This window comes from Phoenix dactylifera, chromosome 3, assembly GCF_051530095.1.
Source record: "Phoenix dactylifera cultivar Ajwa chromosome 3, Ajwa_hap1_PhDact_Kaust_v1.1, whole genome shotgun sequence".
NCBI classification, from domain to species: Eukaryota; Viridiplantae; Streptophyta; class Magnoliopsida; order Arecales; family Arecaceae; genus Phoenix; species Phoenix dactylifera.
The window spans coordinates 52,134,288-52,387,013 of NC_143192.1; the positions used below are offsets into that span (position 1 = coordinate 52,134,288).

At 42.5% G+C, this 252,726-nt stretch overlaps 10 protein-coding genes, 2 long non-coding RNA genes and 4 pseudogenes across 33 annotated transcripts; 6 read left to right on the forward strand and 10 right to left on the reverse strand.

Annotated features, from left to right (window-relative positions):
• The first annotated feature begins 3,433 nt into the window (after window positions 1-3,433).
• On the forward strand, window positions 3,434-6,415 carry LOC148714447 (putative F-box protein At1g44080). The gene is made up of 2 exons (XM_088719005.2): window positions 3,434-4,891; window positions 6,079-6,415. The coding sequence occupies exon 1, from the start codon at window positions 3,623-3,625 to the stop codon at window positions 4,877-4,879; it is 1,257 nt and encodes a 418-aa protein (XP_088575131.2). The 5' UTR covers window positions 3,434-3,622; the 3' UTR covers window positions 4,880-4,891; window positions 6,079-6,415.
• Window positions 6,416-10,843: 4,428 nt separating this feature from the next.
• On the reverse strand, window positions 10,844-18,106 carry LOC148714448 (uncharacterized; annotated as a pseudogene). Of its 4 annotated transcripts, XR_016399989.1 has the most exons (3): window positions 16,010-17,987; window positions 13,496-13,539; window positions 12,789-13,353 (listed from the first exon to the last, which is right to left on the reverse strand). The product of XR_016399989.1 is annotated as an uncharacterized LOC148714448, transcript variant X3 (transcript). The 4 variants fall into 4 exon arrangements; XR_015976664.2 differs by lacking the exons at window positions 12,789-13,353; window positions 13,496-13,539 and adding an exon at window positions 10,844-11,508; XR_015976665.2 differs by lacking the exons at window positions 12,789-13,353; window positions 13,496-13,539 and adding an exon at window positions 11,989-12,312 and having other exon boundaries at window positions 16,010-18,106.
• A 16,983-nt stretch (window positions 18,107-35,089) lies between these two features.
• LOC148714449 (uncharacterized) lies at window positions 35,090-36,443 on the reverse strand. Its single transcript, XM_089929778.1, has one exon. It carries the CDS (start codon window positions 36,343-36,345, stop codon window positions 35,131-35,133), a length of 1,215 nt encoding a protein of 404 aa, XP_089785904.1. The 5' UTR covers window positions 36,346-36,443; the 3' UTR covers window positions 35,090-35,130.
• An 847-nt stretch (window positions 36,444-37,290) lies between these two features.
• On the reverse strand, window positions 37,291-49,232 carry LOC148714450 (wall-associated receptor kinase 17-like; annotated as a pseudogene).
• Window positions 49,233-51,146: 1,914 nt separating this feature from the next.
• On the forward strand, window positions 51,147-135,281 carry LOC148714451 (putative F-box protein At1g44080). 4 transcript variants are annotated; one of them, XR_016399993.1, is made up of 3 exons: window positions 128,630-129,029; window positions 133,502-133,596; window positions 133,776-135,281. XR_016399993.1 is itself a non-coding variant. In XM_089929777.1 (2 exons), exon 1 carries the CDS (start codon window positions 51,337-51,339, stop codon window positions 52,591-52,593), a length of 1,257 nt encoding a protein of 418 aa, XP_089785903.1. In that variant the 5' UTR covers window positions 51,147-51,336; the 3' UTR covers window positions 52,594-52,605; window positions 133,502-135,281. The 4 variants fall into 4 exon arrangements, 2 of the variants coding, with proteins under 2 accessions (XP_089785903.1, XP_088575132.2); XM_089929777.1 differs by lacking the exon at window positions 128,630-129,029 and adding an exon at window positions 51,147-52,605 and having other exon boundaries at window positions 133,502-135,281; XM_088719006.2 differs by lacking the exons at window positions 128,630-129,029; window positions 133,502-133,596; window positions 133,776-135,281 and adding exons at window positions 51,148-52,605; window positions 53,793-54,129.
• On the reverse strand, window positions 58,558-65,817 carry LOC148714452 (uncharacterized; annotated as a pseudogene). 5 transcript variants are annotated; one of them, XR_016399990.1, is made up of 3 exons: window positions 63,721-65,700; window positions 61,210-61,253; window positions 60,775-61,067 (listed from the first exon to the last, which is right to left on the reverse strand). The product of XR_016399990.1 is annotated as an uncharacterized LOC148714452, transcript variant X3 (transcript). The 5 variants fall into 5 exon arrangements; XR_015976667.2 differs by lacking the exons at window positions 60,775-61,067; window positions 61,210-61,253 and adding an exon at window positions 58,558-59,222 and having other exon boundaries at window positions 63,721-65,699; XR_015976669.2 differs by lacking the exons at window positions 60,775-61,067; window positions 61,210-61,253 and adding an exon at window positions 59,703-60,026 and having other exon boundaries at window positions 63,721-65,817.
• Window positions 76,190-79,612, reverse strand: LOC103697960 (wall-associated receptor kinase 17-like; annotated as a pseudogene). The gene is made up of 3 exons (XR_015976662.2): window positions 78,617-79,612; window positions 78,257-78,422; window positions 76,190-77,739 (listed from the first exon to the last, which is right to left on the reverse strand). The product of XR_015976662.2 is annotated as a wall-associated receptor kinase 17-like (transcript).
• Window positions 79,985-111,026, reverse strand: LOC103706184 (protein NO VEIN-like). Of its 4 annotated transcripts, none has more exons than XR_016399988.1 (14): window positions 110,500-111,026; window positions 109,842-110,176; window positions 101,048-101,699; window positions 100,591-100,695; window positions 97,719-97,896; window positions 95,984-97,063; window positions 95,196-95,893; window positions 93,190-93,402; window positions 88,011-90,281; window positions 87,363-87,475; window positions 85,506-85,908; window positions 85,056-85,373; window positions 84,678-84,938; window positions 79,985-81,815 (listed from the first exon to the last, which is right to left on the reverse strand). XR_016399988.1 is itself a non-coding variant. In XM_088719000.2 (14 exons), exons 1-14 carry the CDS (start codon window positions 110,938-110,940, stop codon window positions 80,673-80,675), a joined length of 8,208 nt encoding a protein of 2,735 aa, XP_088575126.2. In that variant the 5' UTR covers window positions 110,941-111,023; the 3' UTR covers window positions 79,985-80,672. The 4 variants fall into 4 exon arrangements, 3 of the variants coding, with proteins under 3 accessions (XP_088575126.2, XP_088575127.2, XP_038973841.3); XM_088719000.2 differs by having other exon boundaries at window positions 84,678-84,935; window positions 110,500-111,023; XM_088719001.2 differs by having other exon boundaries at window positions 84,678-84,935; window positions 95,196-97,063; window positions 109,842-109,891; window positions 110,500-111,023.
• A 2,496-nt stretch (window positions 135,282-137,777) lies between the features above and the next one.
• LOC103706183 (E3 ubiquitin-protein ligase UPL3-like) lies at window positions 137,778-155,593 on the forward strand. Of its 2 annotated transcripts, XR_003385510.4 has the most exons (18): window positions 137,778-139,114; window positions 139,927-140,037; window positions 140,199-140,315; window positions 140,447-140,614; window positions 140,692-140,853; window positions 143,203-143,454; window positions 143,544-143,665; window positions 143,790-145,212; window positions 149,461-149,556; window positions 149,829-151,415; window positions 151,513-151,743; window positions 151,829-151,933; window positions 154,170-154,250; window positions 154,344-154,412; window positions 154,495-154,623; window positions 154,746-154,868; window positions 154,947-155,127; window positions 155,330-155,593. XR_003385510.4 is itself a non-coding variant. In XM_026804328.4 (17 exons), exons 1-17 carry the CDS (start codon window positions 138,227-138,229, stop codon window positions 155,010-155,012), a joined length of 5,730 nt encoding a protein of 1,909 aa, XP_026660129.3. In that variant the 5' UTR covers window positions 137,823-138,226; the 3' UTR covers window positions 155,013-155,593. The 2 variants fall into 2 exon arrangements, 1 of the variants encoding a protein (XP_026660129.3); XM_026804328.4 differs by having other exon boundaries at window positions 137,823-139,114; window positions 154,947-155,593.
• A 2,591-nt stretch (window positions 155,594-158,184) lies between these two features.
• LOC149768142 (uncharacterized) lies at window positions 158,185-169,918 on the forward strand. 2 transcript variants are annotated; one of them, XR_016399995.1, is made up of 5 exons: window positions 158,185-161,367; window positions 165,755-165,834; window positions 168,072-168,163; window positions 169,458-169,596; window positions 169,673-169,918. It is a non-coding gene; the product is annotated as an uncharacterized LOC149768142 (long non-coding RNA). The 2 variants fall into 2 exon arrangements; XR_016399994.1 differs by lacking the exon at window positions 169,673-169,918 and having other exon boundaries at window positions 169,458-169,662.
• On the reverse strand, window positions 163,356-171,391 carry LOC103706210 (ABC transporter B family member 13). Its single transcript, XM_088719007.2, has 11 exons — window positions 170,972-171,391; window positions 169,465-169,519; window positions 168,985-169,160; window positions 168,459-168,659; window positions 167,593-167,852; window positions 167,180-167,493; window positions 166,838-167,061; window positions 166,350-166,723; window positions 165,806-166,227; window positions 164,877-165,118; window positions 163,356-164,797 (listed from the first exon to the last, which is right to left on the reverse strand). The coding sequence occupies exons 1-11, from the start codon at window positions 171,248-171,250 to the stop codon at window positions 163,580-163,582; spliced, it is 3,765 nt and encodes a 1,254-aa protein (XP_088575133.1). The 5' UTR covers window positions 171,251-171,391; the 3' UTR covers window positions 163,356-163,579.
• A 13,856-nt stretch (window positions 171,392-185,247) lies between these two features.
• On the forward strand, window positions 185,248-191,994 carry LOC103706182 (protein EARLY-RESPONSIVE TO DEHYDRATION 7, chloroplastic-like). The gene is made up of 4 exons (XM_008790220.6): window positions 185,248-186,539; window positions 187,514-187,680; window positions 190,796-190,880; window positions 191,560-191,994. The coding sequence occupies exons 1-4, from the start codon at window positions 185,533-185,535 to the stop codon at window positions 191,747-191,749; spliced, it is 1,449 nt and encodes a 482-aa protein (XP_008788442.4). The 5' UTR covers window positions 185,248-185,532; the 3' UTR covers window positions 191,750-191,994.
• Window positions 191,995-192,038: 44 nt separating this feature from the next.
• On the reverse strand, window positions 192,039-197,284 carry LOC103706181 (amino acid permease 4-like). Of its 2 annotated transcripts, XR_003385509.4 has the most exons (9): window positions 197,070-197,230; window positions 196,808-196,946; window positions 195,724-195,957; window positions 195,544-195,637; window positions 195,106-195,320; window positions 194,088-194,245; window positions 193,778-194,005; window positions 192,405-192,903; window positions 192,039-192,320 (listed from the first exon to the last, which is right to left on the reverse strand). XR_003385509.4 is itself a non-coding variant. In XM_008790219.6 (8 exons), exons 1-8 carry the CDS (start codon window positions 197,115-197,117, stop codon window positions 192,475-192,477), a joined length of 1,545 nt encoding a protein of 514 aa, XP_008788441.3. In that variant the 5' UTR covers window positions 197,118-197,284; the 3' UTR covers window positions 192,335-192,474. The 2 variants fall into 2 exon arrangements, 1 of the variants encoding a protein (XP_008788441.3); XM_008790219.6 differs by lacking the exon at window positions 192,039-192,320 and having other exon boundaries at window positions 192,335-192,903; window positions 197,070-197,284.
• Window positions 197,285-205,253: 7,969 nt separating this feature from the next.
• On the forward strand, window positions 205,254-217,098 carry LOC113462667 (uncharacterized). Of its 2 annotated transcripts, none has more exons than XR_015976672.2 (2): window positions 205,254-205,568; window positions 205,975-217,098. It is a non-coding gene; the product is annotated as an uncharacterized LOC113462667 (long non-coding RNA). The 2 variants fall into 2 exon arrangements; XR_015976673.2 differs by having other exon boundaries at window positions 206,035-217,098.
• A 10,253-nt stretch (window positions 217,099-227,351) lies between these two features.
• LOC103706180 (myb-related protein Hv1-like) lies at window positions 227,352-228,731 on the reverse strand. Its single transcript, XM_008790218.6, has 2 exons — window positions 228,338-228,731; window positions 227,352-227,864 (listed from the first exon to the last, which is right to left on the reverse strand). Exons 1-2 carry the CDS (start codon window positions 228,598-228,600, stop codon window positions 227,414-227,416), a joined length of 714 nt encoding a protein of 237 aa, XP_008788440.4. The 5' UTR covers window positions 228,601-228,731; the 3' UTR covers window positions 227,352-227,413.
• A 5,274-nt stretch (window positions 228,732-234,005) lies between these two features.
• Window positions 234,006-240,277, reverse strand: LOC103706179 (putative F-box protein At1g44080). Of its 2 annotated transcripts, none has more exons than XM_039117860.3 (2): window positions 238,874-240,277; window positions 234,006-238,710 (listed from the first exon to the last, which is right to left on the reverse strand). In XM_039117860.3, exon 1 carries the CDS (start codon window positions 240,113-240,115, stop codon window positions 238,886-238,888), a length of 1,230 nt encoding a protein of 409 aa, XP_038973788.3. In that variant the 5' UTR covers window positions 240,116-240,277; the 3' UTR covers window positions 234,006-238,710; window positions 238,874-238,885. The 2 variants fall into 2 exon arrangements, with proteins under 2 accessions (XP_038973788.3, XP_008788439.4); XM_008790217.6 differs by having other exon boundaries at window positions 234,006-234,854; window positions 238,874-240,275.
• Between the last annotated feature and the right edge of the window lie 12,449 nt (window positions 240,278-252,726).

Sequence of the window (252,726 nt, forward strand, 5' to 3'; positions counted from 1 at the left end):
CCACTATAAATGCATGGTTTCATATTAATTACACGTAAGGGCCGATGAAATTACCTAGACCAATCACGAGAGGAGTGGTCCTTTTGCAGCCGGTGCCCGTCTTTTTGCCGTCACCACTTGTGTCATGGAAGGGTCGAACCAATTGCTCTGCATGTTCTAGTGTTTGGAAATAGTGGAGGACCTCAATAGTTCTTTCGTTCAAGTCAAAGACAGACTTATTAGATCAAGTTTCAAATTGAAACAGGTAAGAGTTGTTAAAGATCTCAAACAATTCGTTTAAGTTTCTTCCCCTTCTCTGAACTTGAATGCTTAAATAATTAATGTTCCAGCCAGAGGAATATTAAAAATTTGATGATTGATTCATCAGTTCTGGTCATAATAAATGTTAAAGTTGTCATGCAATTGAAGAAAGCTTTCTTTGTATGGATGTTGAAGTTTGTGAGTTCTCTATGTTGGTTGTTTTGTGCTTAAAAAAATGACAGCAATTAAAATTTGACCTAGTCTGCAGTGAAAAAAGAATTCAAAAGTAACTACTCATCTGCGATGTGAGAATGTGACCAAATTATATAAACAATAATCATTTCAAATCTTGTGGTGCAGAGCATGAAAAATTTTAGCTTTGCAGGAGATATACATGCCCCAAGCTTTGAACCCGCACTCCAAGCTTCTCTTTGACCGGGACAGAATTCTGCTCCGCCGGGGGCAGGAGATACATAAATTGGTATAATAAGTATTAACTAAGTGTCTGTACATCTTTTGTCAAATTTTTTTTCCTTGGACTGTAGCTGCAGCTACACCTTTTCTCTTTTCAGGAAGCTGCAGTCTCTTCTTGTAGTTATCTCATTCAATTTCTTCTACCTCCCTTATCATCAATCGAAAAAAGGTATTAAACCATGGGCACAAATCCTGACTAACATATTATGTTCGCAAACCAGCACAAATACCATATAACAGTCCTTTGTCAGCACTTTTTCTGCCCCTTCTCTCAACTTAAAAATATCTCGTGAAGTTTCATTTCAGCACTTCGACAACAATATAAGACTAGTCGCCAGCTCTTGGTGAATTTATTAGAATGGAACAAAACCACCCGCATGAAATTGACAAAGGTGTTCCATCAAAAAAGAAATTGGCAAAGGTGGAACAAGCTATGAAAATATATAAAGTGGAGATGTTTGCTTCATCTAAAGCAATCATAAGAGAACCATAAATGCACAATGAAGTTTCTGTTAATAAACCCCAATATCTACAGCTACTGAACTAAAATTTTTGGGATGCAATGGCAAATCGGAAGCCAAATCAAGGATCCGGCTTAGTAAAATCTTCCGCATGCTTGGAACCAGCATCATTAGCATCATATCTGCTATCTTTGTCAGTGTCTGACTCTTTTGGTTTGACAGCATCACTTAAAATATCATCAGTTCCCTTTCCTGTTTGATAATGATACATCCATGAAGGCTCCACCATTGAAGGATATACTGACCATGGATCTATGACTTCATCTCTTTCACCATATGCCATTCAAAACTGATCCACAATATGTCAGGATCTTGGAAACATGGCATCGCATTGCTCGAGTTCTGTTAAGAATCTTGCCCCGTTGAATGATTATTGTAGATGCTCATGATCCCATTAAGTTCAGTAATTGGTGCACATGGCGATGGTTGCCTCATAGCATTGAAATCGGCAATTGGTTAATCAGGTACTACCCCAAATGGGTGCGGCATGCCACCGTGGAAAGTTGCCGGCACACTTAATTTCATTGCAAAAAGCAGTCATATCATTGAAGCCAGTCATTGTCTCATTTTTCGCGCTACTGCAAATGGTTGTGCCATACTACTGAAATCAGTTATTGGCTCGGCTGGAGATATTGCTGTTGTTTGTGCCGTATAATTAATATCAATCATTTGCGCACTTGGTTCTACTGCTAATGGTTGCACCATTCCATTAAAATCAATCATTTGTGCACTTGGTTCTACTGCTAATGATTGTACCATTCCATTAAAATCAATCATTTGCCCACTTGGTGATGCTGCTAATGGTTGTGCCATAATCGCATTACTATATTCAACATTCCGGTCAGTAAAAGTCTGATAGCTTTGATTGTTGTTTGCAGCTTGTCTTGTTGGCATGTCTGATTGAAAGACAAATTTATGTTTGGCATGAAGAATCAAATCGATGAATAATTGAGGCTTGAGTTTTCTAGAAACAAAATCATATAGAATCAAAGATTGCCTTAGGATCTTTTTTCAAGCCCTATTATCAATGGTTAAATGACTGGAATATATGAGATGAATAGAGATATATATGCAGAACAGCATAGAGACATGGAAAATAGAGCCTTTATCTGAAGTCGATAGCGGTGGACATGAATAACGTGATTTTTTCAACTTTCCGAAAGCAGTTTCTTGATAATTTAATCAAGCTTATTCATTTGGCGAACTTTTATTGCCATACATTATCTACAAATATGTTCTCTAAAGGGTCAGTGAAACCAAGCACCAATAGTGACCAACTGATTGAGATAAGGATGACAAAAGAATTTCTAGATACAATGCCATGGGTCGCTCAACCTCAGAATGAATGAAAGAGGGAACTTTGGCTTGACGTAAGGAAAGCAAGAGCAAAGAGAGCGGGAAAGGGGCTAATTGGAGAGAAGGATTTAATGAAATGTTGGAGTTGGGGGGATGGCACCAAGGTAGTCATTTTCAGAGCTTACTAGAATGACTACTACCTAGGGCATGCAATGCTTCATTAATTGTGAACATCACACATAACAGAGAACAAAAACTTCATTCCATATACCATATTTTATCTATGACAAAAGCAATCTATAACAACTTTATGGGCCGAATCTGCTCTGATACCACTCTGTCACGCTCTGAACCCAGTACCCGAGTCCGATACGCGACCGGCCGCAGTGCCCTAAAGATCATACAAGGCCTAAGATGAACAAAAATCCGATAATTCCATAATTAATTTAATTAATTCAAATAGACAAATCTAATATGTTCACATAATTAAATTGGTTCAATTACAAAAAATTTCGATATTCATCATTATCGAAGTAAACTATCGAACTAACTGATGATTTTAACACTCGTACTCGACGCCCGATCTATCCATGTTTATGCATTCTGCAACTCTGAAAAGAGAAAGAAGAAGGGGATGAGCTTTATAGCCTGGTCAAAGGTCAAAACGTCTTGATACCCACGTAAGCGTCATTTTTAGTTATTAATTTGATATTTGATCTAATCTATTTTGGAAGATATAATATCAAATAAATTTAATTCATTTTTTTAATTAAAAAAATAAAGATTTCTAGATCCAAACCCCGGCCCAAATAGGTTCAGGTGCGTTCAAGTTTTGCCGCTTCGGGGGGAACGCGCCGAGTGAAATTGACGCTTTCAAATGATCGGAAATTTATATGCTGTAGGAATTGACTCCGATTGCACTCCATCGGCTTCTCTCTCAAGTCTCAACCCACTGGCGCGTACTCATTAAAGTTTTGGGCGCAGCGATATCTCCCGTCCCAGCTGACGGTGATCTCGATCAAGAAACGCAAGAAACGCTAAAAAATCGTCCCCATTCCACCACCATTACCTCGTTTCTCCGAGCGGCAACAATGGCGTCCGGCGAAGAAGACGGGAGGAGCGTCTCCCGATGGTCAGAACTTCTATCTCACGACATCTTGGGCAACATCGTCAAGAAACTCACCCGCGTCTCCGACTACCTCCGCTTCCGCTGCGTCTGTAAGTCCTGGCGCTCCGTCGCCGAACCCACCAATCTCCCCCCTCACCTCCCTCTCATCATGCTCCGCTACCACCCCTCCATGCAACGCCGTCCCGTTCTCAGCGTCTCCGCCGGGCAGATCCGCCTTGTCTCCATCCCCGAACTCGTCAACAAGGTAATCCTCGCCGCCTCCCGCGGTTGGCTTCTTCTGCTCGACGTCGCCCCCATGGACGGACGTCTTTTCTTGCTGAACCCCCTCACCGGAGCCGAAATCCAGCTCCCTCCCACCGATCGTTTCCTCCACCGGAGCGGCTACGAATTCTCTCCGGCCCATGGGAAGTTTCTGAGGATCGGGCATGGCACGGACTCCGCCTTGGATCTCCTCCATTACTCGCGCATTTTCCCGTGGGACGCTTTCTTGTTTTCGAGCCCGAACACGGCCCCGACGGATTTCATAGTGGTGATCACCGAGTGCTATGCTGACGACGGTCGTTTGGCCGTCTGTAAATTGGGAGATGAATCATGGACTGTGTTGATTACTGGTTTATTCTGCTCGCCCCTCTCTGTGGCGCACCATGAGGGGAGCCTCTATATGATTGGCTTGTTCCGCAATGCTTCGGTTTGTGAAATTGCTTCCCCTTTGGACCCTGCGCCGTTCAATTTGCCGGATATTGATGCTGAGGGCGTTAGCAATCTGCGTTTTATCGCAACATCTTCACGTTTATTCTTGTTTGCTTGTTGTAATCGGCTTGTCCATGATTCTGATGATGAAGATTCTGATTATGAAGATTCTGATTTTGAATTTACTACTCATTTTAAAATATACGAGTTCATGGCGGGGAACCCTCCTGAATGGTCTTCGATCGAGAGCCTTCCTGACAATGCAGTGTTCGGAACATCTCCATCACAGCTGAACTTCATTATTTCTACCAGGGATATTCCTGGATGCCAAAATGATTGCATGTACTTTAGCGAGTTTGGCAGCTGCACATATTGGTCATATCCAACCAGCCGTGCTTTTGACATAAAAGTGCTCGACCTCAAGACCAACAACTTTGAGCCTTTATTTTGTCTTCCCTGGAAATCAGTCCCCAAAGAGTGGATGCCTGCTGTTTGGGTTGAGCTCAGTCTCTGCCAAATGCTGTCTTAAAGTCCAGTTCAGGTAATGCTTCCAGATGATCTCCTATACCTCAATTTACTTGGAAGTCTTAGTTAAATATCTCATTAGATGCAATATATTGTTACGCAGCTTCCTAAATATATTTTTAAGGAAAAAGGTTTGAAAATTGATTCAAAACTAAACTTGTACTTTGAGGCTATCAGTGGAAGAATGAGTCCTTAGTATAAAAAATACAGGGGCCAGACATTGATTCATATTAGATAAATGCATTGATCCCCCTCCCCCTTCTCATTTTCTCCCTTTTTCTTCTAGATTTGTTTTCCCTCTAGGATTTAATGACTTTTAGATTTCAGAATATGAGAAAGAACGCAATTTTGAAATCTCCAATGATCGATGTAGTTTAGCTTTTAATGTGTATTCACTGTTTCATTTATGAAAGTCTTCATGCTTGCTAATTTGCATTTACTAAGGGAGGAAATCTGAAGTTTTGTATCTTTCATCGGGTTTCAAGATGTTGGTTGATTAGATCTTTTGTTAAGAAAATATTTAATGGAAATACTCTTTGGAATTTGAATATTTTGTAGGATGTTTCTGTGGACATAATTTGTAGGACGTGAATATATGAAGAAAAAGTTTGAACCAAGTTATAAATATCCCACATCATGCTCGGTCATGCCCTTGTATCTTTATTTTTTATATCCAAGCCTTGGGGTTAAATGTTAATTTATAAAGAATATAATGACTCATTTTTAATTTGAAAAGTTACTAAAGGTAAATTTTGATGTAGAATGTTGGAGCACCAAGTTGGGCTTACATAATGACTCAATGCAAACAACCTTATGCCCTTTAGGATACAAATTCAGGGTTTTTATTTGAAATAATTAATGCTTCTGCTCTCCAAAAATAATAAAAAAAAATAGATAATCGATGCTTCATTCAGTTTCTTAATAGTTCTTCAATTGGTGTTAATTCCATGTTAATCTGATACTGTCATCATTAATGCTCTATCATTGTGCAGGAGATTTGCATTTGTCACAGTATTATGTTTTTTCTTTATATTTTATCTTCTTTTCACTTGATTTTACTACACAATTGTGGTTTATTTGGATGCATTATTGTGATATCAAGAGGTGTCTCTCATCATCTGAATTGCTTGATCATTTCCATGCAGTACACTTTGCTGTCCAACTAATCTTTTTTCCATTTTGTTTCCTGGAAAATTGGAGCAGAAATTGCTGCTTTCCTGAAGGAAAAGAAAAAGAAGTATTTCAGAAGATCGGGCAGTGAGTTGATTGACGGTTTCCTGCAGTGGAGTTTCGACATGTTGATCATAGGCATTCTGCTAGGTGAAATAATGTAGTAGTTGTTGCTGTTGTAGGATTCTTCCATCATGTCTGTAGTCCATTATAAACTGAAGTAATCCAAGGATTCTGACAAATTATTTCTTTTTTCTAAATAGTTTTGCCATAAGTCGTCGCTACCATTTAGATTCAAATTTGTATACAATACAGGAGCATAAGGGGTATAGGTACATGCTGGTTTTACTTCTATTGATTTTCTTGACCATTTACTTTTTGTTAAAATGTATGCTTACTTTCTGTAGTTGTTTAAAGCTTGCTTGTTTTATTTCTGATTAAGTAAATTATTTAATTCGTGAGTAAGACATACAACAAGGTATAAGAAATCTTATAGCAGAATAATTAAAAGTTTCTTAGTGTGGAACGACATAGTTCTTTCGATGGATGATCAATCCAAACTGATTCAGGAATGCAAACTAGCTAGCATGTCTTGACTAATCTTCCTATTTTTGGTAAGTGCCTTGATCGGCCGGTTCATGAGTTTGGAGTGTTTGCAAAGAACTTGTAAATTGCTATATTGACAGGTAGAAAAACTGAATGCAGAAGGTAGTAGTTTCGCCTTGGCTCCAGGGAAGTAGAATTAATCATCAACCCTGATCGAAAAGTTGATGTTGGATCTGTCTGATGGGTGCTAGTCCAACGTCGAGGCTCACGTGGAGGTGCCTTTTCAATTTCTCTGGTTCCTATGTTCTTTCTATGGCCACCTGTCTTCATCCATGCGTTTTGAGTGTATCTATCTTCTCAAATTCATTTTAGACGCTCCTTGATATCTATTTTGGTGTTCTACTACTTCTCATTTGGCTCTGCCTGTAACCACCAAGAGTTGTTTGGGTGTTGCTTTCTCCATTGGTTCATTGTTTTGACCTCATGACTGCCATCATCACTACAAACATCAAATGCAACTACCTTCCTTTCCTAAGTATTCATATCACTAGTGCAAGCATTAGGTTAGGTTCGTCTTTAATTTCCACTTGTCTCAAATGACCGAAGTCCATTAGTTTCACAACACCGGACATGGCTCCTATGGTCTCTAAGCCCTAATTTTCCTTCATTTTTCTAATCCAATGTGGAGTTAGATGGGCCGAAGAATCATGAAAATCTAAGTACTCATGTTCATTCTTCTCATAATCCTTGGATGTTAAATGTTGCACTTGTGAAAGGAAGACCTACCTCTCTTGGCCATCACATGGAGGAACTTCAGGCTGCAAAGCTAGGGCCTCCATCAGCCTTCACAACAGAGTATGTAATGATCCCCAACATGGTATCATCAATTCTAGTACTTATTGTGCATGCATCCATAATTTGAGCCTATCCTAGGCCATCTTCTTTATCTTGTCTATATTTTGAGACTATCCTATTACAGATAGTTGTTGATCTCGCCTACCAATGAATTGGACTGGTTTTTGTATAACTATAACCCGAGCAGAACTGTCCTATAGCTGCTCTTGCTCTGCTCAAGGTTCTCAAAATTCAACATTGTTCTGATCCCATTGCTGTGCTCCACACAGTCAATGCCATCTCAGTTGTTTGTTAGTTTCATTCAGAGATCTATATGCAGTCATCTCCTTGCCCTTGCTCCTTTTGGCGTTTTTGCTGTGATTACCAAGGCCGTCTCAATGGTGTGTATGAATACCTAAATATAATGTTTGTCTTAGAAGTGAGGAAGTCCCTCTTGTCTGTTTCTAGTATTTCCATATTGCATTCTTTCTGTTAAATATAGCTTCAGATAATTATCTCTTGAAAAAATTCAGACATTTATTACAATTAGAACCTCTTTCCTAATTACTCCTCCATCAATATCACCATGTAATTAATATCTCTAGGTGATCGATTCAGTCTTCATGATGTCGCCCTTGTTACCCATCCAAAGCATACCTCTAGCATTCCTTGATATTAAGGACCTTGGAATCTTCACCATGTCCTTTGTTCTTATTGTTGCTTGTTTCTCAAGGTACATGTTGCGAGGAAAAATAAAACCCACTTGATTAAATGGGACTGTCAGGCTGATATAAGCAATCTGTTGGAGAATTTAACTAAAAGCTTTTTTCTTAGTGATGGTAAGTTACTTCAGTTTTATCCCTTTTTTGGCTAGTTGCTCCAGTTTTATTAGTATCATTACTTTATGGTAGTATTTTAAGCAACTCCTAGCCCAATATCACAGACATTGTTGATTTGGTGAGTTAGCTTGTCATGTCATTCATTTAATTCCTATGTGGCCCTATTTCATGATTTTGAATACCTTTGTCGGACCAGCACTCTCCTCTTCTCTTTTACCCTCCTTTTGTGATTTTGAGCTCACACTAATGCTAGTCTTGTTGGAAATCCTACTAATTAATGCTTTAATATGGGATCTTTTATCTCCCTTGGATATTGGCATATTTATGCTTTCACTTCCTTAGGTCCATTCTATTAAGTGATTTGTGGACTATGATTTGTATTACACAAACTCATAGTCCACAATCCAGCGATAGTTCAGGAGCAAGGTGCAGATATATTGGACTTTTTTGTTGGGAATTTTAAACATAAAGATGAGACTGCAAGCATGCCACTTGTATCTTTTAAAGGATGTTAATTGAGGGACTACGTGATAGATTCAAGTGAGAAGAACAAGAGAAGCCAAGTATCTGGAACTGTGCAATACTCTTTAAGATATGGCTCATGGTAGATATAAACATACAAGGAATATGGTTACCATGGTGAGAATACCAGAAGACCATAAGAAGGAGATATACAATACATAGACTGCATATGTACACTCTTAACACCTCCCTCAAACTCACGGTGGATCATAGTTTGAGAGTTTGCTAAGAAGGATAGAGAATCTTGGCATGGTATGTGACTTCGCGAAGAAGTCCTCAATCTGCTGTTTAGAAAAGATAAATGATAAGAGACTAGAGAGAGTGTCCCTATAATGTAATGATGTCGACTGAAATGGTAATCAATTTCAATATACTTGGTATGTTCATGAAACACCGGACTGGTAGCTATCTAAACAGCACTTTGATTGTTATAATAAAGAAGGGAAGGCATGTCAATGATAACCCCGATATCAGCAAGCAAGCATTTTCGCAACCAAACAACCTCTGCAGTGATGCCAACCATGGCTCAATACTCTGTAGCGGCACTCGAGCGAGAGACGGTGTCCTATTTCTTAGCCTTCTAAAATATAAATCTCTAAAGAAGAGACAGTAGCCAATAAGGGAGTGAGGATTAGTAAAATCACTAGCCAAACCAGTATCAGAATATGTCCAAAATTGAAGCAAAGAAGAGAGAGAAGAAATACGCTCCAAGTAATGGTGCCATGCAAATAGCGAGTAATGTGAAGTACCGTAGAATAGGGAACTATTCGTGGAGGGACTACTAATTGACTGACCATATGGACAATATAAGCAATATCTAGTCAAGAAATAGTTAGAACGAACTCCCAATAAGCTAAAGATAGCGAGTAGGATCAAGCAAGGGCTTCACCATCATCTGGACAAAGCTCCAACTGAAGCTCAATAGAGGTAGGATAGGTCCAAGAGTCTCAAGTATAGGTCCAAGAGTCTCAAGCGAGCGCAAGCAATAATATCCTCATTGTGTTTTCTCTGAGAGAACAGATAATCTTGAGGACTATATTCAACCTTGAGCCCCAGAAAATAAATAGCAAAGAGAATCAAGATCTTTCATTTCAGTGTTGTTGAAGAAACTTCTCAAAAACTGCCCACACACATTCAAATGCATTTGAAGCACATCTACACATGTATGTATTCAGACATAAATGTTTTTACAAGTTTATCTTTTCTTGTGTGATCATGTATACATCTATTTTTGTGTAGGAGTGCCATAGTTTTGATAAAAAAGAATTTTGAATATCAAAATAAATGCCAGACACTCTGTTACTTCTTCACTTTATATTGTTTAGGTAAATCCACTGATGTATGTATAACTTATTATTAATTTATTATTAGTTGGACCTGCAGCCTCAAAGCTCAATATAGTCAACAAAGCCCTTACTTGATATAGTATTGAACTTGATGCCTACTGCTGTAAGTTCCATCCTCACGTAAAAATATGACATGGATAGGATTTGATAATACTTGAAGAGCCAATGAATTTCATGAACTATCATTTTGTGCCCAAAAAGCCTTGTAGGAATGTCACACATCACAAACATGGAGCTCTACGCAATATAATATAAAACATATTTATGGACTTCTGAAAAATATTTCTTATTTATATAAAGCTGGCAATAAGCAGCGATGTACATATATTTTCTCTGAAGCATATTCTGTGAGCTGAAAAAGTACTTGATTTGCTATAAAATACTTCCCAAAATTTTGAACTTATTTTTTAATTTTTAATTTTTGTGTTGCATTTGAATATGTTTCTTGGTCCAAGTGCTTAAAGATGAGACTCTGTTTGTTTTCTCCTGAATAGGAAAAGGTTATAAGAAATCTAACTTGCTGGTATCTTTGTGCCTGTACAGATCACCAATCCCATATCGCAAGCCAACAGACATTATAGTCGGAAGACCAATTGAGATCAGGCAAAATTTGAAAACATATTTTTTTGAGTCAAGTACACATCATTATTAAAATACATAAATTAATTACTTAATTATATTATAAATATAATAATAACAATAAAATAATAGTAAACAATATATATATATATATATATAACATACATAAGGTTCTTTTACAACTACCTTAGTATTGTAGACAATTATCGATAGAACATATTGCTGAAATAAAAAAACTAGTTTCTTATATACTAGAAAAGTTTCGAAGCATAGTACTATGAGTTTTGGATCAAAATTTGCTCAAGATTGGACTGGGGTATCATGATCCAAATTGAAAGACATGTAATGCCGGTAATTTTCGTCATGGCTGGGACGGGGTTGATTTCAGATCAGTTCTCAATTGGAAGCTGGTCTATCCGATCTACTTGCAGCCCTGCCTTCCTCTCGTCCTATAGGCTATACAACATTGCCCCACCATTGCCAAGTAAATAGCCCATGTTACCAACCTCCATTAATAAAAGGAACATGATCACACCTACGCAGCTCCATGTCATAATTTCTCAACTATTATAACCCAAACACCTGCAGCAGCCTATCCATCAGTCCTATCACAAACATAGTGCATTCTTTAACGAGCACACTTAACTGAAACTCCTCTCTTTACAAAAAGACGAGACACGAGAACCTGGTGCTATGAGCCGGGGAAAGGAGTGGTTCAGGTAGCAGCACTCTTAGTAAAAAAGGATAGGAGTAGGTGTAACCATTTCCTTCAAACATTGCCTTTGAATCAGCCTCTCCTGCATTCCACATGCCAAGTGCCAGCATTAACTTGGTGCAATCTCATTAAGCTGGCAAAAAGCCATAACAACGTAAGAAAGATGATTTAAAAGATGTGATGCTGTTGCATATTCAGCTTCTGTTGCAGTGCTACTGCTATTTTTTGATCTATCTTATTGGTTAAGGAAGTTTCTCTGATGGTATGCGTTTAGGAATATCTGAGACATTCCTAACTTACAAATGCGGAGATGTGAACACAATTTAACTTCTCACTACAGTCCCAAACAGTCATTACAAATCCACTTACTGAACAACTTACGTAAGCCAACGAACACAAAATTTATCACTTCAAAATATCCTCCGCTGTGGTTTTGGCTAGAAACCCTGAGTAGGCTTTCCACTCGGGGGTTACTCCAAAGAAGGCTCTTTTTAGCTCAATGTCCTTGTAATAATCCAATTAGAGTTTAAACTTTTACCATAGATCAAACGAGATGCTACAATTGGAAGTTCAAAGATGATTGTCATTTCACCAATCAAAACACAGAAATAATTATTAGAAATCCCGCCTATTCCAAAATCTACCCTTCAGCAATGCATTCGTTACGATGCACACATAAGGCAAAAAAAAAAAAAAATGTTGGATTGGCAACAAAGTACATGTTAAGAGAAAAATAACCATCCATCTCTATGTTTTTTTTTTTGGATACTTTTGTGCTATGAAGATGATAAATCCATACCGTATTATTAAAGGAGAGAGAGGGGAATATACCATTTTAAATTTGATCTATTTAATTTTTTATTAGAATACCCTTAGCTCCTCATATCTGCCAAAAAAAAAAGATTAAAATATTAGATATATAATATAGGTGCACCTTAAGTTATTCTTTTGTCTCTATTTCTTATCTACGCAAGTCTTTCTAGATATCCTAAATTAGTTAGATTTTATTAGTTTAAAACAGAAATCTCTATCCATCTCTATTCCACATTCCCAACTAGACTTTCTTAGAATTTAAAATAAACAAAAATATCCATACTTTTTATCTAATCCATGGAGTTTATCTTTCTTATCAAGAATGAAAAGTTTATTAGATGCATATACAAGCAACAAAGTCATTTTGATCACCCGTCACGCTAGAACTTATTTGAAAAATGAATATGGACAAAACCTAAATCACATAACGAAAATGTAAAAAAGTTGATAAAAGATACCAAAGCATCCTACACATCAAAATACACATCGAAAAAACAATCATCCTCTCGCAAAGTAAAGATGGATAAAACATGACAAAGTACCAAGCTAATCAAAACAAGCCATCCTCTCGCCATAGTCTAAGCATTTGATTGTCAGACAGCATTGAGCCATTCATTGGCTTATTTAAAAAAATCAGTGCGAATAAGATTTTTTCTCCAAAAAAGTTAAAATTTCTTGACTCAGCGAAATGTCCCATCATCCTGCATAATCCCTGAATACTTCATACAACAAAAACTGACCTAAAATTCTGAAATCCTTCTTATGAATGTCCTGTATGAACTTTCTGAGCTTCTGGAGACATGTTAGAAGAGCTTGTCATGTGGTCTTATTCTGGTTCGTATTCAAAACATTCTTCAAAAGTACAAATATAATAATATCAATGTCTTTCATTTCATATCAGGCTATGATCCATACATGCCAGCCTTTATGCCCATAGCACTATTATGGTGAAATGCATAGCAATCCATTATTTATAATATCACTACTATGCTACCCTAATTCTGGTCACAATGCTAGTTTTAACACGCATTCTCTCATCTTTGTAAGCTTAGTTTTTAGAGGCTTCACTTCTTGACGTACACTCTCCTCTTCAGGCAAAAAGCCTTCGAGATCCCTTCAGTTAATTATATAGAAAGAGAAAAATAAACATACATTAATCAAAAGCAAGAATATGCTTATCACCTTTGATAGATGAAAAGTCTAGTGGTAAAGAAATCTTGATGCAATGAGTAACCAACGAGCCATCATATACTCACCTATTGATTTGTCACATACGTTGCCCATGTCATGCATTAGTTTTCTATAAAACAAAAATGATTGTGTTTATAATTGTATTCATCAAATGAAACAATCCATCACAGCCAACTTGAGTACTTGATGTGTCATTACACACGAGGCTAATAATTTGTTAGCATGTCTCTAAAATTGATTAAAAATTAATATGCTTTTGAACTTACATACATGCAATAACAAGTTATAAAAATAATGCAATGCCCATTTCCACATAAGCACGTACTTTTCCCCTACTGATCTGTCCAGCCCTCTCTTAAGAAGCCTTGCCATCCCCAATTATCTTTATTCCTTCTTTATTACTCACTACTACAATAAGCTTCCAATGATACATGGCTCCGCAAAGATATTGTGCACTCGCTAATACAATCACTTACAATCACATACCAACAATACATTGTATCATAAGCATTATTTTGGTGCTCTCATTACAAAATTCTTTTTATGATACAACGGCCTCTTGCCCCAGTATATCATAGCAAAAACTAGGTTTGTTTTCAAATCACATTGCCTTTTGTTTTTTGTAAAAAAAAAAAAACAACCACAATGTCTACAGTCTTGAAGACAATATTTTGTTAAAATTTTAATTAATGAAGGAAAACAAAAGAAAAATTAAAGGAATAAAAGCATAACCATAAGAAATATTGACAGTAATTAACATCTATAACCTCATTTGAAATCTTAATACCATTTTCTTTAATATAAGAGAAAATGAACCTTCCCTTATTGCACTTGTAGATTGGAAGCTGGGAGGGTAAGGTTTTTGGTTCAGATCAGACCAGTTAGTCCTCAAGAAAGACACCTAACAAAACATGTTTATCATTAAATCAAGCAGAAATGAGCAACATAGATGAGAGAAGAAGCAAAAGAACGACTAGCCTTTGGTGGAAGTTTGGCGCATGACAAGGGGAGATGATTGTTGGAGAAAGGTACATTGGACTTGAATTTTTAAACAAAGAGCAATGGAAAATAGGAGCGACAGGGCCTCCCTTGAGTCATGAATATCGTCAGTCGGTACAATCTACGTTATTCTGAATGTGTAGTCTTGGCCCAATCCATACCAATAGGACCACAGACCAATGTCAAAGAATAAGTCAACTATTATCTTTCTGCAGCGATGCACTTTCCATGAACTTTTCAGCCAATTGCTGACAGCAAATATTAGGAGCTACTAAAGAGATAATCATGCAATTTAGGAAGTCACCCCAAAATATTCTAGGAGACAAATAAAGAACCCTTTTTGTTCTTATGCCAGCAGATATATTAACTGATGACACATATTTACCTTTCCCACTGATGGTGAGATTTTCCTTGCTAGTACTTACTTTCTCTTTGGATGCCAACCATGTCTTCTCCATTTTACTTTTTCTATATGTTCTTCTGACCAGCCAAAGACATCCCAAAGACATCACCAAGAGAAGAAAAGTAGCTGACTGTGAAATTTGAGCTACCTTACTTGAGAAAGATGAAATTAGGACCAGAAAAAATGTGTATTGCTAAGGCTAGAGAATCCACCCATGCATCTAGCCAGCTGTTTAATAACATTTGTTTGCTATCTCTTACATACATAATAAGTGACATCAAACTTCATTTGTTTGCTATCTCTTACATACAAAATAAATACAAACATCCAATACATACAAACCCGTGACACACACAAAATAAAACAACTCTCTCAGGCCATCACTGACCGTGGAAAGTATAAAGTTCGACACACAAGTCTCAAGCATCATCCAAACTTCATTTTCCCAATGAACATCATTCACATCTCATTTTCCCAATAATGTTGTCAAGAAAATTCTAATATATATAGTGACAAAGCATGCCAAATACTGGTAAACCTCATCAGCCTAAGGAACAATGAAAATACACATCAGAGCTGCCTCTATCTTCAGAATGGCATGCACTTGTCACTAGCACCTCTATTCTACATAACCAACACCCATGCCAAAAGTTGATGAAAACTATCAAATTAAGATGCAAGAAGAACATCCATTAGTACCAGCTCTCTCTCTCTCTCTCTCTCTCTCGAATGGGATTCATTTGTGACAACATTACAAGGCCTTCCATTTTAAAAGATTTCACCATCCAGAAGTTAAGCAGCAATCATATTTTGAAAGTAATCACACAAAGTACAAGCACAAGTTAAAGCTATGAAGCACTACACATGCTAAAATTTACTGGAAATTTTATCAATAAATAACTTTTTTCCCTTCATAAATGTATTTGTGCATTTCTTAAATTACGTCCCTGTGCAACAAAACAGAATGGGTCTCACAGGTCCAACACAAATATTAACCCAAACAAAAGGAAATCTAGCTATGACCAAACATAATCAAGCTCTTGAAAAAAAGAGTGTTAAAAACAAAACAAAACTAATTTTGAGCTTAGGACCCAACAACTAGAAGCTACACTCAGCAACTTTCAAAACTTCTGGAGCGAAAAAGCATATATAATATAAAAGAAGACCCAACTCAAACCTTGATCGATGAAGTAAGGATTGACCGGTATGGATGTGGTCAGACAAATCACTCCATCATGCTACCAGCATTATCATTTTCCTCCTCTTGATCAATCAGATCAAGATCAGCAAACAGCTCCTCCAAGGGCCCGGAAGGAACATCATCCCCGCAAGCCGTTGAAGCCATCTCCGATGGCTGATAATCTTCGTTGCGGTACAAAGAGATATTAAATCTCAGCTCAGGGTTCTCCTCCAAGTCCCTTAAGAACTCCTCATGCTCGGTATCCTTCTTCTCTTCGTCAGCTCCGCTCTTGGAGGTATTGTCCACGTCCATGTCCAATCTCTTCAGTTTCCAAGGTCGAGGCTTTCCACTTCTGCTGCGGCGCTTCTCCTCGTAGCTCTTCTTTATCAGAACCGCATCTGGCAGGATGAGGCCTTTATACCTGTCAATCTCGAGATCGTTGCAATTGGCCCCATAGAGGTCATAACCTAGGGCATAATCGCCGGGATTCAAGAGGCGGCCGAGATGGGTTCGGACTGTGAAGATGGTGTCGTTCTTTCCGAAATCAGACACCCGGGCCACCTGGGCATAAGCCAGGGAGTACCTCGACCCGCCGACGGTGACCTCCGAGGACTCCACCTCGACGTCGAGCACGATGTACTCCACGAGCTGGCGGCTGGAGAGCAGGGCCCTGAAAGGGGCCCTCCAGTACCGGCTGGCATCGAGAAAGGCGGAGCGGAGGGTGAAGGGGTCGAGGAGGGCAACGGAGTTGGAGATCTTGGTGCAAATGACGAGGGGGCCGAGGTTGCCGAGGGCCTGGGCGGCCTTGGGAGGGAGACAGATGAGGTCCTCGCGGCAGATGGGGCAGATCTCGACGGAGAAGGTGTGCTTGTAGTTGTAGATGTTGCTCTTGGGGTCGTGGGAGACGAGCTGCTTATCGGAGCAGGAGCGGACGGGGACGACGCTGGAGATGAACTTGACGAACTTGACGGCGTGGGAGAGGCTGCCGAAGAAGAAGTCCAGACCACGGTCGGCCTCGGCCCTGCGGAGGGCGTCGGTGTCGGCCCTGTGGAGGAGGATGAGCTGCTCGAGGAAGAAGAAGGTGCGGCGGTGGGCGACATGCTGGCGGAGCTTGACGGCGGCGGACCACTGGTCGGGGTTGGCCTGGGCACGGGAGCACTTAGGGCAGAGACGGTCGTGGACGGTGAACTCGACGAGGTGGGACTGCTCGAGGATGGCGCCGTGGAGGGCCTCGCGCTGGACGCGAAGCTTGAGGCGGAGGCGCTTGGAGTGGGGCTCGGTCCAGACGAACTCGGCGTGGACGAAGCGGACGAGACGGGTAAGGGACTCGAGGCGTTGGAGGCAGAAGGAGAGGAGCTCCTTGGACTCGAGATCGGCGCGGACCCAGGTGTCCGGGTGCTTGAGGTACCTTCGGCACTCGGGGCAGTGGACGACGGTGGCGTGGCGGGGGAGGCCCTCGGTGATGTCGACGCGGGAGCAGAGGCAGCGCACGCACATGTTGGCCGGGTTGGGATCCATCTGCACGCCGCAGATGCAGCACAGCACCGTCCCCAACGTCTGCGCCGGCACGAACATCCCCAACGCCCCCAGCTCCATCGACGACGGCGTCGTCTTCTCTCCTCCTCTCCTGCTAGGGTTAGGGTTAGGGTTAGGAGGACCTGATGGAGATCGAATGGGTGGTCAGATAGATCAAGGAGAGGAAAGACCAGGGTTCTCGGGGTTTATAAAGTCTTGAGGGGAAAGGTTGGTTTGATTGGTCTGGCCGAGCGGTTCGAACCAACATTTGGGGGAAGCTTAAGAAGTGGACCTCCGCGCTCAACATCAGCTCATCCTCGTCAGCCTCCGAGACCACCTAGAGGATCAATGAATCATCATCGGCATCAACGGTGGGTCTTTCTCCTTGGGGGATTTGGGGGCAGAGGGTTAGGGATTTGAAAGCGGGAGAGAAGGATTCGAGAGCGAAAGAGAAGGGGTTGGGATCTTCTTCTTGGGGGGTTTGGGGAGAGAGGGTTCGGGATTAGAGAGAGAGAGAGAGAGGGAGGGAGGGAGTGGGGATCTTCTTCTTGAGGGGTTTGGCGGGAAAGGGTTAGGGTTCAATCGAGAGGAGAGAGAAAGGATTCGAGAGAGAGAGAGAGAGAGAGGTTTGGAAAAAAAGCGGGGGAGGGGGGATTTAATCCGCAACGCTTTAAAGCGTCCTAGCATCGTAGGATTCCGACAACACTTTTTAGCATCGTCTAAATCGAATTTTTGCCGACGCTTTTGGATAGCGTCGGCAAATTTTAGTGCAGTGCCATAAAGGCTCATGCTTTTTTCTAGCGTCGGCAGTATAATCTCTTTTTGCAGTAGTGGATGTTATAATATAAAGATGCAGTCACAGCATCTCTTGAGAGGTTGTGGTCAAAATGTGACAATCCTACGGTTGCTGCTGACAAAAACATGGGTTGGACCTAAATTTATCAAAATGCCACTCCAAAATTTATCAAAATGCCATCCTATTCTTCAACACTTCTCACATGTCACTAACATGCAACGTATAAATGATCTTATTCGTTAAATATGTCAAATCATCACTCAAATGAATGCTGGGGATCGTCATAAACTAGTGAAAGGGCATGGCATGCGGCATAGCAATGTAAGAGAAATGCCCGCAAGATCCGACTTTAAAGAACTTTGGTGACCGAAATCCTGTAGAAGATCATCGGAAAAATTACCCGATGGCAAAAAAAAAGTCGGGACTATTGCATTCTCATGTAGAATCTTCGGACGTTTTCTGAATTCGGTAGTCTTGCCAGATAGTCGTGGGAGCTATAAAGCCATTTTCCAAGTTCTTCAAGCTGTCTCGCCTTAGCTTGTAGAAGTTTCACACCGAAACTCCTTTCCACCAAGTTGTTCTTTCAATCTTCAAGCCTCCCGCGTGCCCAAGAAATTATAGAAGCAAAACAAAGTGTGTATTTATACGTCTTGGATTTTTCATATTTTTGAGTGTTTGAATAGTTGAATTGTGTCAAAACTTTGTTTCCTTGGTAGCCAGAATTTGAAACTTAATTAGTTGAGTCTAAAGATTAGAAGGTGCGATCTTTCAAAGTGATTTAAGATAAGTAGAAGATTATTCCCATTTTCATTCAAAATTTTAAATATCGCAAGTACATGCTGTGCATTTCACCATCCACTTCCACAAATTCAGGACTTGGGACTCATCAAAGAAGTGTGAGAATTCGGGATATGGCGACGGCCACCGTTTGATTCAGGATACTCGCAGACTGGTTCAGGAGTTGTTAGTTATCCAGATTGGTCATGTATATCGCGAGATGAACAGAGCTGCAGACTGGGTCGCCTCATATATGGCTCATCATTCTGGGGACGTCATCTGGACTAGTCTAGCAGGCGTTCCCCAGTCGTTGCTTAGTTTACTCTCTCTTGACCTGGCAGGATGTATTCAATCTTGATTCATTGGAAATGATATGCCGTTTTGCCAAAAAAAAGAAAAAAAAAAAGAAAAAAAAGAAAAAAAAAGAGAAGTGTGAGAATTTATGTTTCAGAAGTACCGAGGGAAAGCTGAGAGCATCGAAACGTTATACAGAATTAGGAAGGCTAAACTAAAAGCTAAGTAACGTCGAAATGTTTAGATGAGAGACTATATATTGGGGAAGTTGATCTTAGAAAGCTCTAGGTTCTTTCAAGTAGGATTGCCACAAAGGTTTCATTATGAAAAACTATAGCCATTGAAACGAGATCTACACCCAACTACAGTTGCTGCAGAGTAATCATAATCATCAAACAGTTTCAGCAGAGTAAAACAGGATTGCCACAAAGGTTTCATTATGAAAAACTGTAGCCATGGAAACGAGATCTACACCCAGCTGTAGTTTCTGTAGAGTAACTGTTGCTGGTGGTCCAAACCGAGAACGATTGGCACAGCGGTGTGAACGGGGTTCCGTTTGAGTTGCCTCGGTTGGAGTTGGTTGCGCTCCACCTTCCACCGGGAGACCTGCAAGCAAGCCTCGCACCACCACTGGGGTAGTGGGGGCCCTCCGACGATCAAGTCAGAGGAGATTGAAGGAGAAGGAAAGATAGTAGTAGCAAGTAAGAGAATGCTCTGGAAGATCTTGCTTACCCCCCCTTCTCCCCCCAGCCGCATATATACCAGGCTGGGGGGTCTTTCCGGGGGGTTCGTCATCGTGGGGCACGATGGAGTTGCCACTGACATGGCCGTTACAGGGCGTCGTGGGGCAGCGCTGGGTACGGCCATGACAGGGCGTAGTGGAGTTCCGCTTCGTACGGCTGTTACAGGGTGTTGCTGGTGGTCCAAACCGAGAACGATTGGCACTGCGGTGTGAACGGGATTCCGTCTGAGTTGCCCTGGTTGGTGTTGATCACGCTCCACCTTCCACCGGGAAACCTGCAAGCAAGCCTCGCACCACCACTGGGGTAGTGGGGGCCCTCCGACGATCAAGTCAGAGGAGATTGGAGGAGAAGGAGAGGCGATAATAGCAAGTAAGAGAACGCTCTGGGAGATGTTGCTTACCCTCCCCCTGCTCCCCCCAGCCGCATATATACCAGGCTGGGGGATCTCTCAGGGGGGTTCGTCATCGTGGGGCACGATGGAGCGGCCACTGACATGGCCGTTACAGGGCGTCGTAGGGCAGCGCTGGGTACGGCCATGACAGGGCGTAGTGGAGTTCCGCTTTGTACGGCTGTTACAGGAGATCGTGGAGCAGCATCGGATACAGCCGTTGCAGGGAGTAGTGGAGCAGGAGGCCGCGGCGTGCCTCTGGGGAATAGCTTGTCATTGTCAAGAGATGATCAAGGGGCTGCCATGGTCTTCCTGGGCGCGCGTGCCGGTCACGTGGGGCATGGTGGCTAAGTTCCCCCGTAACACAGGGGATCGTGGAGCAGCGCCGGATACAACCGTTGCAGAGTAGTGGAGCAGGGGGCCGTGACGTGCCTCTGGGGAATAGCCTGTCGTTGTCGAGAGATATCCGACTCTGGGTCGGATTGCTGGATCGAGGGGCAGCCAACTCGGGGTCGGGCTGCGGAGCCGAAGATGTCCGACTCGGGGTCGAATTGCTGGATCAAGGGACAGCCGACTCGGGGTCGGGCTGCGGAGCCGAAGATGTCCGACTCGGGGTCGGATTGCTGGATCAAGGGACAGCCGACTCGGGGTCGGGCTGCGGAGCCGAAGATATCCGACTCGGGGTCGGATTGCTGGATCAAAGGGACTGTCGTAGTCTTCCTGGGCGCGCGTGCCGGTCACGTGGGGCATGGTGGCTAGGTTCCCCCGTAACAGTAGCCCCCCACTTCCGAGCCTGGAACCAGAAGGGGAACGGGTGAAGGGAGTGATGCTTCGAGATTGCCGCCATCCCTCGGAAAGGCGCGCGCGCTTCGAGCTCCCCGCCTTCTTTATGGCGTATGGCGGTTGTCACTGACCTGGCAGTCTGTGGATTTCGGCGGACATCCTTCCTTAATGGCGTCGATTCGCCTTTGGGGCGCGAGCGACCCTTCGGCAGCCAGGCGTCCTCTGGCGTCACCGAGGCGTCACCCGCCTTTCCGCCTATTTAACCGGGGGCCCTCCCCCGTCCGCTCTTCTCTTCACAGGCATCTTCGAGTTTCTCCCTTGTGCTGCTGTCATTGCCGTCGGACTGTTCGCTCGCTCCTCCTTTGACGCTCTCGGAGCCGTTCTTCCTTCCCTTCCGGTGAGTTGCCCCATTCTTCAATTTAGGGCTCTCCATACTTTCTCCTTCTGTATTAGTGTACTCCAATCGTTCCGGTCCTTTCCCCCTTCTTGACCCCGTCCTGACCGTAGATTCACTGGCCATTAGGTATGGACGAAGTAAGAGCGGACCGCATTCAGTCGGAGCTGGCCTCCGAAGACTTAGATAGGTTCGTGGCTCGATACCACCTTCCCGAGGCCTGCAACGTTACGCTTCCGGGGCCTGAGGAGAGGATGTCCCATCCGCCTCCAGGGAAGGTCGCCATCAATGAGGGCATCCTTCAGGCCGGGTTCCGCTTTCCCCCCTCGGACTTAGTCGTGCAGGTGCTCCGGGGTTTAAGAGTGGCGCCGACGCAACTGGTGCCGAACTCATGGCACGCCCTGACGGCCTTCCAGGTTCTCTGCCGCATGCACGAGGTCCCCGCCACCCTGAATGTCTTTTGGGAATGCTATGGCCTGAACGGCCACCCCCAGGACAGAGGGTGGTGGTGCTTTGCGGCGCGGCGAGGGTGCGGCCTCGTCAAGGAGGCTCCTTCCTCCATTCACGGCTGGAAGGGGCATTTCTTTTTCGTTGACGCAGATCCCTCTTGGGGAATCAGGGCAACCTGGGAGACGCCGATGAAGTCCCCGATCGGCCTATCGAGGTTGTCGAGGGAGGAATCCAATGGCGTCGCCGTCTTGAAGGGGTTGGTTGCCGAGGGCCGGCTCCCCCCGGTGGCTCGCCTTATTTCCGAGGATACCTTGGTGAACGTCGGTCTGAGCTCGGTCCCCGCTGACCGTGAGCCCGCCACCATTTCTTTTTTAGCTCCTTTCTCCTCTTTCGTCTCGTTCTTTCCTTCAGTTTCTCAGCCTCCGACCACCTCGTCCTTTTTGCAGAGATCGACGACGTCATGCGGTCGGACAAGGCAACGGCTGTTGGTAGGACGTCCCTACTGGAAGCGGTCCGGAGGAAGAAACGAGCTCCTCCGAGCGGGGCCCCACCGGCGAAGAAGTCCCGCCGGCAGGCGACTCCGACGCCGACAGACGGGTTCGGACCCATCGATCAGGGGGACGCCGCGGGCTCGGACCGACAGCTGGCGCTGTATCAGCCCTCCGGTGGTGAGACTGCCGTTATTCCGGAGGTGTCATCCGAGCGCGCTCGAGATGGACGGGTTGAACGCGATCGGTCCCCAGCCCGGCCTTCGACTCGGTCGGCTTCGGATGACACGAGAAGGAGGGACGCGCCGAGGCCCCGACCGAGCGGGACCCTGTCGATTCCTGGAGCGGCCCCCGCCCCGAGCACGATCAGCATGACTCTCCCCCAAGCGATGGGTAAGGGTAAGGCTGCAGAACCACCGTCCGGCTCCGGGGAGAAGTCGGGGTCAGCCTTCACTTTCGCCGGTGCCCGAAACCTCATCGAAACGGTGCTGCTGGAGAGTGATCGTAGGCGGGTCCGGGAGATGGGGATTTCTGACGTCGGAGCTGCCAGCTGCGTCTGTCTCATGTCGGTGAGTGTTCTTTTGGTCGCTTCCGCCATTTATAGGCTCTGTTGGTCCCCACCTGACGCTCTCATTTTTCCTATCTTTTAGCTCGTCCAGTACATGATTCGTCTGGAGGAGAGCCACGAGGAACAGGCGAGGCTTCTGGCGAGGGCCGAGAGCCGACTGAAAGCAGTAGAGGAGGGAGGCCAGGCTGCAGCGGGGAGGACGACCGGGGACCTCGAGACGAGGCTCCAGGTGGCTGAAGAGCGGGTACTCGGTTTCGCCGCCCTCGAGAGGCAACTGTTGGAGACTCAGGAGCAACTCAGGGTTGCCTCGGGTCTCGAGGGCGAGATCAGGAAGGCGGAGGAGCGGGCCGAAAAGCAGTCCCGGAAGGTTGCCGACTACCGGGAGAGGTGGGAGAAGGCCCAGCGATCAGCCGACAATGCCCGCAACCGAACTCGGTCTCTTGAAGCCAAGCTGGGCGAATTGGAGTCGGCCTTGGAGAAGTCCCGCGCGAGCGACCAGGAGCTTCATTCACGCCTGGAGGAGGCTGAGGCTGCTCGCATTGCTGCCGAGGCGAAGCACAAGGAGGCTCAGGCTGATCTGCTGAGGGTCTCCTCCGAGGCGGACGACCGGATTGTGGCGAAGGTCTTGGAGGCAAAAGCTCAGATTATGGAGCGAGCAGAGGCGGCGCTGGCCGAGAAGAGTGCGGAGATCGGGCGTCAGGCGGTACAGGCTTATCGTCAGTCCGCCGAGTACACCCGTGACATGTCGGAGCCGGTACGGGCCTATCGTCAGTCTGACGAGTTCATCCGTGACATGTCGGACGCGGGGTCCAACTCCTTTGTCTTAAGCTTCGAGGAAGGCCTGGCAAGGGTGTCGGCTAAGTACCCCAAAATTGACCTGAGTGGGATCTCCCTTCTCGACTCCCCTCCAGCGCCATTGCCTGCTGATCCTCCAACCGTCTCCCTACCCCTTGCAGACGTGCCGGGCGTTCCCGATCCAGGGGTTCCTCCAAGCTGACCCTCTGTACCTTTCTTTGTTCTTTTCTTTGTATGTTGGCGTTTTGCCAGGTTGTATGGGTCTCGGCCCTGAAACAATGAAAGTTAATGCAAGTAGAATGTTTCTTCATTTCACTTTCGTCCTTCCTCTTTTTAACTCTTGTTAGCGTCTCGCGGACTCCTGACTCTTGAAGTTTTTCCGGCGCTAGGCCAGGCATCCGAGGGTTAGACCTCAGGAAATTTTTCCGGCGCTAAGCCAGGCATCCGAGGGTTAGGCCTCAGAAAATTCTTCCGGCGCTAAGCCAGGCATCCGAGGGTTAGGCCTCAGGAAATTCTTCCGGCGCTAAGCCAGGCATCCGAGGGTTAGGCCTCAGGAAATTCTTCCGGCGCTAAGCCAGGCATCCGAGGGTTAGGCCTCAGGAAATTCTTCCGGCGCTAGGCCAGGCATCCGAGGGTTAGGCCTCAGGAAATTCTTCCGGCACTAGCCCAGGCATCCGAGGGTTAGGCCTCAGGAAATTCTTCCGGCACTAGGCCAGGCATCCGAGGGTTAGGCCTCAGGAAATTCTTCCGGCGCTAGGCCAGGCATCCGAAGGTTAGGCCTCAGGAAATTCTTCCGGCGCTAGGCCAGGCATCCGAGGGTTAGGCCTCAGGAAATTCTTCCGGCGCTAAGCCAGGCATCCGAGGGTTAGGCCTCAGGAAATTCTTCCGGCACTAGGCCAGGCATCCGAGGATTAGGCCTCAGAAAATTCTTCCGGCACTAGGCCAGGCATCCGAGGGTTAGGCCTCAGGAAATTCTTCCGGCACTTGGCCAGGCATCCGAGGGTTAGGCCTCAGGAAATTCCGCTCGTTGGTCGGCCAAGGCTGGCGCAAGCCGAGGCGACCGGTCGGGGCTTCAGGCTAGTCTGCTCCCGGGATGGTCATCGGGTTAGCCTGGCATCCGAGAGCCGAGCCTCGGGAAATTCCGCTCGTTGGTCGGCCAAGGCTGGCGCAAGCCGAGGCGACCGGTCGGGGCTTCATACTGTTACGGGGGAACCTAGCCACCATGCCCCACGTGACCGGCACGCGCGCCCAGGAAGACTACGGCAGTCCCTTTGATCCAGCAATCCGACCCCGAGTCGGATATCTTCGGCTCCGCAGCCCGACCCCGAGTCGGCTGTCCCTTGATCCAGCAATCCGACCCCGAGTCGGACATCTTCAGCTCCGCAGCCCGACCCCGAGTCGGCTGTCCCTTGATCCAGCAATTCGACCCCGAGTCGGACATCTTCGGCTCCGCAGCCCGACCCCGAGTTGGCTGCCCCTCGATCCAGCAATCCGACCCAGAGTCGGATATCTCTCGACAACGACAGGCTATTCCCCAGAGGCACGTCACGGCCCCCTGCTCCACTACTCTGCAACGGTTGTATCCGGCGCTGCTCCACGATCCTCTGTAACAGCCGTACGAAGCGGAACTCCACTACGCCCTGTCATGGCCGTACCCAGCGCTGCCCCACGACGCCCTGTAACGGCCATGTCAGTGGCAACTCCATCGTGCCCCACGATGACGAACCCCCCGGAAAGACCCCCCAGCCTGGTATATATGCGGCTGGGGGGAGAAGGGGGGGTAAGCAAGATCTTCCAGAGCATTCTCTTACTTGCTACTACTATCTTTCCTTCTCCTTCAATCTCCTCTGACTTGATCGTCGGAGGGCCCCCACTACCCCAGTGGTGGTGCGAGGCTTGCTTGCAGGTCTCCCGGTGGAAGGTGGAGCGCAACCAACTCCAACCGAGGCAACTCAAACGGAACCCCGTTCACACCGCTGTGCCAATCGTTCTCGGTTTGGACCACCAGCAACAGTTACTCTACAGAAACTACAGCTGGGTGTAGATCTCGTTTCCATGGCTACAGTTTTTCATAATGAAACCTTTGTGGCAATCCTGTTTTACTCTGCTGAAACTGTTTGATGATTATGATTACTCTGCAGCAACTGTAGTTGGGTGTAGATCTCGTTTCAATGGCTATAGTTTTTCATAATGAAACCTTTGTGGCAATCCTACTTGAAAGAACCTAGAGCTTTCTAAGATCAACTTCCCCAATATATAGTCTCTCATCTAAACATTTCGACGTTACTTAGCTTTTAGTTTAGCCTTCCTAATTCTGTATAACGTTTCGATGCTCTCAGCTTTCCCTCGGTACTTCTGAAACATAAATTCTCACACTTCTCTTTTTTTTTCTTTTTTTTCTTTTTTTTTCTATTTTTTGGCAAAACGGCATATCATTTCCAATGAATCAAGATTGAATACATCCTGCCAGGTCAAGAGAGAGTAAACTAAGCAACGACTGGGGAACGCCTGCTAGACTAGTCCAGATGACGTCCCCAGAATGATGAGCCATATATGAGGCGACCCAGTCTGCAGCTCTGTTCATCTCGCGATATACATGACCAATCTGGATAACTAACAACTCCTGAACCAGTCTGCGAGTATCCTGAATCAAACGGTGGCCGTCGCCATATCCCGAATTCTCACACTTCTTTGATGAGTCCCAAGTCCTGAATTTGTGGAAGTGGATGGTGAAATGCACAGCATGTACTTGCGATATTTAAAATTTTGAATGAAAATGGGAATAATCTTCTACTTATCTTAAATCACTTTGAAAGATCGCACCTTCTAATCTTTAGACTCAACTAATTAAGTTTCAAATTCTGGCTACCAAGGAAACAAAGTTTTGACACAATTCAACTATTCTGGAAACCAAGGATTGCCACAAATGTTTCATTATGACGACGTCCTCTTCTCTCCTCGATCGATGACGGCGTCGTCTTCTCTCCTCCTCTCCTGCTAGGGTTAGGGTTAGGGTTAGGAGGACCTGATGGAGATCGAATGGGTGGTCAGATAGATCAGGGTCCGTAGGAGAGGAAAGACAAGGGCTCTCGGGGTTTATAAAGTCTTGAGGGAAAAAGGTTGTTTTGATTGGTCTGGCCGACCGGTTTGAACCAACCTTCGGGTTCGGGCTTTCGAGAAAAGATCGGACCGGCTCGATGGTGAACGGGAGTTTGGGCCGAGCAAAGCCAACTCGTACATGCCAATAAACGACAGTGGCTCTTAGCCGGGAATTTGCGATTATAGTTTTTTTGGCTCCATTTTTTTTCCTGCTCCTCCTCTTCGATGGCCATGGCAACCTTGACCGCTACGCTATCTCTTGTAGGTGAGTTTCTCGTCCTCTTTTTCTTGTTTGTTGAGGTCTATAAGCTTCTCCCGATTTGGTATTGTTCGATCGGATCCTAAGGTGGCTTCGATGTTTCGTTCCTTTTGTATTTTCTTCGAGTTCTCTCTCCACCAATCGATCGAACTAGAAAGATCCGACTTTTAAGAACTTTGGTGACTGAAATCCTGTAGAAGATCATCGGCAAAATTACCCGATGGCAAAAAAAAGTCGGGACTATTGCATTCTCGCGTAGAATCTTCGGACGTTTTCTGAATTCGGCAATCTTGCCAGATGATCGTGGGAGCTATAAAACCATTTTCCATGTTCTTCAAGCTGTCTGGCCTTAGCTTGTAGAAGTTTCACACCGAAACTCCTTACCACCAAGTTGTTCTTTCAATCTTCAAGCCTCCCGCGTGCCCAAGAAATAACAGAAGCAAAACAAAGTGTGTATTTATACGTCTTAGATTTTTCATATTTTTGAGTGTTTGAATAGTTGAATTGTGTCAAAACTTTGTTTCCTTGGCATGCCTCTGGTGAGCTGAAACAAAAATCTTGGGGGCCAATACGACGTGCACCACCACCCCACCAGGTAAATCAACCCAATCGATGTACCCTAATTAGATCCCTTTTATCAGGGATTGGTTGTTTATTTTCCTGCAAAACTTCCCCCTTGAATGGCCTGATCTTGCCATGGACCGACAGGTTTTCTTTCTATTTTTCGATATTAACGTATCAAGAGATTGCCTTCTTACAATATGTATAATGAACCCAGAATATGAACCTATACAATTACTATACAAATTTCTATATTATACAAAAAGTCTTCCAATTTGTGTGTAGCCAGAATTTGTAACTTAATTAGTCGAGTCTAAATATTAGAAGGTGCGATCTTTTAAAGTAATTTAAGACAAGTAGAAGATTATTTCCATTTTCATTCAAAATTTTAAATATCGCAAGTACATGCTGTGCATTTTACCATCCACTTCCACAAATTCAGGACTTGGGACTCATCAAAGAAGTGTGAGAATTCGGGATATGGCGATGACCATCCTTTGATTCGGGATACTCGCAGACTGGTTCAGGAGTTGTTAGTTGTCCAGATTGGTCATGTGTATCGCGAGATGAACAGAGCTACAGACTGGGTCGCCTCATATGTGGCTCGTCATTCTGGGGACGTCATCTGGACTAGTCGAGTAGGCGTTCCCCAGTCGTTGCTTAGTTTACTCTCTCTTGACCTGGTAGGATGTATTCAATCTTGATTCAATGGAAAATGATATGCCGTTTTGACAAAAAAAAAAAAGAAGTGTGAGAATTTATGTTTCAGAAGTACCGGGGGAAAGCTGAGAGCATCGAAACGTTATACAAAATTAGGAAGGCTAAACTAAAAGCTAAGTAACGTCGAAATGTTTAGATGAGAGACTATATGTTGGGGAAGTTGATCTTAGAAAGCTCTAGGTTCTTTCAAGTTGATTGCTACAAAGGTTTCATTATGAAAAACTATAGCCATGGAAACGAGATCTACACCCAACTACAGTTTCTGCAGAGTAAAACAGGATTGCCACAAAGGTTTCATTATGAAAAACTATAGCCATGAAAACGAGATCTACACCCAGCTGTAGTTTCTGTAGAGTAACCATAATCATCAAACAGTTTCTGCAGAGTAAAACAGGATTGCCACAAAGGTTTCATTATGACGGCGTCGTCTTCTCTCCTCCATCGATGATGGCGTCGTCTTCTCTCCTCCTCTCCTGCTAGGGTTAGGGTTAGGAGGACCTGATGGAGATCGAATGGGTGGTCAGATAGATCAGGGTCCGAAGGAGGAGAAAAACAAGGGTTCTCGGGGTTTATAAAGTCTTGAGGGGAAAGGTTGGTTTGATTGGTCTGGCCGAGCGGTTCGAACCAACATTCGAGTTCGGGCTTTCTAGAAAAGATCGGACCGGCTCGACGGAGAACGGAAGTTTGGGCCAAGCGAAGCCAGCTCGTATATGCCAATAAACGAGGGTGGCTCTTAGCCAGAAATTTGCGATTATAGTTTTTTTGGCTCCATTTTTTTCCTGTTCCTCCCCTTCGATGGCCATGGTGACCTTGACCGCTACGCTATCTCTTGTAGGTGAGTTTCTCATTATCTTTTTCTTGTTTGTTGAGGTCTAAAAGCTTCTTCCGATTTGGTATTGTTCGATCAGATCCTAAGGTGGCTTCGATGTTTCGTTCCTTTTGTATTTTCTTGGAGTTCTCTCTCCACCAACCGAAACTCCTTTCCGCCAAGTTGCTCTTTCAATCTTCAAGCCTCCCTCGTGCCCAAGAAATTACAGAAGCAAAACAAAGTATATACGTCTTAGATTTTTCATATTTGTAAGTGATTGAATAGTTGAATTGTGTCAAAACCTTGTTTCCTTGGCATGCCTCTAGTGAGCTGAAACAATAATCTTGGGGCCAATACGACATGTGCACCACCACCACGAAGTAGATCAACCCTATTGATGTACCCTAATTAGATCCCTTTTATCAGGGATTGGTTGTTTATTTTCCTGCAAAACTTCCTCCGTGAATGGCCTAATCTTGCCATGGACCAACAGGTTTTCTTTCTATTTTTCGACATTAACGTATCAAGAGATTGCCTTCTTACAACATGTACGATGAACCCAGAATATGAACCTATACAATTACTATACAAATTTCTATATTATACAGAAAGTCTTCCAATTTGTAGGTAGCCGGAATTTGAAACTTAACTAGTTAAGTCTAAAGATTGGAAGGTGCGATCTTTTAAAGTGATTTAAGATAAATAGAAGATTATTCCCATTTTCATTCAAAATTTTAAATATCGCAAGTACATGCTGTGCATTTCACCATCCACTTCCACAAATTCAGAACTTGGGACTCATCAAAGAACTGTGAGAATTCGGGATATGGCGACGGCCACCCTTTGATTCGGGATACTTGCAAACTGGTTTAGGAGTTGTTAGTTGTCCAGATTGGTCATGTGTATCACGAGGTGAATAGAGCTGCAGACTGGGTCGCCTCATATGTGGCTCGTCATTCTGGGGACGTCATCTGGACTAGTCTAGCAGGCGTTCCCCAGTCGTTGCTTAGTTTACTCTCTCTTGACCTTGCAGGATGTATTCAATCTTGATTCATTGGAAATGATATGCCGTTTTGACAAAAAAAGAAAAAAAAAAGAGAGAAGTGTGAGAATTTATGTTTCAGAAGTACCGAGGGAAAGCTGAGAGCATCGAAACATTATACAGAATTAGGAAGGCTAAACTAAAAGCTAAGTAACGTCGAAATGTTTAGATGAGAGACTATATATTGGGGAAGTTGATCTTAGAAAGCTCTAGGTTCTTTCAAGCAGGATTGCCACAAAGGTTTCATTATGAAAAACTATAGCCATTGAAACGAGATCTACACCCAACTCCAGTTTCTGCAGAGTAATCGTAATCATCAAACAGTTTCAGCAGAGTAAAACAGGATTGCCACAAAGGTTTCATTATGAAAAACTGTAGCCATGAAAACGAGATCTACACCCAGCTGTAGTTTCTGTAGAGTAACCATAATCATCAAACAGTTTATGCAGAGTAAAACAGGATTGCCACAAATGTTTCATTATGACGGCGTCGTCTTCTCTCCTCCATCGATGACGGCGTCGTCTTCTCTCCTCCTCTCCTGCTAGGGTTATTGATAGTCAACTTTAAAGACCACGCAATAGCACGTATCTGGTAGGATAGTGATTACGGGTATCGATCCACAGGGATTGGGTTATAGTTGTTTTTCTTTTAAAAAAATAAAATATTTAAAAAGGAAGAGTTGGTGAAGAAAATTAAACTAAGCAATCTAATAAAAGAAAATGCAATTAAAAGAATATCAGTTTAGGAGAACCTAGGGCAAGGAATTCACCACTAACATCGAAACAAGGGTTATTTATATTTTAATTTATTCTTGGATTATCATGCAAATTGGCTACAAGCCTAATAAGCATTTAAGTAAAAATTCACAAAAGTAATTTGGGCATAATCCATCTTCAGTTAGCATGAAATGTCTACCCTAATCTAAGGTGGCAGCACATCGCATCTTTCCTAAGCATGGACTATCTTATATTTACTTAGTGATCATGAAGAACAGTTGTATGAACATCATACTTAAAATCACAGAAATTAAATATGATTCAAAAGAAGATATCCATTAAAAACATTAAGTTCATACAACCCCAAGAATATAAAATCAAATATAAAACCCATGTCCCTGTGTTAGGGCTGCATCCAGCCCTAGAGAAGAAATCAGCCTTCCATGAAGTTGTGGGCGGCAGCAGCAGCACAGCAGCGGGCTCCCATCCCTTTCTTCTCTTTTCTGATTCCTTCCTCCCTTTCTCTCCTCCTTATTTTTTTATTTCTCTGGTACTCGGCCTGCGAGGAGATGAGATGCCATGGGATCCGTCTCAACCCCCTTTTATAGCTTCACCAGCGAAGAGATAAGGGTAGAGGAACGGCTGCCGCGTGCGTAGAGGATTTGGACGATGGAGGATAAAGATTGGAGCCGATTCGGAAGTTGTTATGCTGCTGTGAGGAAGAAACCGACGCTGCTTTCACGCGGAGGAGATGCGTCTTGCTGGGATCTTGTGCCGATCTTCGAATGCGTTGGAGTTGTTGGACAGCTGAGAGGTGATCTGGAAGTTGGGATGGCTGGGAGCGCACGGAAGAAAGTGATCCGTGGGACGTTGGGCTGTTCCATGAGATCCGGAAGAAGAGGAAGCTGTTTGACTTCCTTCGGCTGGGCACAGGGGAACGTTTGGGATATTCATCCGATTGGGATCAGGGGATTCGGAGGTTGGGAGGATGAAGCAGAATGCGGTTGAAGCTTGGAGTTGGTTGGGAGATACTTCGGAAGGAGAATGCTTGGATGATGATGATCCGGAAGAGAAGGGATGAACTCGGAACAGGGGAGGATACGGTTTGAGAACGAATCGGAAGAGGAAATGAAGTTGGGAGCGTTTGAAGAAGCTGGAAGGTTGACGATGCTGTTCACGGTTGGAAAATCGCGTGGACGAACAGCTGGGAGGATGGAATCGAATCCATGCGGCTGATGGAAGGGATGAAGTCGGGATGAGCTGGGGGATCTGGATCTTATCCGTGGAAGATGGAGTCAATTCCGGACGGGAAAAAAAACGGATTCATGAGCTGATTGTTGCTGTTTCGAAACAGGAGATTTATCCGAGATGATGGAGTTGGGATCACGGAAGAAGATGCGGGAAACAGGGGATTCGGGAGCTGTGGATAGACTCGGGAGGTTGACGCTGGGAGCAGGGAATGGTTGAAGGCCATCGCGAACGGGAGGATGGTTGTTTCGGTTGAAGTTAATCACGGGAAAGATGGGAGACCCTATAATGTTTTATATGTGTCTAAGTGCATGTAATTCAAAAGACCCTATAATGCTGGATTTTAGCCCAATGCCCGGTAGTTCGAGCTCAACAAATCCTTAGCGTCTCATCTGAGCCTCACGTCGCCCGTCATCCGCATGCAATCCATATCACTGTAACCACATGTTTTAGCTAGCACAAATGCCTGCATCGTGGAGCTTCCTAGCATCATCAAAACCGTCCATGTGGCTTTCCAAGCATCATGGCATATCCTCCAAGGGACCTAAGCCAAACCGGCTCTTCAATTCAAGCCACATCTCATTCATGGTTTCGGATTCCCCTGTTTCAAGAATATTCAGCTGCATTCCTTTCTTCCCATCATTCATCTATACTCAAAACATCAACGACAGCAAAGGGAAGAAGCCAAACCGTTTGCATTCCACTTCAGCAATCCCCCATCCGCTCGAGCACGCATCCGTGAACGTCCATGGCAGCATGAAACCAAGACGTTTCCCCTGTTTCCTCCCAGCTCATCCACGCATTCCAGCAGACAAATCCTTAGCGATTCGACTTCCTTCATCCCGTATCTCAAGCAACCACGGATCATCTCCAAGCCACGAAGTCTTGCATTCAAATCTAACATCAATGTCTACGGTTGCTCAAATTCTGCAACGTTCCCAGCCGAGGAGTCCCAAGCCATGTCTCTTCCGCTCCCAGTTCCTAAGCGTCCACAACGCATCCTTCGGTCTTCCCAGCCACACTGCTGAAGGTGTCTATAAAAGGAACTCAAGAGAGAGGAGCAGGAGATCATGGGGTGGAGGTAGAACCAGCCGACGGAAGAAGAAGAGGTTAGCAGCCGACGGATCTAAGGGGGATCCATCCGGAGCATCTCCTCTTCCAATCTAGGTAGCCGACGGAAGAAGAAGAGGACAGCTAGCCATGCGACGAAGGAGGAAGAGGCCAAGGGAGGATCTACCAGCGGAGCATCTCCTCTTCCAATCAATCCTCTCAGCCGGGCAAGAGAGGAGGAGAGCCCACGGGAGAAGAAGAAAGGAAACAGAGTACTCTGTTTCCTAATCGAAGAAAGAAAAAAAAAAGGGTTTATGTTTATTTTATTTATTCTATGCTAATCCCTTTTATAAAATTGCTTGCATCTTATATGGATAGCTAAATATCTTTTAGCTAAGGCTAAGGAAAAGCCTAGCATTTTCTTCATGTATTTCATTTAATCATCAATGGGATTTTAATGTTATTGATTTGATTTATGGTGCAGTAAATTTATAGAAATTATTTCAAACTTATATATTTTCTTTGATTTGTTATTTCCCCCGGGTATAACAGATGCTTAGAAATCCCTGTAGTTTAAAATAGAATTACTGTAATGCTGCCCATAAAAACTAAATCTATTTTATTATGATTAATAGATGATTTTAGGAAAGCATGATTAAGTGCTAGGCTGAATCCTAATGCCTTAGTTATATTTTTAAATCTGAATATTAGTAAGCCTTAAGTTTTTTTGTTCACTGTCAAATCCCTGTGGATTCGATCTCGGACTCACCGAGAATATTACTTTGCTACACCCTATACTAGGGGTATTCTACATTTAATTTTTCTTTTTAAAAGAGCAAGATTAAAATCGTAGCACCATGGCACGAGGTCGCTTCGAGAAACGAAAAGGTGCCGCCCCGTCTCCTCCCATTATAAACATCTCGAAACACGCGAAGCGCTGAAATAATTCAAAATTTCCTGGTTTATTCCAACAACAAAAACAACTACTTCCCGCGCTCGAGCTCGCGAGCGGCTCGAACTCGAAAGTCGGGGGTAGTGTTGGGGTAAAAATGAGCCATTTCAAGCCGCACCGATACATGACCGACACGTGTCCGGTCAGGCGCCCGACCTGGGAGCGCCCGACCAGGCGCCCAACCTGAGAGCGCCCGACCGGAAGGCATCCGAGCTGCCAGCCGTAGTCTTCTTTCTGTAGCCCGATCAAAGACCATACCCTACCACCGCCCTCGGCAATTAATGTGCATGGCCTCTGCAGACCTCCGGCTTACTCAACAATTAACGCACATCTCTGGTCTACTCAACCATTATCACGCATGGTCTCTGCAGATCTTCGGCCTACTCAACGATTAATGCACAGGGCTCCCGTTATCTACGGATCTCAACTCCCTCACGGCAAATCAGCTCGGCTGCGCCCCGTCAGCTATGACAACTCCCTGATTCCGGCCTCATCCCCTACGGCAAGGCATTAGTTCACATGATCGTGCACCATCTCCTGCGACGTGCTTAGTCATGCGGCAACCTCGCCCCGTCGCATCACAGGTAACCCAACGTCCCTCTATAAATGGAAAACTCCTCCGTCGAGGCTTTCCACTTCTGCTGCGGCGCTTCTCCTCGTAGCTCTTCTTTATCAGAACCGCATCTCTTTATACCTGTCAATCTCGAGATCGTTGCAATTGGCCCCATAGAGGTCATAACCTAGTGCATAATCGCCGGGATTCAAGAGGCGGCCGAGATGGGTTCGGACTGTGAAGATGCTGTCGTTCTTTCCGAAATCAGACACCCGGGCCACCTGGGCATAAGCCAGGGAGTACCTCGACCCGCCGACGGTGACCTCCGAGGACTCCACCTCGACGTCGAGCACGATGTACTCCACGAGCTGGCGGCTGGAGAGCAGGGCCCTGAAAGGGGCCCTCCAGTACCGGCTGGCATCGAGAAAGGCGGAGCGGAGGGTGAAGGGGTCGAGGAGGGCAACGGAGTCGGAGATCTTGGTGCAAATGACGAGGGGGCCGAGGTTGCCGAGGGCCTGGGCGGCCTTGGGAGGGAGACAGATGAGGTCCTCGCGGCAGATGGGGCAGATCTCGACGGAGAAGGTGTGCTTGTAGTTGTAGATGTTGCTCTTGGGGTCGTGGGAGACGAGCTGCTTATCGGAGCCGGAGCCGGAGCCGGAGCCGGAGCGGACGGGGACGACGCCGGAGATGAACTCGACGAACTTGACGGCGTGGGAGCGGCTGCCGAAGAAGAAGTCCAGACCACGGTCGGCCTCGGCGCTACGGAGGGCGTCGGTGTCGGCCCTGTGGCGGAGGATGAGCTGCTCGAGGAAGAAGAAGGTGCGGCGGTGGGCGACATGCTGGCAGAGCTTGACGGCGGCGGACCACTGGTCGGGGTTGGCCTGGGCACGGGAGCAGTTAGGGCAGAGACGGTCGTGGACGGTGAACTCGACGAGGTGGGACTGCTCGAGGATGGCGCCGTGGAGGGCCTCGCGCTGGACGCGGAGCTTGAGGCGGAGGCGCTTGGAGTGGGGCTCGGTCCAGACGAACTCGGCGTGGACGAAGCGGACGAGACGGGTAAGGGACTCGAGGTGTTGGAGGCAGAAGGCGAGGAGCTCCTTGGACTCGAGATCGGAGCGGACCCAGGTGCCCGCGTGCTTGAGGTAGCTTCGGCACTCGGGGCAGTGGACGACGGTGGCGTGGCGGGGGAGGCCCTCGGTGATGTCGACGCGGGAGCAGATGCAGCGCACGCACATGTTGGCCGGGTTGGGAGCCATCGGCACGCCGCAGATGCAGCACAGCACCGTCCCCAACGTCTGCGCCGGCACGAACATCCCCGACGCCCCCAGCTCCATCGATGACGGCGTCGTCTTCTCTCCTGCTCTCCTGCTAGGGTTAGGGTTAGGGTTAGGACCTGATGGAGATCGAATGGGTGGTCAGATAGATCAGGGTCCGGAGGAGGAGAAAAACAAAGGTTCTCGAGGTTTATAAAGTCTTGAGGGGAAAGGTTGGTTTGATTGGTCTGGCCGAGCGGTTCGAACCAACATTTGGGTTCAGGCTTTCGAGAAAAGACCGGACCGGCTCGACGGAGAACGGTAGTTTGGGCCGAGCGAAGCCAGCTCGTATATGCCAATAAACGAGGGTGGCTCTTAGCCGAGAATTTGCGATTATAGTTTTTTTGGCTCCATTTTTTTCCTGTTCCTCCCCTTTGATGGCCATGGTGACCTTGACCGCTACGCTATCTCTTGTAGGTGAGTTTCTCGTTCTCTTTTTCTTGTTTGTTGAGGTCTAAAAGCTTCTTCCGATTTGGTATTGTTCGATCGGATCCTAAGGTGGCTTCGATGTTTCGTTCCTTTTGTATTTTCTTGAAATTCTCTCTCCACCAACCGAAACTCCTTTCCACCAAGTTGCTCTTTCAATCTTCAAGCCTCCCTCGTGCCCAAGATATTACAGAAGCAAAACAAAGTGTATACGTCTTGGATTTTTCATATTTTTGAGTGATTGAATAGTTAAATTGTGTCAAAACCTTGCTTCCTTGGCATGCCTCTAGTGAGCTGAAACAATAATCTTGGGGGCCAATACGACATGTGCACCACCACCACCACCAGGTAGATCAACCCTATCGATGTACCTTAATTAGATCCCTTTTATTAGGGATTGGTTGTTTATTTTCCTGCAAAACTTCCTCCTTGAATGGCCTGATCTTGCCATGGACCGACAGGTTTTCTTTCTATTTTTCGACATTAACGTATCAAGAGATTGCCTTCTTACAACATGTATAATGAACCCAGAATATGAACCTATGCACCAGCCTTCTTGGCCAACCTACGGTCCACCTCTTCTAGCAGCATAACAAAATGTGATGCTAAATTCCTCTCCATTTCTGGCCTGCAAAAAGATACAGGTTTCTCCGTCGTCAAGAGCTCCGCAAGGACTACTCCGAAACTATAGACATTGCTCTTTTCCGTCAGCACGCTAGTGTAGAAGTACTCGGGGTCCAAGTAGCCTAGTGTCCCTTGAACGAGAGTGGTCACATGACTTCAATCAAATGGAACCAACCTCGAAGCTCCAAAATCCGAGACTTTTGCAGTATAATTCTCATCCAAAAGTATGTTGGAGGATTTGATATCTCTATGAATGATTGGTACGGGGACTTTGAAGTGTAAATAGGCAAGTGCTTCTGCGGTTTCTGTAGCGATCCTTAGATGAATCTCCCATGACATTGGAGAAGAAGAGCGATCGTTGTGAATGTGATGGAAGAGAGTTCCATTGGGTATGAATTCATAAACTAGCATGGGCACTTGGGACTCTAAGCAACAGCCCAGGAGCTTGACTACATTCTCATGTTTGATCTTGGAAAGAACAACCACCTCGTTAATGAATTGCTCGATTTGGCTTTCATCCACCAGCTTCGACTTCTTAATGGCCACAACATTCTCATCCGACAAAATTTCTTTATAAACAGTACCGTATCCACCTCGCCCCACAACTTGATTCTCGTCAAAGCCATCGATCGCCCTTTCTAGTTCTGCTATACTGAAGATCCTAGAACTAACTTCACAGGTAGGGATGTGTTGTTGCAACAAAAAGGCACCATTTCTCAGAAAGTACTCTTGTTTGAGTTTAGCAATTTTCCTCCCCTTCAATCTCCGGTATGCCCACAAGCTTCCAACGAATGGTATAATTAATAGGCTTCCAACGGCTAGTATAATAAATAGAGCTAGCCCCGCACCTGCAAGAAGTTCCAAAATTTAAATACTAAAATTTAAAAAGAAAAAAAGAATTTTTTCAAAAAGAAATTCCAAAGCATCAGAATTTATTTGAGAGGGTGCGCACTGTAATCCCTTCTGCTTCACCCTTCTTACACCTGTAGCAGCATGAGGGCATGGCTCCAACTAATGTACAATATCTAATTTTAAGCATCCAAACATCCTGAAGTTTCATTCGCGTTAGTTGGAGCGACATGTTCCACAAGTTAGCGAGCACAGGAATTGTGAAAGCAATCTAAATGATTGGATTCCGCATCAAGATTAATAATTGTTTGGGGATCGTCCGTACAGATAACCTATTTTTTTTTGTCCCGATGGTTTCAATCGTTCACTTGGTTGGAGCATGCAGTTTAATAAATTTTTGGGTATTGACTGACGACGACGACGTTGACGAGAACAATAACGACTGCCACTATAAATGCATGGTTTCATATTAATTACACGTAAGGGGAAATGAAATTACCCAGACCAATCAGGAGAGGAGTGGTCCTTTTGCAGCCGGTGCCCGGCCTTTTGCCGTCACCACTAGTTCCTGGCGGGCAGTGGCAGTGGAATCCACCAACCTTGTTGGTGCACTTCCAGACGCATGGGCTGCCGGCCGGGTCATCTCGGCATTCGTCAACGTCTGAAAAGTCATTGAATCCATGTAAAACATTCAGGCCATCGTTGCAAAGCTTTTCTATAAAAAAAAAAGAAAAAAAAGAAAAAGAGAAGCCCATCCTGTTGAGTTCCTTGCTGCACTCTGCGTCAGGTTCCTGATGCTCAAGAACTGCAGCTGGAACCTCCTGAGCCCTCTGGGAATGGAGGCCTGGCAGCACCCCACCCCCGAGCACGACCCGTCGATCACGCTATCCGGCGTGAGGCAGAATGACACGCAACCGGTCTTCTGTTCAGCGGAGACATTGAGCACGGCCATGGCATCGCACCCGATCACCGTGAACTTATTCCTCGTATCGGAGAAGGTGAACGGAGTTCTTTCCAGGTCGAGCACTACTTTTTGTTTGTTCCCGGTGGCACCACGGCCGCAGCGCCAGATGGCCCCCTCGAGCTCCGCGCGGAGGTAGCCTCCGTCCAACGAGAAGCCGAGAATTCTGAGCTTGGTGGTGCCCAGAGGAAGCATGATGGAGCCATTCTCCTTGGGGTCGCAGGTGAGCTCGAAACCTGGTAGGAAAGGAGAGAGGCCCTTGACGCCGTAGAAGAAATCACCATAACCGAGGGAACTGAACTCCTTAACAGAAAATTGATTTGTCAACCAGATATCACAATCATGAAACTTCTTCAACAATGAAAGCTTTCTTTCTGAAGGCAAATCTTCTGCTAGCTCTTGGCATGAGTTCATCAAGCTTGAAATAATCACCAACCTAATTCTCAATGATATCATCTACAGTGACACCTGCAAGATGTGTTGGAAACATGAGGGTTCGAGAAAAATTACAATTGTGACATGATTGAATGCAAGGTCAATTTAGAAGGGAATATTCACAGCAAGGTTTCAAGTGTGGCCCATGCCAGGTCAGTACCATCACCTGTCACAGTTTAGCATGACACTTATTTTGCATTTCATTAGCATATTTTAAATTTTAATTCTAAAATTTTGGTCTGATGCGGTGCATGTGCCAGCACAGTGCGATGCACCCCCTGGCACTTGCACTTAAATCCTTGATTTACGCTATCCCATAGTTCAGAAGTTTGATTATCTCGTATACAGAATAAGAATTGCAGTAAATATAATTCACAATATCGATCGAAATATGCATGGCGGTCAGAGCATCATCAAGGACACACACACCTAAAAATGAAATGATAGAGAAGATCTCATTTAATGTACTTACATACTTCATCCAAACTTTCCTAAGTCAACATGTATCAGAAAGAATAATACATAGAGTAATTCGAACAAAAAAGTGAAGAATAAGGGCAAAGGAGGCCAACAGACAAATTTTGTGCAAAATGGAACTCGTAATAATATCTTATTCTTGCTCTTTGAGGAAAGCCGATAAAAATTTACTACATGGAAGACACGGAGAGAAAGATAAAAAAATTACTTACTGAAACTGCCACGCCCCCGCGGGCGCGGGGCACGTGAGGCACCTAACGCCCACGTGGGGGCCACATGAGAGGGGGACACGGGGCTTCCCTGCCAGATATTGTCCGGTTCCGGAGCTTCACGCAAGCGTCCTTCACCCCTTTCAGGTTTTGTTTTCCATCCAAAATGCGTCTGCAGGATTTGGAGACACCCACCTCATATACCCAGCTCTGGAACGAGTCTTTCCGATGTGGAACTATTGGGTCTCACACCCTTCCCACCATCGGACAAGAGCCGTCAGGGTGAGGACCAATAGTCTCACATCGGAAAGACTCATTTCAGAGCCTAAGCATATGAGGCGGGTATCTCCAAATCCTGCAGACGCATTTTGGGTAAAAACAAAATCGGGGAGGGGTGAAGGACGCTTGCGTGAAGCTCCGAAATCGGACAATATCTGGCAGGGGAGCCCCGTGTTCCCCCCTCAGGTGGCTCCCATGTGGGCACTGGGTGCCGCACGTGCTCCGCGGAGGTGGGGACGTGGCATTTGGTATCAGAGCCGAGGATGGCTCTTGTCCGATGACGGAAAGAGTGTGAGGCCCAATTGTCCCACATCGAAAAGACTCGTTCCAGAGTCTGGGCATATGAGGCGGGTGTCTCCTAATCCTGCAGACGCATTTTGGGTGGAAAACAAAATCGGAGAGGGGTGAAGGACGCTTGCATGAAGCTCCGGAACCGGATAATATCTGACAGGGGAGCCCCGTGTTCCCCCCTCAAGTGGCTCCCATGTGGGCACTGGGTGCCACACGTGCCCTGCAGAGGCGGGAGCGTGACATTTGTATCAGAGCCGAGAACGACTCCTGTCCAATGGTGGAAAGGGTGTGAGACCCAATAGTCCCACATCGCGGAAAGACTCATTGCAGAGCCTGGACATATGAGGCAAGTGTCTCCTAATCCTGCAGAGGTATTTTGGATGAAAAATAAAATCGGAGAGGGATGAAGGACGCTTGCGTGAAGCTTTTGAACCAGACAATATCTAGCAAGGGAGCCCCATGTTTCCCCTCATGTGGCCCCACGTGGGCACTAGGTGCCTCACATGCCCCGCGCAGGCAGGGGGTGTGAGGCCCAATAGTCCCACATCAGAAAGACTCGTTTCAGAGCCTGGACGTATGAGGCGAATGTCTCCAAATCCTGTATACGCGTTTTGGATGGAAAACAAAATCGGGGAGAGGTAAAGCACGCTTGCGTGAAGCTCCGAAATCGGGCAATATCTGGCAGGGGAGCCCCGTGTCCCCCCTCATATGGCCCCCACGTGGGCACTAAGTGCCTCACGTGCCCCGCGCAGGCGGAGGCGTGACATTGGGTATCAGAGCCGATGACGTCTCTTGTCCGTTGATGGGAAGGGTGTGAGGCCCAATAGTCCCACATCGGAAAAACTCGTTCCAGAGCTTGGGCATATGAGGCGGGTGTCTCCTAATCCTACAGACGTGCTTTGGGTGGAAAACAAAATTGGAGAGGGATGAAGGACGCTTGCGTGAAGCTCCAAAATCGGACAATATCTGGTAAGGGAGCCATGTGTTTACCCCCTCATGTGGGCCCCACGTGGGCACTGGGTGCTGCACGTGCCCCACAAAGGCGGGGTCATGATATTTGGTATCAAAGTTGAGGATGACTCATGTCCGATGGTGGGAAGGATGTGAGGCCCAATAACCCCACATCGGAAAGACTCGTTCCAGAGCCTGGGCATATAAGACGAGTATCTCCAAATCCTGCGGACGCATTTTGGATGGAAAACAAAATCGGAAAGGGGTGAAGGACGCTTGCGTGAAGCCCCGGAACCGGACAATATCTGGCAGGAAAGCTCCGTGTTACCCCCTCATGTGGCCCCCACGTGGGCACGGGGTGCCGCACGTGCCCCGCGAGGCGGGGACGTGATATTTGGTATCAGAGCCGAGGACGGCTCTTGTCCCATGGTAGGAAGAGTGTGAGGCCCAATAGTCCCACATTGGAAAGACTCGTTCTAGAGCCTGGGCATATGAGGCGAGTGTCTCCTAATCCTGCAGATGAATTTTGGGTGAAAAACAAAACCGGGGAAGGGTGAAGGATGCTTCCGTGAAGCCCCGAAATCGGACAATATCTGGCAGGGAAGCCCCGTGTTCCCCCCTCATGTGGCTCCCATGTGGGCACTGGGTGCCGCACGTGCCCTGAGGAGGTGGGAGCGTGACATTTGGTATCAGAGCTGAGGACAACTCTTGTCCGATGGTGGGAAGGGTGTGAGGTCTAATAGTCCCACATCGGAAAGACTCATTGCAGAGCCTGGACATATGAATGATGCGTTTTAGATGGAAAATAAAACCGGAGAGGGGTGAAGGATGCTTGCGTGAAGCTTTTGAATCGGACAATATCTGGCAGGGGAGCCCCGTGTCCCCCCTCATGTGGCCCCCACGTGGGCACTAGGTGCCTCACGTGCCCCGCGCAAGTGGAGGCGTGACATTGGGTATCAGAGCCAAGGACGTCTCTTGTCCGATGGTGGGAAGGGTGTGAGGCCCAATAGTCTCACATCGGAAAAACTCGTTCCAGAGCCTCAGCATATGAGGCGGGTGTCTCCTAATCCTGCAGACGCGCTTTGGGTGGGAAACAAAATCGGGGAGGAATGAAGGATGCTTGCGTAAAGCTCCAAAATCGGACAATATCTGGTAAGGGAGCCCTGTGTTTACCCCCTCATGTGGCCCCCACGTGGGCACTGGGTGCTGCACATGCCCCACGAAGGCGGGGTCGTGACATTTGGTATCAAAGTTGAGGATGACTCATGTCCGATGGTGGGAAGGGTGTGAGGCCCAATAATCCTACATCGGAAAGACTCGTTCCAGAGCCTGAGCATATAAGACGAGTATCTCCAAATCCTGCGGGCGCGTTTTGGATGGAAAACAAAATCGGGAAGGGATGAAGGACGCTTGCGTGAAGCCCCGAAACCGGACAATATCTGGCAGGGAGGCTCCGTGTTACACCCTCATGTGGCCCCCACGTGGACATGGGGTGCCGCACGTGCCCCGCGGAGGCGGGGATGTGACATTTGGTATCAAAGCCGAGGATAGCTCTTATCCCATGGTGGGAAGAGTGTGAGACCCAATAGTCCCACATTGAAAAGACTCATTCCAGAGCCTGAGCATATGAGGCGGGTGTCTCCTAATCCTAGAGGCGCATTTTAGGTGAAAAGCAAAACCGGTGAGGGGTGAAGGATGCTTGCGTGAAGCCCCGGAATTGGACAATATCTGGCAGGGAAGCCCCGTGTTCCCCCCTCATGTGGGCATTGGGTGCCGCACGTGCCCTGAGGAGGCGGGGGCGTGACATTTGGTATCAAAGTCGAGGACGACTCTTGTCTGATGGTGAGAAGGGTGTGAGGTCCAATAGTCCCACATCGGAAAGACTCGTTGCAGAGCCTGGATATATGAGGTGGGCGTCTCCTAATCCTGCAAACGTATTTTGGGTGGAAAACAAAACTGGAGAGGGGTGAAGGATGCTTGCATGAAGCTCCGGAACCGGACAATATCCGACAAAGGAGCCTTATGTTCCCCTCTCATGTGGCCCCCACGTGGGCACTAGGTGCCTCACGTGCCCTACGCAGGCGGGGGGTGTGAGGCCCAGTAGTCCCACATTAGAAAGACTCGTTTCAGAGCCTGGGCATATAAGGCGGGTGTCTCAAAATCCTACAGACGCATTTTGGGTGGAAAACAAAATCGAGGAGGGATGAAGCACGCTTGCGTGAAGCTTCGGAATATCTAGCATGGGAGCCCCGTGTCCCTCCTTATGTGGCCCCCACGTGCGCACTAGGTGCCTCACGTGCCCCGCACAGGCGGGGGCGTGATATTTGGTAACAGAGTCGAGGACGGCTCTTGTCCGATGGTGGAAAGGGTGTGAGACCCAATAGACCCACATCGAAAAGACTCGTTCTAGAGCTTGGGCATATGAGGCGGGTGTCTCCAACTTTTGCAGACGCATTTTGGGTGGAAGACAAAATCGGAGAGGGGTGAAGGATGCTTGCGTGAAGCTATGGAATCGGACAATATCTGGCAGGAGAGCCCCGTGTTCCCTCCTCATGTGGCCCCCACGTGGGTACTGGGTACCACACGTGCCCCGCGAAGGCGGAGGCGTGATATTTGGTACCAAAGCCGAGGACGACTCTTGTCCGATGGTGGGAAGAGTGTGAGGCCCAATAATCCCACATCGGAAAGACTCGTTCCAGAGCTTGAGCATATGAGGCGGGTGTCTCCAAATCCTGCAAACGCGTTTTGGGTGGAAAATAAAATCGGAGAAGGGTGAAGGACGCTTGCATGAAGCTCCAGAACCGGATAATATCTGGCATGGAAGCTCTGTGTTAGCCCCTCATGTGGCCCCCACGTGGGCACGGGATGCCGCACGTGCCCCGCGGAGGCGGGGACGTGACATTTGGTATCAGAGCCGAGGATGGCTCCTGTCCCATGGTGGGAAGAGTGTGAGGCCCAATAGTCCCACATTGGAAAGACTCGTTCCAAAGCCCGGGCATATGAGGCGGGTGTCTCCTAATCCTGCAGACGCATTTTGGGTCAAAAACAAAACCGAGGAGGGGTGAAGGATGCTTGCGTAAAGCCCCGGAATCGGACAATATCTGGCAGGAAAGCCCCGTGTTCCCTCCTCATGTGGCCCCCATGAGGACACTGGGTGCCGCACGTGCCCTGAGGAGGCGGAGGCGGACATTTGGTATCAAAGCCGAGGTCGACTCTTGTCCGATGGTGGGAAGGATGTGAGGTCCAATAATCCTACATCGAAAAGACTCGTTGCAGAGCCTAGACATATGAGGCAGGTGTCTCCTAATCCTGCAGACGCATTTTGGATGGAAAACAAAACTGGAGAAGGGTGAAGGATGCTTGCGTGAAGCTCCGGAATCGGAGAATATCTGGCAAAGGAGCCTCGTATTCCCCTTTTATGTGGCCCCCATGTGGGCACTAGGTGCCTCACGTGCCCCGCGCAGGCGGGGGGTGTGAGGCCCAGTAGTCCCACATCAGAAAGACTCGTTTCAGTGCCTAGGCAGACGCGTTTCAGTGCAGGATTTGGTGTGAGGCCCAGTAGTCCCACAGCAGAAAAAGAGAACCAAACTTACTCAACGAAATATTCTGCTTTGCATTGTATATGCAATATAACCATGTGCTGATTTATAGTGGCTTGTATGGTATGTACAACTCTGATATGCTGTAGTATTTGCCAGATATCTATCAATGAGTTATACACAATCGTGTGACAGGTATTTATTGTGCAAAAGTTGATGCTCACCAACACTTATAGCACTCTTGGGGTTAAATGTTAATTTATAAAGAATATAATGACTCATTTTTAATTTGAAAAGTTACTAAAAGTAAATTTGATGTAGAATGTTGGAGCAAAAGTCATGATTAGCACCAAGTTGGATTACAAAACCTTGTAACATGCCAATTATACTTGGTTGGGAAAATTTCTTTCTTATGACTTCTGACCATTGGTGCTTCTTTGCTGCTCATTATTATTATCATGATGATGATGATGATGAAATTTACTGGTCTCATGCATGGTTATGATTCAACAGGCTTTCACATTTTGAATTTTCTTTGTTAGTGATTGATTTTCATGTTTGCCGAGCACAAATTGCTCAGTTGTTCTGCTCCTCTGGTTTTACTATGTCGTTTCTATGTAATCATTCCTTGATTCACTTGACCTCGTAAAACAACTCTCTTAGGCGATCACTGACCGTGGAAAGTATAAAGTTCGACACAAAAGTCTCAAGCATCATCCAAACTTCATTTTCCCAATGAACATCACTCACATCTCATTTTCCCAATAATGAAAATTTTATTATATATAGTCACAAAGCACGCCAAATACTGATAAACCTCATCAGCCTAAGGAACAATGAAAATACACATCAGAGCTGCCTCTATCTTCAGAATGGCATGCACTTGTCACTAGCACTTCTATTCTACATAACCAACACCCATGCCAAAAGTTGATGAAAACTATCAAACTAAGATGCAAGAAGAACATCCATTAGGACCAGTTCTCTCTCTCTCTCTCTCTAGAATGGGCTTCATTGGTGACATCATTACAAGGCTTTCCATTTTTAAAGATTTCACCATCCAGAAGTTTTGCAGCAATCATATTTTGAAAGTAATCACACAAATTACAAGCACAAGTTAAAGCTATGAAGCACTACACTGCCGTGACTGGCTACACGTACCACGTTCCTTGCCGTGGCTGACCATTCACACGTCATGCTCTTGCATGTGACTGGCTATTCACATGCCACATCCCTATCCATGGTTGGCTAACGTACCACGTTTCTAGCTATGGCTATTGTTTACACCATACCCATACCAATAGTTATGATACGAAAACTGATCAATAATAGGCTCCAAAAGACCATCTAGTTTAAACCGATAGATTTTCCAAGAAACAGGGTATCTATGGCTGGTTTCACGATGACAAGGCTATCCTTTCTCAAAATATGGCCGCCATGGTGGTGCTCGGAATCGTCCAACGATGGCGGCGGCAACCGGCAAGCAGCCGGCTACCCCAGGCATCACACCAAGGCGGGGGGCTAGGACGAGGAAAAAGGGAGTTGAGTGTACCTCAAAACTGGGGATCCGGGAGGCTTTTCGTCGGCCTATACTTTCCGGCGAAAAAGAAAAGAAATTTACTCAAAATCAAAAAAAAATAAAAATCAGCCCCATTATTTGGTAAATCTTGCATACTTTATAACCATTACACACAAAAGATATGACCAACTTACGTTATGCCATACCCTAGCTAGCTAGTCTCTGCTTTAGATGACACAGAATTAGTCATACGGGAGGATCCATGCGTGCAAGCAAGTGGCACTCCACACTGTCTTGTCTTGCGGTTTCAAAGTTGTTCACATTTAAAGCCATCGGTCGCCCTTTCTAGTTTTGCTATACTGAAGATCCTAGAACTGACTTCACGGGTAGAGATGTGTTGTTGCAACAAAAAGCCACCATTTCTCAGAAAGTACTCTTGTTTGAGTTTAGCAATCTTCCTCCCCTTCAATCTCCGGTATGCCCACAAGCTTCCAATGATTAGTATAATTAATAGGCTTCCAACGACTAGTATAATTAATAGAGCTAGCCCTGCACCTGCAAGAAATTCTAAAATTTAAAAAGAAAAAAAGAATTTTTTCAAAAAGAAATTCCAAAGCATGAGAATTTATTTGAAAGGGTGCGCACTGTAATCCCTTCTGCTTCACCCTTATTACACCTGTAGCAGCATGAGGGCATGGCTCCAACTAATGTACAATATCTAATTTTAAGCATCCAAACATCCTGAAGTTTCATTCGCTTTAGTTGGAGCGACACTATAAATGCATGGTTTAACGAATGAAACTAATGTACAATATCTAGTTTAACGACTGCCACTATAAATGCATGGTTTCATATTAATTACACGTAAGGGCCGATGAAATTACCTAGACCAATCACGAGAGGAGTGGTCCTTTTGCAGCCGGTGCCCGTCTTTTTGCCGTCACCACTTGTGTCATGGAAGGGTCGAACCAATTGCTCTGCATGTTCTAGTGTTTGGAAATAGTGGAGGACCTCAATAGTTCTTTCGTTCAAGTCAAAGACAGACTTATTAGATCAAGTTTCAAATTGAAACAGGTAAGAGTTGTTAAAGATCTCAAACAATTCGTTTAAGTTTCTTCCCCTTCTCTGAACTTGAATGCTTAAATAATTAATGTTCCAGCCAGAGGAATATTAAAAATTTGATGATTGATTCATCAGTTCTGGTCATAATAAATGTTAAAGTTGTCATGCAATTGAAGAAAGCTTTCTTTGTATGGATGTTGAAGTTTGTGAGTTCTCTATGTTGGTTGTTTTGTGCTTAAAAAAATGACAGCAATTAAAATTTGACCTAGTCTGCAGTGAAAAAAGAATTCAAAAGTAACTACTCATCTGCGATGTGAGAATGTGACCAAATTATATAAACAATAATCATTTCAAATCTTGTGGTGCAGAGCATGAAAAATTTTAGCTTTGCAGGAGATATACATGCCCCAAGCTTTGAACCCGCACTCCAAGCTTCTCTTTGACCGGGACAGAATTCTGCTCCGCCGGGGGCAGGAGATACATAAATTGGTATAATAAGTATTAACTAAGTGTCTGTACATCTTTTGTCAAATTTTTTTTCCTTGGACTGTAGCTGCAGCTACACCTTTTCTCTTTTCAGGAAGCTGCAGTCTCTTCTTGTAGTTATCTCATTCAATTTCTTCTACCTCCCTTATCATCAATCGAAAAAAGGTATTAAACCATGGGCACAAATCCTGACTAACATATTATGTTCGCAAACCAGCACAAATACCATATAACAGTCCTTTGTCAGCACTTTTTCTGCCCCTTCTCTCAACTTAAAAATATCTCGTGAAGTTTCATTTCAGCACTTCGACAACAATATAAGACTAGTCGCCAGCTCTTGGTGAATTTATTAGAATGGAACAAAACCACCCGCATGAAATTGACAAAGGTGTTCCATCAAAAAAGAAATTGGCAAAGGTGGAACAAGCTATGAAAATATATAAAGTGGAGATGTTTGCTTCATCTAAAGCAATCATAAGAGAACCATAAATGCACAATGAAGTTTCTGTTAATAAACCCCAATATCTACAGCTACTGAACTAAAATTTTTGGGATGCAATGGCAAATCGGAAGCCAAATCAAGGATCCGGCTTAGTAAAATCTTCCGCATGCTTGGAACCAGCATCATTAGCATCATATCTGCTATCTTTGTCAGTGTCTGACTCTTTTGGTTTGACAGCATCACTTAAAATATCATCAGTTCCCTTTCCTGTTTGATAATGATACATCCATGAAGGCTCCACCATTGAAGGATATACTGACCATGGATCTATGACTTCATCTCTTTCACCATATGCCATTCAAAACTGATCCACAATATGTCAGGATCTTGGAAACATGGCATCGCATTGCTCGAGTTCTGTTAAGAATCTTGCCCCGTTGAATGATTATTGTAGATGCTCATGATCCCATTAAGTTCAGTAATTGGTGCACATGGCGATGGTTGCCTCATAGCATTGAAATCGGCAATTGGTTAATCAGGTACTACCCCAAATGGGTGCGGCATGCCACCGTGGAAAGTTGCCGGCACACTTAATTTCATTGCAAAAAGCAGTCATATCATTGAAGCCAGTCATTGTCTCATTTTTCGCGCTACTGCAAATGGTTGTGCCATACTACTGAAATCAGTTATTGGCTCGGCTGGAGATATTGCTGTTGTTTGTGCCGTATAATTAATATCAATCATTTGCGCACTTGGTTCTACTGCTAATGGTTGCACCATTCCATTAAAATCAATCATTTGTGCACTTGGTTCTACTGCTAATGATTGTACCATTCCATTAAAATCAATCATTTGCCCACTTGGTGATGCTGCTAATGGTTGTGCCATAATCGCATTACTATATTCAACATTCCGGTCAGTAAAAGTCTGATAGCTTTGATTGTTGTTTGCAGCTTGTCTTGTTGGCATGTCTGATTGAAAGACAAATTTATGTTTGGCATGAAGAATCAAATCGATGAATAATTGAGGCTTGAGTTTTCTAGAAACAAAATCATATAGAATCAAAGATTGCCTTAGGATCTTTTTTCAAGCCCTATTATCAATGGTTAAATGACTGGAATATATGAGATGAATAGAGATATATATGCAGAACAGCATAGAGACATGGAAAATAGAGCCTTTATCTGAAGTCGATAGCGGTGGACATGAATAACGTGATTTTTTCAACTTTCCGAAAGCAGTTTCTTGATAATTTAATCAAGCTTATTCATTTGGCGAACTTTTATTGCCATACATTATCTACAAATATGTTCTCTAAAGGGTCAGTGAAACCAAGCACCAATAGTGACCAACTGATTGAGATAAGGATGACAAAAGAATTTCTAGATACAATGCCATGGGTCGCTCAACCTCAGAATGAATGAAAGAGGGAACTTTGGCTTGACGTAAGGAAAGCAAGAGCAAAGAGAGCGGGAAAGGGGCTAATTGGAGAGAAGGATTTAATGAAATGTTGGAGTTGGGGGGATGGCACCAAGGTAGTCATTTTCAGAGCTTACTAGAATGACTACTACCTAGGGCATGCAATGCTTCATTAATTGTGAACATCACACATAACAGAGAACAAAAACTTCATTCCATATACCATATTTTATCTATGACAAAAGCAATCTATAACAACTTTATGGGCCGAATCTGCTCTGATACCACTCTGTCACGCTCTGAACCCAGTACCCGAGTCCGATACGCGACCGGCCGCAGTGCCCTAAAGATCATACAAGGCCTAAGATGAACAAAAATCCGATAATTCCATAATTAATTTAATTAATTCAAATAGACAAATCTAATATGTTCACATAATTAAATTGGTTCAATTACAAAAAATTTCGATATTCATCATTATCGAAGTAAACTATCGAACTAACTGATGATTTTAACACTCGTACTCGACGCCCGATCTATCCATGTTTATGCATTCTGCAACTCTGAAAAGAGAAAGAAGAAGGGGATGAGCTTTATAGCCTGGTCAAAGGTCAAAACGTCTTGATACCCACGTAAGCGTCATTTTTAGTTATTAATTTGATATTTGATCTAATCTATTTTGGAAGATATAATATCAAATAAATTTAATTCATTTTTTTAATTAAAAAAATAAAGATTTCTAGATCCAAACCCCGGCCCAAATAGGTTCAGGTGCGTTCAAGTTTTGCCGCTTCGGGGGGAACGCGCCGAGTGAAATTGACGCTTTCAAATGATCGGAAATTTATATGCTGTAGGAATTGACTCCGATTGCACTCCATCGGCTTCTCTCTCAAGTCTCAACCCACTGGCGCGTACTCATTAAAGTTTTGGGCGCAGCGATATCTCCCGTCCCAGCTGACGGTGATCTCGATCAAGAAACGCAAGAAACGCTAAAAAATCGTCCCCATTCCACCACCATTACCTCGTTTCTCCGAGCGGCAACAATGGCGTCCGGCGAAGAAGACGGGAGGAGCGTCTCCCGATGGTCAGAACTTCTATCTCACGACATCTTGGGCAACATCGTCAAGAAACTCACCCGCGTCTCCGACTACCTCCGCTTCCGCTGCGTCTGTAAGTCCTGGCGCTCCGTCGCCGAACCCACCAATCTCCCCCCTCACCTCCCTCTCATCATGCTCCGCTACCACCCCTCCATGCAACGCCGTCCCGTTCTCAGCGTCTCCGCCGGGCAGATCCGCCTTGTCTCCATCCCCGAACTCGTCAACAAGGTAATCCTCGCCGCCTCCCGCGGTTGGCTTCTTCTGCTCGACGTCGCCCCCATGGACGGACGTCTTTTCTTGCTGAACCCCCTCACCGGAGCCGAAATCCAGCTCCCTCCCACCGATCGTTTCCTCCACCGGAGCGGCTACGAATTCTCTCCGGCCCATGGGAAGTTTCTGAGGATCGGGCATGGCACGGACTCCGCCTTGGATCTCCTCCATTACTCGCGCATTTTCCCGTGGGACGCTTTCTTGTTTTCGAGCCCGAACACGGCCCCGACGGATTTCATAGTGGTGATCACCGAGTGCTATGCTGACGACGGTCGTTTGGCCGTCTGTAAATTGGGAGATGAATCATGGACTGTGTTGATTACTGGTTTATTCTGCTCGCCCCTCTCTGTGGCGCACCATGAGGGGAGCCTCTATATGATTGGCTTGTTCCGCAATGCTTCGGTTTGTGAAATTGCTTCCCCTTTGGACCCTGCGCCGTTCAATTTGCCGGATATTGATGCTGAGGGCGTTAGCAATCTGCGTTTTATCGCAACATCTTCACGTTTATTCTTGTTTGCTTGTTGTAATCGGCTTGTCCATGATTCTGATGATGAAGATTCTGATTATGAAGATTCTGATTTTGAATTTACTACTCATTTTAAAATATACGAGTTCATGGCGGGGAACCCTCCTGAATGGTCTTCGATCGAGAGCCTTCCTGACAATGCAGTGTTCGGAACATCTCCATCACAGCTGAACTTCATTATTTCTACCAGGGATATTCCTGGATGCCAAAATGATTGCATGTACTTTAGCGAGTTTGGCAGCTGCACATATTGGTCATATCCAACCAGCCGTGCTTTTGACATAAAAGTGCTCGACCTCAAGACCAACAACTTTGAGCCTTTATTTTGTCTTCCCTGGAAATCAGTCCCCAAAGAGTGGATGCCTGCTGTTTGGGTTGAGCTCAGTCTCTGCCAAATGCTGTCTTAAAGTCCAGTTCAGGTAATGCTTCCAGATGATCTCCTATACCTCAATTTACTTGGAAGTCTTAGTTAAATATCTCATTAGATGCAATATATTGTTACGCAGCTTCCTAAATATATTTTTAAGGAAAAAGGTTTGAAAATTGATTCAAAACTAAACTTGTACTTTGAGGCTATCAGTGGAAGAATGAGTCCTTAGTATAAAAAATACAGGGGCCAGACATTGATTCATATTAGATAAATGCATTGATCCCCCTCCCCCTTCTCATTTTCTCCCTTTTTCTTCTAGATTTGTTTTCCCTCTAGGATTTAATGACTTTTAGATTTCAGAATATGAGAAAGAACGCAATTTTGAAATCTCCAATGATCGATGTAGTTTAGCTTTTAATGTGTATTCACTGTTTCATTTATGAAAGTCTTCATGCTTGCTAATTTGCATTTACTAAGGGAGGAAATCTGAAGTTTTGTATCTTTCATCGGGTTTCAAGATGTTGGTTGATTAGATCTTTTGTTAAGAAAATATTTAATGGAAATACTCTTTGGAATTTGAATATTTTGTAGGATGTTTTTGTGGACATAATTTGTAGGACGTGAATATATGAAGAAAAAGTTTGAACCAAGTTATAAATATCCCACATCATGCTCGGTCATGCCCTTGTATCTTTATTTTTTATATCCAAGCCTTGGGGTTAAATGTTAATTTATAAAGAATATAATGACTCATTTTTAATTTGAAAAGTTACTAAAGGTAAATTTTGATGTAGAATGTTGGAGCACCAAGTTGGGCTTACATAATGACTCAATGCAAACAACCTTATGCCCTTTAGGATACAAATTCAGGGTTTTTATTTGAAATAATTAATGCTTCTGCTCTCCAAAAATAATAAAAAAAAATAGATAATCGATGCTTCATTCAGTTTCTTAATAGTTCTTCAATTGGTGTTAATTCCATGTTAATCTGATACTGTCATCATTAATGCTCTATCATTGTGCAGGAGATTTGCATTTGTCACAGTATTATGTTTTTTCTTTATATTTTATCTTCTTTTCACTTGATTTTACTACACAATTGTGGTTTATTTGGATGCATTATTGTGATATCAAGAGGTGTCTCTCATCATCTGAATTGCTTGATCATTTCCATGCAGTACACTTTGCTGTCCAACTAATCTTTTTTCCATTTTGTTTCCTGGAAAATTGGAGCAGAAATTGCTGCTTTCCTGAAGGAAAAGAAAAAGAAGTATTTCAGAAGATCGGGCAGTGAGTTGATTGACGGTTTCCTGCAGTGGAGTTTCGACATGTTGATCATAGGCATTCTGCTAGGTGAAATAATGTAGTAGTTGTTGCTGTTGTAGGATTCTTCCATCATGTCTGTAGTCCATTATAAACTGAAGTAATCCAAGGATTCTGACAAATTATTTCTTTTTTCTAAATAGTTTTGCCATAAGTCGTCGCTACCATTTAGATTCAAATTTGTATACAATACAGGAGCATAAGGGGTATAGGTACATGCTGGTTTTACTTCTATTGATTTTCTTGACCATTTACTTTTTGTTAAAATGTATGCTTACTTTCTGTAGTTGTTTAAAGCTTGCTTGTTTTATTTCTGATTAAGTAAATTATTTAATTCGTGAGTAAGACATACAACAAGGTATAAGAAATCTTATAGCAGAATAATTAAAAGTTTCTTAGTGTGGAACGACATAGTTCTTTCGATGGATGATCAATCCAAACTGATTCAGGAATGCAAACTAGCTAGCATGTCTTGACTAATCTTCCTATTTTTGGTAAGTGCCTTGATCGGCCGGTTCATGAGTTTGGAGTGTTTGCAAAGAACTTGTAAATTGCTATATTGACAGGTAGAAAAACTGAATGCAGAAGGTAGTAGTTTCGCCTTGGCTCCAGGGAAGTAGAATTAATCATCAACCCTGATCGAAAAGTTGATGTTGGATCTGTCTGATGGGTGCTAGTCCAACGTCGAGGCTCACGTGGAGGTGCCTTTTCAATTTCTCTGGTTCCTATGTTCTTTCTATGGCCACCTGTCTTCATCCATGCGTTTTGAGTGTATCTATCTTCTCAAATTCATTTTAGACGCTCCTTGATATCTATTTTGGTGTTCTACTACTTCTCATTTGGCTCTGCCTGTAACCACCAAGAGTTGTTTGGGTGTTGCTTTCTCCATTGGTTCATTGTTTTGACCTCATGACTGCCATCATCACTACAAACATCAAATGCAACTACCTTCCTTTCCTAAGTATTCATATCACTAGTGCAAGCATTAGGTTAGGTTCGTCTTTAATTTCCACTTGTCTCAAATGACCGAAGTCCATTAGTTTCACAACACCGGACATGGCTCCTATGGTCTCTAAGCCCTAATTTTCCTTCATTTTTCTAATCCAATGTGGAGTTAGATGGGCCGAAGAATCATGAAAATCTAAGTACTCATGTTCATTCTTCTCATAATCCTTGGATGTTAAATGTTGCACTTGTGAAAGGAAGACCTACCTCTCTTGGCCATCACATGGAGGAACTTCAGGCTGCAAAGCTAGGGCCTCCATCAGCCTTCACAACAGAGTATGTAATGATCCCCAACATGGTATCATCAATTCTAGTACTTATTGTGCATGCATCCATAATTTGAGCCTATCCTAGGCCATCTTCTTTATCTTGTCTATATTTTGAGACTATCCTATTACAGATAGTTGTTGATCTCGCCTACCAATGAATTGGACTGGTTTTTGTATAACTATAACCCGAGCAGAACTGTCCTATAGCTGCTCTTGCTCTGCTCAAGGTTCTCAAAATTCAACATTGTTCTGATCCCATTGCTGTGCTCCACACAGTCAATGCCATCTCAGTTGTTTGTTAGTTTCATTCAGAGATCTATATGCAGTCATCTCCTTGCCCTTGCTCCTTTTGGCGTTTTTGCTGTGATTACCAAGGCCGTCTCAATGGTGTGTATGAATACCTAAATATAATGTTTGTCTTAGAAGTGAGGAAGTCCCTCTTGTCTGTTTCTAGTATTTCCATATTGCATTCTTTCTGTTAAATATAGCTTCAGATAATTATCTCTTGAAAAAATTCAGACATTTATTACAATTAGAACCTCTTTCCTAATTACTCCTCCATCAATATCACCATGTAATTAATATCTCTAGGTGATCGATTCAGTCTTCATGATGTCGCCCTTGTTACCCATCCAAAGCATACCTCTAGCATTCCTTGATATTAAGGACCTTGGAATCTTCACCATGTCCTTTGTTCTTATTGTTGCTTGTTTCTCAAGGTACATGTTGCGAGGAAAAATAAAACCCACTTGATTAAATGGGACTGTCAGGCTGATATAAGCAATCTGTTGGAGAATTTAACTAAAAGCTTTTTTCTTAGTGATGGTAAGTTACTTCAGTTTTATCCCTTTTTTGGCTAGTTGCTCCAGTTTTATTAGTATCATTACTTTATGGTAGTATTTTAAGCAACTCCTAGCCCAATATCACAGACATTGTTGATTTGGTGAGTTAGCTTGTCATGTCATTCATTTAATTCCTATGTGGCCCTATTTCATGATTTTGAATACCTTTGTCGGACCAGCACTCTCCTCTTCTCTTTTACCCTCCTTTTGTGATTTTGAGCTCACACTAATGCTAGTCTTGTTGGAAATCCTACTAATTAATGCTTTAATATGGGATCTTTTATCTCCCTTGGATATTGGCATATTTATGCTTTCACTTCCTTAGGTCCATTCTATTAAGTGATTTGTGGACTATGATTTGTATTACACAAACTCATAGTCCACAATCCAGCGATAGTTCAGGAGCAAGGTGCAGATATATTGGACTTTTTTGTTGGGAATTTTAAACATAAAGATGAGACTGCAAGCATGCCACTTGTATCTTTTAAAGGATGTTAATTGAGGGACTACGTGATAGATTCAAGTGAGAAGAACAAGAGAAGCCAAGTATCTGGAACTGTGCAATACTCTTTAAGATATGGCTCATGGTAGATATAAACATACAAGGAATATGGTTACCATGGTGAGAATACCAGAAGACCATAAGAAGGAGATATACAATACATAGACTGCATATGTACACTCTTAACACCTCCCTCAAACTCACGGTGGATCATAGTTTGAGAGTTTGCTAAGAAGGATAGAGAATCTTGGCATGGTATGTGACTTCGCGAAGAAGTCCTCAATCTGCTGTTTAGAAAAGATAAATGATAAGAGACTAGAGAGAGTGTCCCTACAATGTAATGATGTCGACTGAAATGGTAATCAATTTCAATATACTTGGTATGTTCATGAAACACCGGACTGGTAGCTATCTAAACAGCACTTTGATTGTTATAATAAAGAAGGGAAGGCATGTCAATGATAACCCCGATATCAGCAAGCAAGCATTTTCGCAACCAAACAACCTCTGCAGTGATGCCAACCATGGCTCAATACTCTGTAGCGGCACTCGAGCGAGAGACGGTGTCCTATTTCTTAGCCTTCTAAAATATAAATCTCTAAAGAAGAGACAGTAGCCAGTAAGGGAGTGAGGATTAGTAAAATCACTAGCCAAACCAGTATCAGAATATGTCCAAAATTGAAGCAAAGAAGAGAGAGAAGAAATACGCTCCAAGTAATGGTGCCATGCAAATAGCGAGTAATGTGAAGTACCGTAGAATAGGGAACTATTCGTGGAGGGACTACTAATTGACTGACCATATGGACAATATAAGCAATATCTAGTCAAGAAATAGTTAGAACGAACTCCCAATAAGCTAAAGATAGCGAGTAGGATCAAGCAAGGGCTTCACCATCATCTGGACAAAGCTCCAACTGAAGCTCAATAGAGGTAGGATAGGTCCAAGAGTCTCAAGTATAGGTCCAAGAGTCTCAAGCGAGCGCAAGCAATAATATCCTCATTGTGTTTTCTCTGAGAGAACAGATAATCTTGAGGACTATATTCAACCTTGAGCCCCAGAAAATAAATAGCAAAGAGAATCAAGATCTTTCATTTCAGTGTTGTTGAAGAAACTTCTCAAAAACTGCCCACACACATTCAAATGCATTTGAAGCACATCTACACATGTATGTATTCAGACATAAATGTTTTTACAAGTTTATCTTTTCTTGTGTGATCATGTATACATCTATTTTTGTGTAGGAGTGCCATAGTTTTGATAAAAAAGAATTTTGAATATCAAAATAAATGCCAGACACTCTGTTACTTCTTCACTTTATATTGTTTAGGTAAATCCACTGATGTATGTATAACTTATTATTAATTTATTATTAGTTGGACCTGCAGCCTCAAAGCTCAATATAGTCAACAAAGCCCTTACTTGATATAGTATTGAACTTGATGCCTACTGCTGTAAGTTCCATCCTCACGTAAAAATATGACATGGATAGGATTTGATAATACTTGAAGAGCCAATGAATTTCATGAACTATCATTTTGTGCCCAAAAAGCCTTGTAGGAATGTCACACATCACAAACATGGAGCTCTACGCAATATAATATAAAACATATTTATGGACTTCTGAAAAATATTTCTTATTTATATAAAGCTGGCAATAAGCAGCGATGTACATATATTTTCTCTGAAGCATATTCTGTGAGCTGAAAAAGTACTTGATTTGCTATAAAATACTTCCCAAAATTTTGAACTTATTTTTTAATTTTTAATTTTTGTGTTGCATTTGAATATGTTTCTTGGTCCAAGTGCTTAAAGATGAGACTCTGTTTGTTTTCTCCTGAATAGGAAAAGGTTATAAGAAATCTAACTTGCTGGTATCTTTGTGCCTGTACAGATCACCAATCCCATATCGCAAGCCAACAGACATTATAGTCGGAAGACCAATTGAGATCAGGCAAAATTTGAAAACATATTTTTTTGAGTCAAGTACACATCATTATTAAAATACATAAATTAATTACTTAATTATATTATAAATATAATAATAACAATAAAATAATAGTAAACAATATATATATATATATATATAACATACATAAGGTTCTTTTACAACTACCTTAGTATTGTAGACAATTATCGATAGAACATATTGCTGAAATAAAAAAACTAGTTTCTTATATACTAGAAAAGTTTCGAAGCATAGTACTATGAGTTTTGGATCAAAATTTGCTCAAGATTGGACTGGGGTATCATGATCCAAATTGAAAGACATGTAATGCCGGTAATTTTCGTCATGGCTGGGACGGGGTTGATTTCAGATCAGTTCTCAATTGGAAGCTGGTCTATCCGATCTACTTGCAGCCCTGCCTTCCTCTCGTCCTATAGGCTATACAACATTGCCCCACCATTGCCAAGTAAATAGCCCATGTTACCAACCTCCATTAATAAAAGGAACATGATCACACCTACGCAGCTCCATGTCATAATTTCTCAACTATTATAACCCAAACACCTGCAGCAGCCTATCCATCAGTCCTATCACAAACATAGTGCATTCTTTAACGAGCACACTTAACTGAAACTCCTCTCTTTACAAAAAGACGAGACACGAGAACCTGGTGCTATGAGCCGGGGAAAGGAGTGGTTCAGGTAGCAGCACTCTTAGTAAAAAAGGATAGGAGTAGGTGTAACCATTTCCTTCAAACATTGCCTTTGAATCAGCCTCTCCTGCATTCCACATGCCAAGTGCCAGCATTAACTTGGTGCAATCTCATTAAGCTGGCAAAAAGCCATAACAACGTAAGAAAGATGATTTAAAAGATGTGATGCTGTTGCATATTCAGCTTCTGTTGCAGTGCTACTGCTATTTTTTGATCTATCTTATTGGTTAAGGAAGTTTCTCTGATGGTATGCGTTTAGGAATATCTGAGACATTCCTAACTTACAAATGCGGAGATGTGAACACAATTTAACTTCTCACTACAGTCCCAAACAGTCATTACAAATCCACTTACTGAACAACTTACGTAAGCCAACGAACACAAAATTTATCACTTCAAAATATCCTCCGCTGTGGTTTTGGCTAGAAACCCTGAGTAGGCTTTCCACTCGGGGGTTACTCCAAAGAAGGCTCTTTTTAGCTCAATGTCCTTGTAATAATCCAATTAGAGTTTAAACTTTTACCATAGATCAAACGAGATGCTACAATTGGAAGTTCAAAGATGATTGTCATTTCACCAATCAAAACACAGAAATAATTATTAGAAATCCCGCCTATTCCAAAATCTACCCTTCAGCAATGCATTCGTTACGATGCACACATAAGGCAAAAAAAAAAAAAAATGTTGGATTGGCAACAAAGTACATGTTAAGAGAAAAATAACCATCCATCTCTATGTTTTTTTTTTTGGATACTTTTGTGCTATGAAGATGATAAATCCATACCGTATTATTAAAGGAGAGAGAGGGGAATATACCATTTTAAATTTGATCTATTTAATTTTTTATTAGAATACCCTTAGCTCCTCATATCTGCCAAAAAAAAAAGATTAAAATATTAGATATATAATATAGGTGCACCTTAAGTTATTCTTTTGTCTCTATTTCTTATCTACGCAAGTCTTTCTAGATATCCTAAATTAGTTAGATTTTATTAGTTTAAAACAGAAATCTCTATCCATCTCTATTCCACATTCCCAACTAGACTTTCTTAGAATTTAAAATAAACAAAAATATCCATACTTTTTATCTAATCCATGGAGTTTATCTTTCTTATCAAGAATGAAAAGTTTATTAGATGCATATACAAGCAACAAAGTCATTTTGATCACCCGTCACGCTAGAACTTATTTGAAAAATGAATATGGACAAAACCTAAATCACATAACGAAAATGTAAAAAAGTTGATAAAAGATACCAAAGCATCCTACACATCAAAATACACATCGAAAAAACAATCATCCTCTCGCAAAGTAAAGATGGATAAAACATGACAAAGTACCAAGCTAATCAAAACAAGCCATCCTCTCGCCATAGTCTAAGCATTTGATTGTCAGACAGCATTGAGCCATTCATTGGCTTATTTAAAAAAATCAGTGCGAATAAGATTTTTTCTCCAAAAAAGTTAAAATTTCTTGACTCAGCGAAATGTCCCATCATCCTGCATAATCCCTGAATACTTCATACAACAAAAACTGACCTAAAATTCTGAAATCCTTCTTATGAATGTCCTGTATGAACTTTCTGAGCTTCTGGAGACATGTTAGAAGAGCTTGTCATGTGGTCTTATTCTGGTTCGTATTCAAAACATTCTTCAAAAGTACAAATATAATAATATCAATGTCTTTCATTTCATATCAGGCTATGATCCATACATGCCAGCCTTTATGCCCATAGCACTATTATGGTGAAATGCATAGCAATCCATTATTTATAATATCACTACTATGCTACCCTAATTCTGGTCACAATGCTAGTTTTAACACGCATTCTCTCATCTTTGTAAGCTTAGTTTTTAGAGGCTTCACTTCTTGACGTACACTCTCCTCTTCAGGCAAAAAGCCTTCGAGATCCCTTCAGTTAATTATATAGAAAGAGAAAAATAAACATACATTAATCAAAAGCAAGAATATGCTTATCACCTTTGATAGATGAAAAGTCTAGTGGTAAAGAAATCTTGATGCAATGAGTAACCAACGAGCCATCATATACTCACCTATTGATTTGTCACATACGTTGCCCATGTCATGCATTAGTTTTCTATAAAACAAAAATGATTGTGTTTATAATTGTATTCATCAAATGAAACAATCCATCACAGCCAACTTGAGTACTTGATGTGTCATTACACACGAGGCTAATAATTTGTTAGCATGTCTCTAAAATTGATTAAAAATTAATATGCTTTTGAACTTACATACATGCAATAACAAGTTATAAAAATAATGCAATGCCCATTTCCACATAAGCACGTACTTTTCCCCTACTGATCTGTCCAGCCCTCTCTTAAGAAGCCTTGCCATCCCCAATTATCTTTATTCCTTCTTTATTACTCACTACTACAATAAGCTTCCAATGATACATGGCTCCGCAAAGATATTGTGCACTCGCTAATACAATCACTTACAATCACATACCAACAATACATTGTATCATAAGCATTATTTTGGTGCTCTCATTACAAAATTCTTTTTATGATACAACGGCCTCTTGCCCCAGTATATCATAGCAAAAACTAGGTTTGTTTTCAAATCACATTGCCTTTTGTTTTTTGTAAAAAAAAAAAACAACCACAATGTCTACAGTCTTGAAGACAATATTTTGTTAAAATTTTAATTAATGAAGGAAAACAAAAGAAAAATTAAAGGAATAAAAGCATAACCATAAGAAATATTGACAGTAATTAACATCTATAACCTCATTTGAAATCTTAATACCATTTTCTTTAATATAAGAGAAAATGAACCTTCCCTTATTGCACTTGTAGATTGGAAGCTGGGAGGGTAAGGTTTTTGGTTCAGATCAGACCAGTTAGTCCTCAAGAAAGACACCTAACAAAACATGTTTATCATTAAATCAAGCAGAAATGAGCAACATAGATGAGAGAAGAAGCAAAAGAACGACTAGCCTTTGGTGGAAGTTTGGCGCATGACAAGGGGAGATGATTGTTGGAGAAAGGTACATTGGACTTGAATTTTTAAACAAAGAGCAATGGAAAATAGGAGCGACAGGGCCTCCCTTGAGTCATGAATATCGTCAGTCGGTACAATCTACGTTATTCTGAATGTGTAGTCTTGGCCCAATCCATACCAATAGGACCACAGACCAATGTCAAAGAATAAGTCAACTATTATCTTTCTGCAGCGATGCACTTTCCATGAACTTTTCAGCCAATTGCTGACAGCAAATATTAGGAGCTACTAAAGAGATAATCATGCAATTTAGGAAGTCACCCCAAAATATTCTAGGAGACAAATAAAGAACCCTTTTTGTTCTTATGCCAGCAGATATATTAACTGATGACACATATTTACCTTTCCCACTGATGGTGAGATTTTCCTTGCTAGTACTTACTTTCTCTTTGGATGCCAACCATGTCTTCTCCATTTTACTTTTTCTATATGTTCTTCTGACCAGCCAAAGACATCCCAAAGACATCACCAAGAGAAGAAAAGTAGCTGACTGTGAAATTTGAGCTACCTTACTTGAGAAAGATGAAATTAGGACCAGAAAAAATGTGTATTGCTAAGGCTAGAGAATCCACCCATGCATCTAGCCAGCTGTTTAATAACATTTGTTTGCTATCTCTTACATACATAATAAGTGACATCAAACTTCATTTGTTTGCTATCTCTTACATACAAAATAAATACAAACATCCAATACATACAAACCCGTGACACACACAAAATAAAACAACTCTCTCAGGCCATCACTGACCGTGGAAAGTATAAAGTTCGACACACAAGTCTCAAGCATCATCCAAACTTCATTTTCCCAATGAACATCATTCACATCTCATTTTCCCAATAATGTTGTCAAGAAAATTCTAATATATATAGTGACAAAGCATGCCAAATACTGGTAAACCTCATCAGCCTAAGGAACAATGAAAATACACATCAGAGCTGCCTCTATCTTCAGAATGGCATGCACTTGTCACTAGCACCTCTATTCTACATAACCAACACCCATGCCAAAAGTTGATGAAAACTATCAAATTAAGATGCAAGAAGAACATCCATTAGTACCAGCTCTCTCTCTCTCTCTCTCTCTCGAATGGGATTCATTTGTGACAACATTACAAGGCCTTCCATTTTAAAAGATTTCACCATCCAGAAGTTAAGCAGCAATCATATTTTGAAAGTAATCACACAAAGTACAAGCACAAGTTAAAGCTATGAAGCACTACACATGCTAAAATTTACTGGAAATTTTATCAATAAATAACTTTTTTCCCTTCATAAATGTATTTGTGCATTTCTTAAATTACGTCCCTGTGCAACAAAACAGAATGGGTCTCACAGGCCCAACACAAATATTAACCCAAACAAAAGGAAATCTAGCTATGACCAAACATAATCAAGCTCTTGAAAAAAAGAGTGTTAAAAACAAAACAAAACTAATTTTGAGCTTAGGACCCAACAACTAGAAGCTACACTCAGCAACTTTCAAAACTTCTGGAGCGAAAAAGCATATATAATATAAAAGAAGACCCAACTCAAACCTTGATCGATGAAGTAAGGATTGACCGGTATGGATGTGGTCAGACAAATCACTCCATCATGCTACCAGCATTATCATTTTCCTCCTCTTGATCAATCAGATCAAGATCAGCAAACAGCTCCTCCAAGGGCCCGGAAGGAACATCATCCCCGCAAGCCGTTGAAGCCATCTCCGATGGCTGATAATCTTCGTTGCGGTACAAAGAGATATTAAATCTCAGCTCAGGGTTCTCCTCCAAGTCCCTTAAGAACTCCTCATGCTCGGTATCCTTCTTCTCTTCGTCAGCTCCGCTCTTGGAGGTATTGTCCACGTCCATGTCCAATCTCTTCAGTTTCCAAGGTCGAGGCTTTCCACTTCTGCTGCGGCGCTTCTCCTCGTAGCTCTTCTTTATCAGAACCGCATCTGGCAGGATGAGGCCTTTATACCTGTCAATCTCGAGATCGTTGCAATTGGCCCCATAGAGGTCATAACCTAGGGCATAATCGCCGGGATTCAAGAGGCGGCCGAGATGGGTTCGGACTGTGAAGATGGTGTCGTTCTTTCCGAAATCAGACACCCGGGCCACCTGGGCATAAGCCAGGGAGTACCTCGACCCGCCGACGGTGACCTCCGAGGACTCCACCTCGACGTCGAGCACGATGTACTCCACGAGCTGGCGGCTGGAGAGCAGGGCCCTGAAAGGGGCCCTCCAGTACCGGCTGGCATCGAGAAAGGCGGAGCGGAGGGTGAAGGGGTCGAGGAGGGCAACGGAGTTGGAGATCTTGGTGCAAATGACGAGGGGGCCGAGGTTGCCGAGGGCCTGGGCGGCCTTGGGAGGGAGACAGATGAGGTCCTCGCGGCAGATGGGGCAGATCTCGACGGAGAAGGTGTGCTTGTAGTTGTAGATGTTGCTCTTGGGGTCGTGGGAGACGAGCTGCTTATCGGAGCAGGAGCGGACGGGGACGACGCTGGAGATGAACTTGACGAACTTGACGGCGTGGGAGAGGCTGCCGAAGAAGAAGTCCAGACCACGGTCGGCCTCGGCCCTGCGGAGGGCGTCGGTGTCGGCCCTGTGGAGGAGGATGAGCTGCTCGAGGAAGAAGAAGGTGCGGCGGTGGGCGACATGCTGGCGGAGCTTGACGGCGGCGGACCACTGGTCGGGGTTGGCCTGGGCACGGGAGCACTTAGGGCAGAGACGGTCGTGGACGGTGAACTCGACGAGGTGGGACTGCTCGAGGATGGCGCCGTGGAGGGCCTCGCGCTGGACGCGAAGCTTGAGGCGGAGGCGCTTGGAGTGGGGCTCGGTCCAGACGAACTCGGCGTGGACGAAGCGGACGAGACGGGTAAGGGACTCGAGGCGTTGGAGGCAGAAGGAGAGGAGCTCCTTGGACTCGAGATCGGCGCGGACCCAGGTGTCCGGGTGCTTGAGGTACCTTCGGCACTCGGGGCAGTGGACGACGGTGGCGTGGCGGGGGAGGCCCTCGGTGATGTCGACGCGGGAGCAGAGGCAGCGCACGCACATGTTGGCCGGGTTGGGATCCATCTGCACGCCGCAGATGCAGCACAGCACCGTCCCCAACGTCTGCGCCGGCACGAACATCCCCAACGCCCCCAGCTCCATCGACGACGGCGTCGTCTTCTCTCCTCCTCTCCTGCTAGGGTTAGGGTTAGGGTTAGGAGGACCTGATGGAGATCGAATGGGTGGTCAGATAGATCAAGGAGAGGAAAGACCAGGGTTCTCGGGGTTTATAAAGTCTTGAGGGGAAAGGTTGGTTTGATTGGTCTGGCCGAGCGGTTCGAACCAACATTTGGGGGAAGCTTAAGAAGTGGACCTCCGCGCTCAACATCAGCTCATCCTCGTCAGCCTCCGAGACCACCTAGAGGATCAATGAATCATCATCGGCATCAACGGTGGGTCTTTCTCCTTGGGGGATTTGGGGGCAGAGGGTTAGGGATTTGAAAGCGGGAGAGAAGGATTCGAGAGCGAAAGAGAAGGGGTTGGGATCTTCTTCTTGGGGGGTTTGGGGAGAGAGGGTTCGGGATTAGAGAGAGAGAGAGAGAGGGAGGGAGGGAGTGGGGATCTTCTTCTTGAGGGGTTTGGCGGGAAAGGGTTAGGGTTCAATCGAGAGGAGAGAGAAAGGATTCGAGAGAGAGAGAGAGAGAGAGGTTTGGAAAAAAAGCGGGGGAGGGGGGATTTAATCCGCAACGCTTTAAAGCGTCCTAGCATCGTAGGATTCCGACAACACTTTTTAGCATCGTCTAAATCGAATTTTTGCCGACGCTTTTGGATAGCGTCGGCAAATTTTAGTGCAGTGCCATAAAGGCTCATGCTTTTTTCTAGCGTCGGCAGTATAATCTCTTTTTGCAGTAGTGGATGTTATAATATAAAGATGCAGTCACAGCATCTCTTGAGAGGTTGTGGTCAAAATGTGACAATCCTACGGTTGCTGCTGACAAAAACATGGGTTGGACCTAAATTTATCAAAATGCCACTCCAAAATTTATCAAAATGCCATCCTATTCTTCAACACTTCTCACATGTCACTAACATGCAACGTATAAATGATCTTATTCGTTAAATATGTCAAATCATCACTCAAATGAATGCTGGGGATCGTCATAAACTAGTGAAAGGGCATGGCATGCGGCATAGCAATGTAAGAGAAATGCCCGCAAGATCCGACTTTAAAGAACTTTGGTGACCGAAATCCTGTAGAAGATCATCGGAAAAATTACCCGATGGCAAAAAAAAAGTCGGGACTATTGCATTCTCATGTAGAATCTTCGGACGTTTTCTGAATTCGGTAGTCTTGCCAGATAGTCGTGGGAGCTATAAAGCCATTTTCCAAGTTCTTCAAGCTGTCTCGCCTTAGCTTGTAGAAGTTTCACACCGAAACTCCTTTCCACCAAGTTGTTCTTTCAATCTTCAAGCCTCCCGCGTGCCCAAGAAATTACAGAAGCAAAACAAAGTGTGTATTTATACGTCTTGGATTTTTCATATTTTTGAGTGTTTGAATAGTTGAATTGTATCAAAACTTTGTTTCCTTGGTAGCCAGAATTTGAAACTTAATTAGTTGAGTCTAAAGATTAGAAGGTGCGATCTTTCAAAGTGATTTAAGATAAGTAGAAGATTATTCCCATTTTCATTCAAAATTTTAAATATCGCAAGTACATGCTGTGCATTTCACCATCCACTTCCACAAATTCAGGACTTGGGACTCATCAAAGAAGTGTGAGAATTCGGGATATGGCGACGGCCACCGTTTGATTCAGGATACTCGCAGACTGGTTCAGGAGTTGTTAGTTATCCAGATTGGTCATGTATATCGCGAGATGAACAGAGCTGCAGACTGGGTCGCCTCATATGTGGCTCATCATTCTGGGGACGTCATCTGGACTAGTCTAGCAGGCGTTCCCCAGTCGTTGTTTAGTTTACTCTCTCTTGACCTGGCAGGATGTATTCAATCTTGATTCATTGGAAATGATATGCCGTTTTGCCAAAAAATAGAAAAAAAAAAGAAAAAAAAGAAAAAAAAGAGAAGTGTGAGAATTTATGTTTCAGAAGTACCGAGGGAAAGCTGAGAGCATCGAAACGTTATACAGAATTAGGAAGGCTAAACTAAAAGCTAAGTAACGTCGAAATGTTTAGATGAGAGACTATATATTGGGGAAGTTGATCTTAGAAAGCTCTAGGTTCTTTCAAGTAGGATTGCCACAAAGGTTTCATTATGAAAAACTATAGCCATTGAAACGAGATCTACACCCAACTACAGTTGCTGCAGAGTAATCATAATCATCAAACAGTTTCAGCAGAGTAAAACAGGATTGCCACAAAGGTTTCATTATGAAAAACTGTAGCCATGGAAACGAGATCTACACGCAGCTGTAGTTTCTGTAGAGTAACCATAATCATCAAATAGTTTCTGCAGAGTAAAACAGGATTGTCACAAATGTTTCATTATGACGGCGTCGTCTTCTCTCCTCCTCTCCTGCTTGGGTTAGGGTTAGGGTTACGAGGACCTGATGGAGATCGAATGGGTGGTCAGATAGATCAGGGTCCGTAGGAGAGGAAAGACAAGGGCTCTCGGGGTTTATAAAGTCTTGAGGGAAAAAGGTTGTTTTGATTGGTCTGGCCGACCGGTTTGAACCAACCTTCGGGTTCGGGCTTTTGAGAAAAGATCGGACTGGCTCGATGGTGAACGGGAGTTTGGGCCGAGCAAAGCCAGCTCGTACATGCCAATTAATGACAGTGGCTCTTAGCCGGGAATTTGCGATTATAGTTTTTTTGGCTCCATTTTTTTCCTGCTCCTCCTCTTCGATGGCCATGGCAACCTTGACCGCTACGCTATCTCTTGTAGGTGAGTTTCTCGTCCTCTTTTTCTTGTTTGTTGAGGTCTATAAGCTTCTCCCGATTTGGTATTGTTCAATCGGATCCTAAGGTGGCTTCGATGTTTCGTTCCTTTTTGTATTTTCTTCGAGTTCTTTCTCCACCAATCGATCGAACTAGAAAGATCCGACTTTTAAGAACTTTGGTGACTGAAATCCTGTAGAAGATCATCGGCAAAATTACCCGATGGCAAAAAAAAGTCGGGACTATTGCATTCTCGCGTAGAATCTTCGGACGTTTTCTGAATTCGGCAATCTTGCCAGATGATCGTGGGAGCTATAAAACCATTTTCCATGTTCTTCAAGCTGTCTGGCCTTAGCTTGTAGAAGTTTCACACCGAAACTCCTTACCACCAAGTTGTTCTTTCAATCTTCAAGCCTCCCGCGTGCCCAAGAAATAACAGAAGCAAAACAAAGTGTGTATTTATACGTCTTAGATTTTTCATATTTTTGAGTGTTTGAATAGTTGAATTGTGTCAAAACTTTGTTTCCTTGGCATGCCTCTGGTGAGCTGAAACAAAAATCTTGGGGGCCAATACGACGTGCACCACCACCCCACCAGGTAGATCAACCCAATCGATGTACCCTAATTAGATCCCTTTTATCAGGGATTGGTTGTTTATTTTCTTGCAAAACTTCCCCCTTGAATGGCCTGATCTTGCCATGGACCGACAAGTTTTCTTTCTATTTTTCGATATTAACGTATCAAGAGATTGCCTTCTTACAATATGTATAATGAACCCAGAATATGAACCTATACAATTACTATACAAATTTCTATATTATACAAAAAGTCTTCCAATTTGTGTGTAGCCAGAATTTGTAACTTAATTAGTTGAGTCTAAATATTGGAAGGTGCGATCTTTTAAAGTAATTTAAGACAAGTAGAAGATTATTCCCATTTTCATTCAAAATTTTAAATATCGCAAGTACATGCTGTGCATTTTACCATCCACTTCCACAAATTCAGGACTTGGGACTCATCAAAGAAGTGTGAGAATTTGGGATATGGCGATGACCATCCTTTGATTCGGGATACTCGCAGACTGGTTTAGGAGTTGTTAGTTGTCCAGATTGGTCATGTGTATCGCGAGATGAACAGAGCTACAGACTGGGTCGCCTCATATGTGGCTCATCATTCTGGGGACGTCATCTGGACTAGTCGAGCAGGCGTTCCCCAGTCGTTGCTTAGTTTACTCTCTCTTGACCTGGTAGGATGTATTCAATCTTGATTCAATGGAAATGATATGCCGTTTTGACAAAAAAAAAGAAGTGTGAGAATTTATGTTTCAGAAGTACCGGGGGAAAGCTGAGAGCATCGAAACGTTATACAAAATTAGGAAGGCTAAACTAAAAGCTAAGTAACGTCGAAATGTTTAGATGAGAGACTATATGTTGGGAAAGTTGATCTTAGAAAGCTCTAGGTTCTTTCAAGTTGATTGCTACAAAGGTTTCATTATGAAAAACTATAGCCATGGAAACGAGATCTACACCCAACTGCAGTTTCTGCAGAATAACCATAATCATCAAACAGTTTCTGCAGAGTAAAACAGGATTGCCACAAAGGTTTCATTATGAAAAACTGTAGCCATGAAAACGAGATCTACACCCAGCTGTAGTTTCTGTAGAGTAACCATAATCATCAAACAGTTTCTGCAGAGTAAAACAGGATTGCCACAAAGGTTTCATTATGACTACGTCGTCTTCTCTCCTCCATCGATGATGGCGTCGTCTTCTCTCCTCCTCTCCTGCTAGGGTTAGGGTTAGGAGGACCTGATGGAGATCGAATGGGTGGTCAGATAGATCAGGGTCCGAAGGAGGAGAAAAACAAGGGTTCTCGGGGTTTATAAAGTCTTGAGGGGAAAGGTTGGTTTGATTGGTCTGGCCGAGCGGTTCGAACCAACATTCGGGTTCGGGCTTTCTAGAAAAGACCAGACCGGCTCGACAGAGAACGGAAGTTTGGGCCAAGCGAAGCCAGCTCGTATATGCCAATAAACGAGGGTGGCTCTTAGCCAGAAATTTGCGATTATAGTTTTTTTGGCTCCATTTTTTTCCTGTTCCTCCCCTTCGATGGCCATGGCGACCTTGACCGCTACGCTATCTCTTGTAGGTGAGTTTCTCATTCTCTTTTTCTTGTTTGTTGAGGTCTAAAAGCTTCTTCCGATTTGGTATTGTTCGATCGGATCCTAAGGTGGCTTCGATGTTTCGTTCCTTTTGTATTTTCTTGGAGTTCTCTCTCCACCAACCGAAACTCCTTTCCACCAAGTTGCTCTTTCAATCTTCAAGCCTCCCTCGTGCCCAAGAAATTACAGAAGCAAAACAAAGTATATACGTCTTAGATTTTTCATATTTTTAAGGGATTGAATAGTTGAATTGTGTCAAAACCTTGTTTCCTTGGCATGCCTCTAGTGAGCTGAAACAATAATCTTGGGGCCAATACGACATGTGCACCACCACCACCAAGTAGATCAACCCTATCGATGTACCCTAATTAGATCCCTTTTATCAGGGATTGGTTGTTTATTTTCCTGCAAAACTTCCTCCTTGAATGGCCTAATCTTGCCATGGACCAACAGGTTTTCTTTCTATTTTTCGACATTAACGTATCAAGAGATTGCCTTCTTACAACATGTACGATGAACCCAGAATATGAACCTATACAATTACTATACAAATTTCTATATTATACAGAAAGTCTTCCAATTTGTAGGTAGCCGGAATTTGAAACTTAACTAGTTAAGTCTAAAGATTGGAAGGTGCGATCTTTTAAAGTGATTTAAGATAAATAGAAGATTATTCCCATTTTCATTCAAAATTTTAAATATCGCAAGTACATGCTGTGCATTTCACCATCCACTTCCACAAATTCAGAACTTGGGACTCATCAAAGAACTGTGAGAATTTGGGATATGGCGACGGCCACCCTTTGATTCGGGATACTTGCAGACTGGTTTAGGAGTTGTTAGTTGTCCATATTGGTCATGTGTATCGCGAGGTGAATAGAGCTGCAGACTGGGTCGCCTCATATGTGGCTCGTCATTCTGGGGACGTCATCTGGACTAGTCTAGCAGGCATTCCCTAGTCGTTGCTTAGTTTACTCTCTCTTGACCTGGCATGATGTATTCAATCTTGATTCATTGGAAATGATATGCCGTTTTGACAAAAAAAGAAAAAAAAAGAGAGAAGTGTGAGAATTTATGTTTCAGAAGTACCGAGGGAAAGTTGAGAGCATCGAAACGTTATACAGAATTAGGAAGGCTAAACTAAAAGCTAAGTAACGTCGAAATGTTTAGATGAGAGACTATATATTGGGGAAGTTGATCTTAGAAAGCTCTAGGTTCTTTCAAGCAGGATTGCCACAAAGGTTTCATTATGAAAAACTATAGCCATTGAAACGAGATCTACACCCAACTCCAGTTTCTGCAGAGTAATCAAAATCATCAAACAGTTTCAGCAGAGTAAAACAGGATTGCCACAAAGGTTTCATTATGAAAAACTGTAGCCATGAAAACGAGATCTACACCCAGCTGTAGTTTCTGTAGAGTAACCATAATCATCAAACAGTTTCTGCAGAGTAAAACAGGATTGCCACAAATGTTTCATTATGACGGCGTCGTCTTCTCTCCTCCATCGATGACGGCGTCATCTTCTCTCCTCCTATCCTGCTAGGGTTATGGTTAGGGTTAGGGTTAGGGTTAGGAGGACCTGATGGAGATCGAATGGGTGGTCAGATAGATCATGGTCCGTAGGAGAGGAAAGGCAAGGGCTCTAGGGGTTTATAAAGTCTTGAGGGAAAAGGTTGGTTTGATTGGTCTGGCTGAACGGTTCGAACCAACGTTCGGGTTCGAGCTTTCAAGAAAAGATCGGACCGGCTTGACGGTGAACGGAAGTTTGGGCCGAGCAAAGCCAGCTCGTATATGCCAATAAACGACAGTGGCTCTTAGCCGGAAATTTGTGATTATAGTTTTTTTGGCTCCATTTTTTTTCCTGCTCCTCCTCTTCGATGGCCATGGAAACCTTGACCGCTACGCTATCTCTTGTAGGCTATCTCTTGTAGGTGAGTTTCTCATCCTCTTTTTCTTGTTTGTTGAGGTCTATAAGCTTTTTCCGATTTGGTATTGTTCGATCGGATCCTAAGGTGGCTTTGATGATTCGTTCCTTTTGTATTTTCTTAGAGTTCTCGCTCCACCAACCGATCGAACTAGAAAGATCCGACTTTTAAGAACTTTGGTGACCGAAATCCTGTAGAAGATCATCGGTAAAATTACCCGATGGCAAAAAATAGTCAGGACTATTGCATTCTTGCGTAGAATCTTCAGACGTTTTCTGAATTCGGCCATCTTGCCAGATGATCGTGGGAGCTATAAAACCATTTTTCATGTTCTTCAAACTGTCCGGCCTTAGCTTGTAGAAGTTTCACACCGAAATTCATTTCTACCAATTAGTTCTTTCAATCTTCAAGCCTCCCTCGTGCCCAAGAAATTACAGAAGCAAAACAAAGTGTATATATTAATACGTCTTGGATTTTTCATATTTTTGAGTGTTCGAGTAATTGAATTGTGTAAAAACCTTGTTTCCTCGGCATGCCTCTGGTGAGCTGAATCAATAATTTTGGGGGCCAATATGACATGTGCACCACCACCACCAGGTAGGTCAATCCTATCGATGTACCCTAAGTAGATCCCTTTTATTAGGGATTGGTTATTTTTTTCCTGCAAAACTTCCCCCTTGAATGGCCTGATCTTGCCATGGACCAACAGGTTTTCTTTCTATTTTTCGACATTAACGTATCAAGAGATTGCCTTCTTACAACATGTATAATGAACCCAAAATATGAACCTATACGATTACTATACAAATTTCTATATTATACAGAGAGTCTTCCAAGTTGTAGGTTGCCAGAATTTGAAACTAAATTAGTCGAGTCTAAAGATTAGAAGGTGCAATCTTTTAAAATGATTTAAGATAAGTAGAAGTTTACTCCCATTTTCATTCAAAATTTCAAATATCACAAGTACATGCTGTGCATTTCACCACCCACTTCCACAAATTCAGGACTTGGGACTCATCAGAGTAGTGTGAGAATTTACGTTTCAGAAGTACCGAGGGAAAGCTGAGAGCATCGAAATGTTATACAGAATTAGGAGGGTAAGGTTTTTGGTTCAGATCAGACCAGTTGGTCCTCAAGAAAGACACCCAACAAAACGTGTTGGGTACATTAAATCAAGAAGAAATGAGCAACATAGAGAGAGAATTAAGAAGCAAAAGAACGACTAACCTTTGGTGGAAGTTTGGCGCATGACAAGGGGAGATGATTGTTGGAGAAAGGTACATTGGACTTGAATTTTTAAACAAAGAACAATGGAAAATAGGAGCGACGGGGCCTCCCTTGAGTCATGAATATTGTCAGTCTGTACAATCTAATTTATTCTGAATGTGTAGTCTTGGCCCAATCCATACCAATAGGACCACAGACCAATGTCAGAATAAGTCAACTATTATGTTTCTGCAGCGATGCACTTTCCATGAACTTTTCAGCCAATTGCTGACAGCAAATATTAGGAGCTACTGAAGAGATAATCATGCAATTTAGGAAGTCACCCCAAAATATTCTAGGAGACAAATAAAGAACCCTTTTTGCTCTTATGTTAGCAGATATATTAAATGATGACACATATTTACCTTTCCCACTGATGGTGAGATTTTCCTTGCTATAGTACTTACTTTCTCTTTGGATGCCGACCATGGCTTCTCCATTTTATTTTTTCTATATGTTCTTCTGACCAGCCAAAGACATCCCAAAGACATCACCAAGAGAAGAAAAGTAGCTGACTGTGAAAATTGAGCTACCTTACTTGAGAAAGATGAAATTAGGACCAGAAAAAATGTGTATTGCTAAGGCTAGAGAATCCACCCATGCATCTAGCCAGCTGTTCAATAACATTTGTTTGCTATCTCTTACATACAAAATAAGTACAAATTTCTACCCCTGACACACACAATATATACAAATTTCTACAAATTTCTACCCCTGACACACACAAAATAAAACAAATATATATTTGTATCCAATATATACAAATTTCTACCCCTGACACACACAAAATAAAACAACTCTCTTAGGTGATCACTGACCGTGGAAAGTATAAGCTTCGACAAAAAAAGTCTCAAGCATCATCCAAACTTCATTTTCCCAATGAACATCATTCACATCTAATTTTCCCAATAATGTTGTCAAGAAAATTTTAATACATATAGTCACAAAGCACGCCAAATACTAATAAACCTCATCAGCCTAAGGAACAATGAAAATACACATCAGAGCTGCCTCTATTTTTAGAATGGCATGCACTTGTCACGAGCACTTCTATTCTACATAACCAACACCCATGCCAAAAGTTGATGAAAACTATCAAATTAAGATGCAAGAAGAACATCCATTAGGACCAGTTCTCTCTCTCTCTCTCTCTCTCTCTCTCTCGAATGGGATTTGTTGCTGGAAATTGGACCCGGGGGCCGCCGCAAAACCAAGGGAGGAGGAGCTCCGCTGCCGGGAGGGCGGACGGCGGTGCGCCGGCCGGCTGCGTCCTCCGTGGAGAGGGTGAGTGAAGGAGGGTGCGTCCTGTCCTGTCCTGCAAAAAAGCCGGTGGCCGGGCTCCCCGGCGCCGGCCCTCCGATGCTTAAGTCAGAGGGGGCAAATATGTGGAGAGAGCAAGGAAGATATATGTGGAGAAGATAAAGAGAGTATTGTGTTCAATTGTGTCTGTGCTGTTTACTTCTTTTTCTCCGGTCCCCTTCCTCTTTCCCCCCAGGTTCCCTTTTATAGAAGGATATTGTGTTACCTGGGAGGTGACAGGGAAATTTGTCCTCTTTTGTGATAATTGGGCACGATCCGGCCCATTAATGGCGTAGTGGAGAATAAAGCCGAATTAGGCCGGAATTAGGGAGTTGTCGCGGTTGATCAGACCCGTTGGAGTGGTTGAACCGTCGGCCGTAGTGGGCCTGAGGTTCGTAGATGGTAAGTGCATTTATTACCGAGTGAACCGGCGGTCAGGGAGAGCCATACGCTCTGATGGTTCAGTGATCCGGAGATCGTCTTGGGCCGTGTTCATTAATGACTGAATGCATCGGAGACTTGAGGGGGTCTCATGCATTAATGACAGGTTGTGCCAGAATACCTTCGGAGATCTTGTGCCTTGACGGCTCAGAGATGGTGGCAGGTTGTAGTGGAGTCGTGTATGTAGCCGTCAGATCCTTTAAAAGGTTAGGCGGAGATCGAGTATTTGGTTAAGGCATCGGCTCGGCAGGGGTGCCGAGCCGAGCTGGTCGCCCAGCGGGGCGCCCTGTGGCGGGGTCGCTTCTAGTACTTCTGGTCGGCGCCCTTTGGGCAAGCGCCTTCTAGCCGAGCGCCTCTATTTCGCGCTCCTTTTCTCTCTGGTCAGCGCTTTCTAGTCGAGCGCTTCTCTGGTCGGTGTCCTCTGGTCTGCTCTTTCTAGCCGAGCATCCCTACTTGGTTGTTTTGGTTGGGCCTCCTCTGATCGGCGCTCTCCGGTCGGGCGCCTCTGGCCGGCGCTCTTCGGTCGAGCGCCCTTCCGGTCGGCGCTCTTTGGCCGAGCGCCTTTCCGGTCGGCGCTCTTTGGCCGAGCGCCTCCGTGGCGGTATGACTTGGGGTTTTTTTCCCAACAGGATTCATTGGTGACAACATTACAAGGCCTTCCATTTTTAAAGATTTCACCATCCAGAAGTTTTGCAGCAATCATATTTTGAAAGTAATCACACAAATTACAAGCACAAGTTAAAGCTATGAAGCACTACACTGCCGTGACTGGCTACACGTACTACGTTCCTTCCCGTGGCTGACCATACACACGTCGTGTTCTTGCATGTGACTGGCTATTCACATGCCACATCCCCATCCATAGTTGGCTTACGTACCACGTTTCTAGCTATGGCTAATGTTTACACCATATCCATACCAATAGTTATGATACGAAAACTGAACAATAATAGGCTCGAAAAGACCATCTAGTATAAACCGGGCAATGAGGGATTTTCCAAGAAACAGGGTATTATGGCTGGTTGCACGATGACAAAGCTATCCTTTCTCAAAATATGGCCGCCATGGTGGTGCTCGGAATCGTCCAACGATGGCGGCGGCAATCGGCAAGCAGTCGGCTAACCCAGGCATCACGCCAAGGCGGGGGGGCGAGGACGAGAAAAAAGGGAGTTGAGTGTACCTCAAAACTGGGGATCCGGGAGGCTTTTCGTCGGCCTATACTTTCCGGCGAAGAAGAAAAGAAATTTACTCAAAAAAAAATAAAAAAAAATGAGCCCCATTATTTGGTAAATCTTACATACTTCATAACCATTACACACAAAAGATATGACCAGCTTGCGTTATGCCATACCCTAGCTAGCTAGTCTCTGCTTTAGATGACACAAAATTAGTCATACGGGAGGATCCATGCGTGATAGCAAGTGGCACTCCACACTGTCTTGTCTTGCGGTTTCAAAGTTGTTCACATTTAAAGGCTTCTCCACCAAGGAGTCCCCTGCCTTGCTCCGTTGTTCTAATTGCTGCTTCATCATGAGCCTTCCCAATGCACTAAGCTCCACAGCCACTTCTTTCATCGTTGGTCTTTCTTCACCTTTCAGACTCAAGCATCTCATGGCGAGCTGTGCGACCGCAGACAGGTGCCGCACACCAGCCTCCTCCACCAACCTACGGTCCACCTTTTCGAAGAGGCGGTTCTCTTCCAGCAGCATAACAAAATGTGATGCTAAATTTCTCTTCATTTCTGGCCTGCAAAAAGATATAGGTTTCTCCGTCGTCAAGAGCTCCGCAAGGACTACTCCGAAACTATAGACATCGCTCTTTTCCGTCAGCACGCTGGTGTAGAAGTACTCGGGGTCCAAGTAGCCTAGTGTCCCTTGAACGAGAGTGGTCACATGACTTCGATCAAATGGAACCAACCTCGAAGCTCCAAAATTCGAGACTTTTGCAGTATAATTCTCATCCAAGAGTATGTTGGAGGACTTGATATCTCTATGAATGATTGGTACGGGGGCTTTGAAGTGTAAATAGGCAAGTGCTTCTGCGGTTTCTGTAGCAATCCTTAGACGAATCTCCCATGACATTGGAGAAGAAGAGCGACCGTTGTGAATGTGATGGAAGAGAGTTCCATTGGGTATGAATTCATAAACTAGCATGGGCACTTGGGACTCTAAGCAAGTAAGCAACAGCCCAGGAGCTTGACTACATTCTCATGTTTGATCTTGGAAAGAACAACCACCTCGTTAATGAATTGCTCGATTTGGCTCTCATCCACCAGCTTCGACTTCTTAATGGCCACAACACTCTCATCCGACAAAATTCCTTTATAAACAGTACCGTGTCCACCTCGCCCCACAACTTGATTCTCGTCAAAGCCATTGGTCGCCCTTTCTAGTTCTGCCATACTGAAGATCCTAGAACTGACTTCACGGGTAGAGATGTGTTGTTGCAACAAAAAGCCGCCATTTCTCAGAAAGTACTCTTGTTTGAGTTTAGCAATCTTCCTCCCCTTCAATCTCCGGTATACCCACAAGCTTCCAACGATTAGTATAATTAATAGGCTTCCAACGACTAGTATAATTAATAGAGCTAGCCCTGCACCTGCACGAAATTTGAAAATTTAAATGCTGAAATTTAAAAAGAAAAAAAGAATTTTTTTCAAAAAGAAATTCTAAAACATGAGAATTTATTTAAAAGGGTGCGCACTGTAATCCCTTTTGCTTCACCCTTCTTACACCTGTAGCAGCATGAGAGAATGGCTCCAACTAATGCACAATATCTAATTTTAAGCATCCAAACACCCTGAAGTTTCATTCGCATTAGTTGGAGCGACATGTTCCACAAGTTAGCGAGCACAAGGACTTGTGAAAGAAATCTAAATGATTGAATTTGGCATCAAGATTAATAATTGTTTGGGGCCCGTCCGTACAGAGCAGCTTTTTTTTTTTTTTTTTTGCTCCGATGGTTTCAATCGTTCATTTGGTTGGAGCATGCAATTCAATAATTTTTTGGGTATTGTCTGACGACGACACGACGACGACGAGGAGGAGAACAATAACGACTGCCACTATAAATGCATGGTTTCATATTAATTACACGTAAGGGGAAATGAAATTACCCAGACCAATTACGAGAGGAGTGGTCCTTTTGCAGCCGGTGCCCGTCTTTTTGCCGTCACCACTATTTCCTGGCGGGCAGTGGCAGTGGCAGTGGAACCCACCAACCTTGTGTGCACTTCCAGACGCATGGGCTGCCGGCCGGGTCATCACGGCATTCGTCAACGTCTGAAAAGTCATTGAATCCATGTAAAACATTCAGGCCATCGTTGCAAAGCTTTTCTATTAAAAAAAAGAAAGAAAAAGAGAAGGCCATCCATTGAAAACTGAACTCCTGATCAGTAAAGCAGATTAGGTCATAGTTGCAAGGATTTTTTTTATTAAAAGAGAGAGAAAGAGAGAAGCCCATCTAGGCCACTTGCCTTGACATCCGCCTGGAGAATAAGGATTCCGGCCGGCATAGCCCTCTTTGCACTTGCAGCGATAACCAGTACGATTGGGCACGTTGTAGCACTCGCTGTTCTCCGGGCATGCGGCGTCCGTGACGTTCCTTGTGCGGACCACGTCGCAAGTCTCGTTGCCAATCACCCAGTCGAGGACCACGGACCGCGCCGTGTCCGCTTCTCTCGAGTCAAGGTCCTTCTTGATCTCCCCCCCCGAGAAGTTGAACTGCTCCTGCTCCAGCACAAAGGCCTTGCTGCACTGCTCGGAGATGTTTTCTCCAGCTGGCAACCGCGAGTGGTCGTAGGTCAGCGAACCTGTTGAGTTCCTTGCTGCACTCTGCGTCAGGTTCCTGATGCTCAAGAACTGCTGCTGGAACCTCTTGAGCCCTCTGGGAATGGAGGCCTGGCAGCACCCCACCCCCGAGCACGACCCGTCGATCACGCTATCCGGCGTGAGGCAGAATGACACGCAACCGGTCTTCTGTTTAGCGGAGACATTGAGCACGGCCATGGCATCGCACCCGATCACCGTGAACTTATTCCTCGTATCGGAGAAGGTGAACGGAGTTCTTTCCAGGTCGAGCACTACTTTTTGTTCGTTCCCGGTGGCACCACGGCCGCAGCGACAGATGGCCCCCATGAGCTCCGCGCGGAGGTAGCCTCCGTCCAACGAGAAGCCGAGAACTCTGAGCTTGGTGGTGCCCAGAGGAAGCATGATGGAGCCATTCTTCTTGGGGTCGCAGGTGAGCTCGAAACCTGGTAGGGAAGGAGAGAGGCCCTTGACGCCGAAAGGGTAGGGGATTTCGTCGCAACCGATCGCGTCGGCCTGTAGCATGGATGGACCAAGGAATTCGGATGAGGAGGGCGGCGCCAGCCATAGGAGTTAGAGCAAGATTAGCACAGGCAGAGCCATAGCGGCCGCCTCCTGCTGCTCTTTGGAAGAAATTAAAACTGAGAGACGACTCGAAGTCTAGCCTATACCAGGATGCTGGTCACCCACTCTTGTCCCGTTTCTCTTTTCGTTACAAGCGACTCTTCTCCCCTTCTCTTGCCGTTCCAAGCCGTGGCAATCGATAGCTTTCCTCCCTTTGTTTTTTGTTTCCCTGGCGACCCCGACCAAAACTTTCGATCGTCGGAATTCCAACGCGCTGATTCTTTTGACTTTGACGTTCCAGCGTATCAAGGCCTTAATTTAACATTCTTAAGAGCCATGTTATAGTACGTGATAATTGAAAGGTCCATCTAAACTTACTTGGAGAAAAAAAAAGGTCTATTTATGACTCCAAGCGACTGAAAATACTGTGATAAATTGATATGGCATCGACCAACATCTCAAAATATACCAACTTATAAATGATGAGATTTTATATTTGTTCATTGCTAACAAAATATAGCAATGCTGAAGCAATGAACAACTCCCATAATAATATATACCTACACACACATATACCTAAGCGATCTGACCAGATTTAGCCTGTTTTACAAAAAGGCGTAGCTTCAAACCCAACAGCTGTCAAAAAGAGTAGTCTATACATAAAAAAAAAAGAGGAATTATTCTTACAATAAAGATATGAGAATTCAAATTATGCACACTGGCATTTGAGCAGAACCTGTGGGCAAAGCGACGAACATAATCTACAGCGAAAAAATAGATAATTTGCCATTGCGCAATGAATGGATTAATGAATAATTAAAAAAATGGCTAACTTCCTTCAGTTCAGGCCATTTAATCACCATCTAGACCGTGTATGCCTGTACAACAATAAAAAATAGCATTATCAACGAATTCTGCGGTCAGCTACCTGTGCTTCCCTAACAGATTACCCAAGAACTGTCAATTACTCTCCATACTAAAGGCTGCCCCAGGAATTATATAAGCCATGCAGAAGCCCACAAGTCCAACTGCTAAATCTTCAATAAAAAATGCAGATGTTGGGTTAGCCAACATACATGAAAAAACCAATAATTTGATCAAGTGCGATCAGCCTTCAGGCATGATGGAGCACTTAGGACGGAGTAAAATAACTATCCCATTCTAGGTAGCAACTGATGAGTCTCTTAGTTTCTTTGACATCAGAACAGCCAGGCGCAAGGCATTCTGTTGGCAAAGTTTAAATGGATTCCTCAATAGTGTAATACTTGCCTTTTTCGGACCTAAAAGAACCACATGAGCAATGCTGAATGAATCACCCTGGTCTACTGCAAATTGCCACTCCCTCATTGATATTGGGAACCAGTCTTTACTTGCAGACTTTGTAGCTTTAACCTCAACATATTCCCTGTTTTCTTCATTCTCCCCAGTAATCAGATCATAGGGTAAGCCAGTCTCATTTTCTTCATTGACCCATTTAACACTCCCAGAACCTAGTTTCTCAATAAAATATTTATAAGCTATCAGCTCCCCAAGTCTGCCAGTTTTGCGTGACTGGTTCTCATCAGGAGACTGCAAGAAGAGTCTGTCCTTATCCGGTGAAGCGGACAAATTGCTCAAATCTGTATCTGCAACAGGGACGATTGCTGAATCAGATACTTTACTTTTGGGTTCTGAACTAAAACTGATTTGCTTGTCAAAAGAGTCAAACGATTCAACTGAATGAGGTTGATCTGTCATCTGCACTGAATCTTGCAACACCATTGTACTTGTTGATGCCAAGCCCTCTTCTATGATCCAATCCCCATCAATCTCAACGGGAACTGCAACATCCTCTTTGTGCATGACATTTTCAGGAGGTTTCCTGTATTCTATCTGTGAGCTATCATATGGTGTTAGACCTGGCCTTGTCTGGAGTTGTCTTCTATGATAACTAAAATCTGGGGCATTTTTCCAGTCTGTAGGTGGCCAGTTAGAAATAATTCCTGGTTTCCTTTTAGATGTTGGGAAGCTCTGTTCAACATTCGTTAGGGGAGCACAGATTGGCTGGGAAATTTCATCCTGATGCAGTTCCATCAAAGAAGAAAGTGACCAAACAAGCTCTTCATCAGGTAGTTTGGGAATCCTTTGACTGTTTACAATAAAAAATTCAATTTGCTCAATGGTGGAGCCAGAGTCTGCCATAGTTGTGACCATATGGAGAAAATTTGCCAGGTGTAGCTCAGTAGATCCACTAAAGAAAAAACGTGAAAGCTCCAAGAATATAGTGTGTGAATCCGAGGTCTGAGTTGCATATAAAACATTTCCCTGCATGGTAGGTCAAAGCTTTGTGATTCACAAATACAAAATTCAGTGGCTTAAAAACAATTACCAATGTTAAGAGATGATTATCAGCACTCACATTATGAAGATCGTGAGCACTAGTTCATAAATTGTAATCACCAATAGGATGGTAGTTAGATGTTAGATGAAAGCACTAACAGTTTTCCATAGATCCCTCCTCTCTTTTTTTTCAGAGTAAAAGATGCTAATGAATACATCAGCTTAATTTTACTTAAGCCATCCATCTTCAATGACATACCAAATATTCTTTACTGGCATACGTCATTATCAGATATCGTAGAATAAAGCAGAGAAAATTTAAAAATGGTAGAATAAGCAGTGCCGGTAGTTAGTCACAAATCCCTTCTGTTGTATATGAGAACACAAAAAAAATATGCCCATCAAGTCATAGTGTGTCCTGGAAATAATTGTATGTCTCGTCATCTCACTAAGCGTGCCAAGGGTTCCAGGGCTAGCAAATAAGCTATTTGACATAATGACAATTAAGGCCTGCTATAAAGATCACAATTCTTCTAAAGTGGTCGTTAGTTTCCATAAAATTTCTGAGTTTTTCATTTCATTTGAATTTAAAAATTCCGTAAGGAGTAGAAAAAAATAACATGCACTTCTAATCTTTGGAGCATACCTTCTCTATTTGATGTTAAAGAAGAATCTTTCTAATATCAATAGTAGTTCAACTAATCTTCCCTTCCTTAATAAGCACTAGAAATTTACAACTTGGTAAAGGAGGATGTGCTCTATATTTCTAAGCTCAGGAGATCACATTTGCATAGGAAATGGTCTTTACTTCTTCATTACTGTTTATCATCCCTGACATTTTATTGGGGGGTTTAACTGTGGGGACAGAGCCCCAACAGAAAGGAAAACAAGAGAAGCAAAATGCAAAATTACATCCTGGGAAAAGAACAGCTGGGTGCATTGGCAGCCAAAGAGTCTGGCGAACTGATTGGAGAGAGGACAGTGCCAGCAGAGAATGCAACACCACCACTGGAGCCAGTATTTACCAACCACCCAGTCAGCTGGCTGTATCATCCCCTACAATTTAAGAAAATTGTTTTCAAAAAGGGGTCATAATTTTGCAATAATCCATCTTCTCTCATTAGTAGTCAAGTCAATGGGTCACAATATGAATCAATTAAGGTGAGAGGAGTAAGTCAACTGTACAACTAGACATCCCTCCAAAGTGGCATGTCACAGCTTAAAATCTGTTATAACAATTTCAAGGGTCAGCTAGAAGTCCCCTAAAAGCAATGTGCTGTAACGATGATTAATTAAGATGACCAAGGACAAAAGTTACAATAATACTGAAATGAAGCAAGGCAGTTAAAGAAGCTACTCCTAAAAAATAAAAAAATTGGATTCGTCAATTGATTTGTTAATTGTAATATAGGGACTTTTAAGGCAAAAGGTTTGGTTTGATCCTTTACTGTACTTTAGTCTTCATCTAATCTAGAACTTTTAAGGTGAAAACTGATCAATCCATCTCCATTCACAACTAGGTCAAAAAACCCACCAGAACTCCCCTTTACCAAATCCATATCATAAACAGTCATTCAAGGAAGTGAAATAATATTTCTGATAGCTTCAAAAAGAAACCACTAGGAAACTGTCATATTTTTAAGGACATTATAAAAGCACAAACAAGTTATGTGCTTTGGTATCCAGAATGCAAACACCCATGCGCTATGGTGGACCCATCTAATAGTTTTCTTCCTTTCAGGACATCCTAGAGTATGTGAACATCTATTTAGTGATCTCGTAAGCTTGCAGGCAACATCTTTCCAGTCAACTTGTAACCGCTGTTCAAGAGACTAAAAGAAAGAAAAGTTCAAAAAAGAACTGCTATACTAATATTTGAAACTACAGGCAATTAGGTAGGGTTAAAGCTTCCATATATCAGGTAATCAAATTCATTAAACACAACCATAACACCAGCATTTATGTAATCCTAGAATGTCCAGACAAAAAATTACAGATATCCTACACAGCTTCAGAGCATTCTCACTCCATGTTCGTAGTAGTTTCATTCACCCCATCCATATAAAGCAAACTCAACGCATTGGTCTAGCTTTTATCCATTCAGGATCCTCCTATGCCAGGTTAGCATCTGTCTTACAAAACACCTCCAGCAAGCAATGTTGAAAAACATTGGACAATGGTTTGGGAGCAGATCAAATTAAAATTTTAGAAAAGGTGCCACGATAAAAAAGAAAAGAATCGTGTATGGCAAGCTCCTACTTGAACATTGGAAGTCCATCGCAAGTATGATAACAAAGGCATAGCTAGTTAACAATGAAATGAAATGAAATAACATGAGATGATAGGTAATAACATTGATGGATTATGTTATCTTGAATAGGAAAATTAATGGAATATCACCTAGTGCAAACCAAAATATATTTAAAAATACCACAGAAACAACCAAAAAGAACATTCGACTCTCATTCTTCACTAAGAAAGTATTTTAGTATTTTTTTAATATTTTCAAATATGGAGATACTCGACATTAATAAATAATGAAGACAAGTTATAACTATCCAATATTTTTATATGGAAAATGCTTCTTCTCCCCCCAAACTCCCCGAAACTCGTTCAACTCATGGTTTTTTTTGGAACCATTAGGGGTAAAGTTGGCATTACAACCCCAATAAACCACCAACCCACCATGTTTGGCTCAAAGAAACCAGATCACACCCATTCTGGGGAGATTATTGGGAAAATATAGCAGCATCCTAACCATACTCCAACCACACAATCATGAGTAATAACTTAATATAAGCATATAAAATGAGACAAGGAAGTCAGATTCAGATTGAGATTCCAAACCTGCAAAAGACAACTACACTCAAACCGTTTCTTAGAAGTACTGTCACGTCCTTTTAGAGTGTACTTGTAAAATAACTTGTCCACTACTGCAACTTGCAACAGACTAAGCTTTTCAAATTCAACCTGCTTCAGGTTGCAATAAATGTCCGGATGCAGCTTATAGATATAGCGCTGTGCATAAGGAAGAACCCAATTTATTAAAGAAACTTTTTCTCTGTTGTCCTCTGTGCCATAGAATATTGCTTCACGCGACACAACCTACTAAGCAAGCAGCAGTATTTAAGAAATCATGAAAATGTAAAACTTCCTAGATCAAAAGGATAGGCATAAATCATGAAAACGTAAAAGTACCTAGATCAAAAGGATAGGCATTCATACCTCTGAAAGAGAAGGAATACCTATAGATTTCATCAATATCGCAACCCTTCCAGAAAGCAAATCCTTTTCTTCATTACTAAGTTCACCAAACTGTAAGAAGTCAACACCATCTGAGTGCTTAAAGTGCTGCTTCATTTTTTCATCATCAGACCAACATATGAGACCAAAAGAAGGGTGCAGGGAAACCCATTTATCCTGCAAGGTTGGAAGCACTGTGTTTTCTAATTTACAGAGATTCTCTTTCAAGTCATAAATTTCATCATCCTTCACTACTCCAGATTTGAGTTCATCAGCCCACCTCAGGAAAACTCGAAAAACCTAAAATATAATGAAAGAAAACACAACTGAACAGCCTGTATCATTAAATAAATATTTAAAGAAAATGATAGTAACACCTTCATGATAGCCATTATAAATGGCAACTTGCATTTTGGATCTAAGAGCACTTACAGAATAAGCTGCCTGTGAAGGCAATGCAACAGCTGATAACTGCAGTAGTATCTGAAAGTAGCTACGAAATGGAGGAATTTCACACACACCACAAACATTCACAAAAAAATCATGAAGACTTGGATAGATAGTTGACAATGCTTTGCATGGAAGGCAGTTGGTTGTCTTCATTAAAATGCGTTGAAGGAACGCTTCCTTTGTCTTATCAAAACATCCAGCCGGATCATGCCAATACACATCTTTGGGTGAAAAAAAAGTACCAGAAACAACGTCATTGTTCATAGAAGTACTGACATATGGAATGAATATGAAAGAACTTGATAGAAGCTCGTCGTTCATCTTCAATTTTGAAGTGGCAACACCATCGGAGATGAAGGCGTAAAATTTTGACATTTCAATGGTGCTGGCATAAAAAAAAAAAAGCAACCTTAGTTTACATGGTTATAATGAAGAATGAAGCAATAGACAACTCTTTCAATTTAAGTAGCTAATAACAATTATTTTGTTTTAGAAGGGTTCATAATAGAACTGAGACCAGCTTCCAACATGAAATGAAGGTTATTAAAAAAAATATCAAAATTTTAAGAATAAAGTGTCATTCATCCCAAGATTCTAGATGTTAAACAATAAGGACCTCAATGGTTGAACATCTGTTACCTGGTTTCTGTATTTAGAAACAGAAAAATATAGAAGGATCACAAATTATCCTTTATAACTTCTCTGTTGAGTCACAAACTACTTGACAGTCCTTATTCCTCCTTTATAAACTCCATGCATTATCCACCATAAGATTGATGCGTGGTTTTGACATGTAAATAAGTTTATGTATGACATGTATTTCCACATATCACTATCGTATATAGTTTGGTAGCACACTTACCAACTCACTGCTCACACCATCTACGCACATATGCGTATCTGTAAGTGAACAGGGTTATTATACTAACCAGAATACAATCTCATGTTTATGCCTGCTAATCCCAACAATTGTGAAATATTATGTACAATGTTTTAGATTGGTACAACTTTAAAGCCTTTAATAGTCACATTCTTACTCAACCCTTCCAAGTTTTACCATGAACTTTTGCACTATTACTACATGGCTAATCATTATGTATTTGGATTATCCTTATTTCCTGACAAAGTGACTTACACAACACTACCATCCATATTGTTTTCAAGTGATACTTTTTCCATCCAATCCAAGGTGATGACATCATTGCATCAAATTTAAAATTTAAAAAAAAAAATCCTTTGCTTCATCCACAAATGCCATTTTGAAGCCTCTAAAGAAGTCAGCAGATGATTCATTTATAAGAAGTATAAAGGGTTATTGCTACCTCCAGCCCAACTAAAAGCTCACCATTCTTCAGGCAATTGCTTTCTTCACCTAATTACTCCCTCAGCATATCTTTCAAAAAGTACACCTTTCTGGGAACCTCAAAAGGTTACCTCTAAGATGCTACATCACATGTATCTGATTCCTGAATCAATAAATACAGTTGGTATATTCATTCTGTCTATTCACTATCTCTCTTCATAAATACCTTAGGATGATTTAGACTCATGAATAAACCTTCTTTCTACAAGGAAAATAGATTCTTAATTGCTTGTATCACTATTTCATGTCTTTTTCTTTATTCCAATTACCATCTCCTGCAACCTCCTATCGTAAGTCGTCAGTTTGATTCCTTGGTGTTGGTGAATCTTTACTAACCTTTACTTTTATTTACGAGACAAATTTTTCTATCATTTATCACAAATTGCGAACACCTAAAGGAAGAATGTACAGGTCATAGGAGCAATACAGTACATCTGGATGCAGGAAGAATGAACTCTTTTTCTGAAAGTAGATACCTTGCCATAAAAGGTGCCTTGGACATTCTCCATGAGTGAAGAAGTGTTATGGCATCACTAAATGATACTTGAGTCTTGAATCCAATCTCTTCCAAAAGCAATTTGCTAGTCACCTGTGTAATGATAATATAAGACATTAATGGGAAAAAGACAAGTCAAATGACAAGCTTTCCCTGATGCATGCACCAAGGAGAGAGTTGATAAATAGGAGACCAAGTCCCACAAGCAAAAATAAATATATATGAATGAGGACAACAGCTGGTCACAGTAACCAGGAAATAGTGAAATCAATGTCCGCATACCCCTCATATCGAACATATTGTACCATGCTGGTACAGAACCAATACTCGGTACAAAGGGTGGAGGGTGCATACCCAATATCTGTATGCCAATTTGACTTGTACTGACACTGTACCAATATAATATGGGAACCGAAACCAATATTGCTAACCTTAGATAAAATGATTACAAACATCAATTTTTGAATCATAAAAATATTAAAATAAAATGAAATACTCACCTGAAATTTGAAAGCAATAAATTATACAAAATTAAGAAACAATTTGTTGCAAATATTGATTGAAAAAAGCAATGTGGCCACAAGTCTCATACGATACAACTCTTCCGAATTTGAGGGAAAGGACTGACCTGTGGAACAGCATATGGTGCCATGCTTCCCAAAATAGAACGCACTTCTTCACAATTGTAAAATAGATCTTTCGAATAGTGAAGTTCCTGGTCCATACTCGATGCTACCCATTTGATCTTCTGAATACTTTTTATCAATGAAAACTTAATAGGCCTCTTGTCTTCAGTAGATCTAGAACTGATGTAATTTCTAGCTTTTACACTATAACAATCATCCCACAATTTATCAAGTACTTCCAGAAGATAGATACAGTTTTCCCTACATTTCTTGGAGGAAAAAATAGATAACATATTAACCAGCTCAGATGACTCCCAGTCATTGATAAATGGTGCTGCAACAATGAGGTCTTCATCGCAAATCATACCCCCGGAAGTAGTACACGGATATTCTGGCACATGTTTTCCGACACGAGTAACTTGCACAAAATCAGTAACACCTAATTCCTGGAAAAATTCCCTCCACTTCTTCGTTACAAACAATAGTGATTGCATACTAGGATGCTTCAAATAAGCAGCATCAAGTTCGATCCATTTAATGTCTATTGTGTCAATTAGTTTGTGTATATCAACAGGATTTCCATATTCCTTACCAAAGTGAATTGGTTCATCATCTGGGCACTTGAAACCATGGTTTGTCAAACATACAGGTTTTTTCCTTAATTCTAAGATTATGCTTGTCTTCTCAGACTGACAACTGGCACAAGAATATTGAAGATGAAGCATAACATATGACAAGTATTCAATCATCATGTTTCTATCTTTCCTAACCTGTTTATCATCAGATAAGGCAACTAAAACATGACTTTTTATAACTTCATGTGCAGATAATTGTTGCACGCCTATTTTATGTAGCATCTGTATAAGGTTGTCTACTCTTGTCTCTTCTGTGTTGTACGTACTTCTAGATGCTGCAGAGAAAAGAAGAGGATTGACCATTCGAAGTTTGACATATAGGTTGGGAAAATCCTTCGGGCTATGTTTGCCTTCAAATCCAACACTTATAATATCACATGGTAACCATATTGGACCATCAGACACTGAGCTGTATGATCCATCTGAAAGTGGAATGAATGGAATATTTCTCAGATGATTGATTACATCACATTCCAATCCAGCATTTACAGAAGAAAACCCAGAAGACTGGTCTGACAATGTTGAATAAAGTGTCATAAGCCAAGAAGATAGCCACTCTAGGCCCAACAACTTAATTTCATCACTGGTGCGACATATGGATGATATGATCTCAGTTAAAACTTTGGGTCCATAGTCCTGGACACCAAGAGCCTTTGATAATGCATCAGACAGTACAATATCCCTGTTCATATAACCAAGGCCAAGATGCTTATGAAGTAAGTTATCAGATAATAGCATGCGAGCCTGCTCGTTCCAACGTCTTAATACTCTGCATGGAAGAACCCATTTCAGCTCAGGACCATCCAAAAGCAAGCAGTTTGACATACGCAATTTAGATATGATCATGTGAGGAAGATGAGAGAAGAACCCATGAACCTCCCCAACAAGTGGTATAAAACTCATATAAGCTGTCACAGCTTTCCCTGGATTTTTCTGAAAGCAAGGAAGGGAACAAAAGGGTTGTCTTGCACAAAAAAATAAAGCAGGAAACTCTGACAACAACCACTGGTTCCAGGCACTATCTCCATCTACTTCTTCTCTTGAAGAGGGTAAAACAAAATCTCCTTGAAGAATAAATTTCAAACCGTAGTTCCTTAGAGGAAGAAAAGCAAAAACTGGCTGTTGACTTAGATGAGGCTTGTATTCTCCATTTTCAGACTCCTGCAGTGTGAAGGCCATGGCAATTTCTGTAGTTTGTACATCATGACGAATAAACTGAGCTTCCAGCTTTTTACTTATTACTAACCAATTCATTGTCTCTTTACCATGAGAAACCCTTACAATGCCATCACCTAGAGTCTCTCTCCTCATAACAAGAAGCTCATCATTAAGCATATTCTTAAACTTTATACACCGAAGCCGGTGCAGGAATAGTAACAAAGATGGATGAAGATCTGAAAACATGGATATGAGGGAGTTTATACCTGTCCCTTCTCGAATTTTAGCCCTGAAGGGAAGCAGAATACAGGTGTTCCACGAGTTACAATCAGTTTGATATTCCTCACCAGATAAAAGCCTTCTAAACATATCAATATCACAAGGAGAAATCACATTTGGCAGAACAAAACCAATTTGACCTTCAGTGATATCAAACTTCACATGAAAACCATTTGAATGGATCTCGGGGGCATCAGTAACCTGATGAGCAATTTCAGTCATACATTCAGAAAAGCAGAATACAAAATATATCTTCAAAATAAAAAAAAAAATGGATATCATTTTCAGCATGTTACGAAGAAGAAAGATGAAGGCTCCTGAGCACACTAACAAATGAAGGGCAAGGAAAGGGTACCAAAAGATAGATGTAATATGATCCAATGACACAAGATATCATTGAGCAATTAACTAGCATTCAACAATTAACTAGCAATAAGCTGCCAACTCATTTATCTCTGATAACTCAACCAAACACATAGTAATATTTTATCATAAAATTAACTTATCACTTGAAAATATTTTACTAGGAATCATCATTCGAATAATCTTTTGATAAACCTTAGTCCGTATATATCATTGTCATCAAGTGAGCCTTCTAGGTGATGAATTCCAATCAAGGACTATATCCTCCATCAACAAGCTTCACAAATCAATTTTTACAGAGCTTTTGGATCTCCCTCCTCACCTCAGATGCTTCAGTACATTTCTACAAAAGCCTCCTTAGCAAAAGCTCCTCTAACCTTTTCTGCACAAGATGATGCTATTTCAGTCACCTGTCTAGGACTGTTATCTTCTATCTGGAACACCTAAGCTTCCTTTTATATACTCTTTTCACCTTATTTTTCCATGATTCCCCACAAATCCAATCATCCTTCTTGCCCATCTCAACTCTATAATCCTTACCTCATACACGTTGACTCCTGATTGCCAATCACTTTATCACATGCAATACTTAAAATAATGATTTAGGTATAACTTGTCTATGAAACTCATCAAACATACCTCACCCAACACTTCAAGAACACAACTCCACTCCATTTGTCACACAGTATATCTAAATGGTAAGTCTAAACCATTCTCCATATATCATATAGAAAGATAATCAATCGCTCAACATGCTTTATTGATTGATATGATCTTTTAGAGAGTGCACAGAGTGCATTTTCACAAATACAGAGTGATACCAAAATATAGACAAATAATGGGGAAGAAGTCATCAAGGTGAAAGAATTGAAAAAAAAATCTCATACAGTTAACAAACAACTGACGCTTAAGCATATTAGCATTCGCATCGGTTATTCTCATGGTGTCAAATACTGGCAGTAACTCCAAAACAAAAAACTGAACTTCTCAATTTGGTTCAGAACATGAAACTGACTTACAAGACCACATTGTATATATGAGCAATTATTTTGGTCATTTAATCATTCACTTCGCATTTGCATGCTTGTAATGATTAGAAGCATTTGGCTTGGTGGTTGAGAAAAAGATCGAGAGATAGTCAAATCTTTTAAATATCTAGTCCAGTGGTTTAGGAGAATTTAGGACATTTTCTGAGATTTGTGAAGGAAAAGGAAGAAGAGAATTTTCAAGTAGATAGAACCCCTAGAATAGTGAAATTCCCAAATTTGAACTTTAATCATCCTTATGCCCATAACTTTTTGATCCATCTTCAAATTTTTTAGAATTTCATTGAGTGTAACTCTAGGTAAAAAATTATGGATTTATTATCTCTCATTCCTTGAGATTGTCATTAGACAATTAAGTGCTATTGTACACCCAAAAAGTGGCGTAAAAATGCATCTTAACAGTTTTTGTCTCCAAGTTTCCATAATTCTATCAATAGCTATAACTCAAAAAGATTGAAAGTTGCTCCAACTATGGTTCGTTTTCAATAACTCTTGTTCAGTTGTTTTCCTTAATGAGATAACAGAACAGAAAAGCTTAATAAACAGTGGACCATAAAAAAAGAAAGGACATAAATATTTGATTTTTTCCATATAAGGATAGGAATAATTGATACAAGGGCAATAAGATACTAATCCATGTTGACTGAGATACATGAATATGAGAGAGACTTGATTAGATTCTTTCTAAATGAAGCCTATGAAACCAACAAATATTAAGATTTGGCAGGTATTAGCAAATGAGTAAATAGTATTTTTATCCAAAAAGTACACATATGAAATCTATAGGAGAATATTCCAAAATTGAAGACTGTCTCTTTGAAATATAGTATAGATTGGGTCAAAGGCTGGCGCTTGTTATGACGAAGCAAGTCTTCTTTCATAAATAAACTTGATAAAAACATTGAAAAACAATGGTTATTTATGTACTGAATACTTTTATCTTTCCTACCTTCAATATTTTTCTCAAGTCACTATGCACCCATCACTTGCATTTTTGACACTATACATCTCTGCATCGGGTGGAATGAAAATAGGAAGCCTGTCAAGATTTTGAGTGCAAATTTTAAGACATATCATGGCAAGTTTTGATTCAGTTGTCCCATGAATTGAGAAGTTGATGCCACAATGATAGTGCATCTACTAAAAGCAGATCATTATAACCTAATCCATCACATCTCCTACCCTTATCAATGAAGAAGAAGCCTTTTCCAATTGAAGCCTTTTCCAATCATTAATTTTATCTTAAGCTCTCACAAAGGATATGCTAAAAGTTGACAGAGGTGATTAAATTACATAGCATCATGATGAAAACATGAAAAAGATCATGTCATGGATCCTAATCAAAGATTCACAAAGGTGCGGCCAAGTTTGACAAACACTGGTGCAGTTTGTTTAAACTCTAGGATTATCTTAATGCCCTTCATGTAAAACCCTATAACTCATCTCACCATCTCCAACTTTCCCAAACATTGCTTCTCTCTCTTCTCCCTTCCTCTACTTCCCCACCTCAAGTGTGCCATTTTCCAACTTTCTGTCCTTTCAGCTATATCTGTAATCAATGTAAGAATGCATAGCATGTGAATACAATACAATCAATAGACAACGTGAAAGGGAGAAAAAAACAAATAAACAATAACAAAGAAGACGACATGACAGACTATAATAGCCATTGCTGGATAAAGCAGCTTCTTCAGGCCTACCCGAAATACTGATTTGAATCCAATGCCCTTATGCCCAATATATCCTGCACCTGATCCTTTCTTTGTTGATTTTCCAATATCACAAAGCGCTCTGATGTTCTGAGCAGAGAACCCTCGTTCATTGTTTAAAATAACAATACCAGTATCTTGCAGAATGAAAACTATTGTTGGATCCACATGCTCTGGGTAAATGTTGTCATCTGCATTTTGCACCTGGTGTACAACAGAACAATGTCAGAAAGTTATTGTCTTCGTAGATAGATATGATAGCCTAGGTGAATAACAGCAGAACAATTCAAAATCTATCAAGAGATAATAATGAACATATTAACCAGAAAGAAAAAAATGTAAATACCATCTCACAAGCTAACTTCTTCTTTCTATGGGAAGGACATAAATAATAAATAGATAACAACATCCAGGGAATGCCCATGTTAATCTACAGAAACACAGACCTAATAATCGAATAAAAGGCATCTCAAATATCAATGATGAAGTCCAACTACAAGGGACTCATGAAGCATAAAGTCATGCATCACTTTTTTTCTTTCATAGTACAGCAAAACATTCTTAACAGGAAAAATGGTATATTTTCATAACGATGTTTGCCCACGATCAAGGTAAAAACTAGATTACAAAGGAATAAAAGTGCAAGGCACTAAAACCCACTAAAAGGATCAAACTAAGCAATCTCCAAAGCAAGGTCCACCGAACCGGGCGGAACCAGATCCACCGACCCGGGCGGAACCACCTGGTTCTACCCATATCGAGCTGACCCGGTGGGGGACTGGGTCGGTTCACCTCTTTTTTTCGAAACAAGCTCCGAACCGGCCGGGACCGGTTCCGAACCGATAGGAACCGGCTGAAACCGGTCGCGAACTGCCCGGACTCAGTCTGGCCGGTTCCATGCAGAACCAGTGGGAACCGTCCGGTTCGCACCGAGTCGGACCGGCCCCCTCCCCCTCTCTTCCTTTTGTTTTAAAAGATGATTGAGAAGGCCCAAGAAGTTTCTCATGCCTTCCCAACCTATCCGAATACTCTCCTCCCCTTCTCCACGGCGAAAAATATGTTGATTCAGCACAATTGAAGGAGGATCCAACCCTAAATAAAGTATGCTTCCTCTTCTCTATTTCATTCTCTTTTTTTTAGACACCAAAAAATACCTTGAAATTTGCAAAATGAGGAAAGACCATGCCAAAAGTTTTAATTTTGGCTTTGATTTTATGATATATTGTAGATATATAGATGATCTATACGATGATGTCTCATGACTTTACTAATGATCTAGATATCTATGAGAGATAACACTACTCAACGAGATTTTAAATATCGGTATATATATTGTACTTTAAATATATGTAATTGATTGTATTATGTTATATTTTCCACCTTACTAGTTGATTTTAGGATATTTCATGTGAATTCTTGTAGCATGCAATATCTCACTAATCATTTTATGTTTTGTATCACTTAAAAAAAACAAGAGGCATCATTTAGGTTATACCGGGATCAAAAAACATCAAAAAATATCAAATTATACTTAAAATCCCTGAAAAAGTTAAAAGAAATTGATTACCGATCAATCAAACTTGACAAACTTTAAAAAAATGGTCATGCCAGTTCGGAACCGGCACGCCCAAGCATCCTATATATCGGTACGGTACTGAATTGGTACCGTACAGACTCGCCCGCCGACCGATATGGGTTCGGCGGACTTTGCTCCAAAGGTAAATTGCTGGAATGATAAAGATGATATCAGGCTATACTTTCATCATATACTGAAAATTAGGACAACTAAGCATAAGAATATCACCAATCAGACATCCATATCCTTGACTCCATGGGCCATAATAATGCAAGTACATTTTTCTTTACCATTATAAGAAAATGTGGTCGCTACTACAAGTTCAAGAAGATGTGTTTCGTAACATTAATTTCAATAACCAGTATCATGCAAAGCCAATTTTTTCATAACATTCAGTAAGAAAAACGTCCTAGATTCTTACAAGCTCAAGAAGAAGATGTGAATCCTGTGAATATAGTTCTTGTGAAAGACAATGAAGTGCTCTTCCAAGGCGAGCATGCTGCTTCTTTAGCAAGCAACTTTCAGTGTAACTGAGATTTGGGTTCAGACCAAATTCTTCACATCGAATGGATTCAATAATAAGGTTTGCATCTTGAACTTCTTTATTTTCTGAGACACCCGAATTCTCACTAGTTGCCTCAGCAAGAACTTCCCTTTTGCAGGTATGACCAAATTCTTTATGGTGTCCACCTGCTACATGAGCATTTTTCTTTCCTCTAACTTGCCCATAGGTTTCATTACTCTCATTGGACAGAGCAGCATCAGTCACAGCACTGACTAACATCTCATGAGTGTCAGTGGCAGGTTTCTCGGATATATCTGGTGCTTGTTTCCACTCCATGCCTGAAGCAGAAGATAGCGTACAAAAAGTTTCACGGACAATCCTAGAGCCACTAGCTGCTGCAGAATGGAATGCATGGTAATCTTCAATCCATTCTGTTATTCCAAGTGACAATCCAATGTCATGAAGCATGAGACGTTGATCAGTTTTATTACATCCATCCAAGATGACCAAAGGAGCATTTTTGGCAAAGCATTGAAGTCCTGAAACCAATACATCGGCTGCAAAACTCCAGAATTCTGAAGGCAAATGGCCAAGACATTCAACCACAAAGCTTGCTACAAAAGTGATTGTTTTATTGGTTCTAGATAAGCTTTTGCACAGTGTAGTCCCTCGATAAATGGCTTCAGAAGTTCCTTGACGATTACCTGAAAGAAGATCACCATTGGAGACCTTATCAAATGGGGCTAGACCATGCAGTGGACTCTTAGGCATCAAACTCCCAGCAGTTGTGTTTTCTTCTGTCACATCACTAGAATTTCTTATTATGACATCAATTGCCCGCTGCGTATAGCACTTTAGAAGGGATACAGGAGCCTTGCATGTACCTCCATATAAAGACAACAAGGATAACAATTTAACTGCCGCTTGTAATGAAGAACATTGAATCAAAGCCTCTAAATATTCATCAACAGTAGCTGAAGGATCAACCCTGATTATTTTTCCATCCACTGTGACTATACACAATAATTCATTATTGTGGACTTCATTTAACAGCCACTCTACAAGGGGGCCAAGCGAGGGTGAATATACAAGATCCCATTGTGACCAAGACCGTAAATCTGATAACATTGGAGCCTTAAGTAAGCATTTAATGGCATCTTTGGAAGAAACAGTTCCAAAAGGAAAAGAATTTTGACCTGCCTCATTTATTAACCCTGCATATTCTAATGAAGATTTCTCACTGCATTGCAACAAGTTTCCAGTCCATCGTTTCCCCAACAATGTGGTTGAGAAAAGAATACAATTTGAATTATCACTTTCCTTCTGCCTTTTAATAAGATCTACAAAGCATTTCTCGGGTTCGCTTCCAACAATTTGGAAGCTGATCGTCGGAAATTGTTTCTTAAGAAGCATGGAAACATCATGCTTGGTTATAACACCATTGTCAATCCAGTTACTCTCAGTTTGACATAGCAGAACTCCTAGCTGTTGCTGAAGCATAGAGACCTCCAAGCAAGGTGGATGATAGAATCCCCCACTTAAGAAACTATGTAATTCATTGGGAAGGGCAGAAGCATATTTCTCTAAAAACTCAAAGAAATCACCATAACCGAGGGAACTGAACTGCTTAACAGAAAATTGATTTGTCAACCAGATATCACAATCATGAAACTTCTTCAACAATGAAAGCTTTCTTTCTGAAGGCAAATCTTCTACTCTTGGCATGAGTTCATCAAACTTGAAATAATCACCAACCTTCTTAATGATATCATCTACAGTGACACCTGCAAGATGTGTTGGAAACATGAGGGTTCGAGAAAAATTACAATTGTGACATGATTGCATACAAGGTCAATTTAGAAGGGAATATTCACAGCAAGGTTTCAAGTGTGGCCCATGCCAGGTCAGTACCATCACCTGTCACAGTTTAGCATGACACTTATTTTGCATTTAATTAGCATATTTTAAATTTTAATTCTAAAATTTTGGTGTGATGCGGTACATGTGCCAGCACAGTGCGATGCACCCACTGGCATTTGCACTTAAATCCTTGATTTACGCTATCTCATAGTTCAGAAATTTGATTATCTTGTATACAGAATAAGAAATGCAGTAAATATAATTCACAATATCGATCAAAATATGCATGGCGGTCAGAGCATCACCAAGGACACACACACCTAAAAATGAAATGATAGAGAAGATCTCATTTAATGTACTTACATGCTTCATCCAAACTTTCCTAAGTCAACATGTATCAGAAAGAATAATACATAGAGTAATTCGAACAAAAAAGTGAAGAATAAGGGCAAAGGAGGCCAACAGACAAATTTTGTGCAAAATGGAACTTGTAATAATATCTATTCTTGCTCTTTGAGGAAAGCCGATAAAAATTTACTACATGGGAGACACGGAGAGGAAGATAAAAAAATTACTTACTGTAACCAAGTTCACCAGCACCCCCTTTATTACTAGACACGGTATTTTCTTTAATTAAAGGCCCAGTTTCTATTATCTCAACAGAGGGGGCAGAATCTGGGGCAGTAAATCCACATTCAGCAATAGCTTGGAAGGCATCATAAAAGCTATCGAGCATTCCACGCTTAATAGATGTCACCTGCATTTATCACAAACCAATCAACAATTACAAATCTATATAGTTTTGTATGTTTCTCAAGTTCTGGCTAAGCAAGTATGAGTGTGAACAAATGACGAATAGATGAAAATTGAAATTTAAAAAAAATAAAAGGAAAAAAGGAGGAGAAAAAATCCCACATCATGTAAAAGAGCATTACTAGATTTCTCAAATATACAAAACACAGGAATTACCACGGCACAACAAGCCCAGGAATAATTATGCATAATAGATAGCCAACAAAAAAATTGCAGGTTGACATTTAATTTTCTGTGGCTATGAGAATAGATGACGATAAATGAAGCAATGCGCAATATTGTTTGCCAAGTACATGAGACTGCAAATAGAGATTTACATTCAATAAATGACACCAAGACATTCGTTTGACAATTAGAAAATAATTTGTTTACTTGCCCAAGATTATCATATCACTTCATGGCGACAATAAGATAAAAAAAAGCTTGTGACACAAACAAAAGCCTGGTTTACACCAGGCCCCCAAATCACGAAACTTTGCAAACTAATTTCACAACCCCAAGTTCGTCTTCGGACCCAAACACAGTTAGACTTATGGCCCACCCATTAAATTCAGCTATACATATTGTAAGATTTTTTGGGGGGGGAAGAGGAAGAGGGTGGTACCAATCATCAAGAAAAACATTGCAAGAACAGATTCTTTTTTTTTTTTTTGCAATTTTTGTTAAAGCAAATTTTTTGCTTACAAGACAGATGCATTCTCCATCTTGAACATGTTATGTAAATTGCAATTCTTTGAGAAGAGGAGCTTCACCAGTTGCTAAGGCTTCCAAGAACTTTATAAGGCTTCCAAGAACTTTATAAATTGCCTTCTCAACCAGAAAAATATGTTTGATTAATTAACTAATCAAAACACAAACACAAGCCAAAATCAACCATCTGCTTTCAAACTTATTTTCAGTTGGCGAGATCTCAAAGGGGTATGGCAACAACATCAGGTTTCACCTTAAAAGACTTGAAACTGAAGGCATCGTAGGAAATGAGTTCAATTTCATGGAAACACTGTTTGTCACATTGTCTGTTGTGCAGAAAAAAGGAGAGTGGCTAGATTTGCCTGACTTGAAGTAAAAAAGGGCCATTTTGAACCAAATCAAATACAGATTTTCCTCGACTTCCCAACAAGCAAACCCAACATTTCATTTCGTAAAAATTATTGAAATAGTCATGAAGCGATCTTCATTGATCTTGTTAGTAATTACTAGTCTTGCATGACTAAAGTTCAGTTTCCTGCCTGACTCTTTTTTTCTCTTTTGGGTGGGTGGGGCGGTGTTGGGTTTGGGTGGCTCAAAACCAAGGATTCAAGTACTAAGAGGACATCCCTCAAGACATAGGGATGCGGCACCATTCCAAGTGTTGGAAAGAATGTCCCATCATCACCTAATGTCCCAAGACATCCCCTGACCCAAGAATCGGGACACGGTGGAATGGTGATGCGTATTGCTCCACATAAAAACCGAAACGGCCTCGTCCCACAAGACCAGTCTTACTCAAAACCTATGAAAAATACTATTCATAACATCACCTTGGTAGCTGAAGCAACTCAGAAAGGAAGTCACGAATACATGCATCTAGTAGGAGTTCACCAGGGCAGCTAACCAGTCAGCAGGTTGATTTTCTTCCCCCTGAACCCATGACATGGAGTTCCAGATAGCTATTTGAAGGCAAGGTGGGAACAGAAGGATTTCAGCAATCCAGTTTACCATGACACATAAGTGGAGAAGTCTCGCTACAACAAAATATGGGTTAAGTTCCAAATCAAGCTTAAGCACTAGAACGACAAAATTCTTTACTTGACATTAAAATTCATTTTGTGACCATTGGTTTCTTCTGCTCCTGAATCTAACAAGTAACCTCAGTAACCTTCCCCTCTCTTGCCTTCTTACCCCAACCCCTTCAGCTCCATTATGAGAGATACTGTACCAAGCCCATCAAATTACAAGTCCACCATATAAACCATATTACCTGCTTAAGATTAAAATTAACATAGCTCCAGCAAATCGGAGTTCAACTAAAGAATTATGATCTCACATTGGTTGCATAGTGATTTTCTTTTCAACACAATGAAAGCACCAAATATCATGGGAGAGAAAGTTGGTTAACAAAAGGAGATTGAGGATTTTGATGGAGTGTGAGCAACGTAGGATGCCTACAGATATGCAATCAATTGACCAAAATGTGAAAGATAATGCATGTTTCAGAATAGATCAACTCAGTATCATCATTACAAGTAAAGATCGCTAAGTTTCATTTCCATGTTAACAGATACGCAATCAATTGACCAAAACGTGAAAGATAAATGCATGTTTCAGAATAGAACAACTCAGTATCATCATTACAAATAAAGATTGCTTAGTTGCATTGCCATGTTGACATGCTTAAATCATGCAATGCCCACCAGAAAACGCAAGTCAGAATACCAGGTCCTTATAGCACGACAAAAGGACTCAAACTAGCAGAAACAAGAAAGGTTGGAAAAAATCATAGTTCATCTTTGAAACAAAGGCAGCAAAAATCCACTAATTGTAAAACGAAAAATGTAAAGTTCCCTAAAGAGTAAATTTTCCTCCATGATTTAGAAAAGGCAAATGCTGCAAATGTACACAAGGACAATTGTTAACATGTTAAGGAAGAGAAACTCACAGCAACATTTAATAATCCAATGCCAGGGTATGATAAGAAAATCTTCCTTATCCTTTTCTTCTGTTTAATTGTTGCTGCATAGAAGTTCACCATCATGTCAAGGACCTGCATAATATTTTAAACAACAAAGACAGATTTAGGACCAGACTAAACGCTCTACAGAACAATTCCAGAAGAATAAGCAGAAGAAGAAGAAGAAGAAGAAGAGGAAGAAGCAGAACTCAAAGGGCATGACAAAACATGAGAAGTTCAAACTGCTGGCACGACCCACAACAATGCCAAATATGTACTGAGACACATGCCACATGTTTAAAAGATAGCACTTGCTTATCCAAACAAGAATAGAGAACAAAAGAAATGTAATTGGTTTGTCATCCTATAATAATTTCCGCCAATATACACCCCTTCAGATCACATAACATCTGAAATCATGAAATTCAAAATAAAGTAGGCTTACCTTTTCAACAGAATGTTCCCGGCAAGCCTCTTTCCATGTCGTAATGAACTTCTCCATGTTGTCACTAGTGACAGTAAGATCGTGTGAATTTTTCTGATCTTCTAAGTTAATGGATTGTTCTTTTTTGGATAGTTTCCATGAAGAACTACCATCACCAAGTTTTCCCTCAAATTTCCGTTTCTTGCCAGAAGACTTTTTACCTCCATTCTCCATTAATTTTCCATTACCAGGAGAGACTCTGTCACCTGCTTCAAATTTCAGCCCAAGTCGTACCATCTCTTCAGTAGTGGATGGATATGGACAGCTACTCACACGCTTGCCACTGTCCTTATTGTGTGTAGAATTTTGATGTTGGCATTTCCTCAAATCATCTTGACCATCATCATCACTGTCGTTCTTGTCTTCATCAGAGGAATCAAAGCGAATATGCTTACCAGCAAAATCATCCCATGTAGAGGAGAATGATTTGATACGCTTAGATATAAGATCAAACCTCTTATCAAGCACCTGTTTCCCAAAGAGCATGCCAGGAGGTTGTGATAAATCTCTTTCTCTGATTTTATCCGCATTATGTTTGATTAACTCCAATGATTTGTCATGGATGATGGCCTTTTCTGCTTTCCTGGCTTCACGGATGTAGGATATATGCAACCTATGGACAAACAATCTAGTTAGTGAAAGAATGAATTGGCCTATAATCAAAATTGCCCAATAATCTGTTTACATAGAGAACTGCAATAAGACCCTGGATGACAAGCATACCACCCCCAAAAAAGAAAATAAGACCAACCTCTGATGTTGTATACACTAACCCCAACCAGAGATCAGCACAACCAACAACAAAAAACCAACTTAAGTAGGACTTCAATTCCTAGGTAATGAATTTATAATTTCCATGATAACAACATAATGAATATTGGAACAAAAATAAAGTTTTGAATAGTAAAAAAATTATACAAGATGTACTTTTGTTGGTAAGCTACTATATAAAATTATATAGAACATAAATTGGCCACTGGAGCCCAGCTTTAACCTATTAACACACTAAGCATTGAGCCACTAACTAAAGAGTTTCCCTATTCATGTTATTATATGTGAGAGCCTGTGTGGGCGCATGTTAGTCCCACATTGACTGCATGCTGAGCCAGGAACCCAAATAATACATTTCCACTAGTATTTTTGGATGAGAACTTGGGTTGTTACTAAAATAGTATCAAAGCAAACCTACCCCATTACCCATATGTGACTAAGGGACGTTGGAGTTGACCACAGGCTAATCACGATGATCACATGCCCCACATCGATTTTGCGTTGGCAAGATTATAGGTTTTTATACAAAACTAAGAGCCCAAATAATACCTTCCAGCTAACCTTTTTAGATGAGGACCTAGGTTATTATGAGAGGACTTGACCTATCACCCATGTGTAACTAGCGGTTATTGGGGTTGAGCACGGGGCAATCATGGTGATTGTGATTGGATTTGGAGCCTTGGTCCTGCAAGAATGCCAAAGCTTAAACAGGAAGGTATACAAGATTTCGTGCGAGTGTGTACTTCGTCCATTAGTTATACACTGGAAAGATCTTGGGTACTTATACACAGTTGAGGAACCCGAATAATACTTTCTAGCTAGCCTTTCAGGAAAAAATCCTATATTGTTACAATATGCTAGGACCCATGTTGGCATATGTTCAGTCCCACATGGATTGTACGCTAAGGAGATGTTTTGTACTTATACATGACCAAATAATCCAATTAATACCTTTTAACTAGCCTTTTTTGGTGAGATCCTGGATCGTTAGAAATGATATCAGAGAGCACCTACCTATGAGCTAGACTAAAAGACACTTTAGCACAAGCTCTTCTGGAATGACTATTGATCATGGTATTTGTGAATGAATTTGATTGAATTGGAACCCTTAGCTTGGGGAGGACACCAAGGCTTAAAAAAAGGAAGAATATGAGAGCCTATGCAAGCATGTTTTCAGTCCAATATTGGCTATGCACTGAGAAGATCCTAAATACTTATATAGGACCAAGGGATATAATACTTTCCAACTAGCCTTTTTGGATGAGATCATAGGTAATTATCGATGATATAAAGTGGACCTAGTCTATGGCCCATGTATGACTAAGAGACTGTAGGGCATTAGGGTTGTGCAAGTTGATCATGGTATTTATGATCAGATTTGATTTGACTTTGGATCCTTAGCCCATCGAATTCACAAAGGCTTAAATAAGAGGAGTATGTGACAGCTCATGCGGGTATATATTTAGTCCCACATCTATTATGCACTAGAGAGATCTTGGATACCCATACAAGGCCAAGAAATTCTACTAATTTCTTCTAGCTAGCCTTTTTGGATAAGGTTCTAGGTCATTATATAGAAAAATAACAATATATAAAAACAAGTTTTGAGAAATAGAAAGATGAACAATTACAATTTCAGCGCATGGTAGTGCGGATATGTGGGTATTGTACATAGAATGATGGTTTGGATTTGTTGGCATGCACACAAGGGCAGGAGTACATAGAATGATGGTTTGGATTCGTTGGCATGCACACAAAGGCACGAACCAAAGGCTCTCCAAAGAAAAGCAAATGCCTATAAAATCTAGAAGGTCTCTTGTTACTCTAGGATTTGCAAAATAGCAAGAAGGTTCTTGATCAACCAAGAAGACTTCAGATATTTGGTTCTTATGGATGTTATATATTAAAAATTGACTAGAGTTATGTAGGGTTTTTATATCACTTGGCTGATGTTTGCCACTCTCCAAGCAATCTTCAAGGTGTAAGCCAGAGGATATTATCTGACTAACATGTGTTTACAAAGGCATTTTGGTAGCGTAACCTGATATAAGTATCTACCCCAGGGGATATTATCTGACTAACATGTGTTATAAAACTGGGATAACAAAAGCAAAAACCAATTGACACTCAAAAAGATCCAAATGTATAGCTCAAAAGAAAAGTAGCAAACCGCCTAAGGAGGTGTCACTGGATGGTAGGTAAATTCATCTTCGACTTTCACAAAAAGAACAGTGTTAGTTGTAAGACTGATGCGGTTGGATCCATTAGACCGCCTCGGACTTAATCATTTGACTATTTTTGCTTTTGAGTCCTTGATGTTAATTTTATTTCAGCATAGCCTTGCTCGGGTTAGCCGACTTGGTCTTATTAGAGTCGCTTTGGGTTTAGTTGTTTCTTGAATTCAATTAGATCAAGTCAAGTTAAGGGGTCAGGTAGCCACCTATAAATAGATGTGGTGAGCACCTATTTCAGTATGCAAAAATTGATTGAAAGGCTTTTGCCCTAACTCTCTTCCCTTCTCTCTTCTCTTCTTGCGACGCCTTCCTCCTCTCCCTAGGCCGCCGTCCAAGGCCGCCGCCCCCTCCTTCATCCGGCTGCACCACCTCTGTCCCGAGAGGCCAGCCCCCTCCTCCCTCTTCTTCCTCTCCTCCTTGATCCCTTCCACCTTCTACAAACAACTCCATCCCGTTGGATTTTCAGCCCGTCCTTCCCTGCGCAGTCATCAGTCGGAGGCTGATATCTTAAGATCCCGACGTCATCTCTAGACCCACGACCTACCGTTGGAAAGCTAACGCGGAGATCTACAACATATCCAAAATTGAGATCGATCTGACGGACGGATCGTTAGAAATCGTGTCTGCAATCAGGTCGGAACTACCCTTCCAGAAATCAAGAAGAGTCAAGAATCTTGGGATACGGATCAAATTCTATCGGATCGCATCAATTTGGTATCAGAGCAGTTCAATCCTTGGCCTTGGAAGATGGTGAACACCCGCTCTACAACCTCGAAGCAGCAAGAAGCGGCATCTTCAAGGGGCGTCGACCCACATCAAGAAGGCTCGCGATCACCCGCGGCCCCGGCGGACCTGAGACCCGATCTTGATTCCACCGACCGTCTCTTGGAGTTCTTGCGTGGAAATCAAACAACTATGCAGCAGAGCCAACAACAATTGATGGAGAAGATGGATACCACGCAACGCCATATTGAGATGATGTTGCAACTATTGCTAAATCAACGGCAAGAAACTTCACCGGGGGGAGCTCCGCATCGGACCCGGGTGGAATCTCCGGCCCCTACCCGTGGACGACCAGGACGGAGGGGACCCCCTCCTCGTGAGCCTCTCCTTCCCAACCCACCAGAGGAGATGCGGCTGGACCAAGGAGAAGATCGACCTAGACCTCGACCCGAGCTCATACCGATTGGCGCATGCGCTAGGGCTCGGGGGATGAGCCCGATTGGCATCGACGACGGGTCGGATATGGAGGATGATCCCATCCAGAATTTTCAGATGAGGAACCAGCGTGTGGGGGAGTACCCACGCCGAGGATATGAACGAGATCGGAACCGTAATGGAGATCGAGAGGGAGGAAATCGCGGACTGACTCTTAGGCTGAAATTTCCCAAGTTTAAAGACGGCGATCCTCTCGATTGGGTGTATCGAGCTGAGCGGTTCTTTCACTACCATGGCACAGCGGAGGACCAAAAGGTATTGATCTCATCTTTTCACCTAGAAGAGACCGCCCTGCGATGGTTTCAAACCGCCGACCGAGCCCGACCTTTCAATGGTTGGGAGGATTTTTCTGCAGCAATTTGTCGGCGTTTCGGCCCTACCGAGTACGATGACTTCCAGTCTATGCTATCAAGGGTCACCCAAAAGACTACTGTTAGAGCCTTTCAAGAGGAGTTTGAGAGGATCAGCAACCGAGTGGTGGGGTGGAGCGACTCCGCGCTGAAAAGCGTATACCTCGGAGGACTTCGTGTCGACATTCAAGCCGAGGTGAGGACTTTGCGGCCACAATCTCTGGAGGATGCCTTTGCCTTAGCCCTAATGGTGGAAGAGAAGATCAAGACCACTCGATCAGCGGCACGAGGCAGCTGGACCAACCCCCGGGCCGGCCAAACCACAGGGGGCTCCATCGGCCAGCCGAGAGCACCGACGGTTGCAGCAGCCAACACAGGGCCGAGGACCCCTCTTCGCTTGTCAGGTGACGTCAAGAGGGTTGAGCGTCCACCCGGGAGGACCTTGACACCAGCACAAGTGGAGGAACGTCGAGCAAAAGGCCTATGTTTTCGCTGCGACGAGAAATTTACACCGGGACACCGGTGTGCGCGGCCCGTCGGAGCGGTGATGCTGATCGACGGATTGGAGGACGAGGCCGTGGCTGAAGATGGTGATGAGGTTGCTGAGGATGAGCCCCAAGATTTAGAGGCCAAGGAAGAGGACGTGCCACCTCAGATTTCATTGCATGCCTACTCTGGATCGGCGACACCGAAAACGCTACGCGTGGACGGCATGATCAAAAGACGTGTGGTGCGTATCCTCATAGATACGGGCAGCACCCACAATTTTTTGGATGAGAGGCTCGTCAAACAGATCGGTCTCATAGCAGAGCCGACATTGGGCTTCGACGTGGCATTGGGTGACGGAGCCACGTTGAGGGCGGAGGGCATATGCCGAGGCATCACTTTGACGATCCAGGGCAGCCAATTCAAGCTCGATCTATATCCGTTGGCATTACGAGGAGCTGATTTGGTCCTTGGTACGCAGTGGCTGCAGAGTCTTGGCCTGGTTACATTCGACTTCGCCGAGATGTGGGTGACTTTCAGACAGAGCGGACGGCGAGTTAGATTGGATGGCATTCGGCCTAGCCCAAGGGCTGCACTTCAGCCCCTAGTCGGCTTGCCCGGACCCGACGCGCACAGCTACTTGATGCAGCTCTTACCTCTGTCGACGGAGACCACGACGGAGGCAGGTATACCTACTGATTTGGCTGCTCTCTTACAGGGGTTCACAGATTTATTTGAGGAGCCTCATGGTCTTCCACCCGAGAGGGAGCACGATCATCACATAGAGATTGTACCGAGAGCAGAACCGGCGAATGTGAGGCCTTACCGCTACCCGCACGTTCAGAAGGAGGAGATCTCAAAGATGGTACGAGAGATGTTGGAGAGCGGCATCATTCAGCCCAGTAGAAGCTCATATTCATCGCCGGTGCTGCTGGTACATAAGAAGGACGGGACGTGGCGATTCTGCGTCGACTACCAGGCACTTAACGCGATCACCGTTAAGGACCGGTATCCGATTCCAGTCATCGAGGAGCTGTTGGATGAGCTTGCTGGTGCGGAATACTTCAGCAAACTTGATCTCCGTGCCGGATACCACCAGATCCGTGTCAGGCCCGAAGATGTGCACAAGACAGCGTTTCAGACACACGATGGCCATTATGAGTTCCGGGTGATGCCGTTCGGCCTCACCAATGCACCAGCGATCATGGTCGTTGTGGACCGCCTCAGCAAGTATGCCCACTTTTCGGCGCTCGCACATCCATTTTCTGCTCGACGGGTGGCAGAGGTCTACATACGGGACATTGCTCGATTACATGGTATGCCTCGGACTATTGTTTCTGATCGTGACCGCATTTTTGTTAGCGCATTCTGGCAGGCTTACTTCAAACAGCAAGGGACGAAGCTTGCCATGAGCTCGGCTTACCACCCTCAGACCGATGGGCAGACGGAGGTGGTAAACCGCTGCATCGAGCAGTACTTGCGCTGTATGATTGGTGATCGGCCCCGAGAGTGGCTTTCTTATTTACCTTGGGCCGAGTATTCGTACAACACCGCTTTCCACTCAGCCATAGGGATGACACCCTTTGAGGCAGTGTATGGACGAGTACCACCGACGCTGCGAGTTTATGATCCACTGTCACATGCGGACCGGACAGAGGCAGATTTTGAGCTCTTAGACCGCGATGCTACCTTACGGCGGTTAAAGTTCCACATAACGACTGCGCAGAACAGGATGAACCAGCTGCATGATCGGAAGCACAGAGATCCAGTATACGAGGTGGGCGACTGGGTATACGTCAAGGTGCAGCCTTATCGACAGTTGACACTGCGGCCCATGGCGAACCAAAAGCTCTCTCATCGCTTCTATGGGCCCTTTCAGATAATGGAGCGCATTGGACCCGTGGCGTATCGCTTGGACTTGCCGACTACATCGAGAGTTCACCCGATATTCCACGTGTCGCTTCTGAGGGCCCGACTTGGACCCAAGACATCTGTCGGCCCAATCATACATGAGCCACCGGAGGACGAGGTAGTGGAGCCGGTTCGAGTGCTGGCAAAGCACAGAATACGAGTAGAAGGACGACTGGAAACCCAGATACTAGTGGAGTGGCTGGGGAGAGCAGCAGACCAGGCCACATGGGAGTTTGAGACTGAGATACTTGATCGTTTCCCTGACTTCCGACCTTGAGGACAAGGTTAAGGGAAGCGTGGTGGAGTGATGCGGTTGGATCCACTAGACCGCCTCGGACTTAATCATTTGACTATTTTTGCTTTTGAGTCCTTGATGTTAATTTTATTTCAGCATAGCCTTGCTCGGGTTAGCCGACTTGGTCTTATTAGAGTCGCTTTGGGTTTAGTTGTTTCTTGAATTCAATTAGATCAAGTCAAGTTAAGGGGTCAGGTAGCCACCTATAAATAGATGTGGTGAGCACCTATTTCAGTATGCAAAAATTGATTGAAAGGCTTTTGCCCTAACTCTCTTCCCTTCTCTCTTCTCTTCTTGCGACACCTTCCTCCTCTCCTTAGGCCGCCGTCCAAGGCCGCCGCCCCCTCCTTCATCCGGCTGCACCACCTCTGTCCCGAGAGGCCAGCCCCCTCCTCCCTCTTCTTCCTCTCCTCCTTGATCCCTTCCACCTTCTACAAACAACTCCATCCCGTTGGATTTTCAGCCCGTCCTTCCCTGCGCAGTCATCAGTCGGAGGCTGATATCTTAAGATCCCGACGTCATCTCTAGACCCACGACCTACCGTTGGAAAGCTAACGCGGAGATCTACAACATATCCAAAATTGAGATCGATCTGACGGACGGATCGTTAGAAATCGTGTCTGCAATCAGGTCGGAACTACCCTTCCAGAAATCAAGAAGAGTCAAGAATCTTGGGATACGGATCAAATTCTATCGGATCGCATCAAAGACAACTCAGATATCTCAAAGGAGCTCCTCCCACAAGAAGGTCCCAACATAAAAAACTAGGTTGCTACCTAGTAGAGACATACCAGAATCATATTAATATATGTTTCCAGTTAAAAGAGGGCCTGCCAATTGTTGCACCTAACTTGTGTCATGGAAGGGTCGAACCAATTGCTCTGCATGTTCTATTGTTTGGAAATAGTGGAGGACCTCATAAGCTAAAGAGACTTGCTACACACTATTTAACTAAAACAAACATTCTAGGTAAGTAGTTATGCTAAACCTTATGTAAGAAGTAATAAGAATACCATGAGGGGACTAATTTGAAGCCAATGGTTCTTTTGTTCAAGTGAAAGACAGACTTATTAGATCAAGTTTCAAATTCAAACAGGTAAGAGTTGTTAAAGATCTCAAACAATTCGTTTAAGTTTCTTCCCCTTCTCTGAACTTGAATGCTTAAATAATTAATGTTCCAGCCAGAGGAATATTAAAAATTTGATGATTAATTCATCAGTTCTGGTCATAATAAATGTTACAGTTGTTATGCAATTGAAGAAAGCTTTCTTTGTATGGATGTTGAAGTTTGTGAGTTTTCTATGTTGGTTGTATTGTGTTTAAAAAAATGACAGCAATTAAAATTTGACCTAGTCTGCAGTGAAAAAAGATTTCAAAAGTAACTACTCATCCACGAAGTGAGAATATGACCAAATTATATAAACAATAATCATTTCAAATCTTGTGGTGCAGAGCATGAAAAATTTTAGCTTTGCAGGAGATATACATACCCCAAGCTTTGAACCCGCACTCCAAGCTTCTCTTTGACCGGGACAGAATTCTGCTCAGCAAGAAATTTCAAAAATTCTTCTGCTGTAATTGTCTTCTTGCATTTATCTATGAATTTTTGCAGTAAACTAATAATTTCCTCGCTTGTAATTTTAAACACCTCCATTACATCTGAAGGAATTGAGAAATAATGCTCAGCAAGTGGGTGGCGATAGAGAGGTCCCAGCCCAAGCTCTTCAAATCGTTCAACACCCTCACTCTTGCAAATTGCAACCTCCAAATCATACAATGACGTAATTCTCCGTGCACCAACAAAGCAGTGTATAAATGCATTTACCTGATAAATATGAAATTTATACTAAACAACATAAAATGCATAAAAAAAGGACAAGTAACTGCTATAAGATACAAAGATACTGCTAAGTTTCCTCGTAATTTCTGACTTAATGGTTCTTTCTTTTCATACCATTAACTACTTTATGAGGCTATTGGAAGGTCCGGATTCGAACCATTAACGAGTTTTCTGGAGAAATTCATGCTAGTAGGAGATCCAATGACCAGTAGATTTAAATCAACAAGATCAAATACAAATTATTTCATTAAAAAAAAGAAGGACTGTTTTCCCTAGTGCTTTTGCGCTGAGAGAAAGCAAAGACCCACCTTTCCTTCTGTAACGATTAGGCGGTGGAGAGACGGGACGTCCTGGAGCTGAAACCCTAGAGAGCTCCAAGAATCGGCCTTTAGAGAGATGAGAGCGGACTGGGATACCTTCCATGCCGAGACACTCTCTCCGGCCGTGACGAGGTCCCTGTGAGCTTTCACCACGGCGGCCTCCACCCTCTCGAGAATCGCCGGGGGGCTCGGGGAGGGGTCAGACAGAGAGAAGGTAGGGTTTTGGAGATAGGGATTGCGGTGTTGGGAAAAGTTAGGGTTCTGGATGGGGAATTGGAGAACACCGGGGGGGTAGGGGAGATTGCCGGGAAAGGAGAAAGGAAAGTTAGGGTTCTGGGAGGTATAGTTCGGAGGCGGAAAGCCACCACCACCGCCACCGACTCCGGCGCCGCCGCGGGTGCGGACATATCGCTGCGGCGGTCGATACATGAGAGAAAGAGGGGTTTAGAAGCTGGGAGAAGGGCGGCACAACAGAGGGGCTGCGGGAAAGAACAATTTATAGGAGGGATTACGGCCCCCGCAAGTGATGAAGGCGGCAAATAGGAGGCTGTTTGTCTTGAAATGTACATATATATATATATATATATATATATATATATATATATATATATATATATATATATATATATATATATATATATATATATATATATAGTTTTTTTCATCCGCATTGATATTCTCCTAAATATTAACTTTTGCATAAATACCTTTATATATCTTGGTCAAATACTTATTTTACTATTCTACCCTTTTTTTTATTTTTATTTTTGCATATGTACCTGTACCATCTAACACTGTTAAAAAATTAATAGTTTCAAATTAAAATGACTAAAATATTTTTTATGGATAGATGTGCAAAAAAATATTTATAAGCCAATTACGATGAATGACAAAAAAGTAATTTCAAAATTTTATTTTTTTATTAAAATAAATATTATTTTTATTAACAGTATTAGAAAAATAGTTATATTAAAGGTATTTGTGCATAAACAGTATTTTATGAGAGTGCAGACATAAATATAAATTTTAAGAGGATATTCACATGAATTTAAATTTTTAGAAGGATATTCATGTAAAAAAAACATATTTATATTTATTATCTAGATCAACACCAATGCCAAGCCATTAGTCAAAATTTATACCAAGCATTTAACATTTTTCTTGCAAATAATTGGTAACCAGCCACGAGAAAAAGGAGGTCAGAAAGTGCATATTCGTATACTTTAAACAGATTCACGTCGAAAGAGGAAAAGAACTACTCAAATACCAAATGGAGTTTTATGTATTTAAGACAAATTCATCAGACAAAACAGCTTTGAAACCCTCGAATATTGGATGGGGATTTGTTGCCATGGGTATTGTGATGAAAACCTCCTCAAGGTTAGGAAGAGACTACCATGATGCTGTTGTGGTAAAGGAGAGCATGCCCTCTAGAGAGTGCAAGCATTGTGGGAGGGTAGAGGGCTATTGCTATGGGTCGATTATGATGATTTTTTCTTATTAGGTTCGTGCGGATCGGCTCACCTGCCGACTTCACAAAGCAGAATACACAGTTGTCTATTTGGATTCTAACACCGTTAATGAAGTGGGAAAAAAGTTAAAATACTTTGATTCATAGAGGTTGTCCTTTGTGATTTATCTACATGCACAGATTTTAAAGGCTTCATCCTCTATAACTTATTCATTTGCATATATCTTAAACGCTCTATCCTCTATCATCCATTCAACTGCAGAGATTTCAAGGCGCTCCATTTTTTATTATTCATCCGCCTGCATATTTCTTAAAGCGCTCCATCTTTATCATCCATTTGTGTGCACAATTCTTAAAATGTTCTTATCTTAATCATCCATCTACATGTGCAAATCTCAAAGCACATTATCATTTATCATCCATCTGTCTGCATAGATCTTAAAGCGCTTCATCTATGATTTGTTTGCCTGCACGGATCTCGAAGTGCTTTGTTTATAATCCATTCGCCTGCACATGTTTCAAAGTGCTCCGTTTCTGATTAATTCGGTCATAATCTTAAAGTGCTCCATCCTCTATCATCCATTCGCCCATACAAATCTCAAAACGCTCTATCCTCTATTATCTATCCGATGTACAAATCTTAAAAGCACTTTATCCTCTATCATTCATTTGCCTGTACATATCTTAAAGTGCTCGTCCTCTATCATTTATATGCTTATACAAAACTCAAAGTGTTACATCCTTTATCATCCATCCATCCATATCTCAAAAAACTCCATCCTTTATCATTCATCTACCTACTTGGATTTCAAAGTGCTACGTCCTTTGTTATCCATCTGCTTGCACAAATCTTAAAATGTCCATCATCTATCATCCATCCATCTGCATAGATCTTAAAGCACTTGATCTTCTATTATCCATTGACCTGCACAAACCTTAAAGAACTATACTATCTATTATATATATATGCATGCACAAATCTCGAAGCACCCCCCGTCCATTGTTATTCATATGCTTGCACAGATTTCAAAACACTCCATCCTTTATCACTTATTCGTTTACAAGGATGCTCCATCCTTTGTCATCTATCTACTTGCATAGACCTCAAATAACTCTATCCTTTGTCATTCATTCTCTAATATGGATCTTAAAACATTATTCTCCCTTCCACTCCTTTTAATTTCTGCAAAAATAAGAGTCTCTTGCTGAGTCAATGGGAAGGGCGGGTTTTGAAATTTTACAAAAAATTAGTTATCACATGTTCCTCATCTAATAATGTTTTGTAACAAAACATAGATAGCTGGGGCATGTTGCAACGAATTTAAAGTTTTGATGGCTCATTGAAATATTTTAAACTTTTGGACTCTAAATATAAACAACCCAAACTCTGAGGGTGTCCCTATATTTTTTTCTAAAACTAAATAAGACGGCTAATAGAATAGAATATTCGGATATAGATTGAATAATTATCAATTGATATCTATATTTATTTTTCTTTATCGGATATGAATACCGATACTGCTCAAATACTTAAATTTATATCTATATTCGTATAGTTTTGAATACAAAAATGAATTTGGATGGAGGTCCCTTTCAATCCTATACATTTGGGGCTCGTTTGGTTCGCGGAAAATATTTTCTCTTCTAAGAATATGATTTCTAAAAAGCAGATTTCTGCAAAGAGGATGCTTGAAAAAGTATTTTTAGCATATTTGGTTGACAATGAAAAAGTGACAGATTTACAAAGTGCTTATGTTTGATCCATCCACTTTCCTAAGAAAGTTATATATAATTTCTATTATATCCTTAATAAAAATTAGGTCTTTAATACCTTTTTAATGCTGAAGAGTCTTTTTGGAAAAAAATAAAAATAAAGTGATTTTCGGCTCACGAGAAAATAACTTTTCCATATTTCTTGTGAAAAAGACTTTTCTATAAAATATGGAAATCATATTCTCATTAGAATACAACTTTTCTATCTTTCTCCTTTGAAAACTCAAACCAAACAAAAGACATCTCAATATTTTTTTGTTGACGACACTTTTACTCCTCCTTTTTCCGTGAAGCAAACGAGCCATTGATACTGGATCCAATGCCAGCCTAAATAGGTTCGGTGTGATCAATTTTTGTTCTCCTTGGCGCAGCGGTATCTCCTCGGATCTAAAATTCTATTTATTCTTATTTGGGTTTGGGCCGAATTTATATCATCTTTAACATTCAAGCCCGGGCTATGATATACAGTCCAGTCCTATGCCACGGCCCACGGTGATCTCGATGAAGAAACGCAAGAAACCCGACAAACTCGTCCCCATTCCAATGCCGGCCTAAATAGGTTCGATGTGATCAATTTTTGATCTCCTCGGTCGGCTTTGGGCCGAATTTATATCATCTTTAACATTGTTTAGGCTCAAGCCCGGCCTATCATATACAGTCCAGTCCTATGCCACGGCCCACGGTGATCTCGATCAAGAAACGCAAGAAACCCTAAAAACTCGTCCCCATTCTACCGCCACCACATCTTTTCTTCGACGGCAACAATGGCATCCGGTGAAGAAGGCAGGATGAGCATCTCCCGATGGTCCGGACTTCTACCTGACGAACTCTTGGACCTCAGCGTCAAGAAGCTCACCCGTGCCTCCGACTACCTCCGCTTCCGCTGCGTCTGCAAGTCCTGGCGCTCCGTTGCCAAACCCACCAATCTCCCCCTCACCTCCCTATCCTCATGCTCCCCTACCACCCCTCCACCGAACGCCGTTTCGTTCTCAGCGTCTCCACCCGGCAGATCCGCACTCTCTCTGTTGGGGGGAATAAGGTTCCCCCCCCAAATGACATAAATGCCCCTAAGAAGCCGTACAACCTCCGACCCCGGACAGCCGAAGTCGGCGTCCGACCTCGGAACGCTCGGCCACAAGACGACCGACCCCAAAACCTCCGACCTAAGAGAAACCACGATGTCCGAGGCCTACTCTTGACAGCCACCTACTACGGCCGTGCGTCTCCAAGGTCCAGCCAAGGACCGTACTCTGACGCCCCTCCGGCATTTATTGCGCATGGCCGCTGTAATCCTCCGGCATACTCCATAATAAATGCGGATCTCCGGCATACTCCATAATAAATGCGGATCTCCGGCTTACTCCACCATTAATGCGGATCTCCGGCTTACTCCACCATTAATGCGGATCTCCGGCTTACTCCATAATAAATGCGCATGGCTCCTGCCATCTACGGACTCTCAGCTCTCCACGGCAGATCAACCCAGCAGGGTCTAATCGACTATGATAAGCCTCTGATCTCGGCCATACCTCCGACACCAATGTAATAATTCGCCTGATAGCGTGCTAGTTCGGGCTGTACGGCACCCTCACCGCCGACATCAGTGCAATGATTCGTCCGACCAAGCGCCGACCTGAACGACATGCCGAGCCGTACTACGGCTTCGCCCCGTTACATCGCAGGTAAACCGACCCCCGCCTATAAAAGGGAGCCTTGGCCTCTCAGGAGGGGGTCGAAAAAACTGATACCCTTTACAAACACTGTTTACCTCCACTCTACACTATTTGCCCCCTCCCTGACTTGAGCGTCGGAGGGCCGGTGCCGGAAAACCCGGCCACCGGTTCGTGTGCAAGCACCCGGACGGAGGACGCCGCCTACTGTCGGATCGCCGCCCCGCCGCAAGGACCTGCTGCTCCTTCTCTCCGACCGCCCCAGACGGAGGACGCCGCCCGCCGACGGACCGCCGCCCCGCCTTGAGGACTCACAGCCGCTCCCTCTCCTCGACCGAAGATTGCCCCCGGGTCCAGTTTCCAGCAACAGTTGGCGCTAGAGGAAGGGCCCGAGTAGCAGTCATGAAGTTGAGAAGTAAGGGAGCCTCTAACATCTCCCGGCGTCCCCCGCAAAGTCCTGGATACTCCGTCCAGAATTCTCCAACCCCGGCTGACCCAGTTCCTCCGGTCCAGCCGGAACAGTTCAATGCCCTGGTACAGCAAGTCCAGGCCCTGGCAGCCGCCATTCAGGGCCTGCGGCGCGTGGAGGCTTCACCGGCGCTTCCCCCGCAGGCCCAGGCCCCGCCGGAGTGTCTCCCCAACGGTCCGGTTCTCCCCAGCCAAAATTTGCATGGCTCCTCCAGAGCCAACAACGGAGAACGAACTTCTCCCCGGAGGGAGTTACCGGGAGAAGGTTTCGACCGGGACCCCAACTTTCTGAGGCGGAGTCAGCCCCGGACCACCGTGAGCTGGCGCAAACCACAGCGACAATCCCACGGGTGGGGGAGCTTGACCGAAAAGTTGAGCATCTGGAGCGCCAGATCGCGGCACTCCACAGCAAGAAGGCAAGACAGGAAGGGGACTTTGAGTTCACTACCAAGTCCCCCTTCTCCCGCCAGATCGAGGACGAGCCGGTTCCCGCGAGGTTCAAAATGCCTCAGGTGGAGCCCTACAGCGGAATCACCGACCCCCTCGACCACTTGGAGAGTTATCGGGCCCTCATGGCCCTACAAGGGTCCTCGGAGGCCATACTCTGCAAGGCCTTCCCAGCAACCCTCCGAGGGACCGCTCGGCTTTGGTTTTCTGGACTGAAGCCGAACACGGTGTCCTCTTTTGAGCAGCTCGGCAGGCAGTTCGCTACCAACTTTGCTGCCAGCCGGCGCCAGCGACGGACATCAGACTCCCTCCTGGACATCAAACAGAGGGAGGGGGAGTCCCTCAAAGAGTACCTGGACCGCTTTACCGCCGCCACATGGGAGGTTCGCGAGCTAGACAAGTCGATAGCCATGTCGGCTCTGAAGACTGGGGTTCGCTCCTACCGATTCCTCTTTTCTATCGAGAAGAGCTTCCCGGCCGACTTCACCGAAATGCTGGCCCGAGCCCGGAAGTACGCCAAGGCCGAGGAGGCAGTCGCCTCCAGGCGGGGAGCAATTGAACCCGCCTCGAAGAAATAGAAGAAACGCCGCGAGGAACGCGGCCGACAAAGGAGCCGGTCTCCCCGCAGAGAAAAAGATCTCCCCAGACTGAGGAGCCCGCCCCGTCAGTAGGGGCGACCTCAGCAGAGGACACCTCCTCGTCCGAGGTCTCCACCACGGCCCCGGACGTACCAGGCGAGGTACGAGAATTATACACCCGTCAATGCTCCCCGGGCCGAGATCCTGATGGAAATCGAGGGTCGGGACTTCTTCTGACCCCCGCCTCCTATGCGAGACACGGGATTTCCCCGAAATCTCAGGAAGTATTGCCGCTTCCACCGAGATCGTGGGCACGACACGGAGGACTGCTTCCAACTCCGGGATGAGATAGAAGCGCTCATCCGACGGGGAGTACTCAACCGGTTCGTGAGGAGCCGACATGAGGAAGGAGGCCGACGGAGAATACCGTACCGCCCAAAAATCCGGACGACAACAGGCCCATTGCCGGCACCATCAACATGATTGGAAGGGCTTCGGCAGGAACGGCCGCCCAGGGAGCATCCCCGAAGCGCCCACGCATTGATGAAGTCATCTCGTTCTCGGACGAGGACTTAGAAGGGGTCGAGACCCCTCACGATGACGCTGTGGTCATCTCAATGATTGTAAATAGGTTTGATGTAAAGCGTGTCCTAGTTGACAATGGAAGCTCAGCCAACATTTTGTACTACCATGCCTACCAAAAAATGGGGTTGACAGAAGGGCATCTCCGGAGAATCAATGCCCCGCTGGTTGGGTTTACCGGAGATGCGGTCCCGGTTGAAGGTGAGGCTAGCTTCCTTGTCACAGTTGGCCTCGCCCCCCGGGAGAGCACTGTGAGGATGGACTTCCTGGTGGTCCGTCTGCCCTCCGTCTACAACGCCATCCTTGGGCGCCCAGGGTTAAACGCCCTTCGAGCCGGGGTTTCAACACGCCATTTGCTCATGCGGTTCCCCACCGGCCAAGGAGTAGGCGAGGTCCGCGGAGACCAACTGGTCGCCAAGCAATGCTACATGGCGGCCCACACAGTAAAGCAACCAGCCGAGGCGCCAGACCGCCCGATGGGCCCTTCACTGCCCATAGAAACCCTCGATGCGAGGGACACCCTCTGGAAGAAGCAAGTAGAGCCCGGTGAGCTCCTTATTCAAATCCCACTACAAGAAAATTTTCCCGAGCTAACTGTGCAGGTCGGCTCCGGCCTCGGTGCCCATGAGAAGGATCGCCTCGTCAGCTTCCTGCAGGACAATGCTGACGTCTTCGCCTGGTCGCCCGCGGACGTGCCAGGAATTGACCCTGAGGTCATGGTCCACCGACTCCAGGTGAGGCCAACCAGCAGGCCTGTAAAGCAGAAGAAAAGAGGCTCCGCCCCTGAGCGACAACGAGCTGCGGCCGAGGAGGTGGACAAACTCCTCGGAGCCGGCTTCATCCGGGAGGTCTCCTACCCGGACTGGCTCGCCAACGTAGTCCTCGTAAAGAAGGCCAACGAAAAATGGCGTATGTGCGTGGACTACACCGACCTGAACAAGGCCTGCCCAAAAGACAGCTTCCCCCTCCCGAGCATCGACCAGCTCGTCGACTCCACCTCAGGACACCAACTGCTAACTTTTATGGACGCCTTTTCAGGATACAATCAAATCCGAATGACGCCAGAAGACGAGGAGAAAACGGCCTTCATCACCGACAAGGGCACCTACTGCTACAAGGTGATGCCCTTTGGCCTGAAGAACGCTGGGGCCACCTATCAGAGACTGGTCGCCAAATTTTTAAAGACCAGATCGGCCGGAACATGGAAGTCTACGTGGACGACATGCTGGTGAAGAGCCGAGCGGCGGAACACCACATAGCTGATCTCGACGAGACATTCGCCAAGCTCAGAAAATACCAAATGAAACTCAATCCGGCGAAGTGCGCGTTCGGGGTCACCTCGGGCAAGTTCCTGGGTTTCATAGTGACCCAACACGGAATTGAAGCCAACCCGGAGAAAATCCGGGCACTGCAAGAGATGTCGCCTCCAAAGACAGTTAAGGAGGTGCAGCGGCTCGCGGGGCGGGTAGCCGCCCTGGGAAGGTTCGTCTCTCGGTCAGCCGAGCGTTGCCTCCCCTTCTTCAAGAGCCTCAAACGGCCAAAAGACTTCCGGTGGACAGAAGAATGCCAGCAGGCCTTTGAAGAGCTTCGGAGCCTTCTGGCCTCTCCCCCGCTGCTCACCAAGCCCCAGAAGGGTGAAATCCTTTACTTATACCTGGCCGTCTCCCCAGCCGCAGTGAGCTCAGTTCTCGTCCGGGAAGAGGACAAGCTCCAAAAGCCGGTCTATTATACCAGCCGGGTTCTCAGGGATGCTGAGACCCGATATTCTAAACTTGAGAAGACCATCTTCGCTCTCATCATCTCAGCTCGAAGACTCAGGCCTTACTTCCAAGCCCACACGATAGCTATATTAACCGACCAGCCTATGAAGCAGATATTGCAGAGGTCGGATCGTGCGGGGAGAATCGCCAAATGGGCGGTCGAGCTCGGGGAATTCGACCTAGAATATCGGCCCAGGCCGACTATCAAAGCTCAGATTCTCGCCGACTTCATCGTGGAGTGCACCCTTCCAGACGACCCCGAGCCGCCGTCTGAATCCGTGGAAGAGACCCCGAGGCAGCCATGGGTCCTGCACTCGGATGGGTCTTCGACCTCGGGGGGCAGCGGGGCCGGACTTATCCTCACCAGTCCAGATGGAGTGGTGGCCGAGCAAGCTCTGCGCCTCGAATTCCCGGCCTCGAACAATGAGGCCGAGTATGAGGCTCTCATCGCCGGGCTCAAGCTGGCGAAAGAACTAAAAGTGAGAGACCTGACGGCCTTCAGCGACTCCCAGCTGATAGTGAACCAGGTCCAAGGAGATTTTGAAGCTAAAGAGCCATCCATGTAAAAGTATCTTCAAAAGGTGCGGGAACTTACATCTGCCTTGAATTCTTTCAATATTCAGTACATTCCCAGAGCGGAAAACCTCAGGGCAGATCAGCTATCCAAGCTGGCAACCTCCCGCATGAGCGAGCTTCCTAAGGGAACCGCGCTCGAGTACCTTCAGATCCCCAGCACAGAGGAACCTGAGCCTACCATGTGCATCGACTCCGAGCTGAGCTGGATCGATGGGCTCATCTGCTACCTTCAGGACGGAACTCTACCTCATGACGAGACGGAGGCTCGCCGAATCAAGCGCCAGGCTCCCCGGTATGTCTTGTACGAGAATAAACTCTACCGACGATCATTTACTTCTCCCCTTCTCAGATGCCTCCGCCCCTCCGAGGCGGACTATGCCCTCCGAGAGGTCCATGAAGGGATCTGCGGAAATCACCTGGGGGGTCGGGCACTAGCCCATAAAGTCCTGCGACAAGGATATTATTGGCCCACACTCCAGAGGGATGCGACGGATTTCGTCCGGAGGTGCGATCGGTGCCAACGAAACGCCAATATCCAGCGCCGACCTTCAGCTCTGCTGACCTCCATCATCGCCCCCTGGCCATTTGCCCAATGGGGGATCGACATCCTGGGGCCCTTTCCCCTGGCCACCGGACAGAGAAAGTTCCTGGTCGTTTCCATCGACTACTTCACCAAATGGGTCGAGGCCGAACCCGTCGCCCGGATCACCGAGCTAAAGATGCGGGACTTCGTGTGGAAGTCCATAATCTGCAGATTCGGACTACCCCGTATCCTTATATCTGACAATGGTCGACAATTTGACAATGTTCATTTCAGGGAGTTTTGCTCTGAGCTCGGCATTGATCACCGTTTCACCTCGGTTGCTCACCCCCAGACAAACGGGAAAACTGAGGTAACTAACCGAACTATTTTGCAGGGACTCAAAGCTAGGCTTGATCGGTCCAAAGGACAGTGGGTCGAGGACTTGTACAATGTCCTCTGGGCATACCGGACCACGTTCCGACTGCCCACGGGAGAGACCCCCTTCAACCTAGCGTACGACACTGAGGCCGTCATCCCGTTGGAGATCGGCTTGCCTTCTCCAAGGGTGGAGCATTACGACCCTGATACCAATTTCTCCCAGCTCAGGAGCAATTTGGACCTCGTCGAAGAGACAAGAGAGGTCGCCCGGGTGCGCATGGCGAGATACCAACAGCGAACAGCCCAATACTACAACTCCAGAGTTAAGCCCAAGCTCTTCAAAGTAGGGGACCTCGTCCTCAGGAAAGCCGAGGCTTCTCAACCGACCGAGCAAGGAAAGCTCGCCCCAAACTGGGAAGGGCCGTATCAAATCGCCCGGGTACAACGGCCAGGGGCGTACAAATTGAAGTCCCTGGAAGGGACTCTGATCCCACGAAGCTGGAACTCCGAGAATTTACGAATGTACTACCAGTGAAACCCCAAGGGGTTCAAGACAATCAGGATAATGGACTCAGCTCCTTTTTCTGCAAATATTTCTCTCATCTTGATGACTGTGATCCTCTTCTAATATTGGGTCGTCTGTGATCCTCAGATTCTCCGGCTAAAATCGGGATGCCTCGAGGCTCGACCGTAGAGTCCCAAACTCCCTCGACCTCGAGAAGTATCGCAGGACGATGGAACATCGACTTGGCGCAAAATTCCCCTGACTAAGGTCAGGATGCCCCGGTTCGTCGGGATACCCCGAGACGTTGAGATGCCCCGGCCATAGGGATGCCCAAGACGTCGAGACATGAGCACGGTCCTCTCTGACCAGACGAGCTCGGCTCGTTCTCCATCAACTTACACTTATGAGCACGGTCCTCTCTGACCAGACGAGCTCGGCTCGTTCTCCATCAACTTACACTTATGAGCACGGTCCTCTCTGACCAGACGAGCTCGGCTCGTTCTCCTACCCCGACCAAGGTTGGGATGCCCCGAGGGTCGACCGTAGAGAACCAGACTCCCTCGACCCCGGAAAGCGTCGCAGGTCGGTAGAGCGTGCCCAGACCCGCCGACCTGGCGAACGATCCCCCGACTAAGGTTGGGATGCCCCGAGGGTCGACCGTAGAGAACCAGACTCCCTCGACCTCGGGATGGCGCCGTGAGGGGTGGAAAGGGTGGCTCCACCCGTGGCGCCACGACGTGGACCCCCGGGAGCGGTCGACGATCCCCGATCCCCGAAGCGAGCGATCCCCCAACTAAGGTTGGGATGCCCCGAGGATCGACCGTAGAGAACCAGACTCCCTCGACCTCGGGAAGCATCGCAGGTCGGTAGAGCGTGCCCAGACCCGCCGACCTGACGCATGATCCCTCGACTAAGGTCGGGATGCCCCGAGGGTCGACCGTAGAGAACCAGACTCCCTCGACCTCGGGATGGCGCCGTGAGGGGTGGAAAGGGTGGCTCCACCCGGGGCGCCACGACGTGGACCCCCGGGAGCGGTCGACGATCTCCGATCCCCGAAGCGAGCGATCCCCCAACTAAGGTTGGGATGCCCCGAGGGTCGACCGTAGAGAACCATACTCCCTCGACCCCGGGAAGCGTCGCAGGTCGGTAGAGCGTGCCCAGACCCGCCGACCTGGCGAACGATCCCCCGACTAAGGTTGGGATGCCCCGAGGGTCGACCGTAGAGAACCAGACTCCCTCGACCTCGGGATGGCGCCGTAAGGGGTGGAAAGGGTGGCTCCACCCGGGGCGCCACAACGTGGACCCCCGGGAGCGGTCGACGATCCCCGATCCCCGAAGCGAGCGATCCCCCGACTAAGGTTGGGATGCCCCGAGGGTCGACCGTAGAGAACCAGACTCCCTCGACCCCGGAAAGCGTTGCAGGTCGGCAGAGCGTACCCAAACCCGCCGACCCGACGAAAGATCCCTCGACTAAAGTCGGGATGCCTCGAGGGTCGACCGTAGAGAACCAGACTCCCTCGACCTCGGGATGGCGCCGTGAGGGGTGGAAAGGGTGGCTCCACCCGGGGCGCCACGACGTGGACCCCCGAGAGCGGTCGACGATCCCCGATCCCCGAAGCGAGCGATCCCCCGACTAAGGTTGGGATGCCCCGAGGGTCGACCGTAGAGAACCAGACTCCCTCGACCCCGGAAAGCGCCGCAGGTCAGCAACGCGTCCACAGGCTCGTCGACCTGACGCATGATCCCTTGACCAAGGTTGAGGCGCCCCGAGGTCCGACCATAGGGCCTGAAGCTCCTTCAACCTCGCAGAGAGCTACAACTCGATAAAGTCTCCCCAAATCCTCTCAACCTCGGTGGGCGCCGTTGGGTCCATGAGAAGCCCGAGCCCCCATAAAGTCAAGAACGACTCCGGAGGCCGACGAGGAAGGGAGGCAACCTACTCCACCACGCGAAGCATAACTTTGAGAATGCAAGAGGTACATCCAACTAGACGCCCTCCTTGTCAAATTTTATCTACATATTGCTGAGCGGAATCTCAACGTTGGAGTTTTATCTCGCCCCAAAGTCGGGCTTCTCCGATAGGTCGGCTTAATACCGACCTCCCAACTTCATTATGCATGCTCCGTTCGTCAAGGCTCCGCAATCTGTACAAAGGCTTCATGAATTAGGGCCCAACTCGGTTCTTCTAAGTAAACTCCGACGTCCGTCTGAGGAAGCGGTCCCAGCCACGAATGTACCAGCCTAACTATTAGCCCGCGCTCCCTATGAGAGGTTCGGAGTTGAGTTCGGAAACCCGACTAAACTCCCCGAGTAGCGGCACGAATAGACCCATTCTGGCCCCACTTGAAGAGCTAAGGCTCGACCTCGGTGCCTTAAAATTTTCCTAAAGGCCAAACGTGGCGACTCCCACGACTCTAAGATCCGAGTTATAGGACTTAGAGAAATTTTCTAGAAACCTAAGTTTGGAGCTCCCTTTGGTCGAGGCGACTGGAATCCGAGAAGGCTAAGATATAACCCGGGAAAAGGGCGACTTCGTCAAGCAGCCCAAAGATTAAAATACGAAGTTAGAGGTCGTCGAGGCGGTTAGCTAAGGCTCTAGCCTCATTCACGACAACAGAAGGAAAGATGAACACAGAATGACAAAAATATTTTTTCATTAACAAAGGGCCGGAAGGCCAATTACAAAATTAGAAGTCGGCCACTCAAGGGCCGACCCCGGATACAATGAAAAAGAAAAGAAAAATATGCTAAGTCCTAAGCGGCGGGAGCCACATCCGGGGGGTCATCCGGCACATTGATGACCTCATGATCTTCCTCCGGAACATGCTCGGGGTCGGGAGCAGGAGCTTCGGGCACCACCTCCGGGACAGCGTCCATCTCGGCCGCCGGAGCCGCCTCCATGACACCGTCCGCCTCGGCTACCCCCGTCGAAGGCTCGGCGGGGTCTTGCTCGTATATTCCCGCCTCGGACGTCAGGATGGCGGGAAGGGCTTGCACGTCGGATCCCCAGCCCCGGTCCTCCCTCGGACGGACCGTCGAGAAGTCGTACTGAGGGCAGTACCGGCGCACCTGCTCCCGGAAATTCTCGAAGCCTCGAAGGAAACCGTCGACCGTCTCCTCCTCCAACATGTCGCGGAACTCTTGTGACTCTTTGAAAAGTTCCACAGCATGCTCGGCTCGTTTGAGAGCCCTCCTCTCCCGGGCCTCAAGTTGCTCGAGTCGGAGGCGGAAAACCCCCTCCTCATACTCGAGGGCCGCGATCCTGGTCTGGACCTCCCCCAAGCGCGCCTCCGTGCCGCGCATGGTTGCCCTGGTCAGGGCATGAGCCTCCTTCTCCTCCTCAAGCGCCCCCGCCATGGCAAGGCGCTCAGCCTCGGTGGCCGTCCACCGAGCCTCGGCCGCGGCCAACGCTGCCTCCAGCTCGGCGACTCTTTTCTTGGCCGGCTCCAGCTGCTGGCCGAGCTGTCGGACTTCTTCCCGATACCAATGGGCGATGAACGCCATGGTGTCGAGCTCGAGAATATGCTGAAAAGAAAGAAACGAGGGTATTGTGAGTTGAAAAGCACACATGTACGCTAGTAACTCAGGGAAATTAAGAAGAAAACTTACCCGGGCGGTGTTGCAGTAAGCGCTGCCAACGACGTCCTCCAGCGAAACATTCCGAAACACGGCCCGGTCCGCTGGAAGTACCGCACGCCGCAACATGGAGCGCGCGACCTCGGCATCCTGAAAGGCCGAGCTCCCCTCGGGAATAGAGGAGTCCGGCTCGACCGACTCTTCTCGAAAAGCCCGGGAAGAGCTCGGCACGATCGAACCCGAGGTCCCGGAGCCGCTTGCCTTGGGGCCTCGGGTAGGCCCGGGTCCTGGCTGCTGCGACCGGGCCACGGACGGCTCCCCCCACTGGGCAAGGGGGGCAGGGCAAGGAGGGGCCGACGGGCCCGCATCACTAACGACCCGCTCCCGCCTCGGGTCGGCTGCAGGGGCCCCCGCCTCGGGGCCACTCGTCCCGGCCGACGAGGAAGCGCCATCCAACCTCGCCCTCTTCCGAGGCTGGGGATTAGCTCCCTCGGCCTCGGCCTTCCGTCTCCTCAGGCGGGAAAAAAGCGACGTGTTGCTGGTCGGCATACAGGGAATGTCTGAAATCAAAAATTTCGTTAGGTGTCAGACCAGAGGCAGTAAAAGCGAAAGACAAAGAAAATAACATAGCCACCCTTACCCTCGGGGCGCGCCGAGCTCAGACCCACGCTTGCCAGGGCGCCCTCCCGCAGGAGCTCGGTCAGGTCGTTGCCCCTCCCGAGGGCTCGCAAAGAGTCCAAGGTCCTCAGCTCCCTCCCCGTGGGCTCGGAGAGTTTGTTGAGGGCCTTCAGCCGAGGGTGTCCCCACCTCGGCTCGAACCCCCAAGGCGCCGCGGACGCCAGGAAGAAAAACTTCCCCTTCCAATCATGAATCGAGGAAGGGGCGCCCCGGAAGAGTGACATACCGCCCCGAAAGGCGAAATATAGCCACCCTGCGTCCGCCGGGTTCTTCTTTAACAGAAAACACCGGCAGAAAAGGCCTACCGTGATCGGGATCCCATGCCCGAGGCACAGGGACAAGAACCCAATTATGGTCCTCCACGAGTTCGGAGCCAACTGCGCCGGGACAAGCTGGTACTCGGCCAGCAGGTTGCTCACAAACTCGTGGGCGGGAAAACGCAGGCCCGCCCAAAGTGTCTCGCGGTAAATCGCGATCCGGCCTGGGGGCGGATGCGTCACCCTGTCTCCCAGCCCTGCGGTTTCAAGGCGAAACCTGGGCTGGAAGAAGAAACGGGAGTGGATTAACTCCAGCTCCTCCTCCGACATACTCGACCCAACTTCTTCGGGACCGAAACCCATTCTCACAGAAGAGTGGGGTAAAAATTAAGAGCAGAAAATGGAAGTTGGCGAGGAGAAGAAAAGAGGAAACCCTAGTGAAAACAGGAAGAAAATCTACTGGACATTGCCGGAAATCGCTCCGGGCACCACCGGCAAGATTCGGTTGAGGGAGGAAGCAAGGGAGAAAGACGACGAAAATAAGAGGCAGCCAAACAAGACCTTTAGGGCAGCCTCGTGGGGTTTATATAGACCCCCCTGACGACCCAGATCGACGGGGTCGGTTCGCATCCCCCCCGATCGGGTTACGCCACGTGTCGACCTCGGAAGCCGAAGCACCGTATTCACTCTGGTTTAATAAATCGGATACGAAATCGAAGCGTTGTCCCATCGGATCTCGGGGCCTCATCATGGGTCCGCAGAATCAAATCGTCTTGAGGAACGAGCGGACGCAACCCCCGCTCCCCTCATTTAATAAGATCTGGGACACGTGGAGCCCCGATGAGGCCTCCACTTCTTCGGAATTATGATCCAGTGACATGAAATCGGAAGCGTCCGACCTTGGGTCGCGCCGCGTGTCCGTTTTAAACCCCATAACGGCACACTCATTAATGAGCGAGAGGCCTCGATTACGGGATCGAGACACCGCCTCGACGAGCTCGAGGTCCCCCATCATTAATCCGCCGTAAAATGATCCTGGCGATTCAAGAGACGCCGCCTCCACCTCAAGAAGCATGATGATACGAGCTCCATCATTAGCTCACTGAATAAAGCAGCCTCGAGACGCCAAAGGGCGCATATCTCACCATGAAAGCTCTGAAGAGCATAAGGGGGCGGACGATACCTGCCTCCCGACCTCAGTGGCAGACTTTACTTCCCACGTCCGAGCCCACAAGCTGCTCGAACTCGGAAGTCGGGGGGTAGTGTTGGGGGGAATAAGGTTCCCCCCCAAATGACATAAATGCCCCTAAGAAGCCGTACAACCTCCGACCCCGGACAGCCGAAGTCGGCGTCCGACCTCGGAACGCTCGGCCACAAGACGACCGACCCCGAAACCTCCGACCTAAGAGAAACCACGATGTCCGAGGCCTACTCTTGACAGCCACCTACTACGGCCGTGCGTCTCCAAGGTCCAGCCAAGGACCGTACTCTGACGCCCCTCCGGCATTTATTGCGCATGGCCGCTGTAATCCTCCGGCATACTCCATAATAAATGCGGATCTCCGGCATACTCCATAATAAATGCGGATCTCCGGCTTACTCCACCATTAATGCGGATCTCCGGCTTACTCCACCATTAATGCGGATCTCCGGCTTACTCCATAATAAATGCGCATGGCTCCTGCCATCTACGGACTCTCAGCTCTCCACGGCAGATCAACCCAGCAGGGTCTAATCGACTATGATAAGCCTCTGATCTCGGCCATACCTCCGACACCAATGTAATAATTCGCCTGATAGCGTGCTAGTTCGGGCTGTACGGCACCCTCACCGCCGACATCAGTGCAATGATTCGCCCGACCAAGCGCCGACCTGAACGACATGCCGAGCCGTACTACGGCTTCGCCCCGTTACATCGCAGGTAAACCGACCCCCGCCTATAAAAGGGAGCCTTGGCCTCTCAGGAGGGGGTCGAAAAAACTGATACCCTTTACAAACACTGTTTACCTCCACTCTACACTATTTGCCCCCTCCCTGACTTGAGCGTCGGAGGGCCGGTGCCGGAAAACCCGGCCACCGGTTCGTGTGCAGGCACCCGGACGGAGGACGCCGCCTACTGTCGGATCGCCGCCCCGCCGCAAGGACCTGCTGCTCCTTCTCTCCGACCGCCCCAGACGGAGGACGCCGCCCGCCGACGGACCGCCGCCCCGCCTTGAGGACTCACAGCCTCTCCCTCTCCTCGACCGAAGATTGCCCCCGGGTCCAGTTTCCAGCAACACTCTCCATGCCCGAACTCGTCAACAAAGTAATCCTCGCCGCCTCCCGCGGTTGGCTCCTCCTTTTCGACGTCGCCCCCGCGGACGGACGTCTTTTCTTGCTGAACCCGCTCATCGGAGCCGAAATCCAGCTCCCTCCCACCGATGGTTTCGTCCACCGGCGCGGCTACGAATTCTCTCCGGTCCATCAGAAGTTTCTGAGTGTGAGGCTCCGCATCGGGCATGGCATAGACTCCACCTTGGATATCCTCCAGTACTCGCGCATTTTCCCGTGACGCGCTTTCTTGCTTTCGAGCCCGAACACGGCCCGGACGGATTGCATGGTGGTGATCGCCGAGTGCTATCGTGGCGACCATGCTGTCGCCTTCTATAAATTGGGAGATGAATCATGGACTCTGATGAATACCGGTTTATTCAGCTTGCCCGTCTCTGTGGTGCACCATGTGGGGAGCCTCTATACGTCTGACTTGGATGGCAATGCTTCGGTTTGTGAAATTGCTTCCCCTTTGAACCCTGAGACAATCACACCGGGGACAATGGCCCTCTGTTTTTTGTCACAACGTCTTCACAGCTATTTTTGTTTGCCCGTTGCAATGTCTCTGTTGATGATGAGGATGAGGATGACGATCATGAAGAAGAAAATGTCAAGAGACGTTATGCCATATTTGAGTTGATGCCCGGGAACCCACCCGGATGGTCTCTCGTGGAAAGCATTCATGACAATGTAGTGTTCGGATCATGGGATCTATACCAGAACCTCATTGTTTGTACTAGGGATATTTCTGGATGCCAAGAGGACTGCATATACTTTAGTGAGTCCGTCGATTTTTCATATGAACGAATTGACAGTGATGTTCATGAAATATATGTGCTCGACCTCAAGACTGACAACTATAAGCATTTATCGTTTGGTCGGAGGGAACCGAACTCCAAAAAGTTGCTGCGTCCTCTTTGGGTTGAGCTCAGTCTCTGCAAAATGCTGGAATAAAGTCCAGTGCAGGTAATGCTTCCAGATGATCTCCTATAACTCAATTTACTTTGTAGTCTTAGTTTATTATCACATTAGATGCAATATATTGTTATGTGGCTTCCTAAAGGTATGTTTAAGAAAAAAGTTTGAAAATTGATTCAAGCTAAACTTGTACTTTGAGGCTATCAATGGAAGAATGAGTCTTAGTATAAAAAATAGAGGGGTCAGACATTTTCTCCCTTTTTTCTTCTAGATCTGTTTTTCCTCTTGGATTTAATGACTTTTAGATTTCAGAATATTAGAAAGAATACAATTTTGAAATCTCCAATGATTGATGTAGTTTGGCTTCTAATGGGTATTCACTGTTCCAGTTATGAAAGTCTTCGTGCTTGCTAGTTTGCACTTACTAAGGGAGGGAATCTGAAATTTTGTATCTTTCATCGAGCTACAAGATGTTGGTCGATTAGATATTTTGTTAAGAAACTATTCAATTGAAATGCTCTATGAAATTTGAATATTTTGTAGGATGTTTTTGTGGACATAATTTGTAGGATGTAAATACATAAAGAAAAAGTTTGAACCAAGTTATAAATATCGCGCATCATGCTCAGTCATGCCCTTAAGTATCTTTATTTTTTATATCCAAGCTGCCAAACTCTTATTTGAATCTTGCAATTGCTCTCCTCCTGTCTCTCTTTTCCTAGTGCTTTCTATCCGCCTGAAGTATCTTTTATTGCCCACACTAGCTATTATGAATCCATCTTAATTATATAATGAATTTAGTATTCATTTTTTTTACCCTTTTTTAGTTCCTATATCATGTATGTCCATAATACAAAATAACCAGATACTCATCTATTAATTTATTGAAATTCTGGTGAGATTTCAAACAATGTTACACTAGGGGGCCTCTGACAAATTGGCATGCTTAAAATTGACAACCAATGTTCCTATATTTCTGGATTAGGTAACATAGGTCGTACTATATCATGCTTAAAATTGACAAATTGACATGGAATGAACTCACAGAATGTTATGCTAGAGGTCCTACTGACATTTATTTAAAAATCTAAAAATAACTCTGACCCTTTTAAAAGGTTAATTATATTAAGATGTAATTAAACACACGTTTGATATCTAGTTTTGAAAACATATTTGCTACAGAATTTATCCATAGATCCCCGAAAAAGAAATATTATATTCAATGAAAGGAAAGGATAGGTAAAAGAAAACAAGATTGAGATTGTATGGTGGAAATTGTAAGACATAATGTAACTATTTTATAATACTATGATATAGAGGACATATTTTAAACATAACACGGTAACATAGTGCTACAAGATGTGCAAAGATCACTTCTTGGAGGACAACTTTGCAAAAGGAAAACCTAATTACATGCCACATGTTTTGGTGGTTTCAAATTTATAGTTTTGGGGAAGCCAATTTTTCACCCAATAAAGACAACATCTAGATCCCTGGATAACATACTCTGATTCCATAAAAATTTAAGTTCAGCATGCTAGGAATAAAATCACCTGAAAACTGCCGATATCTATGCCCATGTCTTCTAATCTTACAATGTTTCTCAGTTCAAATGTTTTTCCACTTCCAAACTTGTGAATTGGACTTTCTACATGCTTGCCAAAAGACTAGGCATAGCTAGGAGAGAAAAACAAAAAAGAGAACCAAACCCACTCAACAAAATATTCTGCTTTGCACTGTATATGCAATATAACCATGTGCTGACTTATAGTGGCTTGTATGGTATGTACAACTCTGTTATGCTATAGTATTTGCCAGATATCTAACATTGAGTTATACACAATCATATGACAGGTATTTATTGTGCAATAGTTGATAATGACCAAACTTATAGCACTCCAGGGGTTAAAAGTTAATTTATGAAGAATATAATTACTCATCTTTAATTTGTGAAGTTACTAAAAGTAAATTTTGATGTATAATATTGGAGCAAAAGGGATGATTAGCACCAGGTTGTAATTACAAAACCTTGTAACATGCCAATTATACTTGGTTGGGAAAATTTCTTTCTTATGACTTCTGCTTCTTGCTTTTCTGCCAGTCTCATTATTGTTGTTGTTGTTGTTGTTGTCGTTATTAGTACTGCTACTACTACGGCGACGGCGACGACGAAATTTGCCAGTCTCATAAATGGTTATGATTCAACAGTCTTTCACATTTTGAATTTTCTTTGTTAGTGATTGATCTTTCATATCTGCCGAGCACAAAACGCTCAGTTATTCTGCTCATCTGGTTTTACCATGTCCTTCCTATGCAATCATCCCTTGATTCACTTGACCTCATATATACAGAGAGAGAAAATTATGTTGATTCTCCACTATTTTCTTGTTATTTTTATCCTTTTTGCAAAATATCCATGTTTTAGTCTGATATAGGTGATCCTACTTACTAAAGAAAGGCAAGATGGTATTCCAGTGCTTTAGTGCTGGTTGATATTACCATATCAAGGATGAACAAAGATTATTGGAGACGCAGGATATTCATATTATTCTGTAATATTATCCAAACTTAATTATGGTCCAACTCCAGGTTTATGTATCAATAATCTGAGACTTTGAGGGTTATCTTACTTTAGTGCTGTGACAACTAGTTTGATTTCTTGAGTCTTTGGGATGCATCATCTCTATATTTAGTTTTCCTGTATACTCTGATGAAATATCTCATTCAATATGGAAACCCTTTAAATGCATACAACAGTCTTTGTTTTTTTTCATTTAGTTGTTTTTCTGCATATAGCTTCTAGACCATTTGGTATATCCTCTGGATTAGTTTTGTCTAACACACTTACTCTGTCCCCTAAAAGGTTACATGTTGCTAAATGCTAAAGCAGCGCCCATTTAAATGTTTAATTTAGTTCTTTAGTCATAAAAATGTCCTCTTAAAGTTAAGCAACTTATCTATTAGGCATTCCTTTAATCTTGTGGAGTATAACAGTCTGCGCAACTCTCAAGCTTCTACTAACATGCAAGAATGAACATGCAGTCAAACCATTGAGAGACTAGAGTAATTTGCCTAATTGACTAATTGCAGAAGTTTCAAATATAAAGAACAATTTGTCATAGAACTTGTTGGGATGGTATGAGCATCTTCAATGACTATCAAAGGATATTTCTTAGAAAGTGGCTTGGGGTTATGTTTGAGGGTTTGAAATCAGGAAAGATATTCATTTGTGAAGTTTGTAATAAAGCTTTTAGGAAGAATTTGAAGGGATTGAAGTGTCAATAAATATGATTAGCCTAAATGAATGGCTAGAACATTATAGGAAGGCAAGCTTGAATGGATGGGTTAAAGTCTGTTGATATGGTTATGATTTACTCTTTCTTCTCTCTTTTTTTTTAATCCCTTTCTTCTTCCATTTCTGTTATTCCATGAAGTGTCAATAAATATGATTAGCCTAAGTTCTGTTCTGGCATGGTATCAGATAAATGGTTTGATTTTATCTATTCATTTTCTCATTGTTTTTTTGTCTTGATAATTATTTTCAAGGATACAACTTGTTGATCCGAATAAGTTAGGAAGAGCATGGTTTTGAAGCTTGCATTTGGTCCGACAATTTTGTCTATTAATGGTTATCTGCATGTCTCAATTGCAAAAATCTTCATGCTAAGTATATTCGTGTTTAGAGAGATTCTGAAGTTTCGTATCTTTCCACAAACTGGTTCTTGTTATATCTTTTGGTAAATATCATCCAGATGAATTGCTCTTTGGATCTTTAGTTGCACTTGAATGCATGATTGATGAAATTTGGACACAAAATTTAGATATCTTGAACCATTTTTTGTGGTTCTTTCTCAATAACCAGAAGGTCCTACATGAGGTGCAACACTGTTAGAATCTTGATTTTGTTCTGATTCCTCCACCTCATCCTAATTCTTGAACCATGTCTCAACTCATGTATTTTTTATTGGGAACACTTTACTCAAGACCGGTATTACTAAATAGTGCATGTAGCATTTGTTCAATTCCATGAACAGTGTATTTCTATCCAATGCAATAACTCAATAAGTTTCTGACTATTTTGTGGAAATGCTCCTGCGACGCTTTTCAATATGCTCGGTCATGCAGTGGTATCACCTCTAGGAAGACAACATTAAAAAAAAATAATCAAGTTGGATGCCTATGGTTGGTTGGTTCTTGAATTCAGAATTTTAGGAAAACCATTTCACAAAATAACACATTAATCTGATCTAGTGAAATGTCCAATGAAATGTCTTGTGAAACTCGCATTGCATACTCTCCAACGAAATGTCCCTATCAGTTCTTGAGGAAAGCTATTTATTCTATAAAATAGTATTCTTGTTCTATTTAATTTATTATGCATATCTTTTTGAATGGCTTTCTTCCGAAGATGCTCCACAATAAGTTAATTGTGAATAGATATTGTTTGTCCCACCTTCTAGATCTATAGGTGTATATATAATTTTTCTTCCCTTTGCTGATGATGAGCCTAATCTATGTAGGAAACCTCAAAATCTTGTACTTGAACCTGGGTGTGACAAACTAACTCAGCAGATTATGACTGAAGCTGGGGGAAAGGTTTGGTGAAGTGAAACAGGTTATACATTTTCTTTGTAGCGCAAAATAAATGTTCGTCCTCACTTGTTTCTCGAGTATAAAGCTCCTTTAGTTGACTAATACAAGAGATGTTACATAATTGTAAGGTTCTCTTCATTGACTCTTTGGTTTCTTGGACATCCATCAGTTGTAACTAGCTCTTCTTGCTCATTTTTTCAGGACTTCAATGTACACACTTCCTGTAACTTTACCTGACAGGAGAGAATACAGTAAAAAAGAAAAATAGTTTATCCTCAATGATATCATCTATGGTTTTGAGCTTCATTATAAGTGGTCCTTTTCATCTAAATTATTACCATTGATCAATTATGCTATTCATATCACATTACCTAGGAGATATCTCCTTGTTGGCAACTCCCTAGAGCGACACTGGTAATCAGATTCAATGAGGATAAGCATGGAATTGTTGCTATGGAAAATCATAAATTGATGCCTTTAGGTATGAAAGAGAGCTTTGGTCACCTGAGTTTTGGAGGTTGTATTTTTGTTGTTGTCTTGTAAAAAAAAGCATGACCTCGAGATATATTGGCATTTTCTTTCTTGTCTTCTCTTTCTTTTTTTGATTGTGAGTAGTTCAGGAGCTCAACAGGAAGCGCCAGTTCATCCGTGGCAGTTGTTAGGGATATGTGCAAGGGCCAAGGAATCAGACAACAATCAATTTAGGAAAAGGGAAAGTCCTCGTCAAAAGCGGTGCCGCCCCAACAGCCCAAGCCACACCAGAAGCACACCACAAGCCGCATAACGTAGATTAGAACTAAGCATCTTGGAAAACAAACGCAGCACCAAAAAAGAAAACAAACGCAGCACCAGCCACCTGATCATTATGGGTCAAAAGGCGCATCAGTCTCAAATCAGTAGGAGGGGACCAGCATGCAAACCTGGGCTACTTGGAAAAAGAGATGCGTGTAGTATACGCAACATTGCAAATTTGCCATGGCACGTTAAATAACAGCCAAAGTAGCATTCATATGTATGGGAGGAGGCACGGATTTTGTTATCACGATCCAGATGATAGGATTGTGGTAGCAGGTGGCTGTCAGTTATTCGATATCTCCGTGTCTGGTGCGGAGCTGAGGGCTGTCTGGGCAGGCGTTCGATACGTCCGGCTTGAGTTACAAGCCAGCTCAGTCATTTTAGAGAATGATTCGATCACGGTTATCAATTGGATCTAAAAGGGTCCGAAGGGTGCCAGCGGCAATCATCCATTGCTTGGTGACATCTAGCCAATAACGAGGAATGAATGGACTTTTCAGGCTAAGCATGTATTTCGCGAAGCAAATGAGGCTGTGGATTAGATGGCTGCCTATGTGGCCAGCCATGCGAATGGTACCCTATGGGCTGGGGATAGAGAGTTGCCTCGGGTACTCTGAGATATTCTATTTTCTGATTTTATTGAGTGTATTCGTACTTGTCAGATATGCATTATCATCCTAACAAAAAAAATTAAAAAAAAAAAAAAAGTAGCGTTCACATGATAGCAAAGAAAGCTAGCTGGGTGTCGTCTATAGAGTCCATAGAAGTTACCAATTCCCTTCGTCCAATGCCCAGTGAAAGGACAGGCCATAGGCCACACCTCATTGAGAGCCACCCCACCACATCTAATATGACGACAGCTAGAAAAACAAGTGGGTTATAGGTTCAAAGATCAAACCACAAACAGTGCAAATAGCAAACGTCTTCAGCGATCCAAAACCAAGGCGTGCTGTAAGAATTTAAATGAATTAATGTCTTGAATGAGTTTCTCCGAGTTATTGCTAAGTTTCTTATGGCCTAACAAAGATATATCATGGATGATTTGATGGAATATTTCTAGTATGGTTTCGTTTTCTATCTTTTAATTTTTACCATCTTTACTTTTACAAAGATTGTATGTGATTGTCAGCACTACGAAAGGAGAGCGATATTGGTTAAGCTAGATTTCAAGAGAGCTTATAATATGATCGACTTGAGTTTCCAATAGGAGATGGTAAGAGCACAGGGATCAAAGACAAATGAATCTCTTATATCATGGCCGCAATTAGGTTAGGGAGGATGGTAGTGTTGGTTAACAGTAAGTTAGGGCTGACTACTGTATGTTAGAAAGGATTTTAATAAGTGTAAGCCGATCCTTTTCTATTGTTCTTCTCGTTATCAAAACATATGGCCAAATTTTTGAAACTTCAAAGGCAATGCAGTATAGGTTAGGCATGGGAATCGCTTGGTTCATGGAGGTTATTGTAATTGCAGTACGCCACAATACTTTGATTTTTTGCAATACAAAGAAATGGTAGTAACACAATGTGATGAGACCTCCACTTTTTTTGAGAGGTGCCAAAATTTGTCTGTTACTCTTGGGGATAATAGGAACAGCGGTGGTTCGCTGAGAACTTCGCTTAAGCAAAGATATCAAAGAAAAGAAAGTGGCTGAGTCTGGATTGTCTTGGCTTATTTAGAATTATAACAATAAAAAGTAAATAATTACTTGAGACTGAATTTGATAAAGGTATCTGAAAAATATGAAAGTCAACACAAGTTGATACCAATAGCCTGGTTCAAGTATATCCTCGGCCAATTTCCGACCAAATTTCATTTTATCTTAGTCTCAAAATTGAAAAAAAATAACTAACTACCTATGGAAGCAATTGTGCTCGCAAGAATTTGATCTGGTCAACATGTTTCATTGAGGGTAGGGATTCAAACTAGAGAAAAAAAAGGTGGTTTCTAAGAGAAGTTATCATTTAACAATGCTTGGGATTAAATGATTAATATCACAATAAGAATCTAAGACTTATGAAGGTAAAATGCATATTAAAAAGATGAAAATCGAGAGAAAACATGCCTCTTTAAGTCATATAATATGCTGAACTCGGGGCACTGACACTAGAGTCGGACAACTTTAAGTCATGTTGATTGAGAATTTATTTTCAACAGAAACACAATAAAAATAAAATACGATAAGAACTCAATTTTTTTTCTCTCTCTGTTTTACATATAGTAATTATGATTACTATAATTGTAGTTTATCGAGGATTGGTGGAATTGGAGAATTCAAGAAGTCCTTTTAGAAACGCATAGGGGTAAGAAACCCATAGAACAAGGTTTAGTTATTGAGTACGTAGCTCCTTTGAATTTTGGTATTTTATGGATTTATTTTGCAATATGATAGAAGATTACAAATTTTTTAAATTAGCTATTTCCATGATAATACCGTTCAAAGCATGAAGCTCAGAAAGAAAAGAAAAAAAAATCTAGAGTTAGTATTATTTTTAGTTTATTAATAGATACGGGTCGGTATCTGGTTACAAAGTAGATTTTCTCGGAGTAAATATGTTGGCAGATTTGAAACCTTTTTTCACTCCATACAAGCAAGAGGATGGAATAATTTATAAATTTTAAATATATTTGTTTTGATCTTGAAATAAATTAGTTAAAATTGTTATTTTATTTGTATTGGTGGGTATGAGCAGGACATACAAGTCAGAAAGATTTTCATTTCATTTAATCCCCTTCTACCATGTAAGGAGAGGCACAAAAGAACGCTGAATCTTCGATTTTTTCAATATTTTTAGGGATCAAGGTGGGCTAATCTCCGGCCGCTACCTATGTGCTTTTTAAGAAAAAATTTCTTTTTAAGCGAGATATGTGTTAGAGAACGGATATATTATTTTGGAGGGAGACTCAGCTTTCTTGGTTGAGTGCTTACTGGAGAAGGGGCGGGGAGAGGCAGTGCACCTGCTCTTAAGCGACACACAACGAATGTTGCGGGAGTGTCGTGCTTTTCAGATTAGGCATATATTTTGGAAGACGAACAAAATTGTTGATTGGGTCACTTCATTTGTTGCCCATCATTCGGAAGAATTCATCTAGATCTAGCAGATCTCTATTTCTTCTTCTTTGTGTAGTTTTCTTACTAGTGATATAGCTAGCTGTGCTAATGGCTAATACAAGCTCTGAGTGAGCAGCCAATTTTTTTTAAAAAATATTTAACCCACACGTGCGCAGGCGCAATTAATCCGAGGTCCACACATGCGCACGCGCGACGTGCGTCCCTTTGTTCGACCCAATGCAACGGATAGAATCCCCGACGATAGAAGAAACCCGACGATAGAAGAAACCCAAGGGCAATGACCGAGCCAAAACTGAGGCTTGCTGTTAAGAAGGCCCAACCGAGCCGAAGAGGACGCCGCCCACTCGTCTATATAAGCAAACCATAAGGGCATATGTTCTGCCCCAAAAGCAGCCCTTCTTCTCGAGAGGAAGCCTCCACACACCCAATGCCCCTAAGCGCTGCGAAACCTCCCATCCCCTCCATTTAATCACCGGACCTCCTACCGTATCTAAATCAAATCACCCCCGATCTCCGCCTCTTCTCAACAAAATCCCTCTCTCTCCTCTCCCCTCAACCCCGAATTCTAAGAACTCCGATCGCCCTCTCCTCCCCAATCCGAAAACCCTAGAGCGATCCATCGAGATCGATCCGGAACCTGGCACGCTCTCGATCAATCCGGCTTTCTTGATCCTTGCGTCGGCGTGAAGCTAGGGTTTTGCCCGCCGATCGTTAGGAGATGATCGGGGCCGACGCCTGATCGCCGCCACCGCCGCCTAGGGCGAGGAGGGGTTTGTGTCTTTGTATGGAAACGCGGAGAAGGAAGCGGGCGGAGGCCTCCTCATCAGCGCCCTCTTCTCAGGCCCCCACCACCCGCGCCTCTAAACGCTCCCGCACCTCCGCCGCCTCCGCCTCCACCTTGTCCAATCCCACCGCCCTCCCTCCGGCTGCCTCCACTCGCTCCCGCCGCAACCAGAACCCTCCCTCCTCCTCCGTCGCCGCCGCCGCCCCTGCCCCCATGGACTTATCCGCCAGCGACACCGCCGCCCGCCGCCGCAGCAGCTCCGGCAAGAATCACCAGCCCCCGGCGGAGCGCGACCGGGAGTCCTCCGACAAGGGGAAGGAGCGAGAGCCGGAGGCTTCCAGGTCTAGGGATAGGGATAGGGATGCTGAACGGATCTTGGGGATGAGCTTCGATGGTGGGGGAGCCGATGATGACAACGATAGCGAAGGTGGCGTGGGTATCCTCCACCAGAATCTGACATCGGCCAGCAGTGCCCTTCAGGGGCTTCTCCGCAAGCTGGGTGCTGGGCTCGACGATCTCTTGCCGTCCTCTGCTGGGTCGGCCTCGTCTTCCTCGCACCAGAGCGGGCGGCTCAAGAAGATCCTTTCAGGGCTGAGAGCTGATGGCGAGGAAGGGCGGCAGGTGGAGGCGCTGACCCAGCTTTGTGATATGCTGTCTATTGGGACTGAGGATTCCCTGGGATCCTTCTCGGTAGACTCGTTTGTGCCAGTCCTTGTGGGCCTGCTCAACCATGAGAGCAACCCCGACATCATGCTGCTTGCTGCGAGGGCCCTCACCCACCTCTGCGATGTTTTGCCGTCTTCTTGTTCTGCGGTGGTGCATTATGGTGCAGTGCCGTGTTTCTGTGCCCGGCTTCTCACGATTGAGTACATGGACCTGGCAGAGCAAGTATGCTCTTTCCTTTTCTCCTTTACTTCGTTCATATTTGCTTTGCACAAATCGGTGTAGGTTGCTCTCTGAAATGTACATTGAATGCTTAGGACCTCAGGCTTTATTTGTTGTTTGATTTGGTCGAAAGCTTTCATGTTTTGAGGACTGACACCACAAACATGGACACTGCTGTCTCGTGGATGAGGTGCAAGATGGCACCGTGCGGTCCACCCATCTGCTTTTTGCTATGCTCACTATTGCTGCCTTAGGACCTTTAACTTTATATGTTGATTTATTGGTTTGAATGCAATCATGTTCTATAATCGACACTTCAAAACATGACTGATATCCTCTCGACAGGTACAATCAGGCCTAGAGCAATCGACCTGTCTTCTTGTCCCATGTCAACTGCTACTGTCCGCTCATAAGCTCTATTTCATTATCAGAATCTCTATCTGGATTTAAAATAGGGTCTCTTTCTGGATTTTATAATGTTGTTTGCCTACCAGACTCAGTGCAGCATGCATGGCTAGCAGTTTGGGCATTGATTTCTGTAGGAATTTCAGCGACTGGTATATGTAGTAAACATTATTTTATTTAGGCACTGTATTACACAGTAGGGTGAGTTTTTTAGTATGTATTGAGATAGTGGCTCCAAGAAAGTTTTAAATCCTTTCTTGTATCTCAAATTCTTCATATGACATGTATGCATGACATCTTTTTTTTCTCACTATATATACATATGTGCGTGCGTGTGCGCGCGCGCGCGCTCCATGGATTGCATCTACCAATCTGGATCTCATTATTTGTTTTACTCATGTATCTCTCAGTCTTTGCAAGCTCTCAAGAAGATATCGCAAGAACACCCTACTGCTTGTTTGCGTGCTGGTGCACTTATGGCGGTGCTGTCTTACCTTGACTTCTTCTCCACAGGAGTCCAGGTATTATATAGTTTCTAAGTATACATTCTTGTTGATTTTTTACTTTTAATGGTTATTGGATGTTTGTTTTGCTTCTTGAGAAGCAAATTTCTCCTCCTTTTCTTTAGCTCCTTTTTTTTGCATATTATGTTCACATTAGTTGTCAATTTTTTTTTTTCCAGAGAGTGGCATTGTCTACAGCCTCGAATATGTGTAAGAAGCTCCCATCAGATGCAGCTGACTTTGTAATGGAAGCAGTTCCTTTGCTCACAAACCTTCTTAGCCATCATGATTCAAAGGTAAATCAGATGTTCTGTAACCTATGACTTGTGAATTATATATTGTCTGGTTAAACTGATTGCTTAACTTTTATTGAAATTTTAACAACTTCATTTGTCCATCTTTTGCTCACTGCTAATTTTAATGGCAGGTGTTAGAACATGCCTCTGTTTGTTTGACACGTATTGCAGAAGCATTTGCCTCAAGCCCTGAGAAACTGGATGAGTTATGTAATCATGGATTGGTTGAACAAGCTGCTGGACTTATATCTGTTAGTAATTCAGGAGGACAGGCTTCTCTGAGCACATCGACATACACGGTATGAGCATTATGAGACTGTTAATTCACTAATCTAGATTTGTTTTGCTCAAGCCTATTTTGAAATGTTAATTTCAGGGTTTGATTCGCCTTCTCTCAACATGTGCAAGCGGATCTCCGTTAGGAGCTAAAACTCTTCTCCTTCTTGGAATCAGTGGCACACTTAAAGATGTTCTTTCAAGTTCTGGTCTGGTTGCTGGTGTTTCCGTTTCTCCTGCTTTAACGAGGCCTGCAGAACAAGTATGTTATGTGTCTCTTACTTTTGTTGTGTTGTCTTTGTGAGCTGGCTGGTTTCTTTAGAGTACTATGATATGTTCTTTTTAGAATATTATTATATTTTACTGGTTTCTTTAGAGTACTATGATATGTTCTTTTTAGAATATTATTATACTTTAAGTAAAATCACGTTGATGTATATTAAAATCATGGCTAATATAAATGGCGAATAATGTATTATAAAATAATGTGTAGATGGATTGATATTATTTTAGTTAGTAAAGTAATTGTGATCAATGTATTATTTAATAAGGCTGACTATTTGGCAAGCCACTTTATGGTTACCACCCCTTTTTGGATAAATGGTCCACCTTTACTTGTGTTGCGCTGGGCATTAGAGTAAGTGATATCATTTGATGCCATCAATAAAGTGTACAGGGTTGAAATAGTCGCTTCCTTTAAACACCTAATTATTGAATATATTTTGGATCTTGCACAACAAGATCTAGTGTCATGAAGGGGCATTTCCCTTGACAAGTCTAGCTTCACTTCATCAATTGTCTTCGTTCTGACATATTAAAAGTGTTAGAAGCCAAATAGTATCCTATTGCTTGAAAATGACCTTCAAAATAAGGTTATATGGCCCACTACTTGCCTCACCAAGTATCCAATTGCGTTAGTGGCCATTTTATGTAGGCTTGCTGCCAAGCAGGCGTCAAAGCAACTTGCCTAAGGATGGGCAACACAAGTGTGTCGTGTTTAGACTATCTATTGGGGGAGTTCAGCTATTAGGTGGTTTTATCAAGGGCTTAGGAATGTTAGGCAGGTGGGTTTCCACCATGCTTTACCCCCTTTTTTCTCCCCTTCTGATGGTTTATAGATTCCTTTGCTTCGTCATGGCTTGCAAATTACAAGTTTTAAATAATTCTTATTTAATTATCACCTTCCAACTTTATTTTGGTTATTTGTAATTTGATTGAATTGCTTGTTGCACGACCTTTGATCATGTTTCTTTTGAGAGATAAGTAACACTCCAAGAAATGCGGTACCATCCCGAACCGCGCGGTTCGGCTCGTATTCAAGTGTACCAAGCCATATCAGCGGTGGACCAGGATGGTTCCGGCATTCAAAATGAGAAACCGATGGAGGGGGAGAGGGAGAAGAAAAGAGAGGAAAAGAGAGAGCGAGAAAGGGGGAGGGAGAGGAAGACGGAGGGAGAGAGATGGAGGGTGGCGGAGTGCCAGTAGAGGCTGTTGGAGGGTTGCAGAGGGCTGGGGAGGGGCACGGATGAGGGGCTCCCCCAGCTAATGGAAGTTCCCAATGCTAGATTATCTACTCTTGCCATCTTTCCCCCCCTTGAATTGTGGCATAGTTATCTAAAAACAATAGTGAAAAGATAAGTCAATATAAACTGTGGCTAACCTATGATAAAACTAATATGCGTCAAAGTAGAAATTTTTTTTGACCTGATTAAACTTGAACCTTATGTTATTAGGTATCTGTCGGACATTGTTCTAGATGTTTGGTATGGCAACAATGATATATATATATATATATATATATATATATATATATATATATAAGATTAAGAAATCGAATCATATTCAGCTTTTATGTGAAAGGCTAGTGAGATAGCTGATGATTTTTGCTCTCCAGTTGTAAGATACTTGCCGTGCAGGTTGACTAACATATGTAGCTATATCCTTATGGTCTGATAGTAGCTCTCTTATATCCTTTGTTTGTATTTTTTAGGTCTGAATTATTTATAGATCTGTCATAACTCACATTTCTTAACAAAAATGAATCTAACTAGCCCATGTACATTTGTTATGCATTAATGCTTGCATTCTGTAATACCAGACATAGTAATATTTTCTCTGGCTGGGTCGCTCACTGAAGTTGTAGATGATGGGATGTGGATTGTCTTCTATGAATGAAGTGTCATTGGAAGTCTTCCGCATGGTTGATTAATGCATATGGAAGTATTTTTTTAAATTATGTTTCCTTCTTTTGTTATACAGCTTTGAACTATAGGAGTATTTAGTTTGACACTACTATTTGGTTATCAGCTTTCCACCTTCACAAAAAGAACCTTGTTTCATTTGTTTACTGAATGATGGTAAGGAACGGACGTTGGTGTCATGGTAAACAAGTTACATGCCTTTCGTTCTGTGATTATGCTATCTTAATTCATCTTTGTATCACTTGCATGAAGTCTTTTCCTTCCATAAATTGTTTAAGACCTGGGTCTCAGTAAGATTTTACAGCTTGGAAGAAACTTAATTTTTAATTTTTTTACCAATATGGAGGTCATATTGGACTTCTCTTTGTGATGTTTAGAGCATGCAACTAATTTCTTTTATTGTTATTTAGATTTATGAGATTGTCAACCTTGCGGATGAGCTCCTTCCTCCTTTGCCTCAAGGAACCATTTCTCTCCCAATATGCTACAATGTTCTTGTTAAAGGATCAGCTGCAAAGAAATCTCCTGCTTCCTCTTCACACAACAAGCAGGAGGAGACTGATGGAGCAAAAAATGAAGTTTCATCTCGTGAAAAATTATTGCATGACCAACCCGAACTTCTCCAACAGTTTGGAAAGGACCTACTTCCTGTTTTGACACAGGTTCTCGGCTTAAGTGCCCCCCTCCCCCCTGCGCCCAAACTCACTTTTTTTCTTCATACATTTTAACATCTGCTTTATTTGTCGAGCAGGTATATAGTTCCAGTGTAAATGGTCAAGTTCGTCACAAGTGTCTTTCTGTTATTGGGAAGTTGATGTATTTCAGTTCCGCTGATATGATTCAGGCTTTGCTTTCTCTGACAAACATTTCCAGGTACTATTGTGCATATATTATATATAATATGTAGTTAGCTTCATGGAGATTCTTGCAGGGAAAAAAGATTGAGCACTTTGTACTTGTCGTCTAATAACTGTTTCATCATACTTCTGATGTGCAGCTTCTTAGCGGGTATATTAGCTTGGAAGGATCCCCAGATCTTGATCCCTGCTCTTCAGATAGCAGAAATACTAATGGACAAGCTTCCTGGAACATTTACCAAGATGTTTGTGAGAGAAGGTGTTGTTCATGCTGTGGATGCGCTGATATGCTCAGGTTCCTCAGATACTGTTCCTTCTCAAACATCCATCTCCGAAAAGGATACTGATTCTTTACCAGGGATGTCGTCACGTTCTCGGCGTTATCGACGGCGTAATAGTAGCTTAAGTACGGAAAGCAGCTCGTTCGATGAGTCAAAAGGTTCTGCTGTACCAGGACATATTGGCTCTCCTCCAACATTGGTAGAAGTCCCAACTGCGAATTCTAGTCTTCGTGCTTCAGTCAGTTCGTATGCCAAGTCTTTCAAGGATAAGTATTTTCCCACTGATCCTGGGGCAGCAGAAGTTGGAGTTAGTGATGATCTTCTTCATTTGAAAAATCTTTGCTCAAAGTTGAATGCGAGTATTGAAAATGTCAGGACAAAAGCTAAAGGTAAATCTAAGGCTTCTGTTGTTTGTTCCTTTGATATCTCAGCTAGTACCGAGGAACAACTGGATGGGGTAATAGCAGAAATGCTGGCTGAACTAACTAAAGGAGATGGTGTATCCACATTTGAGTTTATTGGCAGCGGAGTTGTTTTGGCACTGCTAAATTATTTATCGTGTGGAACATTTGGAAAGGAGAGAATTTCAGAACCTAATGTGCCTAAACTTCGCCAGCAAGCACTCAGACGATACAAGTCATTTATTTCAATTGCACTTCCTCTTGACATTAAGGAAGGGACTGAAACTCCCATGACGGTGTTGGTTCAAAAGCTTCAACATGCTTTGTCATCTTTAGAACGTTTTCCAGTTGTACTGAGCCATTCATCAAGGTCATCCAGTAGTGGAAGTGCACGCCTTTCCTCGGGTCTTAGCGCACTATCTCAGCCTCTCAAATTACGTCTATGCCGAGCACAAGGTGAAAAATCTCTTCGTGATTATTCATCAAATATTGTACTTATTGATCCACTTGCAAGGCTAGCATCTGTTGAAGAGTTCCTTTGGCCAAGAGTACAGCGGAGTGAGTCTGGACAGAAGTCATCAGTGGCAGCAGGCAACTCTGACTCTGGAGTTGCAGCTACTGCAGCATCATCACCATCCATGCCAACTCCAACAGGCCGTCGCCCTTCAACCAGATCTAGGTCATTGGTAACAATTGGAGGTACTGCTAGAAAGGACTCTCATGAGGGTTCAGCAAATTCTTCAAAAGGAAAGGGTAAAGCTGTTTTGAAATCTACTGCTGATGAGGCAAGAGGACCACAAACAAGAAATGCTGCACGCAGAAGAGCAGGTTCAGAGAAAGACTCAGAGACGAAACCAGCACATGGCGAATCTAGCTCTGAGGTTTGTTTATGCTATCGAAATTCTGGTTCTTAATTATTGACATGATGCTCTTTCTTTGCCTCAATATTTGTCTTAGTATACGTAGGATTTTTGGGTTAGTTGATAAACTTGGTTCTAGGTACTGGTTCATCCAATAACAGGAAAACAACATGAACTTCTGCAGTTTTCTTTTCCAATGGAAAAATGGTGATGGTCACACCCCAATTATTTTGATCAAATTTTTTTTCTTGACGATCAAGCGATCGTGGCTGTCTAGTCATGCTCCAGAAAACCTACATTAAGGCCCTCTTATACCATGCTTTTCGAGTTAGACACACTCTATCCTATGTTAGTAGTTGAGTCTTCTCAACACTAGACTTCTTTCTAATGTTGCTTTTACTCTCTCTTTTGACCCTTCCATACATCATGGGGGTTTGTTGCTCATCGAGAATTAGCAAAATGCTAAATTGTTACTAAGATAATAGAAATTAACTGCCCAACCAACTCATCTAATACTTGTCTTGACCGAAAATATTTTTCTTACATACTTCTCTTAGATGCTATATTTTGTTGGGATGCTTGGGCACCCCTGAGCTAGCTGAGCTGCATTGAGGATTAACTAGGCAGTTGGGACTGTCATTTGAATATCTATTCATGTTTGACAACCATCTTGATTATTTGTATTTCCATTAAGAAACAACCATATCTAATTTACTAATATGAACATCACATATATAAACTTCAATATCTGTTATTCTGTATATATGCGGGTGCAATGATATTCAAATGTAATGACGATGCTGACAAACACAATTTTTTGGAGTTCATCACTGTACCTTGTTCCTTAGCATTGACAACCATTCTGATTCTCAATTAGCAAAATAATGATCTCTCCAAAACAACCTTTCTGGTTCTCAATTAACAATTTACTGACCTCACCAATATGATGTGCCATTCCTTATTAATCTTTTCCTTTATTGTTTTCACTGTCTAATAATATCTTGGTATCTCCAACATGGTGCATCATTCCTTGAACTTCTGCCCTCTCTAATGTTTCTCACTGCCTGTTTGCTTGTGCTCCATATATTCATTCACCCTTTTATTGCACATAGAACCTTGAAGTGTTAAATGAAGGTTTGAAAACATACTTTTGGCATCTAGTTTCTGTATGCCGAGTGATTTCCTGTTTGGTGATTTATGCAGCTTCTACAACTTTGACCATGGAGTAACATACATGAAAGTACAAAAAGAAAAAGAAGAATGATTGAAAGTAAAAAAGTCAAAAAAAAGAGAGAACATTTGCAGAGAATATTATTTTGGGGACTACTGGTTGTATAAATTATGATGGTTTTTTGGCCAAATGATCTCAATATTTAAGAGATAAAAATAGCATATGTTAGGAATCATGCTTTATCATTGTTGGTATAATATCTGATTCTATTTTTTGGATGACAATTCCATACATTGCAATTTTTCTTTCTGTGGTAATTAATCCAGGTTCAAAAACTGATCTCACAAATTGTGAAGCTGCACTTCTGGATTCTATCTTGGCAAGTGTCCGTTCTCTTGTTTCTCCTCAAAAATTCCTAAAGATTAATTACACTTAGGGGTGGCAATGGGTTGGGTTTGGTTTGCTTCGGGCCAGCTCGAGCCATGTCTGGTTCAGAAAACTCTCAACCCCTATTCAGCCTATTTATAATCTGGTTCAGAAAACTCTCAACCCATATCAGCCCTACCACCACCAACCCATTTCAGTTTTCACTCATCAGTCATATTTTTAACTGAAAAAGAAAGCCAAACATGGTATGCAAAATGACAAACAGCAAAATCAATTATAGCTTCAAATATACCGTCACAATCACAATTTGAAATTTGACATATATAACAGCTATAAACTAAGGGTGGAATTAGCTAAAAATGCAAACCCACATCCCAAACCCATCACTCTCTATAACCTTTTGATATTTTTTTTTTTTTTTTTTTTGAACTGAATCACATGGAGAAAATTAGAGAAGTATCAACTATGTGAGGTCTGGGTGTTGGTTGATTCATGACCGGATCAAGCCTGGTAACCCATCAGGTTCGGAAGATAAACAAAGACTCACCAGTCTAAATCAGGTTGATTTAGGTTGGCTGGAACCAGTCCGTCTTAGAAAAGCCCCTCCTAAACCCATTTATTGCATGTGGGTTCATGCAGGCTGGTGGGTGCAGGTCAGATTTTGCCACCCTTAATTACATTGTTTCAAGTTCTATTTTGCATGATTAGATTGGAAGTCTGGGAGTGTTTTGGGCAGAAGAGATAACATTTTAGCTTAGTTAACTTTTGCCTTTGCTTTATCTAAGAAAAATGCCCACCAATGTAGGGTTTAAATTATTGGACATGAGAATATTGATGCAGGTGTTCTCCACTTAATCCTTGGTGTAAATTATGTTTAGAAGATTTTAAATCAATGCTTTTCTTCCTTTCTAAATAAGAAAAAGTGTGTTCTCATTTTGGTTGACTTGTCTTTGCTCTTGCTTGGACAGTTGGCATTGTGGGCATATTTTGGAAATATTAATCATATATTCTACCCTACTCAGCAGTGTTAAAGCTTTATTTGATTAAAGCTTTATTTGATGGAGAATTGACTACACTTTGGATGTTATGATTTGTGTTCTGTTGGTCGGTTACAATGTGTCTTGCCTGCTGGTCGGTTCTTCAGCGGATACTTATCTTGTTCTTTTCCAATTGGGTAGCTGGGGATGGTCATGTGTCTTGACTTGTGCCCAAATGGAGCTGTTCATTTTTTTCCTTTTTTGGGGTGGGGGGTTGGTTGATGGGTGAGACAAGTTTAGATTCCGTCATTGCTTGGCCAAAACCTCCATGGTGCCAAATCTTAGCCATTGATAATTGGAAATGGAGTTTGTCTGTTTATACTCCCTAAGACTTTGTAGTCCTAGTGGTTTAATGAATACATCATCTTGTAGACAACCGTTGGGGTTGTCAGCTCTACTTTATGCTGTGAAGTTTATGAATTAATCACCCAAGCATCGTGCATAGTGGAGCCAGTGGCTCTAAAGATCAACTTTTAATATTGCAGTCGGCTACAATTACAGAATGCTATAATGGCTGTGGTAGTGTGCTTATTACTAGAGTTCTGTTCAATAAAATACTAATGAAAACAAATCTTATTATCAGTAGTCAGGCAAAGAGTGCTTCGAGTGGTTGTCTTCCCAAGAGAACATTTGAAATTGTGGAATATATGTTTAATATTGGGACTTGAGCAAGCGGAAGCTTTCCTCATTGTAATCAGAAGAGAACTGAAGGTGCTGATTGGTTAGCTAGAACAGGGGTTATCTTGTTCAGAATAAGTTCCCAGATAACAAAAAGAAAGCCTAGAAGGTTGATTAATCCATGAGATAAATTGATTCTATCCAGGCAATACTCATTAGTTGTTTAGCATACTGAAACATGCTATATAACTGCTACATTCACTGTTGCAGATATGCTTGTGATGTCTATGCACGTTGTCATTCACCATCTCTTTCATCATCAATGTCATCGTCGCTGTTGTCATTTTGTCATCATCATCTTTGGAAACACTCTGCTGGATGCCCATATACATGCTGCTGCATTGTATTTTTTGGCCTTTTGTACTGCTTGAATTTTTTGGGTCAACTTGAAATACTGTCTTTGATTGTTAGACAGTGTAAGAGTCTGAAACTATTATCTAGTTGATTAGTGATTTTATCCTTCTCATGGTCAAGCCTGGTCTTGTTTATAATAAACTAATATATTTCTTCGCCTGACCATCTGAATTCCATAACCACCCGAGAAATCTTCGAGTCTGTTGCCACTCTGCTGTGGTGCCCTAGAGGCCTTTAAGCTGTTGTCTACTCTTTGCAGTCTGATGAATTAAAAATAGAAATTTGGCCATATCTAATTTCTTAATATTTTAGTAATTCTGTAAATAATATGGCTTTTAATGTCATGTTTGATTGGAAAGACTGTCCTTTCTCAATCTGGTTTGAGTGACTGTAAGATGCATACCATGTGAAGAGCTGGAACAGGCATTGGTGCTAGTTTAATGTTGTTGTTAGCTATATTCTATTCAATGAGAAACCTCAATGTTATGTAGGAGTAGAATGTTTTCAGTACATAGTGGAATTCCTTTATAATTTACTAAACATTGTCATTTTGTTGCACTTTGTTTCTGTTATTTTGAGACACTGTTGCATGTATGTTTGTGCATCATCATCACCTAATATGACATTGTTCATGCTATGCAGGATGAGGAGTTGGACATGTCTCCTGTTGAGATCGATGATGCTCTGATGATTGAAGAGGATGATTTCTCAGATGATGAAGATGATGATCATGATCAGGTTGTCTGGTTAACCATATATGTTGTGTTTTAAATTTTAATTTCTACGCAGTTGATTAAGCACTTCTATTTTTCTTATTACTGCTGATTCATATTACCGTGCTGCTATTTGTCTAATGTAGGTGCCAAAAGGTGATTTTTATGTTTTCCAAGATATGAATAGTGTCTATCTGAGACTAAATGGAAATGGATTTTGACAGAAATTCCCTCTGATCTTACTTATTCCACATTTAATTATGTCGTGATGGTCGCTGATATTTGTTACTCTTTCAGGTCCTGAGAGATGACTCTCTTCCTGGTTGTGTACCAGACAAGGTACATGATGTCAAATTAGGAGATCCAGCTGATGATGCTACAGTGTCTTCTTCGGCAAGTGACAACCAAGCACAACCTTCATCTGGTTCTAGTAATAGAACTACCTCAGTCAGAGGCCCAGGGTCTGCTGAATACCGAACTGGAAGTACTTTTGGTTCAAGGGGTAGTGCAATGTCATTTGCTACTGCTGCGATGGCTGGGCTTGCTTCTGTGAGTGGGAGAGGTATCAGGGGTGGTCGAGATCGTCATGGGCTGGTGTCTGGTGATAGTGTAAAGGACCATTACAATAAATTGATGTTCACAGCAGGAGGGAAGCAGCTCAGCAAACATTTGACCATATATCAGGCTATCCAACGCCAGCTTGTGCTTGAGGAAGACAATGATGAAAGGTTCAATGGATCTGACCTGCCTAGTGATGGAGGCAGGTTCTGGAGTGATATATTTACTATAACTTACCAAAAGGCTGATAGCCAGGTTGAAAGGGCTTCTCATGGAGGTTCAACCTCAAAGTCTAAATCTGTTTCCTCCTCCAAATCTGGTTGCGACTCTCAGTGGCAGCAAATGTCCCTTCTTGATAGCATCTTGCAAGGGGAGCTGCCATGTGACCTTGAAAAGTCTAATCCTACTTACAACATTTTGGCATTGTTGCGAGTACTGGAAGGTCTGAATCAGCTAGCTCCTCGCTTAAGAGTGCAGACAGTGTCTGACGATTTTGCTGAGGGGAAGATTTCCAGCCTGGATGAACTCTATAGGGCTGGTGCGAAGGTTCCTTCTGAAGAGTTCATTAGTAGCAAGCTAACCCCTAAACTTGCTCGGCAAATTCAGGATCCTCTTGCATTGTGCAGTGGCAGTCTTCCTTCATGGTGTTACCAAATGACCAAAGCATCTCCTTTTCTGTTTCCTTTTGAAACACGGAGGCTGTACTTCTATTCAACAGCTTTTGGACTATCCCGTGCCTTGCATCGGCTTCAGCAACAGCAAAGTGCTGATAGTCATAGTTCATCAAGTGAAAGAGAGGTCCGTGTTGGTAGATTGCAACGACAAAAAGTTCGTGTTGCTAGAAACCGTATCTTAGATTCTGCTTTAAAAGTTATGGACTTGTATTGTAGCACGAAGGCTGTTCTTGAAGTCGAATACTTTGGTGAAGTTGGCACTGGATTAGGTCCAACTCTGGAATTCTATACTCTCTTAAGTCAGGACCTGCAAAAGGTTGGATTAGGATTATGGAGGTCCAGCTCTACATCTGACAACTCTGCCATGGATATTGATGGAGTTGAGATGAAAGATGGAAATACTGATGATGGTTCAGAAGCAAAGAAACTTAGTTCTGATTTTTCTGTTGGAAGTAGAGATCTTATCCATGCTCCATTTGGTTTGTTTCCTCGCCCTTGGCCTCCTAATGCAGATGCTTCTGATGGAAGCCAGTTCTCTAAGGTTGTTGAATATTTCCGTTTGGTTGGTCGAGTAATGGCAAAAGCTCTACAGGATGGGCGGCTTTTGGATCTGCCGCTGTCAACTGCATTCTACAAACTCATGTTGGGACAGGTAAGTTACTGAGGTACCTGTGTATATGATTTTGTATCTGATTTCCTGTGTGACATTTATTTTGGTATCATATGTGACAATTTACGGTTCACAATAGGAACTTGATGTGCATGACATTATCTCATTTGACGCTGAGTTTGGGAAGATATTGCAAGAAATGAAAATCCTTGTTCATCGCAAACAGTTTTTAGAGGCAACAGCTGGTAATGATCAAAAGACAATTTCTGACTTGCGTATCCGTGGTGCTCCTGTTGAAGATCTGTGTCTAGATTTTACACTTCCTGGTTATCCTGATTACATTCTTAAAGGAGGAGGAGAAGGCATCCTGGTAAGAAGCAGAATGTTTAGCATTGTTTGCCCTAATTCATGACTATCTCACTACAATATTTTTGAATTACTGATGGCCCTTGCAGGTTAATATCGACAACTTGGAAGAATACATCTCCTTGGTAGTTGATGCAACTGTTAAGACAGGAATTATGTGGCAGATGGAAGCATTTAGATCGGGGTTCAATCAGGTAATTCCAAATTTCTGGATTGCCAGTAATTGCTTTGCAGCATTCACTAAATTTCATGCTTCTCTTTTGTTTTGTTTAGGTAAACTTGGTCATGTCAAGGCCCATTGCAGTACACGTGTTACATGATTGAAAAAAAGAATATATTCATCAAAATAACAATAGGGTAATAATTTAACAAATATGCTATTTAAAACCATGCTGGAAAAATCCATATTTGATTAATTTAATCATAAATTCATCATGATCATTATATATTTTTATGCTAGTCTACATGATATGAACAAGTATATAATAAGTGTTGGCTGTTGGCAGGATGTAGTTTTAGGACCGAAAATGAATATGAACACTTTAATCAGCAAATAGTTGAGATCGTATCCATCATTAAGTAGGGTAACTTTTGCTGCTCAGTTATGGTTCAGCTTTAACTGGTCAGGTTTGAAGATTCTGTTTTTTAGGGCTGATTTGCCTGACCATGTCTGGTTGATATTTTAAGACTAGTCATTCCAATATTAAAGGTCACTGTAGATGGTCCAACATGAAGTAAGTCGTAGTCCCAAAATATTCATCAACTTAGGTGGCAACATTAGTCTTTAACACCAAACCATGGTTGAGACAATTGGGCAGCTCCTTGTATGCACCTATATGGTGATTAATTTTCATGCTTGACCTGAAGAAAGTCCCACAGGAAGCTCCTCGAACAAGTAGTTATAAGAAGTGGTCAGTTTTATGATAAAATAAGCATTCTTTATTGATCATAAAAGCTACTTTCAAGGACATGATGCTTGTAGAAAACTAAATTTATGCAACAACTTTGTTAAATAATATTATAATGAATGCTTACTTTTCCATGATCCAATTCCATGCACTTCTTTTAACTTCTGAACTTGGAGTTCCCTGTATTATGTTGTTTGTTTCAAACACCCCTCATGCGCCGTCCCAAAAAATGAAAAAGAAAAAAAAAAGAGCAACTGTATTGGCTGAGCTAGCATCCACTGTTATGTATGCGACATGAGACACTCCAAAAGAAAAGGCACATTTCTGAAAGTATCGTCTATAATACTTGTCTCAGCTACTCCTGGATTAGATTACAGATTAGGCAAAAGTCCCAAGTACATGGACCAAACACAAAAGGATTAGACCCAAGTTTATCAGAAGCACCTAAGTGAATAGATTGAATTTAGTATATGATGTAACAAACTACTTTAACCTTAATTTCAGAAAATTAGTTGGTTAGGATGCCGAGATCATATTATTCTGACTGATTAATATTGGGAAAAAAATACTGTGGGTTGAATTTTTCTTGTAAACCCAGACCTAAAGATGTGAATATACCATAAAGTCAATGTGGACCTGCACCCAGTAAATCTGTTTTTCCTTCAAATTTATGAAATTTTAATGGGGGATATAGAAATGGAGATTTGATTCACCTGGGTGAATGGCTTGAGACTTTTCAATTAAGGTCCATTTGAAGATTAAAGGGATCTAAAGTTATCCTGTTTAGGTGTTGCTTGTCAGACTGAAATGGTGGTTGTTCCTTATTTTACCTGAAATATCTTTAAGTAAATGTTCCATTCACTGAAATGATATATATGGAAATAAGGCCTTTTCTTTTCAGTTGTCTCTCTATTTAGTCATAATTCAACACTATTGCTACCGCGCACTGCAGTTTTTGGAGTACCGCGGCACATATGCATGCCTGTGCCAGGCAACCCAGACTGACATGTTCAACACCTAATATTTTGTTATTGTTACATATTGTCCATGATTGTTGTTGCTGGGTGTCAACACATATATGATTTTTGTCGCTTATGAATGGAGGTTATAGTGGGTCAGATGGGATTTCATATGTTAAAGTGTTAAGGTTTCTAATATGTTACTGCAGCAAAACAATGGAAAAGTGCCTTCATGTTATATAATTGACTGCAATGCTTCATAGAAATTCTTCTTAGAGAATGTTTTAGGAATTTTCTTTTTCCTCTATGTACTTCGAAGTGAAAACATGTCTTAGGTATTCTACTTCTGATTTACTTAAAATAAGAAAAATTTAGTTAGAGTGGTGAAAATAAAACAAAGCAAGAAAGCAGAAAACAAACAAAAAGGCTACACAACATGTGTGAGGTTATGACTCTTATGTTGCTTAATTAAAATAAGCCGTTGATGATCCAAGTCGTGCATTCTGTCAGAGATTCTGTATATGTCACGACTCTTATGTTGCTTAATTGACAATTGTTTTCAGGTCTTTGACATCTCGTCTCTGCAAATATTTTCTCCGCCCGAGCTTGATTACCTGATCTGTGGTCGTAGAGAATTGTGGGTGGTAAGATATTTTTTATCACCTACTGTCGCCATATTGATATTTTACATCTATCATTCTTGGGAATGTATGAATAATCATTACTACATGCTGCAGGCTGAAACACTGGCGGAACATATTAAGTTTGATCATGGATACACTGCAAAAAGCCCAGCAATTATCAATGTATGTGCTCACTTTAAAACATTTGACTTTCTGCACAAAATTTTTATCAGCTGGTATATATGAGTTTCAGTTGTTCTTTCAGCTGCTCGAGATTATGGCAGAATTCACGACGGGGCAGCAGCATGCTTTTTGTCAATTTGTGACTGGTGCTCCCAGGTTTCCACCTGGTGGCCTGGCTGCATTGAACCCAAAGCTGACTATCGTGAGGAAGGTATTGTTGTTTTTCTCTTCCTTTTTTTGGGAGCATGTTTAACATAGTGTTGCTTAGATGCATTGCTGTCAACGTTCCCATGCTCGTGCTTTAATTAGCTCTAACTAAATGGTTAATGACAGCATTCTTCGACTACGACAAACACATCATCGAATGGAACTGGAGTGTGTGAATCAGCTGATGATGATTTGCCTAGTGTTATGACATGTGCCAACTACCTTAAACTTCCTCCCTATTCAACAAAGGTTTTTCCCCCTGCTCTGGAACTTTCTCAGTTTTGAGATTTGCCTTCTTGACTGCAGGGTTGGTTACATTCATTGCAGGAAATCATGTACAAGAAACTGCTTTATGCTATCAGCGAAGGCCAGGGATCATTTGATCTGTCATGAGCCAAAGACCAACTATCAATGAGGGATGCTGCCTCATTATGGGTGTTCATCTGCTTCTTTTTAAATAGATTGCCCATTCTGCTCAACATCAGTCTCGTCTCGCACCTTTATACAGGTAACATCTGGGTCTGTCTCCATCTCAACATCTGTCAAAAGTCTTTTTTTTTCCTGATTCTCTCTTTTGTGGGGTTGGTTACATGTTTCTTTTTTTCGGGTTCCTGTATATGCTCATTCCTCGTAGTGGCCCAACAAATGTTACTTGCTCTGGCCGAATTTTCCTTTTGGTTCTTACAATAACTTACATTATTCACTGTCAGCTAAATGTGATACTGGTCCGGCAATTTGAAGCTTTGAAGAGGGAATGCAGAGCTCTGTGCCATTGCTTGTAAATAAAGATAAAAGTTTCATCTTATTTATAAGTTAGAGTATGCCAAATAGCTTTTGATGTCTTGAGGAAGGAATATAAGAAAAGAAATTTAATCTTTCAAATTGATTTCAGCTGTGCTGCAGCATCTTCTTCCCCTTCTTCAGTTTTGCTTGATTATGAAATTTGGTGTAATAAATGTCTTCCTTTTGCATTATTGGGCTGAAGGCGAATTAGAATATAATTTTTTGTTTGTCCGGAGGTTGCTGAGAAGTTATTGCACGATCATGTGGACGACTAATTGGTGGTGGCGGCGGCTTGATCTCGCTTTACTGATATACCACGAACAATGAAAGGGAACCAGTGATTTACTTACTACTTTTTTTAATAAAAAAATTTAGGTCTCGTTTGGTATTGCCTTTATGTTGATTCTTGTTTTCAAAAATTTAATAAAACGGATTAGACTAATTATGTGTATGGTAAAACCCTTTTGTTTTCTGTAAAGCGAAGAAAATCAAGGGATGGTGGAAGCCGTAAGCATCAATCTCCTTGTGTTATTTTACTAATTTATAGGAAGTTAAAAATATAGAATGATGACAATACCGACCTTTAGAGGGTTTAGTGGGTTTTGTGGTTATAGCGAATGGGCAACCATATTCACGTGCAGGGTTCTCCAATTGGAATCAGGATGGTGGCATTTACAGTATGGATGGAAAAATGATGAGCGTGAAGGATGACCATGGGAACTGATTGGACACCAGATGCATGTTTTGGAGTGTTCACGAAGATTGGGAAATATTTTAATATCTCACGGAGGATCCTGATCCTAGTTCAAATAATAGGGATTTTGTCAATCTTTGGGTGGATGAGAGATGCACGGAGACTCACCTGGTGTTCTCTTGCCGTCGCTCGAGAGAGTGAATGAAGCCACGAGGGCCCTCAGGAGGCAACCAAGTTCTCATGGGTTTACGGTGCATGTCGATCAACATAAGAGCCTGTTTGGTCTCCTTTTGGAAAAGAGCAAATGAAACACTAACTAATATAACTCGTGAACTGAATGCCGAGGTGTTCCAGAAAGTATTGAACAGGGGATTTTTGAAGCAAAATTCATCATCCAAAGAGCCGAAAGAACCATCTCTTTCTTCACCTTTGGACAGGGGGGCTTGTGGGTGGGATGGTTGAAGGAATTGATGTTTTTTTGACTTTTTTGTGAAATAGAAGGGGCTGATCCTCCTTTTTGCCCTCTCCTTTTGCTACCTCTCAATGACCAACTCTAACTAGAATCGGACGCCATCTCCTGCCAAAGTGGCAGTGGATGATACCGTCTAAACAAGCATCGTGAAGCACAACACTACAGTGCTTACTCGATCGGAGTGGAGATGCAGGCTGGGCATCATTGCTCTTGTATTTAGCGGGAGATTTGTTCTCTCGTCCAGATGGTGTTACCGGCGATCAGATGGGAGGTGGGCGATGGGCAGTCCATTGACGTTCTGGAGGATAGGTGGCTGGCGGAGTTACCGCTGAGCAGGATGCCGACGATGGTTGACGTTGCGAGACTGACTGGTCTCAGAGTCCGCGACATGATGGTTCCTGGAGGGGGCCGGTAGGATGTCTTGATCCGCGAGGTCTTCGGGTTGTAGCTTGCTAAGCGAGTACTTGCTATTACGATATCTCGGGGTGGACAGGATAGACTAGTTTGGGCGGTGATTGGGTCGGCTAGGGTGAGGTCGGCTGACATTCAGGCTGTGGGGAGGGGTGAGACAGCCAGGCGTTGTGACGGGAGCTGGATCTGGAGGATGCAGATGCACCCACGAGTAGCACTGTTTATCTGGAAGGTGGTCTGGGTCTGCTTACCAACTAGGAGCTTGTTGACCAGAAGAGGGGTCAAGATTTCTCCAAAGTGTGTGGACTGCCCCGACTCGGTGGAGACTGTCAGTCATGTCTTGTTTGAGTGCCCACGGGCTGCCCGAATTTGGAGGAGGGCATCATTCTCCCTTTCAGGATCCAGTTTTGTGATAGGGGACTTCCTTCGGCAGGTGAGGTCCGCCGTAGGATCACTAAACACAATTAGGTGTGGTATTGCTGCTGTCTATTTGGCTTATCTTATTTGGCTGGATAGGAATGCCAGAGTCTTTGAGAGCAGGAGGCCCCCTTGAGGATTGTTGCTAAGCGGGCTTTCCATCAAGTAGTGGAGGTCATTGAGTCGGTTGAGCTGGATTCACTAGTGATAGCTAGAGACACCTGAGATACCATCTCCGCTACTACAGTGCCTAGGTTTGTTCTTGTTTCTTGGGAGCCCCCACCCCCTGGCTATTTTAAGGTGAATTTTGATGGGAGCTTGCCCGCCAGTGGAGATTTGGTAGGTGTGGCATTTGTGATCAGGGACCATAGCGTTAGTTTACTTGCGGCGGGGGGTTATTGCTCCAGTGAGGCCTCGGCACTTGGGGTAGAGCTCAGGACTGCATGGGAGGGGCTATCTCATGCGAAACATGTGCTGGAGGCTGACAGGATTATATTGGAGGAAGATTCTGCTGTCTTGATTGATCGCCTTCAGGCAGAGAGACGGGAGGAGGGGGAGCATCCGGTTCTGCATGACATGCATCGGATGCTATGGGAGTGTCAGGCTATCAGGTCAGGCACGTCCTTCGGGAGGCAAACCAAGCGGCTGATTGGGTCGCCTCTTACGCTGCCCAGCATTTCGGAGAGTTTCGATGGACCAAGCAAGCTCCAGCTCCTTGTGCTTTTTGTAGCCTTCTTGACAAAGATGTAATTGGTTGTGCTCATGTGAGAGCAATTTGAGCAGCCAGTACAAACCCCTGGTCCTGCATGTCAAGGGAAAATAGGTTCGTTTTCAAATATAGATATGGAATAAATCTATATCTACTGATGCAGAGAAGTAATTTTTCTTGCAGTTCGGATTCAGACTGATCTTGCCGTGGATAGTTCACAAATTCAACACTCTTTATTCTATAACTAATCCAACATCTCCGCTAACAAGAAACAAGCAGATTTACTTTCTTAGCAAAAAATTTGGGAAATCTAATCTCCTTGAAGAGGTCAGAAAGTAGATCCCAAGCTAACTTGGAATCGGAGAAGTGATTCCTAATTGCGGAAAATATTTAACGAATCACAATTCTGTTACCGGTTTTGCCTCTTAGACCAGAACCATGTCTTCTTATTGTTTGAAAAGGAGAACATAAAGGAGGAGATGAAGAGGCCAACGTGTGGAAAGATCCAACGGAAAAACGCTTCCTTATAGTTTCTCACATCATAGAAAAATGTTAAAAAGAAAAAGAAAAATAAACTCAGTTCTCCTTTTGCGGTAACCTTTGAAGGAAAAAAAAAAGAAATAAGGATGGAATAAAATTGCCACAGGAAAAAAAAGAGAAGAGAAAATTAGGTTGGAATAAAATTGCCACCAACATCGCGAGACAATAGATCTCTCTAGTTTGCTCAGCTATATGGATCGACTTGGTCCTCCCCATGGATCCTGGGGTTTTGCATGCTTAGACCGATTGCTTGATGTTTAAAACTTCTAACTAATATACCTTCAGGGACAGATTCCTTTATTAATTTCTGACTTTAATATTTCTAAGTTCCATTATATCAATGTGCCTGTAAAACACTTCAGCATTGTTTTCAATAATATTACGTATATACTGATATTCGACTCGAATATGCTTACCTCTGAAGTATTTAATCCACTGTTAGCCAGTGCAATAGCTGCTTGATTATCACAATATATATAAAGACGTCCAGTAGAAATACCTAATTTCATATCATTACAAATTATTGTATCCAAATAATATAGTAGATGCCATACTGCAAGTAATATATTCTGCTTTTAGCCATAACATTGTTTCTGGCTAGACTAAGAAATGGAAGCACCATCAAAAATAAATACATGTTTGGATGTTGATTTACAATCATCCATATCACTGGCAAAAACGATATCTGAATAACCAGTTAGTTTCAATTCATTCGTCGGAAGTTTATTTTAAGACTTTTAGTTTCTTTGGTATATCTAGAATTTTTTTTCATTGCTTTCCAATAGGATATACTAAGGTTATTTTGGTATCTACTAACTAGGCCTACAACATAATTTATACCTAACTTAGTGCAAAGTGTAGCATGCAACAAACTTCCTACTGCTTGTGCATAAGAAATATTTAACTTTTCTTACCCTCTGGCTGGGCAAGTTTTCTTTTTTTTAAATCCTTTTCAATAGGAGTAGATAATGGTTTATATTTATCCACTTTAAATCTTGTAAAGACATAATCAAGATATTGTTCTTGTCTTAAACAAAGTATTTTAGGTTTTCTATTTCTAATGATTTGATACCTAAAATATAAGATATTTCCCCCATGTCCTCTATCTTAAATTGAGAGCTTAGCCATGTTAGTTTTCCCTATTGCTTCTATACTATTCCCAACAAGAAGTATAGCATCAATATATATATATAAAAAAAAGTAGCTCTTGCTCTTCGTAATTGATGCGGGATTTGCACTCCGTCACCAGCACAGCCCACACACCAGCCGAGCAGGGAAAGCGACCGCGTCCTCACCGAGGTATTGTCCGCTTTGGGGATCGGAGATCGTAACCGCTCCCGGGGGTCCGCGCTTTGACGGCGCCTCGGGTGGAACCACCCATTCCACCCCTCACGGGTTTGCCCTTTAAAAGGCGCTTCGGTGAGAAGAGGTTATTGAGCCCTCCATTTAAGGCACAGACCTTTCCGCTGATTAGCCGATGTGGGACTAAATTCGGGGAACCCCCGTAACAGTAATATATACATGAAGGTCCAATTTGTTAACCATATACTCTGATTCTCATATAAAGATTTCTTTAAACGACACATCTTATTTTCTTGACCTTTTATTACAAAGCTCTCATTTTTGTTCCATGTAGCTTATTTCATTTAATTCACCATTAAAAAAACAATTTTTACTATAAGTTCTAAACCATAAAAAATAACAATGGCTAAAATTATTCTAATAATCAATGTATGCCACAATTTTTATTAGTCACGTGGATTTTTCACTATAAGATACCAAAATCGAGTAGAATCGGCCTTACTAGAGACGCATAGGATTCCAGCGATGAGTGGGCTCACCTTTCGAGTCGATATGTCATGATGCTTTGATAAGTTTGGGTTAAAAAATAGTTAAAAAAATATTCGTATTCGTTAGATATGAACCACCTGCCTTAGTAAAAAAAAAATCAAAAAAAAAAAAAAAGAAAAAAGAAGAAGTGCCGAATGAGTTTATTGACCTAAGCTGGTTCACCACCCAGTAGCTAAAATTTTTTTGGTTGCAATTCCTGGACAACCTTTAATCCGGCCACGGCCAATTAGCATTGGGCCCTACGCTAGAGGTAACATGTCAAGGGCATTAGGAAATGACTTTTTGAGCAACGTGGCGATGGGGATGGGTTTGGAAGTATGCGTCAAAGCCTGCCATGGCTGTTTATCTTTCAAATCGACGCAAGGACTCGAAAAAGAAACAAAGATCTCAATCCAAATTTGGGATCTCCTACATGATAAATGCAAACAAAGATCCTTCAAGGTTTGTTTATATGAAGCAAGGATCAGGCTTCAAGTCTTTTATGTATGTATAGCAGTCGTAGAAACCATGTTTGATGTCACCGGAAGTCCCCATGCTTGGCGTTTTCCTGCTTTTGATGTTTCTCTCTCTCTTTTTTTTTTTGGTTGTTTGAGGAGAAGGTTTTGATGTTTCTCAAGTCTGTGTTATTTCATATTTGCACACACCTCCTCCTGCTTTCATTTCTTTCTCTTTTTTTTCACTAGAAAAAAATGGTTCTCGTTTAAAATATACGACCCATTTAATTAAACAAAGAGCTAGCAGAGTGTTTTAACGGTCCTCTATATGACAGGTTTCAGCTTGCTTCACAGTACAAGGACATCTAGAGCTCAGGACTTCAACAGGGCGAGATCCAAAAGTGTCAACTTCAAATTGAAGATTCTCGCACAAGAAGGTGAGAAGACCTGCATCTTTTTTTTTTTGGCCGAAGATTTCTGTTCTCTTTTTTGTCTTGGATTTTTCGTTTGAGGTGTTCTTTTTGCATATATGCATGTCTCGGTGTTTACATTTTTAAGATTTTTGTTTCTTTAGAGTGGGACTATAAAGTAGCTGGTTGGTTTGCTTTAAGGGTTTCAATCCGAGAAACTATTTACGTTGCATTACCCATGTCACAATAACTCAGGGCCTCATCCAAAAAGGCTAGTCAAAAGGTATTTTTGGGTTTTTTTGGGTTCCTTGGTCCTGTATAAGTATCCAAGATCTCCCCAATGAATAACCAATGTAGGACTACATACCCGCCCACACGGATCCTTACATACCCCCCCCGTTCAAGCTTGTCGTCCTGCTAAGGATTCAAATCCATTGAAATCTAATCACAATCACCACGATCGGCTCGTGGTTAACCCAATGAATCCTTACCCCTAGTTCACATAGGTTATAGGCCGAGTTCGCTCTGATATCATTTGTCACAACCCAGGATCTCATCCAAAAAGACTAGCCGAAAGGTATTTTTCGGATTTCTTGGTCCTGTATAAGTGTCCAAGATCTCCTCAGCGAATAACTGATGTGGGACTAAACACACGTCCGCACGGATCCTCACAATCCATCCCAGGCTGATAGTGCTAACAATAATAAGCTGAATGTGGGGTTGGGTAAACCCAACTGGGAATCAATCAAGTTGTTCAGCATTACAGAAAACCCAAACAAAGCATGAACTTTGTTAGCAAATTTTCAACCAACTTTATTAATCCAATTTGATGCTAAACCATAAAAACAAACTCAGATACCAAATGCAGGCTGTTACGGGGGGTTCTCCGAATTTAGTCCCACATCGACCGTGTAGCGGGAAGGTCTGTGCCATATAATGGGGGGCTCAATAACCCTTCCCTCAGGAGGCGCCTTTTGTGGGGCAAAACCGTGAGGCGCCGTGAGGAGGGCTCCGGGTATGCTCGACCCCCGAATCGGACCCAAAGCGGACAATACCTTCTGAGGGACACTTTCTCTTCCGCTGCTCGGATCGGTGGGGACTCTGCTGGTGACGGGGTGCAAATCCCGCATCAGATGGCGCTAGAAGGAGGGCCTCGGCCCTCCGCCTATCCAGTAAGGAGCCGACCCGGGCACAGGACCTCTCCGCTGGGGGGGCTGTGTTACGGGAGGTTCCCCGAATTTAGTCCCACATCGACCGTGTAGCGGGAAGGTCTGTGCCATATAATGGGGGGCTCAATAACCCTTCCCTCAGGAGGCGCCTTTTGTGGGGCAAAACCGTGAGGCGCCGTGAGGAGGGCTCCGGGTACGCTCGACCCCCGAATCGGACCCAAAGCGGACAATACCTTCTGAGGGACACTTTCTCTTCCGCTGCTCGGATCGGTGGGGACTCTGCTGGTGACGGAGTGCAAATCCTGCATCACAGGCAAAGGAATTTTGTTCTAATTTCTGAGAGATCTTTCAGTCCACAATCTTTCACGTCCATATTTTGACTTAAATAAACTAATTGTATGGTTTTGAATTGTCGTAGATTCAGTTTGACACTCCATAGGCCACAAATCTACTGAGGTCACCCAAGTCATGATATTAATCTTGTTCAGGAACTTGGCCTTCTCTTGGTTCAATCTAAATTCAAGGAATTGATGGGAGCTTCTTAAAGTTACCAATGAGAGGAAGAATTTAAGGAATTAACAGGAGCTCCTTGAAGTTACCTATGAGAGGAAGGGGGAAGGAAGACCACTATTTTCAGCCAATCCATGGGTTCTACCTAGAAAAGATGCCAAGCAAAGTGTTAATAGAACCATCTTCAATTAATCAAAAGAAACTACTTGATAGTTTATTGTTATCTAAATCCAATTTAAGCTGAAACACAAGAGCAGCATCCCTTTTTGAGTGTTTGTTACAGGCCTCCTGTGGGATCACGAATTTGCCCCTTGGAGGTAGTTTTATGATGCACATATAGATTATGGTATGAGCCCTTCAAAATTTATGATCCCTTCAAAAGCATGCATAGGAGGATTTCGATATCGGCATTAAGTTTCTCACACTGTTTAAAAGGATTTCGAGAATATGAAGTAGTTCACCAACATAGAAAAGACTACCGTTACTTGTACTCCAGTTCTGCATCAGCACTCTTAACTAGAAGTTGAAACCATCATTTATACCGGTTGGAGACAACCTTGTTAGTTGAGAAATGCACCAGTCCGTTGTAGTCGAACTAGCTGACCGTACACACTTCCAGGCCAGCTGATTAAATCCTCATGCGTGCCAGTTTCCTGCACTCTGCCATCTTGAAGCACCACAATCATGTTCGCATATTGAATAGTTGAAAACCTGTGGGCAACTATGACAGTTGTTCGACCTTCCATTAGCCTATACAGAGCCTCCTGAACTTGTCTCTCAGAGGCTGTATCCAATGCGCTAGTAGCCTCATCTAGAAGAAGAATTGATGGATCTTTTAAAATCGCTCGGGCAATCGCCACTCTCTGTCTTTGGCCTCCTGATAGTTGTGTACCCCGCTCGCCAACATGAGTGTCGTATCCTTGAGCAAGTCGACTGATAAAACCATGAGCATTTGCAGCTTTAGAAGCCCTCATTATCTCAATTTCTGAAGCGCCTTCCTTCCCATATGCGATGTTTTCAGAAACCGTGGTGGAGAAGAGTGCTGGCTCCTGCTGAACAAAGCCAATTCTTTGTCTCAAGGATCTCAAATTTAAACCTCTAATATCCTTGCCATCTATCAGAATTTCCCCGCTGCTGGGGTCGTAAAATCTCATTATCAGTGCAAGCAGAGAGCTCTTTCCTGAGCCACTTCTTCCCACTATTGCGAGGCTTCTTCCTGCTGCCACATGTAAGTTCAAGTCCTTCAAAACAGTGACATCGGGCCTGGTGGGGTACCTAAAGGTAACATTCCTGAATTCTATGTCCCCCTTGACTTCTACCACCTTTTCTGATTTTGGGTCGTCGGGGTTTATGGCAGTTTTCCTTTCAAGTAGAGAAAAGACCGAGCCAAGAGCTTGTGATCCCTTTACAATGTCAGGGGTTAGAGCTAGTGCTTCTGCTACTCCAAGTGCGGTGATTATCAGCACCATGAAGGACTTCATAATATCACTGAAATCTGAAGTTCCATGCTTAAGAAGCTGCGATGCGTACCAAAGGCCAAGTGCATATGAGCAAAATGCAAAGAGCTGGGACAAACCATAGCCTACTCCTGATATGTGCCCACGTAGGCGAGCTTGCCTGTTTGGCTGGTGTAATTCATGAGTGAAGTTGGATAAGACCTGATCTTCTGCACCGAAAGCTGCCACTGTTCGGTTGTTTGTGATGGCTTCTTGGGCCACAGAATTTGCTCGAGAGTAGGCACAAGTATAATTTCCTCCAAATCCCTTAAGAAATAGATGCTGCACAAGTTAAAGACCATTAATTGACATGATAAGTGAATTGCCTGCTTACGCCCTTGTGATAAATTTTTTGGCATACCTCGGCTATTGAAGCACTGATGAGAAGAGGAAAGGTTGCAACAACAACCAGTGCCATGCGCCAACTGAGCAGAAATGCTATAATAAATGCTGTTACAGTAAGTGAGATGTTCTGAACCATGGTTGACATCCGTTCGGCAAGTGCACTTCGCAGCACTGTTGCATCGACCGCTAAGCTTGATGTCAATGATCCACTGCTGTTTTCATCCAATTCAAACCACCCAATCTCATTGTCAAGGATGGCTGCTTATTAACACAAGCAATACGCATGGTTAGGCTAATTATGAGTATGACTAAATATGAGTATGAAGATAAAACTAAAGTCATCTGAATAGTTGCTTAATAATTTACTTTGCATGAAAACTTCATAACTATATTCTTATGAAAATTAAGTATATTCTGGCATTTTATTGATCATTTCAGAGCCTGTACTTGCTGATATGTTGTTATGTGGTCAAAATATCTTCATCTCTCTCTCTCTCTCTGTGTGTGTGTTTGTGTGCCCGTCTGTTGTTGGGGACAGCAGGCATATACATGTACCTTACCTTCTATAACAAATCCATATACATCTTATGCCTTAAGTTTCCTAGTTATGTCCTAGTGTTAATAAACAATACTCTCTTATTGATCAATTAACAGGCATGACTTATATAATCATGGTTGTTGAAACGGAATTTTAGGTCCTTTAGTATATATTTGCATGAACAGATTTTGAAACAGATTGTTCTGAAATAATTGCTACCTCAAGCACAGTACCATGTAAACTACCCATTCATCGTATGCATGTGATGTAATATACATAAGTTATTTTGTGCATATATGGATGTGAGTATACTACTACTTATAATATCTGATAACTTTTTTCCTTTTCTTTTGTAGAAGTGATATACTGGAAAATTGGAGTCTATTAAGGAAAACAGTGATTAAAACCTGAGAACATAAGGAGGCGAACACGAGTGGTAAGCTTCTCTCCCATTAATGTGTAGAAGTAATGTTGCAAGAGATATACGGGTACAGTTATAATTGCTGCTCCGATGAAAATGAGAGAAACCATCTTAATCTCATGCTTGATCTGTATCTTATCATGCGAATAAAATGCAGTCAGGACATGTGTGATCCCTAGAGCAAACAGAGGACCTTCTACACCTGCTAATGTTGCACCAACTGATCCCAGTATTGCAAATGACCACTCTGATTTATTTAGTTTAAACACTGTCCAAATTGATGGTATTGATGCTGACCTAGGTGGACAACAAGATTCTTGGCTCTCCTGATCTCTTATGATCACGGAATTCTCTTTCTCATACTTTAGTTCATTTTCAGGAACATTAGGTGATGTTCCACAAGAAACCCTGAAGAAAACAATTCCAACTTGGAGTTAGTCGGATATCAGCAACCATGAGACCATGATTTATCATGTTTTTCCCTCAAAAAATATCATGAAATTTAAAAATGTAAATCCAAATGCTCTTACGCTGAATCCTTACTATAATCCGGGTGCCTCTCTTTGTTATTTACCGGTGCCTGAGTACCGACCAGCATGGCATACTCTCCATTCTGTCCCTTGGATATTAGTTCCATATGTGTCCCACATTCAGCAATTTTGCCATTTTTTAACACCATAATAGTATCAGCATTGCTGATTGTAGATAACCTGTGTGCAACTATGACTGTTGTCCTGTTGAACATTACTTTCTCCAATGCATGCTGAACTAGGCATTCAGATTCTGCATCCAGAGCGCTCGTGGCTTCATCCAGCAGCAGAATTTTAGGATTTCTTAGTAATGCCCTGGCAATGGCAATTCGCTGCTTCTGTCCTCCAGAAAGCTGCATTCCCCCCATTCCCACCTTAAATTGGAGGAGGGAGGGAGGCAGGGAGAGAGAGAGAGAGAGCATCAGTTGTTTATTAATATATAACGACTCGAGGCATATTGCGGAGATGGTCTCAGATGCAGCACTAACCTTAGTTAAGTAGCCATCAGGTAAATCTTGTATGAAAGAATGAGCATTTGCAACTTTTGCAGCCTCTTCAATGTCTTCCATGTCTGCCTCTTTTCTTCCATATATAATATTTTCAGCAATAGAAGTAGAAAACAATGCTGGTTCCTGACTGACAAGTCCCATCTGGTTCCTTAGCCACTTCAGTTGGAGGTTCTTTATATCATGGCCATCCAACAGCACTTTACCTAGCAAGTATTCCAATATAAAATAAGCTTTTGTATGGCGTTTTAGTTCTGTTTGTACAATGTCTTTAACATGCTCCTTTCATAATTTTCTAATAGCAGATTAGCAATAGATGTGCACCTGATGTTGGCTCATAGAATCTTTCAATGATAGAAATGATAGTGCTCTTTCCTGATCCACTTTGGCCCACTATTGCAATGGTTTTACTAGCACTAATTGAAAAACTTAGATCATTGAATACCATGTCCTTCCGCGAGGGATAGTTAAAGGATACTTGACGGAACTCAATTTGGCCAGCAATTTCTGGTAAGACTAATCCATTCTCTGATGTTCCTGAATATTCTGGAACCTTTGCTATTATGCTGAGAATGTTCTTAGCTGCAGCCTGACCTTTTGCAAAAGAGCTGAGGTTTGGAGCTGCTTGTCCAAGAGCACTACACAACAGAAACTATCCTTTCAACAGGCAGAACAAAGAGAAATAACCACAAAATTTTTCTTTTCTTTTTTTTTTTAATTTATTGAGTAGAGCTTACAAGCCACTGAAGACAACATTTAGTATTGTTGTGAATGCTTTACCACCATTGGTTACTCCATGGGTAACTAGGATTCCAGCATACCAAAGAAGTAATGCCCATGAGCAGAATAATAAGCCATATGTGCACCCCAACCCCAGTCCTTTCGCAAGCCCACTTTTCTTACCAAACTTCAGGGAAGTTTTAAGTGACCTTGAGTAAGCTTCAATTGCTCTCTCTTCCCCAACATATGAGCACACAGTGTGGATGTGTGAGATCACCTGATCCAGGACAAGGTTAGAAGTTGCACTAAGCCTTATAAGTGAAATAAACTTTGTGTTGATAATGTCAGCTCAAGAGCCCATGGAAAAACAATCTGGCTGCCTAAACTCAGTGTGGTGGAATTTGGAATCTCTGCATCTTAAGCTTAGTCCTTGTAGAAGAATGTCACACATCAATAGACAGATTACCATTCCCAGGCTTTTATACTTTCTTTGCAGGGAAGCAGAACATGTCTTGGACTGTTGCTTTTATTAACAGGAGAATAAATGAAAGCTACTTCATCAACCAAAATCTACGCGGCTTTGATAAGGTAGCATTGTCTTTTTCTTGAACTATAGGCTTCAGTTTACCTCCATGGCCTTGTCAAAATAGAAACTGTGCAAACGATTTTCTTGTCGGTAGCAGTTTAATTACTTATTTGAATGATTTTGTATATTATCATCGAAATTTTTATAATTATGCATGGACTTATCTAGCATAAACATTCTGTTGCCAGATGGAATCTACTTCACAACATTTTAAAGATGTTTTGTGTTGCATAGAAACAGTTGACATAGATGCAGTAACAAATAAATTTACAAGAACACGAGGTTGAAAACAGCTACCTCTTCTGCAACTTTCCCTGCTTCAGCATACGCAGCCTCACCCTTCCTTGACAAACTGGACATTATTATGGTATATGTGCCACCAGCAATGACCACTAATGGAACAATTGCTAGAGTGAGTAATGTAAGCTGCCATACTGATGAAAATCCCATGATAAATCCAATGAAAAATTGGGAAAGGTACCGTAAAGAGTGGCCTAACTGCATAAAATACAAGGAAAAAAAATTTAGTTTCTTCATTGATATTACGCAAATTATCGAACTCCTTGACAAGAGATCTGAAATCAAGCCAAATTCTATAGCCTCAGCTAGGGCGTTTGCATTAATAGGATGCATCATTGCAGCAGTGCTTTCTTTTGACTCTAAAACTTGACTCTAACATAATGTCTATCATCTGAAACACCTGCGTCAATATTAAGTTTCTTGATTCTTGTTTTGTAGATTTCCAAGACATCAGATTAAGCATATATAAATAGTGCCTTGAAGTAGTTTAGGAACCAATATATAAATTTTTTGATGCGTTTACCTTGTCAGCTATGGCATCTTGCACAAGGATTGCATCACTTGAGATACGCTGAAGAATGTTCTCATTTGTGGCAACTGTATCAAAAAAGCTCGTGTCTTGTTTTAAAACTGAATGAATGTACTTAACTCTCAAACGAGCTGTTTGTCTTTCTCCAGTTTCTGCCCAAAATGCTACCCCTGCATGTATATTTATGAGATGTCATTTGATTTAAGAATGCTGACAGTTATTTTACCCAAACGATTGAGATTGATACACATGAAAACAAGTTCCTCTCAGAATCCATGCGGAGCAAATAGCACCGATGTATATGTTTAATGTGCAGATTCTGAAATCAGTTGAAGTCAATTATGCCTATAATGTTTTTTTTTTTCCGAAAAAAGCCCTCTGGTGATGAATCAATAAGGATGAGATAGTTCAGAAATTACAGTAACATTATCTGCATTTATTAACATCAGTGAGCTTGAAACTTCCAGGATGTACCTATCCATGCCGATGCCATGACCAGAAGTCCTACATACACCAACTGCAACGCATGCTGCAATTAAAGAAAAATTCAGATGTTCTTGCAAGCTCAGAGCATGAAGAATATAATGAGGAAAAGAATGTTTTCAGGTATGGATTTAATGACAGAGTATGTAAATTACTTTAATTATATTTAGTATTGAGTTGTGGGGACAATCTGAATCAGGAGTATAAGTGATGGTTGAAACTGAATGTTCTACTGTCTGGTGCTCTTTTTCTTTTCCCTTTCTTCCTGAAAAATATCTAGTGCTCTTTTATTTGTGACACATCAGAGTGCAATGAAAAACAAGCTAGAAACATCATTCTACCCCGAAAATACTTCTTTCTTGAATCTACAAGTAAAGAGATCCATATAGAGTACCCTAAAACATGGAATTAACCTTGGAAAATGAGAGAATATCCTCCCATATATACTTGATGTTGGAATATTTTAAAATTCCAATTCTGCCCTTCTTTGCTTTTTGCCTTTTTGTTTAGTGTACTTCCTTTAGTCCCACATTGGAAAGAGATAAAACTTAAAAGGTCTTTATGTAGTATTCAGCCTTTTTAACTTGGTGAAGCAAAGAAAGTAGGTAGCCCACGCGCGCATGAGCCCAATGGAGGTCCAAGCCAAAATTGGCGAATCCGATCCGGAAACGTTTAACCGGGCGCGTCGCGCTCAATTATCACGCGCAGGGGGGACCCCCCCCCCCGGGGCTTGAGTCGCCATTTTATTTTTTGAATTGTTTTGAATAAAACGTCGCGTCTTTTTGGTTCTCTCTTGATAAAACGGCGCGTCTTTAAAAAACACCTCTTTCGTAAAACGACGTGTCTTTTAAATACGCCTCTTTATTTCTTTTTAAACCCCATCCCATCAGATCCGATAGAGTTATCGAATCAAATCTTTCCTCTCCCTCTCTCTGGTTCCCGAAAGCCTTTCTGTTCTTCTTCCCGAGATACTCTTCTCTGTTGTCATTCCAAGAGCGCGGTTCTGGGCTGTTCGACAGTATCACTGCATCTGCGAGTGTACGCTTGGAGTGATCCAGTTGTTGTATCCTGGAGGATAGGCCGCCATTACCTGCTACACCGAGATTCAATCTCCGAGGGGCGCGATCTATTCTTAAGGACAGTGAAATCACGCCTCAACTGATAAGTTCTTCCTTCTCTCCATCTATCATTTTTCTTACACTTGAAACATATCCTGACATCTGTAGCGATCCCCATAATGTACAGCTGTTTTTTAAAATTATAACTACTGTCCTTAGATTGTTCAAACCATTAGAGCTGCAATGGCTGCTCAAACTTGCAAGGTATCTATCACATTCCGTTGCCAATATATATAATCAAACAGTTAGGAAACCGAACCAAAGTGAAACCTGAAACATTTTTTACAGCCACAGATGTGGTCTCAAAACGATATACCCAACATCACCGAAATGGACCAACATGAAAAGTCAAAATGATAGGTTCAGCGAGCCCTACTGACCTTTGAAACCTCTGAAGCCAACCTCTGAGGATCTGCCGAGAGAGACCCCAAGGAGTCGATCAGCCGGCCGAAGAGCAGGAAGAAAATGGGCAGAGCTGCACCATGGACACACGCTCCAATGCCGCCAAAGATCATCAAGAGGCAGTCGAACCTGTCCGCGAAAGAAAAGAGGTTGAAAGCCCGCTCATTGGCCTGCGAACGAGATACCGAGTTCTCTCGTGGGTCACTCTGATGCCTGGGTTCGTCAGAGGACAAGGTGGAAAGCTCCATGTCTTCCATCTCACAAGAATTGTGGTGCTGTGGAGACGAAGGCCAGAAGAAGCGTTATAATGCCGGGAAAAGAGAAGCGAGCTGTGATCTCGCCTCCCCCTCTCGTGAAGGGCTGCTCGTAGGTCCGTCTGCTTAAATGAACGCAACTCACAGCTTGCCATTTCCAGCTGGCCAACTAACTCCCTCGCTTTATCAACCGTCTCGGATCCGTTCGGGCGCAGTAGCAGTTCGGGTCAGGATCGGCTGTTTGGCTGTGCACGGGCTCGCAGCTGTGTCCATGGTCGACAGCAGTCAAATTTAGGTGGGGCCCACGAAAAGAGTCGGAGGTCCGGCTGTAGGGATACGTGCCATGAGCTGATACGATGAAAAAGACTTGAGGGCTTAAGGCCTGGAGGCGCAATTTTTTTTTAGGAGTCACACCTTGATGGTCAGGGTCCCACTGCCTGTCGAGCAAGTACTAGATTTTCTAGAGGGTTGTGGGTTTACCCCCACGCTAGAGAAGATATGGTACTTCGCAATAAACAAACCGATGGACCAAAGTCCTGGGCTTGGACCTGACTAAGGCTGCAAATGGGTCGGGTCGACCCGTGACCCGACCCGACCCGACCCGCGTAGACCCGACCCGATCCGAATTTTAGGACCCGCGGGTCCGGGTCGGGTCCTAAAATTGGACCCGAATCATTTTCTGGGTCGGGTCTGGGTTTACCAAACGGACCCGACCCGACCCCAATGGACCCGAAGAGAGAGAGAGGAAAAGCAAAAGAAAGTCTTTTCTTTTTTTTTTTTTTTTTTTGGCGTGGGTTGTGGTACTGTTGGTCAGTGTGGGAGGATAGCAAGTTAGCAACAAGCGGTTCACAGAATCCAAAGGAACGTCGGCCCGTCAGGATTCTCTCTCGATCTATTACACTGTTGAGACCTCTGGTGTCTCGGTAGCTGCTTTTTTTTTTTTCCTTCTGTTTTTTGGTTTTTGTTTCTTTTAACTTTTGAAGGGAGAGAGTGAGGGAACACTGCAACTGAATATGGGTCATGTGCCAGTTTTCTGTAATGGAATTGGATTTTGGAAGAAGGTCTGGGATTTTTTTTGTCCTCGTGAGAGGGGAGCTGGGAGACACCGAGTTCCGTCCAAATCAGTCATATAGATAAAAAATAGTGTGATATGAAATTTGGCTTGTAGACCGACTTAGTTAGTAAGTCATGGGTCATCTGTTCTGACTGGAGCTCAATTGCAAAGTCTTTCAAGTCATGGGTCACCCAGCACCTCATAATTATGATATGACCAAATTAGATTTGCCCAAATTTTTTCCCAAAAGCATAAAAAAATTGGACCCGATCGGATCCGGACCCGACCCGAACCCGACTCGGACCCGACCCGACCCAACCCGATCTTCAACCGGGTCGGGTCCGGGTCCAAAATTGGGACCCGAACAAAAAACCGGGTCGGATCGGGGTCACCTAGGACCCGACCCGATCCGACCCATTTGCACCCCTTGACATGATGGCGGGCATGAATGCATCTTAGATTTTCTTGAGATACTCGACTTTATATGAGGATCTCGTACCCAAACAGTTCCAATTACTCTTAGTTTTTTTTTTTTTTTCCCTTTGCTTTGGAAGAGGGAAGAGGGGGTGGGGGAACCTCACTCGCGCCTCCCCGCTGAAAAATATTCAATACGGGCAAACAAATTTTACTCATATTCTTTTCACCCATGAAAAGCTCTACGTGTGAGAAGGTCACACCAGCACCACCAGCAGACTAGATAGCGACTCCACCAGACAAACTAGGCGGGGGGCATTCGGTTTCTGCATTTAATCGACGTCCGCACGTTTCGAACCTGGGCCACTCCGGTGGAATCAAAGCTCCGTTCCCACTGTACCATATCTTTGTAAAACATTTATTTTGCTATTCTATTTTTTATTCTTATTTTTTATATGTACTCATACTATCTAATACCGTTAAAAAATTAATAGTTCAAATTAAAATGAGTAAATTTTTTTTAATGGACATACGTGTAAAAAAAATCATCACGATAAAAAAAACAAAAAAATTATTTTAAAATTTTATTTTATTTTTAATTAAAATAAATATGGTTTTTTTAATTAATGAAGGACTATTATATCAGAAGTATTTATGGAAAATTAGTGTTTTATGTTAGTACGAAAATAAATATAAATTTTAAAAAAATATTTACATATATTTGAATTTTTAAAAAATATTTATGCAAAAAATTTAGAAAAAACATTGCTTCTCCGTCTTGGAAGATTGGTGAGCTGGCATTTCTTACTTGGTCCCACATCTTTAACAGGCAGTGCATGCAGCTCTTATAACTGCACTATATCAATAAACAAAAAAATGCCACAAATAATACAAGCATTTTTTGTACGAAAACAACAGAAGAACTGCCAATGGATGCATCAACTCAACCGTCTTAATGGCATTACATCAAACATACGGTATGTGCAGATGTAACTTTTATGAACTGAAACTTTCTTATAGAAATTGAGATTGAAGCAACCCTTTGGGTATTTTATGCTTCTTAGTAAAGGATATGCCATTTCTGATGTACATTGCAAGAACTGTTGTAAGTAGATGTTGCTAAAAGTTACAGTTAACTTTGCTAACCCTCTCTTTTACTAGATAAGTACTTATCACGTGGCTTCTTGTACGTGAAGCATGAAAATTTAAAGTCCGGTTTGTGAAATCGGACTTTGTGGCAAATGTTCCCAATGATGATCAACTAGCCTCTTTTCTAATTATTTGTGGTTAGTTTTATAGATCATCAATTGCGGGTAATCTCTAAGATTACGCTAACTTTCACGGTATCTTATAAGATCCACTAATATTAGTTTTTTTTTTTTTTTGATGAATTCCACTAATGTTAATTTAGGTTTTTCTTTCCTTTTGTTATAACCTTCTATATAACAAAAATACCGTATCAATTAATTTTCCATCACTTTGTCTTTCATTTATCCAACTTCCATAGATCCTCTAAATCAACATGGAGGATGATGGACCATGTTAGAATTGCAAAAGAATCCATGAGAACATGGCCTATAGGCAATCACATATTCTTTGACCAATTGTCATCATCCACGTCATCAGCATGCCACAAGAGCCCCATTAGAGCTACAGGTTATCTAAAACTAGGTTGTTGGTCCCTAATTAGGAGTTATAATGGATTCGACGATGACCCCTTATAATGGGGGTAGAGTGAGAGAGAGGTTCACAGTGCTAGCCGCCAGTTTTTTTTTTTTTTTGTTGGTAAAAGCGGCTACTCATTTCATATAACTCTAACGTGAGTACAATCTGCCAAATCACGGAAAAGTAAAAAAAACAAAGAAGGAGAGACGTCTAATGCGGAAGTCCAAAGAAAATCTCCGAAATACCGGGTAACAAAGGAGGCGACTCATTCTATTGTCCTGTTCGCCTCCCTGAACACGTATCTTATATGAACATCGCCCATCAACTGAGCCATCCTACGAGTATTCCGGATGAGGGAGTGACCATCCCCAAACCGATCCGCCCCCCGAAGCCAGTCGATAACCACAGATGAGTCTCCCTCGAGGCAAACCCGCTCCACACTAAATACCTGCCACGCATAGGATATACCCTTCCAAGCTGCCCGTAGCTTTGCCCTGACCATCGTGAGTCTTGGCGTGCGCCGCTCTCCTGTTGCAATCAACTTACCAAGGTGGTCCCTGATCACAAATCCAACCCCTCCAGTCACATCATCCACTGACCGACTGCCGTCGAAATTTACTTTGAGATAGCCAAGGGGTAGGGGTACCAAGCTTTCATGCATAGAAGCTTTCCTAAGAAGAAAAGAGCCAAAAGAAGATAAGCTGATGCCAACTTCTAATCTATTGTAGCATGGTCAGCACATAAAAGCAGGTTGACAATAAAAGCTTATCAAAAAAGTGAAATTCAATTAAAATTAAAAAATAAAGCCACCCTGGTGAGTAAGCGTCTACAGTAATGTTTGCCAACAAAAAAGGTGCCTTCTTGAAAAATGAAAATCCCCATTTCTATTTGCATGACTAAAAATATGTTGTAATGCAGGGGGGTGGCATGCCCTAACTAGTGAATTTTCGTCGTCCGGGCTAGGTTAGGATCCCAAGCTATAAATTAAAATTTGACCTTAATTTTTAATTTTTTGTTTTTTTTAAAACTATGAACACTGTTTCAAGCTCTATGGAGGAAAGCTTTGTAAAGATGAAAGTTGGAGCAGTAGTTCTATCGTTGTCGAATAAAGATGTGTTGTAGAATCATGAGGGATGCCTAATTCTAGGTAAATCGACAAAACTATCTTATGCTAAATGACAAATAATTTTCATTTTGCCTAATTTTATGATTTTCAGACAACAATATAATTTGTTATGATATCCTAATTTGCCAGGCAAATTTAGTCAGCCCTCCGGCCTCCTTAGGTGGCTGCAAGACGCGGTCTGGTGCACCGCACACCATTCTTAACAGAGAGTTTTCACCTATGCAGATGTCAAAGTGCCAACTGAAAATAGTTCTAAATTTAAATTTTCGGCCCAAATGGCAAAGATGTGATAGCTACCGTTGGAGTGCTGAAGAGCTAAGGAAAGTGAATGTTGCATATGTATAAATTTTAGATGATTTTTGTGCTTTGAAAGTGTAGAAGTTTAAGTTTTGGGGCGTTGCACACGTAGATGTCCCTAGAATGTGCATAGGATGCCAAAATTTATGGATCAATAATCAAAATTTAACCATATTTATATTCAATATGGTACTTAGATGCTATGAAATGAAACTTGAGGAATGAATGCGAATTCGATAATAATATATGTTAGCAATATATCATTTAAATAAGTAAATAAATCTATAATTGCAATTAATAAAATTTTTTTAAAAAAATAATATATATATATATATATTATTTGACATCAAAATAAATCTATTTTAGCACAAAAGAAATATATTCTAGCACAAAAAAATCTATTCATTTAATAAATTTAAATCATAAAATTGTAAATACTATAGATTTACTAATATTAAATTTAAAATAAAAGTAAGAGAAAATAGCCTGATTGAAGATAGGTCGAAGCGTGTAGACGCTATCTCAAAGAAGTGTTTGCCCCTACGTACGGGTAGGGGTGCAAATGAGTCGGATCGGGTCGGATCCTGGATGACCCCGATCCGACTCGGTTTTTTGTTCGGATCCTAATTTTGGACCCAGATCCGATCCGATTGAAGATTGGGTCGGGTCGGATCGGATCCGAGTCGGGTCCAGGTTCGAGTCGGATCGTGTTCGGATCCGAATCGGATCCATTTTTTTGTATTTTTGGGAGAGAATTTGGACAAATCTAATTTGGTCATATCATAATTATGAGGTGCTGGGCGACCCATGACTTGAAAGACTTGCAATTGACCTCCAGTCAGAACAGATGACCCAGACTTACTAACTAAGTCGGCCTACAAGCCAAATTTCATATCACACTATTTTTTGTCCATATGACTGATTGGATGGAACTCGGCGTCTCCCAGCTCCCCTCTCACGAGGGCAAAAAAAATCCCAGACCTTCTTCCAAAATCAAATTCCATTGCAGAAAACTGCCACATGACCCATATTCAGTTCAGTGTTCCCTCACTTCCTCCCTGCAAGTTAAAAAAAACAGAAATCAAAAAACCGAAGAAAAAAAAAAAGAAAAGCCAGCTACCGAGACACCAGAGATATCAATAGTGTAATAGGCCGAGAGAGAATTCTGACGGACCAATAGTGCCACGACCCACACAAAAAAAAGAGAAAAGAAACTCTCTTTTGCTTTTCCCCCCCTCTCTTTCTCTCTTCAGGTCTATTCGGGTCGGGTCCGTTCGGCAAACCTAGACCCGACTCAAAAAATGATTCGGGTCCAATTTTAGGACCCGACCCGGACCCACGGGTCCTAAAATTCGGGTCGGGTTAGATCTACGCGGGTCAGGTCTCGGGTCGATCCGACCCATTTGCAGCCTTACATACGGATTTTCCGACAATCCTCCTGAAAGATACGATGACCCAAAAGGTTCTTCTTCGGTACGTCTCGGAAGAAACTAAAACGAATCCGACCGGACTTACAGATCTAGTAAAGGACAAAATAAAAAGAATCAAATAAAATATATTGAATAAAAGTGCAAAAATAAAACCAGAAGTGGTTAAGAGGAGGAAGAATTTTTTTTCAAAATTTTTTCAAAATTTTTTCTATTTTTTTCGTGTCTTGAATAGGAGGAAATAAGAGGTATTTATAGGGTTCTTGGGCAGGGGCATTTTGGTCTTTTTGCGGATGCGCCCGCGGTCATTTCGCGGCCACCGGGCGTTGACACGCGTCCGCGTTTCGCGGACGCAGCCAGCTCGCGGTTGGCCAGAGGGAGCTGGCACTCGTCAGTGGAGCGCGGACAAGACCAGCCCGCGTTTATTTTGCAAACGTCCCAGTGAGTGCCTGCTGGCAGGCGCGCCCGCCCCGAGATGCGTGTCTTGGGCCACATGCACATTAATTTTTCCAAGAATCCCTCACAAAAATTAATTTTTAAATAATTTTAAAATCAAAACAAAATGCTGGATATCTTATATTATGTAATAGGTGTAGGTGCCTTTCGATTTAAACCTTCACTTAGTGACAATTGATTACATCTTTGGAGCCAAGATAGTCTTAACCTTAAACCTTGGTCCATGGCTCAGACTAAATCAACAGCACACGTAATATAGCCCGATCTGGGTTCTAAGCAGGTTGCGTTAATATGGCCATGCGCATGTATCTTTCATATGGTTTTTAGGAAATCGCCTATTTTCCATAATCGCGGCTTCACGATTGTACATATAGGTGAGTCCTAATAAAGAAGCTAGCAAGGAAGCTCTTGCCTCTTGGGTCTCGAACTCATTAAGAGTTATGCAAACGAACTCATCTTACCACTTGCTTTTATAAGCACTAGCACCATAGGGATGAGAAAAACATGAACCAATGCTCTTCTTAGTTACACTCCGGTTTGTTTCTACCCATTGAACCTTTTAAGGTTAGGTTCCCACCATGGTGATCTATTTTTATGGGCTAAGCCCCATCCCCCTTGACGACTTTAACTACTGTTCTAGACAAACCTTTTGTAAGCTGATTAGCCAAATTATTTTCTGATTTTACAAAATTTAAAGCTATAACGTTATTTTTCAATTTATATCTTAATGATTTATGACGCACTTTTAAGTGCATGTTCATTTTTACATTGGCATTTTCTTGGTTGCACTAATTTATTGTAGATTTACAGTCACAATGTAAGGAGACAGGTGGTAAAGATGACTCATCTACAGGAAGGTCTATAAATAGATATCTGAGCCACTTAGCCTCAGTGCTAGTGGTGTCTAAAACTATCAGTTCAGACTCTATGGTACTCCTAGATATCAAGATTTATTTGGTGGAATTTCAAGACACAGCAGCACCTCCTAGGAGAAAGATATATCCTAGGTTAAATTTAACATCTAAGGTATCGCTGATCCAGTTGGTATCACTATAGCCTTCTAGAACAGCAGGAAACCCACTAAAGTACAAACTATAGGACTTGATACCCTTAAGATACCTAAGGATCTTCTCTAATACTGTCCAATAATCTCTATTTGGATTAATAGTATATGTACTAAGTCTATTTATAGCATATGCTATATCTGGCCTGGTATAGTTTGCTAGAAATCCTAGTGAGCCTATGATTTGAGCATATAGGCTTTGAATGATAGAAATTCCTAAGTTCTTCTTAAGGTGTATAGAGGGATCAAAAGGAGTAGAGACAAGCTAACAATCGGTATAATTAAATTTATTGAGAATCTTGTTAACATAATGACTTTGGGATAACTTAATTCTATTTGCACTATTGATTTTAAATCCAAAAGTTAGTATGGTTCCATCAAATTTCAAGTGTCATTGCTTGGGTGCTTGTTTAAGACCATAGAGAGATCTAATTAATCTACAAACTTTCATTTCTTGGCTTGAAATTATAAATCTCTCTGGCTGGTCCATATAAATTTCTTTATTTAAGTCTTCATTTAGAAAAACTGTTTTTACATCCATCTGATCAATCACTAATCTATGGATGGAGGCTAATGCTATCAGGACCCTAATAGTAGTAATCCTAGCTATAGGTGCATAAACATCAAAGAAATTTATCTCAGGTCTTTGAGTAAAATTCTTGGCAACTAATCTAGCCTTAAATTTATTTACAGACCCATCAGGTCTAAGTTTCTTCTTAAAGATTCATTTGCATCCTATAGTTTTATTTCAGAAGGAAGATCAGTCAGTTTCCAAGTATAATTTTGAATAATTGACTGCATCTCATTGTCTACAGTTTCTCTCTAAAAAGGTGAATCCAAGGATTTCATTGCATTCTCCAAAGTAGTTGGAAAGTTCTCTATAAGAAAGGTATAAAAGTCATCTCCAAATGTTTTCTCTACTTTGGATCTCTTACTTCTCCTAGGTTCTGTTTCTATTTCTATTTCTCTTGTCCTTATTCTACTAGAGTTACTAGCTATATCACTATCTACTCTAGTCCTAAGTGGAAATGTGTCTTCAAAATATGTTGCATCTTTGGCTTCTATGATAGTGTTGTTGCTAATATCATTTTCTTTTGAATTAATCACCAGAAATCTATTGACATTACTATTGGCTGTATATCTTATGAATATGGCATCCACTGTTTTAGGCCCTATTTTCTTTCTCTTAATATCAGGTATTTTTACTTTTGCCAAGCACCCCCACACTTTCAAATAGCTAAGATTAGGTTTTCTATATTTCCAAACTTCATATGGGGTTAGATTATTATTTTTAGAGAAAATCTTATAGAGGATATAACAAGCTGAAATTAGAGCTTCCCTTTACAAATTCTCTGGTAATCCTGAGCTTATAAGCATGAAGTTAACAATATCTATTAAAGTCCTATTCTTCCTTTCTGCTACTCCATTTGATTGGAGAGAATAGGGAGCAATCATTTCATGAATGATTTTATGATCTTCACAAAATTGAGTTATGTCATTAGATGTATATTCACTTCCCCGATCTGATCTAAGAATTTTAATTTTCTTTCCTGTTGATTCTCAGCTTCGATCTTAAAAATCTTAAATTTCCTGAGCACCTCATCCTTGGTTTTAATTAGATAGATGTAACATAACTTGGATAGATCATCTATGAAGGTCACAAAGTATCTGTTACCTCCCCTAGAAGTTCTACTAGAGTCATAAACATCACTATGGATCAACTCTAATGGATCCAAATCCCTATTAACAGATTTAAAAAAGCTTTCTACGGAGTTTGGCTTCTACACAAATTTCACATTTCTCAAGGTTCTTAAGATCACTTTTTGGTATTAAGTTTAGGTTCATAAGTTGCTTAATTGTATTATAATTTACATGACCTAATCTACCATGCCAAATAGAAGGAGGTTCTATATTCATGATCAAAGAACTTTCATTTATTGAAGGAACTATTACATTCAACTTAAACAATCCTTCACTTGGGAATCCTTTTCCAATAAATATTACACCATGAGAAATTACAACTTTATTGGACTCAAAAACAAGACGAAAGCCTTGCTGGATAAGCAAGGAACCACTAATTAGCTTTCTCCTCATGACCGAAACTTGTTGGACGCCGTGCAGGGATAGGACTTTTTCAGAAGTAAGCTTTAAGTCTACATGTTCCACTCCTAACATACGCGCCTCCGAGCTGTTTGCCATGATCACAATTCCCCACTTGAGACCTGATAAGAAGAAAATCAGGAGCGATTCGAACAAATATGAATACCAGCTCCGGTATCAATCCACCAATCAAGTGCTTGCAAAGTCATGTTAACTTCAGAAGTGAAGGAAACAAACCTGAAAGCAGTCTCAGAGGAGCCAGCGCCGGAAGTCACCATGTTGACTTGAGCACTACTTGTGTGTGGACCTTTCTTCTTGGATTAAAGAGATGCAATCTTCTTATAAAAGTACTGGGGAGACAAATGATTGGTCCGACCACACACATAATAGAAATGAACACTACCTTCCTCTTTCTTCTTCTTCTGCTCCTGGGATTGGATAGGTTTTCCATTGTAGTGGTTAGGATTTCTAGGGTTGTAGGATTTCTTTCTGTAATGCTTATCTTTGAAGGGCTGGTTCTTCGGTAGGGCCTCTACATTATAAGCATCATTTTTGTGTCCAGTAGAGGTTTTACTCCTGAGCCTATGCCGCTCTTCAATTCTAATAGAGTTCAAAACTTGGGTTAGGGTGAGACCTTCTCAGGTATGGCTCAGAATCTTAGCAAAATCAGACCAGGAATTAAGTAGTTTATCTATCAGATAGGCTACTTGAAATAATTTATCCAAATTGGTTCTATTAACCCTAAGCTAGTGGATCAGAATTTCAAAATCATGGATTTGGTCATTCATAGGCTTTGAGTTCACTATCCTAAAGTTATTGAAGTTGGAGGCCTTGAACCTCTTTACCCTGGCATTATCAAGACCATATTTTCTATCTAGGGTGTCCTAGAGTTCTTTAACACTATTGGCTGTGTAATAAATGTCATACAACATCTCAGAAAGGGCAATTTTATGGATGCAATGATAGTCTATCTCATCAGGTATCCTAGAGGGTGTGCTGGTGGAGGCAGAAGGTTTAGTGTGGGAGGAGGATGAACTCCGTTTTGGATTTTGGCGAGTAGCAAATCGTGAAGTAATCGGGTTGGACCCGTTATCAACTTCAGTAGTGCTCTCACCTATGGCTGAGATCAATCCTAATGTGGTGAGCTAGAACCGCATTTGATTCTGCCACCTCCTAAAGTTATGGCTATCAAAATTTTCAGGTTTGGCACTAAGGTGATCACTAGTGTTAGAAGCTATAGGTTTAAGGTTATAGAAAAGAGATAGAAATCTGAATGAAGGCAAAAAGTTTATGTCAAAAGATTGCACTAAAATTTGTATTGAATTTTGAATGTCTACTTGATATATTCAAAAAATAATAGCCACATCAACTCCAAATCGGTTGTGGAGCACTAAGCTCACTTGAGTACCAGCCTTTCTTAGGCACGTATGCCTTTTGACAAATTTTTTTTTGACATTATTAGTTAGTGGATATAATCACTAGAAATCACACAAATTCAATTTTTAGAAAAACCTAACTGCAAACTTAAAATTATTATTATGGATTAACCAATTTTCAAATTTTTTGTTTGAATTTTTTGAATTAGTAATAATTGATTACTAATTTAGTGTTAGCAAAACAATTATTATAATTGAGATCTAATATGTCAATTCAATAAATTATATATTAGAATAATTTATTACCTTATTAGAATAATTGATTACTAATTTTATGCTAGCAAAATAATTATTGTAATTGAGATCTAATATATCAATTCAATAAATCATATATTAGAATATTTATTATCTTATTAAAATAATTGATTACTAATTTTGTGCTAGCAAAACAATTATTATAATTGAAATATAATATGTCAATTCAATAAATTATATATTAGAATGATTTATTATCTTATTAGAATAATTGATTACTAATTTTGTGCTAGTAAAACAATTATTGTAATTGAGATTTAATATATCAATTCAATGAATTATATATTAGAATGATTTATTACCTTATTAGAATAATTGATTACTAATTTTGTGCTAGCAAAACAATTATTGTAATTGAGATCTAATATGTTAATTCAATGAATTATATATTAGAATGATTTATTACCTTATTAGAATAATTGATTACTAATTTTGTGCTAGCAAAATAATTATTGTAATTGAGATCTAATATGTCAATTCAATAAATTATATATTAGAATGATTTATTATCTTATTAGAATAATTGATTACTAATTTTGTGCTAGCAAAACAATTATTGCAATTGAGATCTAATTTGTCAATTTAATAAATTAGTTATTATGTATTAACCAATTTTTAAATTTTTTGTTTGAATGGGATCTGGAAATTACTCCTTGTGGAGTGCAAATAGAGGTATAATAAATCTCTTGGAGGTTAAGCAAATTATTACCATTTTAGAATAACTGATTCTTAATTTTGTGCTAGCAAAATGATTATTGTAATTAAAATCTAATATGTCACAATTGTAATCAAGAATTTAATAAATTATATATTACTAACAAAAAATAAACAAACACTTCTTTGAATTGTTAGCAATATATCATTTAAATAAGCAAATAAATCTATAATTACAATTAATAGAAAATCTTAAAAGAAATAATATATATATATATTATTCGGTATTAAAATAAATCTATTTTAGCACAAAAGAAATCTATTCTAGCACAAAACAATCTATTCATTTAATAAATTTTAATCATAAATTGTAAATACTACAAATCTACTAATATTAAATTTAAAATAAAAGTAAGAGGAAATAGCATGATTGAAGACAGGTCGAAGCGCGTAGACGCTGTCCCAAAGAAGTATTTGCCCCCATGTACGGATCTTCCGACAATCCTCCTCAAAAATACGATGACCCAAAAGGTTCTTCTTCGGTGTGTCTCGGAAGAAACCAAAACGAATCCGATTGGACTTTCAGATCCAGCAAAAGATAAAATGAGAAAAATAAAATAAAATATACTGAATAAAAGTGCAAAAATAAAATCAGAAGTGGCTAAGAGGAGAAAGAATTTTTTTAGTATTTTTTTTTTATTTTTTTATATTCCGAATAGGAAAAAATAGGAGGTATTTATGCATAAACCTCATTTTCTCATATTAATTTGTATTATAATCTCTACTTTTTGTTACATACGCTAGGAACAGAATACATATGGATGGAGAAGCGATGGTTTTATATATCACCAAGTCATAGAAATATCTTTTTCTTTCACTTAAATTGATCCAAAAGATTAAGGAATATTTTTGTAATTAATCAAAAGATCCAACATGCCAAAGAAAAATCAATAACATAGGCTAATAATGGTGAACTTGATGCTTAATCAAAATTACATATGTATATCTTTGCCGCATCCATGGTGAATATATATACGAAGGGAATGTTTAGATAATTTGATAGTGTGAGTCAATTTCATCCAACCCATCTCCAATGCCGTTGTAGATAAACCAACTTAGCCTGACCCATCAAGATAGAAAAAATTAACAATGTTAAACATGATGCTTGGTCAAAATTACACATGTATATCTTTGCTGCATATACAATGAACAAAAATTATGGAAAGGATGTTTAGATAACTCAATGACTTGAGTAAATTTAATCCAGTCTATCTACTGTATCATTGTGAGTATCTATCAAGATTGAAAAAAATGGAGCCAAAGAGTGAGGCCATCTTCTATTCTTAGGAGTCATTTTTTTGCTCCCAAAAATGTGTGAGTTTGTTCAAAACAACGTCATTAGCACTTAGCAGCAACAACAATAATAAGAGTAAATATAATATTTTATTATAATATAATTGAAAAGATAAAAATGCTACGCTGTTAATGGCTTCAACAAAATTATTGATGTTATGGTTCCAAAATACCCTAAAATTATCATTGCATACAAGAGATGTCTTCGTCGAGAAGTAGATAATTCATGGGTATTTAATTTCCCCCCTATAATATAGCATAATCAATGTTGCTAAACAAAGGCTTTTCGTAACACAAATCAATTTTTTTTATCTATTTGGATCTACTTTATTTTCAAAAGTATCTAATTCAAAGCAGTGATGGGAAATCTTAACGGTAAAGATCGCATGATGTACAGTGTGTGCGCTCTTCTATGGATGATAATTGATTTTAACGGCCGAGATCGCATGGTACAGCGACGACTAATGATGGTTACATGGTCATTGCACCTGGAGGTTTGGAGTTACGCAGAAGAGTCCAAAAACAATAAAATACATAGACCAAGACATATCGCGCTATCCACATCTCATTTTGGAATAATAAAAAGATAAAACCAGCACCGAATAAGATATGTAAACCAACCGTCAGGATACACCCACCGACTCGCTCCTCTCCCAGCGGCCTCCTGTCCTTTTGACCCAGCTTCAGTATTCCGAGTGGAGTCCCTATTTGGGTCCCTGTACCTTCTCCTTCCAGAAAGGGCAACCTTCCGGACCCAAAAAAAAGAGAAAAGAAACGGGCGCAGGAGAACCGAAGCGGTGAGAATGGCGGCAGAGCCGCTTAGAGGAATCCTTTCGCTGGACACGTAATTCACGCGGCCCCTCTCTTGCCCTTCTCTTCGCTTCAAAGAAAGCTTCCTCCCGTCGGTATATATCCACTCTCCAACTGCTTAAGCAAAAAAAAATCTATCCAACTCCTAAATCTCTCTCTCTCTCTCGAAACGGCCATGGCATCCCAAGAGCCCGCCTCTTCAAATTTCCGCGACTCCAAATCCCTCTACCCCCAAGTTCTAGAGTCCAACCCCGAGTCCGGCTCCGCTTTCCTGTCCCACCCCAACAATCCCTCCCGCTCCCCTCTCTATCCCTCCCTCGACGATTCTCCTCCTCCTCCTCGTAATCCCAACGCCAATCCCTCCTCCTCCTTATATCCTTCCACCGAGATGAAGGACCTCGTCGACAACCTCTTCCCCGATGCCGACGACGAGGACCCCAAGAACCCCGCCGCAGCCCCCTTCCTCCCGCCCCCGGTGGAAGAAACGCTTCTTCGGATCCCCGGAGCCATCCTCCACCTCATCGACAAGCAGTGCAGCGTCGAGCTCGGCGCCGGCGAATTCACCGTCGTCCGCATCCGCCAGGGAGAGAACACCGTCGCCGTTCTCGCCCGCATCGGCGACGACCTCGTCCAGTGGCCCCTCGCCCGCGACGAGGCCGCCGTCAAGCTCGACGACTCCCACTACTTCTTCTCCCTCCACGTCCCCAAGGGCGCTGCCGCGGAGGCGGCGGCAGACGACGGTGGCTCCGAGGATCTTCTCAACTATGGCCTCACCTTCGCCTCCAAGGGGCAGGAGGGGTTGCTGAAGGAGTTGGATCGGATTCTTGAGAGCTATAGTAGCTTCTCGGTCCATAAGGTGGAGGGGAAGGCGAAATCGGAGGTGCTGGATGGGTCGGTGGCGAAGGAGGTCACGCCGGGGGAGGTGATGGGGCCGAAGAAGGACATGTTGGAGGAGAGATCGGCGGCGTACTGGACGACGCTGGCACCGAATGTTGAGGATTACGGTGGGTCGGTGGCGAAGGTGATCGCAAAAGGATCGGGGCAGCTCATAAGGGGGATCTTGTGGTGCGGGGATGTGACGGTGGATCGGCTCAAATGGGGGGAGGATCTGCTAAAGAGGAGGATGGAGCCGGGCTCGAAGCAGATCGAGGTCAGCAAGGATGCTCTGAAGAGGATAAAAAGGTTTGATTTTTACTCTCTCAACGTTATATTTTCAGTTGGATTCAATGGACACTCCGGATTTTCTGTTTCAAAGTTTTTTTTATGTTGCACACGGAGATACGTATTCAAGTATCCTCGGCAAGAGAAGAAAAAAGAAACACAAGGATACATTGGATAACATATAAATTTAATTAATTATATATTTGATCTTTAAATATTTTCTATTTAATCATTAAAAAGAAAATATTAGAAATATATTGTCGTTAAGATCTCTCAATATACATGTTTGTCCTTCAAACTTTCTAATTAACTTAAGAATATTAGCATAAAATTTTTTACAAGGTTGTTTCAATACCTATGTCCTTAACAAATCTTTAAAAAGAACAGTTACTGACTCTTAGTATCAGTTAGAGGATCAAACTTGTAGAAAAGTTCAATTGACGCGTTGTTGGAAGAGAGTTCAACTCTCTAGCAATCTTTGAAAGTGGCTATCAAAAAATTTCATTAAGTGTTCAAGTACCTGACACCCATCTAACTTGAATATGTATTTGATATAGATTTTGGAGCTGGACATGCATGTCCAAGAACGTAGGTCTCGGTTGTTGTCTTTGTGTGATCTTGTGATTTATGTTAGTTGTTGGTTTTGTTTATGTAAACGAATTCAATTGCATAACCTAGTATTAGTACAATACCTCACTGCCCTAAACTGACGATCCAATTACTTACCTCGATGTCAATAGAGTGAAAATTGGTCATATATTTTTGGCTTATCATCAGAAGATGTTTTTGGAAATGGGCAATGAACAACTGAAATAATTCTTGCATGGAAGACAATTTCCTCATTTCATTATTTTTGGATCCTTTTCCTTCTCTTTTTCCCAACCATTTTCAATTTTGTGTTAATAGAATATCTGATTTAAATCCTGCTTAGAATATTGGAAATTATGTGCTTTCGTCCTAGTTGTTTATTTAATTACATGCTGATCTTTTCACAGGGTAAAGAGGGTCACAAAGATGTCAGCGAAAGTGGCATCTGGAGTTCTATCTGGTGTTGTGAAGGTCTCTGGGTTTTTCACAAGCTCTGTTGTGAATTCAAAAGCAGGCAAGAAGTTCTTTAGTCTTTTGCCGGGGGAAATTGTCCTTGCTTCTCTTGATGGATTTGGTATGTTGTCACTTACTCTTCTTCACTAGTATCTTAGATTACATTCATATAAATTTTCGCCCCTCCAAGTTGGAGGATTGAATTTAGTGTTGTAATATTCATACACTACTTTCAGAGATGTAAAATATCTTTCTCACTGGTGCCCTGATTCTAAAACAAACCAAAAATATAAGCCGAGTTTTATTTTAGATGAGCATAATATAAGTTGCCCAATCTTATTCAGCAAGCCATATAACACCTGGAGTCTTTTTTTTTTTTGGGTTAATATATGATTTGTCAAAGTTCAAGAATGTTTTAAGTATTGTGTATCAAAATATCAATAATTAGGATTTGCAAGGAATTTTGGGAAAGCAAGGGCCTGCCACCCAGAATGCTGGTTGGCAGGCCAGGAGACTAGCACCTACCTTGTAGGTTCTAGCTCATGCATCTAGGTCCAAGACTTTGGCTCTGTTATAATAGGAAATAGCTAGGCAGAGAAACTCGGCAGATTTGATAAAGTTAGTAACATTGATATCTAAAAAAGAGATTGTATTGCCACAAGCTTAATTGACATACAGTAGTCCAGAGGCAGGTTTTAAGACTATCATCTGATCTTTCATCATCAAAATTAGGAAAATCCCAAAATTAACATGTTTTGATAAAAACATTGTTCTTAGAGACCTTAAAAATGTCATTTCTCCAATATTGAAACTTGAGCACCAAATGCTGAACAAATAATATATTCAATGTTCATCTATAAGGAAGTGCCCCATGACAAACTATCCATATCTGTTTCCGTTTCTGCTTCTCCTACACCTTCTTCTCCTCCTTTTAAATTTTGAATATGGTGCTTATGCTGCCACTGGGGCTCAAATCCTGGACCTGTCCTGAGTTGAGAGGGATGCTGACCAGCTGGACTTAGGCTGTTTGGCATATAAGTTTAATCAAGTCATGTAGCGGCCTTATTGTAGGTTAATATGCACTTAGGCCTCATTCCTTTCCCATGAAAATGCTGGTTCCTTTTGGAGCACATAATTTGAAACATGAATTTGATCTAAAACTTGAGTTTTTTTTTCTCAAGCATCTTATTTGTCTTGTAGAGTTTCTTCTAGTTGATCGTTATAATTTGAAATCATCTCAAGTTGTCACCTGGTCCTATAGTGACATGCCATGGTTGGATCCGATGTTGGTTATGAAGGCATCAGATTTTGTAGTATTAGGTGATGGTGAAATACTTTAGGATTTGAGTCCCAGTGGGATGGTAGAGACATTCCACCATCCCAAGTGTTGGGATGAGGCACCGTCCCAAGTATCGGGACACGATAGAATGGGACACAAACCAAGGACGGGATGAGATATCCACCATTTCAAGTGTTAGGATGCAGCGCATCCCATTCCATGGGAAAACTATGATGACCTGGTCCCATGGGAATACTGAAGTTAGGGTAGTGGTGTTTCTTGTGCAAGACACATCCTTCTAGAAAAAAAAAGAACTTTGGCAAAAATGAAGCTTAATGCTATGCAACTATAATGTCAAAAAAAAACATAAGAAGCTAGAGAATGTGTGTGAAAAATACATAGTTCCACTTGATAGTGGGGTGTCAATAACCAAAAAGTGACTCACGATGAAATATTTTGCCTTGAAGTATAATAAAGTCATAAGACAAGAAAGGATTAGTTGATCTAGCAAACAAGACAACTATTGCGTTACGTGTTACCTATGTGCAATGCTGACATTTATTCTTTGAAAAGGGTGGACAGTGGCAAAGAAGACTAGTGAAGAAACGGGGAAAAGCTATTGTCTAAGTTTGTTAATTGTGAATGTGTTGAATTGACAGGATATGATAGTTGAAGTGGGAATTTCTTATTTGAAATAAGGATGAGAGTAGGTTCTGCGTGATTACATGATGCAATACCAGTAGAGAGAGCCAACATTTTGGGTGATATAAGGTACTATATAGCATTTCAGTGGTTGGTCTGAGTCTATGTCATATGAGCGGAATGAAACAATTTTAAGACACAAGGTGCAGTTTGAGAGTGCAGCATGTATTGTGGTATAGAGCCACAAGTGCAACTTCCTAATACTAAAGTTGATTCTAAAAGAAAGAAGTGCACCTGAATGTGTTTCTTTGATGTGCAGAAGCATGAATTTTAGTTTATATGAAAGTAATAGAAGCATCATTGACATACAATACCTTGATTGAGTATGTTTATAATAATAGGGATGGTAATGGGGTCAAGTGCTCCTTCAAGATTATTGTTATTCTAGCCTGAAGCAAAGTCCAAGTTTAAGCTCTTATTTTTTGGAGCTTGTAGCTTTAGCAGTCCTTCTTGAAAGGCTGATTTTAGGCTCTTATTTCATTGGACTTGATGAGCCCATGGTGGATGACTGTTACATTGTTGATTACTTAATGTTGATTACTGTGTTGATTTGTGAGATTAGAATAGAGTTGAGTGCTAGATTAAGAGAGAGATGCTTTGGAGTAAAGATCTGAAATTGATTGTACAAGAAAATGTATAACAACTGTAAATTCGATAGGAATTTACTTTAGATTGGGCTTGCTTAAATCGATGACCCAGAGAAATCAGACATCCATTTTCTTGTAATAATAATTCCATTTTTTTTTTTTGTGTGTGAGTGTGTGTGTTTTGGGCTGTTGGTTGAAGGAGGGCTGGGCTTGGGAGATTATAAGGCAAAAAACTGAGTGTGGAGGTGTCATATCCAAATAAAAGAGTTGGGAAAGCATGAGACCACAAGACAAAAGTGGGTACTATGATGTTCAATTTTCCTGCCCATTCTAGTTTTCTGTCAAAGTTCTTTTCTTTTCCTTTTGTTTATATTCTAGCTTATGTTCGATTAGTTTTCCTACGAGCCCCTGCTGTTGGGCAAGTGGATATTTTATCCTAAAGTTTTGCTGAAAGAGAACTGTTACTATGCATGGTCATCGTAGTCTCTCTTTGATTTGAAACGAAAGTAATGCCCCTTCGATCCTTTTTTGGCATGTTAGTTCTGAGAATTGTATAGAGTTTGTGTTTTTTACCTTTTTGCACCAAGAGTTGTTTTCTTTGGAATGATGTTGTAGCTTCCTAGCAGCTGTCTAACATTACTGGTCGATTGTTTTCTGCATGTGAACAGAGAAGATTTGTGATGCTGTTGAAGCAGCTGGTAAAAATGTCTTGCAAACATCATCAGTTGTAACAACGGGAGTTGTATCACACAGGTAAATTGAGTTAGATGTTCATCTATTTTTGCTTTTTACATGTGCATAGGGGAGTTATGATTTAGTGTTCTTCCAATGATGGCACCTGGTGTTAAAAAATCCGTACTTTCCACCATGTATCATTCTGGAAGTCATGTTCTTTTAGATATTATGGCTTTTTAGGGAGTTCATGACACATCAAGGAAATATTTAATTAATTAGAAAGGCTGATAGACAGTTCAGATCGTGTGCCATTTCAGCTTGCCCTCAATAAGCTGTACTTGGAGGTTTTCAAATTAAATAACTAGTGATTCAGAAATTTGTCTTTAGGAGATATTTCATTGCCAAAAGAAGAAAAATTAACAGATTTTTTCTATTAAATAAAGAAATCAAGATTTTGTACTCCATCCAAAATCATCGTTTTTGACATTTCGGAACTAAATTTGATCTTTTTCGTTTAACCTTGATATCTCAAGTGCTCCTTGATGACTCGATCGAGTTTCCTGATAATCATGAGTTTAGTTTTGACCTATCATTTGATTTCTCCTCCCCCCCCCCCCCCCCCCCCCCCCCCAAAAAAAAAAAAGAAAAGAAAAGAAGAAAAAGAAACTGGTCCTTTTGAAACCATAAATATATAAATGGAGTTCTTTCCTTGAAATAATCGAGAGCAGCATTAGAAACATGTTGGTCATTCTTGCAGGTATGGTGAGCAAGCAGCTGAGATCACAAACGAAGGCCTTGATGCTGCAGGACATGCTATCGGAACTGCATGGGCTGTCTTCAAGATACGTAAAGCTCTTAACCCAAAGAGTGCCCTTAAATCAACTAGTCTGGCAAAGTCGGCTGTTAAAGCAGCAGGTGCTGATCTGAAGGCCAAGAAGGCCAAATAGGGAAGAAGGCATATTAAAGAAACGGGGTATCTCTACTTTCTATGCCGTTTGGTTGCTTTCTTTATTTTCGTACATCTTCAGACTTCCCTCCCAGCAGACAGGGATGCTGGTCATATATTTAGGTTTATTTAATGTATGATGATTGCATTTGTTCTTTTTCAGTGAAGTGGTCCGCCAATCTGTATACTCTTTTTACCTCATCTTTTCTGTGTAATGAGATGTGTGCAAGTTTGGTTTGAGTGAAATCCTATGACTTCTTCCCTGCAGCTGCTCTTATGGATTGTGAAAATGGAGAAAAAACAAAAATTCAGGACAATTTTCAACGTATCATCCATCATGTCTGCCTATAGATCATTGTGCTTATTACACTGTCAGCGAGTTTTATTTTGGTCTATTCTCTGGCTTTACTGATGTTGGGACCAAAGGGATCTGTTCGACCAAAGAACCAAATTGATCGAGCTTCCCCATGTCGTCTAGTTCCAACTTCTCTCGTAATCTTGTTGATTCCTCCAATTTTCTCTTCCATTCTCTACTTCGCAAATTCCGACGAGCATAAGATGATCAAGGCACCCTGCTAAGACAGTGTGAGAAGAGATGTTTCTTATTCTCATACATTGGCGGATGTTGAAAGAGACATCTGAGCCCAGTTTCTTACATCATATGCTTCAAACCGGCAGCAAAGGCAGTAATCCTAGACCTATCCAGACTTCACGGCAGACTCACGATCAGTAGGTGGACTTGAAAGGCCTGTAGGACTTGAGGTCAAGGACGACTCCGGCCACCGACCCACAGGCGGCCGCGAGGGACACGACCAAGCACGTGAAGCTGAGCAGCCGGAGGCCCACCCACCGCGCACTCCACCGCCGGATTTTCTTCTGCACGATATACATCTCGACGGGGAAGTAGACGGTGAGGGGCCAGAAGCCGATAGCGCCGAGGATGCCGACGACGTCGTTGAAGAAAGGCATGAGCATGGAGATGAGGGTGGTCACCACCACGAAGATCGTCCGCCAGACCAGCCGGAAGAGATTGAGCTTGTAGGAGGAGCCCACCAAGGGGAGGTGGGCCTCATACTCGTGGGTGATGAACTCGCTCTTGTCCCATCGCTGTGCGCTCCACTTCTCCACGAAGGCGAACAGAGGCTGGCAGAATACCTATATTTGTTGCAGGGGTGTTCGGTTACTCTTAGCTATTCGAAAAACTAGAAACAATCGCAGGAAACATCAGAAGAAATGGCCGGAGCCTTCACAGTCATTTCATGCAAACTAAACTATGGCACTTTGTACCACGGTGGTAGCACGATGGGAACGGAGCTTCGTTTCCACCGGAATAGCCTAAATTCAAAATGCGCGGACGTCGGTTAAACGTGGGGACTGGATGCTCTCCACCTGATTTGATGCTGGTGTAACGTACTCACACGTGGGTTTCCACGGATAGGAAAGGGTATGAGTAAAATTTGTCTACCCGCACCAAACATTCTCCAGTGGGGGGGAGGGGGGCAGTGGGGGTTGCTACGCAGGTTCTCCTGACCCCCTCTTCCCTTTTCCTAAGCGGAAAAAAAAAAAAAAAAAAAAAAAAAAAACTATGGCACTTTGTCTTGCAGACGCACTGCACTCCTTGGAGTGCAGTGTTTAATTAGTTCGTATTAGTAGAATAAATGATTGACGGAAGATTTACCCACCGGAGATAAAACCTCTCAATGCTCCCGCATGAAACATCCCACCGTGTTATTGACATGGAGTCCTTATAATTTAAGATATGGATTATCAGTTGGCTTCTTAAATTCTGACATACAAGTGTGGGCAAACAAAGCTAAATTAGGGATAATTGGTTCTCACATGAGGGATTCTGCAGCTAGCTTAGTTGTAGTTGAAGTCTTCGCCCTAGGAAGTATATTATTGGCAAGAGGAAGTTTTCATGACTTCGTTTGTTTAATCTTGACTACTTCTAGGCTAAAATGAAAGCGTCATCGCGTGCATTCAGCATGCACTACTCAGAGCTAGTTGGTGAAGGCTCGTGATGCAATACCTGATAAGCTCCAACAAGGTGGACAACAATTGCGAGGTTAGCAATATCAAGAAGCCAATAGGGGTTGTAGAATCCAAAACCAGTGAGCAGATTGCCAGGTACGTCATCTCCAAAGGCAGCATAGCCCATGCACCCACACAGGAGATAGAATATGGTGGTGACAGCGATGCTCACTAGGGTGGCTTTCTTCATTGTTTTGTTCTCAGCTGGTGGTGATTTAAGTGTATCCTGCACAAGGTCAAATGTTTAAAACATAACTAAAAAGATAGCAGTCGTAGCTATTAGAAACCTAATAATTCTAGAAAAGTACCTGGATTTCGATGAGGATCATAGAGAAGGAGTAAGCAAAGGCAATATCTCCAAGTGCTTGCAGGTTTCTCCATACCTTTTGGGTGGCAGTTACAGTTCCCGCTTTGGTCACCGTCCCTATGTTGATACCCATAAGATTACCACGGATACTTCCATTCTCTGCAAGCCAACCATGAACGTAGTTTTATTACATCACATACTCGATGCTATTATAAGCCTAACTTTTGCATATAATGCAAGCATGCAGGACACATGTCCATTCTTGAATGAGTTTATATCATGTATAGTAACTGCAATCATACGTGGAAGAATATCAACATACATTCGTAGATGCATAAGTATATATGTCTGAATACAATTTACACACATGAATATGCATACACATGTACACATGACATATATATGACATGTTTGAATGTGTAATAATAGAGGATGCTTGTTTAGCCCCGTGAATATTTCTATTGTCACAAGCCATCAAGGAAATGGTGCAATACTAGTTTGATACACGGGGATTTAGGTGAATCATAAGTTGCCACATCAGTATCATTAATGCCTGAGTATTTTTTTTTTTCGTATGATTCACGGATGCCCCAAGTTTTTTTCTTATTTTGCTTGATATATGTTGGTTTGAGTTGCAGTTTGGCTATGCGATGCCACATGGTGTGCCATTTGCTATGCTACGTGGCACATATAACGGCTAGTTGCGTTTCCAGCCATCTGAGGCCAAGCCTCTCCAAATAAAGAGTGATATTTTGAAGATGTTGTTGTTGGCCTCAAGGTTCATGCTGGTTAGTGCTCTTTTGTGGGGGGAGGAATATTTTGGAGTGGAACCATGATGCCTAAGTAATACCATACTCTTGTCATATCACTTCTCTTATCAGTCTTGAAGGTGAGAGGAGTGACCCACCACTTGGGTGGATGGGAATATTCTGAAGGGATAAGTGAGAAGTACCTTTCACTCTAATCATAACCATCTATTTCCAATAACGAGAAGTACTAGTTCTTGTCATAACACATACCTGCAACTTTAGCAATGCCTAAGCAAAGCCCAACAGTGGAATAGGTTAAGGACATGACAGCAGCCACAATGGAGAGCCACCAGACTTGATCAAAATCCGGAATCTGAGAGAGTATCACCTCTATGATACCAAAGATGATCATGTAGATGTTGCTTGACACGTGACATGGGTCCTTCCCTCCACTAGCATGGAAGCAATTGGACCTCTTTATTGCCCTGCATATACCCATCACATCATAATCAACATATCTTTTATGATGGCTCAAAATACACCATATCATACCGATATGAGACATGCTATATCAGTTTGGTATCATATGCCGGCTACTAATAGAATGGCATCAGTATGGAGAATATCTTATGATGGATCAATCAAACTTAAAAACATCTACCTGAAATCTTACTTTTACGACACTAATCCAAGCAGTGTAGAACTCACATCATACTTATCGAAGCTGCAATAGTGTACCCACTAGCCACACCAAAGAGGTTCACATATTGAATAGCTCCACATATCTTAACCTTTGCTCCCCCTGTCACGTATGTTTATTTAAGATGACGAAGGAATCGATAAACTTATCAACTGGTAATTAAGGAGCAATATCATTATACGCCATACCTAAGTTGGCCCCGACGGCATCCATGTATGTATAGTTTCTCTTGCCAGTGACTGGATCGCCAGTTCTATAACAGTCGGAGAGAAGATTGGAGGTGTATTGGATCACAAATGCGAAGAGGATCATGACAGCAGGTCCTGCGATCCAACCTAGCTGCCCTACGCCCCATGCAAGTGATAAGACTCCTGATCCTATAACGGCTGTGATAATGTGTGAAGATGCAGTCCAAAAGGTACCTGTTCAAATGTAAAGGCCAATCATCTCTGATATCTCAGGGTAATCAAGCATTTTGGGAATTTGACAAGGAAAAATTATTGCTATGCATGCACGAGTACAGTCTTATGCTTGTTATACGCACACCATGTAGGCAGACCAGAGGCCAAAAGTTAAGTTGCCAATTGCCACTTATTAATATATGTTCAAGGATACTTTTAGTCAAACATATATATATATAATAAGGAGGAATTAATTTAAGTCGCAGTACTCCTTTTGGTTTCTTTGATTTACTTGCAGGGGTGAGTAGTTGGGGCATCATGCTAGGATCTATCTTCTGATTTAGGGATTTCTTTTATAGCATATTCCGAGTTGTATATGAGTCCAACTGTTGCAACTAGAGCTTGTTTGGCATTTGATTTATTCTAGTGCAGATTCAAGTTTGGCCAAAAAAACTATAGATTGAATTAATAGCATGGTATAGTTATATTTTGGAGAAATATAATGGAAATGTCGCCTTCCAGGTTCAAACCCAAAATCTCTCCTTGTATACATAACTTGATATATTAAAGGGGAATTGCTAGCTCCAAGCACGTCTATATTATTAAATATTGCAACCTGACCTATGACTAAAACAGTTTTAAGTTCCAAGTTGCAAACTGAAGCTACTTTTTTTTTTCTCGGTAAACTACCACTCGAGTTTAATATATATGAAGTTCCTTCAATTCTAGCTCCATGAAACTTTAGTTAACATCTCTAGTGACTAACAAGAAACGAGGTTGAAACCTTGGACACGCTTGTATGCTTGCGGATGCTTAATTTTGAAGAGAGAAAAAGAGAGCATATATTATATTGCTGTTCATGAAAGCTTACCAGTTCTCTTTAGACGGCCATCATCATCAAACAACTTGGAATATTCTGGCTGAGCGGTTCTGGTGGCTTCAATGTCCTTGAGGGGTTTGGGTTGGGTCTCCACTTGAAGATACGCCCTTACATCACGATTCTCATCCGACTAAAACATCAACAAGAGCAACAACGCCATCTCTCAGCAAGCAAAATACCAAGGACTTGAAAGAGAGTTAGGCAACTGCACGAATTAAGCTTGGTTTTGTTGTTAAATAAATTCACAACTTACAACACTGTCGTGGATCCTCGATGGAAGAGTTCGGCTTCTTGGCAACATTTTAAAGGTAGATGCAGCACACCCTCCCAAAATATAGGATGAGCAAGAGGAAAAGAAAAGAGAGAAGAAAGCTCCGGAGCAAAGGTGGTGGATATTTCTAGTTGAGGAAGGGGCCTTTTATAAAGGGTGGGATGAAGGGTGGAAACCAGTCGATCCCTCTCATGGGCACTGGTAGCGAGCCATGGGAAGTGGAAGCTTGGTAGGGTAACGTGTTAGCCATTTCACCAGTAAAAGGAGCAAACGTGCCTCACGACATTCCTTCAAATGCCCACAAGGACCTTTGGAAGCAAGACTTATCTCCAAGTTGGCCCATGCAGTGCATAGTTAGAGACGTTAGGTATGGGGGTTTTGGTGCCAATCTAAGAAAAGCTTAAGGGTACTTCGAACATTTCAGGAGAAAGGTTCTTTAGGACTGGGGTCGTCCCTGGGGTCTACACGAGAGTAAACCGGTGTCTGAAAGATCTAAAGGTCTCCCCGTCAACTCCTCTCTTGCGAGAAATGGGTTACTTTGTGCTTGGTGACGCTTGGAAGCATGAGGAACAGCGCCGTTGTCGAAGGCACTAACATCATAAAATTTAGAGACTAGTCATAAGCAAAATTTAGAGACTAGTAATTATGAGCAAGGCTCTCCATTAAGATAATAGAAAATTTTCTTTACAAACAATAATATATAACAGTTTTGCTAAGCCTTTCAATTAAATGATGCATGAAGAATTCAAGTTTTGTCTTCAAGAAGACGCTACCAAGATTCTACCATGCAGCCTCTTCTCGATAGAAGATGGTTGATTCTAAAGTTCACTAAAATCCAATCAAAACTAGGCTAAGTCAGGCCACAATGAAACAAGCTATACAAATATTTACATAAATTAGATCGGCCAAAAATTAACTAAGATTTGAAACGTCTGAATTTTTAATCAGTTGGTCAATTGACTTGGCTAATAGTTAGGTACGTAGACTGTTCTACTTAATATTCATGCTCATTTTTTTAAAATCAATATCACTAAATATTTCTGTCCTCTCTTTTGATTTTGTTCTAAACTCATCCTAATCGCAACATTCCATAATCTCAATAGATTATGAATGGACATTACCTATTTAAAATTAAAGAAAACCAAAACTTGAAAAGATTTATCAAATGAAGAAACATCTCATGCATATGATGAATTCCCTACAAAGATTTGTTCCTCTACTCGAGATATTGTGTCACTTAGCAGAAGATTCGTATGGCTGTGATCAAAGGATTTCTTTCCCTGATGTCTCGCACTCTAAGGAGGGCTCTTCATTATTGGAATGGTGGAAGGCTGGAAACTTCGAGTAGCATGCCATCAATTTGATGCTTTTAAAAGAGAGCACCCGTTCAAATCCAGTTCACGTACCTACAAAGTTTAAGTGCCTACCATAACTTCCCTTTTACGTAACCCAACGACCCATCTTCTCATAAAAAAAGATAATCCAGTGAGCTTCTACAGGAAAAGATGCTCCAGTTTTTTGATTTTTAATATGAAGTTGTCAGAGAACAACTTTATAATTATTAATGAATTAATAAGAGGGATTAGATGGCCAACTATGGTGACCGTAATATGTGGCGAGTGGAGGCTGGTTTCATAAATTAAATAGGATTGCTGATATTAGGTGCAAACAAAAAGGAAGTTAAACAGTTATACACAGCTTGACTGAGAAATATAGAGTCAAGATACAGCCAGAGATTTGGCCTGACAAAGGCTGGCAGTAGGTTCACTCGTCAGTCAGCCGCTAGGTTGAGATTAGATGGCAATTTATGATCCAATTTGCCAATTTGATCTGCAAATAATTTTTAGATTTGATATAAATAAATTTAGCTCATAAATGTGCCAACCTATCTAAAATTATTTATTAAATAGATTATGTTCTCAGATTTTTGTCTTTTTAATAATTAAATCGGATCATAAGGCAACTTATTTAACTGATTTAAAATAGATTTAATCCATTTAAAACTTGCTCATCATGTTTCTATCCTATTTAACCCGATCCACGCAATCTATTTAAGCAATTTAAATCCATTTAATTCATTAAAAACTTTCTTAACCTATTTAACCCATTTAACTTGGTTTGCCCTATTTGGTAAATGAGTTATGTTGATCAATCAGGTTATCTGTTTAATAAATATATCAGGTTCATATCTAAATTTTTAATTAGTTTAATAAATAGATTAAGTTCGAAATGACAAATGTTTGACCTAAATTGCATCCAACTCGACTCGATCTAATTTCCATCCCTAATTCAAGGATGCGGCTAGCCGGTTGTGAGAGCAAGGTTCTCCCTCTTTCTATCTACATTTGTCCGGGAGCATAGTGCTATAGCAATTTGCAACCGCTCAACAAGTGCATTTCACATTACATGATGTATCAAAATGAGACATCAATAATTGACATTTCATTCATGAATAAACATGGTTGAAGTTTGAGATGTCAGACTTTTTAACAGCTCATGCTTTGTAATTTCAAAATTATAGTTAGGTTTAGCTACTATAACTGAATGTATGGAACAGAATTCACACAGGTATCCTATCCTAGATTTGTTAGTTACCGTCAGTTGGCCTACTTGCAGGCCAACTATCAAATCACAATTTCCAAATCCCCAGCTGAACTCTTCAATATAAAGCTAAAAGCATTACTCACATATCAGTTTTCCCTCAGCCTAGCTCATAACATCTATTGAATACTCTCTCCCCATCTGTGGTCTAAAGTTACATAATAAGTCCAAAGTAAGCAAAATTTTGTAGTAATTAAACGTACGGTTGGTCACATCCTTTTTTTTTTTTGGGGTATAATGGTAGTTCATGTCAGCCTAGCATGAATACTACCCTCAGCATACTAGAAAGAAGGTTACATAAAGGTGAAGGGATAGAGTTGGGCTTAGTCCAAAGAACCTCTCCTGAATAGTGAGCAGTAAAGGAGACGACCCAGTCTGCAGCTCTGTTCGCCTTCCGAAACACATGGGCAACCTAAATCGAACGACAACCCACCACTAGCCTCTGGATGTCCCTAAGAATAGGGTGGTGATCTCCCTGACGCCCGATATTCCGAATCCACTTAGTTATCGTAGAGGATTATCCCTTCAGGATGAGGTTGTTTGTCCCTAGACTCCTCCTCGCATAGGTGACTCCCTCCCATGCTGCCCTGAGCTTGGCTCCAATGGCCGTCACATCCCTTCATTGGCAACTATTGCTTGCTTGCTTACAGCTGGTGAAAAAGGTTAAACCAAGAACTTACTCGGTGCAACACATCAACAGGAAAATCTAAATCACAAAGTTCCAATGGTGGATGCGTTACCCAAGACATTGTTTAATAATTGGATGCAAATTATTTCAATATCATATACCAACTTTGAGATTACATTTGAACCAATAAGATAAGTGCCACGGATCATTAGTAAGAACGAAGAAATTTAGAGAATGAATTATATTTAATGCTTAGAAGACAGCTTGTCTCTGGCTCATAACCTTAGCCACATATTATGTCCTTGCATGTTTGTGATGTACAAATGAAATCTTACTTGCAAGCATGTGATGCATGAGCATAGTCATCAAGCATCAAGCCTACTCTCAAGAAAGCAGCTCTTCTCATGGAGAAATAATACTGCTTATTTGCAGTGCAGGATGTAGGAATGCAAGATGATATGTTGCTATCCTTGCCGAAGCAAATTATGCCCAAATAGGGATGTAAATGTGTTGGATTTGAGTTAGATCCAAAGAAATATTCAAATCCAAAACAGATAAGATAGTCAAGTTTGGATATGGTTTTGAAGACTTTTTTTCTCTCATCATTTTCTATTTGGATTCAATTCATAATTTGATATCCCATAACTCCTTAATGAATCTAAAAATTCATTATTTGAATTGATATTTTTCTCCCACAAATCTTTTCGGCCCAAGTAACTTTATAATGGCATTATTATTTCAATAGTGTAGTATCTTTTTATAATTCTAAATTTTCCTAGCTTAATAGAAACCAATAATCCTGATGTTTTGCATGAGTTATAGATTCTAATTATCTTTAAATTATAGTTTATATTTGAATTTAAAAGATAATATGTTAACAAATTTACATGGAAAATATGAAAATAATATATACATGCCGACGTATGAAATTTCCATCAATGCACAATACAGCTCTTTATATTTATGTATAAATTGCCATCAAATTATTCACTTGGTTAAGCATAGGTTACATCAAATTGCAACCAATAAGTTATTGATTATCAACTTATTGAGTTATCAACTTATTGAATTTTTTAATTAACTCGGTTATCAAATTGTCATGAATCATTCACAATCCTGCATTCATAGTGTTCTGTGTTTTTTTTTTTAACATAATGAAGTGCAATTAGAAATAAAATATCAGGCACTTTTTTTTCTTTTCTTTTCCTTCTTCCTCTTTCTCTCTCCACCTTCAGGCAAAGTACTTCTTTTCTGTCTCTCGTGTAAGAAATAAAAATATCTTAGCTTACGTACCAAAGTTCACTAATAAGGATCATCAATGACGTCCCACGGGTAACAATAAACCTTTTGTCGCTGGAAAAGCTGATAAAGTGCTGGTATCGACAACAAGTGTTAATACTGTAGCTCTGAGCATCACTTGGGTGAGGTGGGATTTCTTTTTGGCTATTTGATCCAACTCTCAGGCGACCGCCTAGGCTCTGGCCTAAAGAAGACCAACTACAAAAAATGTTCCAAAAATAAAATGAAAGAAAAAAAAGATCTCCTTGTGAGTTCGTCTTAGGCCACCCACCGTAAAGAAGATCTCAAAGACAAAAGAGTCTTAGGCTCCTAAATACATTGAGCTGCTCCTGTAGAGAGCCCTTTCGTTCACCTATCGTGCTCCATAATGGCAGCTGCACTTGCACTACTGTACTCAACCTGTCGGTGAACGGGAAAGGACGTAGGGCAAAAGTGTGCATTCTATTCTTTTCCCTCTTTCAAACAGGAACTTTAGATATAGCAGCTAGCATGATCATGATATTATCCTTTATGGTACTTATTTTGCGTTGAGATAACTCAGACAAGTGATACCATGTTCCCTAAATTATAAGCTGGCAACTAGTAATTAGTTTTCTAAGCTTTGATAGACACAAGTCAATAATTAATCGAAGCAACACTGTGATCAGCTAACAACATTTGCTTAGATATAGCATCATCAAACTATACTACCTGAGTATGTTGCTTGCAACCAGTGCCGGCTCGAGCCTTAGGCGACTGAGGCGGTCGCCTAAGGCCCCCGGCCCAGGGAAGGCCCCCACCGGAAGATGCTGCAGCTATACAAATACTCATTCCTTCCATTCTCGTCTTCCCCCCTTCGTCTTCCACTCTTATCTTTCATCCCTTCTCTTTTTTGGTTTTGGTCTTGGTTTTCCTTCCCTCACATTACTCCTGATCCAGCTGGGCCATCGGGAAGAAAGATAGGGGGATCGGAGATGGACTTCTTGGAGGGTGGAGATTCTTTTAATTTTCTCCTCTCGGTTTCTTCTCCCCTCTTGGGTGGTAGAGAGAGAAAAGGAGCTAGAGGGAGTTGAATGGTTGCTGTGCTGTGATGTTGCAGTTGCTGCTTGGGTACTCACTTGAAGGGGAGACGGTGGGATGAGACTTTTATTTATTGGATGGAGTGAATTTCCCATAATGCCCCTACTTTCTCTTATAGAGAGGTGCAATTTTTTTATTACCTTGACAATGAAGTGGCATGAGATAACCATTTCCTATTCGGCTTTTGCTTGACATGGTAAACACCATTGTCAATATCTTAGTTAATTAATCAGTTTCATGGTCCTTCTTTTCGAACAATTACTTTTATTTACTTTTATTTAAAAATTATATTAAATTAAAAAAGTTTTTTACCTATTTTTATTAAATTTATATATCTTTATTGAAATAGTATACTTGATAGCTATCTATTTCTATATCATTTTTTTAAATATTTTATATTTATTAAAAAAAATTATTATTAAAAAAAAGAGGCCTCGTTCATTGGATTTGCCTTAGGCCCCCAAATGTATTGGGCCGCCCCTGCTTGCAACGTGTCTTTTAAAGAGAGCATTTATTATTTATTTAGCGTCTCCTGATCAAGTTGGATAGTGTTGTGAGAATTGCTGGACTTTTGACTAATTTAAAAGGGCCAGGCCAAGCAAGTGTCTAGAGAAGCTAACGGCGTCGTGGACTGGGTGACTTTGTATATGGCCAGTCATACCAGAGGTACCTTATAGTTTGGAGAAGGAAGTTGCCCAGAGTACTTCAGAACTTATTATTTTTTGATCTTATTGAATATATCCGTACTAGAACTGTATGAATCATCCGTTTTTAGTGCGCGCGCGCGCAAATAAAAAAATGCTAGGGATGTCTCTCTCCAACTAGAAAAGAAGCTGCTTGGGATAATCAAGACAATTGATCTACCAGATCACCAAGTTCAAGATAACATGTAAATGTGGAAGAATTCTTTTTTTAAGTTATACCAAAACTCATATTATCAAGTAGACTAACTATTAGGGTTACTTGACTTGCTCTCCCTTCACATGATATCATTACTAAATAAAAGAGCAACTCAATAGAAGCAGCAATTCTAAGAAGGATTTTGATTGAAACCTACCAAAATTGTAGTGGAAGTTAAGATGACTAGGACATAAAGTAGGGGAGAGTTATCTTTCTCCAAGCATTTGGAACCAGAAGAGGAGAGAAGGCGTGGCCATCTATGGTGCCATTTCTTGTGCCCACCATTATCTTGGACCATCATCACCACACCAAGTGGACTTCTTGCTCTTTTAGGGAAGCATCCATTGAAGAGACAATAGGTCAGGCTGATCCAGGTTTGATTCGTTTGATGAAGTTGGAAAGATCATGCTTGCAACCTTGATGAAGTTGAAAAGATCATGCGTGCATCTGGCCCACTGATGACGGATTGAAAATTTTCAGCACATATCCATGGGGGGGGGGGGGGGGGGGGGGGGGGGGGGGGGGGGGGGGATTCGACCACAGTGATAGAATGGATTTAGAGAGGCTCGAGTGGGTGGGCGATGGACAGAAATGGAAAGGCCTTATAGGCCAAACATGTATTCAGGAGCACCAACGGGGCCGCAGATTGGATAACTGCTTACATGGCCAGCCATTCGGGCGACACTATGTGGACCTGGAAGAGGGAGCTGCCAAAGGTACTTGTGACATTTTGTTTTCGGATTTTATTGGGTGTGTCTGTACTCGTGTAGTATAACATGCCTGCTCTAGCACGAAAAGAAGAAGAGGAAGAAGAAGAAAAAGAAGAAGAAGAAGAAGAAGAAAAGGGGCTAACCCGTAACTACAATGGTTAATGACCATACAATTGCGGAAAGAAAATTATATTTTGGAAACCTCAGTGCATGGTTATATACCTTTCCCGACCTGCAATCTAGTAAAATCCCATCCGCATGATGCCAGCCGGATCGAAGCTCCAAGCTGACAAGTTTATAGTCTTGGTTTGGGGGCAAAGGAAAAGAATCCAAATCATATGTAACTTGAATTGAAAAACGTTTGACCCAAACTTTTGTCTCAGAACAGGTGAACATCACGTTGGAGATTTAGGGCAAGCCATTTTTTACCACTCTTGCGCACACTTTATCTCATGTCTGTGTTCTACTACATGTCCCAGCTGGACCTGCCAGACTTGGGAAGATTTTGAGAAACGAAGGAGGAAGACAAAGGCCAAGAAGCCATACTCATTGTACAGCACCCCTAAGTTATTGGTATTCTTCATTCTTATTCTAATTTTTTTCTTACATGAATATTCTTTTAAAAATTTAAATTTACATATATACTTTTTTAAAGTTTATATTTATTTATGTACTCTCATAAAATACTATTTTTATACAAATGTTTCTAACGGTTTTTCTAACACCATTAATAAAAACTATATTTATTTTAATTAAAAATAAAATAACATTTAAAAATTATTTTTTTATCTTTCATCGTAATCGTTTTATAAATTTTTTTTATACATCTACCCATGAAGAATATTTTAGTTATTTTAATTTGAAACCGTTAATTTTTTAACGACGTTAGATAGATGGCATGGATACACATGCAAAAGTAAGAATAAAAAAAAAAGATAGAATAGTAAAACAAATATTTTACGGAGGTAGATATATAAATATTAATTTTGAAAGAGTATTTATATAAAATTTAATATTTAGGAGGATATTTGTAAAAAAATAATAAAAAAAAACCCCTCCTCGAAAACAAACGATATGTTCTGGGCCGCGTAAGAAATCCAATCTAAAGGCCCAAAAGCGCAGGCAGTCTTTGCGATGCCCAGCAACCCCTGAACCCCGACGGCCACAGGCGACACCCTGAACCTCTTTCAGGCGCGGAGTACGCCCTCCGTCGGCGTCCGCGGCTGCGACACCATCGTCCTCGGCGCCAACAAGAAGGCCACCGCCAAAGCTCCAATACTCCAGGTATCCGCATATCTTATCCCCTCTCTTTCTTGATTTCTTTTGTCGATCCCTCTTTTCTCTCCTCCAAAAATCGTGAGCCTGGACAACCGCATCGCTTTGGCCGCGGGGCGGGGCTCCAGGCGGAGACGCGAGCTCTGATAAACCGGGACCGGTCGAGGGCCAGAGCCACCGCCTCACCCTGGACGATCCCGTCACCGTGGCGTATATATCACCCGATACATCGCCCGGCTCCAGAAGAAGCCCTTCAGCCTCTCCACCCCCACCGTTGGATTCCGAAATAAATTAAGATTTAGGATGCATTTGTTTCTTTTTCGCTGTCCTTTGTTGATTGCCCTTCCTCTATGTTCTCGAATGTGTCGAGTTTGAGTCAATTTTCATCACTAAAGTAGTGAGTGCTTGGAATTAGATGGCTCTGTCGAAACGTTGGCAGCGAAAGATAAGGAAATCTCGAAACTCGAAAATGCAGATGAATGAATGAATGAATCTTGAAGGGATTTGTTGGGGGAATATAAATTGCCCGAAAGCACGTGAGCACATCGCCAGCACGTGATCAGAGACACCCGACCTCAGGGCGCTCGACCAGGCGCCCGACCTCGGACGCCCGACCAGGCGCTCGACCTGACGCCCGACCTCAACATTCTCGACCTTGGAAGCCCGGCCTTACCATCCACCCGCCGCGGTCACATCCTTCTGCAACTCAACCGGGGACCATGCCCTGCTACCGCTGCCAACAATTAATGCGCATGGCCTCTGCTGATCTCCGGCTCACTCAACAATCAATGTGCATGGCCTCTGCTGATCTCCGGCTCACTCAACAATTAATGCGCATGCTATCTACGGATCTCAAGCTCTCCATGGCAAACAGCTGACCCGCTCGGCTACGTCCAATCAGCCACGACGACTCGTTGGCTCTGGCCTGATCTCCTACGGCAATACATTAATTCACACGATCGTGCATTAATTCATACGATATGCTCAATCATGACGGTAACCCGTTTGCCCCGTCACATCACAGATAATCCTGTACCCCTCTATAAAAGATGAACCCCTCCATTTTAGAGGGGATTGGACTCTGAAACTCCTGAGACATATTTCCTTTCCTCTCATACATTTGCCCCCTCTGACTTGGCATCGGAGGGCCGGCGCCGGAAATCCTGGCCGCCGGCTTTTTGCAGATCCCCCGGAGGACGCCGCCCGCCGACGGACCACCACCTGCCATCTCATGCCGGAGCTCCTCTTTCTCAGCCGACGGTCGCCCCCGGGTCCAATTTCCAGCAACAAGATTGATGACACAACACAGGGAAGTGAACGTCAGAAATATCTTGGAGATTGTAATGTGCCCACGTTACGTTACTGCAGCCTTACGTGCTGCGCCATGCATGTCTTGTATTTGTTTACAGTTCCCTACATAAGTGCAATGACTAGCGCCCACTTAGGCGAGAGTTCATTACGAGGTCTAGGATAGTTTGTTTGCAGTTTCAGTACGTGCCACCTACTGCTGTATTCATGGGAGTAGTGGTGTTAGTTTCCTAGTTTGCTTGGTCTTGATCTTGAGTTAGTTGTAACCACTTCCCTCCTTCTACAGGAGCAAGAGATCTATTTATTTCAGTAATAGAAAGTGGGCTGAGGGAGGAGGAAAACCCAAAACACTTGTTAAGAAAGGACGTAGGAGCTTCCTTGAACTAGCTCCAGTCTTTGTTGTCTCTCAAACCACACGCATTCACCTTCACCCACTTCGTTTCTACTCTCTCAACCACACCACCCTTCCGATACAGCTCTTGGGCTCGTACCAATTGGTATCAGAGCCAGGCTTTCCGAGGATGACGGATGGAACGAGATTGGCCAAGATTGAGGAAGCACTACTTGCACGGAAATCTATTTCGAAGATGCATGGCAAGCTACTTCTCGATCAGGGCCAAATTCTCCAAGAGGTGATTGAAAAATTGAAGATGGTGGACTCACGTTTGGAGAACTCATCAGGTTGTCCTCTGCTGGAGCAAGGAGAGGCTTCCAACTCACAAGCACCAGCTCAAGCTTCTTCTTTTCAAGCCGGAGAAGTCAGCCAACTCATTCAAACTCGGATGGCAAGGCTCGACTTTCCTCGATTCGATGGAGAGGATCTGATGGGGTGGTTGTACAGGGCAGAACAGTTCTTCCTCTACCAGCAAACCCCCAATACTCAGAAGGTCCTGCTTGCTTCTTTCAATCTTGAAGGGAAGGCCCTTCGGTGATTTAGGGCGGTGGAGAAGGTAGGAGCCATCAACAACTGGCAGGATTTTTTCAAAGGATTTCTTTCTCGCTTTGGCACCAATCAGTATGAAGATCCCACTGCCTTGCTGTGTAAACTCCAACAAACCTCATCTGTTGAGCAATATCAGGCCCGATTCAAAGAGCTCTACAACCGTGTTGATGGTCTCAACGAAGCCTTCATGGTGAGCTATTTCGTGGGCGGATTATGGGAGGATATCCATATGGATGTCATGATGCTAGAACCACAAACGCTGTCACGCACCATCAGTCTCGCCTGGATGCAGGAGGTGAAGGTTAACTCCCATAAGAAGCCGCTCCGCTCAGATCAAGGAAGGTCGATCTCTAACTCTTCTTCTAAACCTTCCACTCCCATTATTAAGAGACTCACCCCAATGGAGATGAAAGAGAGAAGAGACAAGGGTCTCTGCTATAACTGCGATGACAAATTTTCTCCTGGCCATAAGTGTCATTTATAGAAACTCTATCTTATGGAGGGAAGTTGGCCTGAGAAAGAAGAGCAAGACCTCGAGCTTCTAGAGTTCAATGAGATTGAAGGGAAGCGGAGCCGGATGAGCCGGCAATGGCGGTCTCACTTCACGCCATTATGACGAGCCTCTCTTCCCAAACAATGCGAGTACGGGGGTGGCTCCATCGCATTCCTGTGGTGGTGCTTATCGACTCAGGAAGTACTCACAACTTCTTGAGTCCCCGTGTTGCAGCCAAGGCAGGACTCTTGATACACAAAGAGACCTAGTTCAAGGTTTCTGTTGCTAACGGAGATCGCGTCACGTGCCAAGGAATGAGCGAGGGGGTGAAGTTGCAACTACAAGGAATCTCCTTGGTGGTGGACTTCTACCTGCACGAGTTGGGAGGTTATGAAGCCATTTTGGGAGCACAGTGGTTGCAAAGACTGGGACCCATTACTTGGGACTTTGCCAACCTTACCATGGATTTCCAATTGGGAAAGACAAGGTGCACCCTAAAAGGGGAAGCAGAGAGAAACATGGAGTTCTTTTCCGACAAGGATGTGAGTAAATCTCTGTCATCTAGTAATTCTTGCTTTTTAATGTAAATCCAATCCATGAGTGCAGAGCCTCAAAAGAGGTAGACCTAAGAGTCTATTGAGGAGCTACTAACCCACTATATACACATCTTTGAAGAGCCACATGGCCTGCCCCTATCGTGAGTGTCGGATCACTAGATTCCTCTTATTCCTGGCACTAAGCTAGTGAATTCTCGACCATACAGATACCCCCACTATCAAAAGTCGGAAATTGAGAGATTGGTGGGCGAGTTACTGCAGTAAGGGGTCGTACGACCCAGCCAAAACCCTTTCGCTTCTACGTTGCTGGTGCGCAAGAATGATGGAACTTGGCGGCTTTGTGTGGACTATCGTGCCCTCAATCAAGCAACGGTCAAAGATAAATTTTCCATCCCAATCATCGAAGAGTTACTTGACGAGTTGCATGGTGCACCGGTCTTCTCGAAGCTTGACTTACATTCGAGCTATCACCAAATCTAGGTGAAGCCAGAGGATGTCCCAAAAATAGCTTTCCGTACACATGAAGGGCATTACGAATTCCTGGTGATGCCATTTGGCCTTACCAATGCTCCCTCTAGATTTCAAGGACTCATGAACAAGGTATTTCGACCCTTCATAAGAAAGTTTGTTTTAGTTTTCTTCGATGATATCCTTGTATACAGTCAAAACATGGAGGATCATTTGTATTATTTAAGAACTGTATTAAATCTCCTCCGTGCTAATAAACTGTATGCCAAGAGAAGCAAATGTACCTTTGGAAGTGCTTCAATTGAATACTTAGGTCACATCATATCCAAGGAGAGAGTCGCTGCGGATCCGGAGAAAATCCAATGCATGGTCGACTGGCCACAACCTAAGAACCTCAAGAGCTTGCGGGGATTTTTAGGGCTCACTGGATACTATCACCGCTTCATACAAGATTATGGGAAGATTGCAAAGCCCTTGATAGAGATGCTGAGGAAGAACTCATTCTTGTGGATAGAAGACTCTCTTCAGGCTTTCAATCGACTGAAGGAAGCCATGACCAGGTCGTCTGTACTAGCCCTTCCGGACTTTGATGCTGAATTTTAGGTGGAATGCGAAGCTTCTGGGACTGGAATTGGAGCTGTGCTTTCACAAGGCATATGCCCCATTGCCTTCTTTAGCAAGGCTCTCAAAGGCAAATAACTCTTCTTGTCCAGCTATGAGAAAGAGCTAATGGCGTTGGTCTTGGCTGTAAGGAAGTGGAGGCATTACCTGTTCGGGCGAAAGTTCTTGGTGAGAACCGATCAACAGGGCCTCAAGTTCTTATTTGATCAGATGATGGGAGCGCCCATGCAACAGCAATGGGTGTCCAAACTCATTGGGTTTGATTTCACCGTGGAGTATAGAAGTGGAGTTTTTAATCGAGTGGCTGATGCACTCTCTAGAAGAGTTAAAGCTGAAGTTGTTGCTATCTCTGTGCTGATAGCTAATTGGCTGGAGGAGTTGAAGAACGAGCAGACCCAAGACCCACATGTCATTGATCTCCTGCAAAAGCTTCAGACTGAGCAAGTCGACTCCAGCAAGTATTCCACCAAGAACGGATTTTTATTTTACAAGGAAAAGTTCTATCTATCTTCTCAATCTCCCTTTAAGGCTAAAATTCTTTCATTCTTTCACAACAGTCCTATTGGAGGCCACAGTGGTTATTACAAAACATATCAGAAGTTGAAACGAGAATTCTTCTGGCCACATCTGAAGGAGGTCTGCAACTACATCCGTGAATGTGATCTTTGCCAGCGTACTAAGGCAGAGACCTGGTCATATTTGGACTTCTATCTCGATGGATTTCATCAACGGCTTACCAAATTCACAAGGCAAAACAACTGTGTTAGTGGTGGTGGACCGGCTATCAAAGCATGCTCACTTTATAGCTATAGCTCACCCTTATACGGCAGTGACGGTAGCATGGCAATTCCTCGATCATATTTTTAAGCTACATGGAATGCCGACTTTTATTGTCAGTGATCGTGATGCGGTGTTTTTCAGCAACTTTTGGAAAGAGTTCTTTAAGTTGTAGGGCACTGAACTTAACATGTCATCAGCTTACAACCCCCAATCCGATGGCCAGACAGAAGTGGTTAACAAGTGCTTAGGGCAATATTTGAGATTCTTCTGTGGATTAAAGCCCAAGGAGTGGGTCAAGTGGCTATCAATGGCTGAATTTTGGTATAATACGAATCATCACTCTTCAGCAGGTATGACTCCTTATCAGATAGTGTATGGCATTCCTCCTCCAAGGCTTTTATCATATGTCCAAGGCACTACCAAGGTAGAGGTAGTGGAAGAAGCTCTCCGCAGCAGGGAGGAGATCATACGGACTCTCAAGGACAACCTAAAAAGGGCACAAGATTGAACGGAATCTATGGCGGATAGGCATCGAACAGAGCGTAAGTTCAACGTCGGGGATTGGGTATTCTTGCATCTTCAACCATACAGGCAACAATCAGTTAACTTCAGGACTAATCTCAAGATAGCTCACCGGTATTTTGGGCCATACAAAGTATTGCAAAGGATCGGAACAATAGCCTATCGCCTGGAGCTCCCTCCTCAATCCAAAGTTCATCCAGTCTTCCATGTTTCCTGTCTTAAGAGGAAACTAGGTGACAATACCATTGTCCAGACCAATTTACCTGATACAGATCAAGGGGGCTCTCTACATCTTGAACTGGAAGCAATCCTGCAACGAAAGATGGTGAAGCGACGGAACTGTGCTGTAACACAAGTCTTATTCTGCTAGAAGGGATTAGACGAGGACAATGCTACATGAGAGGACTACCATAGACTTCAAGAGAGGTTCCCAAATCATCGGCTTGAGGACGAGCTAGATCCTGAGCGAGAGGGAATGTAACGTGCCAACGTTACGTTACTGTGCCCTTACATGCTGCGCCAGGCATGGCGAGTGGTCATCAACGTGTCTTGTATTTGTTTACAGTTTCCTACATAAGTGCAATGACTAGCGCCCACTTAGGCGAGAGTTCATTACAAGGTCTAGGATAGTTTGTTTGCAGTTTCAGTACGTGTCAACTACTGTTGTATTCATGAGAGTAGTGGTGTTAGTTTCCTACTTTGCTTGGTCTTGATCTTAAGTTAGTTGTAACCTCTTCCTCCTTCTACGAGAGCAAGAGATCTATTTATTTCAGTAGTAGAAAGTGGGCTGAGGGAGGAGGAAAACCCAAAACACTTGTTAAGAAAGGAGGTAGGAGCTTCCTCGAACTAGCTCCAGTCTTTGTTGTCTCTCAAACCACACGCATTCACCTTCACCCACTTCACTTCTCTCTCTACCACACCACCCTTCCGATACAGCTCTTGGGCTCGTACCAGAGATATGTTACTTGCCATGAGAGGAAACATATAGGTTTGTAACATAGAGAATGATTATAGTAGGATCCTCAGTTAACCAATATGAAAGGAGATACAAGTCTCATCATATGTAAAATTTTGACACGGTCAGTTACATTTCTTGGGCAAGGGGAAGTAGGAGAGACACATACCCTTGTAGGCCACATGCACCCTTTTCTTTTCTTTTTTCTTTTTTTTTTCTTTTTTTTTTCTTTTTTTTTTAACGGGTTAATCATACAATGCGAGGATGAATACACCCAATAAAATCAGAAAATACAGGCCACATGCACCCTTCATATTATCAGAAGATAAAAGTATATGGACTCGCAATATGGTGACTTTTTTGCAAAGTTTTTTTTCTTCTTTTAAATGCTCTTTTGGCCAAAATATGTCATTGTTTCTTCTCTGCTGAATTCCAAGCTTTCATCCAGATGTTGCCCTTCATGTCGCTCAAAAGGGGAAGGTTGCTAACTTGCAGGCAAATGTTCTTGTATGGTGTGAACCCATGCTATTCCTCTTATCACTTCTCAGAATATGTATTGAAGATCTGCAATGTGTTTTGATCATGATAGTTCCAACAACTTGTACTTGTGTTTAGGGGCCTTGCTAGTCTGTTTGAGTATATTTCATTTCATTTTTACAGGGATGCGAGTATTGGATTGCCATTTGTCTGTTCTTGCGGGTAAATCTGTAAATGTTAAAAAAAAAATACATAGGAAAAGGTCCTAAAAATGCAGGACAATTAGGCTTTGCAAGACAATTAACTTCTGGTTTGCATTCTGTGTTAGAAGGAGATTTGAGTTATGCAACTTGGTAGCTTCATCTTCTGTGTATATTTTGTGATATCTCAACACCTCTTATATTTATAGCTATGTACTTGGTTTGCCTTTTTTTTTTTCACTACGGGTATCTTCTATTTACCTTTGCCTGGCCTTGGGCTGTCTCCTCTTCGGTTTTGGAAGGTTTGATTGTATTCACTTGAAGCCGAGCTGTTTCGCTTCAGTTTTAATTTTTTTTTTTTGATGTGATCTTTAAAAATTTCAGTCAGACATTTTGTACACATAGTCTCATCTGGTTTTGTTTTCATGTTTGCTTTTAATTCTAACTTAATTTATATCCTATTCAATCTTAAATTGCTGAGCTTTGCATCTAGTATATCACTTGATGCCTGCTACTCTGTTGTTTCCTTAATATTATATTTTTCCTTAATGCACTCTCCAGCTGTTTATGAAAGCGTGGGTTGGTGTGCTGGTCCATGATGTGTGATATGTAATGTGTGCCCATGTATTCTCTGACACGTTTCATGTTGCCCGTACCGGCTTATATAGAAAGTTTGATCTGGTAGGTGTGGACTAGTTTGGGCTGGCACTGGGCTATACAAGGATTCCAAAACCCTTTATTTGGGTTCATTTTCATTTTCATTTTGACACAAGAGAGGGAGGAGGGATAATTTTATACCAAATTTTATTATTCTAATTGACTGGAGATGTGCTATCATGACCCGATACATATAGCTATTAATTGCCTATACAACAATAATGTAGAACGAAAGATAAAAGAGTACACTGCCTAATATAAAGAAAATAAATAATGAACTTATGGTGTCATTGTATTTCGGAGTTCTCTTTGGTTAAACATAGTAGCAATTCTAATTTTAAGACATGTAATTTTAGTATTTGGATTATGTTATAGAATTAAATTACGTGTCTCTTTCATTCTGTTATAAAATGCAAATGCTAATATTGTGATCTTTTAGAGTTACCTCTTCATAATATTCTACTTAAGAACAATATGATGTTATTAGTGCTGCATGGTTTTCTTTCACAAAACCTGGCATTGTAAATCCATGTTTTCTTTCATTTTAAAATAGGTATGATGCTAGCAGTGTTGTGTTTTGATTATATTTTGTGATTACTTGAGCTTGGCTCATCTACTTGTCATTATGTTATTTTCTGTGGATAATGTGATTTAGTCTCTTTGGACCAATGATATTATTATTATATTTCATTTTGGGCTGTTTCAACCTTCCCTGCTGTAAAATTATACTTGTTTAGCATCCATCATCATGTCATGCTGTAAATACATGAAAGCTTGAACTTCATTAACGAAAAGTTTTTTTGTTGCAATATTTATGAAATATGGTGAAATTTATTCTGACATTTTAGGATAGACCCTGAAAGTCTCTCTGATCAGTGGGTATGTTGCTCTTCTTGCTACTAATCCCCGTTATTTGTGCTTCTGCATCTATTTTTCACTCATTCCGTCTTCCAGAATTTTCTTTCTGTTTTCTTCCTCTGATCAACGACATGCTTGTCTACTTCTTTTGAAGTTTGTATGTTCTGTGTTTGTGCAAGGATTATAATGAAAATATGCGTAACTGGAAAATTTTAATGTAGCGAGTAGGCTTGTGCTTCATGTATGTTTGTGCTCCCCAGGGTGGTTAACAACTGGTCATACATGGGCACATGCAACTTTTGTATCTTGGAAGTCGCAGTGCAGTCTGAATCTATGTTTGTGATTGTTTGATATTAGACAATTTTAATTCCACCCTATTAGGGATTGGGTTTATAAATCTATCTTTATATTTGTTCCTATTAAAACTTGTCAACTAATGCATTTTCCAATCCTCGGAGCTTCTATTTTTATTTTTTATTTTTAGCATTCCTCCCCTTTCTTGTGGAAAATTTTGGTTTCCTTATTACCAAAGCCACTCTTTCAGACTTAATTGCTTCATTGGAGCCAAATCAATAGGTTCTCTCTAGGGGTTTGTATGTGCGCTTGTGGTCCCACCCAGCCTATGGTGCATCCCCCCATCTTGGGGGCACAGATCTGGCCGCCATGGAGAAACGGTGCTAGTAGGTGACATGGACCACTGTGCCTCTTCTGAATTACAAGAGATACATGTTTATACATGGCAATAAATTCTTGATGTAGGCCCACCATTAATGGAAATTTACCATCCCCAACTTAGTTTAAAGTCTATTTGGTTTTGAAAATTCTTCTGATTTTGAAAATTCTTCTGTTGTCTTGACATTTCTTCCATGAGCCTTGCATGTTGCATCACAGTGGGAAGCAAGTATATTCCACGATGGTTGGTGAAATGGATTATCTCCATTTATAGCATGCTTCAAATGAAACACATTTGGCTAGCTCGCATGAACTCTGTTAAAAGTTTCTTGTGATGCACCTTCTGGGAGGATCATCCATTTGGAAATTAGGTATTCACTGATTTGGATTAGACATGCGTAGCTTGAACCGAGTCTGGTAAAGATTATAATTTCCTTTAATTTAGAGGGAACTTTTTGTGGTTAACATCATTAGTAAACATGTTTAACATTTTCATTGTCCTATCATGGCCTTAGGGGTTTGATGAAAAACATTGGTAAGATTAATCAACCCATACTAATTAGTGGTGTCTATAGAGACCGCTTTGATTGTACAGACATCTAGCTATGTAACGTCAAGTGATTATTAGAAGCATTAGCATTTCTTTCAGTTTAGGTTTTTAACAATGCCCTTCTAATGAATGTTCTGGGAGCAAAAGTATTACCATCTTCAGTGAGCTCATCAGTTTGCTCAACATTAGGCCTATTTTATTTTCACACTGCATTTCAAGGGACTTAGTATGGTGGTAGTAACACATGCTAGCTGTTTTTACTTTTCCCCTATGCCCGTACCAGGAGATTGTTTTGTGAAGGAAGAACAATTGCTTTCGACGGTCAACCCTTAATTGACCAAGGATGCTGACAGATGCTCATCTGCATATGCATGCCTGTAATTGTGCCTTTAAAGAGCCATTTAGCATTTATTTTGATTTCGGCTTATCACAAGTATGCTAACAAACCAAAATCAATAGATATTGCTAAATTTTCCTTGCATTTAATATATCATGAGGTTTTGACCTTGTAACTTCTGCATTCCTTGTTATGCTTGCTCTTCGTTTTTTTTCTTTTCAAATTGAATGATGCGTGCACCCACCAGACATGGCTTCTATAGCTAAACTTGCTATCTTAGCAAAACCATATCATTTTCAACCAGAATGCTTTTCTTTTTCATTAATATGAAGGTTAGCTGTACCTTCTACTACTCTATCGTATGTGTGATTACAATCTGTGGATGGAGCTCAACTTTTTCAACGCCTCATGTCTGACTAGCTTTCAAAGTCCTTCTGATTACAATCTGTGTGACATGTTATTGCATCTAAAAAACTAACATTTTTCTTTTGTTTTGTTTTCTTTCTTTCTCCTTTTCCTCTCTCTCAAAACGTGGCTGACAGTGGGGAGCAGAATATAGAAATTGCTGCGATGATGACGAGAGAACATGGTCTCTTTTTTTTTGTGGTAGAAGATAGGAGGGGAGGGGGAGGGACCAACCCACCCGCGTAGCAGCCCCCACTGGGCCCCCCTTCCACCAGGGAATGTTCGATACAGGTCGCAGGTTTCGCGTGCCTTCTCCGACCCGTGGGCTCACCCCACTGGGCTCACCGCCACACGTGTGGGTACGTCACCCTAGCGCCACCTTGGTACAAGTGGAAGGAAAGCATAACCGCCAACAAGACATCCGGGCGTGGAGCATCCGGTCCCCTAATTTAATCGACGCCCGTGCGTTTCGAACCCGGGCAACTTGGGAGGAATTATCGCCCCCTTACCACTAGGCTACCACCTTGGTGGCAGAGAACATGGTCTTTGGCAGCTTTAAGAAGCTGATATTGATGCCATTGTTTCGAGATTGAAGCAGACATGCCTGCAGCTGAGGCTGCAAAGAAGGGCCCTCCTGAAGAGACCGGATTTCTCTTGTACTCACACACATTTTTTTTTTCAATGAATTAATAAAGTTTTCTTGCTCAATCGCAGTATTTTCTCCTTTTGCCTCTTCTACCAGCCAGCTATATGCCATGATAATTTAGCAACTTGTTTGGAACTGAATCACTTCTCACCAATATTGTAGTATGATTTTTATTGCTCACATGATTGAGATGCTGCCAATTTTCTCCTTTTTCTTTTCGGTAAATCGGATAAATTAAATCAGTTGAGTGTAAATGCATCCATGGGAATCGGCAAACAAAATATTTAACAATGGACCAGGTTTCTCCATTTTCTTTTGCTTTAAATGAAGAAATACTACTAGAATATTTTATTAAGATGGTAAAAACCTTGACTTGTTTTGCAAGGCTTTGAAACTTCCATCTGTTGTGCATCTACAAGTGTTGAACGGCAGTTTGTGTGAATACGTCATTGCGCTGTTCACCAACAACTGACTTTTATAAGTAGTAGCTCTTCTCCTTGTATTTCTTCTTTGCCCTAGTTGATTTGGAATTCCCTTTGGGAAAATCTGGAAACCTGGGTCGACAACATTTTCTTCATATCCCATCTTGTGTTTCAATATTTTCTTGCGTTACCCACAAATCAGTGTGCTTGGATGTCAGCAGGTGATGGCCTACTGCCTCCAGCTTTAGATGCTTGCGTTGCATACTTGCATGGAACAACTAATTTAAGCATATCAGTCTATTATACAAGATGGGATATGAAGAAGATGTCCCTGTATGAATCCTATGAAAACTACAATATGAATCCTATGAAAACTACAAAAAGATAAAACTTTCGAAGAACTAAGATGGAGGTCCATCATAATATCTACCATACAAGTCTGAGAATGTGTTTTCGAAAGCTTTATTTGCGAAGGATCAGTAACTGCAGCCACCTTCTCTCAAATGTTTCTTTCGCATGCACGTCCATTGATTGAAAAATAATAATAATAAAAAAATTTGATGGTAATAGTAGAATGGGCGATCAACCTGGCTGCTCTTGAGTGTCGCAGTTTAGCATTAGACTCGATTGTGGTCAAACTGATTATAAATAAGCAAATCTCTAAATCTCGTTGATTACGGAGTTGCCAAATCAGTAAATTGTGAATCTGATGAACATTTTGTATGCATATATAACTCGCACCTTGAAGCATTTTTCCTAAATATATAAAAGCAAATCTCAATTCTCGTTTTTAGGACAGGTATTCAATTCGAGTTCGAGCAAACTCGGCCGATCGGGCTTGGCAAAATAGGTTTTGGGAAAGCAGTCTATTGGCTGGAATAAAATAAGCCTCTTCCTATTTTAACAAAGTTTTTTTTACATAAATACTCTCCTACATATTAAATTTTATATAAATATCCTTTTAAAATTAATATTTACATATATACCTTTTTAAAATACTTGTCTTACTATTCTATCCTTATTTTTATATATATATATCCACGCTATCTAATGCCGTTAAAAAATTAACGGGTTCAAATTAAAATAACTAAAATATTCTTAATGGGTAGATGTGCAAAAAAAAAAAATTATAAGGCTATCGCCATGAGCAACAAAAAATAATTTTAAAATTTTATTTTATTTTAAATTAAAATAAATATGATTTTTATTAATGGTGTTAGAAGAACTATTATATTAGGATCATTTATGCAAAAATAATATTTTATGAGAATACATAAATAAAAGTAAATTTTAAAAAAGTATTCATACAAATTTAAATTTTTAGAAGGGTTTTCATGCAAAAAAAACTTCTTTAACAATAATATGGTTTGATCACATTGCTAATACTTTCATTGGTATGCACTTTCATTAGCCTTGAATCTGAAACCTCACAACCCAAAAACGTACAAAGAGAGGCCTAGCCGCAGAAGACCAGTCCGCAAGTGTTGCCGGTATATTGTGCTAAATTTCCAAGTCCTCAAAATTAGAAATTAACCATGGAAAGAACAACCAGTAGCTTCACCATGGACACCAAATCAGTAGGCTCCTCCACAGAATTTAGGCAGCCAGACGAAATGACAAATTGGACTGCAGCCTAAAACAGGAGAAATTATATCCTACAGAGAGACCGTGCTTCAACACAAGAACTCCTTTCGGAAGAGTAGTCAATGCAAACCTTCTATCTGAAAAGAGGAAAGAGACGAGTAAATTCCCAGCAGACATCTTCCACACGTATCCTCTCCTGCCCATGCCCACCTACATGCAAATGATCATTAGAAGCCAACTTGGACGAAGCTAATTCTTTAGACTTCTAATGCCACCATCTAAGACGTTAAAAATTCTTTGAAAGAGATTGCAAAAAGACGTCGTCAGGTAGCCTTGAACAAGAAGAATGATCCGCAGGGGTTAGGATAATGATCACTAAGGCTTGTGTCATGCCAAACTTATCATACTTTTATAATAAGGCACCAAACACGATTACGTTAAGGACGGCAACCTGATGAATGGCTGTTCTAGATAAGCTTGGGATTGAGTAGAACGATCATGACGAAAGGGTGTACAACAATATGTGAATATTTTTTTGGTTGCTGAAATGTCAACTGTTCTATAAATTAATATGTAAGCCTCAACATCTTAAGAAAAGCCTGAGATATCTCCACTCCTTTACATTCACAACATCTTAACTACTAACATTGAAACAGGTGAGCTGATCGTAAATCTTTTATGTTATTAAAATCTTAAGAGTTAGCCTCAATCGTAGTCTCAGTGATCTGAATGGACCAGTTTTAACTAAGAAGTCAGTGCTATAATGATAGAAAAACACATGGAAGTATATAAGCCAGAAACAAGTGATCCAGCAACCAGCTGAATAAGAATCCAGCCAATCTGATTCCAATTTTAACTGTATCACCTATATAAAATATTGAACCAGATGGTTGTTTGCCTAAACCAATTCATGAACCTGTTGTTTTAACATATCTGCTTGCTAGACAAGCATTAATTAACTAGTCATTGTAACTGTTCCTATATACTTTTTTCCCACTTTTATGCTCTAGGCTGCTCTTTTTTCTGATGCTTGGACTCCTGAGTTTAATGAATGATTATTTCATTACCTTCATTTTCATTAAAAAAAAAAAGTTCTTTGTAAAAAGATATAAAGAAAAATAAAATCTTGCTAACAGTGCCGATCGACATTGTATAATTGTTTTTTGATGAAGGCATTGAGTAATTTTTGCTGTCGAGCAATTGTATAATTAAAAGTGTTTTTTTTTTTTTTTGTCAACGATAATGGTGGATGTGCCACTAATGGTTTCATGAAAATGATGACAGATTATCCTTGTCAAACACTCAAGGAAACAATCTCCAAGATTCAAACACGAAGCTTCTCCCTTTGTGGAAGAAGGGTGCAACCAATGATCTATAGCCCTTTCTGCTGCTCTTGTTAAAAGCTCAAAACCCTTCAAGGTGATGCCATTGTTAATCTCAATTGCTACCTTCCTTATTAGAGCAGAAAAATCTGGCTGAGATTGTGATCGTATTTTCCCCACAGACTCGTTAATTTGATGCATGGAAAGTATGTGAATCTCGAGAGCTCTACTCTCGCATTGCTTCCTGTAATCTTGGGCTAACGCAGACCATACTTTCCTCGCTCGAAAGTGGAAGTAGACCCAAGCGTTCCAAAAAAAGTCTAAAACCATTCACCGCAAACAAGCAAGATAGTTTGATACGTGTCATGTCGCTGCTGTTCTTTCCAGGCAGTCCCATCCCCAATTTTATGCATGGTTTTCCGGTTTTTCATAACGGGAAATTAGGTGGAACGAGACGGTTGGCGTAGCAAATCCAAGAGGGAGATGGGAAGTTGTCATCCTCGTGGTGTACTTCCAAACATCCAAGTAGGAAAAGCGACAGAAGGAAAATTAAAAGGATGGTACGAGAGGAGGCGTTAGGTTGGAGCAGGCAGAGGAGGCGTACGCTTCAGAATTCAAAAACGGAACCTCAAACAAGGGAAAGAGCAAGAAGGGGGAGACTTGAGGCCTTTGAATACTTTGGAGTGCAGGGCACCAAGTCCGAGTGGGGCCTCCATGAATTTAAGCAAGGGACAGAACTCCGGCCGCATGTGTAAATGTAACCACCGCCCATGAAGAGAGGAAAAGTTGTACCAAAAAAAAAAAAAAAAGAGGACGAGAGAGAGAGAGAGAGAGAGAGAGAGAGAGAGAGGGAGAATAAGTTGGTATGACTTTAGGTGGTAAATGTAACCACCGCCCATGAAGAGAGAGAGAGAGAGAGAGAGAGGGAGAGGGAGGATATGTTGGTATGACTTTAGGTGGGCTCCGGTGGGGTGGGGCAACTAAAATTGAGTTACATACGGATCCCATGCTAATATATTTATATTTATTTTTATATTTATTTTATTTAATAAATATAAATAAAGTAATTGGATATAAAAATTACAAATATGGAAAGAAGATGGAGGTTTGGATATAAATACGAAAATAAGCCGGATAATTAAACTTTATAATCAAAAATCAAAGTTGTTACTAAGTGGAAGGTAGATCAAGTTAATAGCATGTTAATATAGTTATTCATTTTTCTTAAAAGTTAATAAGTACTGCACAAAATTAAATAGGTTTATAAATAGAATCCAATATTCGGATATATATCCATATCCATATTTGTTTTTCATTGATGGATATGAATACGGATACGGTTATTAGTTGAATTCGGATACAAAAATAGATTTAGATAAGAATCATCTGATCTATTTTCACCTCTATCATAAAGTTTTCTATTTGGTTTAGTTTAACTCATCTGTTTTATGTTACAAAGAGGTTTAGATCAGCTTATCCTGGAGAGGTGTTTCGCAGAGAGACATGCCCTAAATCGGCTCAAAATTAGTGTTAAACTCATCTGCTTAAAAAGTTAGGTTTGGCTGATAACATAGGTCCATGGGTTGAATGCAGTCTGTAATTGGAGTTGAACCCAAATGAAGTGGATCCTCAAATCATGAATATAAACTCCGGCGAATTTAACACCCAATTTCTTGTTTGACCGCTACTTATGATTCCTTTTTGCACACATCTAAGGCTGTTCTATATGCAGTTTGTTTTGTTTTATACATGGCCAAGGGTTAAATATAAATTGATGATCAAAACCAAGAGTAGATATAAAATTTTCAATCACCAGAGATCAAACACAACATGGCAGTCGACCTAGATTTCCCCTAAACCCAATTAAGGCCCGGTCCAGGTCGTTTGAAAAGGGTCTGCTGTCATAATCATTCATGTAATGTTGGTGGGAGAACCAAAGTACTCTGATGCATTTTTCTCATTTAAAATTTCCTTGGAAAGGGTCATAAGAAGGTGTATCAATGGACCATGGAAGCTTCTTCCTACCTAACCTCGTCGAAAGAAGGATGTCTATTTTTTTTAACTTAAAAAGCAAGACATCATATGATCAATTTAAATAATCAAAGATAGGATGAAGAATTCACTATGATGGTCAATATCGTAATGTTGTTGAAACCCAGCTGGCTAATGACCCTCCCTTGGCACTTAATTTCGTTATTTTGTCGAGGAAATCCTCGATCCTTTTTTTATTGCACTCGATTTCGATAGTCTTCTCTCAAGAGCCATATATGAATCAACAATTTATATCACAAGAAATCTGTCACGAGGCTTTGTCTTAGCTATTAATTGATGGTTTACTTTTTGTCGTGCTCGATGACTTTATAAATAATTTGACTTGATAGTTATCTTGATGCTGTAACATACACATGGCGGAAGCAAGAGAAATGGCAAAGAGCACGACACAGATTAGAACAAGAGAAAGGTTATATATTTATTTTATCCGTGATCTCAGAACTTATGCATGTCAAAGTTAAAGACATATGCTTGTAATCCTCTTACCATTAAAATTCCACAACTTATGTCTGTTCCACAGATTCATCACACGTGTTTAGACATGGTGCAACAATTAACGTGACAAGTAATTAAAATTACATGGATGCGAATCAAGAAACTTAATTTGTCTTGCTGATTGTACAAATATAAAATAATAGGGTGCTTGTCACTTCTCTGATTTTTTTTTTCTTAGCCTTGGTTCATTGAATTAATCAAGATAAACTTTATATGAAGTCTGCGGAGAAAATCTATGTTTTCTTTTTAAAAATAATTGGGAGACTAAGAATGCCATCTATCCGATTTGTACTCAAAGAGTAATGCTACAGTAACTCAAAAATTGCTTAGAAAGTTCGCTCGGGTGCCTTCCACCAACCACTTCACTTGGCTTCATTAAACGCTGCGTACGTTTTATGACACCATGGACTTAAGCATATTCCAAACTGAAAACCTCTCTTTCCCATTGTCATACTCCAGATTTGGAGTATGATATGGCCGTACTACCGAGAGGTATAACACACGATAACACGAAGCCAAATATTATATCTTAGATTTTAAATCTATCTCAAATATATTGAATAAATAGGAATCTAAATTGATTATCCATTAAATGCAACCAACATTAGTTTAGAGCATCTAAATTAAAACATAAATACCAAATCCATAATTCGCAATATTCAAAAAATTATTAACTACGAATTCATAGTCAACTTAAAATACTAAAATTTTTCTACAAAATCGCCAAACTTGCTACACGAACTCCAAATATGCACCATCCGTTCCTTTCAGCTCTATTTGTTTGGAGAGAGAAAAATAAAATAGAGATATATGAGCAACATAACTCATTAAGTGAACCTTACTCTATCTTACTGGATCAAGCATAAGTTTTTCATGTCAATGCATCATTTAAGAAAAATAACAAATATTTCAAAATAAGCATTTTATAGTACACTATATTAAGTCATAAAACAAATCATGCATGAACAAATCATCTATCTTTCATAAACATAGTTTCGTTTATGTTGCAAATAAATTCGTAAATTATCATTCATGTCATTTAATTCTATCATAAATCAAAACATTGTTCACAGATATTCGTGTTATAGTCACTATAACTCGTGGCAAGGCTATCTTCGTAATCGACAAGATATCATAGTTTGCATTCGTTACTAATTTTAACCTATTGGCAAAGGGCTATTTTTGTTGGATGCTAGTCCAGGATGTCGATTGGCCTCCATTTCTAGGGGCGGTCATAGCAATCTAAGAGCATTTAGAAAACTTATATCTTTTTTTTAAAACATACACATACATGGATAATAAATACTAAATGGCATGATCTGATTCATATCTCACAAACAAAGCTATGTTTATAAAAATATTTATGAAACTATTTTTCATAATAAAGTATGATTTTCATAACATATATGTTGATCCATAATTTTAAGAAAGGCACTCTATTTCCACAAGCAAATTTTATGCATGAAAAATATGATCATTTGAAAAATAAGGAGTATAAGATATATACTTCTTTTGTCTTAAGCTGTTAGACTTCGCTAGGTGATTTCGCTAGATCAATTTGAAATATTAATAATGAAATTAATTTCTAATTCATAATTTTAAGTAAATGATTCAAGAATGCTTGGCCGAGCGTAAGGTGGTTTCATGTGGGTCCATTCTAGATGATACACTTAATGAATTCGACTCAATCAGGGCTAAGATCAATCAACATTATTCATCAATGGAGGTTTCAAGGACATTTAATAAGGCTGGAGTGATCGATTCAGTAGGAGGCCTAGGCACCAAGGCAGTTCAAGGCCTTTTTCTAAGGGTCAACTCGTGTTTGTAGATCGGGTTGACAAGGACCCGATTCGGAGTTTCATAGATCTTCTAGAGAGAGAAAATAGAGAGAGGAGAGAGAAAGAGACAAACAATAGAGAAGAGGGAAGAATCTTTTTTCTGTCTCTCTTCTTTCTTTTCTCTTGTCAGCAAGAGGTGGCAACCATGATGGCCTAGCTGCCCACCCGATGGTGTCCTCAAGTGGCCACAACCTCGGCCAAACTCGATGGTCGGTGGCGGCTAAACATGGCCGAAATAGGGGTGCTTTGTTTCGTATGAAGCTCTAGCGATCGCCGACTCAAATCCAAAAAAATAAAGGAAGAAAGAGGAGAAGATGAAGAATTCATACCTCAGTCCGACGGGACTTTCTGGCAACGAATCGAGGAGAAGACTCGAAGAAGGATCGTCGAGATCGGTGATGAATCTTGGACTCATTGTGGGCGGATTGCAATGGAGGAGGAGTTAAATAGGCGAAATCTTAGAGTTCTAGTCGAACTCGAATTGCTTGAATGACTCCAATTTCTGTCAGAATTAGAGGAGGAAGCAGACTCCTATCAGAGTCTTCTTCTCCATTACATCGTGCCATAGGGTATGGTGGCTTTCAATCTGGCCTCTTCGAGCTGTTCTATAAGCCCAAGGGCTGGCTGGGCGCTGTCGAGCTGAGCCTGGCCACTCTGAGCCAACCCACGAGCCCTAAAAATCCAGGGCTATTGCATGCATGCAAGTTGCAGCGAGAGAAAATTTGCTAATTTTTGCTATACCCAATTTGCATAAGAGCTGACGGACTTTTAAAATTCTTTGATGCTGACGGACCCATACATATAAATGTGCACTTGAGTGCAAGCATGTACTTTATGTACCTGCGGGCATCTGAGCATACACATTCATACACGTGTGTCCATGCATGCATGAGTGGGCGACCATGCATGTATGCTTGTCGATTCCTTGGTTTCTTGGTTTTTTCAATGTGCTTGTGAATTTGGTGGCTAATATTATCCATTGTCTGCTCTTCCAATGAACCACAGAATTAGAAATTTATGTCCTTGTGATTTCGATGGTAAAAGAGCCCCTTGTTTTACCAATGCATTTTTGAAAGAATAAAGTTATCCTCAATAAACTTCATGTGCTCCAATTAAAACTTGCGCGCCTATTGTATGGCTTCGTTCAGCTTAATTTAGTAAGAAAATTAGGGCTCGTTTGATTCACGGAAAAAGAAGGGGGGAAAGTGTGGTCAACGGAAAAGTAATGAGATGCCTCTTGTTTGGTTGGAGTTTTCAAAAGAGAGAGATGAGAAAGTTGTATTCCCATGGGAATATGATTCCCACATTTCATGGGAAAGTTAATTTCGCATGAGAAACATGGGAAAGTTATTTTCCCATGAGGTGGGAATCATTCCATTTTTACTTTTTTTCCAAAAAACCCTTTAACATTAAAAAAGCATTAAAGAGGCATTAAAGATCTAATTTTTATTAAGGGCATAATAGAAATTATACATAATTTTCTTAGGAAAGTGGATGGCCAACCAAACATAAGTACTTTGTAAATTTGTCACTTTCTCACGGTCAACCAAACATGCCAAAAGTACTTTCCTAAGCATTCTTTTCCTAAAAATTTGTTTTCCAGGAATCATATTCCTATGGGAAAAAATGCTTCCCGCGAACCAAACGAGCCCTTAATGTTATCCTCAATAAACTGTAATCAAACCTATGATCAGCCCACCAATCTCCATAACTCATGCTAATTACTTAAGTAACACATGTGTTTAAGATCCGGTCATATTATTAGTTAATCAAATCAAATCTCTGAATTCTTTTTCAGGGTTCAACATGGATGATATTATTCAACCACTAAAGTAGAGAACAAGATATTCTGATACGTTGCTGAGCCACTTGACGTGGGAGCAGTTCTCCTGAGAGTCCCGTCGCTTCTGGCAGAGGACGAGTCTTCATTAAGCATTGACGCAGCACCGGATGAAGGGCTATGTGTGGAACATGATATTGGTAAGCTTATTTAGTTGAATTAAACCTTTAGACCAAGTCCTCATAAGGATCCATTGATAGATTGCCATCAAGATGAAATCATTGAATTCAGCTTTTTACACAACAGCGGACGAAGGGAGATGCATCGAGCACGAACGGGATTTGATTTAATGGAGTGCCCCATGATCGATTCTTGTGGTTGGGGTGGGGTAACGTAGTCATTTTGTGCCAAAGATGGTGCCATTGATGGCATCGCCTGTTCAGATATTTGTCTCATCCTTTATTGAGACTGATTACCTAACCTCCAAACCAGAGGCTTGCTTCTCCTCACCTTCTAATCCACAATCCGACATGAATTGAATGAGATATATAGCTTGGCCACAGACTGCCCACCAAAAAAGACTTCAGAAAGAGCAAAAGGATGCCCAGGCTTTTTTCCCGTCATCTTCTCTTATTAAATATTAGATCATAAACAAGAAAACATATTTATGAAATCTAACAACAAAAAATATGAAACAAGTGAGCATCTCATGAGAGAAATCCATGCATGCCTTTCTTTTACCAAAAAAATCATAGCTAAACAAATAGAAGTACAGTATTATGTTCCAACAATTGTACAAAAAGAAGAGAAAAATAGGATCGATCATATAATCCCCCCCCCCCCCTCCCCCCCCTCCTTTTTTTTTCGTAGTTGCTTCATCATTGCCACAAGATGAAGACACTGACGAGCATTTCATTTCATGTCAACTGCTCTATAGTCTAACGCTCCAGCACTAAGGCCAAGAAAGCCATTACACTTGCACTCCTGGCTCATGTGGAGACCCAAGCTGCAGGCGAAACAGAGTCTCCTCTCTCCCTCGATGGGCTGCGCCGGTTGTTGGAAGGGAGGGCTTATAGACAGCTCTAAATTTAGATCCGGGCATCTGTATTGCCGCCATGATGCTGACTCTTCTTCCCTGCTGCAGCTGCTGCCAGTCTTCCCTTCGTCGCGGCGAAGAATTCGCACATCCTTCTTCTCCGCCTTAGCAAAAGTGATGGTGAAGTCCGAAAGAGGTGCATGGACCGGACCGTGGGTGGCAGGGTCGATTCCCCGACTCAACAGCTTTCTTCTGATATGCGTGTTCCAGTAGTTCTTTATCTCGTTATCGGTCCTCCCTGGCAACCTCCCCGCTATGAGAGACCATCTGTTGAGATTTATAAAATTTGTTAGTCTTCATCACACCTAATGCTAATATATACACATATATAGATTAAGTCTATCGAATTCTTGAATTGCTATAATAATATGATTGCTGGTCGTTGGCTGGGTCTATCTTTTGCATCAAGGAACAAGTACAATAATATGATTGTAATATTTTTTTTCTGAAAAAGAGTAATCTAACTGCGTTGGGATGGCGTTGAGGTTTGGTGCACCCTTGCTAATGCATTGATGGAGGTCAAGGAACACGAAAACCAGAACAACAAGACATCTGAGATATTTAATTTCCGAGATCCAAAAGCATGCAACCCCAAACAGCCACTGGGGAAGGTCGTAGAACAAATATAAACATTAGCAAAGGAATTATATATAGAGCTTCAAGCTAGTAATTGCACCACCACCAAAGGAACTCCTTAGCAGCGAGTGTTCCTGTCTGAATACTAATATAGGATTGCTTACTTGTTGCCGAGAAGGCTGTGGAGCTTGATGATGAGGTCGTCCTCTTCCTCGGTGAAGTTACCACGCTTGAGATCGGGGCGCAGGTAGTTTATCCAGCGGAGGCGGCAGCTCTTGCCGCAACGGAGCAAGCCGGCAGCCTTGGGGAGCGATCGCCAGCATCCCTCGCCATGGGCCCGGATGTAGGCGATGAGACGGTCGTCTTCCTCCTTGGTCCAAGCTCCCTTGTTGGTATGAGCTTTCTCGCAGCATGGAGACCTTCCCATGGGCTTATGCTCCTCCTGTCTCAAGCGTTTCCTCCTCTTGGGCTATTAGTGACCTCTTGGGTGGAGAGAAGTGGGGATTTATAGGCGTTTGACTTGGAGAGAAGGAGGAGGAGGGGCGGGGGGCTTTTTGGTCTTCCACGAGCGAGTTGGTGAGAAAAAAAGGTTACGGGAGGGAGTGGATTGGAGGCCTCGCCCTTTCCCTTTCCATGCCATCACTATCATGCCACATATGGTATGTTGCTTAACCAGTTTCAAAAGGCACAACCATAGCCGTGTGTCAAACCAAAGGCAAACAAAAAAAAATATATTGGAAAACAAAGCGGCATGTGACCTCAGTAGGTGTGAACTAAAGTGGGCATTAAACTATGGGATGACAACGAGCTGATTAAGGCCGGCATGTTGTCTAACATATTAAGCTTCTCATCATACCTAATTATCATAGTTTATGCATAATTCGTCGGTTTGGAAATACCGAGGTGTTTGTATGTACAGGCTAGCTGAAAATTGCATGGCTGCAGACATGCATACGAGAGGAAGCGTGACAATCCAGAACCTCCCCTAGCTGAAAACTTGCTCAATCCTCCAATATTATAATATCTCTAGTCCATATGAGCTATAGGCCAAGTCTACTTTAATACTATTTATAATAGTTTAGAATGTCATCCAAAAAATGGTAGTTGGAAAATACTATTTGGATATCTTGGATCCGTATAAGTATCCAGCATATAGCTGATGTGAGACTAAATACATAGATTTTCACAAAAAAAATGTTGGTAGCTAATATAACAGATTTTTTTTAATAATTGGATGAGATATTTTGGATCAAATCACCTTTTATTGAATATGACGGGTCTAGAAGTGCTTTTGAGCAAAAGCCTCTGTTCTACAATGCAAAATTATCTGCAAGGGAATATAGATAGCAGGAGAGGTCATAATACATATATAGGAATTGTATTACAATAGTTGGCATAGAACGGAATTTCAGCTCGTGATTTCATAAATGCTTCGTTCAGCCACCTTTCAAACATCCATCCAATGACGTACTTTTTCCATCTTTCGGGGTGACCAGGCCTAATTATGTGCCGGTAAAAACGTGTTAGGTTAGTTTGTCAAAAATGAGTGAATTACGTGTTGGACGTGAGATTTTAGATCCTCCTAATCTATATCTCTATTTTAATCTGTGTGCTTACAGTAGACCTGCTAGTTTGCAAATGAAAGAGTGCAAAAAAAATGAAAAATTCATGCTCTTTTCTCATGCACCTTTCATAATTAGGTATTTAAATTGAGCTCGAGCACTAAGCCTTAACGCATGAGAGAGAGAGAGAGAGAGAGAGAGTTGCCAAAGCTGATTTTTTGAATGATGTATTTTTTGATGAATTCTATCTCAAAAAGTTGTACAGAGCTGTGTCATATGGAACTGGGTTGTATAGAGAGCAATCCTTCTTGATCGGCTGGTCCAAGAGGTATTAGTGGCGCGGAGAGTATCACCTCCTGCTCTAAAATATTCGGATCATGGTGAGTGGCGATATTGTCTTTCAGGCCAAACATATCTACAGAATGGCTGACAGAGCTGCAAATTGGGTGGCTTTGTACATGACTAATCATGCCGGAAGCCTTATGCGTGGAAAAAAAAGTGCTGCGTAGAGTAATCCGAGATTTACTATTTACTAGATGTATATGAGTCATCCGCTCTAGAAAAAAATAAAATAAAATCTGAACATGAAGTAGTAAATGCAAGTTTATTTCCGTCACAAACGTTATAAGACCTCGGAAGCAAAAGCATGAGATCTGATGTCCAATCCTCAAGCATTAAGAGGGGCGACGGCAGTTTAAGCCCGTCCGTCGTCCAACCCAAGAATCTAGTTGGTATCCCACCTGTGCAATCATGGCGCGGTTCCATTGCCTTCTAGGGTAGTTGCCTAACCCTGGACCAGAGGTTAGGTGCTACCCAAGAAAGATAGCCAAAACCGGCCCCTCATAATTGGCCACGCATGATTGAGACCATACAACCATCCATGGCGTGGAGGACTCATGCCAAGTAATCATCCACCGAACCATGCATATTTACCGACACTGCTTTAGAGACTTATCAAGCCACTGTGTGTGTGTCATAAAAAGGTGCATGCTTACATATTGCTAAAACTAATAAAAGGGGAAAAAAATGATCCACGAGCACTTTAATGTGCAGGAGAGCGAGCTTCCGGAAGCAATAGATCAGAAGGTGGTGAAAGGGAAGGGTAGGGAAAAAGTTGTGGTTGTGAGCTTTGGTTACCTTCCACTTCTACATCCTTATGGTGGAAGCTTAGTTGGAAGTGGGGTTAGGGAGGAGGTTGGTCGCTCTTTTTGTTGCTATTATCACTTCTCGGATGGAGACTTGGTATTTCCACCACTACACATGGGCTGTCCTCATAATCCATGACCTCTCCCCAACCTCCCCAAGAGATCCCACCCATGTCAAAAGCTCACATGCTTCTCCAATAACCCGTGGGTTACATAAAGTTGAAGTCCTCAGGGAAAATGCATGAAGACCTCAGCCTGATTCGACTTTCAATCCATTTTACAAAGCTAAGGTTCATTTACACTATAATAAGTTCCTTTTATTTATTTATTATTTATTTTTTGTGCTTGTTGGATATATACCTAGTATGTTTAATATAGCCTCGAGTACCACTCAGGTACTCGATTGGGAAAATTACAAGATATATAGTCCACAAGTTATGTGGTCAAGCCCTTGTATTCACCAGTAAGGTTTGAAGATGGAACAATTCAAAGAACCTATGTCATTTGAATTTGGAATAGCATTTACGTGCCGAACACCTTGTGGAGGTTTGAACGTTCCCTCCAAACAGTACTACCATATGAAAAATAAGGCCGAAGGTAAACATTATTTCTTAATAAGAGTGACCCGACCACCGTGAACAGCTAGATTCAGGATGGCTCGAGTGGCAATGGAGGAAGACACTCTCTGCTTTAAGATATTTAGGCTATGATGAGTGATGATGTAACCTTTTAGGCCAGGCATCTGTTCAGAAAGGCTAATGGGGCCGCAAACTGGATGACTTCTTATGTGCCCTGTCACTCCGAGGGTACCCTGTGGGTCGGGAGGAAGAGTTGCCCAGATCATTTCGAGATTTGTTGTTTTTTAACTTTATTAGGTGTATCCATATTTGAATAGTATGAAATGCCCGCTTTAGCAAAAAAAAAAAAAAACATTATTTCTTAATGAATCTCCATAATTCCAAATAAAATAAACCACCCAAGCTGTAAGTAGTGGTTTTCTCATGTTTAATTTCCAACACAATCAGCTCCAAGATTAATTTCAAACTTCAGCTATGAGAAACCATCCAACATCCAAATTAGCAGGAACTAAATTATTCAAAATTTTAAAACAAATGAATGAAAACTTTATCTTAGGTAATAAGGAGTGGAATATATAATAGTTTTCGAGAAATAGGGTTTCCCCTCTCCCTCTTGAGCATTTTACACGCCTAGGCACTTTTGAACATTATCAGACATCGATCTCACCTTCCTTTTCTAGCCGGTTTTATTCTCTCTCTCTCTTTTTTTTTTTTTTTTTTTTTTTTTGAGTCAATGCTCTTCAGAAGTGGACGGCAAAAATGGCCCAAAGGTAAGCAACCATGTGTTCCATTCATGGTAGGAAATAGCTTCTTTGGTGTACGGTCTCAGTTATCGGGCCCAATAACTAGGAAAAAAAAATCCCAAGGCTTTCTTTTTGTAAAAAGTAAGAAATTATAACTTTTGATCGATAGCTGCTTCTGTTTCATTTTCTTTTTCAATGTTCCGAGTGATTTGTAACAAGTTGTGGTGCTGTGAGTTCAAAAGATACTGTTAAATGTTCCACTCGTAATCTTTGCTGACAGACGAAGCTCACCTCTGAGCCTAAGGGTTCTCTGGCCGTGTTTTTGGGGCAGCACTTATTTGATTAAGAAGAGGAATCAAGGAGAAGACCATGTGTAGGTGGGCAATTTGACAGAGGATGGGGAAAGAGAGCCTGAACAACCTGCTGTTTGAGGGATGGCGGTGGGCGTGGGCGCGACGTGCATGGAAGACTTCCTCGCGCGTGCTGCGAGTGATTCCATCTCATGCTGTAATGGCCGCGTCCCCTTCTACCGCTGAATGGTGGTTTGGACTTTGGAGTCCCAATCCCACAATTCACTAGTCTGTCTATATAGTTTCCGAGCCTACAGGTCCGATGGACTGGCGGTAGATCCAAAGAACACGCTTCAATGCTTTGTCTTTTCAACTAATTGGGATCATCATGAGAGTGCTCAGAAGTTGGTGAAGTCACTAACTTGATTTTTTGCTAGGCTTTTTTCTGTCCCAGTTTCTTGACATTAACAAAAAAAAAAAAAATCCCCCGTATCTTAAGCAACCCAAAATAATAGGTTTTAATTATATTGGCACTAGTATTTATGTTATAGAAAGATTTTGATAACCACGAACATGCTAAACTTGCACATTGTAAACATGCGAGATGAAAAAACCCATCTCCATTTAAGATGCCACCGCGTGTGAATTAAAAGCAAGGCCCAATTTAGGTGCAAGTCTTTTGTGCCTGCTGTTGGATGTGAGTAATTTGCCCACACACTGTGGGTCTATCATTCCCTCCAATGCCAAACTCATCAAACAGCTTTCCTTGGGCTTTCCATGGCCTTGAAGGCTGAAGCAATCCCCACCTCTCTCCTCTTTTTACAACAATGACAGTACAGAGCAACTTAGAATGATGACAAGTTTAGGAAATGATATAATACATATAAATCGTATACCGAAGTATTCTTCACAGCTAATAGTAGTGTATGAACAGCATATGAATGTACCATATTTAGGAGAAAAAACTATCAAAGTCCGGTCTCACAATCATCAGCCATGCAACCTATGAGAATATCTTCGCCTTTAAATTGATGTGCAATTATATCTCAACTGATAATCAAATCCATTTGATAGCCTAGATCACGATGAACAACACATTCGCAAATAAGAACCAGTATGCCATGCGTCACTACAGACAAATCAAGCCCATTGACGACCTGATTCCCATGACAATGTCGTCACAAAATCGGACAGAGCAAGATGTCATCAGGCGACAGGTGCCCTGCTCACCCAGCAGCTAACATTGGAATTCTACAACAAGAATCGTCAATTCTATGGAATCACCTAGCCTTTTTATGTCAGTTATGACCACATCCCAATACAAATATTTCCATTCTTGTGTCTGAAAATCAAGTAGATTGACAACTATTGCTAGAACATGCTTGATCATTCACAAAAGCACAAGAAAGCTGTAACCCAGAAATTGGAGTCAGATAAGACCCTCACAACTTGGAGAAACAGTGTATGTCACCATCCAGAATACAATATCACCGGCAGATAACACCCGGAACTAATTATTTTTAAAGAACAAGAATCATATTATTAACCATCATCTTTGGATAGGCAGCAAATAACAATCATAGCCATCTCTTCACCTTTTGGTCAGCTATGACCATGGCCCTAAGTTAAAATTCCTCTCCTTAGATGATGCTCCTAATCTGACAATTAAGTGGAAGGATAACAACGATGACAACTAGAAGTTTTCCATCAATTTTTTTTCTTAAAAAAAGATAATAACAAGAGGATTGATTAATCATGGACAAGAAAACAGCAAAGCTGCAGCCTCATGCCATAAATTCCTGAACCGATATGACCACAAACTTTGTTGGATGCTTCCCAAAACCACCAATTAAATTATCCTCGTGGCAAGAAATCAAGACTTAACCCCAATGAGCTTGAATACCGGTGCCACTACTGGTGCTGCCCCTTCATCTGAGTAATAACAACAAGGCAATCTTGGTAGCATGTGATACTAATATTATAAAGATCAACTAATGCTAAAAAGGAGATGAAAAACCATCTATAATGCAGTGGACTAAGGAAGAGGACCCATGTATTCTACCTCTAATCTCCCATGTCACATCAAGTTTAAAAACCCAACATATGAGATGCCATAGGTAATCACTACTAGATAGTCGGCATCCACAGAAAAGGTTAGATCAACTTCCACAATTCCACTTTAAATGGTATCATTCAGTGAGAGGACTTTCTCAACTAGTAAAAGAACTAGAGAAAAAGTGAAAAAAAAATACATTCTAGAACTGCAACAAATATATGCATCTGTGCTGCTTCAGCAAAGGTTGCCACTTCCTAGATTCAAGTTTGACTTGTCTGCTGCACCTAGGTTCAAGCTTTTGCAGGTCCTGCAAAGCTCAGCCATTCATTATCAATCAAAGGGAGAAAATGAACCAGAGAAATACATCAGATGTGGAAGGTAATAGAAAAATAATTTGTTACAAACTACACACAGCATCTCCTTGAAAAAACTAATGAAGAAGATATACCAAAGAGTCTAGAATGTATCTGTGGAAAACAACTAAATGAGAAAAACAGGGACTTCAATAGATTGGAAGGGTTTCTGTAATGAATGTTTAAGACATTTCATCACAGAATATAGGAAGTGATTATGGCAATCATGCACAGCAAAGACTTAAGAAATCAAACTAAACTTCGATTATGGAGATAGGATAATCTGAATATTCCGTGTCTCCAAGACACTTTCTTCATCCTTGATTTGGTAATATCAACCAGCAAAAATGCATTGCAACACTTTCTTGCCTTTCTTTAATAAGTAGGATCACCTTTATCTGACTAAAGCGTGGATGTCTTGCAGAAAGGATAAAATAACAAGAAAATAGTGCAGCATCAACATAATTTTCTCCGTATATACACTACACAAAGGACATGGTAAAACCAGAGGAGCAGAAGAATTGAGCAAGTTGTGGATCACAGATATGAAAGATCAATCACTAACAAAGAAAGTTCCAAATGTCAACTATCGAATCATAACCATTAATGAGACTGACAAAGAAGCACCGGTGGTCAAAAGTCAACAAGAAAAAAAAATTCCCAGCCAAGTAAAATTGTCATGTTAGAAGGTTCTGTCATCCAACTTGGTGCTAATCATGACTTGTTCTGAAATATCACATATGAAAATTTACTTTTATAACCTAGCAAAGTAAAGAGGAGAAATTATATTCTTCGCTACTTAACATTTAATTCCTAGATTGCTCTTAGTATTGCACAGTATTTACTTCTTGGACAATAAACACCTGACACATACACAATTGCGTACATCTCATAGTTAGAGATCTAGCCAATACTATAGCATAGCGCAGTTGTACATACTATACAAGCCACTATGGGTCACCACATGTTTATATATGCATACATATTTCCAAAATAGAATAACTCATCGAGTGGGATTGGTTTTTCCTTTTTTTTTCTCCTACCTTTGCCGAGTTTTTTTTTTTTTTTTTTTTTGCTAGCATGAAGAAGTGCAAATCACAAGTTTGGAAGTGAAAAAAAATATGTGAATTGAGAAATAAGATTTGAAGAGATGAGCATAGGGTTGGTGGTTTTCAGATGATTTTATTCCTATCATGCTGAAGTTGGATTTTCATGGAATCAAAGTATGTTGGATATGGATGTTGTCTTCACCGGGTGAAAAATTTCTCTCCCCAGAACTATCATTTTGAAATTACTAAACATGTGACATAATAATTAGGTTTCCCCATTCCAAAGTTGTCTTTTCAGAAGTGACCTTTGCACATCTCTGAGGACATCATTGCCTTTTGGATTAGATTAATTATAATAGTTACCTATCTATCCCTCTATATCATAGTATCATGAGATAGTTATATAATGTCCTATAATTTCCACCATACAATCTGACTATCTCTTTTTCTTTAGCTTTTCTTTCTTTCATTGAATATAATATTTCTTTTCTAGTGATCTATGGATAAATTCTGTACAAAATATGCTTTCAGATCTGGTAATCAACCATGTGGTTAATTACAGCTTAAGATACTTAAGGGTTTGGTAGCTTGGATAGAAATTTCCAGCTATTAAGGGCGTGCCCCAAGCTTGATGCAGGATATTAGCAGCTTGGTTCAAACTTTTTCTAAGAAACTCATCCAACAAATTATTTCCTCAAAAAACATCCTACAGAATATTCAAATTTCAAGAGCGTTCATTTGAATATTTTCTTAACAAAGTCTCTACTCGACCAACATTTTTGAAGTCCAATGAAAGATCCTAAACTTCAGATTCTCTCCCTTAGAGCTAATTAGTGAGCATGCATACTTTCATAATTGAAACAGAGACTCATTAAAAGCTAAACTATATGGATCACTGGAGACTTCAAACCCATGTTCTTTTTTAGTTTCTGAAATCTAGAAATCATTATATCAAGGCATTTGTTAATAGACCATGTCAGGGTAGTCATTGACGAGGAGAGAAAGCATTAAGTGGAAAACGTATGTGCAGTACCATCATGCCATATTTATTCGAGGCCAGATTTGTATATCATTTTACCCATTTAGCTATTTGTTGTCATTGAAATCCCACCCAATCTTCTCAAAACTTTGGTAGAAAGATTATCCAATTCTTCTCAATCCTCTTTCCTAACCTTAAGACACAACTCCAAGCCTCTGTCTTCAATGAGAATATCTATCAATCATCATCCTATGTGTAACAACCCAAGATCTCACCCAAAATGGCTAGCCGGAAGGTATTATTTGGATTCTTTGATCTTGTATAAGTACTCAAGATCTACTAAGCGAATAACCGATGTGGGATTAAACACACACCCGCACAGGTCCTCACATACTCCCCCCGTTTAAGTCTGACGTCCCCGTCGGGTTAAGGGTTCAAATTCATTCAAATCTAATCACAAATGATCAGCCCTTAGTCAGCTCAATGGATCCATGTTGCAGTGTCCTCCAGTCCACATATATTATGGGCCAAGTCCGCTCTGATACGATTTGTAACAACCAAAGATCTCACCCAAAATGGCTAGCTGGAAGGTATTATTTGGGTTCTTTAATTCGGTATAAGTACCTAAGATCTATCCAGCGAATAACTGATATGAGACTAAACACACGCCCGCACAGATCATCACACTATGTGCCAACAATCTTTTTATACCTTTTTCTGTACCCTGCTCTTTCATGGTTTCACATGCCCTTACATTCTCAGTTCTATTTTTCTTCCTTTTTTTTGTGGGTCTGAATACTTAGAAGTTTGCATTATTATAACTAAGAAACTTCTACAAGATTAGCCTATATTAGGGTATTAGGGTCTATAGACAAAGCATGGTTTTCATTGCTAATTCATCCATTAAATAGGCATCATACGCACCAAATAGCCTTTTAAGCAGCCCAACTTAGCAAATTATGATCTCAACTAGAAAATTGTTGGTCTGTATGAAATGGCTCCTCTTATATTGCTTTTGAGCTTTGATAACAAATGATGTAGACTAAGTGGGGTAAAAACTTTAACATACATGACTAAAATGTAATTAATTGTTAAAGCAAAAAATGTTTGAAGAGTGAAGACTGGTGTAATATAAATTATTGAGCCACAAGCTAGTTAATAAGGATGAATCAACCTACAAAGCAATGGCTCGTGGAAATCATTATGAACACAAAAAGGCAATTGGCACATCAATCTAATTCCTAAACCTAATTAAACTTTTTTACTTATAAAGCATTGTCATCGCATGATTTCAAAGGAGATTCAAACTGAAAAGGATAAAACGAACTGCAAAGCAAAAAAATTAAGGACTTCAAACGCACCTATCACATGCCTAGGTTCATAAAGCATGATTTACTGAAACATCACTCAACTAAAATTTTAGTGAGTCCTACATCACCTTTCAAGAATAATAAAAAAAAAAGATAAAAATTGAAATATTGAAACTTCTGTCCCATATAGATAAGAATCAAAAGTGTCATGAGAGGAAAATCACATTAAGCGAATCATTGTTCTACATAGGAGATTGCAGAAAGCAAGTGTGCATTGTATCGTCATGCCAAGTCAAAATTTCTATCAAGGCATATGAGATTATCAATGTACCAGCACTAAGCTGCTTGTTTAACAACATTTATGCTCCAGTGCGAGGAAAAGTACAGCAGATCAAATATTTCAGCTCAGCAGTTTAAGTGCAAAACTGTGCTGTAGGAATGATTGCATAATTGGCAGAGCATAAGCCATAAACTGCAATATCATCAAACTACAATTTGAGTTCTGAATCATTGTTATTTTCCTTTTCCAGAAAATAGTTTCAGGAAGCCACACAATGCCAACTCACATCTAATCAGATAATTAACCAAGACTGTAAAATAAATTCAAAGTATAGAAGATGGTTTTCAAGCATTACCTGAACTGGACTCTATTCCAACATTTTGCAGAGATTGAGCTCGATCCAAACAGGAGGCAGCCACTCATCCGAGGATGTCCCCGAAGCAGGAACTATACGATCATAGTTGCTGGTCCCGAAGTCGAGAGCATCCATTTCATGAAAATCGCTCTTCAGCTGTCTATATGAAAAGCCAGAAGCCCCGCTATAGAAAATGCAATCCCCTCTGCGTCCGGGAATTGCCCAACTGAAAACAAGGTAGCTCGGAAATAGCTCCATTGTTAGGTATTTATTGCCACGAATGCCTTCGATCTTATACCATCCGGGTGCGTTCCCCTGCTTCAACTCAAATATTCCAAAACAATGATCGAAATGTTCATCATCAAAATCAGCATCATTGGGGATAAGATCTACATCATATTGGGCAAATAACAACAGCTGCGTAGATGTTGTCACGAAAAACAGACGACACTCCTCAAGATCAATATTCGGCAAATTGATCGGCTCAGGGTTCGAAGGGGAAGCAATTTTACAAACCGAAGCATTGTTTTGCATGTCGGTCATATAGAGGCTCCCCTCATGGTGCGCCATGGAGACGAGCTCAGTGACCAAACCGGTATTCATCACGGTCCATGATTCATCTCCCAATTTACAGAAGGCGATTTCACGGGAGTTACGATAGCACTCGGCGATCACCACCACGGAATCCCTCGGGTCCAAGTTCGGGCTCAAAAGCAAGCACGCCTTCCACGGGAAAATGACCGAGTAATCGAGGACGCTCGTGGAGGAGTGGATGCCGCGCCTGATGCTCAGAAACTTCTGATGGACCAGAGAGAACTCGAAGCCGGTCAGGTGGAAGAAACCATCGGTGGGAGGGAGCTGGACTTGGGCCCCGGTGAGGGGGTTCAGCAAGAAGAGGCGTCCGCCCGCGGGGACGAGGTCGAGCAGGAGGAGCCAACCGCGGGCGGAGGCGAGGGTTACTTTGTGGACGACATCGGGGATGGGGAGAGTGCGGATCTCTCTGGTGGGAACGCTGAGAACGCGACGGTGTAGGGAGCGGGGGTCGTAGGGGAGCATGAGGAGAGGGAAGTGGGGGGGAAGATTGGTGGGTTTGGCGAAGGAGCGCCAGGACTTGCAGACGCAACGGAAGCGGAGGTAATCGGAGGCGCGGGTGAGCTTCTTGACGATGACGTCCAGGATATCGGTAGAGAGATCGGGCCATCGGGGGACCCACCTCCTGCTGCTTGTTTCGCCGGACGCCATTGTTGCCGCTCGGAGAAAAGGAGGAGGAGGTGGTGGTGGTGGTGGAGCTGGTGGAAATGGGATGAGTCTTTAGTGTTTCTGTTTCTTGGTTGCGTTTCTTGATCGAGATGGCGCCCTTCCGATTCTTGCAGGAACACAGCTGCGAACGAAACGAACATATAAAACCCGGTTTTCCGCTCCACCGACTATTTTACTAATTTCCATAATCAAATTATGGAGAGATTGCCGATACTCTCATGTAACCGGATCTAAGATCACAGCCGCAAAACTGTCTTGATTAACGGTGGTGATCCAAATGATTGATGGCTGGGTGGGATAAAAAAATGGATCCTCCGTTGCGATTATATTACATACATTGGCATTACAAAAGGACTTAACAAGCTGGAATTTTCCGCTTTGAATCAATGCGGGTTAACCAAATTAACAGCACGTAAATGTTGAAATGAACGGTGCACAAGCAACCATGACATTGTCATAACCAACGATCGTTGAATGCATACTATATTTCTGTAATAATACAAGATCTTATCCAAAATAACTAGTTGGATGGAATTATTTGGATGCTTTGATCCTGTATAAATATCCAAAATTTACAACCCTAATAAATTATGGGCCGGATGGTATTATTTGGATTTTTTGTCTCTTAATCTAGATAGATTATGGGCCAGATCCGCTATAATACCATTTGTAATAATTCAGAACCTTATCCAAAAAAGCTAGCTGGAAGATATTATTTAGATTTCTTGATTCTGTGTAAATACCCAAAATCTACCCAGCGAATAACTGTGTGGGAGGCCATTATTGCCGCTCGGAGAAAAGGAGGTGGAGGTGGTGGTGGAAATGGGATGAGTCTATAAGGTTTCTTTTTCTTGGTTGCGTTTCTTGATCGAGATCGCGCCCTTCCGATTCTTGCAAGAACACAGCTACCTACAAAATGATCATATAAAACCCGTCTTTCCGCACCACTGACTATTTTACTAATTTTCATAATCAAATGATGGAGAGTAAGGCCGCAAATGGGTAAGGTTGACCCGTGACCCGACTCGATCTAAATTGGAGGATCCGTGGGGCCGGGTCGGGTCCTAAAATTGGACCCATTCTATTTTTCGTATCGGGTCTGGTTTACTGAATCTCGATCGAACTCGGACCCGACCCAATCTGCTTTTTTGTTGGGTCAATTTTGGTTCGTTTACCCAATGACTCGATTCGACCCGATCTGAACTCGAATTACTTGTTTCCACTGACTATTTTACTAATTTTCATAATCAAATGATGGAGAGATAGCCAATACTCTCATGCAACCGGATCTAAGATCACAACTGCAAACTTTCTTGATTAACAGTAGTGATACAAATGATTGATGGCTGAATGGGATAAAACAATCTATCCTACATTGCGATAATATTATATACATGGGCATTACAAAAGGACTTACCAAGTTGGAATTTTCCTTTTTGAATCAATGCAGGTTAACCAAATTAACAGCACATAGATGTTGAAATGAATGCTTCGGTGCACAAGCAGCCATGACATTGTCATAGGCAATGATTGTTGAATGCATACAATATTTCTGTAATAATCTAGAACCTCACCTAAAATAGTTAGTCGGATGGTATTATTTGGATCTTATCCAAAGAAACAGTACACCAAAAGGTAATTATTGTTGGTTAAAGTAGCTAGGGAAGGAAATATTAAGAAAGTTTGATAAGTCACAAGCTAGTAATAATCATAAAGAACAAAGCTCTCTGAAGGAATCACTTCCAGAAGCCATGAAAAGAAGTTCCTAGAGCTGATCAAAGTACTTCGCATATTCTAACAATGCAATGACCTTTCAGGTCAGAATATCCAACTAGAACCGGATAGAACAGGGTTAAAAGGAAAATGAAAATATTATGGAAATTTGGGGGAGGTGAAAGCAGGACATTGTAGTAAACCACACTTTCCAAATATTAGAAGTGATGAACCTATGATGTTAAAGTTGTGTATCATAAAGGTGGATCATTAAAGTACAAAGCAGTTGTATATCCCCTGTGTCAACCATGGGGTCAGCTTGTCAAGATGTTCTATCAAGGTCTTGATGTGTATTATCTACTGTTTACATATGTTGTGGTTCAAATCTGGCCCGAGGGTGACCACGCCAGAGGAGTCGAGGGAGCTGCCGGAGTGTAAAAGAAAAAGACGGGAGCCACTTTTTGCACGGCGGCGTACCTGCACAAAGCCTCACTGGTGTTTCCGGTGAGGGCCCTCCGACGATCAAGTTAGAGTGGTATCCAGTTGGTCCAGCAAAATAGTCCCTTAGGCGTTACCTGATGGGGTCATTTATAGCCCCGGTAGTGGCGCCCAGGTAGTGAAGGTATGGCCCGTTTCCATCATGAGTGGAGATGGCGCGCAGTCAGAGCTTGCTTGTGGCGCATGGCGAGGTCGGCTTGACGGGTGCTGAGGTTAGCCTAGCATCACGAGTTCCGATGTGTGCTCGGCAAAGCGCCTTGAGCTCAAGGGTCGGGGCATATCATAGGAGAGGGTGTCGCGAGCTCGGTCGGGGTGCGTCGGGGAATAAGGAAGGCGCCCCGAGCTTGGTTGGGGGTGAGTCGGCGAATACAGGAGGTGCCCCGAGCTTGGTCGGGGTGAGTCGGCAAATACAGGAGGTGCCCCGAGGTCGAAGAAGTTTTTGGGGCGTCTAATGCTTGGGCACGGAACGTCATCATGAGCATCAGAAGGTTGTTGCAGGTCGCAGCAGCGAAGAGATTCGGCCGAGGTCAACTGTGCCTCAGCGGAGTCTGAGCTCGGACTTGCTCTTGGCAGGGCCGATATCCGGCCCGATTGGTGCTAGGGCCTATTTGGCCGAAATTGAGTGGCCCCCATCGTTGTGAGCAGAACGATCCATTTTGGCCCTCCATCATTTGCCCTCCGACTTCTGAGGTCGGGTTGCCCTGTGGCTCGAGCGAAGAAAGTAGCCAGATTGTTGGTCGTCCTGCAGTGTGCCCAAACGCTTGCGAAGACGCGCACGTTGAGTAGGAGACACTTGGTGTATTTTATAGCTGAGAGCTTTGAGTCAGGCTTTCAGAGTCGGGCTTAGGTGGCTTAAGTTGCTACATCACCCTTAGCAGAATTCGCCGTGGGAGCTTCTTAATATTCCACGCGCACGCTCCTTTCCGAAGAGTTGCTGGATGGAATGTGAAAGGCCGGCTATTAATGTTCCACTCTCCAAAGCGTCTCGCCTGACGGAACGTGAGAACCTGGTTATTAATGTTCTGCTCTCCGGAGCACCTCGCCATAATGATCGGCATTTAGTGCCGCGATCCGAGAAGATTTGTTGAGGTCATTTCGGGGCCTGCTACATGGCGGAATTTAGCTCGTCTGATCGCTTGGGCTATCCGATCAGAGCCGTCGTAGTGGGCTATATAAGACCTGAAGGAGGCCCTAGGGTCGTTATTTGATCCTTTCCGCCTCTACCTCCTTTCTTCCCGGCTAGCATTACTGTAGCGTTGGAGCTTCTCCTTGGGCGTTCTGAGAGCTTCTCGTCGACCTTTGCGTCGAGTGCTATTTTCGGTCCCCGGCGTTCATTCTTCTTTTCCCCGGTCATCTTCTTCGGTGAGCTTTCGAGTAGGCATTTTATCCCTCTCTCGGTCGCTCGGAGAATTCCTTGTCTTCTCCTTTCTTTATGATTATGTGACCAAGACAATGAGTTCACCTACGAGAGCCTTGATGCTTGGTGCAGGTTCGTCTCGAGCCCAAGCTTCTTCCAATGTGGAGGAGGCTGAGCTCGAGGCGGGCCCAGGTTTGTATGGGACCGGCTCGCTTATGAGTGATGAGGATTTGGGCTCGATTCGAGCTTGATTTTTTGTTCCTCCAGAGTTTGTCCTCGAGCTTCCGTACCTCGGAGGGCGAGTCACCAACCCACCTAAAGGTTGGATTGGGGTGTACGAAGAGACGCTCCAAGCGGGGTTGAGGTTCCCTCTGCATGGGTTCATGGGCGAGCTTCTGACGGCTTACCATCTTGTGCCCACACAGCTTGCCCCAAACTCATGGAGAATAATAATCGGCTTTCTCGTCCTCTGCCTTGCACATGGTCTGTCCTCCTTGATAAGTGTCTTTTTAGAGTTGTTTTATATTAAAAGGCAACCCCGCAGACAAAGGATAATGATATTTCTCCCTTCAGGGAGGCCACAAGCTCTTTGGGGGCATCCCTACATCCATTCATGGGTGGAAGGATAAATTTTTCTTTATTTCCTCCGAGCGATCGTGGGGGTTTAATCCGACCTGGAGCTTTCTACTGGCCTCGGCGAACAACAGGCTCTTACAGTTGTCATAGTCCGAGCAGGGCATTCTAGACAGTTTACTCGAACTGGAAGGAACTCCATGACTTTCCGACCTGCTCAGCGAGGAGGCCTTAGTAAATGTTGGCCTGAGCCCAGCTCGCCCTGAGGGTAAGAGTAGCATAGTTGCTCCCTTTCTCTTTTCATGTCGGATTTTAATAAGATCTTTTGTCGTCAGACATTGCAGGGATGATCTTCAGTGCTGAGATATTAATGGCCAAGTATAGAAAGAGGGTGGCCACCTTGGAGGGGGCTCAGCCAGAACGGAGGCCAAAGAAAGCCAAAGCTACCTTTGGCTCCGGAATTGAGCAGGGTGAGCTTGCTCCAATTGAGACCACCACCCTTACTTGAGCTGGATTCGATCAGGTTCTCGTAGTGGAGGCCGAGTTGCCCCCATTGGCGGCAGGAGGGAGCCCTTCTGATCAAGTGGCGGTCGTGTCTATCGGCCGAGTTCAGGAGGTTGGAGAAGCCATCCAGCTACCCGAATCGGGTCTCGAGCTGGGGAGGGGACCCGAGCTCCCAACTTCCCCCGCGGCCCCGACTCCTACTGGGGCTGCGGCATTCTCTGAGGCTCCGACGTCAGCTAGGATTTTGGCTCCCCTGAGGCTTTGACCCTAGCTAGGGTTGGCTCTGTTCCTTCCGAATCCGAGAGGGGGCGATTGCGGCATTAGTGTCGCGTGTCCGAGGACAACGTGGCCCTTGAGCCGGCGACGTTGCTCGCGAGCTCGTGCACAGCATCATGCTCCCGCGCGACCGAGCTCGGATGGAAGAGGACTTTGATGATTTTGTTCGTCATGCTTATTCAAGCAATATCCAGGTGAGTGACACAGCCCTCCTGTTCCTCATTCATTTTCTTTGCAAGTGCCCGACCGCCACTGACATTTTATCTTTCGTGCCAGTCTCTCCATATGGTTGATATGCTAATGTCTGGCATGTTTGCCTGCCGGAAGGAGATGAAGGCGCTCAGGCCGAGGATGGAGCATGCTAAGCTCCGAAGGTAGGAGGCCGAGGCTTGCGCGGTAACTGCCGTGCAACGACAGCAAGAGGCTGAGGACAATGCCACAATGGTCGCGCAGCGGATTCGGAGAGCCAGAAGGAAGGTGCGGGCCGCCGAAGCCCTGATTAAAGACGGGCTCATCCAGATTCAAAATATGGAGGCTGAGTGCTCTTGGGCTGGCTCGTCCGTCGCAGGCCGTATCTCCGAGCTCGAGGCCGCTCTGATCAGCCTGCAGGGCGAGGCCAAGGCCCTGAGGCTAAAGATCGGGCGACTCGAAAATTTCATAAAGGAGTCTGCCCGCGAGGCCATCAGGAGATTCCGCCAGTCAAAGGAATACCTTGACGAGCTGGCAGAGGGGGCTACTACTGCCATGATCTAGGGATTCGAGAATTGTCGTGGCCAAGCGCAACAATTTTGCCCTAGAGTCGACCTTAGTGGCCTTTAGCCGAATCTAGCCGAAGCTGCTGAAGTGGTCAGGGGTGCCGCAAAGGCCATTACCTAAGTCAGGCCAGAGATCATCCCCGAAGTCACCACTGGGACAGAATTAGAAGTCGTTCCCGAGGCTGGCATCAAAGCTGAAGGCACCCTCGAGGTTAGCCTAGACGCCGCTCCTAAGGCCGCTAAAGGAACGGAGGCTGCCCCTGATGCTGATGTAGAGGTCATCTAGGTCGACTAGCTTTTGTTTTTATTTCTGTAAAGTCGGCCGCCTGGGCCTTTTGTATTTACCCGACCTCGAGGTCGGGGTCTCTTGTATTTGGCCCTTGGCCCTTTTTTGATATTAATAAAGTTTGCATTTCTTTATGCATGTTGTACCCTTGACCAAGTATTTGAGCTCGTTTTGCTTTGCTTTTGGAATCTGGCTAGGCATTCGAGCTTGTCCTGCTTTGTGTCCAGTTATCAAAATTCGAACTGCGTAGCTTAGGTCTGGGCCTATCTTGCATAGCAGGAGCCGCGTTGGGCATTTGCCGAAGTCCTTATGCTCGGCATTTACTTCCATCTCGGAGATAATCCTTCAGTCGAACGAGCTTGTAGCTCTTCATTTGATATCGCAGGTCACCTTAAGCCTGGCTCAAAGGGCGACGCTGGCAAACAAGAAAAATTGATTCGAGACTAGCTCGAGAATAGAAATCTGCTCGATGGTTGACACCAGCTCGAGAATAGAAGTCCGCTTGAGGGTTGACACTAGCTCGAGAATAGAAATTCGCTCGAGGGTTGACACTAGGTCGAGAATAGAAACGAGCTCAAGGATAAGTACCAGCCCGAGAATAGAAGTCCGCTCGAGGGTTGACACCGGCTTGACAATAGAAATCTGCTCGAGGGTTGATACCGGCTCGAGAATAGAAATCCGCTTGAGGGTTGACACTAGCTCGAGAATAGAAGTCCGCTCGAGGATTGACACCGGCTCGAGAATAGAAACGAGCTCGAGGGTAAGCACCAGCCCGAGAATAGAAATCCGCTCGAGGTTTGACACCAGCTCGAGAATAGAAATGAGCTCGGCTCTTCGTTTGATATTGCAGGTCACCTTGAGCCCGGCTCGAAGGGAAACGCTGGCGAACAAGGAAAACCGATTCGAGACCAGCTCGAGAATAGAAATCTGCTCGAGGGTTGACACCAGCTCGAGAATAGAAATTCGCTCGAGGATTGACACCAGCTTAAGAATAGAAACGAGCTTGGGGGTAAGCATCAGTCCGAGAATAGAAGTCCGCTCGAGGGTTGACACCAGCTCGAGAATAGAAACGAGCTCAGGGGTAAGCACCAGCCTTAGAATAGAAGTCCGCTCGAGGGTTGACACCAACTCGAGAATAGAAACAAGCTTGGAGGTAAGCATTAGTCCGAGAATAGAAATCCGCTCAAGGGTTGACACCGGCTCAAGAATAGAAACAAGCTCGGAGGTAAGCACCAGCCCGAGCTGGAACGGATTAAGCTGCTGCATCAGTTGGGACGGGAGCGGCCATAGGAATTCTTTGCAGAGTTATATGGGCGCCGCTTTTCGAGGCGTCACTAGATGGAAAGCGAAGAGTCAGGCATCAGTGGCCCGTCCTCCGAAATGGCTCTCATAACTATTTCAGTCTTCGAGGTTATGACTTAGGAAGGTCCGCCCAGGAAGCCTCTGGGTATGCCACATGGTGAGATCCAGTTAGTTAGGCATTTTGTTAACCCAATCCGAGCCGTTGAAATAGGCTATATAATACCTTAAGGAAGGAGGTCTCGGGGCCTTCACTCAGTTTCTCTCATTTTCATCTCCTTTCCTAGCTACCATCCTTGCTGTGAGAAGTTGTAGGGATGGTCTTCAGCAATAAGACCCTGATGGCACGACGCAATGGAGTGGTTGCGTCGGATGGAGCTCGGTCTGAGGAGAGGTTGGAGAACCTCATCACTGGCATGACAAAGGGCTCTCGCTACAGGATGCGCTTTGTCTACGCTCACGGGCGCTAGAGAGAATGACGTCCGGGAGGAGTGGGCTCGTCAGGTCGGGCGAGCTCTCGGAGGGGGTGATGATTCGGGATGCTGCAGAGGCTATCACCGTGGCCGGGCCGGAAACTTGTTCAAGCCGATGATTCTTTTTAAGTTTCCTTTTCTCTTTTTGCTTTTGCTAAATAGGCTATTCAGACCTTTTTGTATTCAGCCTGACCTTAAGGTCGACCATTTCTGTAATCGTCCCCTGGCCTTTCAGGGAGAATGAAGTGAATTTTCTTTTCCACCTTGGAATCTAGCACAATGTGTTAAACTTGCCTCACCTGAGTCCTTGTGCCTAATTAGTAAGATCTGCACTGCATAACTTAGGGATTAGCTTGGTCTCCATGTTGCCATGCAACTCCCGCAGAGCTGGCGAAGACTTTGTAGATAAATTCTACAGTTGCAGGGCCCTTTGGCTCCCGATCGAAACTGCAGGGCGTCCTGAGGCGAGCTCAAGGGACGACTTTGTAGATAGATCCCATAATCGCCGAGCTTTCCGGGCCGAGCTCGGATGATACATCCCTTAATGTGGCAGCAGCGGGGGAGATTCCTTTGGCTCGTCGAGCGCCCCGAACTTAGCTCAAGGGACGTCGTTGTAGATACCTGCGGTCGTGGAAGCTCTTTGGCTTGCAATTGACACAGCGCAAGGCATCCCGAGTTGAGCTCGAGGGATGACTTTGTAGGTACCGCAAGGTGTCCACCGCCTGAATCGGAGCGTACTAGTAGAATACTATGGACGGGAGAGCTCTTCAATGGCCCCCTATTGATGCCGCAGGGGGCCCCCTACTCAGATCGGGGGCACACCTGTAGAATACTGTAGACGGGGGAGCTCTTCAACGGCTCTCCGTTGATGCCGCAGGATGCCCCCCACTTAGATCGGGAGTGTACTTGTAAAATACTGCGGACGGAGGAGCACTTCAACGGCTTTCTGTTGACGCCGCAGGCTGCCCCCCACTCAGATCGGGGGCGCACTTGTAGAATACTGGGGACGAAGGAGATCTTCAATGGCTCTTTATTGACGCCGCAAGACGCCCCCCACTTAGATCGAGAGCGTACTTGGAGAATACTGCGGATGGGGGGTGCTCTTCAACGGTTCTCCGTTGACATCGTAGGGTGCCCTCCACTCAGATTGGGGGGCGCACTTGTAGAATACTACGGACAGAGAAGCTCTTCAGTGGCTCCCCATTGACGCCGCAGGGCACCCCGAGCCGAGCTCGAGGGACGACTTTGTAGATAGATCCTGCAGTTGCGATGCTCTTTGGCTCTCGGTTGAAACTACAGGGCGTCCCAAGCTTAGCTCGAGGGATGACTTTGTAGATAGATCCTACAGTTGCGATGCCTTTTGGCTCTCGATTGAAACTGCAGGATGTCTCGAGCCGGGCTCGAGGGATGACTTTGTAGATAGATCCTACAGTTGCGAGGCTCTTTGGCTCTCAGTTGAAACTGCAAGGCATCCCGAGCTAGGCTCGAGGGACGACTTTGTAGATAGATCCTGCAGTCGCAAGACCCTTTGGCTCTCGGTTGGCACTGTAGGGTGTCCTGAGCCGAGCTCGAGAAACGACTTTTTAAATAGATCTTGCAGTTGCAGGGCCCTTTGGCTCTCAGTTCAAACTGCAGGGCATTCCGAGCTTAGCTCGAGGGACGAGTTTGTAAATAGATTATACAGTTGCGAAGCCCTTTGGCTCTCGGTTGAAATTGCAGGACGTCCCGAGCTGGGCTTGAGGGACAACTTTATAGATAGATCCTGCAGTTGCGAGGCCCTTTGGCTCTCGGTTGAAATTGCAGGGCGTCCCGAGCCGAGCTCGAGGGACGACTTCAGAGATAGATCCTACAGTCGCGAGGCCCTTTGGCTCTCGGTTGAAGCTGCAGGGCATCCCAAGCCGAGCTCGAGGGATGACTTCGGAGATAGATCCTACAGTCGTGAGGCCCTTTGGCTCTCGGTTGAAACTGCAGGGCATCCCGAGCCGGGCTCAAGGGACGACTATGTAGATAGATCTCGCAGTTGCGAAGCCCTTTGGCTCTCGGTTGAAACTAGAGGGCATCCCGAGCCGGGCTCGGAGGACGATTTTGTAGATTTGTCAATATATAACTCGCACTATGGGGGCAACCGGAATGCGTCGAGCCCATTAGGAAGTTTCAAAGATACTTTGGGAAAATCCCAGAGGGTAACTTTATTAATTGACACATTTTGAGATTTAAAAATTCTGATCTGGAGGGGCTAAGGTCCCATCCGGGGGTTATAGCTTACATCCTAGGTCGTCAGACCCGGACTGATGGGGGTGCGGCCTCGTCCTTGCCCCCCGGGAAGTCAGAAAGCTGCTAGCGTGCGGGATGCGCAGGTGCGGTGTTGATGGTGCCTACGCTGGGGCGATTGTTGTCGGGCCCGTTGGGTGGCTCTAGGCTCTATGCCTCGAGCTCCATTCTATCGGCTTGCCCACAGACAAACCGTCTCAGCAGATCTTGGCGGACAATCGCTTCAATCTTATCACGGAGCTGGTAACAGTCTTTCGTGTCATGACCGTGGTCTTTGTGGAAGTGTCAGTATTTGTCTGAATGCTTCCGCGACCCCAACGGTCGCATTTTCGGTGGAGGTCAAAAATGGCCGCAACCCTCGATTTCCATGAGGATCTCTGTCTGGAAGGATGTAAGGGGAGTGTACTTTTTGAAACCTTGGAGGGGGGCATAATTACTAGACCTTCAGGGGGATCTGCTCCTCGATCAATGGCGCTCTTCGTGGCGTTCTACAACTTGAGCCAGAGCATCTGAACTTGTCGCCCCACTTTCTCGACTTTTCTATCGAGCTCGGCGATTAATGAGGCTCCTACCGGTTGAAGGCTTTGAACAGCTGTGGTAAGAGCTTGGACTTGCTAAGCGAGGAGGTAAAACTGCTATGGCTAGACCTGAGGAATCTGGTTCGCTGGTGCGGGCGCTGCAGGAGGTGGACTTTGAAGGGAGTAGCCGGGCATTGGTACTCGGCTGCTCGATATGTTTGGAGCTCCGTGACTCCTTAGCCTCATGATCACGACTCAGGCCCTTCTTCTAGCGCCAAATATTATAGTTCAAATCTGTCCCGAGGGTGACCATGCCGGAGGCGTCGAGGGAGCTGCCGGAGTGTGGAAGAAAAAGATGGAAGCCACTTCCCACGCGGTGGCGTACGTGCACAAAGCCTTACCGGTTTTTCTGGTGAGGGCCCTCCGACGATCAAGTCAGTGTGGTATTCAGTTGGTCCAGCAAAAAAGTTCCTTAGGTGTTACCTAATGGGGTCATTTATAGCCCCGGTAGTGGCGCCCAGGTGGCGGAGGTATGGCCCATTTTCATCATGAGTGGAGATGGTGTGCAGCCAGAGCTTGCTTGTGGCGCATGGTGCGGTCCATCCTTGTGAGTGGTAAGACATTGACAGTCGTAGCAGGGTATGGCTAGAGTATCATGGCGCTATTCTTGACTGTCGTGAGCCAGCAAGCATGGCGTAGTGGTGTCGCGATGTACGGCTACGTAGGAGGGCGTAGGCACGCACATGGATGCAGCCGTTGGCAAGGCCAAGTTTGTTGAGAGGTCGCATCATGTATTTGGCGAAGTCGGCTTGACGGGTGCTGAGGTTAGCCTAGCACCCCGGGTTTCGAGGTGTGCTCGGCAGAGCGCCCCGAGGTCAAGGGTCGGGGCGTATCATAGGCGAGGGTGCCCCGAGCTCAGTTGGGGCGCGTCGGCGAATAAGGAAGGTGCCCCGAGCTTGGTCAGGGCAAGTCGGCGAATACAGAAGGCGTCCCGAGCTTGGTCGAGGCGAGTCCGCGAATACAGGAGGCGCCCCGAGGTCGAAGAAATTTTTAGGACGTCCCATACTTGGGCACGGAACGTCATCATGACAATTAGAAGATTGCTGTAGGTCGCGGCAGCGGAGATATTCGGCCGAGGTCAACTGTGCCTTCGGCGGAGTCTGGGCTCGAACTGGCTCTGGGCGGGGCCGATATCCGGCCCGGTCGGTGCTGGGGCCTATTTGGCCGAAATTGAGTGGCCCTCATTGTTGTAAGTAGGACGATCCATTTTCCATCAACATATAAAGTCGATGTGATCGTATGCTTAACAAGTCACGATTTGTCAAATTAACTGAAACATTGCAGATACCAATTGAGGAAATGGATGCAGGTAAGCACAAGACAACAACGACACAGCTGACAAAAACTGATGGCAATATGTAAATGAAACGACGCATAAGTGAAAAGCATGTAGATTAATGTACCTGGTTTCGATGTTTCCTAGAAAGCCCATTTTAAAAGGTTGTGCTCTAATGAATCAAATATCGTTGAAACTCGAAAGCAGCAGCATGCCTTAAAGCCAACATGAAAGGATTCACGAAAATGGAGCATCCACTGCAATGGTTACTGCTATGAGGCTTCCTAATAGAAAGCATTCATGATGAAGTCAAGAGAAGTGCTCGTTGTAAAGAAAGGACATCAAAATCCATTAATAGCACACAAGCAGTTTGTTATAACTGTCATCCTTCAACATGTCATGACATGCCATCTAAATATGTTTGGTAAGTAGGATATGACTTGATGTGACTACGGACTTGCTATGGGGCAGGTAGTTATTATTTATTGCCATAGTAATTGGGAGGATAGGAGTATCACTCCTCGTCATTGTCGAGGTCAATATGAAGGATGTTGAAATTCATCTTTAGGTAAAATCGAAGGACTTGAGCTCGATAGTCTTCAAAACCTTTTGCAAAGGCATTGGTGGCATTCTCAACAGACTTCGCCTTAAATTTATCTGAAGCAAAGAACTCCTTAAGCGCCCGAGTGGCCCTCTCTTAGGCCCTACTAGCCATCTCCTTGGCCTTGACAGCC

Coding starts and splice junctions, on each gene's coding strand:
- LOC148714447 (XM_088719005.2), top strand. CDS start 3,623: ATGGCGTCCGGCGAAGAAGACGGGAGGAGCGTCTCCCGATGGTCAGAA.
- LOC148714449 (XM_089929778.1), bottom strand. CDS start 36,345: ATGGAGCTGGGGGCGTCGGGGATGTTCGTGCCGGCGCAGACGTTGGGG.
- LOC148714451 (XM_089929777.1), top strand. CDS start 51,337: ATGGCGTCCGGCGAAGAAGACGGGAGGAGCGTCTCCCGATGGTCAGAA.
- LOC103706184 (XM_039117913.3), bottom strand. CDS start 110,940: ATGTATCGACCGCCGCAGCGATATGTCCGCACCCGCGGCGGCGCCGGA. Junction 110,177..110,499: donor TAATCGTTACAGAAGGAAAG/GTGGGTCTTTGC, acceptor CATATTTATCAG/GTAAATGCATTTATACACTG. Junction 87,476..88,010: donor CACCATATGCTGTTCCACAG/GTCAGTCCTTTC, acceptor ATCATTACACAG/GTGACTAGCAAATTGCTTTT.
- LOC103706183 (XM_026804328.4), top strand. CDS start 138,227: ATGGAAACGCGGAGAAGGAAGCGGGCGGAGGCCTCCTCATCAGCGCCC. Junction 149,557..149,828: donor AAGATGATGATCATGATCAG/GTTGTCTGGTTA, acceptor TTACTCTTTCAG/GTCCTGAGAGATGACTCTCT. Junction 154,413..154,494: donor AAAGCCCAGCAATTATCAAT/GTATGTGCTCAC, acceptor TTGTTCTTTCAG/CTGCTCGAGATTATGGCAGA.
- LOC103706210 (XM_088719007.2), bottom strand. CDS start 171,250: ATGGAAGACATGGAGCTTTCCACCTTGTCCTCTGACGAACCCAGGCAT. Junction 167,062..167,179: donor ATTCTATGAGCCAACATCAG/GTGCACATCTAT, acceptor AATACTTGCTAG/GTAAAGTGCTGTTGGATGGC. Junction 166,228..166,349: donor GATTATAGTAAGGATTCAGC/GTAAGAGCATTT, acceptor TGTTTTCTTCAG/GGTTTCTTGTGGAACATCAC.
- LOC103706182 (XM_008790220.6), top strand. CDS start 185,533: ATGGCATCCCAAGAGCCCGCCTCTTCAAATTTCCGCGACTCCAAATCC. Junction 187,681..190,795: donor TGCTTCTCTTGATGGATTTG/GTATGTTGTCAC, acceptor GCATGTGAACAG/AGAAGATTTGTGATGCTGTT. Junction 190,881..191,559: donor ACGGGAGTTGTATCACACAG/GTAAATTGAGTT, acceptor TCATTCTTGCAG/GTATGGTGAGCAAGCAGCTG.
- LOC103706181 (XM_008790219.6), bottom strand. CDS start 197,117: ATGTTGCCAAGAAGCCGAACTCTTCCATCGAGGATCCACGACAGTGTT. Junction 195,638..195,723: donor TGCCGTCGGGGCCAACTTAG/GTATGGCGTATA, acceptor CATACGTGACAG/GGGGAGCAAAGGTTAAGATA. Junction 192,904..193,777: donor ACCTTGTTGGAGCTTATCAG/GTATTGCATCAC, acceptor CAACAAATATAG/GTATTCTGCCAGCCTCTGTT.
- LOC103706180 (XM_008790218.6), bottom strand. CDS start 228,600: ATGGGAAGGTCTCCATGCTGCGAGAAAGCTCATACCAACAAGGGAGCT. Junction 227,865..228,337: donor CACAGCCTTCTCGGCAACAA/GTAAGCAATCCT, acceptor AAATCTCAACAG/ATGGTCTCTCATAGCGGGGA.
- LOC103706179 (XM_039117860.3), bottom strand. CDS start 240,115: ATGGCGTCCGGCGAAACAAGCAGCAGGAGGTGGGTCCCCCGATGGCCC.